This window comes from Arvicola amphibius, chromosome 6, assembly GCF_903992535.2.
Source record: "Arvicola amphibius chromosome 6, mArvAmp1.2, whole genome shotgun sequence".
NCBI classification, from domain to species: domain Eukaryota; kingdom Metazoa; phylum Chordata; class Mammalia; order Rodentia; family Cricetidae; genus Arvicola; species Arvicola amphibius.
In genome coordinates, this window is record NC_052052.2 from 99635902 (window position 1) to 99914079 (window position 278178).

At 43.4% G+C, this 278178-nt stretch overlaps 3 protein-coding genes across 5 annotated transcripts; 2 read left to right on the top strand and 1 right to left on the bottom strand.

Moving 5' to 3' along the window:
* The first annotated feature begins 20355 nt into the window (after positions 1-20355).
* Positions 20356-137327, top strand: Fam171a1 (family with sequence similarity 171 member A1). Of its 2 annotated transcripts, none has more exons than XM_038333616.1 (8): positions 20356-20473; positions 86402-86629; positions 94283-94375; positions 105830-105988; positions 111393-111569; positions 130052-130168; positions 133042-133156; positions 134424-137327. In XM_038333616.1, the coding sequence occupies exons 3-8, from the start codon at positions 94333-94335 to the stop codon at positions 136111-136113; spliced, it is 2301 nt and encodes a 766-aa protein (XP_038189544.1). In that variant the 5' UTR covers positions 20356-20473; positions 86402-86629; positions 94283-94332; the 3' UTR covers positions 136114-137327. The 2 variants fall into 2 exon arrangements, with proteins under 2 accessions (XP_038189544.1, XP_038189543.1); XM_038333615.1 differs by lacking the exon at positions 20356-20473 and adding an exon at positions 24376-24563.
* Positions 137328-186910: 49583 nt separating this feature from the next.
* Nmt2 (N-myristoyltransferase 2) lies at positions 186911-233376 on the top strand. 2 transcript variants are annotated; one of them, XM_038333405.2, is made up of 14 exons: positions 186911-187112; positions 206779-206914; positions 207343-207385; positions 208882-208931; positions 211531-211675; positions 216736-216854; positions 216962-217053; positions 217155-217271; positions 219081-219251; positions 220289-220397; positions 226891-227061; positions 229461-229628; positions 229914-230051; positions 230527-233376. In XM_038333405.2, the coding sequence occupies exons 1-14, from the start codon at positions 187003-187005 to the stop codon at positions 230545-230547; spliced, it is 1590 nt and encodes a 529-aa protein (XP_038189333.1). In that variant the 5' UTR covers positions 186911-187002; the 3' UTR covers positions 230548-233376. The 2 variants fall into 2 exon arrangements, with proteins under 2 accessions (XP_038189333.1, XP_038189334.1); XM_038333406.2 differs by lacking the exon at positions 208882-208931 and having other exon boundaries at positions 186953-187112.
* A 108-nt stretch (positions 233377-233484) lies between these two features.
* Rpp38 (ribonuclease P/MRP subunit p38) lies at positions 233485-237365 on the bottom strand. The gene is made up of 2 exons (XM_038333407.2): positions 237268-237365; positions 233485-234423 (listed from the first exon to the last, which is right to left on the bottom strand). The coding sequence occupies exon 2, from the start codon at positions 234411-234413 to the stop codon at positions 233568-233570; it is 846 nt and encodes a 281-aa protein (XP_038189335.1). The 5' UTR covers positions 234414-234423; positions 237268-237365; the 3' UTR covers positions 233485-233567.
* Positions 237366-278178: the final 40813 nt, after the last annotated feature.

Here is a 278178-nt window from a genome sequence, read left to right on the forward strand (position 1 = left end):
GATATTGTGTTTATTCGATGCAATGTAGCACCAAAGCTTGTATGTGCATTATCACTAACTAAAACACCATTTGGTGCTGGAGCAATGGCTCAGTGGGTGCAGTGTTTTTCTCAGTAAGTGTGAGGGCCTGAGTTCAGATCCCCCAAACACAGCAGGACACAGTAATGCACATCTGTAATCTCAACACACTCCTTCAGCGAGATGGGAGTGGAGACAGTAGAATCCCTGGATGCTTCTGGGCAGCTAGCCTGGTGTGCACAGAAGTGGACAAGAAACCCTGCTTCAAACAGGTGACAGTGAGAACTAACCCCAAGTTTGACCCCTGATGTGTGCATACATGCTGTGGCACACTCACTCACACAAACACACATGCTACATACAAATACATGCACACTATATGCACATCAAAAAGTATTTTAAAATGCAGTCAGTATTTATGGGTGACCTAGCCATGTTAGCTTCAACGACTGTGCACAGAAAATGTTTGAAACAACTTTTAACATGTACAGATTTTGATTCTTGTTGTCACTCCCTAAACACCACAGTATCAGAATTATGTGCATAGCATTTATATGATGTTAAGTAATGTAAATAATCTTTAAGTTCACAGGAACATCTGCATGGTAGGTCACATGCCATTTTATACAAAGGGCTTGAACATCTACTGATTCTGGCATCCAGAGAAGGTTCTAGAACAAGTCCCCTGCTGACACTGAGGAATACTGCGTGGTCTTCAGTGTTGGTTTCTTAAATGAATTTATAGAAGCACTTATACACTTATATCACACTCTACAGCTTTCTTTAGGTAAATGAATTTTACAAAGCTTTGATTCCCTAAACTGGAGACAAGTCAGCCACCGTTGAAACCATTTTCCACTTGAAATACAGTGGCACTGCCACAAAGCAAGTGCCATTTGTCTGTCTGCCAAGTCCCTATTGTGCCAAGGGCACCAACCCTCTGACAACTATTCACTTGAATAGTTCACTTGAACACAATTAACTGCTATTAGACTCAGTGGCCAGTAGAGGCAGCAGTGTCCAGAATTTCTTCCACTATTAGTCCACACTTGAAGAAGCTAGCCTGACATTTGCATCCTCAATTTAATTAAATACATAGTAGAATTCTCCATGCTACATATCAAGGAAAATTTCAGAAGAAAGTTAGGAAGCCCAAAGTGTACTCTCTCATATTGACTTGTGCCAGGTAAGACATGCTGAATCTTTCCCGGTAAGCCACAGCCTCGTGGTGACATACAAATTATTAGAAATGGGTTGAATCAAGATGTGAAAGTTAGCCAATAAGATGCTAGAGCTAATGGGCCAGGCAGCAATTTAATTAATACAGATCTCCGTGTGGTTATTTCAGGCATAAGCTAGCTGGGTGGCCGGGACAACAAGCAGCCTGCCAGCCCGGGTGTAAGCCAGTTGGGCGGCGGGACCCAGCCCGCCACTCCATCTACAACAGACTTGAACAGTTAACAATGGATTAAAGTGTCAAATCTGTTTATACCGTGTGAGGTCCCACACTACTAGACATGGTGGCAGGAGCTAGAGGAACACAGCTGAAGTCACAAAACATTTCAATGCAATTAAAAGTGACAAAATTGTATTTAAAAATGGGATGGTCAAGACAAATGCTAAACAAAATGGCAATCCAGGAAAGAATGTATAAGCCAGCACAGTCCCAAGAAAACTTGCGCTGGCGAGATCAGCTAGTGACAGGGATGCTTGTGCTGGACCTCAGAGGCTGCGGACCCATGCCAAAGAGACCACCAGCAGCTCATGAGATGGGGCCGCTCTCTGATATTAATTTCACTTGTCTCTTTTGTCATTGTTGTCTTTCTTTCTCATTCTTATCCATATATATTTGTTTGTTTTGTTCTATGGTAGTTTCATTCATGTGTATAATACATTATAATTACTCCTTCACTCTCTTTGGTCTCCCTCTCTTCCCTATCAATCTCCCTTCTCCCTATGGCTGCTGCTGGTGTGTGTGTGTGAGAGAGTGTGTGTATATGATACTTGGGTTTTCCCCCTTCTTTAAAATTTAGTTTGTTTATTTGAACAGGGTCTCATGCATCCCGTGCTAGTTTTGAACTCATTATGTAGCCTCGGCATGAATTTCCGATCCTCCTCCTGGCTCCACCCTCCTAAGTACTGAGCTACAGGTATGCACCACTATGCCTACTACATGCAGTGCTGGGACTTGAACCCACGTCTTTTTGTGCATGTTAGGCAAGAACCCCACCAACTGAACTACTTTCCCAGCCTCATTTGTCCTTTCAATCTTGACATTGCTGGCACCGGTGCAATTGGGCCTTGTCGTGGTTTTAATTTCATCTCATCTGACAATGAGACAAACATGCTGGGATTTTTACTGACCATTTAAATCTACTCATCTTCTGAGCTCAAGGGCATTTTCTCTATTGGAAAATAGGCATTGCACTTATTTTATAAATTATAGGAATTGTTTATATAGTTAATAATTAGACCACTTGCCAGTCATTGTGTAACAAATATATTACTCTTGAATAGTCTTTTTTCTTCCAAATAGTTGCTTTTGATGTAGCTAGTGAATTGCATTAAATTTAACTTTAATGACATCGAAGTCCTGTTTGGGAATGCTTATTCTAGAATCAACGTTATATTTGGTTCTTTGAAAGTCTTATGTTTTGTCTTCCTCATCCATCTTTCATCTTCATCTTCCCAAAAGAACTTTCTTTATGGATTTAAATTGTTTTACTGTGCTATGTCTTTTATATTTCCCAGGATAGAATATGATAATGTCTCTTGAGTCTAGTGTCCTTTTAAAATAGATACAAAAATTATTTCCCTTTTTCTAAAGTTATAAGGTAGTTGTGTGCCAAATATTTGTTCCAGAGGAGAATTCTGAAAAAAAAAATGAAAATCGGAGAAATGGAAATCAAGCTAATAGTGCTATTTCTGCTAAGGCTGGGTCGAGGAAGCTATCAACCCGGATCGCAAACAGGCTTCTGTTCCTTCAGGAGAAGGTTCTGTGTTGGTATGATGTTCCCAGGGAGAATTCTCAGACACAGAACACACCGTGTCCTCTCAATCACGGCCTGACTCTGATGGGACCAGGATACTGAGGAAAGAGGGAAATAATGTCATCATCTAGGAGGCTGATCGCATGTGCTGGACCAGGGCGATACACAGCAGGGAGATTATCCAGAGAGAGGGAAGGCGCTAACTTATCCACTGGTTCCCTCCTTCAGCATCACAGCAGCCTCAAGAGAATGGACAAAGAATGGGTCCACATTCCCTGCCTAGATAATCAAGTATTCTGTGAGAATAAACACTGTGATGAGTATTTACCCTAAATGAACAAAGTGTACACTAGAAATGCTTCCCCAATCGAGTCTCTAATCCAAATGCTGGGCAAATTGTCAGTAACTCCTTAGGCTACCTAGAAATTCCAAGTGTTTTACTTCAGAAATAACAGGAACTTCCTGTATTGTAAATAGAGCCTGGAGAAACATGCTGAGTTCTCAGGCATCAGTGGAAATGCTAAGTGTTCAGCCATTTTTCAGAGATGAGGCCCAGGGTTCAGGGCAGGCCTTGTGTTCCTTTTAGGTGCCAAAAGCAAGAAGGCTAACAGCCAGCTCCTTGCCAAGTGGAGTCAGAAGCTACTCTGGCATTAACAAGTGATTTTGCTTATCCTAAACTTTCCAAAGAAAATAAAGATGGCTTACATGGGCAGAGCCACAAAAAACAAAGGGAAATTAGCAAGCAGTTGAGCAGCTACTGAAGCCACCAGTCAACTCCAGCAGACGGCCTACACAGCATTTTCCATGGCTGAGAACTGCATCTTATCTCAGTGATTATTCATCAAGACCCAAGGCCAAACATCTTCTGAATATCCCATTTTATGAGAGCACACAAGGGGAATTCTAGCAAGAAACTTAGCCAATAGAGGAGTAATACTTAACCATTGTAGGTCAGTTAAAGTAGTTTAAGCCATCCCAGGGACAATTTGAGATAACACAAAAATTGGGACTATGCACCTGGAAAGGACTAAAACCGAAAAGACTTAATGTCTCCGCATGAAGCTCCTCAATTTTTCCAAAAGCAAGAAACCTCCCCCTCTCTTTCTCTCTCTGTCTCTCTCTCTGTCTTTCTTTCTCTGCCTCTGTGTGTGTGTGTGTGTGTGTGTGTGTGTGTGTGTGTGTGTGTGTTAGTTTAAAAGAAAATGGCCCCCAAAGGGAGTGGCACTATTAGGAGATGTGGACTTGTTGGATGAAGTGTGTCACTGCAGAGGTGGGTTTTAAAGTCTCATATGTGTTCAAGAAACCACCCAGTGCTGGAGACCACTTCTTGTTGCCTGCAAGATGTAGAACTTTCAGCTGCTTCTCCAGCACCAAATCTGCCTGCATGCTGCCCTGTCCCACTGTGATGATAATGTACTGGACCTCCAAACTATAAGCAAGCCACCAAAATTAAATGTTTTCCTTTATAATAGAAGCAGTGGTCATGGTGTCTCTTCATAGCAATAGAAGCCCTAACTAATAGAGTGTGTGCATCAACTACATAAAAAGAGGCCATGGCTTAGAGAGGGAAAAAGAAGTGTGCAACACTGGGGCTGAAGGGAGGAAAGAGAAAGGGAAATGACGTAATTATATTTTAACTTATAAAGAGAACTCTGCCAATCACCCCTACACCAGGGCTAGAGTGCATATACCAGCAAACTGCCAGCCCTCAGGCTCCTAGAGAGCATGGATGTCTCAAATGGACATGGCGATGCATGACTGTAATTCCAGCATTCCGAGGGCCAAGGTGGGAGGATGGTGAGCTTGAAGCTATCCTGGGATACATGGCAAGACCTTGTCTCAGAAATAGGAGGGAGAAGAGGAAGAAAAGAACGAAAAAGGGGAGAATAGGAGGACCAAGACAAGAAGGAGGTAGGAGATATTGTGTTACCTATCTTCAAGGGCTCAGTGAGGAGGGATTCAAAATGTATTAATTTGGTTCAATTATGTTAATCCAATAGTCTTTACCAAAGCTAAGGGGGTCATATAAGAAAGTTTCTTCCTCATTCTGATGTGATCAAATCATAATACTGCCTTGGCATATCTTTTATTTCTGTCATCTACCTGCCCCCAAATCTCTTAAGGAAAGAAACCCTACTTTTTTCTACTTGCCGGCTGGTATAGTAATAGAATACTCTCTGTCTTTTAAATGAATGAATCTTTAACTTCCCTTTTTTTGGGGGGGGGGAGAGTTGACTTCTACCGAGAATCATGCTGGAAATATGGATGACCAGGAACACAGAGAGCTAAGACGCAACACGAGATGGTACAAGAAGCCCACAGAGTAGAGCATACAAGTGCATCTCTCTCCAGTGCGGGGGCCCGGGCTCTGAGGCTTTGGGCACCAGAAGGAGACATAAACTGTATCAAAAAGAGCAGCGTAGAGAGCCAGCAAGATGGCTAAAGATGGGTAAAGATGTTTGCTGCCAGGACTGTAACCTGAGGTTGATATCCGGAGCCCACGCAGTTAAAGGAGAGACCCAGTTCCTTCAAGTGGTCCTTTGGCCCCCACACATGCCTGCGGTGCACACCTGCCTACACATACACACAAACACACAGTAAATTAGTGTAAAAGTATTTTTTAAAACAGGTTTTATTCTGAGAGCAAAACAAACACATTATTGGTTGACTATGAAGTGTCCCCCCATTTGTTGAGGGCTTGTTCCTAGTGTAGCAGCTTTCAGAGGTAAGGCCTCTGATGTGACTGACTGGATTGCCGGCCTCTTCACCTGTCAGTCTCAGGAATGGATTAGTCCACTGACAAATTCAGAGTTTAATGGGAGGTGTAGTGGTGAGGCCTAAATGGAGGAATCAGGCCACTGAGGGGTGCGCCAATGAAGGAGATGGAGGAAGCAGGCCACCAACGGGTGCACCATTGAAGGGATGGAAGAAGCGGGCCTCTGAGGGGTGCGCCATTAAAGGAGATGGAGGAAGCAAGCCACTGAGGGGTGCGCCATTGAAGGAGATGGAGGAGACGGGCCACTGAGGGGTGCGCCATTGAAGGAGATGCCTTGTCCCTCACCATTCACTCTCTTTCTCCTTCCTGGCCACCATAGGGCAAGCATCTCTGCTCCCACCATGAAGCTCTATCCCACCACAGGCCCAGAAACAACAGATCCAGGTGGCTGTGAACCATAACCTCTGAAACCATGAGCAGAATAACCCATTCCTCTTTTAGGCTGATTGTCTAGTCCTTTGTCACAAAAGCAGAAAACTAGTACAAAATGGTAAGAAATAGGAGTCAAAGTGTGACCAAAGTCATGAAAACGAGGCATCTAGTTGGCTGCAACCCTCTCAGTGCCTGTGTATCCTAGTTAGGTTTCTATCAATGCGATAAACATCATGGCCAACAGCAACTCTGGGAGGAAAGGGTATATCCCTGAGGAGATCCAGGGCAGGAACTCAAGGCAGGAACCTGGAGACAAGCCCTGAAGAAGGAACCATGGAGAGATACTGCTTACTGACTTGCTCTCCAAAGCATGCTTAGCCTCTTTTCTTATACTACCCAGGACTACCTGCCCATGATTGACACCACTCCCAGTGAGCTAGGCCCTCCTTTGTCAATCATCAATCAAGAAAATGCAATACCCCACCAACTTGCCTATAGACAATCTAATGCCTCATCCCAGACTAACTAAGCTTGTGTCAAGTTGACCAATAATAACAATAAATAAAAATAATACCCAACCAGGACACTCTCATTTCATCATTGACAGCTCAACTTCCTTCAAGTTGGGGGAAATGATATTTAATCCTTTTGGTTAATGTTGAATTCATAGATAGAAATCACTGTGCAAATCTTCACTCTGATAGGGAAATACCTATTCTCTTAAAAATCCTGGTTTAGAGATGAGGAAATCAGTTCCAGCATCAGGAACCTGTTTTTGTCTGGCTCAAAGCCAATGACCTTTTCTTTTTCCATGCTAGAGACTAAACAAGAACCTTGCACATTCCCGGTAACTTCCCTATCACTGAGTAATATGCCCAGGCCCTAGGGTTCTTTTTTTAAACAGTGTTTTGCATATCCCAGGGTGGCCTCAAACTCACTTCATAGCCAAGAATCGCCTTGGGCCTCTGACCTCCCACCTCCACCCCTAAGCTCCAGCATGTACCACCACATCTGGTTTTATGCAGTGCTCGGGTTCAACCCCCGAACCTCAACCCTGAAGCCTCCTCCATTGGAAGCAAACACCCTACCAACTGAATTATCTGCCAAACCCCCAAACTTTGGATTTTTGTTTTGTTTGTTTTTTAGACAAGGTCTCTCAAGGTAGCCTAAGCTGGCCTCCCACTTGCTGCGTAGTCCAGAATGGCTGATCACGGGCCCACTTCAGACCTATCTCAAGATCCTTCTGCCTCTGCCTCCCAAGTGCTGGTGTCTGAGGCATTCTCTACTGGATCTGGTTCAAAGGCCAAACTTTTACCTACCATCTTGGATTGCTCATTGCAAGCTCAATGGCACCAATCTCAGAGAAATATCAATACACTAAGAATCAAGATCTGTGTCCTTCCTGTGCTGCTGCTGGGCCCGTACAGACCTGAGGGACGTATAATATCACCCAGAGTCAGGGCATCATATAGACTTAAGTTTTAGCCAGGACCATGTCTGGGCCCTAGGCCCTGCTGCATTCAGGGTATGCTCTGATGTCTAAGGGTCCTGTAGCCATCAAAGGCCATGTGGATGCCCAGAATCTGGACCCACATCTGGGGCCATGTGGGGGTTCATGGACCATGCTGCCACTGGGTCCGTGCCAAACTAAGTGACCTACACTGCCAACTAGGACCATGGTGACATCTCCCACCCCCATACCCCGGCTGCTGCTAAGAACCTTGTCTGGGTCTATGGTCCAACCACAGCTGGGATCTGTATTGATGTCCATGGCCTGTAGTGTCACTAAGGGTCATGCGGTCATCAGGGGCCTTGGCTGCTACCTGGGGCCAGGTTAGTGTCCAACGATTGACTGGTCCTGGGGTCATGAGAATGGGAGAGCCAATCCTCCCCCTCAGCAGCTGCAGGACTCAGGAGATGGGGCCCTGCACCCAGCCAGAGCAGCAGAGAAGAGTGGAAGCCCTTGATGGGGCGCAGGGGATCCATGCAAATGTGAATGGGAGATCCCGCTGCCACATAGTGCTCCTTGCTGCCTGTGGTGGGTGGGAGAGCTGGCCCTGAGGTCATAAGAGTGAAAGAATTAGCATTGCCCCCACCCACCAGAGGCAACACTTGGGAGAGCTGACCCCTGCACCTCACCTGGACAGCACAATAGAGCTGACTGTGTTGTCAGGGCACAGGTGAGCTGGCATGGCAAGGGGGGCGTGGCACAAGAACAGGACTGACTCCCTCCCCTTCATCTGTCATGTGGTTGCATGGGTGAGGGAGAAAAGCCCCCCCTTGCCCCTTACCAGAGCTCTCCTGCTAAGAATTGGGGGTGATGATGGCTTATGCCCAGCTAGATGAACAAACCAGACAGAGAAGACTCTCAATATCATTAAGTGAAGAAGAAGAATAATGAATTAGTTGATTCCAATTTGAGCTAATGTACTTTGGGAAGAAAATGCTCCAAGAAAGGTATTTTTAAAATCTGAAAACAAAAGTTAGTTTTGTTGGACATGAGGTCATTTCCTGTATGTACTCCAAAAACGTATGTGTATAAATTCTATAAGATTAAAAAACAGTATTGACTTGTACAATGAAAAGCAACCACAGCCATCTTTTCTTTGTCTTCCCTGTAATCACAAGTTTTGCCAAGTAAGATTGAGAAGGCCCACAGCTACTTTAATTAACTTCCTTTGACTCACAAGGAAGCCGTGATTCTAAGAGATAAGGTAGTTTGCCAAAGGGCTTCCTGGTGTCACCACCCAGGCTTTGGTCTGTATGTTTTGATAACCATATTGGTATGTTTTCCATGTACTCCTTGACCTCATGGTGCCAGCCTGGCTGCTAGTTCTTGCCAAACACACATCTACTTCTAGGGCCGCTTGGATAGAAGGGGGCTCTTGTCACTGTTTTAGGTTAAGGTAACAGATCCTGCCCCCTGTCTCCGGAGCACCAGTGCCATGTCTTGCTGCAAATATCACCACCGTTACCTGAGCCACAGGTACACACACACACACACACACACACACACACACACACACAATGAATTCTACGTAGCCATCCTGACCACCTAGTAACTCTAGACTCCACTCTCTATCCCAATCTTCTGCCTTCCTTATTTCTCCAGTTTCTTGGTAAACTTGCTAAGAAACCCATCGTATTAATCATGCAAACACCAAAATCACATTTTCATGCAAAGGATAGGACTTGGGTTTCTGGAAATACAGTGCAGGCATGACAACTTGTAGCTTTCACACAGAAAACCTAGGTGAAGTTTGAAGTCACCCTTTCCTACGAATAAAGGCATTTTAAAAATTGAGTTACTGTTCTGATGAAATTTCCACCTGCCGCAAGCCTGGCAACCTGAATTCCATTCCCAGGACCCCATAGTAAAAAGGGAGAACCAGCTTCCAAAATTTGGTCTCTGATCTCAACCCGTGTGCCCTGGCATAGTATACTCATACACACACAAAATAAGTATGTCATAAAAAAATTTTAATCAAAATACTTGATGAATGTGTAAATGTACAAACAATAATGGGGTAGCTCAATGGAGACCAGGAGCATGGCTCTTTTCGCCTGGAGACCTCCTGCTCCCAGTGTGGAGATAAGCAAGGCACACCTAGAGTGACCTCATGTGAGCAGGGTGTCAGATCTCACCCCTCCGTGCCCCCTGCTCCAGGCCATGCTAGCCTGTCACTTCACAGAAAGCACCAAGGAGCAAGGCCCTTCTCCTAGAATGAGCAAGAACCAGAAAACTTGACAGTGAAAGTAAGAGCGCGGCTGCCCACCCCTGTGTCCCCCGGAAGAGCGTGGCTGCCCACCCCTGTATTCCCAGAAAGAGCGTGGCTGCCCACCCCTGTATTCCCAGAAAGAGCGTGGCTGCCCACCTCTGTATTCCCAGAAAGAGCGCGGCTGCCCACCCCTGTATTCCCAGAAAGAACATGGCTGCCCACCCCTGTGTCCCCCCGGAAAAGCGTGGCTGCCCACCCCTGTGTCCCCCAGAAGAGCGTGGCTGCCCACCCCTGTGTCCCCCGGAAGAGCGTGGCTGCCCACCCCTGTGTCTCCCCGGAAGAGCGTGGCTGCCCACCCCTGTGTCCCCCAGAAGAGCGTGGCTGCCCACCCCTGTGTTCCCCGGAAGAGCATGGCTGCCCACTCCTGTGTCCCCAGAAAGCCACCCTGTGTGTAAAATTTACTCTGTTTATGGCACAGAAAACCACAATCTGGGAACTTTTCTCTCCAAAGACACTGCCAACCACAGGTTCAGTTCCTCTCATGGGGTCAGAACCTCCATCCATCTCCATAGCGAAAGTATCACAAGATGAGATTGCATTTTTCAGCTCACCAGAACAGACGAGGGCTTCTGTGGTGGTCTGAACCCTGGCAGACCATCTTGACCTCCTGGGGAAAGAAAACACAGCACCTCGAGGCAACCAGACCTAAGATGGGGTGATTTTATCCATTAACTTTTAGATTTTTTGTGTGCAAAACTGACATTTGCACACAAGTAACTGTCTCTTAATGGGAAAGGGGACCACACTATTATTCTCTGAAATCCACAGGCAAATGAGTCTACACTCTGAACTTTAGAAGCAAGGTTACATTACAGGCTGTGATTTTTGTTGGTTTGGTTTTTTTGTTTCTTTTCTGTAACAAATAAATCTCATTGTTTCCAAGGGTGGCCTCAAAGTCGTGGGCTCAGCCATCCTTCAACTTCTACTTTCTACAGGTAGGTGCCTCATAGCCGGCCTTCTAGTCACAGTGCAGAAAGTGTCTGGTTTTGCTGTTACTTTTCATTTCCGTTTGTTTTCTTTGGTCATTCATGGGGGTGCTGGTCATTAAAAGGAGGGCTTCACAAAAGCTGGGCAAGTACTCCACCACTGAGGTACATCCCTAGCTCCATGATCCTGTCTTTTAAATTGCATACTGAAAATTCTATGTTTACAATGCAATTAAAAGTAAATTTTCTTATGGTTTTTACCATTACATTTTTATTTGTACTCTTTTATTTTAGAGGTCACATTAAATTTTCTTGCGTGAAAAGGATTAACAATTAGAAGAATAAGTAAAGGGAAGGGGGTGTGAATGACTCCCTTGCTAAGAGGAAAGTATCAGCCTGAAGAAAATGGATAGCTTGCTACTTTTTTTTTTCCTAGAATTTGAACTGGGGAAGAAATTTTATTTTTTATATGTGGTTCTGATTTTATTATCTTACACAAGTAATTTTAGACTTTAGACTTTTCTGCTTGTTTTTCATTTGTCTCTGAAGGAGTAGCTGTGTCAGGTTTGAAGTAACAGGAGCAGATCTGGAACAGTGACTTAGAATTTGTGTTAGTCCAGCTTCTCCAGGTAGACAGGACAAATATCTAGTATGTAGATATATGAGAAAGGCTCATACCAATTACTGCAGCTGACGATCCCCATGGAAGGTTGTCTGGTACCCTGGGATGCTGGTGGTATAGCTCTCTCCAAGTCCTAAGGCATCCCTGTACTGAAGAGAATCCAATGGTAAAACTCTCAGTTGGAGACCAAAGTCTAAAAGCCTAGAGGACCAGGGGTAAGCCCTGGTGTACATTCCCAAGCTTCTGAAGGACCAGGGTTGGTTGCAGTTCTCAGAGAGGGCGCTCAAGCCCTTTCTGTATTTTGTTCTTTCTACATTCAGTCTGCAACATCCAACTGGATAGTGTTAAGTTTGGATCTGACATGTTCCCTCCTTTCCCCAAGATTAGAGTGTTCTTTTGAAAGACCATGGAACCTGAGGGAAAGGGGAGACTGATGAAATTATGTCATTTGGAGGCTATAGCATAGACCTTGGTATTGATCTTATTTTCTGATTCCTGATCCACCACGAGGTACACAGCCTCCTCCACGGGCCCTCACAGCCATGCCTTTCCAGCTGGGATGAACTGAACCCTGAGCCCAAATAAACTTTTCTCCCCTTCTTCCTGTTTTTGTCTGATACTGTAATCGCAGCAATGCAATGGCAGTTAATGCAGATGGAACTTTCCCATGCTGAGGGTGGATAGCCCCCCACTTAGCACACAGCCATGACAATCTCTTCTGGAACATTCTCCATGAGGGTACTTCTTCATTCAGTCAAGTTAACACCTAAAATTAACCCTCCTTGAGTTCAATGGCATCTGCCCTGCCAAAGGCCCTGACAGGAGTCTGTCGGGCCCGGGAGAGTGAGTGGTGAACCAGTCCAGCTGCTGACCCCATAGGCGTGGCCCTGGGTGCTAAGTCCCAGCCCCAGAGGTCAACAGTGCCTTTTTGAACTATAAAAAGTATAATTTCGAAAAGACAAGATCCCCTGAGTAAATTGAGAACATGGGGACCATGGGAGAGGGTTCAAGGGGATGGGAGAGGCAGGGAGGGAAGCAGAGAAAAATGTAGAGCTCAATAAAATCAATAAAAAGTACCATTTCAAATATCAAATTTTAGAAATTAATAAAATTTATTTATAAAAATAAATATTTTATGAACCTATGATTTGATTTTTTAAAGAAACATATTACATTGTCACTGAACACAAAAGAGATAAAAGTTGACTATGGAAATTTTACAGAACTCATCTCTCTGACCAAAGCAAAGTGACTTACCCCACTGTTCTTCCCTTGGCGTGGCTCTGGGAGTGAGCAAAGGAAATACGGGGAAAGGGCATTTAGAGCTTTTAAATAAAAGATAACGTCGTCTTTCCCTGATGATTCAGAAGCAAGCAGAACATGAAGGAATCAAATTATTACAGACAGTGCTGGGAGCCTGTCTTATAGCTGAGGATAAGCTAGGAGCCCAGAGATGCTGCACTTTGTAAACTGCCAGCTGCCTTCAAAGGGAGCATGAAACAAAACAGCATGTTTGAAGCGGTGCGTGATGGTTCATACCTGCCGTCCTAGCCCTTGGAGGTGGGAGCAGGAGCACCAGGAATTCAAGAAAATCCTCAGGTGCATAGCAAGTTTGCCAGTTTGTCTAAAAGATATCTTGAACAAAACACAGACGGTATAAGGAAGGGAGTGTGGGGGCTCAGTGATGAAGCATCTGCCTAATGCACACAAGACAGTGAGTTCAGGCTCTAAACACTGGGAAAAGAAAGTGAAATTTGAATGTATTTTTTCTATTGTTTAATCTTAACCCAAAAATTCCAGGAACTCTGTCTGGGAAAAGAAGTAACTAAATGCTGTTCTTATAACATGGAATACTATGAAGGCATTCGTGGAATATCGGAAGTTTGTGACTTTCTTCTTTTTTTTTCTTTTTGATTTTTCGAGACAGGGTTTCTCTGTAACAGTACCAGTGCACAGTGCTGCCTTTGAAAAGCTCCATGGATACACAGAGATGCTTACCAGCTAAACACTGAAGCCTAGCATTTGAAACTGGAGTCCGTATATTCACCAGTCCAGAAAGGCTGCTGTTTCTATTTCATTCGAGAAGGCTCAGCCTTGAACTTCTCATTATGGTTTTGCTCACTTATCTGAACGCGCAGCAAGCCTAAGGCTTGTTTGAGAATTCGTTTTCCTCTTTTATTTCCTTTATCTTATCAAATTTGACTGGATAATATCACCTTCGTTCCTGGGCATGACGGTAGCTGCTTAGCAATGCCTCTTTTTAGCCATTAAAAAGCCACATGTTCCTTCCTCCTCAATGGCCTCTGCCCTTCTCAGATTCTCACCCCCTAACCTACACCTTCCTGTATTTCCAGAAGAGCCGTAAATAAATGCTCCATGCGCCACACTGGTGAAATTTCATCTTGTCCCCTCTCCCCTTCAGCCTTTCTTCAGCTCCTTCTCTTTATAATGTCCTGCCTTCCTGCTCTCAGGACCTGAGAGTTGTGCTTACTTTCGGGACCAATTTCACAGCTATAGGAAAGAGGCTTTGTTTACCCCTCATTCTCCCTTGGTTCAGTGATTTTAGTGTTAACCAACTGGGCGTGAGGAGGCTCTCTGGAGTTCATCCCTCATAAGCTGGGCCTCAGAGCCCCATGTGACGCTGTGTGCATGCTGGTTCCTCGAGCAGACAGCTTCTTTTTTCCTTCCCAGGGACAGATGGTGGGCTCAGTGGGGGAGTCATCCAACAGATGTGAGGAGCTATGTTCAGGTTGTGGGGGGGAGAGGCAAAGGCTTTCCCTCCTGGGAAACATCATATGACCTGTTTGCACATCCCAGCGTTTAGCAGAGGCCAGTCTTCTGACTAAGGCCACATTTCATACATAACAGGAGGTGTGGGATTCTGCAGCTGTATAAAAGGTGGTGGTTTCCAACTTGCTTAGGGCCTCACACCAATTTTTCAAGATGCTGTTTTGAGAGAAGGGCTTGGATCTTTGCAAAACCACTGTCAATAGTTTGAATCTTTGCAACCTCCCATGGGCTCCTGTTTTGAATGGTGCTATTTTAGGGGTAGTGGAGTCTATTTTGAGGGAAATGGGACTTGATTGACAGAAGTAGCTCCCTAGGGATGGAACTTTGAAGACTGTACCCACTTCCGGTTCATATTTGTTCTGTTTCCTATTCTGTACCATGTGAACAACTGCCACCACACACTCCCCCGCCTTACCTTCCCCACCTTACACTCTCCACCCTGTCTCCCCTACCCTGTCTCCCCCACCACACACTCCCCTCCCTGTCTCCCCCACCGCACACCCCTACCCTGTCTCCCCTACCCTGTCTCCTCCACCCTGTCTCCCACCACACACTCTCCTGCCTTACCTTCCCCACCGCACACCCCAACCCTGTCTCCCCCACCACACACCCCAACCCTGTCTCCCCCACCACACACTCCTCTCCCTGTCTCCCCCACCGCACACCCCTACCCTGTCTCCCCCACCACACACTCCCCTCCCTGTCTCCCCCACCGCACACCCCTACCCTGTCTCCCCTACCCTGTCTCCTCCACCCTGTCTCTCACCTCACACTCTCCTGCCTTACCTTCCCCACCACACAGTCCCCACTCTTTCTCTCCCACCACACACTCCCCACCCTGTCTCCCCCACCTCACACTCCCCACCCTGTCTCCCACCACACACTCCCACTCTGTCTCCCACCACACACTCTTCCACCCTGTCTCCCACCACACACTCTTCCACCCTGTCTCCTCCATGACGCGTCCCCCACCAGGATGGACTGAAATCTCTCTGAAACCGTGAGTCCAAATACTATCCTCAAGTTGTTCCCTCTGATAACAAGAAGCCCATACATCTATACTAAAAATTCTGGCCTCCTCTATACTGAGGAACGCTGGCTTATTCCAAGTCTTGACACTGTAATTCTACAGAAATCTTTGAAGTAGAACATATTTCTTTTTTCACGTTTGGGGAGGGTGCATGTGTGTAGTCAACATTTGTTGACACTGGTTGCCTTCCATTGCCACTTTCTATTCTGTATTTTTAGACAGCTCTCTCCCTGAATCTGGAGCTTGCCAGTTCCCCTAAACTAACTATCCAGTCTATCCAGTGGGCTCCTAGGCTCTGTTTGTCTGCCCCTTTGGTGATAGGATGACAGACATGTATGTGTCACTGTGCCTGGTGTCTCACATGGAGCTGGGGTCCTATTCTAGAAGGCTCTTTGCCCACTAAAACACCTCCCCAGACCCTGGAACACGTTAGTTCATGAGCCGTCTAACTCCTTGTACTTTAACAGTCAGACAAGTACTCTCTTTAGTCCTTCGTCAGGTTCTCCTTCGCCTGTTCCTATAACATCTTCTCTATGTGAGATCTCTTCCTGAATTCTGGTCAGTCCAGTTTTCACAGTGCATTGTTTAGTCCCCCCAAACTATTTGGGAATACCGACTGAGAAATGTTGCAATAGCTGATCTGCACAAAGGCCACCCCAGGTGTGATCTGGAACTCCCCCTGAGGATTAAATTTACAGCCTTACTTCTCTGCCCAACTCTCCAGCCTTGCAGTCAAGCCTCCCATTCTTATGTTCCTGGCTCTTTGTTGATAGGCCCTTCCTTCCTCTGTAATAGAAGCTTTGGGGACAGGAAAAATCACAGTTTCCTGCTTTGCCTGTTTATTATGCTTGATTAACTTCTTTATGGGGAGTTCTATGTTTACTGGCCAGTATGATATTCATCTTTGAAAACGTAGTCTCCAACTGTGGTTGGTTCTAAAATATCTGGTGTACTAGGTCTAGTTTCTGAGTTTTTCATTCTCTCTCTCTCTCTCTCTCTCTCTCTCTCTCACACACACACACACACACACACACACACACACAGAGGACTCCTATATTTTACCCAGAAGGCAACTCACCAAGTCGTAAATTCTAATGCACAACTATGATGGATGGGAAGATTCCAGTCCATAACAAAAACGTTCACTCTAATGCACCAAAAGTTGTCCTGTTTTTAGGGCTCTCATTTGGTGTGAAATAGGTAATTGGCTAGAGATATCACAGATTCTCGGATGTGGATTTTGTGGTGTCAAGGGATGTGGATGTAGGTGAACCTGCACGGGAGAGTGCTCATGAAGGCCCTGTGAACAACTGCCACCACACACTCCCCGCCTTGGCCTCAGAGTCTTCTCTTCAACCACTAGGTCTCTCACTGAACCTTAAACTTGCCATCTCAGCTAGACCGGCTAGCCAGCAAGACCCCAGGATCTGCCTGTCCCTACTCCTCAGTGTTGTGGTAGGGTACCACAACACCAGTTTTGAAAATCATGGATGCTAGGATTCCAAACTCAGCCTTTTACAGTGGGTCCTTTGCCCAGTGAGTTAGCTCACTCCCCAGTCCTGTCATGGGTTTGACCTGCCTCACGGGAGAGTCTGGTCTGCTGGGATATGGCTATCACTGTGAAAGCAATCATAGTCAAGGACTTGAGAAACTAATTCAATGGCACCCCACCCAGCAAGCAGTTTCTAGAACCAGTGAACTATGTCAGCCCACTATTTCTGATCTCTGAATTGGCTGGTTTCTTTTGAGTTTGAGTATAGAAAGTCTAATTCAAAATGATTTAAAGAAAAAGAAAAGGAAATGATTAGATTGACATGTGGAGAAATTCCAGAAAGAGGCAGCTTTGGATTCTGGTTGAACTTTAAGGGCTGGTCTCCCTCTTTCCGTCTCTGACTTCCTTCTCTTTGGGGTCTAGGCTTAAGTTCTTACCTCATGGAAGCAGAATGGCTGCCAACAGCTGCTGGCTTTCGCCTCTCTCTCATTAATTCCAGTTGGAAAAACTTGTGTTTCTCCAAAGTTTTTTTTTTCTTTTTAAGATTTGGACTTAAGTCTCACTGTCCAACTGAATCGTACTCTGCCCCTCTGAAACAGTTGCAAGCGTATCTCAGGTGCAGCAAAATGTGACATTTGCCCATGCTGGAATCAATCCTGCATTGGATAACGAACATGCATCTTGCTAAAGAATCTACACTTTCTCCCCTCAGCTTAGGTGACTTAGAGTTAGTTCAAGGATGAAAACTAGCATGACCATCTCTATCTCTCCTTATAGTTCAGAACCAGATGTCGGGTTTAGCTCAAGACTGGGGAAGTGCCACCTGCCTCACTGAGGAGAGCTCTCTGAAGAGTAGCAATTGCTGACTGCGTCTGGGGACATGACTCAGTGGTTAAAAGTACTTGAAGAGTCCTTGAAGAGGACCTGACTATGTGCTTGCACACGTGTGCGCGCACATACACACACACACACACACACACACATGCACAGGCACATTCACCACAAATACAATAACTCATGAAGTTGGAGAGATGACTTGGCAATCAAGAGCACTTTCTGCTCTCCCAGAAGACACGGGTTAGCTTCCCAGTACATAACTGCTGGGAACTCCAGTACCAGGGAGTCAACAGGCAGTCACACATGTGGCATATATAGACACCAACACACACACACACACACAATGTAGATAAATAAATAAATATTTAGAAAAAATAGCAGTGACATGGAAGTTCTAGAAGGTGAAATGAGCTCAAAATGGTGCACAGTCTTGACTCAACCTACCTAAACTTTGGGTTCCTGGTCAGAACTCCGCAAGTACTTGCCAATTTATTGGTTTGTTCAGGGTAGCAAAACTATAGCATATTTAGAAAAATGAGAAGGAAATGTCTTCATTGTAAGATGAGATTTTTCCACTTCAACTCATGGGTAATGAGCGCATGCTACAAGACACTGAATAAATAAGCACTATCAGGGGCTTGGGAGATGACTCGGCTGATAAAGAGCCTGCCCTGTAAGCACAAAGATGAGTTCAGATCCCAGACGTCCATATAAAAGCTAGGTGCAGTGGCTTTAACCCCGGCACTGGAGTACGAAAGCAGAATGATCCCTGAAGCTCGTTGGCCAGCCAGCCGGTCACGCTGAATCAACAGGCTACAGGTTCACTTAAAGATCCAGTCTCGAAAAGAGAAAGAAGAAAAGGAAAAGTAGTGGAGAGAGTGACTGAGAAAGAAACCTGACACTGACCTCAACACACGCGTGGATGCCTGCACACATGCACAAACCCACACAAACATGCACACTATTAATAATAGTTATTATTATTATTTTATAGATCAACTAAGAGAAACAGGTACTTAGAGGACGGTAGAGAAGAAATGTCAATAACAAGGGTCCTATAGAAGGTGATGTGTGTTCATGTGTGTACAGGTACGTGTACAGGTACGTGCATGAGCTGTCATTCCTTGGGTACCATCCAACTTGTTTTTTAAGACAGGGTCTCCCACTGGCCTAGAACTCACTGCATCCAAAAAGCCCAATGGATTCACTTGCCTGCACCTTCCCAAGGATAGGATTATAAGCAGCATATCTCACTCAGCTTTTTATGTGGGTTTTAGGGATCAAAGGCAGGATCTCCTGCTTGTATAACAAATACTTTAATGACTAAGTTTTCTCTCTACCCTCTTCAAGTTTGTGTGTGTGTGTGTGTGTGTGTGTATCAACAACATCCCATTCCCTGTGTCTGTCTCCAAATTCAGATTCACAGACAGATACCTCACAGTTAAAATGGCAACACTCACTGTCCATCTTCCTTTGAGCTCACCTCGTTGGAGACAGCAAGTCAGAAAGTCAGGGAAAAACAGAACTGGGAACCTCTCCTTGGCATTCAAAAGCTAGCATTGACCTGAAAAGAACTGCTGAGCAAATTGGCTTCTCATTGGCACTACCCTCAAACAGTCTTCCAAACGGTAAAACCTATTGATCAAGGACCTGCAAAGTATCCCGGACTCCTTAGTCACTGTGGGTCACGGGAGGGAGAGCACTGTTCAGGGACCTGCAGACCCAGGAGCAGAGAGTCACAACTTCTCCCACAACACTCCACTGTGTATTCAGAACTCTGCAGAATAAATGCCTCTCCTGGCTGGGAAGCTGCAGGAAGGAAAGAAAGTTGTAGCTTGCTTGTCTAAAAAAGAAATACTCTGTAGGAAAAGCACAGGCTTTAAGTACAGATCTGAGCCCCACATAAGAGACCAAAATTAGTGTGCACCTAAATACAGAGGTCCCCCAACAGTGATCCCCTTACTTCTCATTTATTTAATCATTTGAGATAGGTTCTCATGTAGCCCAGACTGATCTCATATTCACCATGTAGCCAAGAATGATCTTGAATTCTTGATCCTCCAGACTGTCCCTCCCAAATACAGGGACAAGAGGATACACCACCACATCCAGTGTTAGGCAATGATGGGGGATGAAACCCAGGCCTTTCTGCATGTTAGACAAACAATCTACCAACTGAACTACATCCATAGTCTTCCCCATTCTTTTTCCCCCCTAATAGTTAGCAAATGAGTTAAGGCTAAACTGCTAAGCACTTACAACTGGGTACATTTAATTTAAACTGTAATAAAAGTACCAGCCCACAGTGCCCCTCCATGCCACACTTCCTGACCTGCACAATGCTCATAATAACTTAGCTATTGGCCAGCAGCTTCTGCCTCAGGGGTCGGGGGTCAGGGGCAGGGACTAGGAGAGGAAACGGGGAAAGCATAAAGGTTCTCAAAGTGGACTCAGACAATTAAAATCCCACCACAGGGGCGCCAACCCCAGGAAAGAGCTCGGTAAAACAAATAATCTTGTGCTAAGAAACCTTGACGCACAGTTCTAAAGTCAAGGTCTCCGGAAAATTCGGGCAGGAAAAAGGTCTGCATGTAGCTTGCTTTCTTTTGGCACAAGTCTCAAAAACTGAAATAAAATACTGCACACTCAAGCGACTTCAAGTAAGTGCAGTCATAAGTCATTTCTGCTCAAACAATGAGCAATTTTAATAAGAGCAACAGGAAAAGTTCTAGAAGGAAAGAACACTCCCGACTACCATTGTTCTGCTAACACGCCCTCTTAAGTACTGCCCCCCCCTTCAGTTGCCGAGTGGGTGTCTGATGATCAGAACATGAGAAAAAGGTAAAACCAACTTCTTTTTATTCCAGTAAAGGATAAGTGTGATTATTTCATTCTTACATAAGGCTGGGTGCATGACTCGCAAATGTGTTCGCTTGTGCAATGGGGCAGAATTTGTTTTTTAGCCTCCCACCCAAGAACCTGGAAAATAGCCATGAGATGAGAGAACGCTTCTCTGGGCTGGCTTTCTTCTTGGCTTGGGGACCGGCTTGCAGTGCTCAGTCTGCAACTCATTTAACCTCTTTCTGTGTCTCAGGAGCATTTGCAAAATAGGATGGGGTGGTGGTCCCCAAACTGCTTTTCTATGATTAGAAACTTTGTAAACCTCGGTGTTGCTATGAAAGTACATAGGCTTTAAAGGCCAGATTCTCTATGAGATTCTCCATGTGTGTCATTACACACAGTAACAGTAACAGTAATGATAACAACTAATGTCTGTACTTAGGATTGTAGTCTTTATTAAGACTCCTTGTTCCTTTAAATGTTCTAGAACTATATAGCAGCAGTGCGCGCACACACACACCAGTGGCCTGAGCAAACAAGAAGACTTAGAAAAATGATGTCGAACAGATGTGTTTATTCTTGGAAACATTATTTGAAATCATGATAAAGCCCTAAGATATTACCAAAGGCCCTGTGTGCTCGTTCCACAGTTTCCCAAACCGTGGGAATCAGCAGTGCACCCTCAAAGCCCAGAAGCGGACACTGGCACCACAGAGTTGTTAAAACATCTGCGCACTGCTGGCGGTGATGAGCGATTTGCTTTCAGTTTGTTCTTGGAGGTGACATGCTATAGGCAGTTTGCACTTGCAATCAACGGACCTGCATTATATTTGTGGTAAATTATTTAACAGCACTAAATCTTGTATTCTCATTTATAAAATAGAAACAATGTCAATGAGAGAAGTCATTATGAGGAAATACTCAAGTCTAGTGAGTGGCATATACTGAGAATTCCCTGGGCTGGGGAGTTGGCTTTGGCAGTCGGCAGAGGGCTTGTCTTGCAAGCACAAGGGTCTGAATTCAGTTCCCACAACAGAACTCTGTGGCAGCACGCACTGAGGGAGTCAGACCAGGGACCTCTGAAGCTTGCTGACCAGTCAGCTTACCCAAGTGTGTACTTTCCAGGTAAAAGTGAGTACACCCTGTCTCAGAAAACCTGAAGACTAAAGATGATGTGTTCATGTACCCACCGCACGCTTGCATGTACTCAGAAAACATACTAAATTTGTAATTTATCAGGTGTGTGTGTGTGTGTGTGCGCGCGCGCGTGCGTGTGCAGGGGCAAAGTTTCCATGGTACATGTGGCAGTCAGAGGACAATCTCAGGTGTGGGTTCTAGCCTTCCACCTTGCATGGTCTCTTGGTTTTTCTTACTCTGTACACTAGGCTAGCTAGCTCGTGAGCTCCTGTCTCTACTTCCCATCTTAGGAAATCTGGGAGTGTTGCTGAGTTCAGCTTTGAATGAGTTCTGGAGATTCAGGCTCAGGTCCTCACATTCACACAGCCAGCAGTTACCCATTGAGCCACCTCTCTAAGCGCGTTCTAATGGATGAGTTTCAGCTCTGGGGAGGTTTCATTTTAATTGCTCCTGTTTGCAGTAGCCACCCCCACCCCAGCCATCTAGCTGTTCTGAACGCTGTGTCCCTGTGGGCTGGCTCCCAGGTAGGAGTTGAGGGCTCAGCATGCTTTTCACTTCCTTCTCCTCGCTAGGAGTTGGACTTGGAATACAGTAAGGAGGCTGTAATGCTAGGGTGAAAAGGAGACAATGGGGCTGCCCCTAATAGCTGGGGCTCTTTCTGTCTTCTTGATTATCTGTTACCTGAACAGGTATACAGATTATACATACTGTAGCTTGGACCATGGAGGTAGCTGTCAAACCCATATAGGCACAGCCATCTCCTAGGGTTTTATTGTGTGTCACAAGAACTGGCTTACGAAAAGTCAACCAGGCAAGCACCATCCCCCATCGTCTCTCTGGTGTGTTAAGTGCCTGCCATTACTGAATAAAATTGCAGCAATGAGCCTCCTTTTGGCCTCTTGTTCTGGAAGCAGTTCTCGGCACAAGGGTGACTCTGGAGTAGATTTCCTCAGAGCTGAGGACCCCAGCAAGGGGACTGTGGGAGTCACTGCAGTGCTGGCTGGGGATGCATTAGAGGGAATGGGTGGGCATGAGGGCTTTATGGGGGAGCACACAGGCAATACTATGTAGATAGAAAGGGAAGTTGTGGTATCAAGGGTGGCGTTCTTTGACTCAGGTCAGCCTGGAGATTTGGGTAAAGAGCTCTGACTGTGGAACAGAACTGGTTTATTAGACTGTGGAACAGAACTGGTTTATTAGACTGTTCTGCTGCTGCTGCTTTGTTTTGTTTTTCCTGGCTGCTGTGATAAAATGCCACAACAAAAGCAACTTAGGTGAGAAAGGTTTATTATAACCCACAGTTCCAGGTTATAGTTCATAACAGCAGGGATGCCATGGTAGCAGAAGCTTGAAGGAGTTCATTATATCACACCCATAATCGGGAACAGAAAGGAATAGGTGCACGGTGCACGTTAGTGCTCGGCTCGTTTTCTCTGCTCTTAAACACTTCGGAATTCTCCTGCCTAGGGAATGGTGCCATTCACAGTGGGCAGATATTCTGATCTCAATTAACACAGTCAAGATTGTCTCCCATAGACATGCTCATAAGCCAACCTAATCTAGACTACACACACACACACACACACACACACACACACACAGACACACACACACTGCCTTCCTTCCTAGACAATTCTAGATTGTCAGTTGGCTATAGTCATCACAGCCACTGATCTATTTTTCTCATTTGTAAATAGAATGATCTCTGTCTTTGCTCTTCAGAGACAAGGTCTCCCTGTGTAACTCGGCCTAACATTGAACGTGAGAGCCTCCTGCCTCAGGTTCCTGACTGCTGGGATCATAAGCACAGGACACCACAACAAATCAATTGTGGAGTGTGACAAAGATTCTCTGATTAGGTCTCTGATCGCCTGGGTTCACCTGTTCCTTTTTTGTAAAATTTAACTTTAGCAAATTCCGTCTTCTATCATGAATATGCCATCACTCCAGATATCTGGGCATGCTTTACAGACCCACAAGCGGTTTCTGCACTCACTGACCTGCCTTCAGTAAGAGTCTTCCTGGGTGATGTTAGCTAGATCCCTATCCCCCCCCCCCCACACACACACACCTCCTTGGTTATAAACAATTGTTTGTCTGCGCTTAGTTCCAAGTTCAGCAGACGTTATCTCCTCTACTACAAAATCCCATTGTAACAGTCCCCATTGAGATGCTCCTGAATATTCTTCCCCATTGTGTTTTAACAGGCCATTGATTTTTTTCTTTCTTTAATAAAACAAAGGTGAGGAGGGGGAGAAATCACCCAGGGCCTCTATCAGGAAAACGTACTTATCCTTCCCTCCTAATGCTAAGCAAACAGGATGGGCCTTCTACAGTCCGGTTTAGATATTATTACCCTACCTGTAAGACTGGCTGTCAAAGCTACCCTGGGGCAAGTCAGAATAGGGACAGCTGCAGGATGGGAGGTCACACCCAAGTCTCAAATGCTTCCCGTGAACCCGCAGGTAAATCGAACAATGACGTCAAAGGCCTCGGGCCTGCGGGAACCGCTGCGGGGAATGGGAGCCGCGGAGCGCGCAGCGCGGGGGCTCAGAGGACGCGGGAGACTCCCGCAGCGCGGTGGCCACCAGGTGGCACCACGGGCCCGGGGCCCAGGCGCTCCCGCAGGCGCGGGGCGGGGCAGGAAGGGGTTAAGACTCCGGCACAGCGGCCGCGGCGGTCGGGGGAAGCCCGGCGCGGGACGCGGAGGAGGGAGCGGCCGGCTGCGGGGCCCCGGCCAATCGGGCGGCTGGCCGGGCGCGCGGAGTCACAGCGCCATGGAGGGAGGCGCGGCGCCCGGCCGCCCGTGACCGAGAGTGGCGAGCCCCAGCGGCCCGCGGCGCCCGCGGCGCGGAGATGAGCAGGTCCGCCGCGCTGCTGCTCTGCCTGCTCGGCTGCCACGTTTGGAAGGCAGTCACCAAGACGCTACGGGAACCCGGCGCGGGAGCCCAAGGTCGGTGGGCGGCGGCGGCGGGGCCGGGGGCCGCTTTTGTGTCGCGCCCGGGCCTGGCGCGGCAGCGGTGGCGGCTGGACCCGGGCCGCATTGTGGCGGAGGCCCAGCAGCTCGACCGGCACCGCGGTCCTGCAGCCCCCCACGTCGCGATACCCGGGGGGGCGGCGCCGCCCCGGGAACACGCTGGGCCCGGGGCGCGGATGCTCCCTGGGGATCTGGCTGGCACCAGCTGCTCTGGCTGCCGCTTAGGTGGCAGCCGCTGGTGACTCTTCTGCTTACAGCTGAGGTTCTTTCCTTTATACATGACTCGGACACGCGGCTCCATAGCCCCTGCCGCGGGAGAGGGCGACGTGGTGCTGGCTGTCTCCCTCTGCTTCCCTCTCTGGGGTCCCTGGAGCTCCAGTCCTGGAGTCCCAGCAGGAAGGCTACTCCCGGCCCTTTTGTTGTAGTAGGGAGGGGGCGGTCGCCGCCCCGGGGTGCCCCTTGAGCCTTGGCGACCCGAGGTCTGCTGCGGCAGTTTAGGAAAGTTTCGGGTTCTTCTTCCCCCACTCCTTATCCTACGTGGTTTCCAGACCTTTAGGGATTTGTTAGGCAGCCATAGGAATCATCGTGAGAAGAGAAGAGAACTGGAACTGGGAAGCCCTAATCACTTAAAACCATTTCCACGTCTGTCTGTCGCCAGCTCCTGCCTTTTGTCTAATCTTTGGCCTCTTGCAAATTTGCTTTCCAGCAGCGCAAGTAACGTGGTCGCCACCAAGAATGGCCACACTTTAAAAAAATAAAATCAGAATTCATTTGAGGACAATCCTGCAGCTTCCTTGACATGATTTTGTGGGAACAAAGTCTAGGGTTTCTCTGTTGCTGGCCTTTTTCTGAAGAGCAACTAAGGCCGGCAGATGAGCATCTGTGAATCTATCCAGGGCACCTCTTGCCGGGGGTTAATTTGGTTAGGAAGGGGCCTTCGTTGTGCTTCTGTGAGCTCCAGCAGGCACTCAGACCCTTGCCAAGATTCCTGATTCATGGCAGAAAGGTGTGTGCCCTGCTAAGTTAGCCCTGCAGGCTGAATGAAGGAGCGTTCATCCCAGTATCCTGTTACCTGTTCTGCCTGACCATTCTTCCCCGCCCTTTGGAACTTGGGACTAGGGACATCTTGACTTCCACAGGATCTCTTGTTGGTTTCTGTTGACAATCTGAGTTTGGTTAAGGATGCTGAGGGTTTTCCTATGCAGTGCTTGCCGAATCGTTGGCTGGCGTCTTTTAAAGGCATTGCTACACAGTTGACAGTAAGATATGACCGTTAGGAATTGGGTGTGAATTTAGCAATGTATGTTATAGAAGGAAAGCATTGACAAGGTACCAAAAAACCCATGAGTCTCAGTAGGCGCGGGGGGGGGGGGGGGGGGAGTATTACCACGTTAGGTCATCAGTATGAATGATAGATAGCCTCTTTCATTTATACCCCACTGCTTTTTGAATCAGCTGTTTTAATGAATGATATTTGTGCCTCAATGAGGTCATTATTTTCTGAGGGCAGGTTGGGTTTTGTGTGTGTGTGTGTGTGTGTGTAGTTGAAATAGCAATACATGGAAATAATGAATTCATACATTTATAAAATAGGAAAAGGCATGGCTTTAACTGAAAAAATATCATGGAGGGGATAAAAAAAACCTACTGGTTTCAGGTCTAAGCCTGTGTTTTTATTAAAGTCTTACTGCTAAGCCCGTGGAAATGGACTTCTCTGTGATGCAGGAGAGAGATGACCAGCCCGTGAGACTATTTATCCTTGTCTAGGTATATCCTAGGCTTTCAACGGCACATGGATACTGTTCCCTTTGGATTTCCTTCTTATTTGCTGTTTCCGCTAAGGGTGGCGTTCTAAGGTGTCAATCTCAACACCTGTATCAGAAGTCTCTGTCGCATCACCTGACACCTGAATTTTGAGCTAGTGGAAATGGACCATTTCTCTTGTCATTTGAGGGTAACTTTAACTAGCCTAGTTCGTCAAAGCTTCCGGCTGTCTGTCATTCTCCAAACATAGTCGGTTTCTGTTTGCTCTCTCCCTCCTAGATCTGTATACAAGCAAGAGGAGCGCTAGCTCTGGTTTCACTGTGCATATGTAAGCCAATTGCGCATTTGTTTGGCACGAATTTGTTAGTCAGTGCTGGATGGGGAAGAAGTTGAAGATACTGAAGTGTATACCACAATGTAGCCTGAAGTCCTTTTATCTGCATGTATTTTAGGGTGTTTGTATACTTCCTCTAAAATCCAGTTTTTAAGAGCTTTGCTTTTATTACAGAAATGAGCTTGAATCACAGCTTGAACAAACACTGTATAGAAACAGGGCTTGGCAATTACTTAAGGAAAACTACTGAAACCTCAAACATACTGAAGCCATCCACGCTAGGATTACAGCTAGTCCCCGGGACTCGACGGTTCCTCCTTTAGTAAGGGAAGCCTTGTTGTGATATCCGGAGAAACGATCATCTACAACATTTCCTGCTATTTCTTTGCTCTTGAAATAGTCATGATAAGATTTAAGGGCTGGCTTCCCTTGCTGTAGCTGCTTTGAGTCTGCAGAGTGACTTAGAGAATGCAACAGTTAGTGGCCACGTGACTGGCTATGACTCTAAACTCTCTCGAATATGACTGGCTGTTTTTAGATGTTTTCTCTGCATTGTTCCGCAGTATATAGTATCATTGTGTGGGAACTTTGCAACAGGCATTATTGAAAAGAGTTGACCAACAGCTCGGTGTCTCGTATAAAACCACACTGAGGGGCCTAATAGAAGATTCTTCTCCAAAGATGAGCCATGCAGATGTACTCTACGGGATGTCGTTTTGAAGCTGGACACATGTGCTAGAAAAAGGCTCAGCACTAGGTGAGGGACTTGGTGCTTAGACTCTTGTCATTTGACCTTTATTGTTGTTATCTGACAGAAAGGTATTTTGTAGCGATATATTAATTTTTTCTTCACCTCGGAAAATCTACCATCAGCTGGAACATTTGAGAGCATGCTAAGCTCCTTCTCTTTCCAAGAGGCCTATTTTTTACTGAACTTGAACTTCAGTTCAGAATAGCGTGTTCAGGTGAGAGACAGGGAAGCGATGGATGAATGGAAGTGGGAGTGGCTATCAGGAATAGCAGCCAGCATGCTACACTCCTTCCGTAACCTAAGACAACTAAATGCAACTCAGCTGGGAACAGAACACGTTGGACTTACCGAGCCCACTGGGTTTCAAAAGGAGGATTCATTTTTCCACCTCACGCTTCTACACCTTAAAGTCTAGTTGGAAAATAAATGAACTAGAAGATATCACTGCTGTCCTTTTTATGTACTTAGCCAAGCATCTGTGAAGTGAGGTGAACTACTCACGGGACAGAAGGCTAGCTCCTGACAGTCAGCCATGCTCACTTCTAGGTGTGTCAGGCTACCCGCAGTGCACAATGGAAGCTGTAGTAAGGGCAACATAAGCACACAACACCTCACTTCGTGCTCCAGGAATGTGGAGTGGGGCGGAAGAAGGCCTCTTGGGCAGTAGATATTTGAGCCGCCAAAGCATAGATTAGGCGGCACCGGAGCTGTAGTGATTTCCAGTCTCGGTTTGAGGCAGCAGATAACGCCTCTGGAGGCCGTTAGCTGAAGCTCTCTTATGTGGGGTAATCTAGTTGGGAGGGTAAGATTGTCAAGTGCATGTCTAATATAGTCATCAAATATTTTCAAACCCTTGATTTTTTTCATAAAATATAAAAAGATAACCTCCCGTGTGAAAACGACAAGATGGTTTGGAATTGCGGCGAGTCACAGCTGGAGCAACAAAGAAGGCCTGGGGACAGATGCTTGGCAAGTGAGTTTGTTAAAGCCAGCGTCCCTGTACGGCCTGTCTGTCCTGCGTTCAGCTCTCCCCCACAGGAAAGGAGTCTGAGTTGAAGGAGGAAGGGCACACCTATTTTAAAATCAAATGAGTACCCTCATTTGCTTAGACTTCTCTTCTTACGCATAGAATTTGAATAGAAAAAAATTTTGAATTTGTGATGGGAAAATGATTTTTTTAAATGTCATCCAGGAAGAGCTGAACAAAGGACACCGAACACTAGTGAACGCTGGCCGGGTCCCTCGGGTGGCTCACATCAGTAAGGTTTCCCATTTCCAGACCAGTCTCGGTGGATAAAGGTTCAGCCGTGTGGAGTAGGGCTGATCCCCAGTCATTTCTTTGTGCCAGTATATTGTCCTGATAAAGAGGCCGACAAGCGGTATTTACTAGCGGAAACTTATCTCACAGAAGAAATTCAACCTTGCAAACATTATGTCTGGATATTTTCTTAGTAGTGACATTTGTTATTTTGTTGATTATTTATTGACCATTATTATCATTTTACAGGTACTTTAGTTAAGGACTTTGTTGGGCCATTGGTTATACTTTCTTACTAATGAAGTTTTAGAAAGTGTACTTATAAAATTTAGATCCAGAGCAAGCCTCCAAGGGCTTGTGCGATTAGATTGGACGCATGGGCTGATCTGTGATCTGAGCTCTCTTGCCTTTATTACTTACTCTTGTTACCTCTGCAGTCCCTTTTCCACTAAAAAAAAAATTGTGCCTGTATGTGTAGTATATATATGTATGTGTTTGTGTGCACGCACACATGTGCACATGTGGAGGTCAGAGGCCAGCATCAGGCTTCTTCTTCAATGGCTTGCCACATTATTTTTTGAGGTGGGGTCTCTTACTGAACCTGGAGTTCACTGTTTCACCTAGACTGACTGGCCACAAGCCCCCAGAGTCTGCCTGTCTCTACCCCTTCAGTTCTGGAGTTACTGACACATGCTACCACATCTCACTTTTTACATAGCTTCTGGGGATCCAGACATCGGGTCCTCATGCTTGTATGAGGCACATTACCTACTTAGCCACCTTCTCAGCTCTGTCGTGACGTAGCTGTAGAGCTCATAGATAAGAGTGTGGGTGTCAGGTGGTACGTCTATGGTATAGGCTGGATTTTGCCTGTGTCGGTGAACAGAGGCTGTCTATCCTGAGACTAGGTATTTCGAAGAAGGAGAAAACTGCCATGTTAGTATTGTGCCACTATGACTAAAATACCTGTCAGAATCAACTTAAGCAAAGAGAGGTTTCTGTTGGCTCATGATTTCTGAGAGACTGAAATTATTATGATGGGGTGGGGAGAGTAGGGCCACTCAGTCTGCAGCGGTGGGTGGGAGCATGACACGCTGTTCACACTATGGTAGACCAGAAAGAGCAGTTGTTAGACGGGAAGTAAGGGCTGGCCTGTCACCTTCAAAGACCCCTTGTGACCTGCTTCTGCCAGACAGGCCCCACCTCCCAAGGACTCCACAGCCTGTCATCAACATGACCAAATAAGAAACAAGCATCCAAAGCAAAAACCCGAGGGGTCATTGTAGATGCAAACCTTGACTGCTAAGTACATGTGTTTCCTACTCTTCTCAGGAAGTGTTTGGGGGAAGGGGACTTTAGAATTTGGCATAGGCACACACAAGAAAAACATAAGGTGGCTTATGTAATACCGAAAGCTGTGTGTAGAAGTGCTACAATTTGAAATTGATTTTTTTCTTTCTTTTTTGAATTTTTAATTTTTGACCTGAGCACTTAGAGTGAGGCTTTAGAAATTAGCTGTGATTTACTAAATTCTCGCAGTTGTAGATATTTATAGTATTTCCATCACACTTAGTATTTTACCAGTGGACTAGAAACAGGAACCCTCATAGGAAAAAGTAACAATGATAGGCTAGCATGGTTAGGTGCTTGCTACCCATGTGGTACAATCTCATGGGTTATCGTGTGAGTTCCCAAGGATTCCCCTGTCTCCACCTCCCCAGCTCTGGGGGTCACACGTGGCAACCGATACACCCAGGCTTTTTTTTGGTTTTTTTTTTTCAAGACAGGGTTTCTCTGCAGCTTTTTTAGAGCCTGTCCTGGAACTAGCTCTTGTAGACCAGGATGGCCTCGAACTCACAGAGATCTGCCTGCCTCTGCCTCCAGAGTGCTGGGATTAAAGGTGTGCGCCACCACCGCCCGGCTCACTACACCCAGGCTTTTTATATGGGTTCTGGGGATTTGAACTCAGGGCCTCATGTTATATAGAAAGAACTTTGCCAACCAAGCCATCTCTCCAGCCCCTCGACGTATTGTTTTCCTTAATTAAGAATGTATACCATTCTCATTTTATAGAAAAAGAATGTGGGGCACAGAGGCAGCAAACCACTTTCCCCAAATCACACAGAGATTCGTATCCACTGGGTCACAGGAGGCTGCCCCACCTTTACCCTCAGACTGTGTTGCTGTATGACTGGGGGGTAGTCAGATTAAATTTTATGCAATTTCGATCATCATATTTTGCCAGTGTGAATAAGAGGTTCTTTAATGGTACAGAAGATTTTTATGAAGATAGACAAGTATCATCTGTGTGGCCCCTCTTTGACCTATGGAAAGTGACCTTCAACAGACATTGGCTGAGCAGAGCCTTAGAGCTAAGCTTGGATCCAGATGTGGAGAAGAGATAAGAAAGTCATATAAATAGCTCCCAGGGGCCCTTGAGGGAGGTCTGTAGAGCAGGGTGCGATTGTGGGATGGGAGAATCTTCTGGCTTAGTTTCAAAGCCCATTAGCGTTTCACAAACAGTTTTCATAACAAGAGAAATGTGTTTGACCCCGACTGTTGTGGGGTGGGGTCTGGAAGTATGTGGGCCCCTCTAAAGCATTCAGATGGATCCTTGAAGCTGAAGGAGCTGCCTTTCTCTCTGCAGAGTGAGGAGAAACTCTATTCTGCTCCTTGTGTGGAGAACTGCGGCCATCAGTGTTTGGATATGCTCACAAAAACTTAACCTTTTTCTTTCTAAAACAAACTTTCTACTCCCCTTTGCTTATACAATGACCCCAAAATTCATTCTTATAGAAATAGTGGTTTTATGTAAGCAAAAAAATGTTTTCTAACCTGCTTCATGAAAAGAATGTTATACTGAGTACTCAAACACACTAGATTCTACAGTTGACAACTTACTGAGTTTGCTTTACTTGCCTGTTATTGAAACACTGTCCTCTCCATCCATTAATCTTGATCTTTTAAAAATGCATGAACATGTCTGTGGTACCAGTCATTTTTTCCCCCAAGTACTTCAGCATGTGTATCTTTAGTGCTGAGGCAAATTTAAATATGAGGAAGTATATGATTTGCTTAACGTTTGCAAACACCTGTGCACCTCAAGCCCCTTTCAAGGTATAAAATATTATCATCACTCCAGGAAGTCCCTCGTTCCTTGTCCCAGCAAGTCCCTGTTCCTGACACTTGAGAGCATCCTTGGTTCTAGTACTTTTCCTATCATAGATTATTTTGTTGCTTTTTTCCCTAGAACTTTAAGTAAACGAGACTAGATAGACTATATTCTGACATCTGCTGTTCGTCAGAACAGTTCTGAGATCTACCATGCTATAGATGATCGCAATACCGTCATTTCTTTCCTTGTTTCCAGTTTTCCATTCCATTGCTGTTGTAGATTGCTCATCCATTCTTCTACTGGTGGATACTTGTCCTGGCTAATTTTGTGCTGACACACACTAGAGTTATCTGAAGGGAGGGAACCTCAGTTGAGAAAATGTCTCTGTAAGATCTGGCTGTAAGACATTTTTCTTAATTAGTGACTTATAGAGGAGGTTCCAGCCCGTGGTGGGTGGTGCTGTCTCTGAGTTGATGGTCCTTGGTTCTATAAGAAAGCAGACTGAGCTAGCCATGAGGAGGACGCAAGCCATTAGTAATCAGCGTCCCTCCATGGCCTCTGCATCAGCTTCTGCCCCCAGGATCCTGCCCTGTTCGAGTTCCTATCCTGACTTCCTTCAGTAATGAAGTACAATGTGTAAGCTGAATAAACCCTTTCCTCCCCAATTTGCTTTCGGTCACAGTGTTTCACTGCAGCAACAGAAACCCTGACTAAGACAGTACCCATCATTTCTAGCTGTCTGTAAATGTGGTTTGGATGAACATTTTACAAAATTCTTTTGTGTGCATGGTTTTCATTTCCCTTGAGACTATACTTAGAAGTCACTGGGAGGATGGCTCAGTTAACAAAGTATTTGCCAAGGACCTGAGTTTGGTTCCCAGAACCAACATAAAAATATATGTAATTATAATTCCAGAGCAGGGGAAGTGGAGACCGGATGCTCTCGAGGGCTTGCTGACCGGCCAGCTAGACCAGCTGATGAACTCTAGCCCAGTCAGAGACTCTTTCTCAAAGAAAGTGGATGATGTTCCTGAGAATGACACCCAGAGTTTTCCCCTCACCTTCAAGCACAAGCACATACACGTGTGCACACGCACACCTACACACACTCTGACATTCACAAACATATACACAAATGCATATATGCACACACAAACTTGTGCAAGAATGTTTTTAAAAGAGGATTGCTTGTTTAATCAAATGTTTACTTTCATAAGAAAAATTCTAGAACTTTTTTAAAAATTGATTTTATCTTTATAGTCTTTCTTTTAAAATGTACAAACTGTTCTCTTGTTCTCTCAATACTTGTAATTGTTTATCTTTTTTTTTTAATTTTAGCTTTTTGAGGACATGTATCTTATATACGTATTTGATGAAAATATGTAGTGTATATATTTTACTTTCCAGATATACATTGCTTTTGATGTGCTTGGAGCATTTTTAGAAACCAAAATTCAAGTTTAGGAAATTTACATTTATAAATAAATTTATATTTACTTTCAATGACATGGGAATGTAAATGTTTATTTTTTCTTTGATATTTAATTAGTTCTTTGAAGCTATCAAATTATCTAGGTGACTTTCTTGTCTCATCATGTAGAATCACTTCACACACCTGTCAGGTAAGCTGTTGTGTGGGTGTAGGTTTACAAGAGCGTGTATACACACGCATATGTGCATGCACCTGTGTGTGACCTCATCTAGGATGGAGAGGCAGCGGGACAGGGGCAGCTTGTGGTTGTCTCGGTGCTGTTTTCTTTCTTTAAAGACACATGCCACCTAGGGGTGCCAGTTGCCACACTCAAAAAGAATCAAGATCTCTTCATGCCTATTCAGTTTTTAGAAATTATTTCGGGTCTTTGTGAACCCTTCTGGGTCATCAGTGCAATGAGTCAGTTCTTTAAAACATTCTAGTAGCTTTGAAAAGTTAAGATAATAGAGTTCTAAGTGTATCTAGAACAGAAGGCAGAAGATTTGGTCCAGTCTTGAGGGACCAGGAGATGGTGCACCGTAATACGTAAAATGTCTTCAGATTTATGCAGCTATCCCCAAAGACTGGGTACGTCCTTTAGAATGGTGGCAGAGTGTGGCTGTTTCCTTACTTCCTCCCCTTGTGTCATCGGCTTGATGTCTGTTGGTACGTTCCTGTATGATACCAGTGGCAACCCTGAGCCGAAGTTGAAGGCACCAGAGCAAGCCCAACATCCTGCATAGCGTCCCCCAGAGGGAGGTAGAGAAGTGACGTGCTGGAAGAGATCTAACTCAACTCATGCGTAGGCTAGGGTTTCTTAGGACCTCTCCCTGAGACTTGTAACCACAATGCTGCCAAGTGCATTGCCTCAAAAACACGACGTCCCCCACATTCGAATGCATAGCCCTAATGCCACTTGGGAAGGCAGAGGGGTACCCCAGCACAGTGTGATATGGATGGGTTACTGCAGTGGTTTTATGCTCACGCATGCACCATCCTGACAGGTGAAGGAAGGGGGGGACCCTCAGATCCGTCAGTCGTCTCTCACCTCACTGTCGCTGTGCTAGGGGCTTTTACAAAGACCGTGCCCAGAGTTGATCGCATTAATTCTGAGTCACCATGTTTATACTTGGCCTTTCTGGTGAGCACACCCAGCCAGGTGGGAAGAGCTATTGCAATCAGCCATATTTGGATTAAGGAAGAAGTGAGTGCTGGAATCAGTTTCTTCTCTCTGCAGCTCTTGTTTCAAATTTCTTGGAGTCTTCCCTAACTATTCTGTTTGTGAGCTTCCTACTTTTAGAAATTGCATGGAGAAAACAGCCCTGCACACAGAGTTATATATATTGTCTTTCCAGTGGGGCTATTTCTCAATGCCCTTTTGTCTGGCTTCTTGGACTATGCATAGACAGGTAGGATCAGTGGCATAAATAGTCTTCTGTTGTTTGTTATTAAGACAGTATTTATAAAAGAGAGGGGTTTCTTTTTTCAAGCATAACCCGTTTTCTTGCCTCGGTGCTCATGAGGCATGCTCTTCAGCTCCTTTCTCCTGTGCAGTCCTACACATACCTGGGATTTCAAGTGACAGGAAGTCCTGTCTTGGAGTGGCTAATCAATCTGACATCATTATACATGTGCTTGATTCTAAACCATTCCCCCCAACACTGGCCTTTTGCCCACCCCTAGCTAGTTCCCTTCCACTACCTAAATAGTCTCACTTACACTTTATTTTGTTGCCCTCTCTTTTCCCCTTGCTTAAGATCTCTTCCTCCCACTCTTGATCACTGTCTAGTTTCATGACCTACACACACATACACACACACACTATATATATATGTATGTATGTATATATATGTGTGTATGTATACTTATACTTTTAAATCTAGGTCCTTATTATGAAAGAACTCATGCAGCATATCATTCTTAGTCTGCCTGTTTCACTTAACATAATGATTTTCACTTTTACGCAGGTGTCGTGATTTTACTCTTCTTTATGGCAGAATAAAATTCTATTATGTCTATTATGTCTGTGCACCACACTTGCGGTATCGTTCATCTGTGGATGGAGATCTAGGCTGGTTCCGTTTCCTCGATCTTGTGCAGCAATGAACACTGTGCAAGGATCCCTGTGGTACGTAGACTTAGAGTCCTTTGTGTGGATAGCCAAGAGGGGTATCCTGGGCCATATGGAGATCTATTTTTAGTTTTCTGGGAAGCCTGCATGTGATTTTCATATTGGCTGCACAAGTTTACATTCAAAGCAGAAGTTTATATGGTTCCCGTTTCCCCACGTTCTCAGTGGCATTATTGTCATTTGTTTTCGGAAAATGGCCATTCTGAAGGAGGAATGGAGTCTCAGAGCAGCATCAGTTCATGTCCATTCTGAAGGAGGAATGGAGTCTCAGAGCAGCATCCGTTCATGTTCTCCAGCGACTAAGGATGATGCACACTTTAGGGCCATTTTCCCCCTTGGGAACCTGTCTGTTCAGTTCATCAGCTCATTTATTGATCAGATACTTTGCTTTCTGATGTTTAATCTTTGTGCTTTTTTATATATCCTAGATATTAATTCCCTGTCTGATTTGTAGACAGAGCTAATTTTTTTGTTTGTTTTGTTTTTTCCCCATTTTGTATGGTATTTCTACATATTGGCGATTGTTTCCTTTGCTGTGTGGAAGAGTCTTAAGTTCCATGCAGTCACCTGTGCCTGTTCTTAGGGTTATTCCTGTGCTGGTAGTCTTCTTCAGGAAGTCCTTGCCCATGCCATATCTTTAAAGTGTTTTCCTTGTGTTGCCCTCCAGCAATTCCAACGTTTCAGGTCTTGCTAATACTAAGACCTTTGATTCATATTTAACTAATTTTTGTCCAGGGTAAGATATGTGGATCTGTAATAGCTTCGTTGCTTTATGTGTGGAAATTAGTTTTATCAGAGCCATTTGTTAAAGAGGGTACTTTTCTCCATTATTTGTTTTTGACATCTTTGTCAAAAGTTATTTGTCCAGGTGTGCTTCTGGATCCTCCGTTCCAGCCCATTGATCTACGTGCCTACGCTTGTGTGTGCTGTTTTGTTACCATGACTCTGTAATATAATTGGGGATCAGATGGTGTGATACATTATCCTTTCTCCTTAGGGTCTTTTGTGATTCCATATGAATTATGGGATTTTTTACCTTGTTTCTGTGAAGAATGTCATTGGAGTTCTGACATAGCTTACATTAAATATGTGACCAATTTTGGTAATACAGTCATTTCCCAATTCTGCTGATCCATAAACAGGATTCATAGGTACTTTTCGGCTATTATAAATGGGATTTTCCCTTCTATTTTCTTGGTATATTCATTATTGGGATATAGAAAATGATACTGATTCTTCTCAACTTTGTAGCATACTACTTAGCTGAAAGTATTTATCAATTCTGAGAGCTTTCTGATAGAGTCATTAGAGTCTTAAGCATTGGATCATGTTTCCCCAGATAGGATCATTTTACTTTTCTTGTCTATATTTTTCTTCCTTGTCTTCTTGCCCTGAGACCTTGATATTCGATAAGAGTGAACAGAGTAAACGCATTTGTCTCATTTCAGGTTTTAGAGAAAATATGTATACTCAGTATTTCTGTATCTAGGCTAACTAAAGATTCATCACATATATAGCCTTTATTATATTTAGATATATACCTTCTATGTCCAGTGTCTTCAGGACTTTTATCATGAAGGGATGTTGAACTTCAACAAAGTCCTTTTCTGGAAAGACTCTTCTGTCATTAAATTGATGTGTGGTATTATTTATTGATTTGTGTATGTGCTCAACTAACTTTGGCTCTCTGGTTTGGAAACAACTTGGTCACGATGTGTGGACTTCTTAGTGCGTTTCTGGATTCAGTTTGCACAACTGTATTGGGAACTTTTGCCTGTGTGTTTCCCGGGGAAACAGGTCTGTAGTCTTTGGTGGTATGTTGCTGCCTGGTTTTAGTTTCAGGCTTCACGCCGTGGGGTAAGTAGTGTTCCCTCCCTTTCCATTTTATGATCAGTTTAAAGAGCGTGGGTGCAAACACCCCTTTTAAAGTTTGTTAGAATTGGGTCCAGTCTTCTTTTTTTTTTCATTTGTTGGAAGACTTCATAGTAATGCTTGCAAATCTCATTGATTTTAACGGGTGAGCTGAATTCGCTTATGCCCTCTTGATCCACCTTTGATGAATAGTCTATGTCTAGTAATTTGTCTGTTTCTCTTTTATTTTTTCAATATATTTGGAATATAACTTTTCCAAGTATTCCCCAGTGGTTGAATTTCAATGGAATCCTTAGTAACTCCCTCCCCGGCTTTCATCTCTATTGGTGTAGCTGCCGGGAAAAGAGATAGGTTTCGCTGTGTGGTTCCTGGTAAGTGGGCCACTAACCAGTGGAAGATCACACATGCAGAATATTTGGACATTGCAAATTAATCTTGAAGTAACGAACAAAAAAGGATACTAAGTTAGTGGTAAGAAAATTGGGGTGAACTGGGAAGGAAAGAGTATATTCTTTAGTGTGTATGTGTTTGTGTAGTTTCTGTTGATTTTCAGTTTTATTGCACTATGGTTTGATAAGTACATGGAATTGTTTTGGTTCTTTTGTATATGGTCAGACTTGATTAAGTCTGTTTTAAGGAATGTTCCATGGCCTCCTGAAAAGACTTTCTGTTCTGTTTGATGGATTATTTAATATGTAATTGCTAAGCCCATTTGATCAGTGATATAATTTAACTCTGAGGTTTCTGTAAACCCCGGTCTCTGGCCTTTATCTTTGGAGGCCCCGCCCCTGTGCCCGCCAAACCTTGACCCCTCCCCCGAGGAGGTCAGGACCACTCCCCCAGTCTATTTAAACTGCTTCCCGGAAAGTCCCTTCGTGGTCTTCCCTCTTTCCCCCCAGTGGTTGCATTGGCGGCTTCCCGTTCCCCTCGGGGCCACCCGAGAGCGCAAGAGTCCTATTAAACCTGGATATCTTTTAATTTGGTTTCTTTTGATTTGGCTTGATTGGGATTTTTGCGTCGGCAGAGACCTCGTGTTAGGAAATATTTCTAACAGTTTCTTCGTTAATTTTTAGTTTTGCTGACCTCTCTGGAGGTGAGAAAAGGGAATGGAAATCACCCACGGTCATTGTGTTAGAACCTGTCTGACCTTTGATGTCCATTAGTGTTTGTTGGATAAAATTCAGAACCCCAACATTTGGTGCATATATTTATAGTTATTAAGCCCTCTAAATGGATTTCTCCATTTATTGCTATGTAGTTAATTTCTTTATCTCTTCCTACTGATGTTGGTCTTCAGCATACTTTATCAGACTTAAGAATCAGAGCCCCAGCTTCTTTCCAACTTCCATTCCCTTGATAGATGTCTTCCATCCCTTGATGGTCGGTCTGTCGGTCAGTAGCATCTTTACTTTGGAGGCAGTAGACGTTTGGATCTAGTTTTTTAGCCCAGTCTTCAAATCTGCATCTTTTTGTTGCTGAGTTGAGGCCATTTAAATTTAAGTTTACTAATGACAGCTGCTTATGGTTTCCTCTAATTTTCCTGGCTGTTTTCTCATTGTTTGGAGTGCTTGCCCTGTTTGGTCTCCCAAATTAGTATCAGGAATTTGCTGCTTTACTGTGTGGGACACGACAGAGGACAGAATCTTTCCTAGCTCCCTTTGTTCATTTGCTCCTCTTCAAAGTTGTCTTTTCCTGCACTCCAGTGCAGACAGTGTCTCCCCACACTGTGTGGAGTCTTCCTGTAAGATGCTCTCCAGGGCTGCTCTGGTGTTCATGAATCGCACTGATTTGTGATTTCTTGAAATGCCTTTATTTACCTGTCAGTTTCGTTGCATTTATTTGTATCGTGCGTATCTGTGTGCGTGCATAGCCACATGCATTCACACACATGCACACATGTGCGTGCACACACAAATGCATGGACACAAAAGAAAGCTTTTGGATGTGCTTGTGCTTCCCGGCCCCGCTGAGGAGCTGCAGGCGACTGCTGTCACTTGCTGCCCGTTCTCCACTCCTCTCTTCACCTTCTCACTTCCTCCTCTCGGTATCTCATTGGAAGAGGTTTTTGTTGTTATTGTTTGTTTAGTTTAGTTTGTTTCTTATTCTGACTCTCTCACCGGGTCACCTAAAGTCAGCTGCTATCCTGCCCTCTACGTAGAAGTCTGGGTCATTCTTGTCTGATACGGAGGAAATCTGTCATTATTTCCACTTAGATAAGCAAAGCCACGTTAGAAAAAATGTTAATCTGTTATTCCAAATATTATAATATGAGATGACAGCACTGGCTCTTTCTGGATGGTGTGAAAGAAGTTACTTGTGCTTAATGTCACATGGCTTTCTAAGCATCCCCCTTGAGTCAGAGTTTGGAGGGGAAGGGTTTGGATGCCGCCTTTGAACGGGATTTTCCGCTTTTTGCCCTGCTGGTCCAGCTCCGCTCTTGGTTCCCTCCCATCTGCTCTCCGTGTTTTTTGCATATATGATAAGGCATATGGTTGAGGGATGGAAAAGTCAATGCATGCAACTGGTGAGGGTGGAGGACACTGTGTGTGCAGTCTGGTTGAGTTAGCAGCCCATCTGGCAGAGCACAGAGAGCCCTTTTAGCAAGCAGCTTCCCTCCTGGGTCCACGTGGGGAGCCCCTCAGTCCACATTTTGTCCAGAGGATCCAGTGTGGCAACATCAAAATGAAGGCTCTCCTCTCTAAATGGCTTGGCACAAAGTGCAGGCCCTGGCATGGCTTTACAGACACCTTTGTTTTCTTTTGCTGTAGACTTGAAGAATGTTAATGAGATGAAAGGGAGAATGAGCTCCTTGCCCATCTATCTCTTGACGAAGCAAACTAGTCTAGATCCTTTACCTCCTCCCCATCAATGTCTCACTGTACGGCCAGATTGACCTTGAACTCCTGACCCTCCTGCCTTAGGCTTCCTGGTGCTAGGATTAGAAGCGTCACCATGCCCAGCTTCTGAGGGGCTTTTAATGTACATTTGTATCTTCTGTGGAATTGACTTGGAGCCTGGAACTTGGGCTTTTCGTTGGACTGAAAATTAATGAAAGGCTCTTATTGTATGCTTTCCCCGTGACTGTGAAGGTTTTCCTAACCATCTGGACTCTTGTTTGCCTTTTTAAATTAAAAAATAAAACCACTGTCTATGCTGTTAACAGTGCTAACAGATTAGTGGCAATGAGATGGAGTAGATGGTGCATAAACTATTAAAGGTGGGCATTCTCCATCGCTACCTCCTGTGTGCTAAGTAAACAGAACAGGGCTTGCTGGAGTTTTGAAGCAGGGGTTTAATTCATTTGCACATGTTAGAAAAAAACATTCTAGAGTGGGACTTCTCCCTAGCAGATTTCATTTCTAAACTCAGACTCCTTCAAGTCCACAAAAGAAGGGGTTAGCAAGACTCTGAGTCAGACACTTCTAACTTTATTCTGCTCATTACCTTGTGGCTTGTGAGCCTTGTTTATTTGTCTGACACAAAAATATGTCAAAGAACTTTATGTACTGTGGCCAACAAAATGTCTGTATCAATATTATAAGTGTGCACAGTCCTTGATAGACCTCCACGTCATAATCTCTTCTGCACCTCACCATTCTACAGCGATCTGAGAGATGTCAGTCCTTTTCCTAATGAGAAAAGCGTGACTTGAGGTCTTGTGGTACACTGGGTGGAGGTGGCAGTTCTACTTGTGTCTCTCTTCCTGTCTCCCACATACTGTCTCCGTGGCTTAAGCACCCACCTTCTACATGGCGACTGTTCTGAGCCACATGGTTCCTCGGCAGCACTCCCTGCTGCTTCTCAGCACAGCTCAAAGGTTCATGGGAGTGTGAGCAGTCATTTGGCATATCCCAGCTCTGGGGACGTCAGAAATTAACACCTAGGCCCTGCTTTCTAGGAACTGAAGCTCTCTTGGGGGAAACAAAAATAAAAATAATAAAGAATCCAAGTGGGATAAAAGCACTGTTGGTAAGACCATGCCATACAGCATGAGTGGGGAATGGCAAGGATGGCGGGGGTGGGGGGAGAGCATAAGACAGGATGGAACACAGTGAGTGGGGAATGGAGGGGAGGGGGGAGGGGCAGCATAAGACAGTAGCTCCAGCAGGGGTTCAAACTAGTCATGTAGGGAAAAGCGATTCCGTGGGCCATAGTATTATTTGAAGTGTATTTGGATGGAGCATGAAGGTTTTGACATCTGGACATCTTCCGCTAAGATGTCTACATTTGTACGTTATAGAGTATTAGAGAAATAATAGTACGGGAGGGGGGTCTGAAAGGTAGCTCAATGGATAAGTGCTTGCAGCAGAAGTGTGAAGATCTGAATTTAGGTTCCCAGAACCTGTCTGAAAAGCCTGATGAAGCAGTGCACATATCTGTAATACCAAGCCCCCTGTGGTGAGTAAGGAAGACTGAGCAGAAACTTTCAAACTAGCTAGTCTGGGTACACAGCAGCGAACATCCGTAGAGCTGGTATTAAGCAAGGTGACAGGCAAGGACTGCCACTCAGCTTTGTCCTCTGTCCTCCACAGGCACACTGGACATACAAAAGCATACACATATGAGAGGGAGAGAGAATACTTTGTTTTCATTCTCTTTTTCTGCAAAGTAGCCAACTGCTAAGGTTCCTAGTCAACTCAGTGGGTAGTGCGTGGCAGTCTGAGCCCGTGACCTCGTTGCCCTGTCTGCTTGGTCTTCCTCTTTCAAGTCACTATAAATCTTCTTTGTCTGTTTGTGCTTGTTGGTTGATTAATCTTCAACCAGATATTCTAACATCAAAGCGTCCTGGTCTTGCACTTCCCTCAGCTCTGGCCTCTACTCGTGACGCGTCATTTACTCAGAAAGTAATTAGTTGTTGTCCCAGTGACTGGCGACTGATCTCTTTCTTTCCTCGTTCTTGTTCTTGGCTTTTCAGTTGAGTTCCCTGGGAAGTGTCCACATCACAGCTAACAGAGGGCACAGAAAGTTCAGCCCCTTTCAAGCAGGCTCGAGGGGACCCTGGCAACCATAAAATGGTTGAGTGAAGCTGCCGGGGCCCAGTTTATATAAGAGTTATCAACTGTGCAGTGTTTGCCTTCCTAAGTCTCCAGATATTTGTGGTGAAGAAGCTGGTATTTAGTGTCTTAGTGGTGATGAAGGAAGATTCGGCTCCAGGGGAAGGGCTCCTTCAGGGGTCTTTGTGGATGCTGCCCAAGAGGGAACAGCTCATGTAGGGCATGGCCTCTTGACAATCAGGAGTGAACCGGGCTCCCTTTCATTCTCTTGTCTTGGAGGAGTCGAATGGGAAGCAGAACACTGCAGGGAGAGCCTGTGCCTAAATGCTGGTCATTATTCTTGCTTTTACTATTATTCATGGAGCCCTGATTGACAGGCACTGTAAAGTGACACATGATTGCCACCTTCTAAGTTTACATTTAGTGCACAAAGGCATCTATTCGGTTAGCAGGATTGCCATTCCAGATGGGAAATACGTGCTTAGACCTGTTGTAAAACACCTGTCTACAGGTGTGCGGCTGTGCGAGCAGCCCAAGTACATTTCATTTTTTTGATAATGCTCTAAGTGACTTGATGGCATGTGGTGAAAAGCCAGGTTTGCTAAAAAGTCAGTTAGCAACGATCATCAGAAAGGAAAAATGTAATGCAGACCAGCTACTGTTAACCTTAAAGCTATACCCCCTCTCCCTTCACTGCTATGTAAAGAGAGGGGACAGAATTCTAGGTGGCAGCATGCAGCAAAGGCAGAAAGATCCCTGGAGCCCCCTGTCCAACCAGCCTAACTGAAAGCTGAGCATCAGGTTCATTGAGAGACCCTGTCTCAAAAGAGTAAGGGGGAAGAGTGACTGAGGAGGATGCTCTTACCACTCTCTGGTTTGTACCACTCTCTGACTTCCTCATACACACGTGCATATGTATACTTATGCAGCCACCCAGTGCACCCACCTAGACTCACATACCTAACCAGTGCACCCCCGAAACACACATACTTATCCAATGCACCCACCTAAACTCACATATCTAACCAGTGCATCCCCTAAACATACATACCTATCCGATGCATCCACCTAAACTCACATACCTAACCAGTGCACCCACATATACACATGCACACACACACAAACATGTTTACATGCATACACTGCACACACTCCAACAAAATTTTTGAATAAAATAAAAATTATGGCTTTTGAGTTAGGCATGATGGTCCAAGCTCTTAACATAGCTGACACAAGAGAGAAAGAACAGTTAGAAGCCAGACTGGGCCACACAAACTCAAAAAACTAAAATTAATAAATAATGCTGATGGATATAGAAAAGGAAAACAGCATTATATTTAAAATATAACAGAATTTATAAACCTACTTAATGTATTAAGAGTACTGCAGGGTAACTTCTGTCCCCCTTTATTTGTCCCTCATATTGCCTTTGACTGAAGGGTAACTATACAAATATCTGGGGTTGCTCTTCGGGCTGCCATTGTCACATGCACTTCATGTGTGTGTCAATCACCTGCAGATCTTATGAATGAGTCCATGGGTCTTGTGGGGGTTCTTGAGAGAATGAAAGTCTTAATAAATTCCCACTGATCCCTGGGGCTCTCTGCTCTGCACACGAGATCCCAATGTGTAGCAGCGGACGGGACAGGTCTAAGACACAGTCAGTGGAGTCGGGCTCTCCTCGCGTACACTGTGATGCTGCCCCTGCCCCTGGCAACAGGCAAACAAGCCACTCCTTCTGCTGTACACTTTCACCCTTGGACACTGCTCTTCACCTCATTCAAAGCCTAGCTTCCAGCCAGGTGTGTGAGTTGGTGCATTAAAGGGACCAAGGTCCACAAGACCCTTGCAAAGACCCTGCGTATTTTTCCCTTGGTAAGTATTCACTTGCTGACTTACTTCGTATTATAAAAATGTTTACTATATCATGATTAAAACACTCCATGACCCTTAGCGAGACAAGTTGTGCACTTTGCTTCATCTTTAATCTGCTTTTATGGACCGCCCTTTATGCTTTTAAAATGGGTCACGACTCTCTTCAACTGTAAAGCTTGCATGTGTCTGATTCATTTGCAGTAGTGTGCTTCTAGTTTTGTGCAAATGGCACCTTGGAAAAGTCATTTAGTGCATGCTGGGGAGGGGGACATGAAGAAATCATTATTCACTCTTTGACTCCAAGATGCAGTCCTTGAAATATAGATGTATCTATAGCTTCCCTTATTTTAGTTTTATTTACTTCTATATGTATCTGAATGCTTTGCCTGCACATATGTATATATGTGCAGCTCATGCCTGCATGCATGCCTGGTGGCCTCAGAGGTCATAAGAGGAATCAGATCACCTGGAACTGGAGATGTGGATGGTTGTGAGTCACAAGGAAGGTTCTGGGAACTGAACCTGGTCCTGTATAAGAGCAACAGGTGTCTCAACTACTGAGTCATCTCTCCAGCCCTGAGATTCTGTTTGCTGTTGTTTGGTTGGTTTTTTTTAATGCTTAAAGTTATTTATTTTATGTGAATGAGTGTTTTGCTCACATGTGTGTTGTATCATGTGCACCCTGGAACTGGAGTGAAGGACAGTTTTGAATAGACATGTGTGCACTGGGACTTGAACCCAGGTCCTTTGCAAGAGCACATGCTCTTAACCACCAAGCCATCTCTCTACCCCTACTTTTTTTTTCATACAGAAGGGCTAGATCTCGGAATGGCCAGCTTTCCCTGGCTGCATGCTGCCTCTTTGTCCCTGTGTACTAAGAGTTCAGGCACTGCCAGCCAGTGACCTTTGAGTAACTTATGTCTCTGGGGATTCTTGGCTACCCTCTCAGCCTCTACTGTGAACTTTAGAAGAGCCTTTAAAAGAATGATCTCAATGAATCTAATTTTCCTCTTTGAGAAGCTTTTGTTTCAGTGTGTGTTTCTAAGTGAATTAAGTGCATTTGGGTCCCCTCGTTCTTTCCTGCATGAACCACCTACCTCCACACCCTCTGTGAGAAAATAACTCACAGAACCCCATCCGGGGCTGCAGACACGACTGGGCCATGTCAGATTCCCCACTCTAGGGGCTCTGGAAGTTGCAAAGACACCTGGATTGGTCACTCATAGTATTGGTCTTTCTTCTGTTCATCTGGAATGCTGTCTACCTCTCTGCCTGTGGCCTCATCTCTTGAAGCCTCTCCTGCCCCAAGAACATGTGATGGATAGCACTCAACTTCCTAATTCCTTTCATCCTGTTACCAGGACAACTGCTGTCTACTCTCCATCTCTCCTATGGCTCAGTCCACATATATATGTCTTATTTCTGTGTTACCCATCCTTTGTCCCAGCCACACACCCTTTTTGTCTAATCCAGAGTTCTTGGTTTGCTGTCCCCCTTCTGGCATTCTAACCTGGCGTTCCTCCACTTTCCATGGCACCATCTTTTCCTTAGTCTCATTTGGGTCCTTCCTTCCCTCAGTGTTCCCTTCGGAGGAAAAATGGGCCAGACATCCATCTCTGGCCTCTCAAATCGTCTTTTCCCTACTAGGGCTTCAGTTCTGGACCAGACATATCTGTCTGTACCTGGTCCCGACCTTGCTACTGGCCACCTGCCTGGGCTGCTGTCTTCCATACATGTGTGGCTCAAGCACACATGCTGAAGTTACATTGCTCTTCCCCCCTTTTCAGTGTGATGTGGCTTCACTGGGCCATTTTCATTCGCCTTACAGCATCAGAAGTCGTCCTCTTGGGAAGCCATCTATGGTCCCCTGCCCCCAGGACTGTGTGCTCCCTGCTGTCCATCAAACTATGTGCTGAAAACTCAGTGCAGTGTTCTGGGCGCTGAGGGTCACAGGACTCCCCCCACAGCACTGTGGTTGTTTGTCCATCCATGCTATGCATCGGTCCCTCTCCAGGCCAGAGCCATACCTTACTTGTCCAGTTCTCCGTGGTGTTTGCCTAGAGCAGACCTGTTCATGCCAGTTTCCTCCCCTGCTCTCCTCCCCCGTTTCTGTGTCTTTTCATCACCTCTCCCAGGAGCCAAAGAGAAGGAAAAAGGAAAGAGAAGTTCATAATTGTGGGATTAGACTGATCAGATTTCATCTCCATCCATTCTGTCTTCTGCATGGGGTTTGTTCAAGCATTTGGTATGGTGCAAGGTAGGGGTGAATGCTTCCTTTGTTTGCTAGATGTGCTCAGCTGTGGCCAACAACAGAAGCTTCCTTTCTGCTGTGTCCTTTGTTCAAAGCTTCAGCCCCTCCTTCTTTAGAAGTCCCTGTGAGAGGGGAGGACTCTGGTCACAGAGGGCCCCTGCCTATGAATATGAAAGCATTTTATTAGGCATCAGACTCAGGATCTGCAAATACTTTTATCTTGTAATATTGTAATATTTAATATTGTCATTCCTTTTTGTCCTCAAACATAGTTCAATTTGCATTTCAGAGAAACAGTGAATTAAAAAGTTTGTACATAGGAACCTAGGGCTTTGCACATGCTAAACATCCTTTCTATCAATGAGCTACATCTTAGCCTGAACAGTTTTCTTAGTCTAAATATGTCTTAAATACTTTGCAAGTATTTAAATTATTTGTCTAAAATTCCATGCAAATGGAGAGCCCAACGTCTTATACACTGATTTTTGTCAGCACTTACTATTGGCTGAAGCCAGTTGCTAGAGTTGACAAGTTTTAGTCCTCAATTTGCCATCGTGGTCGTGTTTCAAAGGGACAGCTCAGTATTTGGTACCCGCCCCCCCCCCCAAATGTTTCTTTTCTCTTTTGTGCTCTTGCAAATCCCACAGCCTCTCTGGGCTGGCAGCCATTGATACTTGAGCCCCAGTATTCCTTCTCTTGTATGTAGGGTACAAATAGATATTGCTGATAAAACTGCTGTTTGCTTTAAAAGAAAACAAACAAAAGAGCAGGTCTCTTTTAGCCACCCTTTCAACAGAAAACACATATACAAAATGCCTAGTCACCACCTGGATGGTGGCCTTTGGTTACGGGCAGGTGCCGTAGGTTAGCCCCCCCCCCCCCACTCCCTTCTATTTTTTAGGTGCTGTCCTCTGAAGGGCGTACTTTTCATTATTGTCATCATTCCTTCCTCCCTCAGACTATAGTATTGATTTATTTTTTTAGACAGTTATGTGTTTACTTTATGTTTGTTTTGTGTGCACACACGATGGGGAGGCAGAAGCATATGTGCCACAGCAGATGTGAAGAGGACAGGACAACCGTAGGACCCTACACTCACCATGTGGACCCCACTGATGATACAGGTCGTTTGGTTTGGCAGCAAACGCCCTGACTTGCCAAGCCATCTCTCAGAGCCATCTCACTGGCCCCAGACTACAAGATTGTTGACGGGGGTATAGGTCAGACTTCACAGCTGTCAGTCGTAGGACCTTGGGTGTCACCTGCTGTGTTGAGTTACTGATTTGAATTTAAGGGCAATAGCAGGGATCAATAGGTTTCTTTCCTATCACCAGTCATGGTAAATAATGAAAGCTTAACCAAGTCAGAAATTTAAGTCTTAATAAAAGATAAATAAAAACAACCTCAACCTTCATTATCAATCTTAAGACCCTGTTCCTTTAAGAATACACACACGCGCGCACACACACACACACACACACACACACACACACACACACATATTCTTAATGCACTGATAAGAACAGAATCCAGGGCATCGCGCCTGCTAGGCAAGGTCTCTATCCAAGTGGCCTCCACTTCACTTTTAATCCACGTTAGAGGAAATGGCATATCTATATCCACACACTTGTTCTGTTTGCATGGAAACAAAGATAAAGTTCATCTGTAAGCACAGATAAAGCACAGGGAAACTACAGTTTGCTTTTGTTGACAGGTTAATCGCTCACACAAAGAATGTGTTCTGGAGTCTAGCACAAAACTTTAAAAGGCTGAAACCCCTCGTCAGCATCAGACTACAGAACAAACGACTTTGGCGTTTTAGTTTGCACCTCTAGGTGTTATTGCACGAAAGAGCACATCTCTTGTAAAGTGTTTAATTGCTATTTAAATTTTAATAATATCGTTGGCCTACATGTTGTTTTCCTTCTGTTTAAAAAACTGGTGAGGAGATTGGAGAGCTGGCTCAGAGCCCTTGCTGCTCTGTCATGAAGCCTGGGGTTCAGAGGTTCAGATCTAGTACCCACATCAGCTGTTCAGAGCCTTCTGGAACCCCAGATCCAGAAGAGTGTGCGCGCGCGCGTGTGCACACACACACACACACACACACACACACACACACACACACACAAAGTAAAATATTTTTTAAAAAGTTAATCTGGTTGAGGGACTCTATGAGGCTGTTTCCATGGAAATGTCATCCCTGATGCACTAGATGAGACTTCTCAGTGATACAGTTGTTGGGGTCCCTCATGCTTCTCTAGGGTACCCCTCAGGAAGCTCAGTAAGTAAGCCTAATAAACTCATTACAATCAACTAAGTTAGCCAAAAAGTTCTTTATGAGTATGATAACATTTTTTTTAGTGGAAAACTTTTTTTCACAAACATACAAGATTAATTTTTAAAAGTGGCGTTTTTAGTACAATTATGTTATTATTAGCTAACTTCACACTTGCTTCCTAAATGACAAATGAGAACAGTTTTGAAGTAAGATAACATCTTTTGAGCACACATATTGATTCCTCCACAGTGTAGGAGGCTAGACCTATTTTTACACTTCTCCTGAGTCAGGTTTATGAAGAACTTCTGCTACAGCATGGAAGTTATTTTGGGAAGGTGTCTTCCTGAGAAGCAGGGTTCTGAACTCACGTGACCTTGCAGGCATTACATGCATTCAGCCATTTCCTGAAATATGCAGAACTGCTTTATTGACTAGGGGTAGAACTTGGCAGTAAAGTGTGTGCTTAGTGTGGGTGAACTTCAGGTTCAGTCCCTCACCACAAGAGCAAAATGAATCCAGAAAGCAAAATCAAACACTGCCCTCATAGCAAACCAAGTCTAATAGGTGTTTGGGACCCCAATGCAGTCATGAGTTATTTCTCAGGGTGAACTTTGAAGCACAAAACTACATCCTGGGTTGACACAGCTCAGTTTACAGGGACAGTCAGCCAGAAGCAAAAATACAGAAGCCAGCACAGGGTTGGCACATTGAGGGCTTTCCCAGAACTCTGATGGAATAGGTCTTTGTTTTTATTCTGGCTGGCTGTAGACTGAGTGTGTGTGCTATGTTCTAAGATCAAATGGTACTTCTATCATGGCATCAGTCATGTTAAGTAAGGCCTGGGGCCTGTTACAGGAGCAAGAACCTACCTGCTAAAACAATGAATTATGGCTCAAAGAGTAAGAACATTTGCTGTCAACCTTCAAGACTTCAAATCCTCAGCCCCCACCTAAGAAGTCAGACAGAGCTGTGTGTGCCTGTACCCCAGCATTAGGTATAGGGGTGAAAGGAACAGGAGGTAACCCACATAAGAAGCCAGACATAGACGTATGTGTGCCTATAACCCCAGCACTGAGTGTAGAGGATGAAGCGAACAGCAGGATTACTGGGGCTTTGTGACCTGACCACATCCTAACTCAAATTTCAGTGGAAGACCCTGAGTCAAGGGAATGAGGGTAGAAGGTGATTGAGTAGGACTGTGGTGTTGTGGTTTCTGTGTGCTCACCCACGTGTACCCCACACAGAGAGGAAGAGAGAGTGAGAGAGCACTTTTGTGGGAGCTGGGGGTATGGAAGAAACAGCCGTGAACTTGAGGTAGGAGCTGTGGTCTCTGGGGTTCCACAGATCACCTTATGCTAATGGACATTTTGAGAGAGGCTGGCATAAAGAAAATGCCTTCTGTTTGCCCCAGGTCTATGTGTCCACCCTTTTCAGTAATTCCAACAGCCATCAGTGTCTTGTGCCTACAGTAAGTATGAGGAACACCATCTTCAAGGTCAGATAGTTTTGATTTTTGTTTGGCGTTAAATATTTCTTCAGAGTTCTGTAAATGAACTGTGGTTACTCTAGTTACTCTAGTTACTCTAGTTAGCTATTCCTGTAGATTATAAACAAGAGTGAGTTTAATAATGTAAGCCGTTAACCACCAAGTGAGAAATAGGAAAATTCGACCCATCGTCACAGAGTCGTGTTTAAAAGTCTAGGGCTTGAATTTCCCTCTTTCTTCCTAAAAGGGAGAGTGGAGGCAGTAGAAAATCCTTGTAGTTAAACTACCCACAGAAGGATATGTACAGAGAAACCATAGATTTGCCAAAGTCATGCTAACATAGCTGTGACATCAGGGTGAGCTCATTGGTATAGGTTGGGGACATGCTGGGAAGTCTGTAGTTCTTGGTGGAGAAACTCCCTGGAGAAGGGCTTTGGATAGACAGGAAGCAGAATTCCAAGCCTACCCACATGAAGGCTGTTCCTGAAACTTTGAGATTGAGGGGAACACCCTAAAAAGCAAGGAGTAGTGACGATGATGGGCAAGAAGCTCTATGAGGAATCAAGAGGAGGGGATGCTGCTCCCCCCTTTTTTTGAGACAAGAGCTTTCTTTTTTTTAAAAAAAGATTTATTTATTTATTATGTACACAGTGTTCATCCTCCATGTATGCCTGCAGGCCAGAAGAGGGTACCAGATCTCATTACAGATGGTTGTGGGCCACCATGTGGTTGCTGGGAATTGAACTCAGGACCTTCGGAAGGGTAGTCAGTGCTTTTAACCTCTGAGCCATCTCTCCAGCCCCCGACAAGATCTTTCTTTTATGTAATCGAGACTGACATAGAACTCACTGTATCCCCCAGTTTTGCATGGACCTTACAACCCTCTTCCTGAGGGTGGAGGTCCTCTGAGGGCTAGGATTACAGCCCGGTGCCACCATGCCAGCTAGTTAAGGAGAATTTTAAAAGCATGATCAGCCCCAGGCCCAGAGCCTAAGAAAGTCATAAACCAAAATAAGCTTTATTTTTGCTGTTTCTGTAAGATATTTTGTCACATCTGCAAGCCTTAGTTCAGGGTTTCTAGCTGTGATAAACACCATGACCAAAAGTGACTTGGAGAAGAAAAGGTTTAGTTCAGCTCAAAGTTTATAGTCCCATTATGAAGGGAAGTCAGGGCAGGAACGTGGAGGCAAGAACCAAAGCACAGGGCGTAGAGGAACGCTGCCTGCTGGCTTGCTCCCTGTCTTAGTTACGGTTTCTATTGCTGTAAAGAAATACCATGATCATGACAACTCATATAAAGGAAAACATTTAATTAGGGCTTGCTTACAGTTCAGAAGTTTAGTCCATTATTGTCATGGTGGGAAGCATGGTGGCATGCAGGCAGACATGGTGCTGGAGAAGGAACTGAGAGTTCTACCTCTGGTTAGGCAGGGAGCAGGAAATAACCTCAAAAGCCCCTTATGACATACTTCCTCCAACAAGACCACGTCCCAAATAATCCCACTCCCTATGAATCTATGGAGGGTCGTTTTCGTTCAGACCACCACATTCCCTATGGCTTGCTCAACATGCTTTCTTTATACTTACCAGGACCACCTGCCCAGGGATGGTACCACCCACGGTAAGATGCGCTCTCCCACATCAATCACTAATCAAGAAAATCTCCCAAAAGGTTGTCTATAGGCCAGTTTTTGGAGGCATTTACTCAACTGTGGTTCTCTCTTCTCAGATAACTCTAGCTTGAGTCAAGTTGTCAAAATAAATAAATAAATAAAACAAGCCAGGTGGTGGTGGCACACACGAGTGCTTTAATCTCAGCACTCGGGTGGTAGAGGCAGGTGAGCTCAAGGCCAGCCTGGTCTACAAGAGCTAGTTCTAGGATAGGCACAAAAGCTACACAGAAAAAAAACTGTTTCTAAAAAGCGATAGATAGATAGATAAATAGATAGATAGATAGATAGATCGATAGACGATAGATCGACAGACAGACAGACAGACAGACAGACAGACAGACAGATAGATAAAACAATATAGTTAGTACAAAAGTAACTAAGACACCCCACTTTCTTGTTTTACAGTTATTTTATAATGTGTTCCACTCTGCAGGGATATTTTTAGGTTCCGGTGAAGTCATGTATGTAGAAACATACTGCACGGGCTTCAGGCATTAACAAATGCTTTTCAGGCAATAGCAGAGTGGGGCAGTAAGAGACAGTATATGACATTTATATCTATGAGATAACAATAAGTTGAGAAACTGTTGGTTAGTTATAGTGATGTTGTTTAATTCTTAGGAGATCTTCCTAACAGTGGCCAGTCTCTGGGACCCACGCGCCTGCCAGTTCTCTCCCGTTGACTATCATGGAGAAGGTTTTTTTATTTTTCACCTTTTTTTTCCATTTGCAAATGCATGGCTTACTACCCCAGAAGCCATGGTGTAGACAAAAGGGATAAAAAGAAAAATATTTGAAAAGATGGGTCTTTGCCAGTATAATAAGATGATGCTATCTAAAATAGACCCAAACTTCCCATCCCATCAACTATTCTGGGGAAAATGTTTAGCAAGCAAATTCAGTTCATAGAAAATGATGTTTTGGCCTATTGCAGGGCTATCCAAGCAGTATGCAAAGTGTTTATCCTCAATGTATCCTACAACAGGATTTTAAAATTATTTTAAATGCATTTAATCTTGCACAGTTTTGTGTGTGTGTGTGTGTGTGTGTGTGTGTGTGTGTGTGTGTGAAGAGGGGGGTACTTTGATCATATTTCCGCTCATTCTCTCAGCCCCTTCCTTCTTCTGCTTTCATGTCTTTGTATGGCACTCTATTTAATTAGGGCTCCTGCATGAGCATGGGGGTAATTGAGCAAGGATGACTTACCATTGCTACCCCACTGAGGACTATGACTCCCCAGCTCCTCCAGCAACCATTAACTGCCCAAAGCTCCCCAGGGAGGCTTGGGTCCTTATGAGCCCCTCCCCCAATCCATGATGGAAAACTACAACAGTTTTTCTAAGTTAATAAGAAATTTGACTAAAAACTCGCTTAAATAATAAAGGTAGTGTTTGTTGGTTTATGAGACCAAAAAGCCAATTAAGTTAATAAGAAGCTTGACTGAAAACTAGCTTAAATAATAAACATGGTGTTGGTTTGTGAGACCAAGTCTTCAGGTGAAGCTTGGCGGTGTCACCAAGGGCTGTACTTTCCTTCTCTGTGTCTTCTTTGCTCCCAGGTGGCATTCTGTCTGTTCTAAAATGGTTCCCTGTGTGGTCTTAACATGTCTTCAGTAGGTCGTTGGGCCATATGAACCTTTGTTCCGGCATCCTCTGAAAAGATTGCTTGCTCCATTTATCCTCAAGGCTGTTGACCGGTTCATTATTCTTATTAGGTGTCACCTCTGGAGCCAAGTAGAACCCTAAATGGAAGCTGGGGACAGTCATTACTGAAGTACTCCCTGCTGTCCCTAGCTGTCCACTATTATGACTGACAGGTCAGGATATGCTATTCCTATTTCATTCAATTAATTTTAAACTTATAAATGAGTATTTATTAAAAGGGTGTCAATCTTGCCCCACCCATCATTGTGGCTCTTGGCCTTTTATTTTTTTCTTGTACCCTCCACTGTACTAAAGGCTTCCTCCCGCCTGTGTCCCTGCTGGAATGTTGGTGCCTTCGTGGCAGTGGCTCACTGTGCTCACCATGGGAGCTTGGCCATTGCCTCTTGTTTGGAGCACAATGAGCCAGAGGATTTTGATGTAACTCACCCTCTTTAAGGGGTGTTTTGAATGTTTCCTGGGCTGCCGTAGCTGCTGAAGGAGCCCAATGATGGACGTGTGGTTGCTGATCCCAGCCCTGATAGTGAGAGATGAGAATGAAGGCTGGCCAAGTCTCCTGGTACCCTGGGGATACCTGTTTCTTCCAGACATTAAAATTAAAAATGAAGATGTTTGCCAGAGGCTGAGGGTTTTGCCAGCCAGCTTGCCAAATGCCTGGAGCTAGATAAGGAGTAGATAAAAGTAGGTGAGGACGTCAAGGAGGCCAGGCGAAAGGAGAGCAGCGTCCGCCTAGCGAGAGCAGCTAGATGCCTACCCTTGTGCGCTTTGGAAAACTTGCACTTAGGGTAATTCTGTCTCAGGAGGCGGGACAGTTACATAGACATCTGAGTTACGATGCCTCAGTATTAAATTCCAAGGCACTTGCCTGCTCTTGTTTACTCAGTTCCCGAGAAAAGCCAAGGCTCTACCTTCTATCTATTCACCCTCCCATCCATTGACTTTTGGGGTGGTATCATGCCATGTAGTCAAGACTGTCTGGAACTGTGTATTACACGCTTCATACTTGTGGTGCTCCTGCCTCAGCCTCCTGAGTGCTGGAATTGCAGACATTCACCCCCTCCACATCTGGCTCTTTGAGATTTGTTATTAAGAATTTTTTCACAAAGGTTGCCAACATACCTGGTGGGTCTAAACAGTAAGTGTGCAGTTATGTCTGCCTGTGCTGTTGTGAGCTAGTTCCCTTGTTAAGAGAAAGTGCACAACAAGGTTAGGATTGTAGACTATGCCGCCACGCCTGGCTTTTTCCATAGGTGCTGGGGATCTGAACTCAGGTTCTTATACGGGCCTAGCCTTTTACCAGCTGAGCTCCAGCCCTGAACTGTAATTTTTTAATCAGTATTTCAGGGGAGAAAAAGGTTGCTGATCACTGATATTCAGTTGTCAACACATTTTAGTGGTGGACGTACACGGTGTGCCTTTGTCCCCAGGAGGCAGCCACTTGAGACTTGTTTTTAATACCTACCGATACTGCTTCAACAGACTCGCTATGGGTAAAAGGAAAAGGGGGGCGATGGAGGAGGCAGGGGGAGTAAAAGTCTGACCTCGGGTGACATTTGCAAATTATTAATAGAACAAAAAACAGAAGAATCTAAACTTTCTCAACAGATAAGTTAGAGGGTAATTAGCTGCAGTGGAAAATGATTCTTTTACTGAACAGTTCATCATCGATTTCTTAATCCTCTGCATCCTCAGGGTGTTTACAGTGAGGCCTGGCACAGATATGTCTCATCTGTGTTAGGCTAAAGTCAGAAATGGAAATTAAGCGCAGGATTCCAGATGGATCATTGTTTTAAAATGAGTGTGGGAGCTGAGCATAGCAGTACATGCCTGTAATCCCAGAGCTCAGGAGACAGAGTTAGAAGGATTCTAACTGAGTTCAAAGCCAGCCAGGAACATAGAGAGTTGAAAACCAACCTGAGTTATACAATGAGATCCTGATTCTAATTTAAAAAAAAAGAAAAGTAAAAGAAAAAGGAAGAAGAAAAGAAATGGTAGTGTGGAGAGATGTCTCCGCAAATAAACACAGTATAGCCTGCAAACCTGAGTTCAGACCCTAGAGCCCATGTAACACCAGGGGTAGTTGCACACATCTATAATCCCAGCCCAGCTATGGAGAGATGGGGGAGGGGCAGAGACAGGAGACTCCCCAGAAGTCACAGGCCAGCTAGCCCACCATATGCAGGAGCTATGATACTGTCTCAAAGCAGGTCAGAAGTAAAGACTGACAACCAGGGTTGTCTTCTGACCCCACACATGTCATAGCATGTTGCTCACACATCTACACACACACAAACACACATACTAAATAATAAATAGGAAATGAAGATGAAGAGAGACTAGTGGGACCCTCAAAGCAACTTCTCTTTCCTGTAAGGACATCTTTGCCCTTGTCAGGGCAAAGTAGCGTTCAACATCGTCTCACTCTTCACTTCCTGGCCTGACTGGACATAGAACCCAGGCACTGTCATGCATGAAGACGGGCGTGCACCTGGAGACAAAACAAGGAAATGGGGTATGCACTCCAGGATTTATCCAGTATCAGAGCTGAATTCTGATGCATGTCCCGGCCACGGCCCCAGCCCTGGGCCCCAGAACAGGTTCTGTGAGGTTTTGAGTTCCTGCGGTGTGAAACACCCTGACCTAGGCTAATCATGTGTAGGGTTTACAGTGCTGCGGTTCACAGAATGGCCTGGAAAGGAGGCAGGTCTTGAAGGGTTCTGGCATTGGGACCCACAGACAGAAAGGGAAGGCTGGGAGAGAAGAGCCGAGGTCCAGGCAGAGTCACAAGGGGGTTTTCAAGGAGGCAGCTAGATGAAGGTAGTGGGAGCTGATTGTTCAGAGCGTGGGGTAGGGGTGCCAAGCTGACTGGAGGAGGGTGTGCAGCCAAAGCAAGCATTCCATCCCATTCCAGCCCAGTGCCTTTGGCTTCTAAGTCTCATAAACAAATACCACTTTTATTGTATAAACCAGTTTTGAGTTGAGCTTCTTATTAACCCAAAAAGGCCCATTGTAAGATATATTTAAGATAAGCCCTTTCTGCATTCACAGGACGGCACTCAGCCCCATTTGGCAGCATTGTGTGTGAGCTAAATTTGCTCGCTAAACTCTTTCCCCCAGAACGGACATTGGAAAGCCTGGCTCTATTAGAGATGGGATCGTTTTACTGTGTTGTCAAAATCATGATCCTTTAATAAAGTTTTTCTTTTTCACCCACTTGCCTACACCATAGCTTTGGGGGGGAGCCATGCAATAAACAAACAGTAAAAGAGGTGAAAAGGCAGGAAATCTTCTCCATGATAGTCAAGGAGAAAGAGCCGACAGATGTTCAGATTAGAGAAATTAGTATGAGTGTCTTTAGTTCTTGATCATCACGATCATGTCATCTTGATAATAAAATAAGAGCAGTTACCTGTAGGGAAACTTGAAGACAGAAATTCTGGCTATGCATACATACATACACACACACACATACACACACACACAAACACACACACACACATATATGAAGTCATTGATGGTTTATTTAGTAAAGCAGATGATCTTCTTGGCTAACTGAACTGCATGGCTGTTTCAGGTGTGATAAGCATTCCCAGCTTGCTAAATCTACCAGTAACTACATGGGCCTGGGATGGGTGCCCATGGCAACAAGTACATAGTGAGAAAGAACTCCCCCAACAAACACACCCAGTCCACAAGCCACACTGCCCTTGGAGTTGAAGCCCTTGTTTGGAGAATCAGTTTTGTTTATAAACTACTGTTGCCAGTTGAACTTGTTGGTAATTAGATATTTTAATTAAACATTTCATAAACCAAGCAAGTGCAACAAGCAGACTAAATTTCATGAGGAATAAATCAGAGTTTTGAAAAGGCTCAATAAAAGTCAGGCCTGGTTTATGTATCCCATTGCACAGTAAGATTGGAAGGAGGGTAGTCACAGTGTGTGTGTGTGTGCGTGTGTGTGTGTGTCTATGTCTGTGTGTACAGGTGCATGGACATGTAGAGGCCAGAGGACAGCCTGACGTGTCCTTCCTCAGGTACATTCCTCTTTGTTTTTTGGGACAGGATCTTTCACTGGGTCAGCTGACCATCAAGCTCAGGAATCTGCCTATCCCCATCTCCCCAGCGCTGGAATTAAAAGCACATGCCGCCACACCCAGCGCTTTCATATGGATGCTGGGAACCAAACTTAGCTCCTCGTGCTTGTTTGGCAAACTGTTTACTAACAGACATCTCCCAAGCCCTCATGTTATTTCAACCAGTTTGTTTATTCCTGTTATTTGCCATGTGAAGCGCCTCTAGCTTCTCTCGAGTCTTGTCAGTTAGATTGCTTTTTCCCATTTTGTTCCAAGTCTGCAGATGTGAGATATATGTGTTGGATGCAGGAATTGTTAACAGATGTTTTTACTCAATTGTGACTCCTGTCGTGGTAGCAAGGATTTAATGGGCTGGCTTGGTGGGTTCTTTCTGTTCTTGTTTTCAGTGGACTCTTATCTTTTCCCCCTTACCCATCTAAGCCTTTTTAATAATTCCTGTGGTTAAATGAATTTTATAGCATCTATAGGAAACCTCTTGACATGCCTTTGGTGGATGTGTATGATGTGAGGAGAGACACCACTGAAAACAAGCTGGGTAGACATGACATCCCTAAGGGTAGGAGAGTGGAATTGATGCTCTCAGAAATGTTCTAATGTTTGTTAAAGATGATCGGCCCCCAGAAGAATATGATTAAAGAACAATTAGGTCTCAGGTGGGCAGGAGTCTCGAAGATGCCTTGATGTTCTACCCCCTGTTGTTCACAGTCAAACGTGCTGCTTGTTCATCTCCATCCCTTATTTGGAATGAAGTTATAACTTGCATTTATCTGGCAGTCATTCATTAGGCTTATTGTGAATTTCGGGAAGTATAACAACAACAACAAAACTACATGATTGCACTCTTCAGGAATTGGCCAGCTGCCATCCTTCCCATTTCTGAGGCCCCATTTTGAAGTGTCCTGTGTCCTGTGTGGACTTTTTCGATGATTTCGATGATGTATTCTTAGTAGCACCAAAAAGGGAAGGTTTTCCTAGCAGAAAATGGCTCTTTTAAACTGGAGACTCTCTCTCTCTCTCTCTCTCTCTCTCTCTCTCTCTCTCTCTCTCTCTCTCTCTCTCTCTCTCTCTCTCTCTCTCTCTCTCTCTCTGTGTGTGTGTGTGTGTGTGTGTGTGTGTGTAATTGCTGAAAGTAGATAACGTGCATAATACTGGAATCCTAACATAATGATCTTTTCTCCCACTTAATATAAGTATAATCATAACATGAAGGTTAACAGACACCAAGGCTCCTCTTACAAAACTCTTCTGAATGTGAACATTACACACACACACACACACACACACACACACACACACACACACTGGGTTATTTCAGTCTGACACCATTCAAATGCTTTTGAATTCTGTAATCAGCTGTCCTTTTTTCTGATTCAGTCTGGCATGGCATACACGTATTTCCATATTATGAACTGCCTTCTTGAATGAGTCTGTGTCCCAAGGCAGCAAACATTCTGGTCATCTGATCATACTATTGTGGTCTTAGAAGGCATATAATTTTCACTTGCAAATGGAGATTTTGATATTTTGCTTTTATCCCCCAGTCTCTGGCAGCTGACTGATAGAGTTAAGTCTGTCCTGGGGCCAACCTCTCTGCCAAGGCAGAGGACAGACACTGACATGAATTTACCACTCTGAGGGTCACATAGTAGCCATCTTCCTTGCTGTGTGCAGCCATTTTTCATGCTTGCTATTTGAAACTCTCAAATGGTTTGGAGAAGAGTGATCAATAATGCCAACTGGGGGTCGATCTGTTTGAATGTGTGTAATATGCAGGTAACTTGGCCATAATCAGCCGTAACTCTACCTAAATCCAGCTAGTGTGAGTTAACTATTCCCTTTAACTCCACAGGTTGTTGAATCTAACATGGGTGGAGTGTGATGAGAATGAATTCAAATAAAACCATCTTTTAAAATGTGTTTAAGATAAATACGACTGGTTTGAATGTTGGAGAGCATTCTGGAAAAGAAAACCTGGTAGTGAACCAAATGGAAGTCCCTTGGCGGCCGACTCTGCCTCCAGCTGTATGCAGTTATTGAACAGCTGTCAAAGAAAGCAAAGCATTATTTGTGCATTAGAACAGTTTCGGAAAGCTGTTTTTAACCCCCAGTGGTGTTTTTCTGCAGCCTTCTAATCTCTACGAAGGTTTTAAAAGCTGTAATGACCCACGCCTTTGTCTGTACCACAGAGCACAACATGACACAGTTAGTCTCATGTGCAAGGAATTATAACCATTAGAATTTTATTTCCTGCAGAATTTTGCACTGTGTCACATAATTACATATAGCTCTTTTGGCCCAAAGTCAGCAACAGTATCTACTATTTGTTTCTCACCTACATGACAAATGTGTAAGACAGGAAACCATGCTGTACGCAGCTCATGCATAGCGAAGGGGCTGGAAAGAACTCTAGGGTGAATTCCTGTCCCGTGCATTTCCTATTAGAGATGGTCTAGACCAAGGCAGTTTTATGAATTTGTAGTGATATGAAATACTTCCAATGTGGCATTTCTTTTTGGCTTGTTACACAACTTATTTGCATGGATCCTGGGGATAAAGCCCAAGTCATTATGTTTGCAAGGCAAGCAGTTGACCAGCTGAACTGCCTTCCCAAGCCTGAGCTACCTCATTTCCTTTCGAAAGCCTTTTACATCGTTTTTGTAGACTTTTATATGGACGGCTGTTTTGCCTGCATGTATATTCGTGTACCATGTGTGTGCACCACCTACCATTGCCAGAAGAGGGCATCAAATCCCCTGGGACTAGAGTTATAGATGATTGTGAGCTACTATATGGGTTCTGGGAATCGAACCCAGGACCTCTGGAAAAGCAGCAAGGAGTCTTGACTACGGAACCATCTCTCCAGCCCCCATACTGAAAACTTTAAATAGTTGTTTAAAAGGTTGAGATATTTCAGAGAACAGATATTATCTTGATTAACTTTCCCATGTAACAAACTTGAACATAAAGAAAATTCTTTCACAAGGGAACCTTCTTGACTCAGACACAAAACGGTTAAATAGAAAGTAAATGTGTGTGACTCTGCCAATGAGTGCCAAGGTCAATGAGATCTGCTCTTGTCACAACTCCATTAACCCTCAGATATTCTATCCTGTCCTGATTCTACTAGACAAAATAAAAGTTGTCTGAATTAGACTCTTTCCTGGTTCCAGTGGTACGTTTCATTCTTATCTCCCATACGGTATTGGTTTAACTGTTTACAAAAGCTAGAAGAATATTATTTGTGTTCATGGTTATTGTATGGTTAATAATGGCTGATCTCACTTTTATATTTTGCATTGCAGATAAGTATTCTTTAACCGTTGTTCTCAGTTCTTCTGTAATCAAAGGAATACTGATAGAGAAGTATTTCATCAAAGAAAAATGACTTGTGCATGTTCTCTTTTTCACGACATTCTTATTTGAAGGAGTTGTTTGTGGACTGGAACCTTGCCTCCCTTGCCAGGCCCTCCCCATCATATCCAGCCTTTCTGTGCACTCCTGACTTGTCTCTTCCTCTCAAGCTTCCTTTTTCCTCAGTGGGCAAAGGCCTGTGCTTCTCTTCCATGCAACTGTCATCAGCTTGTAATTTCAGTCCACTGCCCTCCACATCTGCCTGGACAAGTTACTAGACAGAACATCTACCGGGCAAGAGCAGCTACCAGCTTAAATGACAATGGGATGTTTAGTTCCTCCATCACTCTGGCCCCCTTCAGGGCCCTGGATGGGCAGGCCTATGCATAGAATAAATTCTTAAATCTTTTGTCAAAGAACATTTGCATTTCTGTGTTTGATAGTGGGTTTTACTTAGTTGCCCTCCCGAAGGCTTATTCTAATTTATATTCCCACCAAGTATGATAGTCAAGTTGACATTTTGACACAGTTATGTCAACATAGTGTATCTTCAAGAGGTTGATTTTTTGATCAGTCAAGTGAAAACTTACATCTCACAGAGAGCTTCCTACACTAGGAACATCTTTCTTCGTGTTTCTGCCTAGCTCTTCCTTCTCATGGAAGTTGGGAGAAAACATGGCCGAGCCACCATCTAGAAGGTTAGTGCTAATGGAAGCCAAGTGCTGTGCAGTTGTCCCTCATAACAGCCAGACTACAAGAAGCCTTGACAGATGACATTCAGTGGTGGCCTTAAGATCTAAACGGAGGATATAGTCTTTCATTAAACCAAGAACCACCTGCCGCCCAAGTCAGATAAACCTTTATGGACTTGCTCAGATGTGCACTGCAACACTACATATAGTAATATGTAGAATGGAGCGGCGGGGCTGTGTCCCGCCACCCGGCTAGCTTTACCCAAAATAATTACACGGAAACTGTATTCATTTAAATACTGCCTGGCCCCTGGCCCGTTATCTGTAGCTTCTTATTGGTTGATTCTCATATCTTGCTTTAACCCATATTTAGTAATTTATATAGCACCACGAGGGGTGGCTTACCAGGAGATATCTTAACCTGCGTCCATCTCGGAGAGGAGAAGCATGGCGACTACATATGGTGACTGCCTGAAGTGTCTCCCCAACTTTGCTTCCTTTTTCCCATAATTCTGTTCTGTCTACTCCGCCTACCTAATTTTCTGTCTCTTAAAGGGCCAAGGCAGTATCTTTATTAATAATGAAAGTAACACATAGACACTCCTCCATCAGTAATAAGAACCTGGAGTCTACAGAGCCACACTAGGGGTATGCCATCATATCCACAAGTTAGGTTGCCGTGTGTGTGTGTGTGTGTGTGTGTGTGTGTGTGTGTGTGTGTGTACATGTAGCAGGGGTGGGGATCTGGAGGCTAGAGGATGACGTCAACTGTCTTCCTTAGTCTTCTCCAAACTTTTTTTTTTTTTTTTTTTTGGTTTTTTGAGACAGGGTTTCCCTGTAGTTTCTAGAGCCTGTCCTGGAACTAGCTCTTGTAGACCAGGCTGGCCTCGAACTCAGAGATCCGCCTGTCTCTGCCTCCCAAGTGCTGGGATTAAAGGCGTGTGCCACCACCGCCTGGCCTTCTCCAAACTTTTTGAGGCCAGGTCTCTCACTGAACGTGGAGCTCACTGATTGGACAGCAAGTTCTAGGGACCTATTTTTCTCTGACGCCTTCCTTCCCATGGTGCTAGGCTATAGGCAAACACTGCTGCTGGCTTTATCCTGGGTGCTAGGAGTCCAAAGCAGTTCCTCACGCCTGCACAGCAAGTGGTCTGAGCTGCTTTTCGCCCTACTAGGTTGTCTTTAGCATGAAACTAAATGATAAGAAATACTTGGTTGCTAACTTCAAGCTAACGTGCACCATGGCACTGTGACACTATGTGCCTATAATCGGTCCCAGCTATGGGGTAGCAGAGACACAAATCACCACATTTGAGGCCATTCTGGGCTACATAGCACATTCTAGGCTAACTACATAGCAAGGCCCTGTCTCAAAAACACAAAACAAACACACAGAAGAAATATGCCTGTAACATAAGCTTCCTGTCACATAAAGAATTGCAAAAAGCTACAAACACAAAAATGAACCCTGGGTTCAGGACAAATGCTGCCCTGTTCCATATGGGAGCCACTGGCTGTGTGGGCATGGAAATAAAAGTGAAATAAATTAACATTGGATAAACAGTTGAGTTCCTTGGCCACACAGGGTTCATGTCCAGCATTCATCTGCCACACCTGGACACCACAGAAAGAACATTTCATATATATATTATAGTCTACCAAATCCCATTAGTGCTGCATGTGTGCATGTCAGTGTGGGGCCATCCACTGGAACAAAGACAGCCCACCAGAGGTGACACTACTGAAGAAAACTGGTCCTCCCACACCCATGAACCATCAGCAGCCGAAAGCTCCTTGGCTAGAGGTGAGGCCTCTTGTACGGGCAACTGCAGCTGTTCTGAGCTCGCGAGTGCACTGGCCCTGTTGTAACTAGAAGACCCTGCTTCATAGGAGCCGTCTCGTCTCTTGCTGTTAGGTTTTTCATACCCTCTTCTATAGGGTTCCCTGAGCCTTGCTCGGAAGGCATGGTATAGATGTGCTTTCTAGGGGTGAGCATCCTGGCATTTTTTTCCTGTACTTTGACCAGTTGTGAATCTGTGTTGGTTAACAGAGTAAGGACATTTCTATCATTGCCCGAAGTTTAGTTAGTTGGCTAACTAAATAAACTCTAAAGCATTCTAAGTTTCTTATTGTCCCTTCTCCTTTATCTGGTTGTGTCGAGATTGATGGTAATGACAATGTCACACATGAAGACCTGTGTGGTTTTTGTTTGTTTTGTTTATAAATTGCCTGTGATCTCCTATTTGAAACTGGATCCCAGCCACATGGTGGTGGAGTGGCCCATTGTAAAGCACGTGGCCAGACTCATGGCGGGTCACTCCTGCACAGCATCAGTGGTGAGCAGTGAAAAATGACCTCTCCGGGTTTGTTAACAGGAAATATCTACCAGGATATGGAGAAGACATCAGAAAACATGGCAGGAAATGAGGTTAGATCCCACTGCTCAGGCTGATCTGTGGCCGGAACTCGCGCAGAAGAAGTTGCAGCCTGTACAGAGCGTGGACGCCGATGAAGTTCTGTTTGTCTGGGAAACCAGTCCCTCGTGTTAAGGCATGCAGAAGCTTGCTTCAGTCTGATCACACCTCCTGCAAATTATGATGTGGTTTCGATGAACATGCTTTCTACTCTGTTCTCCCCAAGTTAAGAATGGCAGTATGAGTCGTGGATGGGTTTATCTACCATGGAGACCTTTGTTTATCTTCACCTTGGCAATGTTTACAGAAGCACTTTTAATTTCCCTTTGAGCCTGGTTGTGTTTTGTTATAAAAAAAAGGCTTGGAGATCTGTAAGATCCTAAAAGTTAAAATCTAGAACCGCCTGTGTCTCCTGCATGTGTGCAGTGGTCCATTCCTTTATCATGAGAAGGTTGAAGGAATGGCTTTAGAGGCGGCTGTGGTTCATGTATGTTCATCAGTGCTTGTCAGACTGAGTCATCAGGCTGGTAGGAGACTACTATTAATCTTGGGCTTCTACAGTCAGAGTTAGAATGAGGGAGACACTGGGGGTAGAGAGGGAGATGGGGAGGAAAACGGATTACAGAGAGAAAACAGGGCAAGGAAAGAAAGACTTTTGCACTATCCAGAGCAGTCCAGTTATAGAATATCTGCTCAGTCAGGGACAGGAGTAGCAAACACTAGAGGTGGAGAAGGAGGCTGCTTGGTTGTTCCCAGCCACTTAGCCTGGAAATAATCTCACAGAAACTGTATTACTTAAAACACTGCTTGGTCCATTAGTTCTAGCTTCTTATTAGCTAACTCTTACATCTTAATTTAACCTATTTCTATTATTTTGTGTGTCGCCACGTGGCTGTGGTTTACCTGGTAAAGTTCTGGGCGTCTGTCTCTGGTGGGGCTACATGGCTTTTCTCTAACTCTGCCCTTCTTTCTCCCAGCATTCAGTTTAGTTTTCCTCACCTAACTAAGTTTTGCCCTGCTATAGGTCCAAAGCAGATTATTTATTAACCAATGGTATTCACAGCATACAGAGGGGCATCCCACATCATGGAGGCATTTAGGTTACCAGTACTTGGATTTTCCCTCCAAAGGTGATCAGGGGGTCTTCAAGCCCCTTCCTCAACCTGTTGGCTCCAAGGACAGAGAGAAAGAGAAAAAAGGGAGAGGGGGTTCTTTCTGACAACTGGCATAGAAGAAACACTGGTGCTCTCTAGGGTGGGAAGGCTATGTGGGTACTCAGGTCGGAGGAAATGGCTCATTTCAAGCATTGATGGACTCTGGACCTGGTTTCTGGATCTGCCCTCTGTTCCCAGCATGCAGGGAGATGCCAAGCTCAGGCCAGAATGAAAATCAGGAAATTAAGGAGGTATGGCTCAAAGTAAAAACCTAAAAAAAGTGCGAAACTCAGTCTGTGTAGTTTACATTCTGATGCCAAATCATCATCGTCATCACCCGTGTATAGAGAGGCACTTCTCTGAGCCATAATCTGAGTAGCGTAAGTCCAAGGTGTAGCAGGACGAGCCCCCCAAAAGGTAGAGCCCTAAACTGGGTCCTTTTGTCCCCCACAGAGCAAGCTCCACATTTGATTAGCTCAGTTTTATCGTCTGTTAACCACTGGCTTTAATTGGGGTTGCTCATGTGAGCACAGGTAGAAGTTATGGACTGGAGCACAGGCAACCTCACACGTGCTACACTGCCAAAGAACATGATTCCCCTTTCCTCAGAAAGCACTGATGGCCAAATTTTAGTTTCATCTTAAAGGTAAACTCTTAAATTTATCTTAAAGAAAGGGCACAGAGGCATGATAGATAGACAGACAGATAGATAGATAGATAGCAAAACTGTATCTGCTACACAGGCAGAGGAAACATCCCATGGATAGGCTAGGGCAGAGGAGAGCTGAGTGTGCAAGTTTCCTTTCTTCCCTGAGCACTAGTGCCCTCTAGGGAAGGACATCATGGCACCTCACTCCTTGGAGTTCTGAGAGCTGGCACCTGTCCTCCAGCCCCCTGCAATTAGTGTAGGGCAGATTACTGTAATGCAGCGGGGAAGGAAGAAATTAGCACCTAGACTGAGCTGAAGCTAACCTGAGAGGCAGCATAGAAATGGGCCTGAGCCCTCTTTGCTGTTTAATGACAGGGAGGAAATCCATTTATTTAAAGGAGGAAACAAAAGCCTTGCATAGAGCAGGTCGAGCTGGCTTTCATGCAGACTGAAATCTCTCAAGGCTGTTTCCTACTTTTCCAGCAAGAGAACGAGAAATTATTGAAAGGGAATATGAGCTTAATATTTCCCCCATCTTCTCCCTCCACTCCAGTTCACTGAAATAGTAAATGCAAATGGAAAATTTGCAGTGATGGGTTGGGAATATACTTCTACTGGCAGAAAGCATTGAATGTTTTCCATCTTGGGCTTGTAAAAATGCAGAGAAGCCTGCTCAGTCTCTCCGAACATAAATGCTTAGACTCTGAGTATTGAGCTAGTAGCCAGGATTTTAAAAGGAAGGCAGAAACTGCATGTATTGTTTGAGGGACCAGGGAGCAGCCTCTGTGCGGACCTTTCTGGCTGAAAGTATTAAACTCACAGTAGAGATTCACCTTGGAACACTTCGGTGCCCTCTGCCCTGCTGATCTAGACTCTGCCCTTCCCCAGTACCTGCACTACCTTCTGGGGACAGGGAGTGACAGGGTTAAGGGAAACCTCTGAAACTTATACCCCATGGATAGTTATACAAGAAAGACTGTTTTGAATGCCCACCAGCTGGGAAAAGTTTTGGGTGCAGGAACAAGCCAGGACAAGGGGAGACCTGGCTTGCTGCCACTTCTCAGCAGAGCTAGCCCAGGCTAGGCCACTCACAGTGCCCTCACTCACCACTGAAGACTCACAGTGCATGCCAAGATAAAGCCAGTTTGCTGCTCAACCTGGCCATTCTTAAACATTCTCAGCCTTCTTAGGTCATCTTTACCCTGCCTATAAACCAAGAACATGGCTTTGTCTGCCTGTATCGTGAGATTCCTGTGGTGAGCAAACAAGAGAACCTGTGCGCTTGCTGTTGGAAAATGTCATATCTGAGGCTGGCGAGCTGGTGCTATAGTTTTAATCAATTTTCTTTTCCATCTTACCCACCAAATGCCTTTCTCAGCAAAAGCTTCCTCTCAGTCCACCCCACCCCCATGCAGGCATCTCAACAGAAACTGGAAACTGGCCGTTCTTATACATATTTGGTCTTTCAAAGCCAGAGAACAGTTTTAACTGTTGGCATCATTGGCTAGCCAGGCCCAGCTGTTTTACTGTCAGGCTGGTCTAGATTTGTGATGCACAGAGCTATATATATTAAAGATTAAGGTTTAAAAATAAAGTTATCTTTTGTGTTCTTTTTCCCTCATCGGAGATTCACGTAAGTAAAAATTATCTTTTTATGTGTATGGGTGTTTTGACCTGCATTTATGTCTGTGCACCATGTGTGTGCACTGCCTAACGAGACCAGAAGAGGGCATCTGACGCCCTAGAATGAGTATGCAAATAGTTGTGAACCACCATGTGATGGTAGGAATTGAATATGGGTCTGGGAAGAGTAGGTAGTGCTTGTAGCCTCTGAGCCGTCTCTCCAGCCCCTGGTAGAAATAATCTAATGGTCACTGGAGTTCCTTCATCCAGCTATTTACAGCTCTTCCCTGTGCTTTTGCTGAATATTTGTTTCCATATGCAGAAAATAAGGCATAAAGCAAACCTATAGAAGTTAGATGTCAGCAAGTTCTCTGCTGCCACATTTCCACTTTCCTTTGGATTAGCTTACCGTTGAATACCTGGTTTAAAACTTGGAGAAAGCAAACTAGAAATGGCTCAGAGATTAAATACTTGTCACACAAACGTGAGTCCTGGAATTCAGATCCCCAGAACTCACATGAAATGTGAAGAACCAGGTGGGCATGGCAGCCCGCTGTATCCACCTCAGAAGGCAGACATGGGGCGTCCACAGAATAAGTTGGCTAGCAAACTAGCCATATCTGCGAGGTGTGGATTTGCTCGAGAGAGACCCTGCATCAATGAATAGGGAGGGGGTAATCAAGCATGATTCTTGACATCAACCTAAGGCCCCACAAACTTGTTCACACACAGACCCAAACACATATGCCCACATACATGAAAACATGCGTACACAAATGCATGCCACACCCCTGGAAAAAAGATAAACACTTGGTGAAATTTTAGTCAAGAGGGTAACAACTACGGTTTGCTGAAGGTGTCTTTTAAATCACCATTAGTAAGACAATGTTCATCTGATGCATTGTTTATTTCATCTATGTATATTGCAAAGTAAGATGAACTTGGTTTCTGCGCTTCTGGTTTGTATTTTACTCAGGTTTAAGTTGTGTAAAGCCGTTAACTTTTGCTCACTCATAAAAATAAGAAATGTACAATATACAGAAAACTGAATGTTAACTAAATATTCAAATTATAAAACAAAACCAGATTTTCACAAAGGAATAGCTGTAAACATAATGGTTGTATTTATTTTTATTTAACATTGAAAAACTAGCAGTTATATATAGAAATGCTGATTAAAATATACTGTCCAGATAACATGTCTGAGCTGTTCCGTGCCTTTAAACACGTTCTGCTTTTCAAAACTAAATGTGAACAGATGTTTATTTACAAAGCTTCCTCTGGAGAACTTCTCCCACTCACATTTATTAATTTTTATAATGAGGTAGTGGCATTTTTTTCTGGCATTATAGTCTGTGTGCATCCTTAGTGAGCCCTACATAGCACACGAGATGGGAAGTAAAGTGTAATATATTCCATGTGGGTTTCGTATGTGACTGTCACATACGAAGATTAATAAAAGATTAATGAATGGATAAGAACCACGTTAGAATGACTGACATGTGAAATATTTGGTAATTATTAAAAGCCAGCCCAGAGAAGTGACTCAAGAGGTAAGGACACCTGCTGAATTTGATCCCCAGAACCTGTATGGCAGAAGGAGAGAACCCCCTTACCTCTGAGTTCAGCCTCCAGAACCCACATGAAAAGCCAGAGGTGGTGGCACGTGACTGTAATCCAAGCACTCCTACACTGAGACCTGGGGAGGGGCGGGGCGACAGACTTGACCACCTCCCCTGGAGGACGAGGTGGACTGGCAGAAGTAACAGGAGACCCAGAAACAGCATAGAGGTGAGAACTGGCTCCTGAAAGGGTGGGTGTGCTCAGACCTACCCAATGGTGCCCACACTCTTGACACACACACAGAGTAAGTTAATGTTTAAAAAGAGTGAAAGCCTCATGTCCCACATTGTCTGAACTACTGAATAAGTACTACTCATTTGTTTGTTGGTTGCATGAAATGGAAACGTCATCGTATTGGAAGAGAATCATATCTTTGTGGTGGTAAATACACTCTTCCTCGGGTTTCTTCCATAGTAAGATGAGATCTTCACTATTTAACTCTGTGTATGACCCATTAGCTTGACTTGTTAGGAGCCTGTATGCATAACACCAAGGTCTTGGGTATACACATATGACCATGTGTGTGACATCCAACAGCATCGTGCAAGCAAGTGGAGAGTGGTTGGGTGAGTGCTGGTTCACAATTTCCTGGAAAAAAAAAAACAAGTCTAAGTATCTGCTCTCTTGGGGGTAGACGGGCGGCATCACACCCCCCCCCCCCCGTCTGTGCACTCTGAGATAGCACAGGGAAGGAAGAGATGAGGTCACCTGCTGGAGAGCATTTTGACAGTAGGCTGGATAAGTTAATTTCTACACCCACAAGATGTAACCAGCCGGAGCCCTGGGGAGAGGCTCAAGGCTCAGCTCAGTTACTCTGTGTTCTTGAAAGGGCTTGTGGTATGAGACGGAGCCTGGCTCTCTGAAGCTTGATCTGGCAGGGGTATTAGCTGTGATGGATGTGTACTGGATTTGGCTCATCTGGGAAGGGAGGATATGACCTAATGGAGCAGAAGAGAGAAATCCAGAAGTAACCGCCAGTTCTCTGAGTGGAGGTTGTCATTTTTTTTTTCTGATTGGTTTTTGAATGCAGGTCCTTATTCATGTGACGCTAAATATAGTTCTACCTAGTCCCCCTTTTAATCGTTCATGTGATGTGTGATATAATGTGTGGATGTATGTGTGTACGCATACGTGCTTGTGTCAAGCCATGCCTACACAAGTCAGAACACAACCTCAGTTATTTGTCCCCATCTTCTACCTTTTTTGAGGTAGGATCTCTTGGTTGTTGGCTGCATATGCCAGGCCCATTGGCCTGAGAGGGTCTGGGTTGTTCCTGTCTCCAGCTCCTCCTAGCAGTGCCGGGGTTACAGATATATGTTACTGCACCTACCTTTTAAGTGAGCTCTGGGGATTTGAACTCACATCCTCATACTTGTGTGTGACAAGTACTTTGCCCACTGATCCATCTTGGCCCCCAAGTTCTTTAAGATGCTTTTTCCTGTGCTGTTATCATTTATACTTTCTGCGTCCTCCTTGACAGTCTTCACCGTGAGTCTGATACTCTGGTCAGTCAACCTGAAAGGAACGTCTGGCTCCCAAGAAAGCAAAGGAAATTATGCTAAGTTGGCTTGTATTGATGACAGGACAAATTTAACGTTTTTCCACTGTACAATTCTGAAATTTTAAAAGTGACTTTTTCAAGGAAGAACCAAAAGCACTCTTCCCATCCTCGTCTCGGTGAAACATCTGCACTGAGATCAGTAACTTGAGCAGGAGGAGGAGCTGGTGGGAGCTCTTGCATAGTATGCGCAAGACCCTGGATTTAATTCCCAACACCAAACAAACAAACAAATAAAATCAAGATCTTAAAATCTTCTCAATCAAGTTCTTCTATATACTTCCAAACTAGGACCATTCTTAACAAGAGATTTCCAGTCTAATTATATACCCAGACCATCCCTGATCTATAGTTGCCATCTGCGTGTGAATTTTTCCCAGTCTGTGATATTCCTTTGCAAGTTTGTGTCCCTGCTGTCAGGCCTGCCCTGGATGATTGAAGAGCACTTTCCCCATTCCCTTGCTTTGACCTCTCTTCTTGTGTTGAGAAATGGGAGGAAAATCAGGTTACTCTTCTTTTCGTTCCCACATCGTACACACGCATGAATCAGTATGGCAGCTAGTCACCCGCACTCTGGAACTGGGCAACATTTCTGTCATTATCCATTGGTCCACAGCTGCCTGCTGTTGGTGTCTGTCTTGTCTAGTGCTGTTAGACAAACCACTTTCCTCCCCTGCTTAAAATCTTCGGTGACGCTCTGTCTGTCAAGTCTTTCTTGGGTTGGCCTGGTCGACTGTGTAGTACACATGTCCATAGTTTCAAGGTGACTTGGAAATGGGTTCATCACATCTGAGGCTGACCCCAGTCTGTGTGTCCCTCACCAGAAATGTTCTCCTTTAGGGGCTTAAACATTTTCTATGTTCTAAAATTTATTCATTCTAGAAAGTTCGTCCTCATAGCAAGTGTGAACATAACTAGCTCCCTACCAAAACTCTGCTCACAACATATCCTCACCCAGGAAAAGCTTGAATTATCCATTTTGAAATGCAGGTTTATTATTATTATTCAAGAAGGAAGAAGCTGGGTGATTGAGAGGCAGTTGTCACTGAATGCCCTGCTACAACTCCCAAGAGGAAGGGGCATGCTGAACCCCTAAGGAAGCAGCAGCAGCAAGGTGCAGTCTGTGAACAGGAAGTGGGAAAAATACAGGAAGAGCTGTGAGTAACTGTGTGTGTGTGGTGTGTGGGGTGTGTGTGTGTGTGTGTGTGTGTGTGAAGTGTGAGTGAGTGACGTGTGAGTGTATTGAGTGTGTGTGTGTGGTGAATGTGTGTGAAATATGTGTGCATGAAGTGTGTGAGCATGTGAGCGTGTGTGAAGTGCATGTGTATGAAGTGTGTGTTTCTTGTGAGTGAGTGTGTATGTGAAGTGTGAGTGAGTGACGTGTGAGTGTATTGAGTGTGTGTGTGGTGAATGTGTGTGAAGTATATGTGCATGAAGTGTGTGAGCATGTGAGAGTGTGTGAAGTGCATGTGTATGAAGTGTGTGTTTCATGTGGGTCTGTGTGTGTGTGTGTGTGTGTGTGTGTGTGTGTGTGTGTGTGTGTGTGTGTGTGAACGGGGGTAAGGGTCAGCCAAGTCAACCGTTTAGGGTTGGTTAGTTTGAATGTTTTCAGTTCTAGAGTTTAGAAGCTGTCTTCATCTGTCTGGTTTCTGGCCCTGGCCTAAGGGCAAAGTCCTAGTGGCCAGGAATGTAGAAGCATCACGGAGGTGATCAGGAGAGTGGGCTAGCCAGTTGCTTATAAAAGTGATGCGCAAGGATGATTAATTTATTATCCCTAAGAATTAGCTATTCTGGAGAACTGTGGTCCCCTCTTGGGTCAGCTAAGCTCCAAGATCAAAAAGGCAGAATACAAAGTCACATCCATGAACCTGCTTATCCTTGTGGTATTGTGTCAATTACAAGCTCTCTGTGCAACCTTGACTGAGAATTTCAAGTTCCTCGCCTAGAGAACAACAGGTTAAAGACGGTAGCGTATTGAGAGCCCCATTTCCTCCCTGTGAAGATAAAACCTGGACACTTCACACCACCTACCTCCTCCCAACCCCCAAGTCCTTCAGACCCACGTTCCAGTGGGATGGTACAGAACCTAAGCCCGGACACTGGATGGCTGTCTCGCTGTGGCTCCTGCTCAGGAGGTCTGCTTAGCAGCCACATCCCAAAACTTTGCTTTAATCTCTTTCACATGTGGACTTTTCTGCCTGTCTCCATGTTCCTAACGCTTTTGGCTAATGGCCTCTCTCGGGGACATAACCATTGGCCCTGAAGCTTTTGTAACTTCGGAGTTCCTGGTCAGAGCCAAGCAACTTAAGTGTCTAATTCATGTCTGTGGTGGACAACCATTTAATAATGCCTTTGCGGAAGAGAACTAAAAACAGGATCATTTCCAAGTCTAATGCAAGTTATGGCAATCGCCTCTTGGAAAAAGAACTGGTCACTGGGGTGGCAGGGAAGGGATATGTGGGGCTCTCATTGTTCGGGGTCTAAGAAATGCTTTATTGACATTGCTGCCAGGATATGAGCAATAAAGGTTACAAGGTGAAAGGTTAATCCACTTGGCACCAATCTATAAACTTGAACTGTGTGGAAAATATTATACATTAGTGTTTACTATGGGAAAAATAACCGAAACAGTACTTTGCTGCTTGTAATAGATTTTTCCCCCATAGACAAAGCAGGATATTTCAGTTGTGTTGTGAAAAGGTTTAAGTTTCTCAGAAAGCTGTATGTTGGATTTCATAAATATTGGTGTTAATTGAACCATTGTGAGGCTTTGTAACTTGTAGGCATGAGCATCGTTTACAGTGCTGCCCCGTTTAAAGAGTTGGTTTAAAGAGATGTGAAAAGCAAGAGGGGTATTTGACTAAACAAAAGAGCATATTTTTGAATGCTAAATGAATAGCAGCCTACTTAGCATATCATTTGAATTCTGCTCTTTAATGACCTAAATGTGGCCTCTAGGGCTTATGGTTCAACAGGAACTAAAAGGGTCTGTGCTTTAAAAATGAAATACTCACCAAGGCTTAGAGGGAACAAGCCTCTGACTCTATTACTTCCTGACGTCCTGTGGGAGAGGCTGGACCTCTGTGGAATATTCTAGAACAACATGTTAAACTAGTGAAAGAGAACTTCTGACTGGTGGGGGGAGGGTGCGTGTGTGGCTTGAGTAGCGGGAGTGATTAAAGAACAAGCTTGGCCATTACCTACGAGGACGAAGACTATGACAACCCATTAGTGAACGGCCACTGCATCCAACTCGAGCCTTCTCTGCTGTGCTTTCCTCTGGCTCTCAGGCTCCTTCTCAGCCTCTTTCCTGACTCACTTCATAATTGATGGGATGCCTTGTGTGTCTGTGCAACTGTCAAGGACTGTCTAGAGCCCAAGAGTCTAGCCTTCCCGGAAGCTAATACCTTCTTCTGGCGCAGCTCTATAGATGCTGCCAAAGAGATGACAGTCCATTTATTGATTGTGGTGGGAACAGTAGCCCCAGTTTTAGTATCCTTACACCGGTCCCCTGAGCCCTGCTTTCCACAGTAGCCCAGAGAAGCCAAGGTGATTCCTGTGCACACAGTGGGTGATTTTTAGGACAGTGGGCAGTAAGCATACCTGCCCTTTGCGGTAGCAGGAGACACTAATTCTGTCTTGCCTTGTTGTTCACTGAACAAACTCCCTTAAATTACAGCCTCTGCCCCAACATTATTTATTACTCAGTGGTAAAGTACTTGCCTGGTGTATAAAAGGCCCTGGATTCACCCCCTAGGCCTGCAAAGACTGGAAGTAAATAATAGTTCAGCACAGAGGGCTTTTAGTGCCTTGCTTGTGAGCTGTGCCGAAATGAAAGAGACACATGGTTTTGTCACCGTCGCGTATGAGAGAGAAATACAAATCCTATGTACTCAGCAAGGTACAGGCAGCACCTCGATTGAACAGGTCAGGAAATCTCTTACAATATTTCTGTGGGCCCTTGGTGATCTTTTAGGAGTCAAATACTGGTAGAGATCAGCTCATTACAAAGCCATCTAGTGGCGACTAAGCCGTGTGTCTCACTCCATGGGAAGTTATCTTGCCCTGGTTCCTCATGGTACTGGGAAACTATGGACAGAGATTCTGCCTATTTCTTATGCAGGAGGAAAATCCACGTTGAAATATTACATCGTAAGTGGCAGAACTGACACTGAATACAGGTTGGCCGAGTCCAAACCTCTGTACCCTGAGAAACATACACTTTCTCCTCCTTCAGTTTTCTTTGGTTAAGAAGCTGATGGTGGACGTGGTAATAGTGTGGTGGTGCTGGTGGCGCTGGTGGGTAATGATAACAGGGAGGGTGGGAATGGTGGTGGGGAACTAGCGGTAATAGTGATGGGGACAGTGTTCATGGTGGTGTGGATGATGGCGATTAGATTGCGTTTCACCAGGTAAAAGTAGCTTCGGAATGCTAGCCATGTAGGCAAGATCAGGAATACCGTACTCACAGAATCGATGCATATACCGGTGCCCATCAGTCCTCCAGCAGATCCTGTAAATCTCTTTGAGGCAGTGGGCCTTCCTATTTATGAGCAAAGAATGGTGGGCTGCAGAGGCTGTCAACTTGGCAAGGCTGATTAAGTTAGGAGCCTAGACTCCATTCCCCTCCTGTTTGCCACAAAATAGATGCTCTCACCAAATACGTTCCTCAATAGACCCTAAAGTGCCCTGAAATATTCCAACTCCATCTGAAACATGCTTTCATGATGAAACTGCTCGCTGTAGCTTGTTGAATTGCTTAATTTCTTTGAAAGATAAGCACATATGTGTAACTTAATCAGCACATTGATTAAACTTGAGTTTTTGAAGAAGCCTTTATCTGGCTTTCATAGTATTTCAAGAGCCGGGGAGTCTTACACACTTGATCCATTCACAGCCTTCCAGCGGCCCCTTCAACTAGCCCTTTCTTTCCTATGTTTTTAATTCTTAAAGTGATTAATGAGTCCGTTTTTTTTGCAGTTGCCTCCCACTTAGCACTTTCGAAGCAATCTCTTCCCATGGGAAGATATGACTTGCTAAAAATCACCATTATCTTTCTCTTCAAATCTCAAGGCTTTGTTCAAAATGCATGCTTTGCAGTTTTGCTCTTACTGTGTCTTAGACTGCCCTCCCCAAAGAAAACAATATAGGTGGATCTGGAAATATACATGCAGATTTTTCCCCTACCCAGGTTGCCTTGGTAACCATTGCACCAGCATCTCCCAACAGATGTCTGAAGCTTGGCTAAGGTGTGCACACTAGTTTTACAGACATGTTTACCACTGCTCATTAACCGAGCCATTCCCAGGATCTTCCAGATCTGCAGGAAAAGCGTCTGTACCTTCACAAACATTTTAAAACACCAGTGGAAGAGGAGTGTGTTAAAGCGGTTTGTCGTTGCTATTTCCTTCTAAGCGCTTGTGGGTGCTCTGCTTACCGCCATGTTGGGTCATTATCCTTCCCTCGTTCAGTCATATGGAGCACCGTGTGAAGTTCAGTAAACACATCTCCTATGTTTGTGTTGCTATGTAATTACCACTGTACATCTTACCACATCTGTCAAGAATGAGGATATTGGTCGGCCTGTGGATATTAATCAGCCTTTATGGACAAGTTCTGTGAAGCTGGGCCCATGGCTTTTTCTTTCTTCAACCATATTTCCATTCTTTTTTTAATATTCATTAGCTGTTTCAGTTCTTCTTTGCAAAAGCCACATTATCTATTTATTTTTTCAAAAAGTTTGCGGAGTAATTCTATTTTTGCATAGTGCTTTAAAGCTGCCCTTAGGTGGTTCCTGATACCATATATGGAAGGCTGGATCATGGCGGTTCAGTTTACTGTCTGATGCAGAACTGACGAGGTTCATTGTTAAGGTGAGATCATAGGACCATTATATCTTTCATTCCCCCCCCACAGCATGTGGTTATCTGCATAAATTATTCAAGTCCAGCAGGAGTTTTGAAATAAGCCTAAGATATTTAGCTCAGTAACCCCTTAGTTAGCTGAAGGGATTCAGCTACTCTGACTTTGTTCCGATGGCAGCGTGCTCATGTTGAAGCAGCCCCAACTGTGTTCATTTTTCATCTTGTACCACGGCAGAGTGTGGACGGCGGCTGCTTACCTTAGCATCGAATAGACAGGCTTTACAGGATCCCTAACTAGAAATTACAGGAGGCCGTTGGTATTTTCTCGTTCTATGAGTGTGTTTAAAGAGAAAAGCTTGCTGACACTTCAAAACTAGAAAGTCCTGTGTGCATAGGTGTATATGTGTGCATGTGTATGCATTGTGTGATTTCTTTAATTGATATATTTTTATGAATGTTTGGGATTCTGCATTTCAGCATTCTGACAAGTGGGTTAGAAATCGCTGTTCATGGGATGATCATGAGTTTGCGCCTCGTACATCTTATAGATGCATGGGAAAAGAGGTAGGGGAATTCGTTGATTGGTTTCCCTGAGCCCTCCTGACCCAGCCAGAAGCATATGCACGGGAGGCAGGCATAGGGAGAGATAGGGAGGTTGAGGTTGGAAAGAACATTGTGTGCAGAGCCTGTCAAGACTGTGGTGGGAGTAAAATGCTCTATGTGCCAGCAGCGCTCGCTGCCTGCCTGCGTAGACCGCTTCCTTTCCCAAGCTGAAGCTGTTGTGTCTGCCACATCACTATCTCTTCCTGTGCTACAGCGTGTGAGTCTGGTGCCTGTGGTGGCAAACCATCAAAAGGCACAGAATGGCATTCTGAGTTCCCAAGGGCTGTTGTCACAAACTTATCTCCTCCGTGCTTTTCAGGAGCGTAGAAAGGAAGTCAGATACTTGTACAGAGATTGCAGTACCCTGGTGAGCACTAAGGAATGCTTTTAAAAATAAACCTAGCAGAGGTAAGACGGCTCCATCAGACAGTATGACCTCAGATCAGCAGAGAGGCTGGGGGAGGCTCTTGTACCATCAACTGCAAAAGGCGTCTACATGAAGAACAGCCAGAGAGGGCTAGTTGGGAGCTGGGGGCTCTAGGGCCTCACACTAAAGTGTGCCTACATTGTCCATTCTCTTTGCGAGGCCAGTACAGAGGTCTGACCTCTGCATCTCCTCGAGCTAAGTATTCCTTTTAGAATCAAACAACTACAGGGATTGCCAAGTGCTTTAGTAAGGCTGGGGAAGGAAGCCAAGAGCATACAAGTTATAGCAGATGTTTATTGGGCTATATTATATGTGAATATACTGATTTAGTTTATATATGACACTAATGAGACAGAGAACTGCTATTTATCCCAAGCTTGACTTGACCTCACAGTGTTATTGTTAAAGGTAACCTATTTTGTAGTATATTATGAAGTGTATAATGCATAGGTCTCTATAAGTATATCTGTAATTTTTAGTTGATTTCAGTCTCTAGGATTTGAAATTTTTAATCAGTTTAAAAAACAAAAATAAATAATATAAGGTACATGTTCACCATATGAAAATGGATCAAATAAATTATTGGAATATGCATGACAAAGTACACCCTAATTTTATCAGATCATTAAGTCAAATAAGTCTTTCATGTTTGTAAAAGAAATAAGGTAGATTAAAAGAAAGCTGCTCTGTGCTTGGCAGGCACCCTCAGTCTGCATCTGCTTGCCGTACAGAGATTCAGATCACACACTGCCCTGGTGAGACTCAAGTAACAGGAGCACAATACCTTAGATAAAATAAGAGCAAAGGTCTGTAACATTTTAAAAATAAAATCTCATTTTGAAAAACGTTTAAGCGGTCAAGTGATCTTTTACTGTTTTAGTTAAGAGATGGGAAGCCCACTGTGAGTCTCTAGACTGGGGTGATGGAGGACTCTCATTGGTTAATAAAGAAACTGCCTTGGCTTTTTGATAGGGCAGGATTTAGATAGGTGGAGTAGACAGAACAAAATGCTGGGAAGAAGGGAAGTTAGTCAATCGCCATGCCTCTCCTCTCTGGGTCAGTCGCCATGAAGCCAGCCATCAGGTCAAACATGCTGAATCTTCCTGGTATGCCACCACCTCGTGGTGCTACACACATTATTAGAAATGGGTTAAGCAAGATGTTAGAATTAGGCAATAAGAGGCTAGAGCTAATGGGCCAGGCAGTGTTTAAAAGAATACAGTTTCCGTGTAACTATTTCGGGTGTAAAGCTAGCTGTGTGGGATCCGGGCGGAATGAAAAACAGGCCTGCTCACCTCTTCACAACACTGGGGTTAAATATAGGTGGATGCTAGGTGACTTCAGCTGCCCTGCCTACCTTGGGGCCATTCCTGAAGCTCCAGGCAACATGACATCAGAGTCTAGGCTGGATTCACAGGGTAGACGTGGCTTTCTTCCCTCGGGGCTCTTAGGGCCAAGCCAGAGGAATGTCAGGTTCCCTGAGAGGATGGACAGCTATGGAAACTTACCTCAAAAATATTCAAAGAAAGGAAAAATTACACACACACACACACACACACACACACACACACACACACACACACAAAGATAAAGCCAATTCAAAGAAATAGAAAGGGGAGAGAAGGGAGGGGCCTGGTAGCGACCACTGAACTACCAGGTCTGCAAACGTCACTTTCCCTTCCTTTCACAGATCCAGAGTGTGTGAGACGAGATGCTGAGAATGGAGATGTGTTGGCTGTTCAAACAGCAAGTGAACATGTTCTCCTAGCTTTGCTCCCAGTGAAACCTCAAGTGTTCTGGAAGGTTCCACGCTAGTGAATGGTTTTAAGGGAGGTGTTTAATTTGATGTTTGGATGACAAATTATAAAATAAATGTCATTTGCATAAAAGTAGACTATATGTTATGTAAAGATAAAGGGCGTTGGGTGGGAACACTCGTGTTTTCTGCCCTTCTGTGTCTTCTCACGATTTTGTCAAATTCCGATTCAGGGAGCCTCATGCCTGCGTGGGGATTATATGCCATAATACACAATTCCCCTTGTTCGTGCAATTATGTCTGCTTTGAACTTACTGCTTAGAGCTGTCCCTCCCAAGCCAACCATTTGAAGCAGCCTTGTTGCACTTAGTTCAAAATCTGTGGCAGTTAGAAAGGAAATGTCTAAAAGATAATGCTGGACTTTTAAAAGATAATGTTTAGTTTTCTAAATAAATAAATAATACAGATGTTCCCTGTATTACTTAAAATGGACTAGTCAGTGCCCACAGAGCCCAACTGCTCATGTTTGCTGAGAGCAGAGGCTCTCTGAATCATGACAGAGGAAGACTTCCTCAACATCCGCTGTCTCCTCCACCCTGACTCTGCCACTGGCTGATCTAAATCTGAGGCTGAGTTAGAGGCAACGGCGAAATTCCTGCCAAGGAATAATTCACTGTATGAGTGTGTATGGTAAGGAGAGGCCTGAGCAGCCACAGCTTGGGTTCCCAGCCTGAGCAGACAGACAGAGCTCATAGAGTACTGAGAAGGAAGGTCTGAGGTAAAAGGGAGCCCAGGAGATGTGGTTGAGGGAGATACTCTTTAGCACTGTCTGGTGAGTCAGTCCAGGGTGGCCCAGCACCCAGGAGAGAAACCAGCACTACCCACCCTAGCAGGTACCATGAAAAGAGACATTCATAAAGCTTTTGTCGGGGTCACAAGACTTCCAAGAAGGCAGGGCCAAAGCCAGAGCAGTATCCAACTATATGGTAGGACTCTTCCTTTATGGTCCCCAAACTACACAACCCCCTGTAGGCCTTTGCTCAGGGGAAGCACCTGTATCTGTCCTCCAGATCAAGTGTAGAATGTCACCTTCGCAGAGCCAGCTCTGCCTCCCAGTCACGGGGGCCTGGGAAGATGTAAATGTGCCCCCACCATCCACTCCTCCCACCCTTCCACTCTCAGCCCTGCTTGTTTCTCCCAGAAAGCACTTCTCTTCTCACTGGACCCATAATGCATAGCCGGCACAGTGTAATGAATCACAGAAAGCCACGTCCGTCCGTCCGTCTGTCCGTCCGTCCATCTATCCATCCCAACAGAGGTTCTCACCTACCACTCCCAACTCAATGCTGTTGTGGCTTTCTGAGATCCTTTTGGTGTGGCTTTTCCTCTCATTATCTTGGTAGATGCTTTTTTTTTTCTATTTTTTACACTGTGTACCCAATATGATTGTCTTTAGTCCCTCAAATGTGAGTAGGTCTCCCTTCCACTTCAAAACCACTACAGCCCCTTTAAAACCAGGTGCTTTATATTCTTTCTTCTTTTTGGAAAATATTTTACAACTCTTAGTGTCAGCTACACATTGCATAACTGCTCAATACATATTTCCTGGTAAATTAATTCATTATCTGAACAAACTGATGGCTTTCAGATAAATTGAAATGGTATTTATTTTAAGAATGATGAATAAGAAACAAAGGAAACAAAACAAAAGTACTTTGTGTTCCAATAAAACTTTATTTATAAGCACGGAAATTTAAATTTTAGATCATTTTCACTTACACAAAGTAGTATTCGTTTTCTTTTTCTTCAGACATTTAAATGTAAAAGTTATTCAGGAGACAGAGGCAGGTAAATCTTAAGGCTTGGTCTACAGAAATAATTCCAGGCCAACCGGCCCTACATAGTAGAGAATATGTCTCAAAAAAGGGGGGAAGTACCTAAAATTACCTTTAGATTGGCTCAATTAATAAAAGTACTTGCTGCCAAGACTGATAAACTAAGTTCAATCCCCAGAAGGAGAGAACAGATTCCTGAAAGTTGTCCTCTGACTTCCATACTTATGCAATGGTGTACACACACACACACACAAATAAATGTGTTTTTTAAAGTTATCCTGAGCACATAAACCATTCAAAAACAACAAGCTGAGGATGTGAATCAATGTGCAAAGTGTTTGCCATTCAACTGTGAGGACCTGAGTTCAAATCCCCAGGATCCATGTAAACTCAGGCTCTTCAGTATGAGTCTGTTATCTTAATGCTCCCAAGGCAATAGAGGAGACAGAGAGAGGAAAATTGACAGGATCTCACAGCCTTCTATCCTGGGCATATGCAGCAGTGGACAAAAAGAATCTCACTCAAACCAAATAGACGGCAAGAAATGACAGCCGAGGTTGTCCTGTGACCTTCACATGTATGCTGTGGCACACACATGCACGCACATGCATATATGCACATCATACACAGATAGAAACACACAAGAAAAAACAGAAAGTATTGTGGACCATTTATTGACCCCTGATACAAGAGTTGGAGTTATTAGAGTATTCTGTGTCTACTATGGATCCTACATAGCTCCTAACTTCACTAGGACTTCAGGGCTCAGGGCTGAAGAGTGGCTGTTTTGTTAACAGGCTGTGCCTTGCTCTGTGTGATGGGTGGTGAGGGCTTGAAACAGGACAGTGGGGACAAGAGTGTCCAAAGGGGGCACTCTGGGAGATGTGTGTTTTGGAACCAACCTCAGCAGAACCTAGCGATAGACATGCACAATAAGGTAAGCAGAACAGTGTCCAGATTTCAGGTTAGAAATCAGGCATCTCCGCTTAGAAGCCTGGTTTCACTGAGCAGCAAAGAAATAGGATACAGCTTTATAAAAGTAATATGTATTTTTATTTATTTTATGTATTTAAATTATGTATTTTTCATTCTTTTTTTATTTTTTTATTTTTATTTTTTTGGTTTTTCAAGACAGGGTTTCTCTGCAGCTTTAGAGCCTGTCCTGGAGCTAGCTCTTGTAGACCAGGCTGGTCTCGAACTCACAGAGATCCGCCTGCCTCTGCCTCCCGAGTGCTGGGATTAAAGGCTGTATTTTTCATTCTTGTTTAACAGCTTCAAATATAATAGCAGTGTACTGTGATGGTGCCCACCCCCACTACCTCTGCTCCCTCACTCCTGCTGACTCCTCCCTAGTAATCCTCCCCCTGTTCTGATGCCTTGTGTTTACTTGCTTTATTTCTTGTGCTGGTAGCCACAGCTCCCTGCAACATCTGGCACAGTCATGTCATAGCCAGAAGACAGTGTTACATAATGCCCCTCATCCAGGGCCATTTATAGGGTCTTCCTTTCAGACTCACGGGGGAGTCGTGTGGATAATAGAACCTCACAGGAGATTCCACTTCTGGTTGTCATTAGCAGGAGTACTTTTGCTGACTGGATGGTCTCATGCAGGGTGTTGCTCTATGAAAACTTCAGCCCCGCTAACTTGTAGGGTGGTGCATGCTCAGCCTGGAGTGCACAAAAAGAAAGAAAACTCTCCAAAAAGTGAAACTTCAGAGGCCTGTAGTTACCCTCTCATACCCCCATCCTGTCACACTCAAAGTCAGTGCTAAGTGATCTCTTCCAAAATACATCATAGACACAAATGACACCACTGAAGTCGTAGGAACGAAGGGTCTGATGGGAGTGAATGCGCTCTTTCCCTGTGTACTCATCAGACAGCACAGAGAACGTGGAAGCAGATGATCTCAATTGTTAGTAAATGTTACATTACCACAAAATTACATAAATCATCAAGGTTGCCGGGCAAAGCCCTTCTCACATGCCTACTTCTAGAGGATTTTTACAGTGTGAATATTACTGAAGACTCAGCTGATTTGTGTAAGAATTTATCATATTACTTAGGGAGGGCAAGGAAGACCAACTTAAGTAAGAAACTATATGTATTCTATAGGTGTGCTAAACACCCTGCAAGAAGACAAGACTGGAGAATTGACCACATCCCTAAATTTCACTCATTATTATTATTATTATTATTATTATTATATTGTTGTTATATTATTAACAGTATAGTATATTATACTGTTGTTAATATTATTATTACTGTTGTTGTTACATTTATTTGTTTGAGAAGGGGCGAGCATGCTTCAGCATGCACGTGGAATTTAGAGGAAACCTGCCAAGAGTTAGTTCTTGGGGCTGGAGAGATTCAGAAGTTAGAAGCACTGGCTGCTCATCCACAGGGCCCAGGACACCCATACATAAAAAATAAAAATAAAGGTTAATTTCAAAAAAGACTTAGTTCTCTCCTTCTGCCATGGGTCTTGGAGATCAAACTCAGGCCAGTCTTGGCAGCTGGCCTCGCAGCCTTCTATCTGCTGAGTGTTGGCTTTTTCCTTCTAGGGCACGAAGCATCCCATTGCAATTTCTATAATTTTTTTCCCTTCTAAAAGATTTTAAGGAATTACTTGGTGTGCTTTGTTAGTAAATCTGAACTCTTTGGGGCCTGGGAGTAGTGCTGGGGATCAAGCCCAAGGTGTTTGTGCATGCTGGGCAAAAGTTCTACCATGTACCCCAAGCTTTAGATTTGTAATTATTTAGGTGGGTTCTATGATCATCTGCCCAAGAAATCTGTTAAATCAGTACATGGGGGAAGTGAGCAAGAAGATGAATGATTAGTTGAAATGCACGACTTTGAAAAGGTTGTATCAGTTTCTTAAACAAATAGTTTAATTACCTATGTGGTTTTGTGCAGAAGTGATATCTTTTAAATATTTTTATGTTATTGGATACTAGTGATTGAATCCAAGACCTAGTAAATGTGAACTATGCATTCAATCCCTAAGCTGCACCCCAACCCCAAATCTTCAGATACAAAATATAAACATTCTCAAAGGGATGCCCACCCTTGCCTTTGAAACCTTTGTGCCTGCACCTCCGCTCTCTGAGCTCACTCCATCCCAAGGATCGAGCGCATACACAGTGATTGGTGGAATGGACGAGCAGTAGCTATTCTTGGCCTTCCTATCTGCTGCTGTGTGTTCTGCTGTTTGCTGTAGGTTATCTGTGCATCGCTGGCCTCCCTAGCTACAGAAGGGGAAGGCGAGACCTGAAGAGCATAATGACTTGCCCAGGGCCACATAGTTCTGATGGAGTGCTAACTGCAGTAGTCCACCACAGCGTGTCCCACTAATCAGTACCTGTGGGCTCAGCCTGATCCTCCACCTTCGTCCTCCCCCTCAGGTTCCTCCATATCCTGACAGTCTTACTGGTGGCCAATCCACAGAGCCTTGTTCCACATGTTCTGTGTCTGTGAGACTCTCTGGACACGTGTATGTTTTTGCTAGTCCCTACCTCACTCTACATTTCAAGTTACCATAAGAGTTTCAGATTGAAGGCATCTTAACACACACACATCAAACAGTGTGGCGGTGTGCCCGGATGGACTTATCCCCTCCTTTCCTAAGCCAAGAGGTTTTACTGGGGTAGTGGTCTCTTCTGACTTGGCCTCCCATGAGCCTGGAGCCTGACCCATCACCATCTCCTCTCTTGGCTGCTACAGAGTACCTGAGCCCTGTGTTGATCTGCAGATTACCATCACGCTCAGCCCATTCTCCACCGAGATCTAGAGGTCTCTATAACTAACTTCGCTTTCAGCGCACTGCCTAACACCTCTGTGACCTCCCATGGCCCAAATGTGAAGCTCCCAGAGTAACCTGTGCCCTGCTTATCCAGCATCCCCGGATTTCTCACACCCTTTACGTCGTGCAGAACCCACTGTGGTTTCTCCTGGAAGTGTGTGCTTGTCTTGTTTCTGAGCCCTCGCTGGCTCTTCACAGCCATAGCATTTGCTTTGTACTCCTGTGTCTTCTTTACCACCCACAGTGTGACAGTTCCAGCCCTAGGGGCAGAGTCAAAGCTCAGTAAATATCTCTTGCCTGGGTAAAGGGAAATCATTCTGTTTTAAGTCTTCCAATTTTGACCCATGTGCTTTCATCCTTCATAGTATTACTGAGTGGATTTCATCCCTCCTTGTGCATGTGTATTCTTGGTCTCTTTATTCTTCCATTTAAAAAGGGTCCTCCCTTTTTAAAAAGTGTGTGTCTCTGTGTGTCTCTTTGTGTGTGTGTGTGTGTCTGTGTGTCTGTCTGTCTCTCTGTGTCTGTGTGTCTAGCGTGTGTCTCTGTGTGTGTACCTGTATGTGTGTGTGTGTGTCTGTCTGTCTCTCTCTGTGTGTCTGTGTGTACCTGTGTGTTTCTGTGTATGTGCCTGTGTATATGTCTCCTGTGTATGTGTGCCTGTCTGTCTGTCTGTGTGTGTTTGTGTCTCTGTGTGTCTGTGTGTGTCTGTCTGTGTGTGTGGGGGAACCTACTGGCAGAAATCTGTTGTCTTCCTCCATCATTGTCCACCTTCTCTTTGGAGACAGCAGCTCACTGAGCCTAGAGTTCACGAATGTGGCAACCTGGCTGTCCAGCAAGCCTAGGAATCCTCCTGCCTCCACCTCCATACAACTGATATTAAAAGCATGCATTGCTGTGCCTGGATTTTTATGTCCAGGCTAGGGATCCAAATCTAAGTCATCATGCTCACACACTAAGCCTGCGGAGACATCTCCCCGGCCTTTAGACATTTCTGACTGCTATTCAGTTTTGTCTTTGTGATGACCAAACAGTAATCCCAGAATGCTTATGTTGCCTGTGCTCACCTTTGCTGAGACTTTTGCTGAGCCCACCTACAAGTCTCCCAGCCCACCATGAGTCTTCCAGCCCACTGTTGTCCTTCTCTGGTAGCCTGAGTTCAACAGTGCAGGAAGGATGAACGAATATCTTATGTTTCCTAGTGTGATAACGGGTAGGACTTTCTTATCAATCAGCATGTGGGAGCATGGGCTTCTAAAGAAAATAGGATATTTTATAAGGAAGAAGTGGTTTTTTTATTTTAGAGTTAAAAAATAAAGTTTTGTTTTGTTTAAGCTTTAATAATTAAGAAGAAAATGACCCTGGTCAGAATTATTTGTAAAAGAATGAAACCCTAGATGTTCTTAGCATATCCCCCCCTTGACCTCCTGCCAGGGTTAATGTGCTTTTTCTCTTTCCAGAAGTGACCTTGAAGGTGCATATTAGTGACGCCAGTACCCACCAGCCCATCGCAGATGCGCTCATTGAGATCTTCGCCAACCAGGTGTCTGTCGCCTCTGGCACATCTGGGGCAGATGGGGTTGCTTTCATCAAGTTCCAATACAAGCTGGGTAATCAGTTGATTGTCACCGCCACGAAACACGCCTATGTGCCAAACTCTGCTCCGTGGAAGCCCATCCGATTACCGGGTAAGTTGTTCGTCTTTTTCTAAGGCAGATCTCCGGGTCAGAGTGATCAATGAGGAAGTCAGACTCGGGGCACACCTGTGGTGGGAGTCAGGGAAATCTGCATACCAACTCCTTGAGTCAACCATTCAGGTGCCATTATGTGGAGGAATGGTGGGTGGGGTGAGTATGTGAAGCTGTCTGGGACTCAGTTGTCTGTCCATTTTCCCCAATGCTCAGCCTCATGCCTGTTGGATAAGCAGTAGTGTGAGCTCTGTACTCTCGTGTGTGGCATGCTCTCTGCTTCACAGACGTCATAAACAGTCCTGAGCTCGCTCACCAGAGAGTGAAGGACAGTGGGCTCCATGTGTGCCCCACAAGCCTTCCTCATTGCTGCAACAATGGCCAGGGCAACTGAAAGAAGGAAGCGTTTAGCATACAGTTTGAAGGAAAGTACATTATGGTGGGGAAGGCAGAGCAGCAAGAGCAGGAGGCAGCTGGTCACATTGCATCCAGTGTCCGGAAGCAGGGAGTGAAATGCCTGTGCTCAGTTAGCTTTCTGTGTTATATGCTACCTAAGACCCAGCCCTTAGAATGTCCCTGCCCATATTCAGGGTGGGTCCTCTCTCTTCAGTTAACCTAATCTAGATAAGTCCTCCCAGACTGTCCAGACTGTCCAATCTCTTTGGCGATTCTTAGATTCTGTCAAGTTGACAATCAATAATGTCATCACAGGCGTCAGAAAATGCAAAGCCCTTTTCTCCACGTTCCATCTAAAGGAAAGGTTTGATCTCCCCTTGTATCATTGGACGTTTTGGGTAGGGGAGTTGTGCAGATAGTATCTATCTACATCAGAAAAGCAGCTCTTCGAGGTAGGGGCTATATATATATATTATTTGCCAAAGTTATATTCTATAAAGGCTTTAAACTCAGAACTGGCAAACGCTGAATCTCTATTATAAGGGAAAGAGAAAAGGCTAACTTCCCAGGATGCTCTAGTCACCACATTTTTATCAACTGGTCAGTATATACCTCTGTTTTATGTGTGTTTCTTTAAGTACGCTGATGAATAAATGTAATTGACTTGGTAACATTGTGCTCAAGCCCATAGCACCATAACCTATATCTATAACAATGTTTATCTTTCCCTGGTTTTCTCCATAAGACTCATTATAACCTCCTCATATTCAGGACCCTCAGCTTTGTGCATGGGGACCACGGAAAATAGTGAAATTACCAACAGAAAGCACACAATGTGAAAAGATTGGCACAAATAGGTATAAAGAAAAAGCATTTCCCAAGGGAGAACACTGAAACAAGAAGGTAGGGTACTACTCTTTGTGGTCTCTGCTGGGGATGAGCACCACGTGACTCTGTCTGTGTGCACTGTGCACACAGGCACGTACACGCAGGGACTGTTGTTGCCTGAGGGGTATAAGGAGCATTTTAGCAAGCATGTCTAGTTGTAAACATGGGACCTGTGAATGGTGAGAATCTAATGGCTTTCATTTAGACATTATTAATATGATTTGAAGAAAGGAAATTGTTTCCATAATATCCATTTTCTTGAATGAGTCCAATATGGGAACAATACAGTTTAATTGAAAGAGTTTTAGATACAGCATAAAAACACCTGGAACCCAGGCCCGCTTTCCACTAGCTGGCCCTGCCATCACGGGCCCAGCAGGAGTTTTAGAGCCTGTGCTGCTAGCTTCTAAAATGGAATTAACTGAATCATTTCAAAAGACCTTCCCTTTTGCTATTTGCTGACCTTTTCAATATAATAAAGGCAACTCCTTGCTATCACCTAAAAGAAGTGTGGCCAGACTATAGCCTGGCCTCGGTGAAACACAGAGTAAACTGTTGTTTTAGTGTGGGATTTTAGAACTCGAGTCTAACACTTCTGGTATTCCAAACAATTGAGCAAAAAAGGCAGAAGATCAGGGAGCTCAGAAATAGAATGAAAATTTGAAACTGAGATCCTTTCTGTTTCACATGTGCAGTGTTTTTGTTTATACGAGCATTCTTATAAGAGCTTGGAATGGATTTCTTTTTTCTTCCTTAGCAATAACTCCTAGAAGATGTGTTAGGTTTTCTCATTCGTGGAAGGGTGTATAGACTAGAGCGAGGGAACTCAGCAAACAGGTTAAACAGGGATACACCAATTTGTCGATTTACTAAAGATGATCATTCTGCATCGTAGTTCTTCCCACTGCTCTGGCAAAGAAGGCAATGTTCCAGGACAACTGCCCTGGTTTCTGACCTGGTTAATTATTCTTCAAAAAACACCCACCAAACTGCAAGCACCGTGTCTGTAAATGCACGTGTCCACTGTGGTTACCCACACAAGACAGCCTTCCCACCACAGCTATAGAGAAGCTCTGAAGAGCTCTTAATAGTTAATCATTGCTGGGGAAGAGTTGTCATTTTCTACAGTGACGTAGCCATTGATAAGCTGAGCATGCTCCTCTAAGTAACCCCCCACCCTTGCTTTTGCAGGCAGCCTTGATTAGACTCAGGAGCTCATACAACATAACAGATGGAGCGAAGGAAGGAGAGGAACTGGGTGGGAAGAGGAAAATGGTCAGCAGCAGTGGGGCATTGAAAGGGTGGTGGGGCCTGAAAAGGACCAAAGTGCATTCTATGCATGTGTGAAATTATCAAAGAATTCTTAAAATTCAACGCATGTGCCCAATTGTATTATACACTGCCTGAAATCCTCCAGTGGCCTCCAGGAATTCTAAAACGGCAAACAGAGCCTCCTTCCTTAGTGACCTCTCCCTTTTTGTATCTCATGAGTTGGCCAGTCTGGGTTCCCTAGAGGAGTCTGGCCGATGCTATTGCCCTCTCTGCTCTCTGTATGCTATTCTGGATGCTCCTTTTTTACCACGCTCTTGGACAAAGCTTATGTTCTATCTTGAAACTCCCAGGTGAGCTAATATCACTCTAGGAAGTCTCCTGCTCCCTAAAGCAGAGCTGAGGTGTTCCTATCTCTCTACTTACCAATTTAAAAAAAAGGGCACTGACCAGTTCATAACTCAGTCAGTGACAGAGTGTTTGCCTAGCCTGTGAGAGAGAGACCCTGGGTTCCATCCTCAGCACTTGTGGCAGAGGACTGAATTCCTCCTTCTTGTGAAGAGCCTTCAGTCAACACCCTCTCCAGAGTGAGTAAAAATACCGTGTACTGGGAACTCTGGGCCTCTCTGCCACCTCTCATCCCTCTACAGATTTGGGCCCATAGCCCAGTGCTGCTGCTCCCTGAAGCCCATGCTGCACATAGCCGACCCATTATAATATATCACTTGTTTCCCTCTGAAAAGTAAAATTTGAGAAGCAGTTCTTCCAGGCAGTTTCCCTGGTGATGGAAAGTTCCATGTGAAACAAGTTTCTAAGCACATTGTCCCAACCCCCTAGTGTCTCAGTCACTGTTGTACCGCTGTGAAGAGACACAATGGCCAAGGCAACTCTTATAAAAGAAAACATTTAATTGGGGCTTGCTTACAGTTTCAGAGTTTAACCCATTATCATCGTGGTTGGGAGTATGGTGGCAGGCAGGCAAGTGCTGAGCCGTAGCTAATAGTCCTAATCTAAAGGTAGAGAGAGACACCTGGCCTGGTGTGGGCTTTGGAAATCTCAGAGCCTCACACCCAGTGACGCACCTCCAACAAGGCCATTCCTCCTAATTCTATCAAAGAGTTTTACTCTCTGGAGACTAAGCATTCAAGTATATGAGCCCACGGGGGCATCTTATTCAAACTCCCACACCTAGTTCTTGATAAAGGTGACAGGTGGTCTCAGAGCTCACACCAGGCAGCACAGAGGTGCTTGGGGTTATTTATGGTGCTTCCGCGCTCTAGTGAGCTCTGAGAGGGAGCGGAGCATGGAGAGGCATGCGTGGAGGAGGCAGCTTGGCTGCTTTGATGGGTTACACTCTCCACAGAAGTCCTGCCCTTTCTTCCTAGCCACCAGGGCCCTACCCTGTGCTATCTGGTAGAGAGGGGGTTCAGGTAACGGTTCAGCTAACCTGTGAAGCGTCCATAGAAGTGTCCATAAAGGATTGACACAAGTTAGAGACTTGAGCCCTCTTGTCTTTGCTCATTTATGGCCCCACAAAGGGTCAGGAAGGAAAGAAGAGCTCCTAGCATCCTCTACTGTTTCTGTTTCCTCTTTTATTCTGATCTTTACTCCTCCAACTTTGTCTGAACCCTTCTCCCAACTTTGATGTCCCAATAATTGTGATTTCCTTTTTGTTGGGTTTGGGTTTGGTTTGGTTTTGCAATGCTGAGCATGGAGCCCAGGGCTTCAAGAATGCCAGGGAAGTGTTCTTTTGTTGAGCTACAGCCAAGTCCTTTTGCTATCTTATTTTTTGAACCTTACTGAGTTATACAATTGGCCTTGAATTCACTGTGTCATCTAGATAGACCCTGAATTTTCAGTCCTCTTGCCTCAACCTTCCAAGTAGCAGATAAATTTCAGCTACCCATAAAACACACCATTTTGGAGAATATGGAAATGGTCCAGCCAGTAAAGTACTCACTGTGCAGGCATGAGGACCTGACTTTCCGTCTCTAGCACCCAAGTGAAACACAGGTATACACAGTGTTGTACACTGTAGACCTAGTGCAGGGGAAGCAGAGGCAGGAGAATCTCTCTGAGCATGTTGTCCAGCTAGTCTTGACAAAGCAGTGAGCTCCAAGTTCAGTGAGAGACTGACTCAAAAAATAAGGTAGGAAACAATAAAGGAAGACATGGATATTGACCTCTGACCTCCATGTGCATATATAAACACATATGCACCATGGTGCATACACATATTCACATGTACACTACACACCAAAGAGCACCATTTAAATGCACGCTTTAGAATGCCTGCCTGGCTTAGTCGGTAGAGCATGAAACTCTAAAAATGTATCCTTGATGGCTTTGTGCAGCTATCATGTTCCCATTATCTATTTCCAGCACATTCCATCACCCTCTATTAACTGTATCCATTAGCTCTGACTTCCTATTTCCCATCCTTTCCAGCTCCTAGCAACTTCTAAATTGCCTTCTGCCTCTGGATTTGCCTGTTCTAAAGATTGTATATAAATAGAATCAGACAGTATGTGGCTTTTTTATGCCTGCCATCCTCTCGGCATGTTTTCAAGGCTGTGATAATTAATTTTATTGTCAGCTTGGTCGGATTAGAATTGCCTAGAAAAAGAGCCTCTGGCTATGCCTGTGATATCTTCTAGATGAAATGAGTTGGGAAGAGCGACCTCACCTGTGGATGGAACCATTCCATGGGCTTGGGTCCTGGACTAAATTAAAAGGAGAAAGCACCCTGAGGGGGAACGCTCATAGCTCTGTGCTCCGGACTGTGTGGCCTGCTCCTGAGCTCCCACTTCCGTAGCCTCCCTGCCTTCATGGACTGTACCTTCCAACCGTGAACTCAGATAAACGCTTCCTTCCTGAAGTTGCTTTGGTCCAGTGCTGTCACTCAACAAGGCAAGCAACTAATACACAGGCCATTCTTCTTGTGGCACTCCATGCCTTTCTATTAGTGAGCAATAATCAATCGTACATACATGCCGAGCTTCATCTATTTCTCAGTCAACAGATATTGATTTGGGTTCATTCCACTTTTGCTGTTACGAACAATGGCTGTGTGAACAAACATACACAAGTTTTTGCACAAACATGCCTCAGTGCTTTTGAGTTTATACTTAGCAGGGAAATTGCTGGTCATTTTGTGTTAAGTATCTGAGGAACTGTCAGGCCATTGTCCATAGCACCGAAGTGCGTTCTTATATTGTCATGGCAGTTGCCACCTTCTGCTTGTCCTCTAGCTGTTTCCTACGGGTCATGGTCCCCTTATATGAGTGGTACTGAAGGCACAGCCCACAGCCCACATTTGTGTGTTCTGTTCATGGTATATCATAGTCTTGGAATAGAGCCACAGCTAAATGCTGAGTAGGAGAGGGGAGGGCAGATGCACACCAGCAATTTGGGGTAGGGGGGAATGCTTGTGGAAAGCCAGAACTACAAAATCATTAGGGTCTTTAACACTTGGTCTTTCTAAGTTTTGATATTTTCATAGAAAGTTGAGTTACTTCCTGGAGTCATAGTGAAGACCCATAATTCCAGTGTGTGTGCTTCCCTGGGAATTCCAAGTCAATCTCAGTTACAGAGTGAAATGATGCCTCAAATATACATACATACATACATACATACATACATACATACATACATGCATAAATATATACATACATACTTACATGGGGAGAAAGCCCAGTCAGTAAAGAGCTTGCTGTGACAATAGTTGCCCACTAAGTTACCCAGGTTGGTAACTCACTGTGTTCCCTCGCCATACCCATATACAAATCTGAGATCTCAGCCCCTGCCTCTCAGCTGAGGGATATTTGGAAAGTTATTTTTTCATCTATAAACCTGTTTTTTCTTCTCTGAATAGCAGGCCCCTGAATAATACATACTTTTTAGAGTTGTTTTAATGCTTAGCTAAAGTATCCAAATCCGTAAACTTAGAGCTACATCTGGCCTGTCAGTAAGAGCCTGAAAATGTTAGTTTACAGTGGAAATATTTGCAGGGTTTTTTCCCCTCAAGTTCAAATTGCATGTGACAAAATGCCTGGAAAAACGAGAATTTCTCGTGCCTCAGGTTTAAGGAAAAATGAAGTCTGTCATATAGAAAGGCATAGCAGCAGTAGCGTGTGAGGACTGACCACATTTTGTCCACGGTCAGAAAGCAGAAGACAGCCCGGAAATGCTCAAGGCCTGTCCCCAGTCACACACTTCCTGTGTCAAGGCTCTACCTCCTAAAAGTTTCACAACCTTTCAAAACAGTGCCACCAGCTGGGGACAGTGTTCAAGCTCATTTCGCAACCAAATCACAACACACATCTGTCCTGAAACATGTAGACCTTGTGAATCAAAGTTAAAAGTCGAAATATTAGTATAATTTGTGTCGTGTTATTACTTCCAAGTTGGGGGGAACATACTGCATATGGGATCCCAAGTACATATTTTATAGTATTTTTAGTGCTAATACCTAACATTACATATGTATGTGTGTATGTATGTATGTACGTATACCCATATATTCTAGGCATAATAACTTTTAATATACTCCAGTGTCAAGAGGCCTTACTTCACTAAGATCTTTTACAAAGGAAATGAGAAGATAATTCAGCCATACCAAGAAGGCCTGAATTTGTTCCCCAGCACTAATGTAAAAAAGACCAGGAATGGTGGTGCACAGTTGTAATCCCTGCCTTGAGAGTGTCAGGACAGGCAGATCCCTGAGGCTTGCAAACCAGCCAGTCTATTCTCATCGGGTCCCAGGGAGAGATCCTGTCCCAAAAAACAAGGTGGACATCCCTGAGGAATGAATGATACTGAACGTTGACCTCTGACCTCTGCACATTCATTCGCACATTTATACATGCCCCCCCCCCAACAAATCTCACAATTTTTTTTCAAGTTGACCATGGCAAGACAGTAGTTATTACAAGAGGATTACAAGACTGGCATTTTGAAGGTGTTTCACTAATCTTTTAGAAAAATCAATATTGTTGATTGATTTGAAATAAGAAAGTAGGAAGAATGCAGAGTACCCAGAAAGTCAGAGTGAGCCTTTGAACTGAACTGAGCTCCCTTATGCCCATTTTGTTCTTGCAGTGTTTTCCTCTCTGAGCCTTGGCCTGCTTCCTGAACGTTCTGCCACGCTGATGGTCTATGAAGATGTTGTCCAAATAGTATCAGGATTCCAAGGTATGTTTCATATTTAAAAGGAAAAACAATACTAACACTTGGGCCAAACACTAACATTTAATCTTCTTATTGGATGGTGGCAACAGTAAATTTCTCCATAGCTCAGATGCAGTGTTTGTTGTCCCCCTGAGGAGTCTGCATTTCAAGCATATTATAAGTTGGCTGTAAAATTACTTCTTCCAGAACTATCCTTTAAGCTTATGTGGGAAAAGAAAGGGGCCTCCCTTCTCTGTTCCCCATCATCTCTCTATCTTAAGATTGCTCATCTTATTTGGGTCACTGTCCCCGTCTATGTGGCCTAGACAGTCACTCACAAAGGTAGTAAGTGTGTGGGTATGGGTTTTTCTTGCTTGCCTCCTATTTTTCTGTGTGTTTTGTGTGTGTGAACCCAAACCCAAACCTGAACCCACTTGGCTCTTTAGATATGTTAAAACGGAAGGTTCCAGGCACTTGCCTCTTCTCTTCAGTAACGGGATTCAAGTTGGGAATAAGCCTCACACAAAATATCTCTCTGTGCTGAGTTCATTTTATTCCACCACAGGTTAGAGAATTGTATTTCCTGGTGCTGCTGAGTGTTCTGTAAGATTTGTTTGCTGTGGTGCTTACATTTGGGCCCAATTATCCTAGGGTTCAGTGTTGCAGGTTCATATAAAAATGTGTGGGCTAGAAATATGGCTCAGCAGTTAGGAACAGTACAGTGGACCAGCATGCAGTTCCCAGCACCCACATCAGGCAGCTCACAACTGCCTGTAATGTTGTTCCATGAGATCTAACCCCACCCTCTTCTAGCCTCGTGAACATCAACACACAGAGAAGTATACACCCACACAGACACATAAATAAAAGATTTTATTAATTATTTTTTTACTTAAAATACACTACAACTGAACATATGTAGACCTTTATTGTCATTATTCCCTCACAGAACTGTTTACATTCCTCTTCCAATGTACTGTATGATTTAAAGGCTATGTAGTATTTATCTCTGAAGTATGCAAAAAGTGCTCTGCTATTTTTTGTGAGAGACTAGGGCCTCTCAGGACTTTTGGTATCCCAAGAGGTGCCCCACATATATGCAGAGACCAGTGCCCATCATTCTCTATCACACAGATTTATGTAGCATTAGAAATGAAATATGTTCATTTATTCCTTCATTAACAGGGAGAGGCAGGGAGATACAAAGAGTTTCATATACAGCTACTGACTTTAGAGGATAAATTTGAAAAGAAAAGGAAGTGTCTGACAGCATCTATGACTTAGGCTTGGGAGAGATAACAGAAACAGAGGTGCAGATTTTAGTGTCATTTAGCAGTAAAGTTCTTGTTTTCTTTTTTTTTCTTCATAAGAGACAACAGTGCCAGGCTTGAGTCTTCCCACAGCACTCCATGGCCTAAGTCCAGGGCCCATGGACTTGCAGTCCATCTTTCATTAGCTTTGCTGCAGTCAGAGTCACTTACAGCCTCCATATTGCCCAACCCCAAAGACATCAGTTACCACTTCATCCTCTTGATACCGCTGTGTTCAACAGAGGTAGCAGGTTAGTCATCTGCTTTAAAACAGCTTTCCCTTGAGCCAGGCGGTGGTGGCTCACACCTTTAATCCCACCACTCAGGAGGCAGAGACAGATGGATCTCTGTGAGTTCGAGGCCAGCCTGGTCTACAGAGCAAGTTCCAAGACTGCCTCTTACATTCCTTGCTTGGCACCAGGCTCTCTGCTCTTGTAACTCTGAGGAGGCTCCTGAAGAAGCCCAAAGTCCCTATCATGCACAGTCTGTAAGAAGTCACCTCCCTTTGCACCATTTTGTGTGGCCTTCATCTTCCCTTCTTAGGCCTCCAGGAGTCAAAAACCAGTTATGAGAATCCTGGCTTCATAGCCTGAGTCAGCTTCACCATCACAGTTCCTGAGCCTGCACACACCTATGTTCTTTTCTGCTGCTGCCCACATGTTGCCCATCTGTACTCCCAGGACCCTGGTGACCCTCTGCAGGTGTCAGCATGCTATTCTGCAGCCATTGCATTAGGGTTGGAGTTGATGTCAGTCATGAAGCTATACTTGACTTGGCATGAAGAGCCTTGACTGTCTCTTTCCCCATGTGTCACACACTAAACTGCTGACTCAGTCTTCATGAGGCCAAGCTCTAGTCCTTTCTCTTCCAGGTTGCCATCTCACTCTTCCTCACTAAGGCCACTGTGGAACAGCCTCGGTCTCCCTACTTAGTGTTCATCTGCATGGACTGCTCAGTTTGTTCTGCTCCTTGCTATCTGAGCCATCCCACTCCATTTTCCATTCTGACTTTAAACTCTCCTTGGACAGCAAGGCCAGCCTACAAACCACATTCTCTGGGCCTTCCTGTATCTCCATTGGAGATACAAGTCACACCTCTGGCCTTGCCATCCAACCCAGCTGGTAAGGACCTGGAATAGTATGACCTCATCCCTCCTGGCCATGGCTCTTAGGTTTGGAATGAACACCCAGCACAAAGTTACTAAGCCATAGAGGGGTAAATGAATTGCAAATGAATTGTCATGAAATGTAGGCTAGGTCAGAGCTGTGGACAGGCCACCTGTAAGCTACTTCAAGGACAGCAGCAGAAGCAGAGGAAGCAATTTGGTAGCAGGTCAGAATGAAGTCCTCTGGTGGGGGGGGGTAGTGTAGTCATGGCAATGACAAATATTAGTGTGCAGATGAGCCCCACACACTTCTGCCTACTCACCCTACAGCTGCTGAGCATGGGCAGCACCAGCCTCTGAACCTTAAGGGTCTCCTGGCGCCCATCCTCCAGTGGCAGTAAGTTCCTCTCCCTTTCATCCTTGTGAACAACCCTCTAACCTGGGAATCCTTAATCTTTTAAATGGCATCCCCTTTTCCACCATGTTTATTAATGTTACGTCTTAGTTATTTTTTTGTGCTGTAACCAATACCTAACAGAAACAACTTAAAGGAAGAAGGATTTAGGTTGGCTCACAGTTTAAGAGGACACAGTCCGTGATGGTAGGGACGATGTGGCAACTGAAGCTGGTGTCTCTGCTTATTACATCTTGGCAGACTAGTAATCAGAGCACTTAGACCTAAAGTCCCAACCCAGGCACCCACTTCCTGCAGATAGACCCAACCTCATAAAGGGTCCCCAATCCCTCTAACAGTGCCACAAGCTATGGACCACTGTGTGTGCCACATTTAGCAGTAATATGTACTTTTCCTCATCAACTAAGCTGTTGTATCATCATCTTAGTTTCCTCAAACCCAGGCCCTGTACCTGCTTCTTGACAGGTACCCAGGGAGCCTTTGGATAATCAAGTAAACAGAAATGAATCCATCTGTTCTTTGTCCTTCCTTTGTAGACCGGTTCCCCCCCTGATTGGTTTCTTTTCTTTGTTCAGGTGAATTGGGGCTGGGGATACAGTTAACATACAGATACACACAACACACACACAACAGAGAAGGGAGAACTGAAATACATTCAGTTAGCTTTGTTATAATTAATCAATCGGTATATGTACACCCCTGAATCCTGCAATTATTCAGAAGCCATCTCAGAGCAATTTCTTCCTTTCTGTAGTCTCATGCCCATACCGGCTTCCTGATATTACAGATATTTAGTTAATTTGAAAACTTATCCTACTTCATGAGCTTGAAAGGTTTAATTATACTATTTCTAATCTCAATTCAGTTGAGAGGGCAGTAATAACAATGCATCATTTCCTTTGATTCCAAGATTTTTCCTGACTGGAAGGAAAGCCATATGTTGTTGAATAAATGGGAATCTTTGCCATCACCTGCAAAATCAGTTCCATTCTGCAAATCAGTATGATAGCAAATTTATGAATGATACATAAAGTTTTTTAGCCTCCGACTGGTCACATTTTGTTGTATATGTCATTTTTCAATGGATCTGAATTCTTGCCTGCTCAGAGACATACAGCACTATAAGCTGGATGCTTATAAGCTTAGTGCTCAGATGGCATGGTGCGTCAGCCTGTCCTGGAAAGGTTCCCCAAGTTTGACAGTAGTTCACTTAGGAAATGCCACACCACCAACTATGTACAAGGTCACATGATGCTGCATTGTGTTAGGTGGCATTAAAGGAAAAGCTCAGAAAGAATAAAGGCCACTAGGAGAGATGGATAACGGAGGTAAAGGGGGAAGGAGGCCATTGTTCCCTGACATGTGCATGAAACTTAAGTTGAAGGTTTAGCATAATTACATCCAAATAGAACACATTAATGAGAACTTTTCTAAAAATAAAATATATTATCCCTTCTCTGTAGATAGACTAGAAGGCAGTTATGCAAATTCTAACCCTATACACTGATAAAGTAATTCTCATGGAATTTGACAGAGTAATGAGCATGCCTGCAAAACAGAAGCTACACAGTAAATACATTCTTCTAATAAGTTTGTCATGAGTAGTCAACAGCCCTTGCAGTTTAAAAGTTAGGCAACTGATCATGCTGAGTGTTACTGTGGCTTTGTGAAAAAGCCTTATGATGGTGAGAGAATAGGGGGGCACTGAGTGACTGGGGGCACTGAGTGACTGGGGGGGGGGAACTGAGTGACTGGGGGCACTGAGTGACTGGGGGGGGAACTGAGTGACTGGGGGCACTGAGTGACTGGGGGGAACTGAGTGACTGGGGGCACTGAGTGACTGGGGGGAACTGAGTGACAGTGACTGGGGGCACTGAGTGACTGGGGCGCTGGGTGACTGGGGCGCTGGGTGACTGGGGGGACACTGGGTGACTGGCAAGCTAGGGGGATTTCCCTGAGAACAGGCTGTGCCTGAAAATGTGTTACTGGCAGATTTCTTCCAGACTTGTCATCAAGACTGATAAAAGGATGAAAAGAGAATTTTCCTAGAGAGTTTGTGTGCATCACTGAAGAACCAGTTAGTTGAAATCTCCTGGGGAGAGGTTTAGGGGAGAATCCAGAAGTGAATCCCAAGACACTGAGAGATGAAGGGGCTGGGGAATTAGCTCAGAGGGTAAAGGCCTTGCCGCACACACCTGATGGCTTAAGTTGGGATCTCCAGAGCTCATGTAAGAGACTGGCACAGTAACACGCGCGGCTGCAGTCTCAGCACTCCTGCTGGGGATGTGGGAGATGGGCTGGAGGCTCTCAGAAGCTTGTAGGGTAGGCAGTCTGCATTGGTAGCAGGAAATGACAAGATCCTGTCTCAAATGAACAAGGTTGAAGGTGAAGACTTAACACCCAGGGTTGTCCTTTGACCTTCTCCATGTACACACACAGACACCCATGTAATCCCCCGGCCTCCACATGTACACACAGACACCCAGGGTTATCCCCCGACCTCCACACGCACACACTGACACCCGTGTAATCCCCTGACCTCCACACGCACACACTGACACCCGTGTAATCCCCTGACCTCCACATGCACAGTGTGGCATGTGTATGCCTATGATCACATTCACAAACACATAGTTTTTAAAGATACTAGGAAATAATGGAGACCAGACTGGAGATCTGTCCTGCCATTCCCACTATCCCCCCTCCAAGAAGTTTCATGTTCCCTGGACAGTCCCCTTTCCACATGTGTTCTGTGGAACATAAAGCCCCTCCTACCCCACATACACACTCCTTTTAGCAATCTCCTCATTTCTTGTTTCAGAGGGAAAGAAAATACATGTCTCAGGGAATGACATCTTCAGTTGTCTTCTTGTTCCTTCTCCTATGTGTGATGATAGCACCCCTTCCCCCTGCTTCTCTGTCCTCACATGAGTGCCTTCCCATCCCCAGTGGGTCCTGCTGACCCTTCTGCACCCTTCCTCCATTTATGTGCCGAATCCTCCGTCAGCGTTCCCTTCGGCCTTTCTTGCCTCTCACTGTTATTCAAGGTGTTGGCCTTAGAAAAGAAGCCCTCTTCATATCCCTTTTCCTTCAAGTTGTTCCCTTTCCTTCCCAACCTTTGGAAAAGTCGCCCCTCGCCACACGCATGCCCTTAAGTGCCTCTAACCTTGGCCTCATGCTGCTCTCCAGAATGCTCCTGTTCTGTTCCAGAGCTGGGGTCCTCAGATCCACTCCTGGCCAATCACTGTCCTGCCTGACTTCTCCAAGGCTTCCCGACACCATCTGTTTCTTCCTTGCCCCTTGTTTCTCAAGCAGCTACCATCTCTGCCTGCCCTGTGTTCGTTTCTTTTTGGCTTCTGTCCTGTAGTCTTATTTCCCTGCCTACTTCCTCTTCCAAAAGTGGCCTTTGACTCTAGTCGTGGATGACATCGTCATCGTAGTCCCCATTTCTGGGTTGACCCCTGGTGTCACCACCTTGTTTTGTGTTTCCCCCTTGAACTTTTTAGCAGCGGGCCCATCCTTAAACTCTTGCTGTCCCTGGACATTCTTCATGGTTTTGAGCTGGACACCGTGCCCTTCACAAGTCTACTCTATCCCCATGACCAGAGCCTGTGCTTGGCTCACACATGCTTCCTCAACCTTCCCACGTGTGATATCTTGCGTGTTCCTCAACCTTCCCATGTGTGATATCTTGCGTGTTCCTCAACCTTCCCATGTGTGATATCTTGCGTGTTCCTCAGCCTTCCCATGTGTGATATTTTGTGTGTTCCTCAGCCTTCCCATGTGTGATATCTTGCATGCCCGCATTTTCCTGTCTGTCGCCTGGTCTCATCTGCCCCTTCACAGCAGCCCTCCAGACAAGGACCACCCGGAAACTTCCTTCCTGGACAGTCAGCCCCTCGTTATTAAAGTTGATCTTGTTATTTCTGTCATCTCCCTCTTATTCTGGGATGTATGACGTTATGATAATCAAGCCATTTCACTCTCTGCCTCCTTTGCTCTTGAGTTCTAGGAATATCAGAGTTTTGTTCTTTTCTTGTTTATAGTATATCCTGTGTCTACTATCATGAGACTCTTCATATGAGTTGCTTAAGTTATGAAGATTCATAGAATATAGAGATATAGAGTAAGAGGTTCTCCACTGTGGTAATTTCACACACTCTGGGACACTTGGCAGTTTCTGGGGCCTTTGGAATTGTCACATCTTGGGGACTGCAACTGGCATCTGATGGGTAGAAATCAGGGATGTCATTCAATATGTTAATATGCACAGGACAACTCCAAACAGAGAATTTCTGGACCCTAAGTATTAATGGTCCTAATCTAGTTTCAATTAAGTCATAGCATTGTTGAAACATAGTGAGTTGCTTGGTGTGGCTCACCACATTCGGTTCCATAGGTATTACTGGAAGCAAATAAACACTGAGTGCTCTTTTTCTCATCGTGCCTCTGCTGAAGAAGTACAAACATTCATATAAATGAGACTCGAGACCATAAGAGAAATACAAACATACCACAGAGTTTGAGATGGATGGAGAGAGGTTATGCAAAAGAGGTGGACCTTGAGATGCATTTGAATGATACATAAAGTATGGAAACAGAGGCAAGAGGGAGTTCCGAGCATGGGACAAGTATGACCACATGCATAGAAACAGCCCCACAGTTCTGTTTAGCCAGATGATGGAGGCGGGTTGGTCATAAATAGAGCATCTATTTTGAGATAGACATTGTGATAGGAAGGAATGCCGAACATAAGTTTTTTACATTTTCCAAGCACACTGACGTTAGCCAAGTTACTTAACCTCTTTAATTTCTTCACCCCAAAGAGCATGGTGGAATTCCTTCTTCCCAGCGTGGTTGTTGTTTATCAGGTCTACAGGCTGAATTGTGCCTCTCCATCGTAGGGGAAGATGCAGTCGTCTCAGTCTATCTTGATCTACTTGTTTTTTTAACGTTTTGTCACCATGCATTTGCTAAGTGGTGAAGACTATGTCTTCTGAGCAGGAAAAGCCCACGGTCAGAATGGCATCTCTGAACAGTCAATGTGCCCATAGGTGGAATGGAAAAGAAGGTTAAGACTGAAGTAGGGGGCTAGTTGGGAGATCGTTAAAGCAAAAGGTGGTGCATAGGTCTCATTGTGTGGAGGAAGAAGGAAGAAGGGAGGAAATGGTAACAAAGGAAGAGTAGCCAGTCTTGTGATCGAGTGATTGTGTAAGATGTGAGGAAGGGAAAGTGATGTTGACTTGGATCAAAACTGGGTGTTGGAGAGAACATAGGTTCATTAAATGGGAGACAGAAGATGCTGGTCCTGGAAAGCCAGATAGGTGTCTGGTAGAACTATCTGGAAGATAGAGGGAGATGCAAGTGAGGAGCTTAGACAGATCCCAGGACTGGTAGGGGCTGTGGCTGTGAAGGGGAGCCACTAAGAAGAGGGTGTGATGGATAGCAGCCCTCCAGGAGCTGCTTCATCTAGAGCCAGGGGGAGGAAGAAAGGATTGACATGAGAACTTGCAAATGAGGATTTGCAGAGTCTGGAGAGAATCAGAGGTCAAGTATGAATGCCAAGAAAGAGGGGACTGTGGGTGAGGCTGATGAACACTGTGGCCCATTGTGAAGAGGTCAGGGGATGCAGGCTGAGAAGCGATCATGGGGTTTGCAGATTATACAGTGGACCTTGCCATGTTGGGTTGTGGGTGAAAGCCATGTTACTGAAAGAAGAATGGAAGAAGACAGGCATTCATATACGGGGAGAACACAGTGAAAGTCATGTTTGATTGTGACTTTCTCTTTGAGATAGGGAAGACACGAGCATGTTTATTGCTGAAGGAGGAATCACCAATGGACAAAGAGATTGTTGGCAAAGGCAGGAATAGTTGGTAAAGGTTCACTATGGCATAAACAAGAAAACAGAATTTAGGATAGGGGCTGGATTTGACCTTGGATGAAAAGAGAAGAGGGAAAAAACAGATTTAGAAGTTTGGAAAGAAAAGAGTAGGTGATCTGCTGTTTTTGGTAAGTCGGGATATGAACATTTAAAAAAGAAGATGGGCCTTAAGGCTGAGGAGAAGAGAAGAAGTTCCAAACAGCTGCTGATGAATTTAGAGGCAACCAGTGATGGCAGGTGGGCTTTCCCACTCCCTTCCTGCTTCCAGACAATCACATGAAGATTTAGCAACTCTAAAGAAAGGCATTCTAAAGAACACAGCATCTTCGCCCAGCCCCACACATGCCCACTTGGACCTTGTTTACACTGTGGCCTGGTACAGCCTATATATACCCTTAGATTCCTCAGATGTCTTCTGGGCCATTTCGCCAATCCTAGGTTTTGCCTAGACTTGTCCGGAGTCCTCTGCCTGCACTTGAGAGTGTGCGGCTCCCTCCGCGGATGACATCTATGTCTTGCCAGTCACAGCAGGTGTCAGTTCATCTGGACCTGCCACTTCCTGCCCTGCCATAACCCTATGTGTCCCTACCTTCCAGCTAGCACAGATGGCCCTGGTTGTCTGGTGACATCCCAGGTTCTCTGGTACAAAGAAAGGAAGTGGTGAGAGGTGACATGAAGAGGTGCGGCAGAGGGAGAGAGGCAAAGAGAATCTCCCATCAGAGTGCATGCGGTACACAGGCCCCTCTCGGAGATGGAAAGGGATGGGAGAATGAGTTTTAAGGAGGCACCAAACCCCTGAGCTTTGGTTTGTGGTTCTATGGGTCCTACAACAGTTCCCTAAGCCCTCGTTGGATTCTGCCCTGAGACCAGTGTGAACCTCCACCTGCCTTTTAGCGGCCTCTCTCTTCCTGTTTAATTATCCATTCCTCACTGCCAGAGGAGCCCGCACATAAATCTCAACTTTCCCATCTCATCAAAGTTATGCAGGGCCCCAGAGGGACACGTAAACCCAGTGCTGTTCTCGGATACCTGACCTGGATTCCAACTTCTCCCTTTGCTCTCATGGAGTCCAGCGCCCTCTTGGCCCTTTCTTATTTAGATATGTCATACTTTCTTTCAGATTAGCTGGGTTCTTTGCTCTTCCTGATTGTGACACTAAGTGCCCACCCGGTGACACACTCGCTGAACATCAGCAGCCACATTGGCCATTATTGGGGGAAAATAATCCTGTGTAGTCGAGATGAGGAGATGAAAAGGGAGATGTTGACTTTTTACCTCAGCTCAACAGGAGTAGAGAACAAAAGAGGCAGGCAGCCAAGGGGGTGGGGGCAGACAGCTCCCATGAGGCCCATAGCACCAGTAGGCTCCCTGAGGGATTTGGATTCAGTGTGGACCAAGGAGGCAGCAGGGTTTAGAAGAATGAACTACGAGATGATGGTGTACGGGGATCCCTGGAGGCTGGCGCTCTGTTTTACAAATGAAGGCAGGGCATGGGTGGCCTGGCATTTGCCTGACAGATTTGTGTGAGAGGTAACCAGAGAGAGGGAACAGTGGCTTTGAGCCCTGGCTCCCTTGGCTTTGGGACTGAACCTGTGTTTTCCTGGCCTTTGAGCAGGTAAAAGAAGCGTGTAATGTTCTACCACCTTAGCCATACACAGACAAGTGTAGCCCGGAGAGCCTGCCCCACATAGTGGCTGTCAGCCTTACAGAAGATGGGCTTAGTTTTATCAACTCTCTGAGCTCTGAAACTCCCTTATCACAGAAAATTTCTAGGAAAGTTACCACTTCCCATCCTAGAAGTTCAAAGGGAATGACTTTACAGACTTGGTCTCTGGGTGAGGTTGGTATTCTAGGACCTCTGTGCATTGTGAGGAGGGATGGAAGGAGCCCAGAACTGAGCACAGCAGAATGAAGTCAACTCAAGCTGGGTATATGTAATTTTAATTTTAAGGACATCTTTGTCAAGTTTGTACAAAATTACTTCTCCTTCATGTCTGATAACTGTCACCACAATATTAGGCAAAAAAAAAAAAAAAAAGATCCTCATGGCGTCTGAAGAGAGGTAAGCTGTAAGTGACACCACAAGCTTGGGTCAGTCCAGTGGCCACACGGAGGGATGGAGTTGGGGGAGGGAGGGCCACTTTGCATTTGCCAAATCTGAAACATCATCTGTGTCTAGAAGGAAAGACTCCAGAGCCTGTGTCACCCGGCAGCTTCCTCAGGAAGAAAACAATTCATCTTGGGCGGTGGGGGATCTTGTTTTCGTTTCTTTCCAGGACTGCACGTTGCACCCCCTTGTTGCTTCAATTTGGTCGGTGGCATTAAATCAGATTTTTTCAGGAAGTTAGAGGAAGGTTTTGTAGCTATATCAAAGCATATCCCTGCATTGCTTGTGTAAAGAGATTAATTGCCGTTTCCCTACGTCGTTTACTGAGACTCCCAAAATGTTACCCTATCCATAGCCAAATACCGCACAGTGGAAAAGACTGGTCGCAAATAGAACTTGGGAAAAGCTTTTTGTTCAAAACCTAAATAACATCCTGTGTCAAAACAAATGTGACAATGGGCTATTATTTCTCGCCCCATAATAGCATGTTGTCACATCACTGTGTCCTGGATGAATGAGGGATGGATGGCACGTCATGTGGGAAGGAGCAGGGGCGGGGGAGGAATGTTGGAGCCCTGGAGAAGCCTTTCATGGCTTGCCATTTTCTGAAACGGAAACGGCTCCTTGGGGAGGTAACTCAGAGGTTGATCCCTACAGGTGCCCGGCCACAGCCTCGCGTTCATTTCCAGAGAAGGGCCTTGAGGTTGCCCGAGAACACCAGCTACAGCGACCTCACCGCCTTCCTCACCGCCGCCAGCTCCCCGTCCGAGATAGACAGCTTTCCTTATTTGCGAGGACTGGATGGAAATGGAACAGGTAATTAGAGTCTCCTCTTTTTCAGGGTGAACATTATTATTTCTGTGAGAGTTCTGGGATATGGCGAGAGGTGCCCACCTTAAATGGAGAAGGAGCAGGGTCTTGATCGCAGGTTCTGGGTTGGTTTTGTTCCTTTTACCAGCTGAAGGAGGTACTCAGTCTGCACCACCATTGTTGGCTTCCTCATTGAGCCCTTCAGCAGTTGCCAAGAGCCTGAAGCACTTTCTCTGGGATTTCCTGTATTGAACTAAATATTTCAGCTCAATTGAAATTGTAATTTTTTTAAGGTACAAGATCAGTAACAAAGGATTTCTGCCCCTCTGATCTCTACCTAGTCCATTTACCTCCTGAATGTTGGTGCCACAATGTCTCATTCAGTTGTGCAGCAAGAGACACTCGGCCCCACCCTCTCATTCGCCATGCGTCCCAGCTGGGAGGGGAAGGGTTAGTTCCAGTGACATCTGGAGATGAGCAAGTGACATTCCATGCTCCGCTATAGATGGGTCACTGAGGTGTGAACATTGTCTGCTATTTCTGGCTGTGGCCATCAGCTTTCACCCACGTCTTCCTCTCTGCTTCTGGATGCTCACCCTCCTTTCCTTTCAAAAGGGATTTGGGAAAGTTCCCAATGGAGGCTTTCCATATTGAAGCATGATTAATAAAAGCTCAGAGACTGAAATTAGGGTTCAGCCTGAAGATCTGAAAAGCAAAGCAGTCAACCACTGGCTCTTACTTCAACCCCAGTCCAAAATGGGGATCCTGCCTCCAGGAATCTCAGATTCCTGTGTTTGAGAGCTATCTCCTCCCATTTTATAATCCTCTCTAGGACTGGGATTAAAGTCGTGCACCACTGGGATTAAAGTCATGCACTGCCTGGTTTCTATGGCAAACTAGTGTGGCTACTGGGATTAAAGGTGTGTGTCACCACTGCCTGGTCTGTAAGGCTGACCAGTGGGGCTGGTTTACTCTTAGATCTTCAGGGAAGCTTTGTTTATTAAAATACAGTTGAGATGCCACTATACCACAGACTGCCAGAGAGGAGCCAGGCTCTGAAGTTGACTTAGAATCTTCTTGCTGATCACTAAGTCAGCTCTGTCACCATCACTTCTCTACTAGACACAGGACTTACAAGATCAGAGAAACCAAAAGTCACCAGCCAGAAGAAAAGTGAAAATTCCTTATCAGAGAAGGACCAAAGCTGCACCTTTCTCTTCTTGTGTGACAGCATGGTCCTCAGACCTCCAGCTACTGCAGGAGAGGTTCCAGATCTTGGAATTCTGAATCCATCCATCCATCCATCCATCCATCCATCCATCCATCCATCCATCCATCTTTATGTCTGTCTCTGTCTGTCTGTCTGTCTGTCTGTCTGTCTGTCTATCTATCTATCTATCTCTATATCTCTATATCTCTTCTTTGCCTCTTTATCACCCTTTATGTTTTAGATATGGCATGAAATTGAAAAGCAGACATTAGTGTTATAGACTGCTAGGTATATTGCAGTCCCCAGGGATGCTTTGATTAAAACTCCATTTTCCAAGATTTTGCATGAACTGGTGATTCTGAAAAGACTTGTAAACCTTAAACGTCTCATTCGTTCCTGTAGCTTGTGAATAAATTCCTAGTTGGAAAAAAAGGTACTTGGTGACAAATTGCTTTTCCTCTATCTGTGGTTCCTGTTTTGAGAAATGTTTCTTCCTTTAGTTACTGAGGACTGATAACATGATTAGAATGCCAGTCATTTGCCATCACACAGATTTGTAGTGATCATCTATAGTAAACTTTCTTGGGGGAAACGTATCGATTCCGGATCCTGGAGACTTCTAGCGTGAGGTCCTCCTAGGCTGCACTGAGGACGGTAGCACAGTCAGAAGCACAGCAAAGAGAAGCAGCCCCACTCAGGGCTCGTTCATGCTCCGGGTCCTCTTCCGGTAGTGCTAGAATAAACTATGAAACTTGAGAAGCCCAGCCAATGAAGAAAACAAAAGCACAGGACTATTGATTTTTTTTTAGAAGCATGTTTTATTTTAAAAATCAGTCTATTTCAGAGGGAAGGAAAAGGTGGGAAGGTGACATTAAACTGTTTTTCCAGTGACATAATACATCATTTGCCTGAGAGAGGATCAAAGTATTTTCTGAGAGCCATTAGGAAAGGGAGCCAACCCATAGTGTATCCATAGTTATTCTGGGAGGCACAGGAGCTAGGGCTCCGTGGAGCTTGTGATCAGGCTCTCTTTGGCCCTATAGTCACTTTCCTTCTCCTACACAGGCCAGAGACACTCCACCTTCTAGAATCCCACTATGCTCCTAGTCCCTAAGAAAGACCAAGACTCTAGACCATTCCCGTGGGTCTCAGTGAAATAGCCTCTACTAACACCAGGGAGACCCGGAGGGCAAAATGGCTAAGGTGTAGCATTTTGCTGACCCTGAAAAGTTGGTGCAAGATGACCTCATCTTTTATCCAAAAATGCCTGAATGCTAAAGAGTTTTGAATTTAGGATCCATTTTTTAATATTTGCAAAGATTTCACCAGAAGTATTCTAGCACCTACCTTTTGAATTTCAGAAAACTTTAAACTTCAGCCTGGTACTAAAACATAAGAGCAAAGAGAATCTTAAGGGCTGAGTAAAACCCATCTTGTTATAAGCAACTAATTGCTTATAAACAATAAGCAATCAGAAGGTTAAAGGGACACCATCTGGTGGTCCTATCCCTCCCACACCTGGGGCACCTGTCCTTACCTGGACACAGAGGGCCAAGAAATGTCTAGGTAGAGCAGGAAGGAAAGCCTTGTTACAGACAGAACACAGGACCTTGTTTGCAATTAGAATCTCATAGCGAGATGTGGAAGAGAAATCATTTAGGCCTCTAAGTCTGAGTCACTCAAGAATAAAGAAGTGGGAGGGAAGAGGGAGAGACATGGGGGTGGAGTAAAGTTGGGACGGCATTTCATGGAGCACAGAGAGAGGGCAGAGCCTCCAGAAAGCAGAGGTGAAACCTACATCTCTTCCTCCTTCCTTTCTCCCTCCCTTCCTTTCTTCATTCCTCCCTCCTCCCTGCCTCCCTCCTTTCCTCCTTCCCTCCTTCCCTTTCTCTCTCTCCAACTTTCTTCCATTCTTCTCTCCTCTATCCTCTTTCTTCCTGTTCTCTTTTCCTTTCTCAAGGTCCCACTGTGCAACCCAGGCTGGTCTTGATTTGGCATCCTGGTTCAGTCTACCAGGTGTGAGTGCCAGGTAGCGGGTACAGGTGCAGCACCACGCGCGCCAGGCCCGCCTCAGCTGGCGCTCTCTAAAGGTAGTGGGTAAGCATGGGAAGCTAGAACGTAGTATTTTTGGTTCATCTGCTCATTTCTGCGGGGTTTACTTCTGCATGCATGCAGCTGAGAATATGTCCACACACTCAAGAGGGCTTCTCACCTACCCGCCATCCTTAGTTAGTTGTGAAGATCAGAGAAACACCCCTTAGGGGAGTGGAGTAACTGGCAGGGGCAACTGGCTCCAGAAACCCATCGCCCTATATTAGGGAGATGCAGATGAAGAGAAAAGGGAATGTAAAGATGCTGAGGAAGAAGAATGGAGGTGCTCTTTCTAGAACTTTCTACCTACCTGTTTGCAAGCAGGTTCTGCTGCATGGGGCTTAGCAAAGTAAGACACTCTTCTTCATTGGAAATCTTGTGTCTGCAGCGTACACAGCGTACTGTGAGTCACCTAAGGTCTCTGGGTTTAAGTAATACCTCGTTGAAAGGGTCTGATGGCTGAGAGCAGTACAGGGTAGGCCTGGCTTTGCACTCCTGTCACCTTTAAGCTGTGGGTATGCGTATGTCTCTGTCCACGGTGCATTTTCCAGAGAAGAATGGTAAATTCTGATCTTCGATTTTCTTATTCCAAAATGAAATGGTTTATTAACTAAAATATTTCTGACCTCAACTCTATGGTTCCAACTTCAATATTTTGAGGAAATCTTTTTAGCAGGCCTTTGTCATCGTGGAGAAACAGATATGGGTGTATAGTGGTCATTGTTGTTTAAAGATTACTCCATAGAGGACTTAGCCATTACATCATTGTTGAAACTGTAAAGTTCACTACATTTAGTTTGACTGTTTACTCTTAGTCCAAACCGGAGACTGACAGGAGCTCAGATAGGTAGGTTAGTATATAGAAATTATATATGAATGTATATATATATATTATATACTGTACATAAACATACTTATAATCTGTATTTCTACTTAATAGTAAGGCATAGTGTAAATAGAAATAGCAGTTGTAAATAAATCATAAATAGTATTGTATTATATAAGAGATCCCGTATTATAAAATGCCTCAACATTTTTATCACTAAGAAATCCATCCTATTAAAGATGACAGAATGTATTTTGTTTGATATTGTACTTCACTAAAGAAAAATCTGAAATGGATTGCATAAGTGTATAAATATCACTCCCATTCTCTTAACTTGTCTATAGACAGTCATTAAAGCATTGGCTTGGATAAAAGGTCTCTAATGGAGAATAACTGGGATATTGAATTCCTTATAAACAGACAAAAATAACAATGCAGCTAAAACAATACACACACATTTCATGTCTAAGTTTCAGTCCTGCACTTCTGGTAGAGGTAGTTAGTTAATATTTTGAACCAATCATTGACAAATTTTTTTATTTAAAACATGGTCTCTAAAATATGTGTTTTTATGGTGCTGACTTGTTGCTGGTGTGTGTATTATATATTCTATAGACGTATGTCTTGTGATATGCACAGAGCTTATCTTGTGAGCCTTTTTTCTGTAGCTTCCCCAAACTCTTTATCTTGTATTAGAGAAAATTTTTTTTTTCCATCATGGCTGTACTCTCGACCCCTGAGAGGCTGAAGCATGGTGATTATGAGTTCCAGGTCACAGGGCAAGACCCTGCCTTTAAAAAAGAAGGGAGGAAGGAAGAGAGGAAGGAAAGAGGGAGGGAGGGAAGAAAGGGAGAAAGGAGGGAGGGAGGGAGGGAGGGAGGGAGGGAGGAAGGAAGGAAGGAAGGAAGGAAGGAAGGAAGGAAGGAAGGAGAGAGGTGGAAAAAAGAAAAGGAAGGGAGGGCAAGGAAGAGAAGAGGAAGAAAGGAAAGGAAGGCAAAAGAGAGTGGGCATGAAGGCACAATCTGTTACACCTGGCAGACTTGAACTGGAACTTCAGCTCTGCCGCTAACTGGTATATGCCCTCCGGGAAGCTACTGCCACATCCGAACCTGTTTCTTTGTAAAAATGTGGGTTTGAACTGCCTCATGCGGTTGTGGGTGTGAGGATTACTGATGCCTACAGAGCCCCTGACCAGTATGGGACAGTATCGACTGTTTTTCCTCAGAGGGTTTCTGAAGCCCCAAGTCCTCGGAGCCAGTGATGGACATACTTCTTCGTTCCAGGAAACAGCACACGGTATGACTTGACCCCTGTCACAGCCGTCAGTGTGCACTTGCTCAGCAGCAATGGAACACCGGTGCTGGTGGATGGCCCCATCTATGTCACTGTGCCCTTGGCCACACAGAGCAGTCTGAGGCACAATGCGTACGTCGCAGCATGGCGGTTTGACCAGAAGCTGGGTAAGCTGGAATCACTGAGCGTGCCCTCTGGAGTCTGATACTTTTCTTGTCTGGTTGTTGTTGTTGTTTTTGTTTTTGTTTTGGCTTTGGCTTTTGGTTTGGTTTGGTTTTTAATTTAAAGGGGGATCTGTAAAGCCATGAGAGCTAAAATTGACTTTCCTAATCTTTATCGTTTTAGTTTCTCTGAAGGTTCTATGATCTCTCTTGGCTATATGCTCTTTTGTTTACCTCCTGAATAAAGGAAAAATATTTGCCAGCATTGTTTGAAACAGGGAATAGTCCCCATGGTCCTACAGCCTAGAGAAAGATGTTAATTTATTTTTAATTCTCTTAGTCATTTGTCTGTACAAATATGTGTGTGTTGTCAGTTGCTGCTTAAGTTACCCTAAAATTTAGCAGCTTGAGATAACGATGAGCATCTCGCATCTCACAGTTCCTGAGGTGGAGGAACCCAAGCACTGATGACTGTGGCTCAGGCTCGGGGCCCAGCAAAGCTACAATGGGATCAGCAACCAGAGCTCTGCTCAGATTAGCAAGGTTCTACCAGGCCTGGCAAGCATGCTCATGTTTCGGCCATAGTCACAGGCTGACTGTAGTCCCTGTTGGTAGGTAGCCAGAGCTTTCCACTCTTTGCAATGTGGTCCTCTACTTAAGGCTGCTTCCAGCATGGCAGCGGGCAGCTTGCTTTCCTCTGAGCCAGTGACGTAATTAAAAGTGAGGCGAGAGTTTCTCAGGTACCTCAAGTAGGAGCTCTCCAGCCTTGGCAGGCCAGCTGGGCAGGCTAGCGGAAATGGTGTCAGGATTGTTCTGTCTCCCGCTTTTGCCATCATTACAGCAGGGCGGTGTCTTGCCACAGCAGCATGGTTCTGCGGGGCCAGTGGCATTGGCGTGATGCAGTTTTCCACTCTGAGTATAAATACGTGACTCGGTTCACCAGTCCTTTACTGTTTGGGAGAATATGGACTAAGGCTATGGTAAATACCTTTGTAGCTAAATGTTTAAATGTTTGTGCCCAGCCTGGATGATGTTTTAGTGTACTGTGAAAGTCAAGCTTATAACCAGCTCTTAGCTATCAATAGAACGTTGTTAAACCATGCATGAAAGATTAGTGAAAGTTTTTGTTGTTTTGGTTGTCTTGGTTTGGTTTGGTTTGGTTTGGTTTGGGGGTTTTTTTGAGACACAGTTTCTTTGTGTAACCCTGGCTGTCTTGGAACTCACTCTGTAGACCAGGCTGGCCTCAAACTCACAGAGATCTGCCTGTCCCTACATGCCAAGTGCTGGGATTAGAGGCGTGCACCACCACTCCCTAGATAATGAGAATTTTTATATTAAATAATGTTTTTTAAATACTTAACTCTTTGAATCAGTCAAAACATAATTTTAGCAATTACACTTGAGAATAAATATCTTTGGGGCTTTCATGGAGTTTTTGATTTGTAACTTCCCAAATAATTAATAGACTCCATAGTAACTTTTAAAGATTGCTTCAGTTTGAATGACTATATTAAGTTGACATTCCTAGTTGTATCATAACACTATATTAATGCATACTGAATTTCTTAGTTAGGGTTTTATTGCCGTGATAAAACACCATTACAAAAGCAACTTGGGCAGGAAAGTGTTGTTCCATCTTATAGCTGTTCTCCATCAAATGGCACTCTTGCCAGATATACTAGTACCTGCTGAAATCCAAGCATCAGGAGGCTGGAGCAAAAGGGTTCCTGTGAGTTTTAGACTAGCCTGAGCTATACAGCAAGACCTTGTCTCAAAACAACGAAGAAAAGAGCAGCGTTTTTCAGACTCACCTTCTTGTCCTTCTCTGGGTTTCCTGTGGCAGGGCTGGGAAACCGTTTTATCAGCTCCTTGAGTCACCTGGCTGCCTCCTCTTTTCCCCTCCTTCCACTGGGCCTGCTGTAGTGTGGCTGAGGTTACCTTCGGAGTCAAAGACTGAACTCCTACGTGGTGCTTGTAAGAGCTTGGGCCATAGCATGGCACACAGTTCTCTTTGGAGCCAGGTCCTGTCTCTCCCTTCTTCCCAGTCACTGTGCAGAAGTACTGACACTTCCCAGACTTACTGAATCCCCTCTCAGGTCTTGTCACATCACTAGCAAACCCATCAAAGCTGTTCTGGTTCGTATCTCAAATGTTCTCCCTGTGTCTTGTGCTAAGAGCTTGGTTCTCAGTAGATGGTGCTATTGGAGGGGCTCACACCTTTAGGAGATAGGGCCCAGGGGGAGGAAGTAGGTCATTGGGGCATGACTTTGAAGGACTCTGGCCTCTTCTAATCCCTGGTTCCCAGCCACCATGAGGTAAGCAGCTTTGCTCTACTGTGTGTAATTCACCCCAGACCCAAGGAGCAACAGCCAGCTGACCATGAGCTAAAACTTGGTGAACTGTGAACCAAAATACATCTTTTCCCTTTTCAATTGTTTTTCTAAGATACTTTGTCACAGCTTTGTAAAGCTCACTGAAATCCCTTTCCCGGTGCCCTAGATATCACTGCCCCTTCTGCAGGCATGTGCCTCCATGATACTAGCAGTGTGTGGGGAAGTGACTGTGCTCCTGCTTAGCCATTGCCTGCAGTGTCCTGTCTACTTTTGTGTGGTTAGGAACAGTTCCTGGTTAAGGCCCTCATTGATCAGATAAGGGTGTTTGCAGCATTTTGAAAAATCAGAGTAGAGCTGAAGAGGTTGAGTTTCCAGCACCCAATAGGGCAAGTCAAACCATCTGGACCTAAAGCTCCAGAGGATCCAGGGATCCAGCGCCCTCTTCTGCCCTCCACAGGCACTTCACACATACACACAATTAAAAGTAAAGATGAATTCCTTTTTTAAAGTCAGAAGAATTTAAGATATAACTTTTGGAAACAAGATGAGAGAGACGTGTGTGTGTGTGAGAGAGAGAGAGAGAGAGAGAGAGAGAGAGAGAGAGAGAGAGGGAGGGAGGGAGGGAGGGAGAGAGAGAGAGAGAGAGAGAGAGAGAGAGAGAGAGAGAGAGAGAGAGAGAATGGTTAGGAGAATGGTTACAAAGGAACCACCCCCCAGCAAAATCCTGGTGCTTATGTCCTTACTATTCTTATTTCCCTCTTTCCTGCCTCCTTATTTATCAGATGAATGTATTTGAATACGGGTGAATAGGGCTGGGATATTAACACCTATGTTCCCAATGTGATGAAGCTTTCTGCAGAATTCGTTGCATGTCACATATGCCATGACAATGAATATATTAAAGAAGCATGCTCACCCTCATTAGTGTACTCTGCATATAGTTAACAGTAAAACTTTATTTAAATAATTTTTATGTCATGAGCTATAAAATGTCCCCCGAAATATTCCATGTCCTGATTGTGGAGCCCTATGAATGTCGTATTATGTGATAAAGAGGTGCTGGAGATGTGATCTAGAGTCCTTAGGTCGAGAGGTGAGCCTATCCAGATGGACCCGTTGTCATTGCCAGAGGCCTCAGAAAAGAGGGAGACAGAGTTAGAGGAGTTTATGGGGAGACCAGCGAGCAGGAGGAGTAATATGCTTAAAAAGTGAGGAAGGCGCTGTAATCCAAGGAGTACAGGTGCACACCGGATGCTAAAAAAAACATACCAGGAAGCTTCCCTTCCAACTCACCCTGCACACCTTGGTTTCAGCCCAGAGGAGCTGCTTTTGGTTTCTGACCTTCAGAGATAAGAGATTTAATCTGGAAAATATTATACTCTTTATTTTTGTGAGAAACTTGTTACAGCAGCCACAGAAAATGCATACCATATAGAAATCAGTAAAAAACCAAGGCACATTGTGGTAAAGTCTCTGAAACCTGAGGTAATCCTCATGATGTTAATCCTTTGTACACTGGGCCTCTTCACTATATGCTCGATCTGTTTCCATTAAAAGGCCTTTAAAATTGGCATTGACCACAGAAGACCTGGCAGCCAAGCTCCTCTTAATTACAGACTGACTGCCTGTACACAGAGCGAAGCCAACATCTGTATCATCACTCCAAAATAATAAAATTAATTAAAATGTGTTTTCAGAAAACTTTAAAATTGGACAGACAACTCAAAGAAACCATATGTTCTTCAACTTCCTCAATTCGACTGAAGTCTACATATTTTATAAGCTGTTTTGCTCTTGTATTTAATCATTAATATTATTTTCCTATTAAAATGTTTCAGTTAAATATAAAAGTTCCAGATCCTGTCTCAACAGTGCAATGGGAAGAAAATGCAGCAGGTTATTTCAAACCCATCCCATATATTTACTATAATGATCACTTGAAATCATTTAATTCTTTAAATTACTTTTTTTTGAAGGTAAATCAAAATAATTGCCAATTCCAAATTGTTAAATAAACAGAAAAAAACAAGTTATGAATCCATTAAGAAGTCTTTGCTTGAACCAGGATCACTTGGCTAGAGCCTAGAAGCTAAGCATGATTTTTATATTTTTAAAAGATTGAAGAAAGAATCAGAAAGTGGAGAGAAGGGGAGAATGGGAAGATGAGGCCAATGAGCACAAAGCTCCCTCATGTACACTAAGAAACTTCAGAAGTAAACTCTACAGCAATGTCAATATGGTTGACAATGAGGTGTTCTTAAATTTTGTTGAGAGTCCGTGTTGCATTGTCATCAAGAAAATGGTATCTGTGAGGTAATGGCATATCGTTTATTTTGATACACACATCAAACATCAAGTCATGCACCTTAAGTATACAGCTTTTATCTGTCAATTATACTCAATTAAAATGGAGACAAGTAAACATCAAAGAAAGATGTCAGAGCACATGAAAATCACATAAAATGCATAGACACATACACACACAACCCCTAAATGAAGTTTTGTTGGAATAAGGCCATGTTCATTTGTTGGTATGTTGTCTGTGAGTGTTTTCATCCTGTGAAACCCAGCGAGTATTGTCCCTGCAATACAGCTCACGTCCCCACAATCCAAAAGCTTTACTATCTTAAGTCTTTTACTGAATACTCTTGTGACTCCTGATCTAAACACCTTAGCTGAGGAAACTCTCTGAATTTACTACTACAATGCAGAAGTTTCTTTGTGCAGAAGGTACCAGGGTGCTGGCTCAGCTGCCACCTTCTTGTTTGCTGTCACCTAAGCAGACTCCAGCAGTTCCAGGAGTGACAGCTGGTACTCAGTGTAGGACTGGGACTCCCAGGGCTTTCACCGCTCTCTCAGTGTGGCTTCTGTGTGACAGATAAAGGCACATTTTTAATGCTGATCTAGTGAATTCATGTTTAACTCTGATGCAGACCTTGTCTTGAATGGATAACTGAACAAGTGCTCTTAGGAGAGATGTAGAGAAGTTCTCTTGATCCCACCATTAGAGGGGTCAGTATTTAATGTGGCCATTTAGTCATAGTTGCCTTTTAAAAGATTCTTTTTAAAGATCCATTTTATTATTTTTAAATGATGTGGGGGTGCAAGTGTGATGGTGGGGGGGTTTGTGGAGACAAGAAGACAGCATCTGTCCCCTACCCATGTGTGTGTGAGGAACCAAATGTGGGTCCTCTGGAAAGGCAGCCAGTGCTCATAACCACTAAGGCATCTCTCCAACACCCCCAGTTGCCTTTTCTTTAATGGTCACAGTTGTCTTTACTCTTTTTTTCTGCTTTTGAAGCAAGCAAAGAAATCCCCAGTATAAAGATTGGCATCTCTATATTTCAACCTCTGTTCATCAGAGTATGACCTAATAGATTAACATTTTTATCAGGACAAATGAATTGGTTCTTATTGACCACGTTACAACACTATATGTGTTGCATATATCACCACATATACTCTCGAAGGTCTCGAAGATGGTTTGTTTGAAGAAGCACAACATGCATGTTCTACATTGAAACATGTACACGTACACTCTCTGTGTGTTGTGTTGAAATGCCACTTGCAACATACATGTTCTACATTGGGACATTTGCATGTACACTCTCGTGTGCTGTGTTGGAGTACCACTAGCCTTATTCAGCAAAGGAGACTCTCTACTTGGTAGATGTTTGTCCTATCTTGTGAGGCATTAGCAGGATTCTCTAACTTCAGATCCTCTCATAGGCTGTACCCTATGGCCCATGGAGGTGGTAACTGGTTGGTAAAGCGAGCAGTGTCCACACTTTGTGAGCTATGTGCAAGAGCCAGTTTGGCCTTTGATATAAGCAGTTTTCCTTCCCACCCCTGGGAAAGAAAGTTGGTCATGGCAAATGTGTGTTAGCTGGGGCTTTCTGGACAGTGAGGGCCAATTGTGTCCACTCCCTTTTCTGGACGTTTATTCTTTCCTTAGTGTATAACTAGGGCAGCAGATGGCTTTCTGGAATATGGGCTTGTTTGACTTGTTGCCCTAGGGAATGGTCATGTATGAATAAGCAAACCAGGTCAGTGATTTGAATTGAAAGTGACTGATACTGAGTAATCAAAACATCAATGTTTTAGATTTGGGATTTGTATTTCTGCTGTTCAAGGGTCACTTCATTTATTTGAACCCTTTTACTCTGGTGAAATGACAGACAGAAAAGCATACGCTGAGAGTGAAGCTATGCTGTAGAATCCAGTTTTAACTGCCTTCCCAAACAGCAGGCAGAGTATATGTGGGTTGCTATAGAGATGGTGGCTACTGAACCGGCCTCTCATCACATATGGTGCATCCATAGCAGGTACTTAGGAATACTGCCATAATTGCCCTGTGAAGCAGGTCTGTCTCCCTTGGGACCTGGCTGCTGATGACATATGCTGGAGGCTAGCAGTCTTTTAGTTAAGTCCTGGCCAGTTTGCCCCCTGGAGGTGAAGTTTATTTAAAATGCATATCCATTTCATTTATTTGTCAATGCAGGTCCATTGATGTAGCAAGAATATTGTAGGGGTGTTGTTTGGAGGATTATGTGTATGGGTGGGTAGAAGGGAATGAGAAATGTCTGCACCATTCTCTCAAATTTGATGCGAACCTAAAACTGTTCTTTAAAAAATGAAGTCAAAATCATTTTATATGCCCCTCTGACCTCAAGTTTGATCAAAGGGTTATCTAGGTCACTGAGAGTAAGTTAGAGACTGCCAAGGACTTGCTTAAATGTGTTTTTCAAGGCTGACCCAGAATTCTGACATGGAGAAATAGATACAGATATTTAAAATCATGTACATATTAAACCATATTTCTAGATTGAGGATCTCAGTTTGTTGTGGTTTGACTGACTTACAGGGATACACTGTGCTATAACAGTTAGAAACGGAGATGTCTACTTTTCTAACAGTTTAAATACATAATTTTATGTGGCGTTAATTTTAGAACTATATACACTACTCTTTTTTCCTGGAAGAACACATGTGACAATTAAGGGTGTTGCACAAAGGAAGGAGCTGGCTTACCTAAGACTGATATCAGTATATTCCTAAGAAAGACAAATAGGTCATTTCTCAGGGAAACCTACAGTGGAGGAACAAAGAGATGTCCTCATTGTGTAGCAAGGGTGACCTTGAACTTGTGACCTTCCTGCCTCTGCCTCCAAGAGCACCTGATTTTTGGAATGCTGGGGAACTGAACCTAGGGACTTGTGCATGCTAGAGAAAGGCCTCTGCTTTCCCAGATATGAAAACCAGCCTGAGAGGGAACTGGGTTTGATGAGATTTCTAGGTGGGAAGGGGATAATTCGTCTGCAAAGAGAGCTGGTAGAGCTGGCGTGGCATTAAGGTAAATGCTGAGAGCCCATTAAAAACTTTGTCTTGACAAAGATCCTGGGGCAGGGCACAGACGGACAATCTGCTTTGGTTTTTGAGACTAAGATGGGGCGGGGCGGGGGGTTCATTGCTATAGATCTATTAGCATCCCATTGCAAAGTTCTGCCCCTAAGGATGGGAGCTGGAGTTAGTAATACTTGTGCTGTCCTGTGGCATGATCTAAGAAGACAGACAATTGTTTTGCAACGTTGCCTAGGAACTCAAAAAACAGCCTTGTAATTGTCATGCATTGCTAAGCACTGTTAAGGCTTTTGTGTTGGTGGCCTCCTTGGAAGGATGATTTTCAGAAAATTAGTTCTTGGGTAGCTGTGGTTTGGGGCATTTTTGTTTGAAAACTCTATTCTTAGGGTGTTGGTTTTCTTAAAGTATCACTTTGTGTAGAACTAGAATTTACCATGCTTAGATTTAACCAAAACCATTTTGGGCAAGCCTGACAAATGAGTATTGCCTGCTTTTGTGGTTTGAGAGTTTACAAATCAGTCCTTCCCTGTATTCTGTGACAGTTACCCATTAGCTACCACTGATGGAGCTGGTGGGGGTGTGGCAACTGCATATCCTTCAATTGGCGTTTCCACTCCAGAAAGCATCTAGGCCTTTCAGAGTCTGCTTTTGGGCCTGGGTTTTCAGCAGATATTTGATGTTTGCTCAGCAAGCCTAAGTGAAAAATAACTAGGACATTAATATCCCTAAGTTATTTTAGAGTTGTTGCTGTTGCTTGAAACGTCTCATGTACCCCAGACTGGCCTCAAGCTTGTTACATAGCTGAAGATGGCCTTGAACTTCTGATTGTGCGGACTCCACTTCCTGAGTGCTGGGATTTCAGGTGTACTGTACCACATCCAACTTACGCTGAGGATTGAACCAGGGTTTTATGAATGCCAAGCAAGCAAGCACTCTATATCAACTAAGCTACACACCCAGCTGACCAGATGTGTGTGTGTGTGTGTGTGTGTGTGTGTGTGTGTGTGTGTGTGTGTAACATTTATGTGCAGATGTTGGTTAAGGACAGAAGAGAGTGTCAGACCCTTGCAACTGGAGTTACAGTTAAGATACCCAGTATGGAGACTGGAAACTAAACTTGGGCCTTCTGCAAGAACAGCCAGTACTGTGAACTACTGAGCCATCTCAAGCCCCCAGATACATACATATGTGGTGGGTGTGTGTGTGTGTGTGTGTGTGTGTGTGTGTGTGTGTGTACATAGATATACTTTTTTGAGACAGAGTTTCTCTGTAGCTTTGGAGTCTGTCCTGTAACTTGCTCTGTAGACCAGGCTGGCCTTGAACTCACAGATCCACCTGTCTCTGCCTCCCTAGTGCTGGGATTAAAGGCGTGCGCCACCACTGCAGGGTTCAAACCCCCAGGTATTTTTAGCATACATTTACACCCACTTCCTTTCACTTGAGAGAGGAATTACAAAGTGAAGGTCTCTTTGGTGGGTTTATACAGGTCGTCCACAGTTTCTAGCATTGCAGAGAAAACAGGGAACTACAGACTAAGCAGTCACAACAAACTGGACCTGAACGTCCACTCCTCGTGGTGTCTGAGCTAGATCTAGTTACTTAGCCTTAGTGGGCCTCTGACTTCACATCTATGAAGGAGTACAGTAGCCAGAGTCCCTATGCCATAGAAATGTGATTAGCAATAAGCTACAGCAGGGTCAGGAACTTAGGGAAATCCTTCCTAGCTGCACCCCCTCCTCCTCTCTCCTCCTCCCCCTCACCCCCATCTTCTCCGCCATCTTCTCTTCCTCTTCTCCCTCCTCTCCCTCCTTTGCCTCCTTCTTCTCTTTCCCTCCTCTCTCTCTCATCCTCTCCCTCCTCTTCCTCTCTCACTCCTTCACCTAAGCGCCCTCACTGTTCTAATCATTACTATTAGTCCATATATAGGTTGCTGTTTTTTTCCTGCAGTGTGTGAGAAAGAGGGGCAGCCGCTGGAGCCTATAATTCTGTTAGTGCTGCATTCCAGTCTCCCCTCAGGACGAGTCTCTGGGACACTCCAACCACCTAGCCCAATGTCAGCGCCCATGTTCTACTGGGTGTTCCATATTCACTGTCTGAAGTTGAACCTCCAAACGACTCCTGAGCTCAGGATAGGTGGTCCCTTGTGCAGGACATGTCTCATGTGAACTGACTCTTCATCTCTGCTCCTTCCAGTCAGTTGAGCACCACTGGCTTCATGGCCACCTGTGCCACCATCTTCTCTTCACAGGTGTAAGACTTCGAGTCATACAGAACCTACCAGTCCACCATGAATGGGTGACTGTGGTTCTTCCAGCCTCTCTCTTGGGTCACCCCCTCTAAAATCGTCTGTGTGTGCGCATTCATAGGCACACAAGCACACAGAACAAGCTCAGCACATTCAGACTGTGCCACATTGCAAGTTCTGGCAGAAGTACCCCTGCTAGCGCCGCCATATACCACACAAATATGATCATCACAACAGCCCACACATTTCAGAAATGCAGTATGAAGTTACTCACAGTTAAAGGGGAAAAAAAAAGAAAGGCCACAACTAAAAAAATTTGGACCCAACAAAAGTTTAATGTAGTCACTTCACTGGGTATATCCATTAATAAGACAAATATTTCTATAAGCCAGTGTCTTTCATTGTTTTCAGACCAAGCCTGAGGTGGGGATCTCATCTTTCCTATCAGACAACAGCTGGAACAGCCCAGGGAGGGCCTAGGGCACACAGTGTCCAGGCCTGGATGTGGAGAAGAGGGGGTGCAGACTACAAATCCTCCTTTCCTGAGATACAGATCTCTGTGCACGGGAGAGTTCTCCACTGAGTGTGCAGTTATCTGGGGGTGCAAAGCAAAAGCCACTTGCGCTCCTACTTTGTTCAGCCCATCTGACACTTTGGGAATCTCTATCTGTTGTCTTTTAATTTCTGCCAATATTTAAAAAGCAAACACGGACTTGCCTTGGACTTCTAAGCCTGGATTTCCTTTTTCACAAATTGAACAAGTACCAGGGAGATGGCTCAGTGGGAAACGTTACTTGCCACCAACTTTCCGGCTGGAGTTCAGTCCTCAGGCCACATGGTGAGAAAGAACTGACTCCAGCAAGTTGTCCTGTGACATCCATAGAGTGCCATGGTGTTGGTGCACACGTAAAATACAGGTAAAAGTAGAGAGATGACTCAGAAGCTAAGAGCGCTTGCTGCTCTTCTGGATGACCTGAGTTTGGTTCCCAGCACCCACTCAGGTGACTCACAAGGCACTATGAAGCCATGTCCAGGAAACAGGACTCCTCTGGCCTCCATGGATCCCTCACATGCCTTTTATCCCATCACACAGACACATACATATACATATAAATAAAAATAATTTTTACAATAAATAAATATGATGAAAATGTAATTGAACAATTCGTTTGTCTAGCTTCCCCCCCCCTTTTTATGTGGGTGTTTGGCCTACAAGTATGTCTGTCCACCACAGCGCCCAAAAGAAGGTGCCAGATACCCCGTGACTGGAGTTACAGATGGCAGTGAGCGCCATGTGGGTGCTTGCGATCAAACCCGGGTCCTCTGGAAAAGCAGCCAGTGCTCTTACAATCTCTCCAGCCCCACAGCATGCATTTATTGGACATCATCCTCATGCCGGCCCTCTCGGCTGCAGGCTCGGAAATAAAGCAGTGAAGCAAACTGACTCGGGAAATGTTCCTCTGTCAAGGTTTTTGTTCTTAAATGAGGCGGTAGAGCCTTGTGCTTGAATGAAGTGGGGACCACAAGACAGTTAAACAGTGTTGTCAGAGGAGTGGAGAAGCTAGTCAGAGCCTGTGGAGAGGATATGTGATATCCTAAAGACACCTACAAGCCTTCTCTGGAACGTTATATGGGCAGAACAGGCTGGGATACCATGTTGCACCCCAGGGTCTTGATTTTGAACCAGTTTAGCCTCACACACAGGCGCCTTGTGGCTGAGTACTACTTTCCATCCTACAACATGCTTTCTTGCTCATTTGACCCTGTCAACCCCTGGTATGGCCTGCCAAGGGCTGAACTACTTCCTGAACAGATCATAAAGAATACTTACAAAGGCGCTTTCACACGTGGCCACATTGTAGGAAATAGCATCAGGGTTATTTTAGGAAGTACTCCAGCCCTAAAAGGTCTTCATATCTGAAGACTTTGCAGCTGGAAATGCAGTTCACAGGTGAGTGGCCTGACATTGCCCAGGAACTTGTTGAAACAGCCCCCTTGGGCTTTCGTCCAGATGTACTGAACCACAGACAGGCACACATACACCTCAGTCTTTGAAGATTCTTTAGCAAGCTGTGGCGATAAATGCCCTACCATACATGCAGCTTCCCTGTTGTGCCGTCTTTTATTCCAAGCCATTTTTCTTAACACTGAGGACCACGGTCCTTTCTACTAACACTGAGGACCACCATCCTATCTACTAACACTGAGGACCATGGTCCTGTCTACTAACACTGAGGACCACGGTCCTGTCTACTAACACTGAGGTTCACGGTCCTGTCTACTAACACTGAGGTTCACGGTCCTGTCTACTAACACTGAGGTTCACGGTCCTGTCTACTAACACTGAGGACCACGGTCCTGTCTACTAACACTGAGGTTCACGGTCCTGTCTACTAACCCCACTTGCTCCTTTATGACTGTCATGGTGGGATTTGCTAATTGCTAGGTAGGAACATAACATAATGGGTAATAAGCAAAATTTCTCTCAGGTAGGGCTAATTAATTTCATACTTTAGTGGCCTGCATTCTTGAAATCTCTATGTGCCTGTTGTAAATGGAGGATTTTCACTATGTTGTATCAGCATGACCATGCATCTGGTGCTTCTGGCTAGGTCTATAAGCTCTTTAGCCTTTCAAAATCCTTGATGTTTCCCACTATGGCTCCTCTCCCAAAAATTATTTCTTAACTCATCAAGCCCTTAAAGGGGAAGACAAAGAGCTGCTTAGGTTCAGTTCATTTTTAAGATTAGCCACATACAGTGGTACTTGCCTGTAATCCAAATCCCTGACCAACTTGGGCATGTGTAAGACCCTTGGCCAGATCTCCAGCACAAAAATAAACTAAGTAATTAAATAAATATTCTAATTTAGCTTTAAAAATCTCAGGGACCTGGGATTCAACTAAGCTAAGTTAAAACACTTGTTCTGCGAACTTGATGACCTGGGCTCAGTCTCCAGAATCCACATCAAAAGCTAGATACGGGCGCACACATCTGTGATCCCGGAATTTCTAGGACAAGATGGGGGTGGAGCTAGTAGAATCTGCCAGAAGCTCTCCAGCGAGCTTGGTGTAGGAAGCAGCAGAAATGAGAGACCGTGTTTCAACAAGGTTGAAGACTCCCAAACATTTATCTGCTAACCCCAATACAGGCACTATAGTACACACATGTTCAAACACATGTATCAACATACGAAACTAAAAACTTTTTTAAAGGTAATCTCTTCCTCAGAAACTACCATAAAATATTAAAAGCATGTGACTATAGTCTAGTGATTGCTAGAGACCCTACCCCATCTTACAGATAAGCATGAGGTGTCCTATTTGATGGTTACTAAAGGTAACAATAATTACAGTTAAATGCCGCTACCATGTGAAGAACCCATAGCTCTTCACACATGGTGAACCTTGCCAGCTAAGCGCATAACAAAGTCACTTCCAGAAGATGAAGGTACTCTTTCAACACATCACCCATTCTTGAAAATATTTCTTAATCTTTCAATGGTGTGTAGTTTAGCTCTTAAGGATAAATCAGACAAAAAAATATCAAATTTGGATTCAGAGTGACACTGTTTGAAATTGGGTTGACCTCCTGCCCTTACACTGCCTGGACACATTATTCTAGACAGCATTTTGCTAAGGGGATGGTAACAGAGTGCTGAACATGGCAAACTGGGCATGGCAATAGTAAAGGAGCAGAACTTGATAGCAAGAACATGGCATATAAGAAAGGCACAGTGGGGCTGGAGAGATGGCTTGGAGGTTAAGAGCACTGGCTGCTCTTCCAGAGGTCCTGAGTCAATTCCCAGCAACCACATGGTGGCTCACAACCATCTATAGTGGGATCTGGTGTCCTCTTCTGGCCTGCAGGCACACATGCAGGCAGAACACAGTATACATAATAAATAAACCTTATTAAAATAAGAAGAAAGGCACAGTGAGTATGTGGGCAATAGAAGAGCTATTTATCATAAGAGCAACCAGTCATCTCCAGAACCCTCAATTCTGTGTTCCTAGGGGCACTGAACCTAGAACTGCTATTGATCATGACCATGACCTCAAGTTTTCAAGGGAAAAAATGTGAATCATAATTACATGTACTCTTTGGTATTTGTGCCAAACCTTCTTCTCAAATGTTGGCAGGTACAGAAGAATAGCCTCATGGGAAGGAGACTTAGCTTCCATTCCTATGAACAGCCTACCTTTGCCTGTTTTCTGTACTCATTTTTGCTCAAGATTCCATTAGAAATGGTTCAAATGACTTTAAAGCCATTTTCAAATGGATTAGCTAGAAATTGATTAGCCAGCCTTGCAGCATCTCTTTCCTCGATGCTGGCAGAGGGATCACATGACAGTGCCAACCACAGGTTCATGTCAGAGCAGAGAGGCACATGTCACCTGCTGACTCCTGAGATACTTGCTCAGCAGCCAGGTGGATGCAGCTGCACCTGTGTGGCTTCTGCACATTAAAGCCACCCTGCCTGGGGCTGGCAACGCACTAGAAAGTGTAGGCCTTGCCTGTCTGCCATTAACAAGTGACAGCCTTGATCTCTGTGTCTCCCAGCAGTAGTCTCAACTGCCTGCATATGGAGAGGACACAGAAGGAGCAGTTATAAGCCTTAAAGGGAAGCCATGGAAAGAGGTTGAGAAGGAGCAGGCTAGGGGAAGATAGAAAAACAGACCAGAAGAAGTGGGCCCAGAGAGGCCAGGCAGTGTTGTACATTGCGGGCTGCTCTGTGGTTGGATCCCAAAGGTGAGAATCTTCACCAGGACAGCCCTTTCACAGAGACAATGTTCAGTAGCACCCAGAGCCACCCTGAAGGTGGCCTCACCAAGTGACAGATGGATCTTTCTTCCATTCATAAAGTAGGAAAACCTGGCACCTGCCTTATGCTGTCTGCGCAGGACTGGTGTCCACATGAGCACACATGGAAGCACCATTTCGAGTACCTGCTCAAAGTACCCAGCTACCTCAGAACATCACTCAGCACAGGACCCTTTGACGAGCTTTGTCCTCTCTGCCATCGGTTTCACTTGTAAAGAATCCAAGTCTTGTTCCCACCTTAAAGACAATCATCACTTCTGTGCACCAGTGTACAAGTGGGAAACCCTCCTGCTGCTGCCCGGGTGGGAAATCCTCATCATCCTACCACAGCAGCAGGGTCTCAGTGATGAGAAGCATATGTTTCCAGTACACAGTTCATTAGTCCTTGTGTTTCCTATAGCCTTCCCTCACACACACACAAAAAACAAAAACTTGGAAAATCCTCTTGCTAGTAACAGCACGATCGAATCCCACAGCAGCATCACACCTTTGTCGCTGTCTGTGTGTGCATTTGATAGAAAGCACGCCCAACTGAACGACTCTTCCATGGCTGGCTGTGTTCCCTGCCACGTTAGTCACACTCCTGCTACGATAGCTTTCCTGTCGACCACGCCCAGCCTTCTTCAGAGGGAGACGAATGCTATTTTTTGGATTGTGTCTCTAGGTCCCACTCAGTGTGGAGTTCCTGCTTTGTAGATATTTGAAGGCACGTAGCAGAAGACAGAAGATAGAAAACACATAGGTCCGCATTCTCAGAGCTGGTAATCTATTGGAGATCAGAATTAAAACAGCACGTCTACAACATTTGCCTTGGGAAAATTATGATACAGTAAATGCTTTTCCTAGGAATGAAGAGATGTAGAATATGCAGATGTGCGAGTTCTCCTCAACCTCAGATTTGCATCTTTTAGAACAGAGGGAAACTCTATGAGTTATAACTACAATGGCAGTCAGTCATAAGGACCAGCTAGGCAGGGACTAAGCAGAGGGCACAGGACCATAATTGGCCTTTGTTTACAGGTTCCCATAGCTTCCCGTTGTTAATGGTATTTATTTCAAGGTCTGTGCAGGCAAATGCAAAGTTTCTTCCCGGCCTTGGCCCATCTGACATCTCCTGTTCATCTTGAACCTGTCTGTTCTTCACTTGGTCCACTGTTTCATGCTTCTGCATGCTGTTCCTTCCGTGGGTGCCGTCTTCTCTGTCCTGGCTCCCTCCTCATCTGTTATCCTTACTGAGAAGCCCTACTCCAGGTGACACTATTCTCTTGATGTTCTTCCAAAGAACTTTGTTATATCTTTAGCAGATGGCCTTTCTGTATGCGGCTGGCACCAGCACTGTCACCATCAGGCTGAATCTTCCAAGCTGGAACAGGGACCAGTGAGCGGGGCAGTAGATATGGGTGTGGGGTGTTGATAATACCTCCGTCTACTTGGATGGCCTCAAATGTAACTCAGAGGGATTCTTCAAGTTCGTTTTGGTTGATTTTCTTGTATTGTAAAAGGCAACTCAGGCAGAATTGGTGTTTGTTTATGAATGAACAGGCTTTAGGACTCAGCTTCCAGCTCTTGCCTGCTGGATCCCATTTAGTACCCACCCCATCTGAACAGCAATGACTCAAACATCTAATCTTGGGAAAGTGCAAACCAAAGAATGCATGGCTGCATCCTGGCTCATCCAGAGATGCTGCGTGCTGTGCTGGAGGAGAAGCACTTGCGTGGGAGTGGGTAAGGCGTGTGAGTTATGGCAGAAGAAGAGGATGAGGGGGTGATGGAAGCAGCTGAAAATTTCCATTCTTTTCTTCTGGGGAAACTTGCTTGCCTAGCAGAGAAACCCTTCTCTTGACTATATTCAGTGTCTTCTGTTTCTATTTCCCTAGAAGCCATGCAGGACTACTGGTTCTCTCTGAGGCTAAGTGATCTCTGAGCTGGCCTGATTCATGATCCAGGCAATGAGTCTAAACTGAGCATCTATGGCTTCACACTAGTTTTAGAAACCTGTTAGCTTATATCGTGCTCTAACTTGAACCAAAATCACCTCCAGCCATGATTTATCCTGTTGCATTTGAAGGTCGCGAATGCAGAACTCTTCCTATGCCTGGCTTGCCCTGCCTTGCTGCCTTGTGTTGCTGCTGTGCCGAAGAGCGGGGGTATGAAGTGGGAAGCATCACCAGGCACCTTTCCACCCTCTCCATTTGAGTGTTGCCATAGCAACTAATAGTGCCTAGAAGCAGCCCAAGTATTGCTTTGTTTTGTTTTGTTTCTTCCTTTAGCATGGAAAATCTACTTTTGCCTTAGTAATATGTGAACCTGTAATTTGAGGGCATAGGGTAAAATATTTGGCACACTTGATTCAATGAGGCCTATAGTACTCTGGGATCGACCGTGTGGTGGTTTCAGGTGGTCCATGATTGTAGGAGTGGGGAGGGCTCAGAAGGATCCCTGTGTGTACAGCCCATGGCACCATGTTGGTTCAGGAGAGATATGCAAGCCTTGAGAGGACTGAGATGGCTGCTACTTACTCTTACCTTCTGCCTACAGTGGCCATCAAAGGCCTCAATCTAAGGTTCCTGCAGGGAGTGAGCACTGTTGCCATTTGGGCTAGGAAAGAGCCCAGAGGCGTAGAATGAGTTTATTGCTATCAGTGAGCCTTCGCCTGCAAGCTTTAGGGAGGAGCAATGTCATCATTCTCTAGGAAGGTCTATGGGAATGGTGCATGATAGAGCAGAAGAAATAGCCCCAGCCTTGGAGTCAGCCAGACCCAGATCCCTTTGAGCTATGCTCCCAGCACCCAGGCTTCAATCTCCGCATCTCCATAAAAGGAAATGAAATCGTATGGTATGGAGTTGTTGTGAGAGTTACAGACAGTGAATGGAACCTATATACTGTAGGAAGCTACTACATAGCTGATTTTCCTTTTTAAAGTTGTTGCCTGCACCGGACTTACTCAGAGTATGCAAAGGTGGCATTGATGAATAGATGTTTTTAAATTTAGGGCTGGGGTTGTGATTCAGCGGTGGAGTAATTACCTAGCATCCCTGGCACTCCCAACATAGATAAGAGAGTAATAAATAAATCTTTTCTAAATAATTGAAACATAGCCTTAAGTGGGGATAAGAACTGTGTTTATTTGCTTGAATGTAAATACGATAAACAGCTCTGGGCCCTCCTTTCCCACCTCTACCCGCCCCTAGCACACAGTGTCCTTGTTCTGTGATATTTCTGAACCGCAGCGGCTTCTGCCCAGATTTTCTGTGTTTGGAAAGAGTAAGGGTTGATAAAGCGGCTGAAACTCATTTAGTTGATAAGACAAAAAAAAAAAACTGTTCACCTTTCTCTGAAGGAGAGTTACAAAGACTTTCTACAGAGACTTGTGTACGATCTTCAGGTGACAATGTGACTATCTAGGTTAGTCATCCTCAACCTTCCTAATGCTGTGACCCTTTTATACAGTTCCTCATATTGCTGTGACCCCCAACCATAAAATTATTTTGTTCCTACTTCATAATTATATTTTTCTACTGTTATGAAGTGTACTGTCAATATCTGATATGCAGAATAACTGATATGCAGCTCCTATGGGCATCGTGACCTGCAGGTTTGAGAACCACTGGTCTTGGCTATCCAGCGAGTTGTTAATGTGGCATTTCAAGTGACTTTTATAAACATTTATGCCTGCAATAGGAGTTTCCCAAGTGCCCTGCTGAATTTCTTTTCTGAATCCCACAGGAACGTGGCTAAAGAGTGGTCTCGGCCTTGTGCACCAGGAAGGCAGCCAGCTTACGTGGACATACATTGCTCCCCAGTTGGGGTACTGGGTGGCAGCTATGTCTCCTCCTATCCCAGGTAATACAAAGTCAACAGTTGCAGTGATCAGTGGGGTTTTTTGGGGGTCCAGGATCAGTATTCATTTAAAAATAACTTCAATGGGCAGTTCGTATCATATTTTAAAACATCAAATGATAGAGAAAGGCTATTCTGTGGGGTGGGAGTAGTAGATGGAACTTTCCCATGGAGGTCAGACACAATGCGTGGAAATGGTCCCACCCCCAGTCCCGTTTGGCTCGGCCAGCTGCCATAGGGGATTCTTAAATGAAAATGTACAGGGTGTGACCTCCTCCTAATGCCTGAAACAACTGTAGCCTTTGTGTGTGTGTAACTTGAGGCCAAGCACTCAGCAAGAAGCCGCTCCTGGGGACTTCTTGAGGCAAATGCTTGGGTTAGCATTTCTGAACACCTTAAATACAAGCCATCTGCCCAGTGTTCAAAAGAATGATCTCCTCAGGATATGTAGATTGACTCCTATTTAGGACATGACATATACATGTGCGTATGTATATGTATACATATATGTATATATACTTAGCATAATCCCAGTGGTCTCTCAGAATAATGTGCTTCTCGTAAGAATTCTTTCTAGGGATAGCTCCCATAGCTGCCTTTAAAAGCCATGCCACCTGGGTTGAAACTCCGCTTTCCTCAGCAATGTTTATGCTCAGAGTACACCTTGGTTCTTGTTTTGTGTTGTTTCTAACACATGTTAAAACACATGCAGTTCTAGACGAGATTGAGGTAGGTTAAAGACAAGCTTGTGATCACCTTCAGTGCATTCCCAAATGAAAACTCAAAACATGTTAGCAATGGAACTAATATTGAACCAAGAAAATAAGAGTGTAGAGGCAGGTGTTGGAAAACCTTTCACACAGACACCACGTTCCCATCGGAGAAAATATACACTCCTGAGAGCTTTCCTCAGAGGTAACTGTTCTCACAGCATAGCCAGCAGGAGCCTGGGACGGAAACACCCCGTTTCCCTAATGTGAAGACTCAAAAAGTAAACTAAGGAAAAGAAATGCGTTGGGTACCAGAGTAACAGCCACAAAGTCCAGGTATTAAAGTGAACCTTTTTTAAAGATAGATTTCAAACAACCGTGGCTGTCAATTTTCCCCCCATGCAGCAGATTAATATTAATATATGCTATTATAAAGAAGAAAGCAAGGGCTGCTCAACACAAATCTCCAGGCATTTCTACGCAGTGAAAGCAGCAGCTCAGAGCTGTGAAAAGCAACCCCAACCCAGTCTCTGGTGTGAGGATGGGGATGCATACGTGGGTAACGTCACCACCATCGCTTTTATTAAGATACACTGCAGTGGTGCTGTGCCTCCCTGAGCCCCAAACCAAGAAAACAACAACTAGGGTTTCCTTCTTTAGTTCTGTGCTTAAATGGGAACTGAAGTCTAGCTGTGAGTTTTATGAAGATTTCTTTTGGCAGAGGCTAAAATAATTACATTATGAGTGCTTAACAAACCAAAGTTTAGTTCCTCGAGAATGGTTTTGTTTTATATGCCCAAAGTTGTCCCCCACCACACACACCCTTCTCTTCTCTTTTTTTCTATATGAAGGATCAAATCCGATGTCTTCGAATGTTGCTTGTGTGTTAAAATGCCCTGGGAACAGTCAAGGTAGTGTGGCGTCATTCAGGCCACTTTCCCACCCCACGAGCTGTGCATATTTCAGGGAGGATTTCGTTCTCTTCTGGACTCAGGAAATATCACTGATTCTAAAACCTGGTTAACTTCCTTGGATTCACTTGTCATTGGGAAGATTTGAGCGAGGAGTTCTTACACAAGCTCCTGTCATTCACGCACAAGTAGGGCAGAGGCAGAAGCACTGAAAGTTCAAGGCCAGCCAGGCCAGGCAGGGTTTATAGTGAAACCTTATAGGAAAGGAGACAGAGGGAAAACAGGGGAGAAGGGGAGGAAATGAGAATTTGTCTCCTTAAAAATATTTCTGAAAAATCTGTTCATTGAATGTCAAAAAGAAATTTTTTAATAAAGCAAATGTGTGCTTAATTATAAATAATATGAAGCCACTGCATCCCTTCTGTGCACTGCAGAACACAGGACAAGAATAAGTGCCTAAGAATTGTCATCCAGAGGTTTTGTCATCAGTCCATTGTGACTTAACAGCTTTATATTACTCCTAAAATTATGAGACAGATTTAGATTACCCTTGAACATCAAGAACATAACTTACATATGCCCCTTGGGGTTCTTTACAATGTAAATTAAAATTTGTTGTTGTATGTTTCTTGGAATCTTATCTTTCAGTGCTGAAGAGGACTATGGGCATGAAAGCTTAGCCTTGTTAAAATAAATAAATAAACAAAAAAGATGATGTGGATGACTGTTTTAAATGGGAAAGCATCTTGGTCACACATGACTTTTTAATGTCACTGTAAATTTATATTATATATTTAAAGTGATTCATTCAGGCAAAGAGGTAATAATTACCCAGGAAAAGTGAGAATGAAATCGTTGCCATTTTCTCCTACCTTGTAAAGTCCCCAGATACTTGGTTCATCTCTTAAATGAGAATCTACTCCATGGTTTATCCTATATTCATTTTCCTTTATTAAAAGATCATGTATTTAGAATGCTGAGCATGCTGCTGAGAGAGGCTCGCTTCTCCACTAAGTAGGAAATAAGAGCATTTCATCCTTGAGCATCGGGGCTGCGGGCCACTGGAGTGCTGGTGGTCATCACAGACAAGAGGGGTGGTGCCTCAAGTGCATAGTCCAAGGGGTGCCTCTGCCTGGTCACTGCTCTGACCCTTAGGCAGGAGGCTTTTTAAAAAGTCATTATATTCTCAACTTATTATCGCTATTCTTATTTGAAGGAATTCAAAGCTCTAAAATGAGGTTTTCTGACCTTCTAGGTCCCGTTGTGACACAAGACATCACCACGTATCACACGGTGTTTCTTTTGGCCATTTTAGGAGGAATGGCTTTCATTCTTTTGGTTTTGCTGTGTCTCCTTTTATATTATTGCAGGTAAAGTGTTACCATTTTGGCAATATTTTTGTTTAATGTATAATTTCTTGTGCAATTGGTATTTGGAAGTCTTTCTTCTTTTTCTTTTTCTTCTTCTTCCTCTTCCTCCTCCTCTTTCCTCTTCTTCTCCCCCCTCCCCAACCATGCTAGGTTTTCTCATGAAAGATCACTTAGCACTCAAACATGTAATCTAAGTTGCAAAGAGCCAACAGGTTATGTGATAATGTAAACATTTAGGGTATGTTCAGATAATGCTAAGAGAGTCATAAGATCTTAGGGGTTGGGAGATGCCTCAGTGAGTAAGGCTCTTTTTGTGCAAGCATGGGGCCCTGAGTTCAGATCCCTAGCACCCATGTAAAAAGATGAATGTAGCTACACTCACACCAGTCTGTATTCCTAGTGCCATAGGGGACTAAGACAGGAAGGCTTGTTGGCTGCCAGCCTCACTCCGGATTCTTTGAGAGATTCTAGAATAAGGTGGACAATGACAGAGAACACTTAACATCCTCCATCCTACACATATGCAACACACACACACACACACACACACACACACACACACACACACGATGTTTAACAAGGGCTTGGGAAATAGCTCAGTAAAGTATTTGCTGTACAAGCATGAGAACATAAATTGGAGTTTCAGAAGCCACATACAAAAGCCTGGTGTGGTGGCCTGTGACATAAACCCAGCACTGGGGAGACAGAAACAGTGTGTGTCCCTGAGGTTCACCAACTAGCCAAACTAGCCTACTTGATGAGATCCAGGTTAAATGAGAGAGCCTGTCTGAAATAATAAGGTAGATAGAGCTTGAGGAACAATACTCAAAGTTGATCTCTGGCTTCTCTGCACACACACATACACACACACACACACACACACACACGCACGCACACACGCACGCATGCACGCACGCACACACATGCAACCCTGCACAAACACACACCAAAAAAGAAAAAAGCTTGGCAGCTGTTACACGATTTATTCATACTATTCCTCAACGCTCACTAAGACTTGAAACTCTCAAGATCAAAGCACAGTTATTCTTATTTTGATGCTTTATCTGTTACCCTAGAGAGAATGTGTATTGCTGAGTCCTAGATGCTCCCCAGTGGATAGATAACTTGTGGGTATGGACTGAGGGGGCTTTGGGTGCTTAGAAATTGTTGTTTTTCCTTGTGGAGATTGATTGACTTAGGATCTTCCCTGAAACTTTGCCATCACGAGTCTCTCACTTTTGCTCTTGTGTCACCTGTTTGGTTGCAGGAGGAAGTGCTTGAAACCCCGACAGCACCACAGAAAACTGCAGCTTCCCCCTGCCCTGGAGAGCTCCAAGAGGGATCAGTCCACATCCATGTCTCACATCAACTTGCTCTTCTCTCACCGAGCATCAGACTATCCTGGGCCTCTCTCCGTCTCCAGCCATAGCCGCCCAGAGGCCCCAGGGACAAAGGAACTGATGGGCGGGGTGCACTTAGAAATGATGTCCCCCAATGGCGAGGGGGACCTGCACACACCCATGCTGAAGCTCTCCTATAGTACCTCACAGGAATTTAGCTCCCGGGAGGAGCTTCTGTCCCACAAAGAAGAGGATAAAAGCCAAGCTTCCTTTGATAATCTGACACCGAGTGGGACGTTGGGGAAAGAGTACCATAAATCCGTGGAGATTTTTCCCTTAAAGGCAAGGAAGTCTATGGAACGAGAAGGCTACGAGCCCCCTGGCAACGATGACTACAGGGGCAGTTATAATGCTATGCTTTCCCAGACTTTATTTGAAAAGCAAGATCAAGAAGGCCTGGCGTTGGCAGGAAGCAAACTCACCATTCAGGAACACATGTACCCCGCACCTTCATCCCCTGAAAAAGAGCAACTGCTGGACCGCAGACCTACTGAATGTATGATGTCTCGATCTGTCGATCACCTGGAGAGACCAACTTCTTTCCCGAGGCCAGGCCAGTTGATCTGCTGTAGTTCCGTGGACCAGGTAAATGACAGCGTTTACAGGAAAGTGTTGCCTGCCTTGGTCATCCCAGCTCACTATATGAAACTTCCAGGGGACCATTCCTATGTGAGCCAGCCTCTGGTGGTCCCCACTGACCAGCAGCTGGAAATAGGAAGGCTGCAGGCTGAGCTGTCCAACCCCCATGCGGGGATCTTCCCACACCCCTCCTCTCAGATGCAGGGCCAACCCTTGTCTTCCCAGGCCGTCTCTCAGCAGCACCTACAGGATGCTGGTACACGGGAATGGGGCTCTCAGAATGCATCGATGTCAGAGTCTCTGTCCATCCCAGCATCCCTGAATGATGCAGCTTTGGCTCAAATGAACAGTGAGGTACAGCTGCTGACTGAAAAGGCGCTGATGGAACTCGGAGGTGGGAAGCCACTTCCACACCCTCGGGCGTGGTTTGTCTCCCTAGATGGACGGTCCAATGCTCATGTTAGACATTCGTACATTGATCTCCAAAGAGCTGGAAGGAATGGAAGCAATGATGCCAGTTTGGACTCTGGCGTGGATATGAATGAACCAAAATCTGCCCGGAAGGGAAGGGGAGAGCCTTTGTCTCTCCAGCAGAGCCACCCACCTGTACAGGAGCACCAGCAGAAAGAACCCAGAGCGCACGATAGCACTGCGTACACGCAGCTCGTGTATCTGGACGACATGGACCAGAGCAGCAGTGAGTGTGGAACCACAGTCTGCACCCCTGAGGACACTGCTCTGCGATGCTTGTTGGAAGGGTCGGGTCGAAGGAGTGGGGGACAGCTGCCCAGCCTGCAGGAGGAGACGACCAAACGAACTTCCGACGTTCCCCTGGAGTCGTTAGCCAGTCCCAACCAGAGCAGATCCGCCAATGATGAAGATGAAGATGATGATGATGACGATGACCAAGGAGAAGATAAGAAAAGCCCCTGGCAAAAACGAGAGGAGAGACCCCTGATGGCGTTTAACATCAAATGAGCCATCAACGAGTCCCTAAATGTGGAATTTAAAATTGCCAAATATCCGTTCTTATGGACGTGCATACCTGTGTGCAGAGAAGCTGAGGAATGAAAACCATGGAAGTAGATGCATTGGCATGACTGTGCCGGTGGCAGAAAGAAAGTAAGGTTATGACTCAGAATAAAGGATGACTGGCATGCTGCCCCTCCAGGGAGGTGGCTGGGAAACCTGTATGGCATTCCATGGACCTGACTTGTCCCAGTAGGGATGCTGACAAACCACATGTGGTTGCTGTGCTCCAAGGATCACCTCAGTTCTCCCTCCGATTCTGGAAACAGAGGACACTCTCTTTGCATTCTTTGACCCCTGCATTCTACCACGATAATGCTACTGTGAAGCTCTGCCTGGGAGGCGGGGTGGTTTCCCGAGGTCGGCATTATCGCTAAGAAAAGCTATGCATTGCTGCTCCGCTGTCGTTCCTTTGCTTACACTTCGCTTTCTTTAGGCTTCTCTCTCTTTTTTACATAGGGGAGGGGTGCTTTCTTTCCTTTAAAATACAATTCAAATTCAGTTGTAAAGTCTTTGTTTCCTTGTTTTGATCTGTTCTGCTTCTCTGTGGTTGATTTTCAGTGTCTCTCTTCAGGAACTCCTGCGTGTCGTCTCTTATCTAAGCCTTTTAATGAAATTGTACTGAAATTTTTATCAGCTAAGAGTCCTTCAATTCTGGTCCCATTAACTCCAAGTGCCTTTTTTACAGTGAAAACAGACAGTCCCTCAGTTTTATGTTTTTTCTTACCCCTTTTAATTGAACTGCCTGGGTTTTATATAAGGTTACTAAATGATACCCTTTTTCTTTGAACTGCATGCTGCCAAGTGCCATTCGTGCTCAGCATCATCCTTCAACACAGTATACTCTCTAGTTATCATGTGTAATGTGGGTTCTGTTAGCTAAGGTAGACTAGAGGACACTATAGAGATGCCCTTTCCTAGTCCATCCCTTTGGCCGCTAGCCACCATTTTGGTTCCACTGGCTGTTTGTATATAGGGTTATGTATTAACTCTGGAATCCTGTGTGCCCATCTTGCTCACCAAAGATGAGAGTATGGGCTGAGCAAGGGGATTGAATGTGACTATTCACAAACACTCTTATGTGCTATCCAAAAGTGCCAGAAGGACTCTTCTGTGCATTCTCCTTCAAGAGCTGCTTGGTTGTCCCAAAATGAAAATTCAAAATAAACTTGGAAGACAGAAAAAAATCTTTGTTCATTCTGATTCATTCTGAGCCATTGTCTGTTGGGAAATTATCAATAGCACTTTGCTATTTATTCCTTGAAAGACTTCAGTTTTGGGGGGGGCTAATAAACACCGAGGAATTAGGGCTAGGGTTTTTTTTAAAAGCCACCTTTGTCACTCAAGAACACACGACATCATCCCAGTAATGTTTCAGTTGATGAGAGAGATCTGCATTCTGTGAGGAACCTCTTTTTTATGTTGAAGATCAATTTGTCTTGCAACAGTTTCAGGAAGGTTTTGTTAAAATAGCCAAAAGATATCCCAGATATATGATGCTGTTCATCAAAATTATTAACGGAGGGCTGAGGATGTAGCTTAGTTGGTAATGTGCTGGCCTGGCCCATGTGAAGTCCTAGGTTCCATACCAGTACCGTGTAAAATCAAGGACAGGGATAGTAAACCCTTCTAATACCAACACACTGTATGAGAGAGGTGGAGGCAGCCATTCAGGGTCATTCTCAGATACATAAGAAGTTCAAGGCCAGCCCTATCTCAAAGAAAGCTATTAGTGGATATGATGTCAGAACGTGAGAAAATTTGGTAGAAATAAATCAAGGCAGCTGTGTTTGCTGTGAACAACTTTCATACCAAATCTTCATTTGTAAATTCCACATCAGTATAAAGCTAATGGCACTAAGTTTTATTGTCTGAATTCTCAGGTGAAGTTTTGCTTTAACATTTTACTTTAAAAGGAGAAAATAGTTGAGACGGTCCTGACAGTTGCACAGCTGAATGAAGAGGAGACAGTGGCTGAAATCAGTGACGTGAGGCAGGTAGGGCTCCTGTAGTAAACACGGCCACCCACAGGGGGCGACTTTGTTAAGACCCCCTAGAAGGAGAACCCAAAGCCAGACATAAGCCATGGGAGTGGGAGGGAAGAGGCTGGGAGGTCCCCCGCTGCCACTGGTTCCCAGCCCTTTGCAGCTCTGCTTGTGCCTGCTGCCAGTGAAATTACACACTTGTGTGTCTGTTTCCAGAAGAGCTTTGCTTAACACGTAACCTCTGGAAAGCATGTACCATACACATTACCCGTGGAAAGCTTGTAACATACCAGCTGTTCACTCTGGTATGGAGAGCCAACAGGAAGATCTGGGGGCAGTGAGGGCTGCTCTCAAGTCCTCCTTTGGTGACACACGACTCAGTGGGTTGAGATTCAATGGTGGAAATATTGAGCCGTAGCAGGTGTCACAGCACACCTGGGCTGGCCAAAGGGAAACTGCTTCTGCCAAAGAGACCTTCATTTCCTATCAGAGCTGTCCACAGTGGGGTCCAGACGTCGATGTAATTTTATCTCAGAATGCCAGCACTGATGGCCTCTGGAATCCTCTACTCAGAGCAGCATGACTGCAGTCTTTAAACAATTCATTTATCTTCCCCCTGGCCTGGGGAGGGCCACGACTGTGAAATATGTCACAATACTTCACATCAGTTTCCAGACAACCAAAGCCATGAAAGGCACCTTGCTCATGCCACCTAGTGGTCAGTTCTCGTCTCTCTGGAAAAGAGCAAGGCCAGCTCAGACATTTGGCTCTTGGGGTGGATTGTGGGAAGGTGGGAAACAACCCTAGTTCTGTCTTCCAGGTAAGGAGGGAAATGAAAGAAGACGGAGGTGGTCCATGATGTTCCTTCCTGGAAACAAAAGTACTATGGACAACAATGAGGCCTGTTTGAGATTTGGGGGACACTTTTCTGTTATTCCTCTAAGTACTATGGACAACAATGAGGTTGGCTTGAGATTTGGGGGACAGTTTTATATTATTCCTCTTTGTTTTACACCTAACTAGCTGAATGGGGGCTTGGTGGGAAAAGAAATAAAAGTCACTTAACTGAGAGCAGTTGTATTGCTTATACAGACATCTCTCTAGGAAGAAACTGAGGTTACAGATGTTCTTAATAATAAAGTACAGACTAATCTATTGTCAATTCTTTGACACTTGAATCTGCCCTTATCTTAGCCAACCCATGTCATTGACATGGACACTCTGACATGAACATTGTTATATTCTTGAACTAATGATCGAGATGAAGTTGCAGGCCAGTGCCTCTCTTAATCGCAGTGATGGAGTGGTATCTTTACTGAGCCGGTTTTAGAATCTGGATGGAAACACCCTGACTCTTCAGTGCTCTCCACTTCAAAATGGACCCCAACATTACACCACTGTGAGATTACTCTGAAAGAAAATCAGCATGTTCTCCTTTGCTCTTCTTAACAAACAGATTAAGCCTCTTTTGGCACTCTGTTCCTGTTGGTATAAAACTCCCACTGTGGCCGATTTCAGGCACCTAGTGTGATACCTCAGCACCCACAAGTTTGGAATAGATGCTTGCTGTCTAAGTTACACCATTTGCCCACTGAACACACAGTGGAGCATAGGTAATAGCAAAATAGCTAATCCACATTGTTCAGGGATCAAAACTTTGCAAATATGCGTCCTCTCCAAAAATGTATCTGCAAACCACAAGAAAACAGTCACTGCAGTTTCAAATTTTTTTATTACATTTATTTATTTATTGGGTGGGGTGTGCTCACCACAGTATGCCTATGAAGATCAAAGGACAACTTACACGGGTCAGTAGATTGTCTTCTTCTACCACGTAGGAGCCAGGAATTAAACTCAGGTGGGCAGGCTCAGTGGTAGGCACCTTTACCCATGAGTCACCTTGCCAGCCCTTGCTGCATTTTTCTGTTATCTTTTGAGACAAGGTCTCCCTGTAGCCTCAGACTTGCCTGGAGTTTGCACTGATCCTACTCCATCCTCTGAAGTGCTGTGTTAACAGACAACTATGACCAAAACTAGCTTCACTGTCTATTGTAAGTCATTCAGAGGCATGCAGAGAGTATAGAATTCTGAGTTGTGAAGGCGCATGTTTCCAACGGAGTAAGAAGTCAGTGCCCTGCCTTCTGGCATTAGCTCTCACCCTCTGAAGAGGTGTCCTTTCACATACCGTGACCACTGCCACGTTTCCTCTCTGTATCTGTGACAGCAGCTTTGCAGCCACAAATAGCATCCAAGCATAATGCTGAAGTCCTGCGTTGTGTTATTGAGCATGAGAAGACTCTGACACATTTTGCAGAAGAGTGTTTGCCCAGGTCTGAGTTCCACTGATGACGTAGTTAATGAGTCCGTGCTGGGATGTAGCTCAGTTGGTTGTTCTTGACTTACATACATGGGGCCCTAACCTCGATTTCCAGCACTGAACAAACAGGATGTAGTAATGCACAAAGTTAATCCCAGCATTCGGGAGGTGGAGGCAAGAGAAACAGAAGTTCAAGGTCATCTTCTGCTACAAGTAAATTTTAACGGGGCCTACATGGGAGCTGAGGGGGGAGGGAGGGAGGGAGAGAGAGAGAGAGAGAGAGAGAGAGAGAGAGAGAGAGAGAGAGAGAGAGAGAGAGAGAATGGATAATAAATAGGGTGACCTTAAACAGAAACACACAAAACAAGGTTGTGTGATTCATCCGCTAACAGAGAGGGACCTATCTCTTACTCCCGCAGGAGCATTGGTTTATACTCCTTCATGTTAGTAGAACGTCACAGACGATAACTTCTGCAGACAGTAAGAATCAACCATAGGAAACAATTGGGAGTGATGAGTTTTAAGTTTGAAAAGGTTTATTTTAATATGATTGGGGGCTGGAGAGATGGCTCAGAGGGTAAGAGCACTGGCTGCTCTTCCAGAGGTCCCAAGTTCAATTCCCAGCAACCACCTTGACAGCAGTACATTGTATGCTTAATAAATAAATCTTTTAAAAAATATGATTGAAATATAGATTTGCAACATCCACTTAAATTAATGGTGCCTGACAGGTGACCTACAAGTCTATGAACTTTTAAGGATCTCTTAACTCCCTGCTGGGAACAGAAAGGAATAAATTAACCAAAGTGTACCTGCCTCTATACACGGCCTCTTGCTTTTTGGCTTATTTTTTACTTATTTACTTAATTTGCATGTGTACATGTAACATGTGTTTGTGCAGATGTGTGGAGGTCAAAGGAACTTTTCAGGAGTCAGTTTTTACCTTTGACATTGTTAGAGTAAGATCTGTCTTGTTTCTGCTGTTACATGCATTTTCCAAGCCAGCTGGCCTGCAAGCTTCAGGAAAGTTTTCCTATCTCTATCCCCCATCCCCCACTGCAGGAGCCCTGTACTTACAGATGCAGGCTGCTGTATCCAGTAGATACAGCATGCACACGGTACACTTACACACTGCAGGCAAAACACTCACACACATAAAATAAAAAAGTAAAGTAGTCAGGGTAGAATAGACCAGAACAAGGCTTGCAGTGCATGCTACCACACCCAGCTTGTCACCTAGGTTTGGGGCTCAAACTCAGGTCATTCAAGACTGTACAGCAAGCACTTCACTGATGTAAGTCATCTTCTGGTCACTAAAGTAAAAACACTTAAGGAAATACGTTTACGTGGGTAGAGCACTTCAAGGGAAACCCCCAAACACCAGCAGTGGTCATCTCTGTATGGTAGCTTTTGATAACTGAATTCTTTCTCTTCCACTTATTCTTTTAATTTTTAAAAGAATGATAAATGTAAACAAATGTAACCAAAATATGTACCCTTTGGATATTAATGGGAAAAACGTGGTAAAGTGGAATAGTTTGTAGTTGAGTTCACATTATTGTACAAACATTGATTTCTTGGCTTTATTTTTTGTGTGTTGTTATATGTGTTTGTACATGTTCATGTGTGTATATGTATGTACACAGGTGTGTACATCTGTGGAGACCAGAGGTCAACTCTAGGTATATTCTACCCTGACCACTTGGCTTTTCTTATTTTATATTTGTACAATTTGGGAAAATTGGATCGATAGAAAATTTCTTATGAATCATTTATGCCTTCTCCCAGGAATGCTATGTCCAAGCTTCCCCAAGAAAGTCCTGAATATTCTATTCCCCCTGCTTTAGGGAGATATCCTTATCTACTTGAAGGTCTTCCTTACGCCTTGGAGGCTGTGACACACATAAAGAAGCCAGAGGTCTCTTTATGAGGCTTTGAGACCTTTTTTAAACATCTGTTCCTGTACTTACTCAGAAACAAGGTAACCAAAACAAAGTAAACTGAAAAAGGTCAACAAGATTCGGTGCTCTAGAGGAGTTGGCCCAGCTCACATTGCAAGCCTCTTCCCACTGTGCACCCAGGCAATTGTGTGGCGTATACAGCAACAAAGTTAGACTAGCTAGAGTTACCTCTATCTTACAAAGTGACCTATTCTGATGGACAAATAATGATGTAGAAAGATGATAAAATTATTCTATAAGGATATAAAACATAAACGTATTATGCCAGAATTTGAATAATAGCTGCAGAAGCTTGGGCCTGAGGATATTTTGGGGGCCCTCTGACCATTAAGAGTTAATAATACACTGATTTTGGGACATGGTAGTATGCCCGAAATGGCTTGAAGATTGTTTTGGTCAAATGTCCTTGTAGTCAGAGAAGCAACCAGCCTGAGAACAAATTTTCATATGCCTCTAGATTCTTAAAAGTTGGGTTATGGGGTTAATGAGTAAAGATAATAACTGTTTATCAATAATGTCAAAACTTGAGGGAAAATGATTGGAAATGATAACTCTGTTCTGTCATAGTTTATTAGTGATGACTAAAAACTGAGCAAGAGGAAATGAAACGCATGTCCATAAACAAAAATGATGTGATCTATGTTTTAGAACAACAGGAATGTATCCCTGCTTACTAAAGTCTGGATAACTAAAGAAGCACTCTGGCTGCCAGTCAGTCAGGCTGCAAGGTTCTCCCCACCATCATGGCCTGGCTCCCTCCCTCCCTCACCAACTCCTTCCATCCTCCCCTGGGACCTGTCCACCGTTGGGGATGGCTCCCAGCACCTCAGCATGCTTTTCATCTTCTAGACACCTCTTAGTGCAATCAACTACCGCACAAAGAAAGCAAGTAAATGATGTTAAGACCAGAGTCCACCATTTCTCAAGTCTCTTTCTCTCTCTCTCTCTCTTTCTCTCTCTCTCTCTCTCTCTCTCTCTCTCTCTCTCTCTCTCTCTCTCTCTCTCTCTCTCTCTCTCGTGTGTGTGTGTACATACATGTTAGTGTGGATGTGTGCATATGTACCCACACATGCATGTGGAAACAAAAGAGGCCAATGCTAGGTGCCTTCTTTGATCTCTTTCTGATTTTGTTTTATTTTATTTTAATTTTATTGAGACAGTTTCTCTCACTGAACAAGAAGCTCGTGGATTCTGCTAGACTGGCTGACCAATGATCTCCAGGATCGTATCTGCTGGTCTCTGTCTCCCAGCACTGGGTTACAGGCATTCCCTACTACAAAGCAACGTTTTATATGTGCTAAGAACCCCAACTCAAATCCTCTTATTGATGAGGCAGGCCCTTTACCGACTGAGGCATAACTCCAGGCCCATGTTTTGAGGGAATTTTATAATAAGCTTTGATACCACGGAAAATTGTTGGAACAGGCATGTAGATTGTTATGGTCCATAGAATGGGAGAAGGTAGCAGGTGATAAGGTTGGCGAGGGAAATGTTTCTGTATATGTGTTGTTTTTATTGGTTAATGAACAAAGAATCTATCTTGGGCCTGACAGGGCAGAATAGAGTTAGGCAGGGGTAGGGGGGACTAAACTGAATGCTAGGAGAAAGAAGGCAGAGTCAGAGAGAAGCCATGAAGCCACTGCCGGAGACAGACCATCTGGAACCTTGAACCTCGTGGTAAAATATAAACTAATAGAAATGGGTTAATCCAAAGATATAAGAGCTAGCTAGCAATATGCGTAAGTGATTGGCCAAGCAGTGATTTAATTAATATAGTTTCTGAGTTCTTATTTTGAGTCTGGGCAGCTGGGAACAAACAAGAGGCCTCCTACAACAAGAGGAGACAGTCAATTCCAAACAGATGGCAAAATATCCAGCTGAGTCTTCGGTGAGAAAACTCCTTGAAACTATTTTTAAAGCTGTGAATATAGACACAAACCAAAATACCTAGCCAAATGGCTTCTGTCCTTCACAGCTATTATGACTTATTGAATGTTGGTGTTCTGCTCCCTGCAACATGACTGACCATTCTTGTAAAACCATTTGCACATGCCCAAGATAAACAGGTATTGAAGAGCCTGTCGATATGGAATGTGGAAGGTCCATGATGACCTCATGTGGGAAGAAGGAAAAGGTGATGTGAGGGCAGTGAATGAATGTATGAGCGCTGGGCCCTGGTCCAGTATTTGCTGTATTTGCTGCCACCTGGCCCAGTGTGCAGTCATCTTTGCAGGCGACCTGTCCATCTTTTGCTCTTTCATATGCTCGGTCAAACACAGTAGATAGCCAGTAACTAATCTCAAGTATTATAAGCCATGATGACAGGTCATTGTCTAGGAAGGTAGGAAGGACACTGGGTTTGGAGTCATGTTCCAGAGATCTGGATGCTGTCCCTCCTCAGCTGGTAAGACTGGTGATGGCAAACATCTATTCATCAAAAAGCGAAGGACCACTAGTGAGTTGGATTCAGTTACAACAGTGAGCATTAAGATCCCTTGTAAACTATAAACTAATGCACAAGTGTTGGATGGGACTCCTCTTATTCTGTGTCCTGTAGTTTCATCCTCCTGTTGAGAGACATAGTGACTTTTTTCTGTTATACCCAATGCTCCGTGTTGTACGAGAAAATGTTATTTGAAGGAACAATAGCATTTCTTCCTCGTCCTGAAGCTTTCTGCATGCTTTAGTTGTGGGAGTAGTAGTTTGCCAGCTATTTGAGGTTAAGCAAGGGGGCCAATGAAGGTGCTGCCTCCTTCGATGCCTGGGAGGCAAAGCATGCCCCCTACACCCATAGGGATACATGACAAGACTCCCAACAACTGATTGAAAACACAGGCAGTCCTGAAAATTTATACATGAATGTTTTCTTCCATATGGGACATGCATATGATAAAGCTTAATTTATGAATTATGAACAGCAGGAGACTAATACCAATCACTAACAATGAAAAATAAAATTTAAGCCTATTCTAAACTACATGCATTAAATATGAAAAAGACAGTTTTTAAATTAATAATAATAGGTGGGCAACATAAGTAGTTTGGATATGGCTGATAACGAAATGATTCATATCCTGAACAGGAAGGAGGGTGGTGGTGGCATAAAATATCATTGCACAGCTCTGTGAAAGTTACAACCTACAGCTTTCTAGACACTTACTTCTACAATTTTCCTCTAATATATTCTGACTGTGGTTAAGCATGGGATTACAAAAACCACAGAATGCAAATGATCAGAAAGAGGAAGTCTACTGAAAATACTTACATAAAGATTTACAGGGGCTGAGAAGAGGCACAACTCTCAGTAAGACAGCTCTCAGCTCTTGGAGAGGACAGAAGTTCCATTCCCAGCACCCATGTTGGCCTACTCACAACCAATGGTAAATAGAGCTTTGGAGGATCCAACACCCTCTTGTGGTCTCCAAGGAAGCTGCACACATATGTGCATATTCATCTATAGGCATACATGCATACATATGAATAAAAATAAATCTTTAAAAAATAAAGACTTACAATTTGCTAACTTTCCTGTGGTTGCAAGTGACAGGACTTCACTGTTAAGGGCATTTGGGAGGCAGGTGACACTAGACTGGATGAAGGGTGCCCACACTGTCTAGTTAAATATATCTATGAGGGTGTGTTATGGCATAATCTTTTTGTACACTGCGAAGATGTGTCTTTGCCAAGGTGCCTTCTGGTTGGTATAATAAAAGGCTGAATGACCAATATCTAGGCAGGTAGAGGTTAGGCAGGACTTGTAGACAAAAAAGAGAACACAGGGAAGAAGAAGGTTGGGGTCATCAGGCAGACACAAAGGAAGCAGGAGGTAAATATGCCATGTTGAAAAACGGTACTGCCATGTGGTAGAGCATAGATAAGAAATATGAGTTAGTTTAATATGTAAGAGCTAGTTAGCAATAAGCCTAAGCTGTCAGCTGAGTATTTATAATTAATAATGTCTCTGTGTCAATTACTGAGGAGTTGGCAGTTCCAACAGAAAACCCCACCTACGAGGGTGTTTCAGGGTGAGACCAGCAGGGCTGAGGAGAAGATAAACCTCTCCCCATTGTGGTGGGCATCATCCAATCCACCGAGGGCCTGAACAGGACAAAAGACAGAGGAAAGAGGAATGACTGGCTCCTCTGTTCTGCTGCACTGTTTGGGCTGAGTAATTTCCTCTCATCTTGTCCCATCACTGGATGGAGACTTATCATCCATTCTCTTGATGGTCAAGCTTCAAGCTGAAACCAAGTTATACTAACAGCATACTGAGGTTTCTAGACTGTAAGTACCAGAAAAACAAAACCCATATGTAAATATGGCTTATATAATACATAATATGTAATTATGTATAACATATATCCTATTGGTTCCATTTCTATAGAGAAGCCTTAGTTACAATCCAGAACTATAATTCCAGCTGCCCAATTATTGCCTCTATCACCCACTGTGACAAAGCAACAGATTCTTAGCGTGCTGCCTTTTACATGTCCTCTAATCGATAAACGAAACTAAGGACTGTCTTCACTTACCTAAGTTACAGTATTTCTACATGACAGATACAAAGAAAGTACATATAAACGCTAAATTTTGAGAATGTTAATCATAGCCTTTCTCTAACTCACCCGGAAATACTTCTTAGCCCTCAGTATTAAGAACAGAATGGAAACAAAGATTTCCATCAAAGCTGAGGTACAGAAATTGTCTGAAAACATGTTTAAAAGTTTTTGTGTAAGCCAGGCACAGTGGTGCACATCTTTAGTCCCAGCCCTTGGGAGGCAGAGGCAAGAGAGTCTCTGGGAGTTCCAGGCCAGCCTGGTCTACAAAGTGAGTTCCAGGACAGCCAGAACTACTAAGTGAGACCCTCTCTCAAAAAAAAAAATAAATAAATATAAAATACATACACACACACAGGAGGCCATGGGATGGACTGGATTGGACTGAACATACACAATGGTTCCAACTGACCAAACCGAGCGAATTCAATCACAGTGACTGAAAGTGGCTGGTGGACTCGATGCCTGTGGCCAAGTATACAAGCTATAACTGAAAGACCAAGGCCCCAGCAGATCCATAGCCCTAGCACAATCCATGAGCGCCACCCCGGCTCTGAGCCCAGAGCCAGTGAAAGAAAGAAACACTTTATCCCTGAACCCAGAGCCAGAGAAAAACACCCTAATTCTAAGAACACACTTTGCCTCTAGAATTAGAGCCTGTTAAAGAAATTTGCCCTGGGGGCTGGAGAGATGGCTCAGAGGTTAAGGGCACTGCCTTCTCTTCCAAAGGTCCTGAGTTCAATTCCCAACAACCACATGGTGGCTCTTCTGGCCTGCAGGCATACACACAGACAGAATATTGCATACATAATACATATAATATATATAAAGAAATTTGTCCTGGTCCTAAAATAGGAGCCTAAACGTCAAATAGGACCAGAGAAACAGTTTGGCCCTGATACAAAACCAACCAATCACTGAGTAACTTATAGTCTAGAGGCATGACCTTTCTGAACCTCAGCCCAGAGGGGACAGCCAATCACAAGCCTGTAGGCTTGGAATTCCCCTCACCCTGGGGGCAGCCAATATTAAGGCTTGCAATTCCTCAAACCTGCTCTTCTATAAAAATCCCTCCCCACACCACTGGGGGGTCTCTTCTGCTCTGTTCCTGTTGCTGCTCTGTGCTTTCAAGGGACAAAGGGATTCTGGTTAACTCATAATACTCTTTGTTTTTGCATCAAATTTGGTCTCATGGTGGTAATTCAGGGATCATAAATTTGGGCATAACAATAGCAACTGAGCAGTTAGGCTCTAACCACCTGATTGATTGACTAGGTTGTAGCCAATCCAAGTGGTTTTCTCTACCTCCAGATCCCTGCCCCTTCTGTATCACATGATCATGATGCTTGGCATTGTTAGAACCTGCTCTGACCCTAAGAGTTGCCTTATTCAACTCCTGTTTATAAAGAAAACTCTTTTCTTGTGTTTTGCTCCAATAAATTCTACTAAATTGCATTGATCTAAAGAACTTTCATCAAATAGAAAATAAGCTTTTAAATTAATTTATTCATCGTTTAAAGGTTTATTTTTACAGCCTTTCTTTTTCTTAACAACCTCTTTGAAACTTTTTTTATATACCTTTCATGGACACCTATATAGTTACTTAGGGACCAGTCCATCTGTGGCTGACATTTTGACTGGTTTATTCTCCACATATAATATGAGTCCACAAAACAGAATAAAAATATATAACCAACTTCCCTGGCTTAGGGTGTCTGGGAATGTCAACCACAGTTCTTCATTATAGGTGATTATCTTCTCTGCTGAGACCTGGCCCCATATGGCCTAAGGACAATCTAAAGCTAAACAGATGAGGCGCGTGGTGGCATTTAGTGACTGGAGAATCAACTGCTTCCAATGAGCCTTGGATCTCATTCAAGTCGTCAAGTCAGAGATTTTTCTAAGTAGGGTGGAGGCAATTGGAACCAAAGGTAGGGTGAGGCAGCCTGCCGATACTCTTGATTAGGACTCTGAAGGAAATGCACAAGTCAGAGTGTTCAGCTATTTCTTATGCCTGCAACTCTAGCTAAAAGTTGTAGAGTTGAACCAACCTCACAGAACATCTTGAGTTTTCCATCTGAATGTTAATTATCTTAATTGAATTAATTTTACATAAAACTTATCCTTGGGGACATTAGCTGTGTGATGATAGCATCTACTTTGTGCATCGGAATCTCTTCATTTTTAGGAAAAGGATAGTAATACTGTTTTCTTTGTCTCACTGAGAAAACCTGTGAGCTAATTAGGAAAAAAAAACAAAAATGGTATCCCAATACTTTTCCTCACACCTCTGTCCTCTGAGGCCTTGTGACCTGCCTGGGGAATTCAGGATTCCAGAAATTTCTACTGTATGAAGTCACTGCATCCTGTCAAATTACTCACAAATACCATTATTCTCTTATCTGCTTCCTTTAACACAATTACCCGGATGGTTTCAAGACTTCAAGATGGACAGAATCAAATCATCAAACATTCTTTATTATTCATACTCTTAGCATGTTGATAAGCAAGATGATAACAGGGTGATGATCCCATGGTGAGTCCAAGTATTAAAAGTCACAATATGAAGTTTTTAAGTTGCATAAAGCAAGTATGAACAGAACATTCTGTCAGTAAAATTCCCTGTTCCCATTCCCTTGGTTCTGGGTGTGGAGCTCCACACAGGCTTGGAACCAGCTAGGACTGCTTGACCTTTTGCCTCTCAGGGAGATGTTGAAACTATCTCACAAGTAAGGCTGCTAAAACACAAAGTAGGCTAACTCCTTCCCACACAAAGGGGGTTTATCAGCCTTGTTTCTGCTAATGGGGTTACAATCTCACTGAGGCAAGTGAGGCTCAAAATAGAGGGTAGAGCTTTCCTGGGGAGTCCAGTGTAGGTGAATGATCAGCGTGTGCAAATAGCAACTGAGCAGGTCATAGGGGCCTCGCCTTTAATCTAGTCCCAGCACTCAGGAAGCAGGGGCAGGCAGATCTTTGTAAATTTGAGGCCAGCCTTCTTTACAGAGTGAGTTCCAGGACAGTGACAGCTATACAGAGAAACCCTGTCTTGAAAAAAACAAAAACAAACAAAACAAAACAAAAAAGCAACTACAGCTCCCTCCTTGAGGGTGCTTACAGCCGCAGACTAGGTGCCTGCAGAGGCTAACTGACCTCACCTTGTGCTGTCATCTAAGAAAGACAGGGAGGTTTCAGGTTGCTGGTGTAGTAGGCGCTCTCCACAGAACCGCAGCTTTCCTCTACACGCGCCTGTGTGTCTGTCTTTTCTTCACTCCCTCACTGCATATTGTCAGGGTTCCAGGACCTAAGTCTTAGAACTGACCGAGAAATTCCAGGTCAGACATAATGTAAGTACCTTTGAGACAGATCCTGGGGTGAGAGAAAGCGATGAGGAGGAGCACTTCAATGTGGGACATGGCTACTTCCATGTGGAAGAGCCCACACTGCAGCAGCGGTGACAATGAGGAGAGAGGCAGATTTAACTAGCTCTGTGTGTGTGTGTGTGTGTGTGTGTGTGTCCCTCCCTCCCTCCTTCTCCCTCCCTTCCTCCCTCTCTCCCTCCCTCACTCCCTCCCTTTCTCTTTCATGTCTCATGTCTTAATTGGTGTATGAGTTTTTCATCCTTCCTCTACCTGTGTTAATATTAGAGGTGTACACCCCCACACCTGGTTTATGAGGTGCTAGCATTCATAGCCAGGATTCTATGCATTCTAGTAAATGCATAGAAACACTTCCAACTGATCTACATCCCCAGACCCAGCTATCTTTGTCAGGGTTTCTATTGCTGTGACCAAACACCATGACCAAAAGCAAGTAGGGGAGGAAAGGGTTGACTTGACTTCCACTTCCACATCAGTGTTCATGACTGGAGGAAGTCATGACAGGAACTCAAACAGGGCAGGGTCCTGAAGGCAGGAGCTGGTGCGGAGGCCATGGAAAGGTGCTGCTTACTGGCTTGCTTCCACAGCACTGGCTCAGATTGTTCTCTTAGAGAACTCAGGACCAGCAGTCCAGAGATGGCACCAACTACCATGGGCTGGGCCTCCCTCATTGATCACTAATTAAGAAAATACCTTACCTCTGGATCTCATGGAGACATTTTCCCTACTGAGGCTCCTTTCTCTCTGATGACGCTAGCTTTTGTCAGGCTGACACACAAATCCAGCCAATATACCTGAGATTTCCTTCTCTCCTTTTTTTTTTTTCATTTGTGAGTGAGAGGCTCAGGCCCCCACAGATTCAGCGAGTCTGTAGCCATAGCACAACCTCCAAGCAGCCTGACTCTGCGTTCAGAGTCAGGGAAAGAAACACACCCTAAAAATGGGACCAGAGCCAGTGGAAGAGATACTTTGTCCCTAAACCTAGAGCCGGAGAAAAGGCCCCAGACCCTGAAACCACGACCAAAAGAACACACTAAGCCCCTAGATTCAGAGTGTGCCAAAGATATTTGCCCTGGTCCAAAAATTAGACTCAAAAAGGTAAAAAGAACCAAAGAAAGAAACACAGTCTGGCCTCAGAATCAGAGCCATCACTGTCCCTGACACAAAACCATCCAATCACTGAGCAGGGAAAACGGACCAATCGCTGAGCCCCTAGAGGCTTGACCTTCCCCTCAGGCAGGTACCAACTGTTAGGAATTCCCGTCCGGCCAGGAAATCCGGTTACATCATAGGGGGCAGCCAATCACGAGCCTGAAAGTCTGGAATTCCCTTCATCCCAGTTGGGGGCAGCCAATCTTAAGACCAGAGACTTGGAACGCCCCAAACCTCTTTCCCTTTATAAGCCCCCCTCTTTTCACCACTCAGAGTCTCTCCTGTGCTGTTCTTGTCGCTGTCATTGCTGCTGCTGCTGCCACTTAGGACAGAGGAACCCAAGATAACTCACAATAAAGACTCTTTACTTACCCGCTTGATATGGTCTCGTGGTGATGTTTTGGGGACCCAGACACGTGAATAACATAGCAAACATGTGGAGGTCAGAAGACAGCACTGGGTGTCCTCATTTGAGACATGATCCCTTTATTGTTTTTCCACTGTGAGACTCCAGGGGTTGTCCTGTCTCCACTTTCCATCTCCCTGTAGGGATGGTACAACAGATGCTTGTACATGAGTCTGGTTTTTATGTGGACGCTGGGGATTTGAACTCAGGTCCTTCTCCTTTCACAACAAGCATTATTAACCCCTGAGCAATCTCCCCAACCCCAACTTTCCCTCCTTTACAGAGGACTTAGTCTAGGACAAATCCTTTAAATGGATCAGAAAAGGGAAGGACTCCTCTGGAATTTGATGGCGGCATGTGGTGTGCAGGATTTACAAAGGCAGTGTTGGGAACCTGGGAACCTCTCCTACAGCTCTTGGCTCACTCCTAATGGGGGAGGAGGGTTTTTCCTGATGAACAATGCTGGGCTGTGACCGCCAGCTCCCTCCACTCACATCACTGACTACCACTCTCAGGCTCGGTGCGAAGGGGCCCAAACTTCTGAATAAAGAAACTGAAGACACAAGAGGAAAGGACACAGAGTGTCAGGGACCATAGTCCTAAAAGATGATAGCAGGGGCCATTGTCCTAAGAATGTTTGCAGAAAGCCCCACTACCTTGAGAGCTATTTGCTAACGGAACCTGCCCCACATCTCAACTATCTTGATAGCAGGGACCATTGTCCTAAAAATGTTTGCAGAGAGCCCCCACATCCCAACTACCTTGAGAGCTGTTTGTCAACGGAGCCACAAAAAGATTGTTTCTGCTTACACCAGTTGATCTTTGCTACCCCCTACCCCCCACCCCAAGCCGAGTTCCTCATTCAAGGGCTATATAAGCTGTAACCATTACCCTAATAAACGGATACCTTGACAGCAGAATCTTGCTTGGTGTCCTTTCTCTCTCCCGCACGGTGTCTCTTTCAGATAGTGCCTGTTCAGACCTTGAATAGCTGACCCGCTGGACGGGTACAACAGAGCACAATGGCCTCTCACTTCAGGTTCTCCATTAAGGTTGCCCCACCTAGGAAGAAGGATTAATGCAGAGAGAGGGGGGGGGGCAGAAAAGTTGACTGTTCATAGGACTGAACATTTGTCGTGTTCTATGACCAGAAATGTCAACAACCTGCTTGAGATAGGATCTAGCTATGTGGCCTGTGCTAGCCTGTCTTCCTGCCTCTACCTTCCAACTGCTGGCCTTGCAGCCATGTACTACCTCAGAAACAACATGGCAGTTTTTCATCAATAGACAAAGAAAGGTTGCCCTGCCCCACTAAAGAACTGAAGGAGATAAAATTTATGATTTTTGACTCTAAGTCATATTCATTAAACTTGAGGCTTGCAGTTATTATTCTTTTAAAGCAGAGGGTGTCCCGAGTGGGGCAGCAGCAGGTGACCCAGAGGCCACGTCTGGTTACCCAAGGGGCAGCAACAGGCCACAAGGGGCAATCAGCCCTACCGCCTGAGGGCTCCGCAGAGCTGCGATGGTCACCCCAGGTCTCAGTGGGGCAGCCTGTCCCACTACGGGCAGCAGCGGCAGGTCCCAGGCAGGTGGGAGACCACGGCAGGTGAGAGATGGACAAATACACCATGCAGAGAGAGAGCGTGGGTATAGAGTTTATTTAGTGGGTTATGGAAGGGAAGGGGGAGAGGGGGAGAGGAAGGAAGAAGAGGGGGAAAGGGATGAGAGAGAAGCAACAGCCACCTCTTCTGAAGAGGGACAGGAAGAGAGAGCATAAACTGGAGGAAGCAGAAGATTCGAAGATCCACTTGCCTAGGCAGAACAGGTGGCGGGGGAGGACTTGTTTCTTAAGGGGACATGGTATCCAGTTGACAGAACAGATCATAACAGTGACCTGTCTAACTGAATCAGTGAGCTACCAATTCAGTGACAGATTTAGTCTCAAAAAAACAACATAGAAACAAGTAACATCTACCTCTGGCTGTTATGCACACATACACATACACACATACACATGCATGCATGAACATTGTACACATACATACATAGATACACACATGCATGAACAGCTGTACATACACACACTTGCATGAACACCTGTGTACACACATGTATTAGCATATGAGCACAGTCACACACTCAGGCACACACATACATGAACACATATAAATACAAACTCATGCATGAACACCTACATACACACATGAACACCTGTATGTACACACGCACACACACAGATTAAATAAAGCAAGCAGTAAAGTCCACATTACAGGCACTAGGGTGCTCTCTGGTTCTGGCTGCAAACTGGGTGAAAATGCAGTTTGGTGTATTAGAGAATTGGTTCAAAATGTCTGCTGCGTGCTGTGATACTGGACTTCTCCCGTTCATCCGTCTTTTACTTGGATCTAGTTCTGGTAAATATACCATTCTCTATGACTCATCCTCTGGATTCCTAATCCACTTTATTTTGTTTTTTTCTCCACTTGACCCAGTTCCTATGTGTCCACAGTTATGAGGGGGGAATGAAAGCACTAAAAGCTGAGCTGTCTTAGGAGCAGGTCTAAGCTCGCTTGTTGCCTTTTACCCCTCATTTGTAATATCTAAGGGAAGGCAGTTTCCCTTGATGTTTATGTCTCCCATAATTCCTCTCTTTCATTCCTAGAGCAATCAATTTTAAAATTATTCTGAATTGCACACGAGTTCCCTGAGGAGGGAAGTCGAGAAAGCTAGCTTTCTTCCGATCTCATTTATCCAGTACATTTTTGTTTGTTTGTTTTGAGTGGTGTGTGTGTCTGAGAGTGTGTGTGTGTGTGTGTGTGTGTGTGTGTGTGTGTGTGTGTGTGCCTCTCATACATGCATGCATATGAACGTCAGCAGGCAACTGTGGGAGTTTCTCTTCTTCCACCGTTTGAGGCCACGTCGAACACAGGCTATAAGACTTGGTGGGAAATGCCCCGCCCACCAGGCCATCTTGCTGGCCCCACAGTGCATTTTCAGTTTTGTGTTATCTACTGTGTATTGCGTGTCATTGGGGGGGGGGTACCTGCCCAGCACACCTGGGGTCAGTTCTCTCTTGCCACCCCTGGGTTTTGAGCATAGAATTACATCATGAGGCTCACTGTGCAGGTGCTTTACAAACCACTAGAGAATCTTACGTAGCTTTTGTTTGTTCAGAGACAGTTTGTCTCTGCATAGTACAGGCTGGCCTTGAACTCTTGCTGGTTGCTTTTTTCACACTTTTGCTCTTTTGGGGGCCTGCCATCCAACTCCCAAATAAACACAGAAACTTATTATCGCTTATGAATTACAAATGCCCAGTCTTAGCTTGGCTTGTTTCTTGCCAGCTTTTCTTAAATTATCTTTTGCCCCTGGGCTTTTATATGTCTCTGTTCTGTATACCTTTCTTTACTTCTACTCTGTGTCTGGCTGTGTAGCTGGGTAGCTGACCCCTGGAGTTCTCCTCTCCTCCTTGTTTTGCTTCTTCTTTTACCTCCTTTTTCTCCCTCTATTTATTCTCTCTGCCTGCCAGCCCTGCCTATGCTTTCTCTGCCCAGCCATCAGCCACTTGTCTATTAGACAGGGAAAGTAACACAGCTTCACAGAGCTAAACAAAAGAATGTAACACCTCTTTGCATCGTTAAAACAAATGTTCCACAGCATAAACAAATGTAGCCCACCTTAAAATAATATTCTACAACATTGAACTTTCAGTTTTCCTATGTCTGTCCCCCAACTGCTGCCAGTTTTTATTGTTTCATATGCTCAGAATTGCACGTTTCATGTGCAATTAATGTCTCAAAAATATTTTTGTTGTTTAAGTAACACTTGAAAACCATTTTTCCTAGAGAGTGACAACATAGTCTTGTTTTTAGGTTCAATTAAGGGTTTTTTGTTGTTGTCGTTATTGTTTTGTTTAGAGAGAGATCCCACAGAGCATGAGTGTGGAACAGAGGGTGGATAATGACAGCCAAGCTTCCAAAGTAGTGGGAGTGTGGACTTAACATCTGGAAGGAGAAAAGAGAGGAAGGGGCTGGGCCTGCTCCCCATCTTCCAGAACAGCAGTAGGATTGCCACCTTAGTTCTCAATGGAAGAGTTAAGCAAAGCGAGTTCTCAGAAACAGAACCTCAGTAAACTCTCTCAGAGGTATACCCAGTCACTGAGGCAGCACACACCTGCAGTTAAATTACTCTGTAGGCAAAGACAGCAGAATCATGAGGTTGTGACCAACCTGGGCTACATAGTAAAACCATATCTCAAACACATACACACACAACTTTTTTAAATGTTAAATTATTTTTTAATAGCTGTAATCCGGAACTGAAGAAAAGTATTAAGAAAGAGTTTCTGCTTCTAGACCATTGGTTATCAACCTGTGGGTCGTGACCCCTTTGTAGATCAAACAACCAAGCCTTTCCCACGGGTCACCTAAGACAATCATCATATCAGATATTTATATCACGATTCACAGCAGCAGCAAAATTACAGTTGTGAATAGCAATGAAAATGATTTTATGGTTGGGGGTCACCACAACACGAGGAACTGTATTAAGGGGTCATGGCATTAGGAAGATTGAGAACCCCTGATTTAGACATAGGTCTGATACTTTGATGCTGTCACAGAACACAGTTGAAAGCCCCTACAAGGTCACCTGGGCCAGTCTCATTTCCAGACATAAGGAAAGGCTCGAAGGGCATTGGGTTCACTGTCTATGTACGGTTGACCTACATCTGCTGATGTAGCTCTGCCTAACCCAGGTGGAATCTTTTCAAAATGGATCTTCTCCCCTAAAAAGAATTATTTTGGGACCTTCAAAGATAATGCCTCAGAAGCATGATATCCCTGGCGTTTTTTTTTTTTTCTCCTCTGTGTTTTTCGCCCTACATATGGAATCTCTGGCATCGCCTATCCAAAGCACTCAACACTGAAGCTATTTGGGAGAATCCATGGCTGAAAAATAACCATGCATAAATTATCCATTGCTATTTTTAATTTGAATTTGCATTAACTATTCCCTGTTTGCCTCTCCAATAAAGAAGGTGGGTAAATTTTGCTAAGCAATACTCTTCTGTTAAGTAAGAGTTAATTGATGGGTCTTTCTCTTTCCAGTTTTTCTAATGAGTCCTCTTATTCATATCCAGATCTTTGAAGGCTGAAACGGGAGGGGATAAATCATCTAATAATAGCGTGTACTGCTTTAATGCTTTCAATATCTTTTGCTGTTTCCTGTCACTTTTTTGGTACAATTCTGTCCTGAGCACTAAGTCACAGGAACACAAATTGAATAAGGCAGGCTCTGTCCTCACGGCTTCCACCACTGGCAACCCCAGAGACAAGAGTAATGAGTAGTTCTCAGTCCTGCCTGGGATGGTCTCCCCTTGTTAGAAGCATGAAAGATGGACCAGTTTACCTGGACCCTGGGCCTTTTCATGTGGAATATTGTCATGGCCACGCTGATTCTCAGGGCTCAGTTAGAACACTTGGAACATCTGGTTAGCCTGTGACAGAATGTCCCTGAGGGTGCCAGCTATTTGGTACGTAAGCTAAGGCAGAAGGAACAGTTACACCTAAGAGTTTGGAGCCAGCCTGGGCTACAGAGCTCACAGAGGCTGTTGTGAGACATGAATCTCCCTTCTCTAGTCATCAACAGAGGGCAGGACAGGGTGCGGACGTGCAGAGGTGCCTGTGGGCCAGAGTCCAGCTTTTCTTAAATTTTATTTATTTATTTATTATGTATACAACATTCTGCCTCCATGTATGCCTGAATGCCAGAAGAGGGTGCCAGATCTCATTACAGATGGTTGTGAGCCACCATGTGGTTGCTGGGAATTGAACTCAGGACCTCTGGAAGAGCAGCAGGTCTCTTAACCACTGAGCCATCTCTCCAGCCCCCAGAGCCCAGCTTTTTACAACAGAAGCTGTTATTCACTCTGCTCACCTGTAATGCCTGGAAGTGGAGACCTGCCCGGCAAGACCTTCTTTAACTCTTATAATGGAGAAAAATGCATAGCTCAATAAAAACAACAACAACAAAACAGAATCATCCACGTTTGCATGAATGCCAGGTATGGATTATACTGGTCAATGAAGATCTATAAAGAAAAGCACCGAGGTCTAATATGAATAAAGATCATAGTTCTATGTAAAGTTAATAGAATGAGGCAGGATGAGCCTTTCTAATTCTTGGAAGAATCGTTATGTTACATGTGCGTCATATGAGCAGCAAGTACCAGCCTAGAAGAAGTATCTACAAGGACCTTTGCTTTGATTTGGCTAATAAATCCTGCCAGAGAACTGTTTGATCCACTTATTTATGATCCCTAGGTCCATTAGAGATCCATATTCCATGCCCTTCTCTTTAGTTCTCCAAATTACAGAATCTCTAGTCGTACCTGATATAACTATGCAAACAAAGCAAAACATTGGAGCTGGAGAGGCGGCTCAGAGGTTAAGAGCACCTGCTCTTACAAAGGGCCTGGGTTCAGTCCTCAGCATCCACCTCCTTCCTGTAACTCCAGTTCCAGGGGGTCTGATGCCATCTTTAGATCTCCTCGGGCCCCTGCACACACAGTGTATATACATACACCAAACACTTACATATATACATAAAAATAAATCTTTAAAAACAAAACAACCATATGGCAATAGGGAGTTATAAGATCCTTGAAAGGAACATAATAATAAGCATTGAGAGACATGAACCCAGAGTATTAATTATTTTCACATACCAATGACCAAAATAACAGAGTGAACAGTCTGAAAGCCAAACAGATCAATTTTGCTCAGGATTTCAGAAGGCTCAGTCCACAGTCTCTTGGTTTCATCACTTAAGCAGAACACCATGGCCATGGGACTATGTGGCAGAGGACAGATCACTTCATAGTTCCTCGGAGAAAGAAGGCAGGTCTGGGCCTTCAAACGGAGGTCCTCAGTGACTTACTCCCTCCATCTAGTCTTCACCTCTGAAATTTTCTAGAACCTTGCAAAATAGTGCCACCCTCTGGAAACCAAGCATTTAAACACGTGGATCTTGTGGGGGAACATTTTATAATTAAGCATACTATCAGGTTGTAGGCCAGTGCACCAAGAGAGAGGGCAAAGTCAGGTAGGAACGACTTCCCAGTAAAATGGCAAAGCTCTTCGAAGAAGAACTCAGGAAGAGGCTGTAAGGGGGAATCGGAATCACAACCCCTTCGAGTGAGAAGAATGATAACAGAATTCCCCAGGGCAGTTGCGACACTGAGTTCCTGCCCTGGGAGTGCAGATGTCTGTGTTAAAGTTCCAGACTTCCAATAAGTGTCCAAGCTGCCTGGGCCTCACAGAGGAGAGCAGCAGGCAACTCCCAAGGCCTGCCTTCAGGGCAGAGAGGAACAGGTCAGGCTTGTTCCTGCTTACTGTGCTCTCAGGAGTAAAGACTGATCCTGAGAGCACTATGCAGCATTTTGCAAAGCTGAGTAAAAACTGAAGTCTTGAGTGACTTAGGAGGTAGAGATGCTTCACTGTCTCTAAGGGACTCCACAGGTAGAAATTCAGGATGTCATGAGCAGGAAGAAGTAGGTGCTAGCTCAAACTTTTCCCCTTCCTTGTATAAACTTACTGCCTGGAGCAGCACACACAGGCAGGGTCATTGCTCGGGACTCTTCACACAAACGCAGAAACAGAAATAGGTGTGATAGCCACTTTTCAGGTGCTGTGACTAACAAAATACCTGACAGCAAACTTTAGGGAAGAGACATTCATTTAGGTTGATAGCATGGAAGGCGGGGGAGAGAACAACACCCTCTGTGGTGGCAGAAGCTTGCAGCATAGCTTGCTCATGTCTCAGAAGATCAAAAGCGGAGAGGTCAGGCTGAACCAGAGCTTCAGCTAGAACCCATAAGCACCAACTCTACAGTCCTGTGTTTACTGGGTAGTTCGAGTGTCCAAAATGTTTCACAATCTCCCCCAAAACATGCCACCAGCTGGGGACCAACTGTTCAAATACGTGAGCCTGTGGGGGACATTTCACACTCAGGCCACAACAGATGGTGTTCACAGGCTGATGTCACTGATATCACAAGCAATAGAGCTCTGCTGTCTCATTTACTTTTTCTGTCCAGGCTTCTACTGATGGTGCCAAGCTCTTCGAGTACCCTCTACACACTCACTGCCAACCGTGTACACCCTTTGGCCAAAGACAATCATTGTGGGGTGACTAACTACTGGGGACAAGAGACTCTGAGACTAATTTTATCTGCTTGGCTAATGCTCAACAGTCAGCCATATAGAGCACCAAGGATACACATCCTCAGCCAAAACCCAATTACGTTTCTCAGCCCTGGGTCAAGGCTGAGAATCCAGAACAGCAAAAGGGAAAAATCTAGGCTAGAAAACAGGAAGAAAGAATCAGTATCAAGTTCTGAAGTGTAAGGATGAAAGCCAGATGCAACTGCCAGAGAGGAATAAATGAAGAAGCCAGCGTTTAGAGCAAGGAGTCAAATGACCCCAACTTTACAGTTCAGATCCAAGTCATCAAATCATAGCCTTGGTCTGGCTGAGTGATATTAATTCTTGGGTGGGATGCAAGATGCTCAGACTGGAAGATCTGCAAGTAGAATGTAAGAGCCAAGTTTTGTTAACCCTCAGCTGTTCAGTTTCCTATACAAAAAATTGAGGCTAGCTCACCAAAAGTTTAGGAAGGAACTAGAAATTCAGTTTTCACTAGAGCCAAATTTATTCTCTCACCTCCATTAAGCTGAAGCAGCAGAAGGACTTTTAAGCACCAAATTCCATTTCCTGATAGCTGGAGTCATCAAAGACTCTGGACCACACAGAGGACCTGGTGGGCTCTGGACCATACAGAGGACCCTGTGGGCCAAGCAAAAACCAAACCTCACCACAGTCAACTTGGCCTTCATTTCTTCATGCTTTTTCTCTCCAGTAAGGTGTGGCTTCTGGAAAGCCTCTAAGAAGCAAAATCGCTCCTGTCATCATTTCTTCTTCTGTTTCCCAGAGGGAGAGAAAGGAAGGAGGCCAGCGGAGCAGTTAGATACTGGTGTACATGAAGATGAGCAAAAACAAAGCCGAGCTTGTGTGGCATAATGGGAACGCGGAACACTCAGCCCCAGACTGACTTAAATTTAATCTAGGAACTGGAGAGGGTGGCTCAGCAGTTGCGAGTACATACTATTCTTGCTGTGTGCCCAAGTTCAGTTCCCAGCACCCATATCCAACAGCTCAAAATAGCCTTTAACTCCAGCTTTAAGAGATCCCATGCTCTCTTCTGGACTATGTATTCACATTTGCATGCATGCATGTGCACACGCATATCCACGTGTACACACACAATAAATTAACTAATTAATTAATTAATCTTTAAGTCTAAACCTAATGGTGGTTGGTTGTGTAAGACTCAGTTCTTACTTCCAGTTGTGTGACTCTTCCTGAGTGACATGAACAAAAGTCTGCACCCCAGATAAAGCACCAGCAATAAACCAAAGAAACAATTCCACCCAAGTCAAGTCTATATCAGAGCTTTGGGAATTACTTACAGGAGCATGGGTGGTTCAAAGAAATCTGCAACACTGAAAAACTTGCTCCAACATGGGTAAAGATTCATGATGTCTGCATCCTTGGAGATCCTTGTCTTACGTGCAGATAGCTTCAGGAAGGAGTCTCCATTTCGCCAACAATCATGTACTTCCTGAAGTGGCCATGAAAGTCACCGCTTTCTGAATTTCCTGAATCTTTTAAGTTTCATGATGTTTTTCGGCCTTCTAAGTTTTACCAACTTCCTGAGTCTTATGAGGTCCTCTTTTCTCTCCAAGAGTTTCAGAATGTCCCAACTCAGAAAAAACTACACAAGACAGTTCAAATAGCTGTTTCCCATGAATCAAATATGCCCTCACAAGGTTGGGATGATGATCTATATTGAATTCTTTTTATTTATTTATTTATTTATTTATTTATTTTGGTTTTTCGAGACAGGGTTTCACTGTAGTTTTAGAGCCTGTCCTGGAACTAGCTCTTGTAGACCAGGCTGGCCTCGAACTCGCAGAGATCCGCCTGCCTCTGCCTCCCAAGTGTGTTGAATTCTTTTTAAAAAGAATAAATGGACAGGCGGTAGTGGCCCCACCTTTAATCCCATACTTGGAAGGCAGAGGCAGGCTGATCTCTGTGAGTTCATGGCCAGCCTGGCTCCAGGACAGAGAGAGTTCCAGGACTTCCAGGGCTACAAAAAAAAAACCTGTCTCTAAAAAGATAAAAGAATAAATGAACATATACATCAGTCAGTCAACTGAGTATAGAGTTGTGTAATCTCATCAAAAGGGAAAATCTTAAGGTAAAAATAAAAGATCTGCTCCTTCTATGATTAAGAGAGTCACAAATGTGGCTAGGGAGACAGATCAATATTTAAAAGCACTGGCTGCTCTTCAAGAGGACCTGGGTTTCAGTCTCATCACCCACATAGTAGCTCATAACTATCTGCAACTCCGGTTCTAAGGGATCTGATACACTCTTTTGACCTCTGCAGACACTGAATACATAGACATACAAGCAGGCAAACACACACAGTCAAGATGTAGGAGTGTTTCTATCTATCTGCTGTTTCACTGGTTAATTAATAAAGAAACTGCTTGGCCTGATATGTTAGAACATAGGTGGGTGGAGTAGACAGAACAGGATTCTGGGAGTGAGGCAGATGCCTCAGGCAGATTGTCATGCCTCTCCTCTCTGGAACAGATGCGATGGAGCCAGCCACCAGGTCAGACATGCTGAATCTTTCCCGGTAAGACACCACTTGTGGTGCTATACAGATTATTAGAAATGGGTTAAAGCAAGATGTGAGAATTAGTTAATAAGAGGCTGAAACTAATGGGCCAGGCAGTGTTTAAATGAATACAGTTTGTGTGTTGTTATTTGGGGGCATAAGCTAGCCAGGAGGCCAAGAGCTGGGCGGGATGAAAAACAGGCCTGCCCGCAGCTCATCACTACAGATGCATAAGATAAAAATAAACAAATTTTAAAAATTCATATTCATAGACACATACACATATGAGAAGGAGATGACCCCCTAGTAAAATGGGAAAAAAAATCTCAACCAAGAAAAAGGCAAGGGCCAGATGATTTTAGTACAGAATTCTGCTAGACTTCCAATGCCAACACTCCTCAATTTAACACACAAACAGAAACAGAAGGAACATTGACCAATTCGTTCTATGAGGTCACAGTTACCTACTACCCAAACCAAATCAAGAACCACCAAAGAGAATTATAGACCAATCTCCCTTATGAATATAAATCCAAAAATACTCAATAAAACACTTTAAAACCATGACCCTCATGCTCCCAATTTACTCAGGAGAGCTTGATTGGGGGGTCACAAGAGAGAGTAGAATGGGGGGAGGAAAGGAGGGGAGTCCTTCTATAGACACATGACAAACAGACTGAGAAAGAAAGCTGGGAAACAAGAGCTGGGAAAGAAAGTAAGTGAAACAATTCTGAAAATAACAGAACTGCTGGAGGTATCACTATTCCTCATTTCAAGTTATACTACAAAGCTATAATAATAAAAGCAACATGACATTGGCACAAAAATAGAAAAGTTGGTCAGTGGAATGGAATTATGACCTAGACATAAATCCACACACCTATGGCCACCTGGGTTTTTAATAAACAAGCTGGAAATATGCACTGGAAAAAAGAAAACCTCTTTGACAAATGGTGTTAGTCAAACTGCATGCCTTCATGTAAAAGAATGCAAATAGCCAGCCTGGTCTACAAGAGCTAGTTCCAGGACAGGCTCCAAAGCCACAGAGAAACCCTGTCTCGAAAAACCAAAAAAAAAAAAAAAAAAAAGAATGCAAATAGATCCATATCTATCACCCTGCACAAAACTCAACTCCAAATTTATCAAAGACTTCAACATAAAAGCAGATACACTAAACCTGATAGAGGGAAAGTGGGGAATAGCCTTGAACTTGTTGGCACAAGAGAAGACTTCCTGTTAGTACAGGCACAAAGATCAAAAATTAATAAATAGAACTTCATGAAACTGAAAAGTTTCTGTAAGGTAAAGGATACTCTGAGTCTGTTGGACAAAGTGGAAGCCTTGACAGTGGAAAAAAAATTTTATCAACTCCATATCCAATAGAGGACTAATATCCAAAATATGTAAAGAACTTAAGAAACTAGGCTTAAAAAATGAGCATTTTAAAATATGGGATACAGATCTAAACAAAGAGTTCTCAATAGAGAAAAGCAAATGACTGAGAAACACTTAAAGAAATGTTCAACATCCTTAGCCATCAGGGAAATGTAAATCAAAACTACTATGAGATATTACTGTGCTGGCTAGTCTTATGTCAACTTGACATGCAAACTAGAGTTATCTGAAAGGAGGGACCCTCAATTGAGAAAATGCCTTCTTAAGATCTGACTGTAAGGGCTGGAGAGATGGCTCAGAGGTTAAGAGCACTGACTGCTCTTCCAGAGGTCCTGAGTTCAATTCCCAGCAACCACATGGTGGCTCACAACCATCTGTAATGAGATCTGGTGCCCTCTTCTGGTCAGCAAGTATACATGCAAGCAGAACACTATATATGTAATAAATAAATAAATCTTGGGGCTGGAGAGATGGCTCAGAGGTTAAGAGCACTGCCTGCTCTTCCAAAGGTCCTGAGTTCAATTTCCAGCAACCACATGGTGGCTCACAGCTATTTGTAATGGGGTCTGGTGCCCTCTTCTGCCTGCAGGCATACACACAGGCAGAATATTGTATACATAATAAATAAATAAATAAATAAAAATCTTTTAAAAAAAGATCTGACTGTAAGACATTTTCTTAGCTAGTGATTCATGGGGAGAGCCCAACTCATGGTGAGTGATTCCATCCCTGGGCTGGTGGTCCTGAGTTCTGTAAGAAAGCAGGCTAAGCAAGCCAGGGGATGCAAGCCAGTAAACAGCACCCCTCCACGGCTTCTGCATCAGCTCCTGCCTCTGGGTTCCTGCCCAGTCTCAGTTCCTGTCCTGACTTCCTTGAACAGTGCTGTGGAAGTGTAAGCCGAATAAACCCTTTCCTCTCCTACTTGCATTTTGATGACAGTGTTCACCCCAGCAATAGAAACCCCAACTAAGACAGATACCACATTACACCTGTCAGAATATCGAAAGTCAATAACACTGCTCATGCTGGAGAGGATGTGTAACAAAGAGAATACTCCTTCATTGCTGGTGGGAGTGAAACTTGTATAGTCACTGTGGAAACCAGTGCGGTAGTTCTTCAGAAAGATGGAAACCAATCTACCTCAAGATCCAGCTATACCACTCTTGAGCATGTACCCAAATGACACTTTCATCACAAGACCGTTTGCTCAACCATGTTCATTGCTGCTCTATTTATAATAGCCAGTAATTGGACATGACCTAGATGTCCCCCAACAGAAGAATGTGTAAAGAAAATGCACTACGTTTGCACAATGGAGTATTACTCAGCTGTTAAAAAATGGCATCATGGGGCCGGGCGGTGGTGGCGCATGCCTTTAATCCCAGCACTCGGGAGGCAGAGGCAGACGGATCTCTGTGAGTTCGAGACCAGCCTGGTCTACAGAGCTAGTTCCAGGACAGGCTCCAAAGCCACAGAGAAACCCTGTCTCGAAAAACCAAAAAAAAAAAAAAAAAAAAAAAAGAATGGACTAGGGAGGACAGGGATGGAAGGATCTGGGGCACGGGGAAGGGGAAGGGAAATAGGATTGAAGGAGCAAATGCAGGAAAAGACAGCAGACTTGAGGAGCGTTTGGGGGTGGATATGGAAAACTAGTGCAGTAGAAACTTCCTAAACTATATAAAGGCAATCCTAATGAATTCTCCAAAAAATTGAGGAGACAGAGTCACAACTGGCCATCTCTTGCTACCAAACTAATCTTATAGTACAGAGACTGGGTTACATCCAATTGAGTTGTTAGCCAAAGGGTTCCCATAGGAATCCCCAAACAACCCAGGCTGTTGTCAAGACTGTAGGTTGCTCTCCACAAAATGACAGCAAGGCCCCATTGTTGAAGATAACACCCACACAATTCATTGTACATGGAGAGGTAGAGCTGGTGCCTACATAGAACCCTTCACCCCTATGTTCTGGTGTCTTTGGTATGGGAAGATACTCTGCAGGCTACCAAAAGCGAAACATATACACAAATCCAGCCAAAACTATTTTTTATCTACAACACTATCCTGACTACAAAATATACTAAGGCAAATCTTATTGGAGTAACCAAGCTTAAGTCTGATTTGACTTAAGTCTCACTATATAAGATATCCTATTCCATATGAAACTGCTTGGGTGACCAAGAACCATAGACTAGATAGCCCAGAGACCTAGGGTAAAAACAAATACTATTGGCCTTAAAAGAAAAAAAAGTGTGATAAAATGACTTCCAATGATATTCTGCTATATTCTGTTCAATCATCATCAGAGAAGCTTCCTCCTGCAGCAGATGGGAACAAATCCAGAAACCCACAGCCAGACATTACGCAGAAAGGGAGAGAAATCTTGGAATATACAGATCTAAATGGGATGTTTCCATCAAAGCCCTCCCTTCAGAAGCTCAGGAACCCCGAGGAAGAGGTGACAGAAAGTGTATGAGCCAGAGGGCATGGAAGACCAGGAGAACAAGGCCCTCCAGATGAGCAAAGCTCATATGAGCACACAAAGATTCAATTGGCAAGCACAGGGCCTGTGCCAAGTCTGCACCAACTCCTCTGAAAATACAGTATGGCTTTTAGTTTAGGGTTCTTATGAGATTCCAGAGTGTGTGAGTAAGTGCATCTCTGAGTCTTGTTTGGCTCTTTTCCTTCAATTGGTTTGCCTTGTCCAACTCCAATATGGCGGGTTTTGTTTTATCTTATTATATTTAATTTTGTTGTTTTGTTGTTATCTCTTAGAAGCCTGTTCTTTTCTAATGAGATACAGTGGATCCGGGTGGGAGGGGAGGTGGAGAGGAACTGGGAAGGGTAGAGGGAGGGAAAACTGTAATCAGGGTATATTGTATGAGAAAATAATCTATTTTTGATGAAGTGGTGGAGAATAGCTTTCTCCAGTGTCTGTACAGCAATTTCTATTAAAATTCTAAATGTCTCATCAACAATTTTCAAACACCACTAGTTCTATGATGGGCAAACGCAAAAGGGGTGTTGGATTGCTGAATATGATGACACATGGAAGGTAGTGAGGGATGGGAGGGTAGTGGCCTTTAAGGTTTGAATTCCTTGACATTTAGAGACCACTACATTTTATCACATTATCTGAATATTTTCCTAAGAGTGAGTCTGATTTTCAATATTTTGATAAGGAGTTGCATGGGATGGAACAGTGAGTCCTTCTGTTATTCTTTCTTTCTTTCTTCCTTTCTTTCTTTTTTGGTTTTCGTTAAAGAAATATTACATTCTTAGAATTTTTGCTAAAGACATATATAAAAATTTTGGACACCTGTTTGATTTCTAAAAGATACTTAATTTTTCCAAACAATAAATAATTATAGGAGAATTAAGTACAAATTGAAACATAAGCCATTAACTGTAGGTGTTATGTAATCCAATACAATGGATGAAAAAGAAACATTTAGTTGTACAAACAATTCACTTAAAACGTCGTTCTGAATATTAAATGCAATCCTAACTTCCTGCCCAACTGCACCCATAATCTATGGAGCTAAAAACATTTCCTAAACTGTTGGCCATTGTCATAGCCTTAAAACTTTCTCTAAAGAAGAGGATTATGTTCTTCCTCCCTTACCTCTTTCTTTCTTTCCCCTCTCAATAGATTAACCTTTGTTTTAAAATTAAGGTCTTCATATGTACCTAAGGAAGTGCATATCTTCCTGTCTCAGCCCCACAAAGGGCTGGGCCTGCAGGTGTGTGACACCATGTCCAGATTTTCCCTTCTGTCTCAAATGGGTGATTAGAGGGTCAGCATTTCTGCTCCAATTAGAAAGGTTACTCTCTATATCAGCCTCTAGTTAAGGCTTTCCAGAGTTCCTGAGAAATTCATCTTGTGATGGTGGCCTCACCCAATAATTCTTTCATTCCTGTTCAACGTCTCCAGCTTTGGATCTGCGGTCTCCCCATCACACCCTAAACCACTGTGGTGGTGAACTTTGCCCGCCTGACACAATCAGGAATCACTGGGGAAGAGACTTTCAGTGAGGGATTTTCTACATTGTGATCGTCTCTGGGCATGACAGTGGGGTCATTGTCTTAACTGAGCTAATTGGTCCAGAAAGATACAGTCCACTGTGGGAGGCACCAATCCCGAGGCAAGACATCCTGAACTGGATAAGAAATCAAGATGAGTACCATCAAGCAAACAAGTGAGGATGTCTATGGATGTGATACGATAAATTATCTCAATTTCCCAGGAGCAATAAACTATAATTGTGAATTGTAAGCTAAAATAAATCCTTTCACCTTGTCACTTTTCGTTGAGGTATTTTATTCACGAAACTTAAGCATTTCAATTCTGGAAGCTCAGTGTTTACATCTCAAATTCTAACATTTTCAGGCTGGGGCACACTTTCCTCCCCATCCTTCTCCCCTACTATCCCCATCCCCTCTCCCTCCCCCCCCCAAAAAAAAAAAAAAAAAACAACCCAGCAACCTAGGGTCAGCGCATGTCTCATCTCTTCTCACACCCTTTGTCTATTTCCTTGATGGCCAAGACACGATCCTTCAAACACTGTCTATTTCCGTTCTGTATCCTGCCACTGTAATCATGCTCACAGAGGGAAGACATCACCTTATTCCTCCTCCAGTTCCGTATTAGGTGAGCAGCTGTGACTTCCAGGGTGTGAGCCAGTTCCGCATGACTTAGCTCTTCAACATGGAGGAGCACACAGAGGAACACATGTATTCCAGCAGAGATGGCAGCGTGTGATCTCAGCTCCCTCTCTCCTCAGCCAGTCTCCTGAGAAACCAAAATAAAGTTCAGAGCTGGACTAACTGGCTTATTTCTGTAATCCTAGCACTCAGCAGGGCTGAAGCAGCAGGACTGTGCATGAGAGTGGGACCAGCCTGGGCTACACAGTGAGTTCCAGGCCAGCCAGAGAAGACAGATGAATGAATTTCAGAACAGTGGCTCATTCCTCAAAATTCACCTGCCAAGGTCTCAAACCTTTTCTTTATGACAAGCTTGCAGAGCTGTTGGGATGAACAAGGACAACCAAGACACACTGTGATCAGCGACCTCTGGCTTCTTCTCCAGGGTGGCACTCCATTTGATTCTACTTTTCTCTCAGCCTCTGTTTCTATTTTCTTCCTCAGCTAAATGAACAACCACCTCATGCATCACAAGTTCAGCTCTCCAAGAGAGAATCGAACATGGCTTACAAACTTTCTTTGAAGGACTGCTTTCTTTCAGGACCCCTTGATGGTGTGACCCTGTAGAGACTCTCTCCCTGCCTTCCTAGAAGTGACATGTGGTGGGGCCCTTCCCATTCAAGAGGGTGGTGAGAAACCAGGCAGACTGAGGCACTGCCATGCCGGTACTGAGCAGAATGGTTTCAACAGTGAGTGAAAGAACATGACACATAATGGACCTAAACCAAATGCTCATTTTCTTAGAGAACAAGAAATCTGAAGATGGATGGTCCTAGATTTCAGTGGCTCTGTGACCCTGCCAGCGACATCTTTTTGCCTATGCACAGTTTCTGAACAGTGGGTGTAGCAGTTGAATGAACACATCATTACCCCAAAACTTCTGCTGATGCCTTCTGGAGAAGACATTCTGTCTTGACAACAAATGAGTCACAGTCCCACTTCCAGCTGCAGGGGAACAGGGAAAGCGAGTTGGTAGAACAGCTTTAGCAGTGTCACCAGGGGAAGGTGAACTCCAATGACAAAGTCAAGGTGGAACATTGTGTAGGTCAAGTCCCTGCCCAAATAGACAACCACAACACACTACTGCAAGGGATACAGTCGCTTACTAAAACGTCGCTTAGGAGCCGGGCGGTGGTGGCACACGCCTTTAATCCCAGCACTCGGGAGGCAGAGGCAGGCGGATCTTTGTGAGTTCAAGACCAGCCTGGTCTACAAGAGCTAGCTCCAGGACAGGCTCTAAAGCTGCAGAGAAACCCTGTCTCGAAAAAACAAAAATAAATAAATAAAACGTCGCTTAGGATAAGTGACAAGATCTATTTGAGGCTCAGATTCCTAAAATGGAAAATGAAGACTCCTGACTGATATTAAATAATGTATTTTTAAATGATATATTTTTTAAAAATATATTTTAAAACTCAGCTTTTATACTTGATATATGTATATATAAACACACACATATATATACACATATATAACAAATACATATATACTGATACATATCAAGATTTATATATCAAGATATATAAAGAGTATATATATATATATATTTGTTGCATAAAATATGTGTCAAACATCAACATGGTTTATCTGGAATATTATCCTTTTGATTTTTGTTGTTTGTAAAAAGGAATAAAACGAGGTCAATTTGACATGCGAAGTAAAAGTAAACATGGGGGCTGGAGAGATAGCTCAGTGGTTAAGAGCATTGACTGTTCTTCCAAAGGACCTGAGTTCAATTCCCAGCAACCACATGGTGGCTCACAACCATCTGTAATGAGATCTGGCGCCCTCTTCTGGCTTGCAGGCATACATGGAGGCAGAATGTTGTATACATAATAAATAAATAAAATCTTTAAAAAAAAATAAAATAAAAGTAAACATGGGAAAATTTAAACGCAGACATGATAGGAATTCATTTATAATGCAGTCAAACTTCATTGTGTTTAGGGAAAAACTAACAACTGCATCTAAGCATCTAACACACCCTCTTCTGGTAACACCTGATTTACCCATTGTCCCCCAACCTGGGGCTGGGCATTGTGGAGCAATCTTCCCTTCTTTGCTGGAACTGTAGCAACAGGACTCTCAAGGTCCTGTGCACTCCCCCAAACCCTCCACTGCAGAGTCCCAGGAACTACAGTTAGGGTCATTTCTCATTTGAAACAGAACACATCAACTCCAGTTTTGCCTCCAGGTTTGCTTTTGTCCAAATGGTCCAAAACAGTTTAAGATCCAATTCTCACACTTTGACAAGATAACAGAGTAAATATTCTGTAATGGATTCAACTTATTCACATTTGATTAAAAAAAAACTCTATCAGATTATCCCTGAATAAATTACGTTCCAGCTCCATTTATGGGTCCTTTCCTTATCAACCATGCAAAAGACCTTCTGTTCCCTTCTTTCTCCCGCAACTTGTCATCACAGGTGCCTGCTGTCTACCCAGGATCCCAGAATGCTTCCTGGGAGTCAAAACTCCTCTCAAAGCCCACCTCCTCCTGGAAACCTGAATCAGTAGAGTGTGAATTTTGTCTCTGATCCACAAAACAAGATCAGATGAATGTCTGGTTTTGAACAAGGCTGAAAAGCAACAGCCAATAATAAGCTTTTTTTCGATGAACTAGAACCCTTTCAGGCTTGCTATGAGGTCTAGATTACAGTGTTCTCTCTCTCTCTCTCTCTCTCTCTCTCTGTGTGTGTGTGTGTGTGTGTGTGTGTGTGCGCGCGCGCTCTGTGTGTGTGTGTATGTACATGTCAGATATCTTCTCCAGTGTCTACATTTATTTATTTACTTATTTATTATTATGTATACAATATTCTGTCTGTGTGTATGCCTGCATGCCAGAAGAGGGCACCAGACCCCATTACAGATGGTTGTGAGCCACCATGTGGTTGCTGGGAATTGAACTCAGGACCTTTGGAAGAGCAGGCAATGCTCTTAACCTCTGAGCCATCTCTCCAGCCCCCAGTGTCTACTTTTTCAAAACAAGGTTTCTTCACTAACTCTGGAGCTCACTGTTTTATTTAGGTTGGCTAGTCTCCAACTGCCACCCCCCCCACTTGTGCTGGGGTTACAGATGTTTGTGATCACAACTAGATATTTATATGAGTTTTGGGGATCTGAATTCAGGTCCTCAAGCTTGCAGGGCAAGCACTTTACCCACTGAACCGTCCCCCTAGTCCCTGAAGCTCTCAAAGGCCCACTCACGCTGACTCAAAGGAAGGAAGAGATAACTCTCACCTTAAACCTTAGTGGTCTTCTGGCACTCTACGCTGGGTGGCGGAGGTGCTGTTGGTCTTTGGACTTGTCTGTCACCTCTTCCACTCAACTTTGGAGGTGGAGCCTCAATTCTAAAACAGTCAACAACCTCTCATTAACGTCTTGTTCTTCAAATAATGTTGCAGTGAATGTCTTTGCAAGTTTCTCATAGTAGTTTTGCCTTTCTCACCACGGGAGATTGGTCCTGAGACGGCGATACCCTGTAGATACCCAAATCCATGGATGCTCAAATCCTTTATATGAAATGATGTAGCATTTGCATATAACCCATGAATATTTGTCCCTATACTTTGTCATTTCTAGATGATGCGTAATGCCCAGTACAATGTAAAATAGTCGTTATATTATTTGTTCTAGAACAAAGAAAGTCTGTCCATGTTCAGTATAGACTTTATCATAATGAAAATATTTTCTATCTTTAGTTGATTTAATTCATAGATGTAGAATTCTCAGATTCAGAGGGCTGACCAGATGTACAAAGGGTAAGTTCTCCATAGATATTGCAAAATTGTTCTCCAAAGGATCTGCACTAATTGCTACTTTGGCTAGCAGTGCAGAATCCTATCCATTTCCTTACATGGTCACCTTACATGCTCATTCTTTGACCTTTACCATAGAACAGAAGCCTGCTTAGGAAAACCAACTCACTTAGTCAGAAGACTGAATGGATATGTCATCCCAGACAGCTAAAGCTGAACCTGCCTAGCTGTTCTGAGAGAAGGGAAACATGGAAGGAAGAAAGAAGAGAAAGAAAGGGAAGGTGAGAGAATAAATATCTTCAATATGTGTGGGAAATGATGCTCCTGAGTTTGGATTACAACCTGACCGGGGTGAGTCTACGGCACTAGGTAGATGTGAACTTGGTCTCCTGTGTGTAGACTTGCGCCACATTGCTCACCATGGTGAGAGTGAGCTTCTAAACTTGTACCAGCGGTGACATTTTACTTTTGAGCTGATGAGGTGGTGAATCGTGTTCGTCAACCTGATGGAATTTAGATCACCTGGGAATCAATTTCCGGACCTTTCTTTGAGGAATTATCTGGACTGGACTAATGGAGCGGGAAGACCCATCCTAGATGTGAGCAGCGCCATTCCATGCGTTGGGATCTGGAAGTGAAAACGAAGGGAGGAAGTAAGATGGACACAAGCTTCCACCTCTCTATGCTTCCTGACTTTAGGAAGACGTCCAGTGGACTGTGACCCCTCGAACTAGAAACCAAATGGCCTCTTTCTTCTTGCCATCTGATTTTGTCAGGTTTTGTCTCAGTACCCAGACAAGTAACTAGCACAGACGATGCCAGCACACAAGTGAGCTAACCTTGTCTCCATATTACATTTTCACTATGTCGAAACAGGCACTTTTTGAACAAAATGTGTCTTCAGAATCAGTCAAAACCGGGGATCTATGACAACCTCCAAGCAAATTTGACTTCCCATTCAGGGAAAGCTACTAGATGTCTGTATGGACCAGTAGTGTTTGGATTCTCTAGAGTCCCCTCTTCAAACTATCATCAGCAAGAACACATGCAAAGAAGATGCACGTTTCTTTACGCTAAGAACTTCCCACTCAACTCTTTCTTTCACTTTGAAATCAAGCCCCTCTACCACCGCGGGGACCGTTAGAATCCCTGTGAATTCCTAACTAGTCAGAAAAAGTACTGTGACATTCACTGTATATTCATGATTAAGAAAAATTGAGTCTGGGGATGTCTTCTCTGTCACTTCTTGGTCAGAGAAAGCCACAGCAAAATTTCACAGGGTCAGGAAACATAACTCATTTACATCAGTGGATCCAAGATAGTAAATATATGTAAGTAAGTATGAACGATTTGTAGGTGCCACGCCATCACAATAGGCAAAGCGTTCAACCATCACCAGTTGAATGGATGAGGAAAGCACAGTTTACACACACCATGGTATTGCATTGACCATCAAGAATAACGAAATTGCATCACTGGTAGGAAAATGGACAGAACTGGAAATAACCATGCTAAGTGAAATAAGCCAGATTCAGAATTATTAATATAAGATGTTTCCTGTCATATACAGTCATAGTTACTCTTCTATTGCTGTGAGGAGACACCATGACCAAGGCAACTATGCCAGAAAGCATTTCATTGAGGGCTTCCTTACAGTTCTAGAGGGTTGGTCCATGATCATCCTGCTGGGAAGCACAGAGGAAGTCAAGCAGGTATGGCATTAGAGTAGAAGCTGAGGGTTCCCATCTGATTCATTAGTAGTGGGCGGGGGGGGGGGGGGGGAGACGAGACCTGTCAAGGTTTTTTGAAACCTCAAAGCCCACCTGCAATGACACACCTTCTCCAGCAAAGCCATGCCTCTCATTCTTCCTGACAGTCCACCACCTGGGAACCAAACATTCAAATGTACGTGCCTAGGAAGGATATTCTAGTTAAAAACCACAATACGGGGTGGGGGTGGGTTATGATTTGAAAGTAGAAAGGGATTGCTGGGCAGTGGCGCACGCCTTTAATCCCAGCACTCGGGAGGCAGAGGCAGGCGGATCTCTGTGAGTTCGAGGCCAGCCTGGTCTACAAGAGCTAGTTCCAGGACAGGCTCCAAAGCCACAGAGAAACCCTGTCTTGAAAAACCAGAAAAAGAAAGAAAGAAAGAAAGAAAGAAAGAAAGAAAGAAAGAAAGAAAGAAAGAAAGAAGAAAGGGAGCTACATAAGGGGAAGGGTGTAGGGGCCTAAAGGGAGGGGTAAGCAAGAACAAAAATAATAAGAGGGGGAAAACAGCAAATATATCATGTTCTGTCTCATATTCAGAACTTGTATTTAAATATATATGAATATTGCATATATGTGCTTATATACTACATGAAAGCAGAAAGTGGATTATGTAGGAACCAGCGGAAATCAGTAAAGGGAATAAGGAAAGATGATGGGGGAAAATAGGAGCAAAGCACAATGATATAAATGTATGAAAATATTATAAAGAAAACTATTGTCTTGTATGATCACTAAAAAGTATGACAGCTGGTACGTTGAGAAGCCTTTAATCCCAGCATTTGGGAGGCAAAGGCAGAGTTCTGTGGTCAAGGCCAGCTTGGTGTACATAGTTCCAGGATAGCCAGGGTAGTATAGAGAGAGCCTGTTTCAAACAAATAAGCAAATAAACCAACATAATGATGATGAAACAGCCGTGGATAGAATGTGGCCCTGCGATCAGGATCAAAGTATATCTGGTTTCGCCAATGACAACGAACCTATGTCTATCTTAGGTAAAGGATGCAATTCCCCCAGTTTCAGTTATCACCTATTATGAGAAATGTTAATGACTATGTGAGCTATATAAAAAAGAAGCCATAGAAACGAAGCAAAAAAAGCAGAAGTACTTTGAAGAAAAAAAGGACTGTGGTAATGTATAATCATGATAGAGTAACATCATAATTACATGTAATTCAATTACCAAAGTAATCATTATATAGATATAATTTATTCACTGCATTACATATTGTATTAATGTAATATGTTATTATGATACAGTAATTACAAATAGGATAGAATGTAAAACTCTTATTAGAAGAGTTCTGCTTAATAACATTGAAAGAAACATTTCCTAGGGGCACTAGAAAAGACTGGGCAGACAGAAGACAGAAAGGCTTTAGGAATACACAGGCATGGTTTTGAATCCTGATTCACATTCATGAGTGAGTGTGGCTAATTTATTTTAGCTTTCAAATCAAAGTTTATTCCCTTTTTGCTGAAATAGATTTTTTTCTCATACAGTTTCCCCTCACTTTAATCCTCCCAGGTCCTCCCCCACCTCTCCTCCCCTCAGATGCACTCCCTTTCTGTCTCTCATTAGAAAAGAACACGCTTCTAAGAGATAACAACGAAACATAACAAAATAAAATATAATAAGATAAAACAAAACCCATCATAACAAAATTACACAAGGCAAACAACAGAAGGAAAAGAGCCCAACAATAATCAGAGACGCACTCGTTCACACACTCAGGAGTCCCTGAACTAACACTAAAAAACACTAACCTGAAAGCCACGGTGTATATGCAGAAGACCCAGGGCAGACCTGTGCAGGCTTGGGTTTGCTGCTTCAGTGAGTTCATACGAGCCTTGTTCAGGTGGTTTGGAGGACCTTGTTTTCTCGATGTCCCCCAGCCCCTATGACTCTTACACTCTTTTCAAAGCCTCTTCCTCAGGGTTCCCTGAGCCTTGAGAGGAGGGATTTGAAGGAGACAGTCCATTTAGAGCTGTATATTCCATGCTTACGCTTTCTCTCTCTCTCTTTCTCTCTCTCCTCTCTCTCCCCCCACTTAATCTGATGGTGACTGAATAAAACACCGATCGATGAGTATAGCAGAATGTCATTATATAATTACTTTTTTTTGGTTTTGGTTTTTCGAGACAAGGTTTTGCTGTAGCTTTGGAGCCTGTCCTGGAACTAGTTCTTGTAGACCAAGCTGGCCTGGAAGTCACAGAGATCCGCCTGCCTCTGCCTCCCGAGTGCTGGTATTAAAGATGTGCACCACCACCTCCCAGCTCACTACTTTTTTTTTTAAAGATGAGTAGTATTTGTTTTACCCTCGGTCTCTGGGCTGTCTAGTCTACGGTTCTCAGTCACCCAGCAGTGTCATGTATGAGGTCCATCTTGAAGAGCGGGCCTTAAATCAAATTAGACATTGGTTGGTTATTTCCACAAGCGTTATGCCACCATTGCCCTAGCATATTTTGCATTCAGGACAGCACTGTAAATCAAAAGTTTTGTGGCCGGGTTGGTGTATATATTTCTCTTTTGGTAGCCTGCAAAGTACCTTCCCATACCAAAGACACTAGAACACAGGCATGAAGGTTCTATGTTCAGCTCAACCAGCTCAGCCACTCCATGTTCAATGGGTTATGCTGGTATTGTCTTCAAAACTGGGGCCTTGCTGTCATTTTGTGGAGAGCAACTTATAGTCTTGACAACAGCCTGAGTTGTTTGGGGATTTTCATGGGACGCCTTTTGGCCAACAACTCAACTGAATTTAACCTAATCCCAGGGCTGAAGTTTCATATGGCAACAAGAGATGGCCAGTTGTGACTCTGTCTCCCCCACTATTTGGAAACTCATTAGGACTGGCTTTATATATTTTAAGAAGTTTCTACTGCACTGTTTCCATACCCCTCAAATTGCCCTCAGTTCTTTCTCTCCCTACATCCCCCACTTCCTGATGCCCCAGTTCCAGTGCTGCCTGCCCCCAGTTCACCTGAAACATCTATTGTATTTCCTCCTCTCAGGGAATCTATGTGTCTACCCCTCCAGTCCCTTCCTCCATACCTAACCTTTCTGGGTCTACAGATTGTAGCTTGGTTATCATTTACTTAACAGCTAATACTCATAGAAGTGAATACATACCATATTTATATTTCTGGGTCTGGGTTACCTCACTCAGGATGATTTTTTTTTCTAGTTCCATTCATTTCCCTGTAATCTCATGATGTCATTATTTTAACAGATGAGTAATACTCCATTGTGTAAATGTACCACATTTTCTTTATCCATTCTTCAGTTGTGGAACATCTAGGTTGTTTTCAATTTCTGGTTATTGTGACTAGAGCAGCAAAGAGAAGAGTCTCTCTAGTAAGATGAAGCATTCTTTGGGTATGTGCCCACAAGCGCTATAACTGTATCTTGAGGTAGATTGATTCCCATCTTTCTGAGGAATTGTCCCACTGATATCCATTGTGACTGTATAAGATTGCACTGGAGTGTGGGTAAATTCTTTCAACATCTTTTACTCTCCATATTTTCTTTTCTTTTCTTTTTTTTTGTTTTTTGTTTTTTGTTTTTTCGAGACAGGGTTTCTCTGCAGCTTTAGAGCCTGTCCTGGAGCTAGCTCTTGTAGACCAGGCTGGTCTCGAACTCACAAAGATCCGCCTGCCTCTGCCTCCCGAGTGCTGGGATTAAAGGCGTGCGCCACCACCGCCCGGCCTACTCTCCATTTTCTGATTGGAAAATTGTACAGGCAAAGTAAATGCAAAACCTATTTTCCAACCTGTTTAGAGGAAGTGTAAGTCCCGGTATGGGGCCTCCATCCGGATCCCTGAGCCTGCCAAACCTTGATCCCTCCCCCGAGGAGGGGCAAGGCAGCCCGCCAAACCTTGGCCCCTCCCTCAAGGAGGGGCAAGGTAGCCCGCCAAAACCCTGACCACTTTCCCCCCAGTCTATTTAAACTCTCCCCGGAAAGTCCCTGTGTGGTATTCCCATCCCCCCCTCTCCCCACACCACCACCACCCAAGGCCGCAACCTTGGTTTCCGTGTAGGTATCCATGTTCCCCTCGGGGCTACCCAAGAGCGCAGGAATCCCATTAAAACCTGGATTTGGCTTGTTTGGGATTTTTGCGTTGGCAGAGAGCTTGTATTAGGAAACTTCCTAACAGGAAGTTCTAGAGTTCTGTTATACAAGACTATACTTATAGTTAATGATACTTTATTGGGCATTTTAAGATTGATTATGTGGGAAAATCTTATATTGTGTTCTTGTCAAAATTAAAATTTCAAGTAATAATACATACAAAATAGATGTAGGAATCACTAAGGACTTTAAGTAGTAGTTAGATATTGCTAAATTTTGGTAATATGGGCTGAGGATGTAGATGAATTGATGGACTGTTTGCCTAACACAAAGTCCTGCATTTAATAGCCCATCAAAGCCTAAAACCTGGTATGGTGGCAATCGACAGGCGGGTGAGGACTCAAAAGTTCAAGGTCATCCGTGGCCACAAGCAAACTGCAAGGCCAGTCTGGGAGGTGTGAGACCCTGTCTCAGGAACAAAACAACCGTAGAGAAAGGGTTTTGTTTTGTTTCTTTCCGGTTTACTTATCTTTCAATAGACAGTAAGGTCGAGATTAGCAAACAGCTTCTGCTGCAAGGATGCTGTTATAAACTGCCCCACCGGGAGCTGGTGCGGGTTGCAGGCTCTGCAGATGGCTGTCCTGACTGCAGATGGAAGACCCTTCTTGAGCACAGTCTACCTTCTCACTACAGTTTAGGTGTGAAGTTTGGTCCAAATCCAAGTTGGAGAGCTTCTTCTAGCAATACCTTCTAGAAGCTGGACACTGTAAAGTCTGGTTTGGGATTCGGCACCAGTAAGCATGAGACCTTAGTTTAAAGGACATTATTTACTCCTTTGTGAGGTCAGGATTTGATTAGCTGTCTGTCTTTCATGTTTTTAGAAGAACTTTGATAGAGAAATAAACTGCATAGCACAGTAAGCCTCCCTAGACCCACCCGTTACATTCTGCAAGAAACATTGTGGCTCTATTTGCCTTGTCACATAACCACCCACCGCCCCCCTCATCTATCCACGCTCAGCTCAGTAGATTCTGAAGCAGCACGGAGGCAATGTATTGCTAAATGGTCTAAATGGTAGCAATCTGGGTCCCATCGGGTGGAAGCCTTGATTTGTAGCAAAGGCTGATTTCTCTCCCATAGCTTGTTAACATCACCGAGCTCACAGTTGAGATGAGACTGGTATATCTGAGCTCTGTAGAAGTCAGTGTGGTACAGCACCATAAAATGTGTGCTCATTTTTATGGCTTTAGCTTTTTCTTTGTTTTTTCCTTTCTTTCTTTCGTTTTTTTTTTCTTTTTTTGAGGGGAGGAGGCAGAGCCTAGCGCTATGTATACTAGAAAAGTGTTCAGCAGCTGAGAGGCACCCTAGCTCTCTTTGCCACTCTTAATTTATGGACATTAGTGTCTCAAATGAAGATAGCTGAGTGTCATCCATGCCTCCTCCCTCCTTCATAGTATCTTCACCTTTAAGACAATCTCCCAGGGACAGCCAAAAGTCCTAATCATTCAGAGTAACTCAAGTGGGTACCATACTCGGTCTCCTTCCCTGGGAATAACAAATCCATCCCATCATTTGCTTTGGAGATAAAAAGACGGCACTCCATTACACACCAATTGAAGGTCTATCGTGAAGAAGCGCCTTTGCCTCTATGGCATCTTAGACAAACTTCTCCCTTCCACTCCTCCCATCTCTGGCTTTTGGAGGACTAGACATGAGAATCAGGTGCTCACGTGTAATTCCTGGGAGAACTCTCCATTTAAGAAATGAATCAACTGCATCTCTCTTTCCTACCACTGTTCCTTGAGCTCTCGGTTTCCATAGTCTCTGCTTACAAACCAGGAGAAATAAGGCAAAAGGTAGAGTCACCCATTTGGCAGCTTTCTAGCACTTCTAGAAAGAACTGTAACGACACCGCATGCTTCATAGATGTTGTCTGTGTTTATTTTGAAATATGAGCTTTGGAAGCAGAGCTCCCAGGGAAGTGCTGGTAGACCATGCCTGTGTTTATAAAGATCAGAAAGCGGTGTGGTTTAAAATTGCCCTTGTTTACAGAAGGAAGGAACCTCCCAGTTCCAAAATAAGAACAGTCATCCTTCTCCATGGCCTCATCTGTGTCTTCTAGAATTTTCAGTGAGGTTATACTTTGAAGGCCAGATAGATGCACCAACACTGAGGTTTTATAGTATAGCTAATCTGAATTACCCATTGTGTCATTAATAATAAGAATAATATACACAGAATAGTCAATAATGTGAAGTAAAAAGCAAAATCTGAATTGCCATAAAATGCATTTCAAATATACAGCTTCTTCATTTTCCCTTCCTTCCTTTTTATTTTTTTCTTTTTTTGGACAGGTTCTTCTATTTAGCCCAGGCTGGCCTGGAACTAGTAATCTTGCCTCAGTTTCTTTAGAATTGGGATTACAGGTATGTTCTCCAAGGCTCAGGGCAAACACGTAATTTACAGAAGTGCAAGAGTGGTATGGAATTACTTTTCAAAAGAGATGGAGAAGGCAAACACAAGTCCAGAGATCCGTTGTCAGGGATGTCACCGTAAACTCTTGGTTGGAATGAGTTTTTTGAGGCATACTCAGGGGCATAGACAGTGAGCACAGTTAGCAATAAGAAATGAGTCATGAGCCAGGCGGTGGTGGCGCACGCCTTTAATCCCAGCACTCGGGAGGCAGAGGCAGGTGGATCTCTGAGTTCGAGGCCAGCCTGGTCTACAAGAGCTAGCTCCAGGACAGGCTCTAGAAACTGCAGGGAAACCCTGTCTCGAAAAACCAAAAAAGAAGAAAGAAAGAAAGAAAGAAAGAAAGAAAGAAAGAAAGAAAGAAAGAAAGGAGTCATTTAAAAAGACTTCCTCTTGGTTCTCTACTTTAATTTAGGATGGCAGGTACTGCTGTGTCTTAACACCATGTCTACTTATTCCCCACTAATCTGTGGGGGTGAGGCATGGTGGTGACTTCTGCTGGTCTCCCACGCATACCTGTAGCCAGCTGGTGGACTACTCAAGGACTAGAAACTAGATGTGGCTAAGCCAAGCTTTTGCTCATGGTAGGGAAGTACTCTAAGAGACAGAGAACCATAAAAGGCCTCAGTCACCCCATCTCTTAATCCCCTATGACTTTTATACTCATTTCTCTTGACTGACTTCTGGACTATTTCCTCATATTCTAGGCCCAGTTCCTTAAACCTCTTTTCAGGTGTTTTGATCTTTCCTATTTTCTGGTGAAACAAATTAGTTTGGTAAACAAACATAAAGACTCAAGATGAATCCCTAAATTTCTAGTTTTAATCAGGTATTTCCTTTGGAATCTTACTGTCATCTCTTAATTGATTCTCTATAGTCCTAGACACCCCCAGCCCACTTTTTTTTTTGTTGTTGTTTTTCGAGACAGGGTTTCCCTGTAGTTTCTAGAGCCTGTCCTGGAACTAGCTCTTGTAGACCAGGCTGCCCAGCCCACTTCTTGTTCACATTATAGTGTCAGAGGAAAAAAAAAGAGAGAGAAAACACTCAAATGTATTTTTGAGGTCCAGCACTATGTAGCTATACAACTAATATGTACTATTCTCCCACAGACAGATTCACTTGTATACTTTTTCATAATTAAGGCCATTTGTGAGGTTAGTTTTATTTACTCTTTGCTCTTTGAGGGCCCACCACCCAGATCCCAAATATATACACAGAGATTTATTCTTACTTATCAATGTCTGGCCTTAGCTTGGCTTATTTATAGCCAGTTTTTCTTAAATTATCCCATCTACTTTTTGCCTCTGGGCTTTTATCTTCCTCTATTTCTGTGTATCTTTTCTTTCCTCCTTATTTTTGTATCTGGTTGTGTGGCTGGGTGGTACTGGGGCCCTCTCTCTCCTTCTCCTTTTTTCCTCCTCCTTCTCTCTCCTCTCTCCTATTTATTAGTCTCTCTGCATGCCAGCCCCACCTATCTCTCTCTCCTGCCTAGCTATTGGCCATTCAGCTCTTTATTAGACCAATCAGGCATTTTAGACAGGCCGAAGTAACATAGCTTTACAGAGTTAAACAAATGAATGAACATAAAAGAATACAACACATCTCTGCATCATTAAAGAGGTATTCCACTGCATAAAAGAATGTAACACATCTTTAACTAATATTCCACAACATATTTGTACATTTCTTATTGAATGTTCTCCTGCAGATAGCTAATTGCCATGTCTGTGCATTATATGCAGTCTATGTGGCGTCAAAAACTTGACTATTGGCAGGGGGATACCCTTGTCAGTAAAATGCTGCACTTCCAGGCGTGAGGACCCGAGTATGATCCTCCAAAGCTACACACAAAGAAGTTAGGAGTGATAACACGTTCTTGCAATCCCAATGCTAGAGAAGCAGAGACCAGAGGATCCCTGGGGCTCACTGCCCCCTAACGTTGCTTACATGGCTGAATTCCAAGTCTGTGAGAGACCCTGTCTCAAAACAGCTAGTAGATGGCATCTGAGGAACGAGTGCCCAGGCACACCTGTGTGTGCATCTGCACACACGAACATGGACACATACACATAACCTTTATAGTTGTTGTGGCATTAAAATGTACATTATATAAGTGTTGTGTCCCTGGTTACACTGAGTTGTATCACCCATACCCATTAGGATTGCTGCTGCTGGAGAACAGAAAAGAAAGAAGAGGTCCAGGGACAGGACAACAAGCATGGAGAAGACAGAGAAAAACCCTTTGGTACTCTTGCTAGGAACGTACATGGAGCAGTTGCTATGGACGCCAATGACTGTTTCTCACAAGCTTCAATACCGTACGATTCAGCAATGTTACCTCTGCTCGTACTTTCCGGCAGAACTGAAAGCGAGGTCTGGCCTTTACAGTATCTAAAGCATGAGAGAAACCCAATGCCCACTAAAGGGTGAACTCCTAAAACACGCACACAACAGAACGCAATGTAGCTTTCAAATGAAAAAGGAAACCCAACACGTGCTTTAACATACAAGATGTTGAGGCCTCTGTATTATGTGAAATAAATCAGTCTAAAAAATGTGAAGAGCTTATATGATTTTTCTACAGTAATCAAATTTATGTAAACAGAAAGTAGAACAGCAGTTCCCACAGAAGATAGAAACGGGAGCTGCTTAATGATATAGAGGTGCAGTTCAGCAGGAGGAAAAATGTTCTAGTTTGTGAAAGCAAACTCCATACTTTAAAAATGGCTGGCATGCCAGGCGGTGGTGGCGCACGCCTTTAATCCCAGCACTTGGGAGGCAGAGGCAGGCGGATCTCTGTGAGTTCGAGACCAGCCTGGTCTACAAGAGCTAGTTCCAGGACAGGCTCCAAAGCCACAGAGAAACCCTGTCTCGAAAAACCAAAAAAAAAAAAAAAAAAATGGCTGGCAGGAACTTCTATGTTGTGTATTTTATGAGAAAACCAAGCAAACAAGACCATCTCTAATAGAAGATGAGCCAAGCGGGAGGCAAAAGTCCCAGGGGTCACTTTAACACACTGGCAAAGCTCTCTGCAGAAGTGTTTTCCCCTCAACTAAACCTTGGATTTCATCTCCCAGAAGCTGCCCCTTGGCTCTGACTCCCCAGACTCCCGGATGAAGCCACAGAGGAGTAAAGCCCCTTTGAGACACTGTTTCTGGACATGACAATAGGATTTAGGGTTCCTCCAGGGCTGTCCTGAAACTCTTATCTCCTGTAAAGATTAATATTCTGCCAAGAAACATTTGATTTATATAAGACTTCAATCTAGCACTGTGCAAGTGTCTGGCACAGCTCCTTCCCATGCTGCAGAACAGACGCTCCCTGCTTGTTATTATTTCCTGATGTTCACTGGGTTCTGACGCCCTCTTCTCCAGGATTGTTTCCTCAGTCTTTTTCCCCCTTAGGCAGTGTTTCTTGAAAGTTGAAATAAAAGTGTGCTGTATTTCCTATGCCTTGGAGTTTGAACACTGCTTGAGAGAACCTGTTGTAGGCACGGATCTGAGTTCAGAGGACATCTGACTCCTGTGTCCCAGGATAAAAGACTGCACCACATGGTTAGATGTAGAGAAAGTTGATTAAGAAAGGGCACTTCCAAGAATATAGCCGGCAAGAGGGCCAAGGGAAAAGCCCCACAAGGCTCGAGGCCACAAGTCATATGACCCTTTGCAGGACCCTTACAGAGCATCAGCCTCGCACGTATTTGAATACAATGTGCTTTTCTTTTCTTTTTAATTTAAAATTTTGCTTTTTATTTTACATGCCAGGCCCAGTTACCCCTCCCTCTTCTTCTCCTGCCCCCACCCCCATCTCCCACATCCCACACCCTCCATCCATTCCTCAGATGGTGTAAGAACTCTCTTGAGGGAGTCAACAAAGAATGGCATACCCCCATCAAGGCTGAGCAAGGTATCCCATCATAGGGAATAGGCCCCCAAAAGCCAGTTCATGCACCCAGGAAAAGTCCTGGTCTCACTGCCAGTCCTGCCCCAACAGATCAAGCCACGTAACTGACACCCACATTCAGAGAGCCTATGCTGGTTTCAGAGCAGCCGGTCCAGAACCAGTGAGCTCCCACCAAAGCAGGTCAGCTCTCTGTGGTTTTCAAATACATAATGTGTTTTTCTATCCCATGCTCTGTGAGCCAAGGGGAAGAAAGGCTCCCAGGCTGTCTCTGCCTACTGGTTTCCTTTACATGACAATCCCGATGTTGACTCCCAGTCTGTTCTCCTGTCACAAACCCCTGGGATAGGTTACAACAGCTGCTCTCATAGGATACCTCCCGGTTAGGTCTCTGTTGCCAGGTGGTTGGTTCTTCAGCTGCTTATGTTCATAGAGATGAGGGGCAGGAACTTCACTCATCTCTGTCTGCCTTTACCCTGAAGTCAGAATCTTCTGGCCTCACTGATGGTCTCAGAAATGGTTGCAACTGTTAAGGGCAAAATTGAATTTTCTCCATGTTTGGGTCCCATTTATACTTTTTCCAAGAACATCAAACAAATGTTGGACTTTGAAGTTGCTCTGCAATTTTTGTCTCTCGGGCATTCTAGCTCATAGCAGTTTAACCATATTCTTGTGTGTGTGTGTGTGAGAGAGAGAGAGAGAGAGAGAGAGAGAGAGAGAGAGAGAGAGGGAGAGAGAGGGAAGGAGGGAGGGAGGGAGAGGGAGAGGGAGGGAGAGAGAGGGAGAGGGAGGGAGGGAGGGAGGAGGGGGGCGGGTTCCCCTCATTGCTTTAAAATTCTCCGGTGGCTTGTAAAGATTTTTCCCACTTCATAGAGTTTTGGTAACTTTCTCAGCAATTGCCAGCGTAAGACTGCTTCACAGACTTCCGGTGGTCTGGCAAGATCTTTTAATACTTCCCATCTCTGGAGAGCAAAGAGTTGCTCTGGGAAACCTTTACCAGCAGTGACTTTCACCAGCATCTTATCTGGAACACAAGGGAGAGTCTACTTCCTCTATCCCCAGTCCTTTATTTTTTTTCCCTGAGACAAGTCTCGTGGAGCCCGAGATGTCCTTGACCTGTGTGTGGTCCCAAGAACTCCTAATCCTTTTACCAGGCTTGGGCCACCAAGCTTGGCTTCCTTCCTCGCCTGTTTCCTGATAAGAGGAGGATTTCAACAACAACCAGACCCGTTTGCTTGGAAGTCTAGGTCATGACCTTCACGTAGAAGGCTGGGCGACCGGCCTGAAACTACCCAATCCCCCGATTTGGAAGTCAAAATGTTCTGTTCTCAGCGGAACCCATCTAGATCAAATAAGAACAGCTGTGGTAATTTTCTGTTTAGGGCTGAGGTAGCTTGCAACAGGGAGGTGGGGAGGTTGGAGCACTCTGACTTTGTCTTGATAAGCATTAGATATGGAAACATCGAATGGAAAATTTTCAAGTACGTGTGGGAGAGAAGGCAGGGAGAGCGTCTGGAAATCGCAGGCCTGAGTGAAAAAAAATCCCGGCAGCTGAGGAACACATGGACGTAGAGGATCGCGTAACCAGTCCTCGCAAACGCTGACGCCCAGCACAGAAATCCAGCACCCGGTGACCTAGACTTCCTAAATCCAGGCGCGAAACTACAAACGCAGCCCCGGGCAGGCCACGCCCCACCCCCTGCGGCCTCGGGCTCGGCTCTCCAGTCGTGCCCCGCCCCCACGCTCACACCTCAGGGCTCCAGACTAGGGAGGAAGGGCAGGCCTGGCCGAACCCTCCCGACGGCCGAGGTGGGCGGGGCAGTGTCGGCCGAACGGGGCCGAAGCGGGCTGGCGGGATGGGCGGGGCCTCGCTGGCTGAGGCGGAAGCGCGAACGCGAGACCCGCGGCGCCTCACCCGCTGAAACAGGCGGAAGTGGGAAGGCGAGCTGGGCGGGGCCATGGCTGCCGAGGTGGGCGGGAGCGGACGGGAGAGGCGGGCGAGCCGCTGAAGGGGGACTCGACACGTGGGCGGGGCCCACGCCGACTGAGGCGGGCCGGACGGCGGAGACGGGAGGGAGCCGCAAGCGAACGGGCGGGGCCGGGCCGGCCGCGGTGGGCGGGGCCAACGGGGTGGGCGGGGCCGCGGGCTCCAGACTCGGGAGCCCGAGGGTGGGCGGCACTAGAGGGAGCCGCGGCCGCGCCCGCCTTGTCGCGCCTCGCTTGCCGCTCGGAGCGCCGCCTCCCCAGCCGCTCGGAGCCGCCGCGATGGCGGAGGACAGCGAGTCTGCGGCCAGCCAGCAGAGCCTCGAGCTGGACGACCAGGACACGTGTGGAATAGACGGAGACAATGAGGAGGAGACGGAACACGCCAAAGGGTAGGAGGGGGCGTGCGGGCGCGACGGGCGGCAGGGCGGAGACCGCCCTCACCTCGGCTCCGGCGCCGACTCGCCGGAGGGGGGGGGGTTACGGCAGCCCCTCGCCCGGAAGCCCCGCTCGGCGGTCGCCGCGTCCCGAGACCATTGTGAGGTGCCGGGCTCCCGGCTCTCGGGGAGCGCGCGGGGTGGGCGAGGCCCGAGGTGGGCGGGGAGACTGCGACTCGGGCCCGGGGACCGGCGTCTCGGCTGTCACCTGCCGCGCGCCCCCGCCGGCCGGCCTCACCCAGCCGCGGCGAGCGGCTCCGGGTGGAAGCCCAGCAGGGGCTCCGGGCCCTTCCTTCCCTTTGTGGTGGCGGCGTCTTGGGCCGCAGGGGTGAGCGGGATGCAAGAAGTGCCAATTGCGCCTCGGCATCCTTCTAGTACTTTCTCGCCATCCCCCCACCCCCAGCCGCCGCTCTGCCCCTGTAGAGATGAAACCCGCAAGGCCAGGCGTGCGAGTGGGAGAGGGATGCGCCCTTGGCGCTCTCTGGGCTGCGCAAAGTTCTGCCTCCTAGGCCCCGCGAAGGGCGCCTGGGGGTTGGATCCAGGTCCCGGCCGCGACGCCCGAGGACATTCAGCTTTGCGGCTCCTGCGCGAGTCCGTAGAGCTTTCTAGAGCCGAGCCGACAGGCGGACCGAGTTCCCGCGGCTCCGACCTTATCCTGACTGCAGACCTGGCGATTGACCCCCAGAAGCCAAATGTACCAAGTTCTTTTAACACTTGACCGCTTTCTCAATCTGTGCCTGCCCTCTTTTCTCCCCTGCAGACCTGATTCGTTCCTCTCTTGGAGAAAAGACTGCTTCTGGTTAAGGCTGGTATTGAAGTTCTGGTTTAGAGGCGGGGATTGGGGGATCATTTTAAATAAAGCCCCGTGGCCTTTTGTAGGTACTGTTTGCCTCAGCCTTTTTACCCTGTTGGATTCAAACTATGCGCTGGCACAGAGCCGCTACCCCTTAGAAGTGAGATCCTGCGAACCGTGGTGACTGTAGAAGTGGGTCAACCCAAAAACACGCTAGGGGAGCCTGAGTCACAAATGGCTTATTTATTCAGTTCATGGAGAATCTTTCAAGTATTTGTATTTTATTCAACGTTTACTTAAAGCTATATTTAAGAGAGGTAGCTTTATTGGTCTTGAATATGTTATAAAATATTAGATGACAAATGAAGAAAAAGAAAAGCTGACTATGTATCTCCCTTTGGCAAGTTGCTTTTTAAATTTTTCAGTGAACAGTTTAGTGGCAGCTGCAAGTACTGAATGTTGTCATTCAAGTCTAGATTTTTTTTAAGCCAGAAGAGGAAATTCTACAGAAATCTGAGCCTTAGTTCTGTTTATGAGTAATAGAAATTTGTCTGTAATAGCCAAATATGAATGTATTTTTGAAACACTAGCTCTCTTGCCAGAAATCGGTCCAGATGAACGTTGATAGATACCTCAAATAACTTCAGTATCTGTCTTATCTTTCTGGGGAGACCCTGGACCTGTCTTCTAGTTTCTTCTTGTTCTGTGTCTGCTTGATAGTCTAGGTTGGGGTTTTAATTAAAGCTTCCTTGCCTACACAGTCGAGGATACCCTTGATACGATAACTTGCTCTATAGGCTGTTGAAGTTCCCAGAAGAGCATCCAAAGATATTTTGGGGCCCTCTTCAGAGGCTTCCTGATTTATTCATCAGCACATTAATTATATGCTACTATGTTTAATCAAAATTAAGAACTGCCCAGTAGATTGGATTGTTTTAACCAGGAATAGGCAATGTGATAACAGCTTGTAGTTGGAAAAGATGAATGTAATAGATTTATTGTTATCTTAAAATGTAGAGAGATAGTAGAACTCAAGTTGTGGCTCTTCTCGGTGAAATACCTTTTTAATTTTTATATTGCAATTTAAACAGTACAATTTAAGGAAGTCATCCTGTTGTATTTGGTTCACGAATTGATAGTGTTCTGTAGAAACCCAGATTTCTTTAAGTAGCTCAGGTTTGTCAGTGTTATAATATGGGAAACTTTTTCTTCCCCATTTAGTGTTTTCATTCTCCACTAGCCTAAATAAACAACAAACAATGAGCCTTTGGAGAATGAGTAGATAATGCTTTACCTCAAATAGGCAGAGTATTGCTTCTGAGCCAGTAGACAGTGGTCAGTATGTAGGGTAGTAATTTGTTCAATAGCTCCCCTGTGGCCTGAAAGGATTAATATGCACCCAGCATTCAGTATAATGCATTTACAAACCGTTTTATCTTACCGTGTTGAAACCATAGGTTCAAATAAAGGAAAACTACCCAGTAAGATATTACTATGCTTTTGGTTTTGTAGAACTTTCTTTATTCACTGTTAATTTTGCTTTATGAGTAATATTGAAAGCTCATAAACAAAATGTGAAGCTTTATGTTTAAAACTAGCTTAAGTACAAAATACTTGAAGGTCACCATTTTCATGTTTTTTTTTTTTTTTTTGTTTTTTTTTTTTTTTTGAAAATGTACTCTTTAACTGTTTGGTCCACAAACCAAGATGGTAACAGCATATCTCTCTAAAAAGTATATGCATTCTCAAAATATTGCCAAAGGGAAAGATTGCTACTTTTAACTAGTGAGGTGATAGCTCAGATAATATAGTTTTATTATTTTCAAATAATGTGTAGAAAATTAGAAGTAGGGTAATTGAGATCCATTTTAGTAACTTGCTTTACCACATGATTTAAAATTGGGATAAAATAAATAGGTATCAGTAAAGAGCTTGAGGAATCTTGAAAATTTCCAGGCAAATTAAAAGTCAGGATGACTGAAGATTCCATTTCTGTCCTGAGAAGCAGTGGCAGGAAAGAGGTTATCTGCAACATTACTAGGAACTTGCCAACCCAGGTGTGAGACTACAGAGGTAATCCAAGATCCTTCATGCTGAATATTCCTCTCATTCTTTGTTCCACCTTCTCAGTTTCTGAAGGGACTTGGTAAAACTGTTGAAATTGGGCACAATGTTAAGTCCACTAAAGCTCATGGTCTTCTTGCTCCATTAAGGTGTGTTTCTCCAGTTGTAAACTACATCCTAGAGGGTTCCTTAAGCTTTACCCTACACTGAGTACTGTGCTAGTTAAATACCTGAGAGAAACAGTTTAAGATTGAAAGGTTGATTTTGATTCAAAATTTCAGGGCTTCCTGTCCATGGCCTGTTCAGTGCTTTAGGACAGAAGCCCAGGATAGAATGATTTGAAGGAGTAAAGTTGCTCACCCGTGACTATCAGGAATGGGAGTGGCAGGTGTAAAGATGTACCTCCCTGGTAGAGTAAATGCATTTTGCTCTGGGTTTGATACCTGATACCACAAAAAAATTTAGCCAAGTATGGTGGCACATGCCTGCAGTCCTGTGCTGTGGGACAAAAATGGTCTTGTATTGATAAAACGCTAATTGGCTAATAACCAGTCAGGAAGTACGGGGCGGGGCGATGAGAATTGGAGAATTTTTGGGAAGAGGAAAAACTCAGTCTACATTCGTCATCCACTTGCAGAGGAAGCAAGATGAGAATGCCTTGCTGATAAAAGGTACCAATCCACATGGCTAACATAGACAAGAATTATGGGTTAATGTAGGATGTAAGAGTTAATAAGAAGCCTGAGTTAATAGGCCAACCAGTTTATGATTAATGTAGACCGCTGTGTGTTTCTTTGGGACTGAATGGCTGTGGGACAGAAACCTCAATCAACAGTCCTGGCCTAAGGAAGTTGAGGAGAACCTTGAGTTTGACACTAGCCTGGATTTCATAGCCAGACATTATTTTAAAAAAAAGGAAACTTGAAACAAACAACACATTTTATGTTGATTTAGGGTTCTTTGGATATATTCTCAGGAGTGGCATAGTTGAATTAGTTCTGTTTCTATTTTATTAGTATTATTTAGGAAACTCTATACTGATTTCCATACAGTTTAGGCTGATTTACATTCCTACCAGCAACATATAGGAGCTGCCTTTCCACAACCATCCTGGTTACCATTTGTTAGTGTTTGCTTTCTTAAATGATAGCCTCAGACTGCGGGTGAGATGAAATTACAATGTTTTAATTTTTAATTCTAATGGAAGAATGCTGATTGGGTTTTTTGTTTTTTTTTGATTTATTGATAATTTGTGTTTCATCACACTTGCCTGTTCATTCCCTTAGCCCATTTACTGAGTGGATTGTTTGGTTCCTTGGTTTGGTGGTCTTTTTTTAATATTTATTTATTATGTATACAATATTCTGTCTGTGTGTATGCCTGAAGGCCAGAAGAAGGCACCAGACCTCACTACAGATGGTTGTGAACCACCATGTGGTTGCTGGGAATTGAACTCAGGACCTTTGGAAGAGCAGGCAATGCTCTTAACCACTGAGCCATCTCTCCAGCCCTGTTTGGTGGTATTTTGAGTTCTTTGTGGAGTCTTGATACTTCTGTCAGCTACATAGCAGCAAAGATTCTCTTCACTTGTATAGAAGCCTTTTAATTTCATCAGTCCCATTTGCCAGCTTCTGCTGAGCTGCTTTAGAAAGTCCCTGCCTTTGCCAGTATCTTTAAATACTTCCTTACCTTGTCCTCTAACAGTTTCAAAGTTTCAATCTTACATTAAGATATTCTGTTGTTTTTTTTTTTTCTTTTTTGGGGGGTACAAAGTAAGGGGTATGGATCTAGTATTATTATTTTACATATGGATATCCAGTTTTGCCAGTACCATTTATTGAAAAGGCTGGCTTTTCTTCAAAGTAGAGCGTTAGCATCTTTGTTTAAAAAAAAATCAGGTGGCTGTCATTGTGGATTTTATTCTGTATCCTCTATCTATTCCACTGATCTACAAGTTTGTTTTTGTGCCTGTACCATGCATGCTCTTTTTTTTTTTTTGTTTTTTTTTTTTTTGTTTTTCAAGACAGGGTTTCTCTGTGGCTTTGGAGCCTGTCCTGGAACTAGCTCTTGTAAACCAGGCTGGTCTCGAACTCACAGAGATCCGTCTGCCTCTGCCTCCCGAGGGCTGGGATTAAAGGCGTGCGCCACCACCGCCTGGCTCTCGTGTACGCTCTTTTTGTTATGGCCTATACCTTGTCTTGAAAAACAAAAAAAAAAAAAAAATAAAAGAAAAGGAAAAGAATTACGTCCTGAAGATCAAATCTTTTGTTGTTTTGTTTTTGAGACAGGGTCTCAGTGTTAGTCAGGCCAGTCTAGCCTGGAATTTACTATGTAGTCTGGACCAAACCCCCTTCCCTCAGCCTTCCTTGTTTTAGGATTACAGGTATGAACTGTCACATACCTTGGGATTAAGAAACAAAAACAATAAACCTTTTTTGTACCACCCTCAAATGGGGGGTGTGGGAGGAAGTTGAAGATAACAGTATACTTGCTATTGTTGAAACTGGCTATGACCACTTTCCCTTAGTTAACTGCTTGGAATCAGTGAGAAAATGCAGAAACATAACTGTAGCTCTAAATTCTCATCATGGGAAATTTAAGGGGTTATTCAAAGCTGCTCTTTCTGAAATGTGATCTGCTATCAAATGTATAAATGGTACAGCCCCAGTTCAAGGGATCTCCTCGATCAAGAAATACTGAAAACAGTGCTCAGATATCAATTAGGACTTGCGTCTTAGAGGATGATGTCACCTTTGGCCCAGAGCAGACTTTCCCCAGAAGCTGGCTGAAATACAGTTTCTTTCTTTTTTTTTTTTTTTTTTTGGTTTTTCGAGACAGGGTTTCTCTGTAGCTTTGGAGCCTGTCCTGGAACTAGCTCTTGTAGACCAGGCTGGTCTTGAACTCACAGAGATCCGCCTGCCTCTGCCTCCCGAGTGCTGGGATTAAAGGCGTGCGCCACCGCCGCCCGGCTGAAATACAGTTTCTAAGGACAGGATACCTACTTTGCCATCTTTGTTAATCACTATCAATGTATAGCAGTTTAACAGTGTAAAGCTGTTCAAGTTAAAAAAAAATCAGTTGGTTTGTCATTCCATTTGAATGATTATATGAGTTACTGGTTATATGAGTAAAACTTGCAGGTTAAAATATAAAAGCAAAATACAGAGAGCAAAATTCCTTGATTATCCTATTTCTTTGTACACCAGTTTAATTGATAGTGTATTGATTTACATTTTAGTATTTGCCCAGTCAGTGTAAATAAGATCATGCTTTATGGGATTCATTTGCAGCCTTGTTTTTCTACCATGATTGTTTGCTAGCATGATTTGAGAGGGTAGAAATGCCCAGTGCAGTAGACATTATTCATATGGAGCTGTTGAGCACTTGAATGTGGCTACAGTGCCTGAGGAACAAACATTTCAATTCATTTAAATTAACTTACCAAAAAAAGCCTTCCACAGATGGTGACTGTCATACAACTCAAATAATATGTACCTTTGAGTTTCCTATTTTTAAATGCTTAAACATTTATTTTCGTCTTTAGCAGAATAGAACATTCTCATTTTTCTTCTAGGAATTTGTTAAATTTTTAACAAGCATGTTTTAACCATATTTCTTTATCATTGTCACATTTTTAACCACTACCAGCTAGGCACAGTGGCATGTCCCTGCAGTCTCAGCATTTGGGAGTTAGAAGCAGAAGGATCAGGAATTAAAGGTCATTTGCACCACAGTAAATTGGAGGTCAGGTTGACCTCCATGAAACTTCATCTTAGAAAAACAAAGACAAAATTGTAACCACTGTCTAAAACCTTAAAACATTATACTATTTTACATTTTGTTTTGTTTTTTGTTGGGGTTTTGTTTTTTTTTTTTTTTTTTTTTTTTTTTTTTTTTTTCGATACAGGGTTTTACTGTAGCTTTGTAGCCTGTCCTGGAACTAGCTCTTGTAGCCCAGGGTGGCCTTGAACTCAGTGATCCCCCTGCCTCTGCCTTTCAAGTGTTGGATTTAAAGGTGTGCACCACCACTGCTTTTACCACTCAATTTTATTTTTTGGTGCTCCTTTTCTTCTTAAATTTTTTATTTTGTAATTTATCCTGTTCAGCTTGCTCCTTTTTCATTATAAATCTTCATTAGCGTTACCACTAATAACCACATAACAGAATCTGTACTACACTGTTTTGAAATTTCCTCTGCCAACTGAATTAATCCAGAACTCATAACTCTAGCCTCGGGCAGACTTTCAGACAAGGGCCGAAGCAACCACTTTATTGTAAGACCGATTTCTAGGCAACTTAAGCTTCATTTCGTCTGAAACTTCTGAAGTTCCTCCCCCTCCGCTCCATCTTCCACCCCTATTCAAATCATTCTTAGCACCTCTGTATGCCATGCTCACCAGAGTCCAAATTCCTCCAAACAAAAGCATGGTCAGGTCTATCAAAGCAATATCTTAGTCCTTGGTACCAACTTCTGTCTTGGGGTTTTTATTGTTGTGAAGAGACACCATGACCATGTTTTTCTTATAAAGGAAAATATTTAATTAGTTTTGAGGTTCAGTCCACTATCATCATGGTATGACATCATGACATACGTAGTTGGTAGAGCATGAGACTCGTAATCTTAGGGTCCTGGGGTCGTGCCCCACGTTGAGCTCCAATTTGTAGTAGGAGGCCACTTGTTCATTCCCAGCTGCCCAGACCACGAAATAATCACTCAGAAACTATATTATTTGCAACACTGTTTGGCCAATAGCTTAAGCATATTTCTAGCTAACTCTTATAACCTAAACTAACCCATGTCCATTAATCTGTATAATTAATGTGGCTGTGGCTTACCGGGTAAATATCTGTTCCCAGCGTCTGTCTCTAGTGGGGCTACATGGCTTCTTTTCGACTCTGTCAGCTCTCTCTGTATATCTCTTTCAGCCTGGCTTTAGTCTGTTAAGCCATTGGCCAAAAGCAACTTCTTTATTAACCAATCACAATAAAACATATTCATAGCATACATCACCTCCCACATTAGGCATACAGGCAGACATGGTGCTGGAGAGGTGGTTGAGAGTTCTACATCATACAAGCAATTGGAAATGGACTATCTCACTGGGAGTAACTTGAGCAAAAGAGACCTCAAAGCCCACCCCCAAAGTGACACACTTTTTCCAACAAGGTAACATCTACTCTAACAAAGCAACAATTCCTAATGATGGCACTTCCTTTGGGGGGCATTTTTCTTAAAAATACCATATACCAAGGGGTTTGAATATCCTTATTCTTTCTATATCACCATTCTTTTCTTTTGTTTTTAAAGCAAGATAAAATGGCATATACTGTAGTTACTAGATGATAAATTTCCATGGTTCTCAAGTCTGTCCAGGCTGCTGCCATCTTTCCTTTTAATGGTATCCTAATGTTTTTAGTTCCAGATAAGCATTTATCTCTATGTGAAACAGTTCTCTTGATTTTTCCCATAATGACTCCCTAATATGGGCTACTCTGTACATCATTTATTGAAGGTGTTATGCATAATGGCATGGAGGACTATACTACAGCTCCCAAATTTATTATCAGACATTATTGCTCAACAAAATAAATTTGTCTGTTTCTGTGACTCTCTATAAGCTGCTTCTCCTTCATGTCCTCTCCTTTGGAGAATGAGCACCACTTCTCCAAATTCAAAGTCATTGGAAATTTGTGCTATTTCATGAATCTTTCCATGGTCATGATAACGTCAGATGATGGTCAAGGCCCTGGAGCCCTTATAGGATGTGGCCTTTCTGTGCTGTCTATTCTCCATTCTCTCCCATGCTGTTATCTCCCTGTTGTCTACTCAGGCAGGCCCTTGTTTTACTGCCAAGGTAGCCATAGCTCCTAAAGATTACTTGAGCAGGGTCACATAGCTGGTAAGTGTCTTAACTTGTACAAACTGACTCAAGTAAAAGACTATTTTTAAACATAGCAATGTGTGACCTAAAAATCAGGCGAGTCTTTATTAGAATTGAAAATTCAAGGTCTGTTTGTCTTTGTGCCTTTCTCCTGTTCTACCTTCTCAGTTAAGTCCTCACTGTCCAAAAGGTGTTTCTTAACTCAGATTTCTCTAGACAATGCCTCACTGGTTCTTGGGCAACAGGCAAATTATTGAGGCTCGATCAGTCAGCTGTAGTGGAGATACGAAGAGGGGATTGTTGTGTGGCATAGCATGGCCATTCAGAAGCACCTTAGGTGAGATTTGTGCTTATTATAATTGGAATCATGAACAAACCAAAGGATCAGGTGTTAAAGGATTGGTGACACCCTTGAGCAGGTGTAGAAACTTTTAAGAAGCAAGCCTTAGGTCATTAGGTAGTGCTCCTAAAGGGGTTCAGGGAACCAGGCTCCTCTCCTCACTTCCTTTTGTTTCTTGGCTTGTGATTTAAGCAGTCTTGCACATGTACGTGCTATGATGCATTGTCTTGCCACAGATTCAAAGCAACTGGGCTACTTGGTCATGGGCTGAACTTTCAATAACATGCTCCAGAATAATCTTTTCCTCCTTAACAGTTAATTTTCTCAGGTTTCGTTTGTTATAGTGATGAAAAAATTATACATGTAGTCAGAAGTAGTTTTTAGAGGGGATATGAGAAGACAGACCAGTTTGCTGTCTTCTAAATTAATCAATGGAATCCTAAATCTCTATTGCCATAATAATAGTAGGGAGGGCCTTTGGAAGGTTATTAAATAATGAGGGGGAAGTTGTCACTTCATTAGGATTAGTGAGGAAGATACAAAGAGCTCCGTCTACTGGAACTCAATCATGCTGGCATAGACTTCAGCTCCTAACACTATGAGAGACAACATACAGCTTAAACAATATACTGTTAAATCTTTATACTGTAATAGCAGCCAAGCTGTATCTACAAAGCGTGAACATGCGTCTGCCTGTGGAGTCATAGGCAAACTCTAAGCATAGAGAGAACACTTTGCATCTTTGAGTTTTAGACTGGTATTTCATATACATTGAAAGATTAATAAAAGTTTATTGAATGGAGTTCAGCATGTTTTCAACAGTTAAATTGCGTGTGTGATGGAGGAGAGGAGCCCGTGTGTTATAGCCAGTGTGGAGGTCAATGAACATCCACATCTTTATGTGGATTCTGGAGGATGGACTAAGGTTGAAGGCTTCATTGGGAAGCACAATTACCCACAAACCTATCTCCATAGCCTTCCATTTTGTCTAACCTCAAATAACAAATTTTAGAGTTAGAAAATGTTTGCCTATGTGCATTGTAGATAGATGCAAATTTTAAAGAGTTAATTATTTCTGAGACAATTTTTTTTTTTCGAGATCAGTGTACAAAGTAGAGCACATGTTTTCAAGAGTATTGGCAGCCAGAGCTTTTTCTTTGGTGATGTGCTTATTCATATTCTCAGTCTGTGATTCTGTCAAGACTTTTGTCTTTATTATTTTAAAAATTGATTTCTCATTCATACAAAAAATATTCACTGAGGGATCTTTTGTATTCCAGATACTGTACGAGGTGCTAAAAATAAATGCAAAACCCTGTGTTTACAGGTCTTGTGTCTAGTTGGAGGGAGACAGTACAGTTTGAGCTAGCATTGTGTTACATGAATAAAATAAAAGCAGGACCATCAACATAGCTAACTAGATACTGAATGACTTCTGTCCTGCTACTGAGTTAAGTTCTTTTTAACTCACTTGATTCTTAGGATTTTTCCAATACCACTTATTGAAAATGTCATCCTTGCCGGGTAGTGGTGGTGCATGCCTTTAATTGCAGCACTTGGGAGACAGAGGCAGGTGGATCTCTGTGAGTTGGAGGCCAGCCTGGTCTACAGTAGCTAGTTCCAGGACAGCTAGGATTGTTAACACAGAAGAACTTTGTCTCAAAAAAGCAAAAAGAAAAGAAAATGTCATCCTTTTGCAAATGTGTAAACTGAAACATAGAGAAGTTAAATAATACACTCAATACAGTTGTGAGGTTAGAACTAGAACTCAATAAGTGGTCATAACTGACTGTGAGGGGCTGGGAACTTGCCTTGGGCTCAGAGAAGTGGCGGGGGTGTGTGTGGGCATTCTCTAGAACACACTGAAATATTTCTGAAGCTCTAGTCTATTGGCTCTTCTAGTAAGTCCCGTCTATAGTTGTCATTTACAATTTTTCAGAGTAGCAGGTAGTATTTGACCTTTCCATGTCAGAAATGGAGTGAGCTGGTTCCTGTGGCAGGTTTGATTAAGGCCCAGAATCCCTTCCCCACCTCACGTTTCCAGCTCAAGATAACAAAGTTCAGAATTTATGTGGATCTTTCGTGAGTCATCTCAGGGAAGAGGGACATGGAGCTCTTAGAGCTGGAGAGATTTTTATGAAGAGGCAACATCATTTCCACAGTTGCGTTTCTGGACTTGGTGATCTACCTCAAACAGGATTCTGAATCAGACTTCACTGAATTTCTGTGTGGAACCTTTTTCTAACAGGGTTTCTTTCCTCTTTTACTGTCCCAGTGCCTGCTCAGCATTTTGCCTACCCAGGCTTGTGACATCTCTTTCTGTTATATGTGTTCTTTCAGAGCCTGTGGCCTTCTGTAGCAAGCAAATTCCAATTAAGCAGCTCTTACGGTTCTGGCTCTGTTTAGGTCTCCCTGATCCTGTTACCCTAGGCATAGTAGTCCACTAGTTAATATTTTTAAAAGGTTTCATTGAAATAAAATTTACATACCATGAAATTTTCCCATTGAAAGCTTACAATTTAGTGGCCTTTATAACATCTACAGAGTTGTACAACCATAACCACAGTCCATTTTAGAAATGATTTTTATCATCCTAGAATGAAACCCATATCGCTAAGCAGTTTGTTGTAGTCAGATTTTTCTTTGGGCCACCAGCTCACAAATAATGACACTGAGACTTATTGTTAATTATGAACACTTAGACTCATCCCACCAGCTCTTATAATTTACATTAACCCATTTATTTTAATCTTGGTTCTGTCACATAGCCCCTTACCCCATTTCTTCATATTGCCCATGCTGCTTCCTCCACGGCTGGTATCTGGCTAGCAACTCCTACCTTCTTCCCAGAGTTCTCGCTCCATCTGGAAGTCCTGCATATACGTCTGCCTAGCTATTGGCCATTCTGCTTTTTATTAAACCGCTCACAGCAATATATTTTCATGCAGAGAACAAATATCACACATCAGCCCATCCCCTAGGCGCTCTCTACTAGTCACTCTTTGGTTTTTTGAGACAGAGTTTCTCTGTGGCTTTGGAGCCTGTCCTGGAACTAGCTCTTGTAGACCAGGCTGGCCTCGAACTCACAGAGATCCATCTGCCTCTGCCTCCCGAGTGCTGGGATTAAAGGCGTGCTACTAGTCACTTTCTACTTGCAACAAAAGCAATTCAAGACAGCTTTTCTTCTTAAAGTTTATGGTGAGGAAGGGAAGGCAACAGGAGCAGTTGCAGAGTGCCCACTTTGCATCCACAGTCAGGAAGACATAATTGCATGCTGGTGCTCAGTTTGTTTCTCCTTTTTACGCACTTTAGGACCCCAGTCCATGAAGCAGAGTCACCCACTTTTGGTGTGGACCTTTTCACCTCATTTAGCCTAATTTATTTAATCCTTCACAAAAGGCTCAGAGGCATCTCTTTGGTGATTCTAGACCATGTGAAATTGACAATATTAACCATCCTACCCTCCTGCTCTGCTTCTGACAACCACAAATCTATCCTGTATTTCTTTGTTCTGCCTGTTTGGACATTTTATATTAGTAGAACCATTTAATATGTGAGCTTTACAACACTGGCTTCTTATACTGAAATATTTCTTGTTATGTGTACAAGTGCTGCATTTTTAAATTTTTGAATATTAATCTATTATGTGGATATGCGTCACTTTCCTTATCTGTTCATCAGTTGATAAGTTTCCATTGAGGTATGAATGTTCACATACAAATTTCTGTATAGATATATTTTATGTTTGTTTGTTTAGAAACCCAAGAGTATAATTGCTGAATTACATTAGGATTATTGTTGAAAGCTCTGAGGCGGGGCTGGAGAGCTGACTCTGTATTTAACAATGCCTGGTACTGAGCAGGCACATAAGAATCCAGGTGTATCTTGCATACGGCTTTAACCACAACTCCCATAGAGGAAGAAACAGGAGGATTTGGGGCTTTACTGGCTTCTAGCCTAGAGTAGGAAATGTATACTCCAGGTACAGGGAGAGCTATTCTGGCCTGAGAGGATTGTTCAGAGAGTGATAGAGACGGATGGATATCTGACACCCTTCTTCTGGCCTCTTGAGTGTTTAGAAAAGAGCACACACAGTCACAAACACATGCGTGCACAATCACAGATAAATAAATCAGTTCTGAGGAACTCAGAAATTCCAAAATAGATTGTTGTTTTGAATTCTCTATAGTTCAGCTTATCTTTGTCTTTGTATTATTTATCTTCAGTATTACTACTACTACTTTACTATTATTATTATTAATGGTGTGTATGTCTATGACTGCTTGTCTGTAGGTGCCCATCGAGGCCAGAAGAAGGTGTCAGAGTTCCTGGAACTGGCTTTGTAGAAGTGTGGGTGCTGGGACCCAAACCTGGATCTTTCTTAAGAACTGTAATGAGCTGTTCTTCAGCCACTACTTACTGTCACTGCCAGTAGTCATATTTTGAGGAGTAGGCTGGCCCCAGACACGATTTCTTTTAGCCTTGCTATCTTGGATGTTGGCATTGCAGATATGTCACACCATTTTGATCCCTTCACTGTTTTTTATTGTTGTTGTCTTAGTTATATGAGGATATACCCCTGTCAACTCTCACTCCCTGCCCTAGTTTCCTTAAGGCTTCTGAGAAATGGAAAGTAGCTTGACCTCATTTAAGGACTGGGAAGGTTGGAATGTGTATACAAAATTTGAAGAAGAGATAAAGCATTTGGTGCCAGTTTTTATAGTTCATTGCCAGTTTTTGATGATCAGATGAGCAAGGGGAGAATTTATAAACAAGGCCTAGTAAAAGTTGAGTATATTTTCTTATACTTTCATTATACCAAAATTAAAAAGTACCAGTTTAAGTGGGCGTGGTAGCACACACTTTAAATCTTAGCCTTTGAGATGAATCTGATCAAGGCAGATGTGTTTTTATAAGTTTGAGGCCATTCTGGTCTACATTGTGAGTTCTAGGTCAGCCAGAACTGTACAGTAGAGACTTTGTCTTTAAAGAAGAAGAAAAAGAATTCTTTCAGCAAAGAGTTTAGGGAAGAAGTTTGGGTGAGTAGTATTAATTAACTCTCAGTTTAATTAATACAAAGTTTTATCACATTACAGTCCTAGTTTATGTTATAGGTGATATAAACTTATTTAAGGATTTTTGATGAGATAATCTGGTATTTTTGCTTCTGATGTCTCTTGTATTCTCTCCAATATCTTAAATATATATTTGCTTGAAAGCCACAGATGACAAACGTGTGCACACTGAAGATGATTTCGTAAAGTTTCAAGCATGCACACCAATCATGGATACTCATTCCCTATCCTACTGAAAGAAAGTGCTTTAGAAATGTGGTCTATTTAGACGCCTGGTGGTTTCTAGAAAAGGGTTCTGGCAGAGAGTTGCTGCCTGTCTTAAGAAGCAAGGGTATTTCTTCAGGCACTTCAGCTTCCCTATGAACACAATACAGTGCTGAATACTAAGTAAAAATTTAGAGAATGTTTGGTATTAGGTTCAGTAATCTTTACAAGAAAGGTAGGGCAAATTGTTGCTTTTCAGAGGGGTTTTACTGTCTGGCAATGCATGACTGGAGCTACCCTGAGAGCCAAACATTATACATCAGTCACTCATTCAGAAGGTATTTGTTACTACATCTTCTAACAGGAGGCATTAGGAACTCTTGAGATGCCAGTATGAACTGATTTCTTTTATCCCATGCACATACACATGCATCTGCATGTGACTCTCAAATGAGCACAGTACTGTCACCACTTCATAAGGTGCCAACTTAAAGACATCTAGGAGGAAAACCTAAAGTATCCTTGTTCCAAATTAGAATATCCCAAACCAGGCATATCTACAGCATGTTTCTACCTTCAGTACCTGGCTCTGATAACTCATTTCAGCCCAGTTGTCAGTCAACTATTTATGGGCCCCCTTAGTCACCAAATAATTTTAAATGTAAATATGGTGATCGTAAGTTTGATTATACCGATGAAAATAAACTGCTCATTTTGGGGTGGGAACGCATTACTATTTTTAGGCCACTAGGGTACCACTTGACAAGGTCTTAATAGATCCTCAGCAGTAAATACTGCTTTCTATTTTAGGGTTAGGAACAGGGAAACATGAATCTACAGCTGCATATGTTTTTGTATTTTGGACTTAAGAAGGAATGAATTATCCATGTAAAATGTAATGCTTATTACTTTAACACATGAATAACTGATAAAAGAAGGAATCCTGTATGATGATGGGCATAAAGATTATAGTGTGCTGGAGTATGAAATAGTAATGGACAACTTCACAGTTGTTGCTTAAGTCAGTGAAGGTGTGTTTCTGCCTTACTGCACAAGTCAGAGCTCTTCAGCTTCTGATTCACCCAGAGACCTTGGCTCCAGGACACAAGACTGCTTGGCATGGAAGTCAGAACAGCCAGAGTATATGGCTCTGTTTGTTTATAGGGCACAAGCTGAAAAACCAGCCTGGGATACATACTAAATTTGAGATCTGCCCAGCCTAAATACTGAGAATCCTGTCCTTAAAACAAAAGTGAAGGAAAGAAAAGGACCTTTGGTTCCTAAAATGGAGAGGTGATGAAAGGTAGGGGTTGGGACTTGGTTGGAAGACTTTGGTCATGTGGACTGGGGGTACCTTGCCCCATCCCATATTCTCCTTTCTATGTGTACTGGTGGCCCATTGTAGTCTGAAGATACTCCAATCCCCATGGTTTCCTGCCCACATGCATGGTTGCCAATTAGCCACAAATTGAACCTTCTAAAACCCTGAGTCCAAACAAATCTTTACTCTTATGTCATTGTCAGATGTTTTCATTACAGCACCACAAAAGTAAGTTCTACAAAGTCATAGTTGGAGTCTGACTTTGGGCCCCCTGAGCTGGGTCTATGTGGTTCACTTACATGGCAGGTAACTATGCTGGATCTGAGCCAGGAGCTCAGTTTCCAATTCAACCAGAGTCAACATGGGCCCTCATCATCATGGCAGATTCTTAAGAGCCAGGCTTAAGAGAGTGTTATAAGAGAAGAAGGGATGCATGGCCTTTTGTGACCTGAAAGCCACATAGTGCCAATTCCACTGCGGTCAGAGCAAGTCAAAGGTCACTTAGACCCAAAGGAAGAGAGAACGAGCTCTAGCTCTTCATGAAAGATGTCAGAAAAAATGTGTGGACTTGCTTTAAATCTGCTCACAGCTGCAGCAGCATCTAGGGATGCTACAAGCCACAACATACAGTAATAGTCATCTTTTCCCAAGCAAGTTATCAGAGCTAGGTGGTAAAGGTTAAACTGTAATTCAAGGAAATTTTGGCGTTACTGCTTTGTGAATAAAGTAATGTTTTTTGTTTTGTTTTTTGCTGTAGATTTTTGCTGTAGCTCTAATTCCCTTTCTATTACATATTTGGGGATTAATTCCCACAGTTCAGAATTGTTTCCTGTGTTTTGGGGGCTTACTAATCACATTCCCCTACTACGTGTGACTACAGTTTCCCTCTGCCAAGCCTTCGTTCCTCTCTCCTAGGTAATTGCAGAGATCTGCCTTCCTGCAATTATCTTTATTAGCAGTCATTTGTTCAGTGTTTAGGGTTCAGGCAAGAGCATTCCATTTAAGATACTCACAGATATCCAAGGACATAGAATTACTGCTTGCCCAAGCTGCTGCTCTGGTTTTTACCTCATTAAAAATTGTTAATTCCTTACGCTCACCTTCACCTCACCTCAGTTTACTGATGACTTTTGTTCAGGAAATTTACTGCTTGTGTTTTACTCTCAAGGACAGCAGAAGAGATCTAGAACCACAGACCCACTATGCCCACAATCAGAACAGCTTATAAAAGCATACCCTGTTAGTATGATAGTTTAGAGGCCTGCATCTCCTCTGTTTCTACTGCCTAGAGCAATAAACATAAACTCCAGACTTAGGCACATAGAAATTGCAGCATCTGGTGAATGTGCTAATCAGATCAGGAGCCATTAGCTTCCCCTGACTGTTAACGTAGGTTGCCTGGTTACCCACTATCCTCTACACATGCTGGGAGAAAATAAGCGGTGGTGGGCTAATTTAATATACAATATCTGCCCTATTCATAATTTTACCGTAAAGTTTTAAACAGTTACACTGAATAAAGTATTTGTTACTGAAACAGCTAGCAGAAGCCAGAGGAAGTCTGGGGTTTTGTGAGGCTCAAATGAGATTAAGTGCAGCTGGAGAGATGGCTCAGTATATAAAGTACTTGTGAGACTCCCCCAGAACCTACATAAAAACCGGCAGGCATGGTCACCAGCTATAATCCCAGCACTTGGGAGGCAAACTGGGGGAATCCCCTAAGTAAGCGGGCTACCAAGACTGTCGAAAATGTGTGAACTCTTGGTTCAGTGAGAGACCCTGCCTCACTTAGCAAAGAGGAAAGCAATCAGGGAAGATATCCAGTGTCAGTTTTGGGTTGACATATATGCACATATTTGTGCATGTATGCATACTATATACATATACATTAGAAAAATGAGAATGTGTATTCTGAGTACTAAATAAATAGGTATGGATACTTTCATAAAGGGAACCTGTACATTATTTTTAGGAATGGCTGATAGAAAGGAGGCATAAAGAACCAATTCTTGAAATGACATATATAATCAATAGGGAAAATATCTAGCCCAAGTCTTGATTAAATGATTAAATAAATGAAGTCTGTGGTGAATTTCTCCCAACTCTGTGTATAAGACTACTTCAGATGAGAAAACATGATACAAGTGCAGTACTCCTGAAGGAGAAGACAATGATACCCTCTTATTTCCTGCTGATGTAAATGGAAATCAGTGTAGTATTTAGGGGAGAGTCTTAATTACTTACATTCAAAGCATGGTCTCTGAACTAGCATTTCTACCTATGGACAAGCCAACCCAAAAGTAGGAAGATAGATGTGCTGAAACACTTCTGCACTAACAGCCTTTTTTGTACAGGAATGTTTCAGCAAAATCTGGCCAGTCTCCATGCAGCTCCTGGGTAGATGTAGCTTAGTGTAGACTCCCAGGAAACACTATAAGGAAAAGAAGAGACTAGAGTAGGTTTCACAATTTTATGTTTCTGATTTTGTTTTTGTTAGAAAATGATAGGAAAATGAAAATATGATTAAAGAAGACACATTTGTAAGCAAATATACTGGAAAACTACTGTCTTTGAGAGAGTATCATAAGGCTTCGAGTATACATTAATATTAATGACTTTGAATCTTGGAGGATGACTGTATATATTCTAATTAGGTAGAAATCAGGAAAGAAAATAACCAGGGACAAATTGATTGCTCTACAAACAGTAGAGCAAAACCAATTGATTCCATTACTTTCCCCACATAGGCAAAAATGTAATGATAATCTCTGATGTTAAATTTTAATGTACCTTCTATGAGATTAATGGTAGAGTTAGATAGTAAGTGAAAATTTTTTATTTTCCTTTTTCAGAATACAGCAATGGGAAGGGTTCCAAACAAAAATATTTTATTCAATAATATTTTTGATACTTAGGAGTTTTTTTGAAAATATATTACGTTTTTATTTGGTGGTGGTGGTGGTGGTGGTGGTGGTGGCGGCGGCAGTGTGTGTGTGTGTGTGTGTGTGTGTGTGTGTGTGTGTGTGTGTGCATGCACATGATATAGTGTGCCTGTGGAGGTCAGGACAACTGGAGGAAAGGAAATCAAGTTTTCTTTCCACTCTGTGAGTCCCAGGGATTGAAAGCAGGCTGTCAGGCTTAGTAGCAGGTGTCTTTACCTATTGAGTCATTTCACTGCCACATAAATAAAGATTTTATTGATCAACATAAAATTTTTAATCAAAAGAAACTTTCTCATGTGGAAAAACAGTTTCTGTTGCTTTAAGGTAAGTAATTTGATGTACTAGGGATATAGCTCAGTAGTAGAGTGCTTATCTAGTATGTTCAAAGCCAAATAAATATGAAAAGGGATGAATAGTATCACCCCAAAGAGGTATCTATAATACTTTTATACATGTAGGTCTTTTTCTAAGATTTATTTTTAATATCTATGAGTGTTTTATAAGTTTGTTCACCATGTGCATGTCTGGTGCCCTTACTGGCCTAAAGAGGACATTGGATTCTCTGGAACTGAGTTACAGGCAGCTGTGAGTACAATGTGGGTGCTTGGAACCAAACCCAGTTTCTCTGCAAGAGCAGCCAGTGCTCTTAACTTCCGAGCCATCACTAACCCCAGATGTATGTCTTAAGGGCTAAGTAAAAAGTAGGTTAGTTAGAGTTGGAGTGATTGTGAATGTTCTTTGATTTCGGTTATAAATGTGGTTGGTATCTACAGTTTTTATGTTTAGGAAGCATCTGAACACTAACTATATGACAGAGTGAGAACCAGTGTTTGCTCATGGACATTTCGACCTGACTCTCTCATATCCCACGCATCCTAACATAGTTGTCCTTCACTGTGAAGATCACATAGGTTTTTCTTAGTAATGGTTTTTATGAACTCAGTTTTATATAATGATTTTTTTCCTTTGCTTTGTTTTACCTTTCTTGCATTTCCTACAGAAGCCCTGGAGGGGATTTGGGAGCAAAAAAGAAAAAGAAGAAACAGAAGAGAAAAAAGGAGAAGCCGAATTCTGGGGGTACCAAATCCGACTCTGCATCTGACTCCCAGGAGATTAAAATTCAGCAGTCTTCAAAAGTGAGAGCCTGTTTTCTTGCCACAGCTGTTGTTTCCCAATACAGAAGAAATGGGTTTGGGTGCCCTTTGGGCTAGATGTGTAGCTAGTGATTCATTTGGCTGTATGTTGAATGGCAGTAGTAACTGGAGGATATTTATAGCCTCCCTGAAGCTCATGGTGATACCTGCATAACCAAGAGGTACACACTGGGCTTCTCTGTATGTGTGCAGGCATCTCATCTCTTTTCTGTGTGGTAGTATGTAAATCATAGTCATAGAAGAATGTCTCTCTGGGAGCCTGGTAGGAGTTTTTGGTTTTTTTTTTGTTTGTTTTGTTTTGTTTTCTTGTTTTGTTTTGTTTTGAAGTTACACTTAATCTGTGATTACTTTTAGTTCAGAAGATATTCACATTTTAATTTTTCTGGGTGTCTGTCTAATTACCTGCATAGCACAACGCCATCTGGCAGCAGATTTCAGCGGGAGCAGCCATGGGTAAGTCTTCTGTTGACTTTGAATCAGCCTGGTCTGCAGTGGCCATCCCTCATGCCATTGCTAAGGGTGGGAAACACCTCCTCATGTTCTCCCTTAGGACACCCCTATTTTAGACCAAACTTGTTATCTGGGTCCCATGTTGGCAGATAGCCTGCTGAAGAGCTAGTTGTGCTGTACATAGGTCTGGTGATGCAGTTGGCAATTACCCGTTTGTGGAGATCCCTACTTCCTGTCACACAGGAGAACACAGCCCTGGTGGTGCAGGAAACCAGAGCCAAAGGAACTGAATAGAAAATAACAAAAAATATGACAAATGGTTGTAGCTTCAAGTCAATCTTTCTGGGCCAGTAGCACCAAGACCTGGCACATGGCCTTGACTCCATTCCTCACAGTGTACTGCTTGTCTTTGAATCTGTTTCCTTATTCTGGAAAGCCCATTTCCCCCAGTCTGTAGAGCTGTCATGAAGTTAAAGTGACATCTTTTTTAATGAAGGTTGCTTTGTTTTCTAAAGTGTAGTACACATGGCAAACAGCACCTGTAAATTGTGTGGATATCAGTTTTTATATGAAGTTTATATTATGTCACATAAACCAGTCTTTGGATATTTTTGTTGTTGCTACCTGCTTTATATGAAAGAACTAGGAGTCTCTACAAAGGACAATGACTTGCCCCAGGTTTGCCCTGAGTGACTCTGAGGGAAAGAACAAAGTTGAATCGTTTGCCCTAGCTTTCCTCTTGACCTCAGGTGATCAATGTTCCACTGGACAGAACTTCCACCATCAGCTTGCAAATATTTTCCCATTTCTTAGTGTTGCTTCAGCAGATAAATGCATCACTTACCTGCAGTTGTGGGCAGCTCTTTGCTTCTACCACGCCATTGGCTTTACCCTCAGGGATTCTAAACACTCACTCTGGGTACTGATAAGAAACTGCAGCCAACTGAGTGGGAGGAACTACTGCTAATATATATGGTAGAGAGTTTGTTTTTTTAAACATTAGGAGCTAATGTTTAATGAAACTCTTTTAATGTGGGATTTTGTTTATTATACTTTTCTTAAAATCTGTAGTTGCTTCCACCCCACTCCTTTAAATTTATAGCAGGTATAGATAATGCCATACTATGACAGTAGATATATTTAGAAAATTATCTAATTTACACTTAAGGATTAAAATTAAAATACTTGTCTGAATTCTTAACAGATTTCTATATGTGGTACTGGGGATTGAACCCAGGGCCTTGTGCATGCCAAGCAGGCACTTTACTGCCTGAACCACAACCCCAACCCTTTCTTACAGACATTCTAGTGGCAGAAGACTTGGACAGATTTCTCCTAAGGTATTCATTTTGGAAAGTAATGGGCAAAGAATGTAGCTGATATTTAGTATTCTTTAGGAAGCAGATATGGAAAGAAGTATGAATTTCTGCCTCTTAGGTAAGAACATAATAGTGGGCAGTTAATTGGGGGCTAATGCACATTCTCGCCTTTCTCCCCAGGTGGTGATACTATGGAAGGTGAATGGATAGATTTAAGAATGTATCATAAGGTGAGCGTGGTGGCGCCCGCCTGTAATCCCAGCACCCAGGAGGCCTAGGCAGGAGGATTGTGAGTTTCAGGCCAGCCTGAGCTACATAGGGAGACCTTGTTTCAAAAAAGAAGAAAAGATTAATCCTAAGGCTGAGGGCGTGGCCCAGTGGTTGAGCATTTGCCAAACATGATGTGCAAGGTTTTTGCGTTTAATCCCCAGCATCTCAAATAATCACTGTCTTTAAAAAAAAAAAAAAAAGATTCACTGTGAATTTCCTTACTTTGACATAAGTTTAAAACTTGTATATTTATTTGCACCAATTTTAGAAAGCACTTAAATAGTGTACATTGGGGAAAAATGTGTCACAAATGGCCATTATTTGTAGCACAAGTCAGCCTGGTGACACTGTGTAGATAGCACATATAAACTACTCTAGGGACTCCCTGGAGCTGGAATATCATTGGCTCCTTCAGAACCAAGATGCTGCTTCATGATTACTTCAAAATAATTTCCTTTTGCTGTGTCTTGGAAGATTTAACCCAATTATCAGAAAAGAAAATTTACTATAACAAATTCAGTACAGGCTCTGTAGACAGTTATATTTTTTAAGCCTAGGTTCTACTTTGCATTTTCAAGTCAGGTTAAATGTATTGAAGCATTAGTTGAACTGTGTTGTAAGCTCGGTTCCTGTTGTAGGTCTCTTAATAGATTATGTTGGAAGTTCAAGTGGTTATTAATTTTCTTATCTTAGAAATCAGTTACTTAAAGTGTTAGAAAATAAAACAGACCAAAGGCTGTTGATTTTTTTTTAATGCAAAAAATGTTTGAATTAAAACTAAGCACTTCACATGAAGTTATCTATGAAATCAGCAGGCCAAAAGAAAACTGGAATTAAAACAACTCACATACATCAATAAGAATAGCTAGATACACACTATTTTGTTGTTATAAGAGAATAATTACATTTGAGTATTTACGCTAAGAAAAATTGACAACATGGCTGAAAAAAATGCAGGGCTATATGTTGTGGTTCATGCCTGTAACAGTTACTATTTGAGAGGTTGATGTGGAAAGATCTCAAATTCAAGGTCAGCGTGGCCAACTTAGTAAAACCCTATCTCTAACTTATCAAAAAGCTGAGATAGATAGTGGTAGAGCCTTTTTTGTCTAACATGTATGTGGCTCTGGGTTCAATTCTTAGTACCACTTCCAAAAGGGAGAGAAGGGAGGAAGAGGAGAGAGAAAAGGAACACAATGATTAGAACAGGAAAGTATTGGCTATAATTTGTATATGTTGTTAAGGTATGGCCCTATCTTTAAAACAGCTTCTAGACTCAGTGGCAATAGAGCTGTGCTCATGGGAGCTGAGTGGAGGCAGTAAGCTGTTGGCCTGCTCCAGTTAGACTTCATAGCTTGATCTACTAGGTAATTTCAATGTCAAGAACCTAAAGAAACCCAGTAAATAAGGCAGCCACAGGACAGCCTCTTTTGTACTTCAATTAGAGAAGCTTTTCAAGTTATAAAAGGCTTGTTCAGAGCACTGATTTCAGACTCAAAATTGAGCAGAAGTCCAAAATTGTTGGAGAGTCCATTGTCCCTGTGATTCATGTTCAGTGTACTGATACACAGCAAAATCTAATGGCTCTGAAATTTCTTTCATCCATTTTTAAATCACAATGGAAAGTATTATTTGAGTGGAATCAAAATCCTTAAATTCAGTTGTTATTGGGGGAAAAAGCCACTGATTTTATATCCAATCCCAGGTCCTGTGTCTCATTTTGAATGTAATCTCAGTTTCTGTGTATTATTACTACATTTGAAGAATTAAGTAGATGGGAATGTGCAAGAGAAAACCTGGAATATGGGCTTTGAGAGAGGAATTTTGGAATTAAAATACTGCCCACTTTATAGATAAAGAATATGTTTTATTTAAAAATGAGGCTAGTTTTCCACACTTCTGTTGAGTGAATAATCAGTGGTTGCCAAGGATTATGGTTTGCAGAGAAGCTTTTTTTCTGCCTTCTGTCTCAGGGCTCCTCTAGTGTGAGAAAGGCTGGGTGTGGTCCAGGAAAGAGTAGTAGCAGGGTTAGTGGTTTCTTCTTAACCATTTCCTTCCCAGCATAGCCCTAAGGCTCTCTTTCTTTTTTCCCTCTTTCCTTTCTAATCATCTCTTGTCTGTCTAGTTTCTGTTCTAGAAGTTGTTTCCTCTGTCCCTCCATTGCTGCCGCAGAGCATTAACGCTAACAGCACAACCGAGGCTCCTGGCTGCCTGGCTGCTGTGTGACAGTAATGCATGCCTGCATGTCACTTTTTGCCTTCTTTTCCCAAAGGAACAGTGGGACCGGCACAGATGGGCGGGAATCTGAAGCAAAGGGCGCTTCTGTGTACTTAGCATTCCCAAACCACCAGAGTCCCCATTGAAATTCCATCACAGTGGTCATCTGCAACAGTGCAGGTGTTTCATCTCGGTATATTCACAGAGAGCCTTCAGCAGGCTTCCAGGAGGTGGGACAGTGTTTAGGAGTTGCAGCCTCTGAGGCCAATACACACAGTTGCCCTGTGTTCCAAAGTGGTGGCAGCTTCGTCATATCATGTGTCTGTGTCTCTGCTCTCCTAGAATCCCACCATCCCTATTCAGAAGCTACAGGACATCCAGAGAGCAATGGAGCTGCTGTCTGCATGCCAAGGCCCAGCCAGGAACATTGATGAGGCCACAAAGCGCAGATACCAGTTCTGGGACACACAGCCAGTACCCAAATTGAGTAAGCTCATATGCGTGTTTCCACAATCCAGTGTGAAGAGACCTGGACGCAGTCTTGTGTCATACACTCAAAATTAACACAAAAGATAGTATCTATCTTCTTGAAGTATAGATATACTGGTAGGGACATTTGTTTTCAATAACACTGATTGTAGCCTAATTGCTGTTTCTGTTATGTTATCCAACTTTCCCATATTTGAAATATGTATATATTATCATTTTCTATTAGACTTTCCTATATGTATGTTTATAATAAAATATATAATACACTGTATACTAAAATTACTGTATATAATATATAAATATATGCTGCATTCTACAATATAACCAATATATAGTTCATATAATATATAACCTACATATATTGACCAGAAAGAGAGTTGGTTTTTTCCTCTCATTCCTGTACTTTGCTTCTGATCTTCATGACGTTTTTCCCTAGGTATTATTGTATTTTGAAGATTTTTAAAAAATTTTTATTGGATGCATATGACTGTTTGGCTTTCATACATACATAAGAGCCATTTGTATGCTTGGTGTCCATGGAAGCCAGAAGAAGGCAATGGATTCCCTGAAAGTGTAGTTAAAAAGATAGTTGTGAGGTATTGTGTGGGTGCTGAGAACCAAACTTTGGGTCCTCTGCCAGAGCAACAAATGCTCTGAACCTCTGAGCCATCACTCTAGCAACCCCCTCTGTCTCCCACCACTTTGTTTTGTTTGTTTTTCAGCATTTCTTACACTTCAGGAATTCTAAAGGACTCAGATTAAAAAAAAAACCCAGTTCTCTATAATATCTCACTAAATGGATAATTGTGTGATGCTGAACATGTAGAATAGGGGAACGTAAGTCAAATGATCCCAAACTAAAAACTAACTCCAAATAGAGTATTCTAAGGTTTTTCTTTATTAAAAGGGAAAGCTCACAGAACAGGAACGGGGGTCCAAAATCAAGGTGTGGTGCACAGGAAGCTAGGGGTGAGTGGGTGGGATTGTGACCTTTTGGTACCCCAAAGCCACGCTTCAGCCTAGTTCCCCATCACCCCTTTTGTCTAAATAAGAGCTTCAAACCCAATACAAAATTGTATACAATAAGAACAGATATCAAGTATAAAAATTAGAATTATAACCAGCATGAACAGTATTAAGCAAGGAACGTATGCTAAATGCTTTAATAATTATTCTATCCTAAGGAGTCTAAGTCTTGTATTAGAAATGGTTTGACTAAATCATAAGAGGAAAGTAACTATGACTGTCTAATCTTTGACCCCTTCGAAGGGAGAAGGGAGATAATATTACTAGAGTAGGCAGGAAGTGCAATCAGACAGCTTTCAAAATGTACAGTAGGTGGCAGACAACTGGCTACCTGGACAGTCACCCAAAGTCTCATTTGCAGTGTTGGAGCAACCCACGTTGGCTAAGACCTAGAGTAATTGACAGACCATTTTTAGAGGCAGGAAATATTTTTTAAAACTATCTTATCCTATCTTGGCAAGGTTTGACAGTCTTTTTACCCTGTTTGTCTAGTCCAGACAATGTGTATTTTGTCAGTGGTCGAGGCATGGGCAGTCCCTTACCCAAAGGCCAGTTTTGCAAAGAAGAAAACAAGCTCCAAGTGGAGTGTCTTCAGTGCTCAACATTTTCTTGGGCATAGGTTGGTGCTGCCAGGAGCAATTGTGTCTCATGTCAACAGAATCTTAAATTATTTAAATGCCATAGACTACAGTTATTTGAAGTAGTTGAAAATTACCTATCAATGTGGAATACAATCTGTATTTATCTAAAGAACCTGATTAGTCTAACTATATATGGATGACTATAGACCTATACTGCTTAATACCTATATAGCTTAAATACTAAGACTTCTATGAATATTAAACAGTCTTTAAACCACTGTGCAACAAATGAGGACAGTGACTTCAAAATGTAAACAATGTACAAGTATCTTCATCAGAGGTAGAAATGTATAGTGCAATATGATAAATATATCCTAAAATGTATCAATATACAAAATCACTCTTTCTTTCTTTCTTTCTTTCTTTCTTTCTTTCTTTCTTTCTTTCTTTCTTTCTTTCTTTTTTTTGGTTTTTTTCAAGACAGGGTTTCTCTGTGGCTTTGGAACCTGTCCTGGAACTAGCTCTTGTAGACCAGGCTGGCCTCAAACTCACAGAGATCCACCTGCCTGTGCCTCCCGAGTGCTGGGATTAAAGGCATGCGCCACCACTGCCCAGCTACAAAATCTCTTAAAGAGAGGTAGAAACATGCATGCATACAATCTGACAAAATAACTTTGCATAGGTGTACAAATATTGTAAACAGAAACAGGAGCATATTCAACATAACATATAATTTGAATTTGTGTCAATATGTAAGAATCTATACCAATGTAAATTGTCCATAAATAATAGCTCACAAGTATGCACGCTGTTCCTCACTATTATTAGTGTAAGCTCAAACTGATCTACCTATTATCCCATTCAGTTTCTCCTTTTTTTCTTTCCTATTTTGCAAAGGTGAGATTATTAATAATATGAAAGCATTCAAATTACATGACAGCATAAATGTCCTACTTTGACTTAGAATTGTGCCTACTTACATGTTGATTATTTAGGTTCCAATCAGCATATAAAGGGTCACTTGCCACCTAAAACTCTTAAGCATCCCAGTTATACAGATAATCCATTTTGATGTTATAACTCGAGTAATGTTTTCCTAAGCATTGGAAGTATCAGTCATACGTTTTTCCAATCCTTTCCCACACATATCCACCCAACAGCTAGAGAAGGACAGAATCTAAGTAGGCAAGAAAGGAATAAGAGTGAAAGTTGGGAGTATGCCTCAGTGCTAGAGCACTTGCCTAGGATATGTGAGGCCCTGGACTCATCTCTTGCACTGGGAAGGATGGGAGTGGGTTTACTTTTTTTCTTTCAGCTTCTAGAAATGTGTCTGGTAATGGAGGAATATTCCTTAGAATAAATTTACAAAGTCTTTAATGGCACCTAATTAAATAAGTATTAGTTGAAGGATGTAGATTTATTGATTGTGGTGAATGGTTCACTAAACTGCTTACCTAATCTCAGGGCTCCTTTTGGGACGAATTGCCTGAGGCTCATCCTCCTTCCTCTCCCTGCCCCCAGCCCTTGTCCTAAAATTTTACAGGGTTTTCAGAATGCTAGAGCTCCTACTATACCTCAGTTCAGTCAGAGACCATGTCTGCTGAGGGAGTCATGTTGGTGCAGAAAAAGGAGCCCTGACAGAATACATAGAAAGCGCCTTTCTAGCCAGGCAGTGGTGGCGCATGCCTTTAATCCCAGCACTCGGGAGGCAGAGGCAGGCAGATCTCTTGAGTTCGAGACCAGCCTGGTCTACAAGAGCTAATTCCAGGACAGGCTCTAGAAACTAGAGGGAAACCCTGTCTCGAAAAACCAAAAAAGAAAAAAAAAGAAAAAAAAAAAAAAGAAAGCACCTTTCTAGTTCTGTCTGGGGTGTGACACAGACCAGGCTAAACATACCCAGCTGTTCCAAGGTGCCTGCATCTTGTAAGTGTTATACAGGCTTCATGGGGATACTGTATAGGAGTGACCAGGAACTGAGCCACACAAGGGTTCCCAGGAGAAAGTCTGAGGAGCTGTTGCAAGTTGTGCACTTCTTGTAGAAGGATTCTATAACTAGATGTACCGGATCCATACTCTGTAGATAGTAAGTAATTGCCAGGGTCACAGGTCAAGAAATGGTCATGGAAAGTGGGACAGAGGTAGAAAGGAGTTGTATAAGGTGATCAAGCAGAACAGAGAGCCTCTATATCTTTACTAGGAAAAAGCTTTAGTTGTTGAAAGATACTGTGAGAAAATGACTTGTGAACTGAGACATTCCCAGGGACCAACATTTTAATGGCCAGAGGACAAGGCCTCAGCAAAAAGGAATGCCCTGAACTAAGACAAACTCTTATGGTCAAAGGCTATAATACTGGGAACAGGACTATGAAGGTATGCAGAGATGCCAGGCAGGCTAGAGCCACAGAGAAGTGTCTACATTTTAATCTAAATTACACACTTAATTCAGAGAAAGAATTGGAAAAGAGAAGTTAAGGGCTGGGCTGATATAATTCAGTTTTTAGAGTGCTTGCCTACTACAGAGCCTTGGGTTTTATTCTCAGCACCATATCAACCAGATGTGGCACATGCCTGTAATCCTAGCATTCAGGAAGTAGAGACAGTAAAGGTAGTGTGGTAGTCTTAATTGTAATTAGCCCCCATAATCTCATAGGGAGTGGTATTATTAGGAAGTGTGGGGTCTTGTTGGAGTAGGTGTGGTCTTGTTGAAGGAAGTATGTCACTGTGGAGGTGGGCTTTGAGGTCTCATGTGCTCAAGGCACTGCCCAGTGTCTCAGACCACATCCTGTTGCCTATAAGATGTAGGACTCTCAGCTACTTCTCCAGCACCATGTCTATCCGTGTGCCACCATGTTCCACCATGATGATAATGGACTGAACCTCTGAACTGTAAACAAGCCACCCCAATTAAATGTCCTTTGTAAGAGTTGATGTGGTCATGGTGTTTCTTCACAGCAGTAGGGACCCTAACTAAGACAGGTAGGGAGAAGTAATCAGTTTAGAAATTTGTTAGGTTTTGCTTCTGAAAGGCCTCCACACCCTCAATTTGTGGACATGAAATAATAAAGAGAGACCATTTCTAAAGCTGTTGTATCAAGCTTGTATCGCTTATGGTTGTGGTTGTAGTGTAGTGCAACCTAGGGCCGAGGCTGAGAAATCATTTTATAATGTCACTATGTGACATTCAGTTTCTCTTTTGCTTTAACTGGTGAAATAACAGTCCAAAGGAATCAACAGTTAATGTGTTAGTTATGACTACATATGATTAATAATATTAATACTATTGTTATAAAATAAAGCATGCACTAATATAGCTGCTCTTACTATTAACTATTATTTGGATTATTTTGAGCTCAAATGTCCATAATCTGAAAGTGTCCTTTAACTTCTGATGCTATTTGTGGGATTGTCAGACTATTATGTAATATGATATCCTTTCTTTTTTTTTTTCCAGATGAAGTCATAACATCTCATGGTGCAATTGAACCAGACAAGGACAATATCCGCCAGGAACCGTATTCTTTGCCACAGGGTTTTATGTGGGACACTTTAGATTTGAGTAATGCTGAAGTGGTAAGACTTTAATTCAACACCTACATTCACTGTCATTGTTCTAAGGTACATTTACAAACATGGTGCTCTGAGCACCTTAGACAGTACACTTTTTTTTAATCTTTTAGCTAAAGGAGTTGTACACTTTGCTGAACGAGAATTACGTGGAAGACGATGACAATATGTTCCGCTTCGACTATTCGCCCGAGTTTCTCTTGTGGTATGCCTGGCTGGTCATGGGCCATTGATTGTTGACTGAGGAGGTTTTGTTTTGTTCCTTTGTTCTTGGATCCTGACTGGTGTTTCTTTTCTCTACCTCAGGGCACTGCGTCCCCCAGGCTGGCTTCTGCAATGGCACTGTGGGGTCCGAGTGTCTTCAAATAAAAAGCTAGTAGGTTTCATAAGTGCCATCCCAGCAAACATCCGAATTTATGACAGGTACGTGTTAAAGCCTGTGCATGTGTGTGAGTGTGCTCTCCAAATTGTAATTAAAACAGGCTTTTAAAAGTTACACAGTACAGAACCAGGGTGATGGAGCTCGGTAAAAAGCACTTGTTATGCAAGCATGAGGACCTGAACTTGAATCCCATCCCCACCACCCATATTAAAAGCCAACTGCTATGATACATGCCTGTAATCCTGGAATTGGGGTAGCAGAGACAGGGGGATGGAGGGTGCCAAGAGCTTCTTGATTGGTCAAGTTACTTGAATCTGTAAGCTCCAGGTATAGTGCCAGTCCTGCCTCAAAAAAAAAAAATAAATAAAATTGTGGAGCGCCATTGAGAAAGACAGTAGATGTTTACCTTTTAGTGTTGCCGGCTTGTGCCGTGTGGTAAAATTCTGAATCAAAAAAACCAAAGGACAAGAAATGTAGCTCAGTTTTAGAGTGTCTTCCTGGCATGTGTGGCTTTGGGTCTCTGGTACCAAAATAAGTAAATCAATGATTACTAAACTTGGCTGTTGATAGCAAGATTGCTTGGGAGAGCTGTTTAGGAGCTCTTTGTACACTGATACTATAAACTTAAAAAGTCTTATAGTTAGATTTATTTAGGTTTTTCTTTTTTAGTTAAAGGAAAACTTGGACAAGAGGTGAGAGAACAGTGCTGTCTTTCTATCCCTCCGTCTGTCTGACTATACCTCACTCTATTTTCCCATTGATCCTCTCTCCCTCCCTATTTTTTTTTTTTTTTTTTTTGGTTTTTCGAGACAGGGTTTCTCTGTGGCTTTGGAGCGTGTCCCGGAACTAGCTCTTGTAGACCAGGCTGGTCTCGAACTCACAGAAATCCGCCCGCCTCTGCCTCCCGAGTGCTGGGATTAAAGGCGTGCGCCACCATTGCCCGGCTCCCTCCCTATTTTTATTTTACTCTCTCTGCCTCTCAATCTCATACATGCACACAGCTGTATTTATGTACATATTATGCTCATAGAGTAAACAAAGCCATCAACAGGTATTTCAGAAAAAATTAGCAGTTTTTAAGGAGATTATAAACTCTGTCCAAAGGATAAGTGTATTACACATTTGCTCTGGATTGCCAGCCCTAAGTCAGATATGCAGATATGAAAATCAGAGGTCTCTAATAGCTAATATGTCTGTTTACCATAGTGAGCTGCCTAGCTAAACTGATAAAAGCATGTGCTCTCAAGAACACTTAAAATACACACATACCTCAAGTCTAAACTGAGCTTTGAAGCTCTGGGAGGATTATGGTAGCCTGGAATAGTGTCAGCTCTAGTCTGATCAAGGCTCTTCTCCAGGGATCTTGGGGAATCTGTCATGTTTGAACAATACCTTGCCATTTCTACTTTAGGCTATCCTAGGAATGGGTGGGATATTATTTAGTTGTTTTTTTTTTTTTTTGTTGTTGTTGTTGTAGTTGTTATTGCTGTGTTGGGGTTTTTGTTATATTTGTTTGCCATAATTAATATATGTTGCAGCAAAAAAACATACAGGAACACTTCTTGAGACTTATCTGATCTAACATCTAAAATTATAAAAAATAGACCAAAGTTTTAAATTCTAATTGAGGTCAATTAGAATTTGATTGATCATTGTAATCTAGATCTCCCTGACCTAGAGTTGACCATTTTGACAGTGGGTATAGAAAATGGTATCTAGTCTGATTTTGTGAAATGCCTGCACAATGCAGTATTTTTCGGGATGCTTTTCATGGTCTTTTTCTTTGGAACTTTATAAAAATGTTGCCCTGCTTTTTAAAGTGTGCTCTAATTGTCCCGTCTGTTTGTCAGCGTGAAGAGGATGGTAGAGATCAACTTTCTCTGTGTCCATAAGAAGCTGAGATCCAAACGGGTAGCTCCAGTATTAATTCGAGAGATAACTAGAAGAGTGAACCTAGAAGGGATCTTCCAGGCTGTTTATACTGCCGGAGTGGTCCTTCCTAAACCTGTTGCCACATGCAGGTAATAGCACCACACAAACATCAGAAATTTCCCCTTTGCCAGATGGGATGGGTCGTAACTATATGCTCCCTCTGATTTAATCCACAGGGATTGGGCTTGCTCGGGATAGTAGTTTGTTGGTAGATGATGTGGAGACAAAACTCGAGCCATTGAGTCCAGTATTCAGTATATCTTGTAGCCCTATCAGTTATTAAATGTAAAATTTACCCATTAATGATGCTGGATTCATGTTTCCATGTCTGCTCTGTCTGATGTCTGTGCATGGGGAAACCTGTGGTGTTGCAGTCTAGAAATGCCCATCCAGAGTCACACTGTTTCCTTTCAGCTTCTAAACTCAGCTTTCTGCTGCTTCACATCACTGCTGAATGTGACATGTCGTCAGTCAGAAGTCTGAGAGTTCTTGTTGGCTAACCAGGCTTGCAGAGATTACTCCAGAGGGAGTGCAATCAGACTGTTACTGGTCTAACCTGCTTTTAAGACATCAAAAAATAATTTCCCTCCACAAATTCTCTTGACTCAAGTAGGATGAAACTTGAAATGAATATAGTATAAAACTGTAAAATCACTATAGCTTACTAAATTATTACATTAGTAAATAAACAGAAAAATTGGCATCATAGGTATATTTCAGTACAAATAATGTATTATATACCAAAACTGAAATCAAATTGAAGGATTTCCTCAGAATTAGTTTTCTTTGATGGTATCTACTAATAGGTACGGTTTATTTTGCAGGAATATTTTCATGATCTTAAACTTCTTGTTTGGTTTGCCTCACATAAAATCATGAGGCTCCTTAAAATTTACAGTCTTTTATTAAATAAAATACAAAATATAAAATATAAAAGACCACAAACTCCAAAGGAACATAACTAGCAGCAAGTCAGTTTTATGCCTCGGGTTTTGTTTTTCTTTATATCTTCAAACAAATTAATGCATAGAAAATGGCCAGTGCCATCAGTGCACCTGGTACAATGTAAGTGTTAAATAGATGTTTCTAGAACAGCTAAGACAGTAAAACCTCCATTGTCTTCCAGGTATTGGCACCGATCCCTAAACCCCAGGAAACTGGTAGAGGTGAAATTTTCTCACTTGAGTAGAAACATGACCTTACAGAGAACGATGAAGCTTTACCGACTTCCGGATGTAAGTAAGAGGCATGTGCAAGAAGTTTGTAACCATTGAAGCTTTTGATGTCAGACTGAAGCTGTGCCTATAGCTGGGAAAGGAGAATGCCATAATTTTTGAGTGTTGCCACTTAATGAGTGAGAAAAGTCCAAGCCACCCCTGACTTTTTTTTTAATTGTTAATGTTTTTGTTTGATGGATTGTTTTTGAGACAGGGTTTCTCTGTGTAGTCCTGACTGTCGTATAGCACTAGGTCTGTAGAGCAGGCTGATCTCAAACTCAGACTCCGTGCCTCTGCCTCCTGAGTGCTGGGTTCAGAGGAGTGCACCGTCATGCTCCACTTTGTCCCACAGGACTCAGAATCCAAGCTTAAAGAAGATTGGGGGGGTGAAAATAATGTGTTCATTTATCTACTTGTAGAAGGAGCGGCGGGCTGCGTCCCGCCACCCGGCTAGCTTTACCCAAAATAATTACACGGAAACTGTATTCTTTTAAATACTGCCTGGCCCCTGGCCCGTTATCTGTAGCTTCTTATTGATTGATTCTCATATCTTGCTTTAACCCATATTTAGTAATTTATATAGCACCACGAGGGGTGGCTTACCAGGAGAGAGCTTAACCTGCGTCCATCTCAGAGAGGAGAAGCATGGCGACTGCCTGAAGCGTCTCCCCTCTCTTTCCCACAATTCTGTTCTGTCTACTCCGCCTACCTTATTTTCTGTCTCTTAAAGGGCCAAGGCAGTATCTTTATTAATAATGAAAGTAACACATAGACATTCCTCCATCATCTATCTTTTTCTATCTTATTGATTTTTTAAAAAAACTTTTTAGAGTCTTGCCGTATAGCTCAAAGTGGCTTAGAAGTGACTGTATAGCCTAGACTGTCCTCAAAAATCTTAAAATCCACCTGCTTTGGTGTCTGGGGTTACAGACATAGGTACCAGTCCTAGAAGCTACCTTGTTTTGTTTTGTTTGGTGTATATTGTATGGAACATGCTCCTAACGTCTGTGGGTGCCCATGGAGTAAATATTGATGTGAATTCAGGGAATGATATCAATGTCTTTCTCTACCACCCCATTTTAATTATTGAGGTAGGTAGGGTCTCTCACTGAACCCACATTTGGTTAGACTAGCTAACAAGCTTAGCCTAGGGGTTCCTATCTCTGCTTTCTGAATGCTAAGATTACAGGTGGGCCAGCAAACCCGTATGGGTGCTGGGGATCCAAACTTCAGTTCTCAGGTTCAGCAAGCACTTGATCCATTGAGCTGCCCCCCTTCCTTCATCTTTTTAAACTACTAGAGTCATGATATGAAAAATTGTTGTAGCATAAAAAATTTAAATATAGTTGAGTGATACATTATGTATCTTTTGCTGATTGTCACAAACCAAGCAGCTTCAAACAGTATTGCTTTGTTTGTTTGTTTTTCAGAGATAGGGTTTCTCTATAACAGTCCTGGCTGTCCTGGAACTCACACTGTAGACTATTAGCCTCAACACAACTCAGCAGAGATTTGCCTGCCTCTGCCTCCTGAGATTAAAGGTGTAAGCCACCACTGCCCTGTTCTCTCTTTTTTTTTAAAAAAAAAAAGTTTTGTTCAAACCAGTCATTGTGACACATTCCTATAATCCTAGCACTCAGAAGACTGAGGCAGGAAAATAAAGAGGTGAAGTCCAGCCTGGGTTACATAAAAATACTGTGATTTGGTATTGGAGAGATGTCTCAGCAGTTAAGAGCACTGGCCTCCACATGGTAGCTCGTGGCCATCTGTAACTTCTGGCCTCTGTAGGTGCCATATACACATAGTGCACAAATATACATACAGGCAAAACATCCATACACATAAATAATTAATTAAAAAAATACATGTCCTGTCTAAACAAAAACACCATGCACATTTGTTTTCATATGTGTTCTAAAGAGCAAGCCACCACTTAACTGAATCTTCTGCTTCTGGCCATCTGGGTGTCAGTCAGCCAAGACCAGGGTTGTGTACACATTGACTGGGGAAAGAGCCACTTTTCGGCTCATAGAGCTGTTAAAAGGACTGATTTACCTTCTGGTTGGTGGGCTCAGCCGTTTCTGCTTGTCAGCTGCCACAGGCTGTTCTCAGTTCCTTGCCACAGGGTCTTCTCCACAGGGCAACCCATAGCCTGGCAACTTAGTTATCTCAAAGCCAGTAAGAGCTGTTTATAGAAGGGGGGTTGTGCCAATTAGGTGAAAAGCAAAACCCTCTCCCATGGAGAGGGGAGAAGAGGGAAGGGAGCAGAGAAAAATGTATAGTGCAATAAAAACAATTTAAAAAACATTCCAAAGAAAGAAAAAAAGAAAACCAGAACCCTGAGCAGCCAAGTCCTAAAAGAGACGTCTAGTCACTACTGTTGATTGGTTAGCAGCAAATCACAGTTCACACCAGGCATGATCTCTAAAAGGTGGACTGTCCAGACACTCTCAGCTACAGATAAGATCTCTGATGTGCTGTTTTGTTATGTGAATTGAAATTAAAACTGCATCCATGCCTAATTTTTCTCCAGGAAGGAATGCTGTTCCACATTAGTCTCCTAGGACTCTGTATTAGGCACAAAGCAGTCTAGTGTATATGTAAGGAAAATACTCACATGGAGGTTACCTAAAATGGAACAAAGGAAAAGCAGTTGTATTATCTATCCCAAGTTTATTTTGGCTAGTAAAAATATTCAACTTGGACTTTATATTTCTTGCAATAAAAATTAATCTCACAGACAACAAAGTTTAGTAAATTGGTGGTGAATCACAAACAAGCTTTTGTTCTAAAAGCAGACTTTGGCATGGTTGTAACAGTTAACAGTATTCCTTCTGTAGCAGCCATGTTTGTCAGAGTGCTGACTTTTTTGCCAAGTAAGCTTAGGTTTATAATATGCTTTTGCACATATTAATCAATTTATTCTCACATCTTTAGAAGTTAGTACTTCTTATTTCTATCATACACATGAAAAATTGAGGTTTAGGAAGGTTGACATTTAGCTCAGGCCATAAAACCAAAAACAGTAAGACCTGTGATGTCCCATCTTAGGCTTCAAAGGTTTCCCTTAGACCTCTTTCCTTATGCTGCTTGCTCTCACACACCCCTGTAGGAGTCCCATGGCCCAGGCCTGCAAGGTTTCCTACTGTGCCGTTATTACCATATTCGTGAGATCAGAAAAGAACAGTTATCAAGGTCCAGGCAGATGTCGTTAACATGTTCTAAGTCTAAGCATCTTTCTTCTATTTCAGTTACAGGAAAGAGGAATGAAGAGAAACTAGTTTAGTTTCATTCTGTTGCTGATTTAAACAGCTTTGGAAGGAAAGGGCTTATTTCACACAAACTTCAGGTCACAGCCCATCATTGCGGAAAGTTAAGGAAGGAACTTGAAGCAGGAATGTTGAAGCAAGACTCATAGAGGAATGCTGTTTACTGGCTCACTCTGTGCCTCATGCTCAGTTAACTTTCTTATACAGACCAGGCCAACCTCCCCAGGGATGGTACTGCCTATAGTTGGCTGGTCCTCAGTCATCAATCAGAATAATCCCTCAGTTATAGGTACAAGCCAACAGGATCTGGGCAATTCCTTGGTTGAGGTTCCTTCTTCCCAGGTAACTCTGGGTTGTGTCAGGTTGACTGTATAGACTGATTAGCATAGTAGTTGGTAGATAAAGTGGGAAGAGAGAGCAAAAGAAATATAAGTACAGTTAATAGAAAATTGAAAGGTGCCAACAGCAATCACCCTGGTACCGACTGATTAAAGATAGACGGTGCAGCTGCTAACAGTCAAGCCACTTGTACTGCTCAGGATAAGGGAGCCTTCTGGAATATACACCATGGTTGTTTCATTTTTACCATTACCATTTTTCTTACAGTTCTTGCTTTTGTGTCTTAGGCATAGACTTCTGAACCTAGGTGCTAACATTTATCAGGCCAGCATTGTACTAGAGAATGAACATTTATAATCTCATGCACTTGCCTGAGCAGTCACAGGATGGCGGGCTATTATCCCTATCATAGGAGTTGACATGGAACCAAGATTGGCATGTGGAGTCTGCTTTGTAAGAATAGAGCTGGCCTGGCACTCGTTGTGGCTAGCATTCCCCAAAGGCTAGGCTTACCTAAGAAATATATCTTCCTGTATCTCCCTGCTGTTCAATGTGCTTGTTTATTTGAAGTTCAGGATTAAGATGGAGGGAGGGGGCTTAAAAATAAAAGAAATTTGAAGTAGATTAAAAAGCAGGATTAACCAACCAGCATGTCTATGCTTTTGTGTTAAAAGGGATACACTTGCTAGGGTGCATTAAAACATATGGTGTTTTCTATGTTTAATAGCACTAGATGATCTTAGTACTTAGAAACTCCCTTCTTTATCATATAAGTAACCATAACCATTACTGCCAGCTATCTCCAAATCGGCTCATACCATGTTGTTTGACAGGTAACACTTCTGTTTTTCAGTGGAGCTCTGAGTTTTCCTTATACAATCGTTCATACAAGCTTCAGATTACGTGGAGTTGAAAAAAAAATAATCGATTACTAGTTGAGGCTGAGAAAGTACCTAATTCAGACACAGAATTTGCTTAGGAAATGTAACTTGCTCCTATTAACCATGAAAGTTTCTATGCTTTATACTGAACTCCCAGAAAACTTGAGTGTTATTCAGTTATACAAAAGCATCCTATTTTTACCTCAGTTTGGGTCTTCCCAGTGATTCTTGAAGACAGTCATAATTGTGTCATCTATGAAGCATCCTAGCTGAAAATATTGTCTTCTTTTGTGCCACTTGTATGTGCTGTTCAAGCCTTCTCTACTGAGCTACATAACTCGGCCCAAGAGAGTTTTTAGGTGACTTTGGCATATAGACACATTTTAGGCGGTTTTGGTCTTTAACGTAGCATTCAGAAATACGTTATTTATTTTACTTATTTCCAGGTGGGACTGAACATTTCTTTTTGCAGTACTAGGATTTAATCCATGGTTTTGTGCACGCTAGGCAAGCACTTTACTGGGACTAGATGGTTCTAATCTTTCGAAAGCCACAAAAAGATTAATAAAAGTGTGATCTGCTTATTCAGTGTTAGGGATTTAGTTCCCCAACTTTAGATAATTAAATGGTATTTTAGTTGAGGTCCCATGTGTTTATAGACTACGTACTCCATCCTTGAGCAGCTTGTTGTAAACTTAGCTCAACCCTTGGGCCTGGAAGTGTAAAAGCATCCATTGCTAGCTTCCCTGCCTTCCTCCACACTAACCAGTAATCAATCAACACTGTTGGTCATAGAGCTTTGGAAACATCTCTAACCCTCAGTAATAGTTGATTATAGCTGCCACCAAGATAATAGGGTCCTTCAGAAATCATGTTCTAATTCTACGAGTTTTATTGTTTTGTGGTTTTTTTTAAAATTTACCTATTTAGTTGTGTGTATGTGTGTGCATTCACATGCATGGTGCATGTGTAGAGGTCAAAGAATAGTTTATGTGTTGATCATTGATGCGCACCACCATATCTGGCCTTTATAAAAATGTGGTTTCCGGGAATCAAATCCAGGTTGTTAGGCTTGTATGGCAAATACTTTTACTTGCCTAGTCTTCTCCCAGGCTCTAAGGACTTTTAGTTTAGAAATATTCACAAGTAATTGAGAGCAAAAAAGTATATTAGCAATATTTGTGCTACTTCTTAAAATTGTCCACTATTTCTTCAAGTGGAAAAAGCATAAAATTTGATGCTGTTATTCATATCTGTTTAATTCTTGTTATAGCAGCTTGTAATGTTCCATTTAGTTTGTTTGGATACGAAGATAGGACACAAGCTGGACAGTGGTAGCACACACCTTTAGTCCCAGCACCCAGGAGGCAGGCAGATCTTTAAGTTCAAGGCCAGCCTAGTCTACAGAGCAAGTTCCAGGACAGCCAGAGATACATAGAAAGACCCTGTCTTAAAAAACCAAAATAACAACAGCAACAAGAATATAGGACACACATTGCTTATCGACTTTATCTTTGTTGAGAGTGCAGGCTGTCATACGTTTGCCAGGTGCACTGGTGGAGTTAAGAGGACAGCTTGCAAGAATTGTTTCTCTCCTTCCACTATGTGAGTCCTAGGGTTGAATTTACATGCTCAGGGTTGGCAGTGGGCTTCTTTATCCCACTGAACCATTTCACTAGCCCTCACCATCTTTTTAACCCAGGCTCAATAAGTTGCCCAGACTAGCTTTGAACTCACTGTATATTCCAGTCAGGCCTTGACCTTGCAATTAATTCCCATGCTTCATCTCTCAAGTAGCTGGGATTATATAGGCCCAGCCATTAGAAGACCCAGCTTTGGGTTTTAATGGATTCATGGTATACTGCAGGTTCTGATTCACTAAAGCAGGTCTGGAGCTAAGAGTTTTCAGTTCTGAAAAGTTCCCATAGGTACTGCAGGCCTGTGGTCCACACTGAGCACGAACTAATTTTATTTCACTCCTCTTCATTGCACTTCTGACTTTGCTTTATTCCTTCTAACAAGGTTACAAAGACTTCAGGTTTGAGACCAATGGAACCAAAAGATATCAAAGCGGTCCGAGAACTGATCAACAGCTACTTGAAGCAGTTTCATCTAGCTCCTGTGATGGATGAAGAGGAAGTGGCCCACTGGTTCCTCCCCAGGGAACACATCATTGACACATTTGTGGTGGAGGTAAAGATTAGCTGATAAAATAGTCCTGAGAACAGGTTAAAGCTTCTTTGAGGAGGATTGCAGCATGCCCATGTCCTTCCTCCATCCATGACTTACTTTGCTAGCCCTACCACACTGCTTCTAGTCCTGGATTTGAGCGTTTTCACTAGTTACTAAAGGGAAATTAGGGTGCTTTTCTTTGTCTGCTGTGCATTTGCTCTTCTCGTTTTAAAAAGCTAGTAATTACTTGTGCCTCATCCTAGATAGCTATGTTCCAGAGTTTAATATTATTTGGAGTTGTGTATAGCTGGCTGGATCTGAACTGCCATTAGTTGACATAGATTCAGCCCCTTAACTCTTGTTCAAGGGAGGAAAGGAAAAGGAGCCGTCTGAATACTCTGACCGTTGCCTTAGTGGGACATAACACCTTTTTTTCAACCTTGATTGAAATTGGAATTGGTTGTTCATATGGTGTCTTGCTCAGTGGATTGAAGTGGAGTTGAACTGAGAAAATGGAACTTTTTGGCAAGCAGTTTGAAGACAGTGGAGAAGGCCAATAGAAGTGATTCTAGGGATTTGTTTACATCACTTGTAAACAGAACTGTTACTTAGTACTGTCAAGCATTGTCAGAACTTATGATCACAGGTCCAGTTAGGGAAGTCTTGGAGAGACTGGCCCATGGTGAGGATGATCCACAAGATATTTATAAAGAACAAGTGAGCAGACAGTTTGAAAATTTGTATTTCTAAAATCTCTTTGTACACAAATCTGTTTATACTTGTATGTCTCTGGAGCCTCATAAACTGTCCAGTCTCAGGACTTAATAGCTAAAGAATTACTCGGAACCCAAAAGAGTTTCTGATAAGGATTAGGTCAGTAGTTATTTACCATACTCAACAATGTAACAATAATAAATCCATTGCATGTTACCTAAAGAACATCCATACATGAAAACTAATTTTTCTCAAACCACAAAGATTAGTGAAAGAACAATTTTACGTTTTTAAAAGTGTGTGCCCTTTCCTTGGTTTTGCTTTCAATTCATTGTGACATACTACTACCTTGATTGAATTACACAAAGAAGATACCTCCCAAGAAGTAATGAAGATTTGAAAATAGTGGGTAATTTAACCCTTCATATAATTGCTGTTTTTTTTTTTTTCCCTTGTGAGATGGGGTCTCATTATGTCACCAACTCAGGTCTACTATGTAATTCAGGCTGACTCTTAGATTCTTTTTATCTTAGGAGTATGGGTGCTTTGCTTATATGCATGTCTGTGCATTACATTGTGTCTGTGCCTTTGGAAACCAGAAGAGATCCCTTGGAACTGGAGTTATAGAATGTTGTGAGCTTCCATGTGGGTGCCGGGAAGAGAACCTGGGCCTCTGGTAGAGCAACCAATGCTCCTAGGCAGAGCCATCTCTCCAGCCTCTGGCTTCAGATTGCTGATCCTCCTGCCTGAGTGTCCTTATCCCTGGGATTACTAATGTACAGTACCACACACAACTCTTAGGATAATTATGAATACTGTGATCTGAAATTATCAGTGAACTTTCTGTTCCCTTGATCCAAAACTCATTGGTCTGTTGTCCCCCATCTTTGTCCTCTTTCTCTATGTGCCTCTTCTCCCCAGCAGTTTTTATACACACCAAGCAGATTCTCTACCACTAATTTATGTCTGGTTCTTCAAATGAATCTTATTTACATACAAGTTTGCAACATCATGCATTGGCCACTTGGAAAATGTAGATTTACTGAGTTACATAGATCTTTCAAATACTGACATTTCATTCGATAGTATTTAAAATTACATTCATTGGTAAGACGTTTGTCATTAGAAAGATTATAAAGTACCATATGGTAGAGAATATGATTTTTTTTATCCTTCTTTAAAACTTTAGCTTAGACCCTGAGATCTCAAATGTTATTAACAAATCTTATTCACTTCTAAGAAAAGGTGCTAGATACCAAGGCTGAGTGGCCACGTGCTTTGAAATGGTGTTCTTTTCACCACTGGGTGGCTAACTTGGCATACAGCTCTGTTTCCTCCTGGCAGCAGACCATATATACTCCAGTGTGAGTGAGGAAGGCAGCTTCTGGTCCTCAGCTTAGAGGCTGCAAATCTACTTCTGTGACTGTCCTTGTCAGTGTGAGCATTGACTCATCAGTTGGCCTGGAGTAACTTTCCATTAGGACCTGCTTTGGAAGAGTCTGAATATCTCCTATTAATACTTTGACTAAACTGCAGTCCACTTATTGGTTTTTACTTAGTATAAAGGACTTAAACTGGGTTATAGAGAAGAAAATCTCAGTTGTTGCTCGTTTAGACAGAAAGTTGGGTGTAAGTCTTGGGTCAGCATCAGCTGAATGCCTGTTCAAGGAAGCACTCACTTGCTGTTGCTTACCTCTGTCCTTCAGAGCCCCAGTGGGAAGCTGACTGATTTCCTGAGCTTTTACACGCTCCCCTCCACTGTTATGCACCATCCAGCTCACAAGAGCCTCAAGGCTGCCTATTCCTTCTACAATATTCACACAGAGACACCCCTGCTGGACCTCATGAATGATGCGCTCATTATAGCCAAGTTGGTGAGTGTTGTTGCTTTTGTACTATAGGGCTCTCCTTAAGCAAGTCAACTTAACAGAAAGGTCCTCTGCAAGAGCAATGTGGTCCTTGACCATGAAGCCACCTGTCTGGTCCCCTTCCCCAACTGTCTTTATAATACAATCTTCTAAGATGTTTGGCTTTATATTGTAGTTACTTAGCCTTATAAGTGCATATTTAAGTTATTGTAGAGGAAATGATGTTATACAGGAATATATACACAAAGAATACATTAAGCCCTTAGTATTTTAAACTTTTTATATTGGCAGAAAGGATTTGATGTATTCAATGCACTAGATTTGATGGAAAATAAAACCTTCTTGGAAAAACTCAAGTTTGGTATAGGAGATGGCAACTTACAGTATTATTTGTACAACTGGAGGTGTCCAGGGACAGACTCGGAAAAGGTGAGTGAACTTGTTATGACAGTTCCATACCAGCTTACTTCAGGATAAAGGGGCTTTAACTATTTCTGGTGTGTGTGTGGGGGGAGGTGAGGTGGGGTGGGGTGGGGTGGGGTGGGGTGGGGAGAGAGAGAGAGAGAGAACGTGCAACTCAGTCCCCCTACTACTATAGGAGGAAGGGGACTTTGTATGTTTTCTGTTGCTAGAGGTGTTTTCTGTGTGTATGTATATATAATATGTGGATACATATGTGCTATAGCATATATGGAGGTCAGAGGACAGCTTTGAGGAGTCAGTCAGTACTCGCCTTCTACCAGGGCTCCAAGAACTGAACCAAGGTCATCAGGCTTGTGTGGCAAGTGCCTTTACCTTCATAGCCACATCACGGCCCAATAAAACACAAATATAGTGTGTTCTATTAGAACTCAATTTCCGCTTCCATTTGGTCTTATCCCATTTTTTTTTTTCCTTTCCTTAGGTTGGACTTGTTCTACAATAGGTGGATATGTTACTTCTAGAAGGCTGACATTCTCATTTGTTAATACTCGATTTAGTGAATCCTGGAACTGCCATTCCAAAGAAGAATAAAAGCACAAGTTGAGTGAAATTGAAGTAGTTGCTAACAATCAGAACAGATGGCCAGTAGTACACATACCTAGTTAGGATGTTGAGAGCCAATTTCTGATGTTGACTGATGTGTGGGAGGGATGAAGGTATCCACAGAGTTCTCATGGTTAAGAGAGGATATTCTTCCACTCTAGAAGTGGGATTGTTTCTCTGAACCAAACAGAAGTGGTGGCATCATGTTAAGAAAACCTTTGCTGTTAGGAGAGTCACTGCTGCTTTTCTGTTTATTAAGTGGTGATATACTTGTATAACAGAACAAGGATCCATATGTATATCACCTTACATAATGCTACTGGGAATGTTTATAGAATTGACATGTGGTAGATAATTACGTATGGAGCAATATGAAAATGTACCAGTGACTTAGCACATTTATTATTCCATAAGAAGCATAGTAGCCAAATCAGCAAACATACAGGTCTATCCCATAAGCATAGTAGCCAAATCAGTAAATATGCAGGTCTGTCCTTTGCTCTTCAGCAGGTCAGTGGATTGTTTCAAAAGCAAAATTTGGGGCAAATGTTCAGCATGCTCACTAAAGAGTACACACCCAACTGACCAGACCTTGAGACTGCTTGCAATCTCATTACTCAGCAGTGTCGAGGATGTGTGAGGGAAAGGAAGTAAAAGCTCTAAGGTCAGATTAAATACCCAGGAGTGTAGTGTGCTGTCAGCACACAGATGGTCTGAATGTTTTTATTATGCAAAATTGCACATGTTCCTTTATGCTGACTTTAATTTATCATGAAAATTGTCATGCTAATGGAAAATGTCTTACTTGTAAATACGTATTCATAATTTTGTTACTGATGTTGTTTTTACCTAGAATTTGAAAAACAGAAGTTTCACAATGTACATATGTGTGTATATGCTGCCACTAATCCAAGGGAAAGTAAAATACTAAGTAAGGCCATTGTATAGACTGGCCTTTGAGTCAGATGCCGCAAAGTAGATACTTCTTCCTGCCTTTACTACAGTGCCTCTGCCCCAGTCCAGAACACTACTTCAGACAACATGGCATTTCCTTCCCTACTAGAAAGGACTTACCAAATGTTACTTTTAGGTCGAGTCTTACCTGTTGGCTGTTCTGTACAGCTAGCAAGTTGAGAATGGTTTTTTTTTTTTTTTTTTTGAATGATTAGGGGAGATGGCCAAAAAAAATGACATTTTGTAGCATGCAAATCTTAGGAAATTCAAGTTTTATCAGAATACAGCCACATCTTCATTTATGACCTACCTATGGCTGCCTCATGCTACGAAGTGAAATTAAGTAGTTGTGATAGACTGGATTGTATTGCCTGCAAAGTTAAAATAGTTGCTGTCTGGCCTCTTAGCATATTTATGGACTGAGGTCCTAAGAAGTAGGCCAGGAATTGTGCCAGACCTGATAGCACCACTAGAGGGAGCACCTGGGCCTCATACGTGGTGCAGAAGTGGGGCCAATACTGTCCCTAAAGACACATGGCAGATTTCTTATTTCATATGGTCCATGCCCAACTGTCGCATTTTTAACAGAACATCTTCAGAAAATAAAACTACCTATTCATTGGAATACTGTTTAGAAAGACAGTATTAGGTAAGCGAGTTTAGTGAATCTGGATTTACAGCTCTTTGGAAATTGTTTCACTCATTTTTTTTCTTAAACAAATTGAGTTTTCAGGTAGACATGCCAGTCAGGAATTTTTTCATGGGCTTATTTACCTCATGAGGAAACTTTTAAACCATCCCTTTAGAGGTTTACTGCACATTGCAGTTGTTAAAGAACTCATCACTTTAAATACACTAATAGTTAACATTGGCATATTCATAATATAAGCACATGATCGGTATTTTACAAATCAGTAACCAGTGCAATTGCTCAGATATAAAATAGCTGTTAAAACCAGATACAAATGCAAAGTCTTCAGAGTTGTGTTTAATTTACACTGCCCTGTCTCTATCCAAAATGTATTATAAGGTTTCTTTCCTTCAAAAAGATGAAAATTTGTTAGATAGAACAAAGGTGGCACAGCCCATGAGTTCAACCAGAACTTGAGGTAAAAGTTTTAATATCCCATTTACTTCCTCCTAGAATGGTTTTCAAGACACACAGTCAGTTCCTATCCAAAGCACTGGCAGCTCCGTTTCCTAGCCGGAAGACCCATTGAATCACTCCTCTTGCCACATTTCACTTAAGTTACTACTGTAGTTAATTTTTGTTGTTTTACTTTTTTTGTTTTGGTGCTGGGGATCAAGCCAGGGATTATGTGTGCTAAGTACATGTTCTATCACAGAGCTATACCCCCAATGTATTTTGATAGATGTTAAGTATTGCAAGGAAATTAATGCTATGCAGGGAGGGAATTCTTATTGAAATAACCTTATCAGGCTTTTCCCCCCGTATCAATCAAGCCTTCTCCAAGCTTGTGTCAATGCTTACCTACCAAGAAAGCCAAATTACCACGAAGTAAAAATAGTATTCCGCTTTTGAAGACAGTGTACTGCTTAGCATTTAGTGTCTCTCCCTTACAACTGAGCACCTTCTCTAGTTGTTTCACCCACCTGATTAGACCATGTCTGTGGCCCGTTTTCCAAGTTTGGTAGAGAAATGTTAAGTGCTGTAGGAAACTGATGTTCTTGCAAGCAAGCATTGTACCAGCCTTTAAAGCAGTGAATTTATACACGCATGGACATTAGTCTCAATAAACTTTGGTTTTGTTAATCATCGTTTTTGAGTGTTTTATGTACCTCATGGTTTTGTTTCAGTGTTCCTATTCCACCCAGTTAGAAAGACTTGCCATATCTGAAAGAACAACTCCATGCAGGATCCTAAAATATATGTAAACATACTTGACTTTATTTGGTATAAACCTTATTTAGACATCCTTTAATGAAATGATAAGTTCATACAAACTATTTTGAAATGGATTTTTTACTTTTGGGTGGTTTCCTTATCTTATTAGGGTTGGGAATGAGTTTCTTTATTTTAAGGGGTTGTAGTGTTGCAGCTGAGGCCTGCCCACCTTCAGCAATCTTTCTCTTACTAAGTTTTGTAAGGTCATCAAATGAAGTGTCCAAAATCTCTTTGTCCTGGCTTTCCAACAATTCAGTCTCTAAATTGTCTTTAGGAACTTGGGTTCTGTCTTGAAGCCATGGCACATGTAAGCTGGGCACCCTGGGAATGATGGCTCTTACTTCCTCAGCAAAGTCTATGGTGTTCTTTCTGAAGCCCAAGGCTAGCACACATTTTAAGCCGATGACGGGAGCAATTCTCTCGCTGAGCTGAGGAACCTGACAAGCAGGAACAGTTCTGCTTATACTCAGCTGAATCATGTGTGAGGTGATGATGGCAGGCTTGACTGACTTGCACACTAGAACCAGAAGCAGTTCATTCCTCTCTAGAGCTCTGGTGACTTCATTAACACCAATGACCAGCTGTTTTCTGACGTGGGCCGGCGTCCACCCTGACACCTGTAGATTCCCATCGTGCTCTTTCTCCTTCAGATCCTCACTAATCTCAACATCTAGGGTGCGTCTTTGCTTTTCTACAAAAGGTGCTTTCTTCCTTTTCTTATCTTCAATTTTCTGAAATCCAATTGATTTAAACTTGTCTTCGAGGGTCTGTAATATAAAGTGTATGTCCTCTCTTTCCAAGGTGCTCCAACAAATGACATATGGGTTGTTCAGTGATGTCTTTACAACCAGAGGTCTAGTCTTCCGAATAGATCCCCTCTTTGGTGCTTGAGGGGCTGCGGCCATCTTGAAAGCCCTTCAGAAAGAAGCAAGATGATGAGATTCTCATGTTAGCAAGGCATGTTCTGAGTATTTTGGTTATATTCTCCAGTCTCGTTTTTTTACTTCAGATTGATATACTGTAATAGCAAGTCTAATTAAGGCCCAACGAGGTAACCAGAAACATAACTTCTATGGTAAAATGAACTAATTTTAATTTCCCCTATTTTTTCATGATAAAACAGGCAATGTGTGAATGGCTGATGTTAATTTGTTAGCTTCTTCTGAACTCTAGCTGGCTGCTTCCACTCATTTATTTTTAAAAAATAACATTGAATAGGTTTGTGGATCATATCATAGAGCACAAGTGGGGGTCAGAGGTTCTCTCCTTCTACCATGTAAATCACAGGACTGTGGTCACAGGCCTTTATTCTCTGAATCATCTCAAGGGCCCCTTATTTATTCATTTATCAGCACATATTCACTGAGCTTCTTCATTGGGCAGATGGTGTTACAGATGGTGTTCTAGGCACAGCTGCTGGTGGGCAACAAGACCCTGTGTCTGCCCACACAGAGCTTATACTCTTTAGTTTCTGAAAGTAATAATTAACCTATTTCCATGGCTAAAACTTCTCTTCTGTACTTTGTCTCCTTCCTCCCATGATTCCCCAGGTTCCTTCCTAAAACACTTGGGGTATACTGGCACATTTTTCCCTTTACACGATCACATGACTACTGCGTTGGCAGGCAATTTCATAAAAATTAAAAAAAAATTTTGTGATGAAATAAAAATTAATCCATTAGGGAGAAATAAAGGGCTAGGCTCCTTCCGAAAGCATATTAAAAGCCAGTGGCCTATTCATAATCTAGAGACTGTATGGTATTAACCTTACAGAGTTAGCTAGGATGTTCTCAATCGCTCTCTAATTGAGCATTCATTCATTTAGATTCAGTTTCTCTTTCCCAAAGGCAACTGCATACTTCCTTCTCAGTTTTCTCATTCCTAGAGTTCATCTGAGGGCTGTAAAGACCCAGTTGACAAACTTAAGCAAGTCCCCTCTGATTAAGGGTCTTCTAATTCAGGGCACTTTCCACAACCCAATTCCCTAACACATCTGTAGGGTTCCCCAGTGTGTGGGTGGATTAGGAAGCAGACTCACAGTCCAAACAGAATTAGTTTTTCTGAAGACTTCTTTGAATTATGGCTCCATCTCAGAAACAACAGGTAGCTTTTAAGAACATAAAGATGGCTTATTCTCACCCTAGAACTATTGAGCTGTGGGAGTGCTCCCGAGCCATGGGGGTTGGCAAGGTGCCCAGGTGAATCCAGTTGCCTTTCCAAACGACAGCCCTAAGAAATGGTGTTGCAGACTTATTCCCCATGCCGATTCTTCTAGTCACCTTCATTCCAATGAGACCTGCAGCCTTGGTCCCATCAGTGCTACCCACTGGTGTTAATACTTCTTCCTTCCCCACACTGCACTGCACTCTCCCAGTCAATTCCTTATTAGCTCTGTGCTCCCCACAAACTCAGATTTAAGAACAAAAAGTCATCCAAGTCTAGTGAGGTGACTGCCAGAAACTGGCAAGATAACGGCCCCACTACAGCTTTTTTTTTCTTTTCTTTTTGGTTATGTTTTTCGAGACAGGGTTTCTCTGTAGCTTTGGAGCCTGTCCTGGAACTAGCCCTTGTAGACCTTGAACCCACAAAGATCAGCCTGCCTCTGCCTCCTTAGTGCTGGGATTAAAGGCGTGCGCCACCACCGCCTGACTCACCACTAGTTTTTACCAAACTGCAAATCAGTTACTGTATCTGACTAAACCATCCATTGGTGTAAGAGGGACATTCACACTTAGATGCGCTGCAACCAAGTGGCACCAAGATTGGGATCACTTCTCTGATACACAGAACCTGAAAGGGGAGCTTTAAAAAGCTCTTTCTGCATAACGTGACTGCCGTGCCATATGAATTTTTAAGATGCTGATTAATAAGAACGGAGCTTCACAGACAGAAAAACAGGGTGGACTTGCAAGTGCCTTGTCATCTATGTCTGCAAGCCTATAGGATCAACTGCAAACTCAAAAGTTTCCCTTTTTACCCTCCCATTCCTCATAAGCTTTTCTCCTTTCACCCACCACGCATATTATGGACTCAGCCTATTTAATGAACCTTCTGGTTTCTCATGTCCGTATTCGCGTATACCTTGCTTAGGATACTACTACTCATACCACCACATCGTTTCTTCATCAAATTCTTAAGGATTATCTTTGATTCCCGAAGCCATTAGGCTTTAAGCAAAGCAAAAGCTTCTGCGGGTAATAAGAACGGCTGGCTCATTTTAAAACCAGAGTAGTGAGAAGGCAGGAGAGGCCTTTTCCTTAGGGTCAGGAAAAGGCTTTCTGGAGGAAGGGAATGCTATCTAAGAACTGCTTCCAAACGAAGTAGGAACTGGGCAGCGGTGAATCCCAGAAGAGTATTAAAGCAAGTTTAGTGTCGCTGGACAGAGGTGCTGAACTTGGAGTTACAGATAAAGACAAGATGGTGGGCTCTAGAGTCTTGCAGTGTTTAGCGCGATTAGAAAGGCGTCACAGAAAGACGCTGACTTTGGGAAGGGACCCTGGAAAGGCTGTCAGCAGCACAGAAACTCCCGTGGTCTCGGGAGACTCAGGGAAACCCGCGTTTTCACCACATGAGGGAAAGCCCCCTACCGGGGTGGACCGTGAGAACAGTAGGAAAGGGCCGCAGGGAGACCTGGAGCTGGGTGGCCGCAAAAGCGGGCGCAGCCCCTTTCCCACCCGCCCCGCCCCGCCCCGCCCCGCCCCGCCCCGCGGTGACCCGGGTGCCCACGGGCTGGGACTCGGACCACGGGCGCGTGCCCACCTTTGCAGAAGCTCCGTGCGGAGACCACGTGACAGATGGATTCCTTGCTGCCACTCCGCCGTCACTGAGGGCCCTAATGCCGGCTTCACGTGCGCCTGCGCTGCGCTTGCGCAGAAGGCTATCCCTGGCTGCCAGCCCTCGGCATGACGTCACACCCAGTAAGGGACTTAAACTGCAGCTGGCGACAGGCCGCTCCGGGGTGGGGGCGGGAGGAATGCCTAAACGCGGAACAAAGCTCTGTAGCAGCACTGAGCAGGGTTTTGATCTGTCTCGCAAGAGTCTGTGGTTGCTGTAGTAACCAGCCGCTCTCGCTCCGGACTGATTGTTTAAAGATAGTGAACCAACCAGTTATTGGATCCTGGCTCTTTCTGGTTTTAGCCCAGTTGCTTTAGCCTTGGAATTCTGGCCCGTTATCTTTTTTTCGTTCTAGAATCACAAAGTTCCAGCCCTTTTAGTCATCCATTCTCTGCACATGTCCCCGCGCCACGAAAATTAAATAAACAGGGGCTGTAGGATTGAATGTAATTACGATTTATGTCATCTTGACAGCCCAGCATGTCTCTTTAAAATCATAGTATCCTACCCTGGTCCTCAAAGACGCACTTCCATCTAATAAGGCATAGTCCATTCATTACAAACTTTCTAGGAGTGAAATCGCTGGCTTAGGCACTAACTCAATATTAGCACATTAAGGAAATATAAAACTTTTTAAGAGTAAATGGACCACCTTGTATTCCCAAAGGCAGCATTTGAGGTGGACATCTGTTACATATGCCACGTGTTTCACCTCAGATCTACGGTATATATGTGATCCCCTCTGTACAACTAAACCTTCAACTCATGTGGCCAGAAATAAGTAGAAAACAATGTTTAAACAACCATCAAATAGTTGGTAGTTTGTTAGACACTTGAATTCACTGACATCTCCTAAGTTAGTTCTTTTACTATTTCAGAATGTATCTACAAAACACACCCACATGCTAACAGACACTGCTTTTTGACACCAGGATGACACCACTGGCAGACATCCTGGTGGACCGGAAGTGGTGTGCCATGATTGTGATTCATTTCCATATTGACTAATGATGCTGATCATCTTTTCCTGTACTTATTGTCCAACTGTCCATTTTCTTGAAGAAATCTCTATCAAAATCCTTTATTCAATTTTATTGCACCATTTATATTTATTGTGTTGTGTCTTGTTTGAACTTTCATAGTGAGTAAATGTGCAACTTCATGTTTGTTGAATTACTCTTAATATAACTTAGATGATTTCTTCTCATTTACCCTCCTCATTCCTCTATTTCAAACTGACTATTAAAATATTGTATCTCTTCTGGCTTCATCTTATATGCTTCTCAAGTTTACATTGTGCTTCAGTTTGCTTCTCCTTTTTTGTACTACACACGATTGGTTTTGACCCATAATTCATCTTTTAGCATTGTTATTATGTTACTCAACCATGTGACTGTTTTAAAAGATTTAGCATGAATTAATATTATTGGAATGCCTCATGATCTCTTATATATATCACTCAATACTTCTTTCATAAGACTACTTTTTCCTTTTCATTTCCCATCCAAGCAATATCCTGAGTACCCACTGTAAATCTGTGTGAGGAAAGGGGGAAAAAATAAACAATGCATCAAAATCCTTCCTGAATGGTATACTCTCCCAGAGGACCTGCACACAAACAAGTTAGAATATACAAGTCCCAAGAAATGCTAGAAAGACACCAAAGAAGACTCTGATGAAACACTGGCCTTTTGGCTGTTGGGCGTTTTTTTAGTCACTTAAGTTAGTACATTACATAACATTTTGTTGTTAGTAACAAGGATTAGGTCTGACACAGAAGAGGGCAAAGAATGAGCTATTAAAGAGGGCTAAAGACAGCCCAGAATAAATAGTATTCAGGCTCTGGACACAATTGCAGTTGTAATCATACACAGCATGAACTAGGAAGTGGGTTGCCTAATCTCAGGAGGGGGTCTCTATCCTGGAGCAGGTCAGCATAGTCCTGGCCGAAGAAGCTGCAGCCAGTACTTTCTACACATGCTGAGTTTGCTGCAGGTCACCCACTTGTCAATATCTGTCCTCCAGCCAGAGGGAGGCGTTGGCGTCCCCGTGAGTGAGACACGTGGTGATGCCAGTGTCAACTGTGCACATCCACGAGGGACTTCGGCTTCACATTGCTGAGCTGTGGGTCTCTGTCTCTGTTCCCATTGGCTGAGGAAGGCATTGCTCTGCGTACGAGTATAGCAGAATGTCACAGGGAAACATTTTATTGCTATGCTCCTTTTGCAGAACCAGTATTTGGTTTCCCCTAGGTCCCTGGCTTATCTAGACTCAGGTTCTTGGCCACCTAAGATGTGGCAGGTATGGATTACATCCGGTAATCAAGTTAATCTAGTCAGGTATTGGGTGGTTACTCCCACAAGCTTTGCGTCACAATTGCGCCAGTGCACCTCATCACTGCAGATGGAGGGATTGCAGCTGGGTTGATGTTAACCTTTCTCCTTTGGTGACTGGCAGAGTACCTTCCAGAACCTCTAGCTCTAGTCGGTATGGGTTAAGGCTCTAGGTAGGCAACAGCTTGACGTCTCTGTGTTCATTGGGTTGTGTAGGTGTTGTCCTCAGCAACAGGACCTTACCATCAGTTTGTGGAGAACATCCATTAACATTGACAGTAGCCTAGTTTCTTCAGGAGTTTCCATGAGGCCACTTTGGCCAACACTTCAATTAGATGTCACCCATTCCCAGTACTGGAAGCTTCATTAGTGACTACTTGATCATGTGGATGGTCTTTTTGATGTTTCGTGTATTTGGTTTTTGAAAGTATTTTATTGAAAAAATTTGAATCTGTTTTCATTAGGGAAATTGGTCTGTAATTCTCTTTCTTTGTTGAGTCTTTATGTGGTTTCGGTATCAGGGTAACTTTGATTCACAAAATGAACCAGACAATGTTCCTTCTGTTTCTATTTTGTGGAATAAATTGAGTATTGGCATTAATTCTTCTCTGAAGGTATGGTAGAATTCTGCACTAAACCGTGTAAAACCATCTGACCCTGTGGATTTTTGCTTGGGAGACTTTTAATGACTGCTTCTATTTCACTAGGGTTTATAGGTTCATTTAACTTGTTTAATTGATCTTGATTTAACTTTGATAGGTGGTATATATCAAGGAAATAATTCATTTCTCTTAGCTTTTCCACCTTGGCAGAGTACAGGTTTTTAAAGTATGTCCTTATGATTCTGTGTATTTCCTCAAATCCTGGAAATTCATCCTCCATATCAATAGGCTTGTATTGCTGCCCCAAAACCATCAGCTAGACCGTAGAGATCCCTTCCTTTATAAATCTTACGACAGTGTTAATGATGCAAGGTTCATAAGTCAAGGCCAACAGTAAGAGGACCTAGGGCCCACTCAGAGCTGAAAGGAGTGTAGTTCACCTGGGGGACCAATTGAATAAGGATTTATACCATGTTTTATGTGCTTCCTTCCTAGTTTCCTAGTTCTATTTGATTAGGTTTATAGAGGCTTTTATGGCACCTGAGTGGTTAGCATAAAAACAGCATTGTTCTCCCAGAGCCAGATAGAGACCCCCCCCAATTGAAGGAACAGTAAGTCTAACCCCCTCCTATTCTGGGGGACCAACTCACCTAAAGCAGGGAGTGATTCCTCCAGAGGGGTGATGGAATTTCTAGGTGGCTGTGTCTTCATCTATGGCTGTGCTCGGAATCTTATGATTCCCATCTTGGAGGATGAGAGCTGAGGTTCCAGCGCCTATGAGAGTGGATATTAGGACAGCTGGGAAAACCTCACATTTGGCCTATCTGACTGGTTCTAACTGATGGAGAATCTCTTCCTCAGGGAAACAAGCTATTTTTGTGACTAGCTGCACCAAGACACAGAAACCCTGAGTATCAGTTAAAACTTGGGCATGTATGCAGGGCGTAAAACCTGTGGTACAGGCCAACCAAGCATCATCCGGCAGAATTAAATATCCTGTCCCCAGTGGGCTGAATGTTGTTGCAGAATCAATGTAGTTAGGTGGGGTTCGGCCCATGCAGAGGCTGTTTCCCGTTACCGATTGCAGTGTTAGTCTCCCTGTGCCTGAGTGTTGCCCTCTGCATGACTGCGTGTCAGGGGAACGGGTGTAATTTCCTGTATTGCACTCTCCTTCTAATAGTGTGGTCTTGTGTCTAGAGAGAGTGAACGCGCCCTGGCGAGTCTTGGCTTTGAGGCGTTCAGAACCAGATAGGTAGCTCTTAGTAGATTAAAGAGGCCTGGATTAGAGGGCTGATTTGTGGGGGGTAGAATCAGTTGTCAGAGACAAGGTCTTAGTTTTAAAGGCTTAGATTTCTTAGGCTTTGCTCTTTTTGACATTTGGGTGTTCATGACCTTATTGGGGCCCAAAGGCTTTTGTGGCTGTAGGGCTGACAGTCTAACCAGAGGTGAAGTGTCCCTGGGGCTTTCCCTATTGATCCTCCCGCCTGCTCATACAACCTTAAACCAGGTTTTTCCTGAAGCCCAACTGAACATTTTTCTACCAGCGCCAGTGAATTGAATTAATATTTGGTTACATGTCCCTACCCCAGAAAACTTAGTTCACCAAGCACCCAAACATCTTGGTTGTTCTACCTACTTTCCCTTGACAAGGTCTCCATCCTTTGGGGCCTTCCGCCAGATAGGACCCGTGGAGACACAGCTCCACGAAGCACAAAATAGTCACTGACTCCTCCATAGGCCTCTACCTGTCCCTTATGTCTGTTATACCCAGGACGAACATTAAAATGGGTGACTTCTTGTAATGTAGCATCACGCACCTCAGTCTAACCATAAAGCATCCCCAAGTCAAAGTATAGATCAGGGAACCAGGTCCCTATAGGGACTGCATGGGAAGTCCAGTTCAGGATCCTTCTTCCCGTGCCAGCATTGATGATTTCCTAGGTGAGAATAAGGGGTAGGTGGGGGTTGTGGTCCCCTAGGGTAACCAGACTGGAAAGCCCCTGAAGGCACATGCTGAGGAAGCATAGGGACAAGCCTGTCATTTAGCTGGATTGGTGAGTTTCTGAATTCTCAATTTTAAAGGATCTCATGGAGGTACAATGGCTCTCCAAAGTCCAGGGTCGACTTCCTCTGGAGCGTAGCCCTCAGGATCAGTGTGTGGGTCTATGGGCTTCACGTAGGGATGGTGACTCTAAGTAGGTACCTCGTCTACTTTGACAGCTGTGAGCATTGTCAGGATGACAGTGTAAAGTCCCTTCCAGCCACCCGAGGGCTCTTTACTGTGTCTCTTGATGATCACCAGGTCTCTTGGCTGGAACCTGTGGGGCACAGGAGGCAGTGCCTTCTTATAGATTGCACACAGCTGAGGCCAGAGTTGTTTCTGCACCTGAGACAGAACTTTAAGGGAGGAGAGAAATCTTTGGTCATCAAATTCAGCCAGCAATTCTGCCCTAAGATTAGGCAGAATGGGTAGTGCCCTGACAAACATGATCACCAGTGTGGTCCGGCCTAGAATCTAAGGAGAATGGCAAACTCAATAGGGAGCAAAGGGGAGGAGAGACACCTAGTCACTGCCAGACTCAAGGGGTAATCTGGTTAAGTTCTCCTTTGTGGCCAGGTCCATCCTTTCTACCTGGCCTGAACCTTGGAAACGCGAAGCACAATGAAGTTTTCAATTGGTCCCGACAGCCTTAATTAGTTTTTGTGTTACATGAGAGATGAATGTGTGTTCGTTATCTGAGCCCAAGAGCACAGGGAGGTCATACCTTGGGATAATTTCTTCCAGCAGCTTCTTGATCAGCATGGCAGGCTTCTCGTGCTTAGTTGGGAAAACCACAGTTCATCATGAAAAGGTATCTATAAAAACTAACAATAATTTATAGCCATACAGGCCTGGCTTGGCCTCTCTGAATGAAGTCAACTTCCCAATTAGCTCTGGGCCAAGTTCCTCTCTCCTGGTGTCCCATACTTGTTACTCCACTTTTTGCCTTAACGAGACAGCATGCGAGACATCGACCTACAGCTTCTGCTGTTTTGGCCTTAAGGTTAAAGACCTTAAGATGCGTTCTTCTCAAGAGGTCCTGTGTTTTTCTTTCTCCCAAGTGAGTACTCTGATGTATTTGTCAGACTGGTTGAGTGGCAAAGTCTGATGGGAGGATGATCCATTCATCGGGATCCTGGACCTTTCTTTTTCCTTGTAAGTGTTTGTGCATGAGTGGATTCTCTGAAGCCCTCGCTCAGTGTAAGCTGGAAATTCTAGCAGTGTGGGTGTTTCCATCTCTGGTGGTGTGATCAACAGGATGGCTGCTCTTTGGAGAGCAGCCTGCTTGGCTGCCATGTCAGCCTGACTGTTCCTCCTTGAGATTGGATCCTCTCCTTTCTGGTTGCCTGGGGCAGTGTATGGCAGCTATCTCCTGGGGTAGCCATATTGCCTGTAAGAGGTGTAAAAATCTCTGTTTGTTCTTAATAGTCTTTCCTTCTGCGTTCACCATTCCCCTCTCCCTGTAGATGGTACCGTGGACGTCTACTGAGCTAAAGTCCTCACCCCGTGCAGTGTGCACATGTTCTAACCTTTTCCAGATGGAGTCTAGACTGAGCTGTGGTAAAGTGGAGTTTATATGCTTGGTATATGCATGAGTATGTGTGTATGAGCACTCACCGTGGTGGGGGTGTGGTGACCACAGACTGACCAGAACATCTTCCTCAATTGCTTCCCACCATATGTTACGACACAGTCTCGCACTCACCCTGGCGCTTGCCAGTTTGGCTAGACTGGCAGAGCTCCCAGAATCTGCCAGACTCTGTCCTTCAGCACTGGGTTATGGAACCCTGCTCCACCACATCTAGGTTTTTACATGGTTGCTAGTGATGTAAACCCAGACATTCATGCTTTTTCAACAAACACTTTACCCAGTGAGCCATCTCCATGGCCCTAAGTAGATTTTTATCCTGAAATGCTGGTCAATCTCTGTGTTTGGAAACCCAGGCTCTCACACTGACTTGTCCTTAATGCCACAGTTAGTGGATTGTAGTAATTACCACTCTTTCTTTATTGCAAGCATTCAGGTGTGTGGGAAGGATAGTCTCTAAAGCATCAGGGTTACAGAAGAAAATGAAGGAAACAGAAAATCAGGAGCCTCAGATTTTCTCAAGTGTCTCCTTCAGAATCAAGTGCGGGCTTCTGTAAGATCGTTTGGGGTTCACAGGTGTAGGGTTGTGTTTGGCATATTCTCCTTTGCTGCAGTTGTTCAACCTGGATTTTTTAAAGAGCAGGCTTGCACAACAACATCAAAGGTTAATGTCTTAATGTGTTCCATTTGTTCTTGGAATTAAATGAGGATTTAAATCCTGGAACAGAATTTATATTGAAGTAAGGATTTTCTCAGTCTAAGCCATTGTTAAGGTGACGGGAATTCTAAGCCTTCTGGGACTGACAAGAGGATGAGCAGGTGACTAGGACTTATTCTAATACACCTCACTCCAGGGAGAGGAAAGTGAGCCCTGTAACCACAGCACAGGCTCCATCTCTGTTTCTGGGCTCTGCCTCCGCTGACTTGTGTGTCACGTGCATCCTTGCTGTGGAAGAAAGGCTATAGAACAAGGGACAGAAGAAAATCTAGTGCATCCTCACCCACACGTTCTCCTCACTCCCTCTCCCAGCAGAGACTTCACACATGCTGGTGTGCACATTCTGAGATCTTTGCAGAGCACGCCTGCTCATATCCGTGAGTACATTCCTTATGTCTCTTACAGGAACATTCCTGTAACATGCTGTAGCTTTAAAGTTGTATTTCTTCACTCAGAACTATTTGGCTAGAACCGTGAGAATGCTCAAAAGCCACAAATATCAGATTCAGGAAAGACAGACCTGAATCGTGATTAACCCAGATATTTGTAAGAATATAGCTCTGGCAGGTGGCAGGGAGGAGGAGAGAAAAGCGGCATTCCAGACAGGGAGTAGCATGTGTACGGGTCTGTCAAGTGGGCAAGATGAGGCAAAAAAAAAAGAACCATGGCTTCCTTCCTAAGGTTCTGAATGACCTAGAGAAATTCTAGTGTCTGTATGACAGATAAACCAAAGTCACATGAGGAGATCATTTAAGAAATGGTCAGGTTTAGTAAGAAGGTGGATGTTCTCTGCACTGGAGGTGTGTGTGTGTGTGTGTGTGTGTGTGTGTGTGTGTGTGTGTGTATGTGTGTGTAAGTGCTCATGCAAGCAAAAGTTAGAGAGAGCAGAGCCAGAGTGTCAGGTGAATGTGGCCACTCATTTCTCTGATAAGGTTTCCTGAGAACCTTCTCCGTGCCAGGCTCTGTCTTAGGCCCTGAGAACTCAGCAGTGAAGAAAGGCATGCAGCTGCTGCCTCATGGAGCTCACATTTTGGGAACAGGAGATGAGCAGTAGAGGACATGTGGTTCTCAGCCTGCACCGCCATCATCCACCAACTGCTGAGCTGCCTCTGAGAGCTGACCCTTGTTGGAGGAGGCGCTTGGCCACTCGTTCATGCTGGCCACCCAGAACCAAAATAACCACAAAGAAACTATATCAGTTACATCACTGCTTGGCCCATTAGCTCTAGCTTCTTATTTGCTATCTCCTACATCTTAATTGAACCCATTTCTATTAATCTGTACAACACCACGAGGTCATAGCCTACCTGAATAATTTCAGCATGTCTGTCTCTGGCGGCGGATCCATGACGTCCCCTGACTCCACCCTTCTTTCTCCCAGCATTCAGTCCAGTCCGCCCCACCTACCTAAGTTCTGCCCCATCAAGAGGACAAGGCAGTTGTCTTTATTCATTAATGGCAATCACAGCACACAGAGGGGACTTCCACATCAGACCCTCCTGTGGATTTGCTTGAACTGCCTCATGGTGGCTTCAGTTAAAAACAAAACAAAACAAACAAAAAAGAACCTGTTGTTCCTATGCTGTATCATCTATCAGACCCTTGAAAGATTAAAATATATGTTCACTGGTGATTATTCGTCCTACAAGAGAAGTGATTTTAGGTTGAAACTTTTGTTCAAGTTCCTTTCCAATGTAAACAGCTATACCCCACAGTCCTTGTGTGTTGAAGGCCTCTGAATAACAAAAGGGTAAAATCCAGGAATGTTTGGCTAACTTGACACACTGGGATCACGAAGTCTGACTGGAGTGCAGCAGATTATTGTGATCCTGGCAGGAGGTTCAATGGACACACCCACCTTTCCTGTCATTCCCTCAAGTCTGGAATTTCACAAGCCTGAGGCTGTAAAATTCTAATTTGTTTGACCTGTACCTTTATCCAGGTTTTGGCTGATAACGTTTGTATTCACACAAATGTTTGTTTGTGGCCCTCACAGAAAGTCATCTGTAACCCGATTTACTGTGTACCCTGTAGCTTAATATGACAGGATAATCTTGTAGCCAATCCCAGCGACGATGCTTCAGCCAATCACAGGCTAGCAATGAATCACATGGTGGGTCCAGCTGCCTGCAGCCATTCGGGCTGCCTGTTCCTGAACTTTTGCTGCTCTTTGGCGGTTTAACTGCCCAGTCTGTGGTGCTGCTGGATGGAGAAGAGGTCTGCCCTTGTTAATCTGACCGCCGTCAGGTGTCCTGTAAGGATCCCCACCCAGACACCAGCAGAGAACCTGTCTTTGTCCTCTGTGGCGTTTGCTGGGAATTCAGAGGTGCTGGCGCTGCTGAGTGTTGAATGAGAAGCTGGGTTGTCCAGCAGTATAGAAGTCCCAGTATCTGGGGCCTGTGACCTCCCCGGAGCTCAGTGTTACATTGTTAACTGTAGCCCAGCCTGAGAGCCTTGCAGCATCTGGCATTGGGAGGAGATGGTGACAGCAGATTTCAAAGCATGGGAGGGGTGGAGGAGGCTGAGGGGACCAGAAAGGGGAGGAGGTTCCTATGGGAGTGCAGACAGGGAAAGCTGGAGGGGTCCTTGGAATTCTGGCTCTACACCACACCTGTGGGCTCCCAGGAAGGTGAAGTCCTCCACATTGCAGGTTAAATAGACACCACACCCAGGTTTCTGACTCCCCCTCCCCCTAGCCAGGAAGGGTTGAATTTTCTGTGATTTCACAGTCCATCTCACCCGCTCTGTTCCAGACACTTGTTCTCACTGAGAGGATACAGAAGAGGTTGGCGTACATTTTCCTATGCATACAATTTCAGCTTTCCAGGCAGGTGAGTTGAGTCCACAGCTATCAACACTCTGTATTTCTTTCAGTGCCATTTTCAATCATTTACCTTATTGAGCGCTTAATTATAAATTAGGGTTTCTGTGGCATTGCTTTGCCTAACTGCAATTAGTTTAAGCAAGTTTTCTGAACACAAGCTTGTCAGGGCTGAACTGTGATCCTGATAGGTGTGTTTATTCCATTTCAAAATCAGGAAGTTTATACCTGGATGGGTTTTGGCATGTGACCCCGTCTTGAGCTGAGGAGCATCTGTATATGCTTTCAAGATTTCAAAGAAACAATCTGAGGAAGGACTACTTTAGAGCCAGGGCTTCTCTCCTTCCCTACATTCCCCTCCTCCTCTAATCACACACATCTCAAAGGAGTCTTAGCTGTAGGTCTCCTAGTTCAATAACACCTTTTCCCACATTGTTGACAGTCTGGCTACCTAAAACTTACTTTATATCTTAATTTGAAAACCTGTCTGGCCTCTGATCCCATCAATTACCTGAGAAGGATAGAATCTTACCTCAGTAAGCAGGAAGTGCAGAGCAAGCGACTTCTAAAACTAAGAGAAACAATAGAAAGAGCTGGCTGCCTGGACAGTCACCCAAGTTTCCTTATAACGTTGGGGTATCCACCTTGACCTACAGGAATAGAATATCTGGCAGATTTTTTTTTCTGAAGCAGGAAATTTTGAAGGAGTGTCCTGCCCTGTCTTTGAAAAGCTGGCAGTCACTATTTGTGGGACCTTCTTGTCCAGTTCAGACAGCAGTCAGCAGTCAAGGCAATGGCAGTTTCCTGCACAGATGGCTTGCTTTTTTCACAAAGGAATCAAACTTCATATGGAGTTTCTTCAATACCCATCATCTCTTTTTTTTGAAACAAATTTATCCTGCCAGGAGCAGAAGTATCTTACATCAAGAAAAGCCTATGTTACTAAAACATTTTTAATGCCAGTTTCTATAGGTCTTTGAAGTGTTTGAAGGTCACTTATCTGAATTTGAAAACCTAACTAACCTGACTATGAGATTGTAGTTATGGGTGACTATTGATCTGTATTTATTATCTTAAGTAGCTTTCAAGGACTAAAACTTCACATTGCATGATTAAGCGAGCTGGATAGGTATGAGCTGCATAGGTAACACCATAATCAAAAATAGCAACATATGTACAGTATCAGAAAAATAAATTTATATTTGTATCAATATAAAATATATCTTACACAAGAGTTAAACATATATACAATAAAACAAAAATAACCTTATATTTGTTTCAATATAAAAATATCTTAAAACAAGAATAGCAATATATACAGCATAGAAAAAATAACCTTATATTTGTATCACATTATAAATAAAAAAAGACTATTACAATGGAGGAATTTTGATCTCTGTATAATTATAGGCTAGATAGTTTGAAACTGGAAGGATTAAATGAGAATATAGCTATTTTAGATGGGATTTATGTAATGTCAGTTGTAAACATCTGCTCTAGTGATGTAAACATCACTAAAATATTGGTTAATCTGATGTAGTGATGGGAGCAGCGGTCTGCATTCCCACCCTGCTCCCGGCTGCCTGGCTAGCTTATGCCCCGAAATAACAACACACAAACTGTATTCATTTAAACACTGCCTGGCCCATTAGTTTCAACCTCTTTTTAGCTAATTCTCACATATCTTGTTTTAACCCATATCTAATAATCTATGTAGCACCATGAGGTGGTGGCTTACTGGGAAGATTCTAGTTTACGTCCATCATGGGCTGGAGCTTCATCGCATCTGACTCACTTCCCTTCTTCCTAGCATTCTGTTCTGTCTACTCTATCCACCTATGTTCTAACCTATCAGGCCAAGCAGTTTTCTTTATTAATTAACCAATGAAATCAACAGATTGATAGAACACCCGCCTCCATCATTTCCCCCTTTTCTCTTTAAACTAAAAGGAAAGGCTTTATCTTTAACATAGTAAAATTACATATAACAAAACAGTTATCATGCAAGAATTATAGTTACAATATTTTTATCTACTTTATCTTTTACCATAACTAAGGAAAACTATATCTATTTATTCTTCTTCAACTCCATCAAAGACTCCAGAAGGACACAATATTACCTAAGTAAACAAGAAACATGCAATTTCCAACTCTAGAAATGATAGAGACAAATTGCTACCTGGACAGTCACCCAAAATTCCTCTGTACTGTTGGGGCATCAATCTTCAGCCTACAGACCCATAGTTTGTAGCATCAAGCAGGAAATTTCAAAGACAGTTCAGTCATTTTCTGCTGTGTCCTGCAGAATGTCTCATAGACTCTTTCATAATCAGGAACCCAGAAAGACCATCTCACCTTTAGGCAAGTTCAGCAGTCCTCTCTCTGAGGGTTCTCTGTGTCTAGTTTATGCAATAGTCCAGGCAAGAGCAGTTTCTTGCCCAAATGGCTATCAAACTTCATAAGGATCCTTGTCGATGCCCATATTTCTCTTGAAGTAGATTGGTGCTGCCAGGAGCAGATGTGTCTCATTGTCATGAAAAGCCCTAAGTTATTAAAACATTTAAATGCCATATTCTGTAGTCTTTAAAAGATATTAGGAATGCCTATCTAACTGAAATATATCTCTATATATCTAGAAAATCTAACATGACTGTAAGCTTTACTATTATTGATGACTATTAACAACCGATATACATTATATTTTTAAATGAACTACACAATCACAATACCTTAATCAGTATCAGAAATACATATGCATATAACAAAATTGACCTTTATTTAAATTAATAGAGTAAAATTTACACCAATGTAAATTATTCATATCTATATCATTTCCCCTTGAAATGTAAAAGAACATTTATAAACAATATTTGGGAACATGGGCGCAGTTATTTTTCTCCAAACTGCTTCCTGCTGAATGGGGGTGCTGTTATTTAGGTCTTTCATGGTATATAACCTATGTGTTAGGTACATCTCAGTTGGCAGTTGAGCGAAGTAATTTTTTTGAGGGTATTCACAGCAACCTTTCAGGAGGGCGTGGTCTATCATACCATATTGGGATAGAAGCAATCCACACGGTCTCATTTTTTGTAAAAACAAGAGAAGAATCTCTTTTCCAAAGTATCATATCCTTAGATCCAAATTCTGAAGTCAAGGTATTTTCAAAATGTCTATCTTGGATTAGTTCATCAGCATTTATAAACAAATATCTTTTAGCAGCTATTGCTTCTTCCTCAGCATTAAAACAACTCAAAGAGCATAATAGCATACAGTATCAAGATTCTCTGTGCATTTTCCATCTTTATGTGGCTTTACTTTAACCTCTATTTCTTTTCTTTTTACTTTTACTTTTTGAGACAGGTTCTTTGTCCTGGAATAACTCTGTAGACCAGGCTGTCCTTGAACTCAGAGATCCTCCTGTCTCTGCCTCCCAGGCATTGGGATTAAAGGTGTGTGCTACCACACCTTCAAGACACAAAGGTCAATCTACCTCTACCTCCTAAGTGTTGGGATTAAAGGTGTGTACTACCACACCCAACTACTTCCTTTTTTCTTTTTTTACTTTTAAGAACTTTAACCTTTAGCCTGCATATATTTTTAACACACTGTAAACCATTTAGAGATTTTCTTTATCCTTGAATCTATCTTTACTGTATATCTCTCTCTTTTTCTAATCACATGAGTCTTTAATTTACCAAGCAATATTGGTAGGACTAAAGCTGTGGCTTTGGTAGCTGGATACAGCCCATTCCTAAGCTTTCTGCAATTCCGGCCTTGTGGCTGAGATACCAGCCAGAGCCATGTTCATTGCCACAACTCTACAGTGTTTCAAGGTCCCTGCCAGCAAGCAAGCTGCAGCATTCTGCTCACAGACCACACTCATTCCGACTGCCTGCCTGAAAGAGTCAGAGTTTGCCCTGACAGGATGGACCAGAACGCCAGCATTTTAAAATGGCGCAGTTTTTTTTCCTGCTACTGCTGAAAACAAACAAGCATGCAGTCAGCTTTTATCAATACCATTTAAATGTTTCGTGGCAGGACCTCTTAAAAGAGCTGCAGGGTTTTGCAGCAAAGGCTGAGTCAGGAAGCCTCTCTTAGATGAGAGTGCTTGCTTGCCTCTAGCAAGCAGAGAAGACCCGAGAAATTGCTGCTACCAAGAAAACATGCTTTACTCTATTCTTTCCCAAGCTTTCTCAAGATTTCTGTGGATTCAGTTATCCACGTGGGTGCTAATCTGTAGGGATGGGAGCAGCGGTCTGCATTCCCACCCTGCTCCTGGCTGCCTGGCTAGCTTATGCCCCGAAATAACAACACACAAACTGTATTCATTTAAACACTGCCTGGCCCATTAGTTTCAGCCTCTTATTAGCTAATTATCACATATCTTGTTTTAACTCATATCTAATAATCTATGTAGCACCACGAGGTGGTGGCTTACCGGGAAGATTCTAGCGTATGTCCATCTTGGGCCGGAGCTTCATCGCATCTGACTCACTTCCCTTCTTCCTAGCATTCTGTTCTGTCTACTCCACCCACCTATGTTCTAACCTAACAGGCCGAACAGTTTTCTTTATTAATTAACCAATGAAATCAACAGATTGATAGAAGACCCGCCTCCTTCAATCTGAGTCCTAAGAAGTTTTAGAAAAACTTAATAAAACAGATCACAGAGATAATGAAATCCAGACTAGGACTTTAATGAAGAAACAAGTTTAGTATTGCATTATAAGAAAAGAGAGGAAGAGCATAAGGTGATTAAACAACCAAATTTAATTTATCCAGTCATGTTACAGGAACAATTGACCAAATGATAGATTTCCCCAAGGCTATGCAAGAGTTAAATGGACTCTTGTGAAAATGTTGGATTTAAGGATGTTCAAGGAAGCAATAGTCTCATATAGCATGCATTCACCTTTTGTGAAACAGGTGTTAAACTCATGGTCAGCAGTTTGTAATAGAATTCTCCCTAAAGACAGCATAGACTTGATTAAAGGTTTTTTAGGGCCTGGTCCACAATTGGAATGAAGTACCTGATTCTGAGAAGAGGCTTGAACAACAAAATTGGGTTAGAGGTATGGAAATCTCCCAAGATCAACTTCTTAGAGAGGGAGCTCATGATGATGCACCGTGGCATTCTCTACCTGATGACTATGCCCTGGATTTATGCCATGCAGCAGCTTTGAATGCTGGGGACAGAATTGGAGAAATAGGAAAGAAAATTAAGTCATCTACTAAAATCATGCAGGGCCAAAGGAAGCCTTCACAGATTTCTTCCAAAGACTGACTTCATCAACAAATAGAATGTTATAAAATTCAGAATCTATACAAATAATAATTGAATATAATTGAATATATGACTTCTGAAAATGCTAATTATCAATGAAAATGATAAGTAGGCCCTTTTATTTTTTATTTTATTTTCCTTTTTCTTTTTTTTCTTTTTTTGGGTATTTTCTGTATTTATCCGTGGGCCTGAGTATATGGATTGGCACCATGTCCAGTGCCTGAAGAAGTTCTGAAAATGCATCAAATCCCCTTGATTGGAGTTGCAGGTAGCTGTGAGCCATCCAATATGAGAGCTGAGACTCAATCTCTGGCCTGCTTAAGAGGTTCAGTCCATTTTCATCATGGCAGGGAACATAGCAGCATACAGGCAGACATGGTGTGGGAGTAGTAGCAGAGAATTCTACATTGGATCTACAGCCTGCAGAAGGAGAGAGATACTGGGCCTGCCTTGAACTTTTAAATCCCCAAAGTCCACCCTGCCAGTGATACTCTTCCTTCAGCAAGGTCACACCTCCTAAATACTCCCAAGTAGTGATGATGACCGCTTCCTGATGACTAAGCATTTGAAAATATATGAGTCTATGGAAACCATTCTGATTCAAGCCATCCACCTACCATGAACTTGCTCCTTACAACACATGCTCCTGTAGGAAAGTCTTCTAGAAGAAATACATTCCTTAGGAGACTGCAGTAGAGTATGTCCCTGGCAGGTGCTTTTCCAATACCACCTCTGATCCAGATACAACCTAAGAGACTCAGCTGAGCCCATCACAGTTCTCTCTTTGTATGATTTAGTGTGGCAGTAGTTTATTTTATCTTTTTGTTTTTGATGTTTAATTTCATATGCTTGGTTTTAATAGGTATGCATTTACTAGAACAATTAAAATAATATTAAAATCATAGCACTGAAATCATTCATTTGACAGAATTTCAAAATCTGGATGGAGAAATGAGAATTTCATATGTTAAAAAACTTCAAAGTCTTACTATATACAAAAATCAATAACATGGATCAAATTAAGCTTTTAGAAAATATAATGGAAACATCCAAGATATCAGTATGGTCATTATATTAGATTCTACAAACCATAAGCAACAAAAGCAAAAGTAGACCTATCAGATCATACCAAACTAAGAAGCTTCTACTCAATGATCAACCAAGATTAGAACTGGAGAAGATATTTGAAATGGTTTGTCTGCGGCAGCATTAATAGTGTCTAGAATTTACCAGGAATTTGCATAAAATACGATAGAAATAGAACACATAATTTGATTACAAATGACAAGTGCTATAAATAGACATTACCCCAAAGGATACGTAAGTAGTCAACAAGTCCATGAAGAGATGTTCAGCATCCCTAACCATTATGGAGATGTAAATCCAACAAATAGAGATGTCACTACAGTCAGAAATCAAGCAAAAATAAATGCTGCTTAAGATGTGAAGAAAGTGGAGCACTTCCAGAACTAGTGTGACTGAAAGCTGAAACATATATTCTAGAAAGCAGCATGCAGCGCCTGCTCCCATCTCATAATGGTCCTATCACTTAGTAAGGCAATCCTATAGCTAAGTATACAGCTAAAGAAATTGAAACCAGTATCTCGAAGATACCTGTGGTTCCTTATTTATTATACCTCCATTTACCAATAATCCAGATACAAAGTTTATCAGAATGTCTATCCACAAGCAGATGAATTGAAGAAAATACAGTGTGAATATATATTTCTATATTTTCTATATACACATACATATGTATGTATGTATATATATGATGCATTACTTAGTGATAAAACAGTTTTATCATTTTCAGTAACATGGATAAAACTAAACCATATCTAGCTAAGTAAAAAATCTAAATGATGGCAAACACTTATGGAGGATAAAAGACATCGATTTCACTGTAGTAGAGAGAAGAGCAGTCATCAGAGATTAAGAAATATAAGCATATAGGACACAAAGACAACAGGAACAAAAATAGAGTCACACAGAAGGAATAAGTTCTAAGGCTCTATGGCCTACAATTTTGACTATAATTCACAAAAATTATTTATAAAGTTCCTGCACACATTTAATGCATTCTGATCAAATCCACCTTCTTCTCCTTATCCTCCAATTCTTCCATATCCCTATAAACATATTTGCTTCCAACTTCCTGTGTTCTTTTGAAAAATATTACCTGTTTTTATTGGTTATTTGAGACTTCTATAAGAATATATTTTTTATAATAGTTATCTATAATAAACTCCTCCTTGAGTCACTTCTACTTCCTTAACCAACCAATGTTATGGCCTTTTTTTAAAAAAATTAACCCTTATAAATGAACTTGTGTTAGCCAAATAATATTGGATTTTTGTCTTCTGGTGGAGAGTACTCAACATATCTATCTATCTTTCTATCTATCTATCTATCTATCTATCTATCTATCTATCTATCTATCTATCTATCTATCTATCTATCTATCTATCTATTAATCCACTTCTTGTTGCCTGTATCTGCAAGGGTGTAGGACCACCTACCAGAGCATGGGACTACATGAGCCTCTCTCCAACAAATGCTGTGATCTGGGTTGGATTGGCTTGATCTAGTGTAGGTTTTGCCTAGGTAGTCACATCCAATAAGAGATCATACATGCAAAATAGACTGCCATGTCTGGCAAATACTGTTTTACTAGAGTCTACTCCCTCTGGCTCTTACAGTCTTTTGGTCCCATTTTATGAGATTATCCCTAAGCTTTGGAAGGAGGTGGTGTGTTAATAGCTGTCCCTTTTAATTCTGAACATTTCACAGTCTCTTAAACCTCTGCCAAGTTGAGCATTCATGGGTTTCTGCTTTAATATAAAAAGAGTTAACTGCATTTTTCAACTGTCATCGTCTCTGATGAGAATTGGGAAATGCAGTTAATCTATGAATTTAAAATAAGAACTCAGAGGATGTTTATTACTACTTCCATTTAGTAGAATAATTATATACATTAAATATCAACTAAAAATAGAACAAGTGTGGAGAGCTCAGGTAGAAATATGCTCTCTATGCAAGCATGAGGACCCAAGTTGAATCCTCAGAACCCACATATGGTGACACAGAGGCATCTATCTTGGGCTCACTAACTATCTATTCTAGGCTACTTGGAAAGTCACAAGCCAATGAGACAACCTTTCTCAAAACACACACTCACACACACACACACATTGTAGACACACCTGAAGAATGAAGCATGAAATTGTCTTCTGGTCTTCACACACAGGTGGAGAGGTGACGCACATGCATGTGTATCTGCATAGATACACATACACACATACACATACACACAGACACATATGTACACACAATGCACCTACACACATATACATATGTACACAACACACATACACAGACACATGCACACACACACTCACAGATACACTCACACAATCATACACATTCATACACACATATATACATACGCACACATACACATACATACACAAACACACAAATCAACATCTACACAGCACTCAAAAATTAGAAAAAATGAAAATAATGAGCATCTTTTATTCTGGCTGATAGTATTCTTCCTTCGGGAGTGTTAATCTGTGGTATACTGATGGGATACTTAGAATGCTATCCAGGATAGACAGAATGCTAACCTGTGTCAGACTGTCTAGGGAGTTCACCAAACTTTCAGATTCCTAAAAAATCTCTCTAACACAGTGGTTCTCAACCTGTGGGTCATAACCCCTTGGGTAAACCCCTGTCTCCAAAAATATTGATATTACAATTCATCACAGTAGCAAAATTACAGTTAGGAAGCAGCAATGAAAATAATTTTATGGTTGGGGGCCATCACAACATGAGGAACTGTGCTGAAGGGTCACAGCATTAGGAAGCTTGGGAGCCACTGCTCTAAGGAAATCAAATAGATGCTGTCAGTCATTGGCTCTCTTCATCACCGCATCCTGGGGTGGTTCCAGTGTCCACACAAGTCCCTTGCAGCAATGTAACAGCCTCAGGACACTAATCAGAATCACTGAAAGGACTTCTATGTACCACTTAAGTTCATCTCTGAGTTTAATTAAAACGTGATGAGGGTAGAAAAGAGTAAATGCAGCTGCTGTTTTAGGAAACTCTTCTGAGAAATGCTTTTTAATAGGGAATTCGGAGGAAAAGGCTGAGTGGCTAGCTATCTTCAGTTTTCAGTAAGATAGAGCTCTGAAAGGCTCCCCTTGATTTGAATTTTCTTTTCCCTTTAAAGAAAAGCCCATCCCCAGTTCCATATTATACTATTATAGAATATGCTGTGCATATCTGTAGCCTTTTTAAATCTTCATAACTTCATGATCTAGGTTCATTTTTGACAGTTTTCATTCCATTCCATTTTTTAAACAGTGAAACGTCTGGATGTTTACTGCAATTTTGTACCCTGCCATTAATGATCCAAACTAGTAGTTCTGCAAAGCAAGTGTGCTGCTGAGAGAGTATTGGCTTGTGGGAAATTTTCACATTTAGATGAACTTAGAATTACCAGATTTCCCTCTCAATGGCTGCATGGCTTGCATACATAGCTACCACCAAATGAGGCCATCCCTCTCCTCTAACACCTGCTAGTGATCCAACAGCCCTCTGATATGAATGTACTGTGGGCTTTTAATGTGTATACTTCTCATTCTTTTAATTTTCTAAATCACTTTGTCTGCATTATGTTACTAATTCCAAGTTTCAAAAACTGTACTTCCAAGGTATCATTTCTATTTGCTTGGTTTGTGATAATTTTTTTAGAAATTATGAAGGCTGTCAGATACACCCCTTTATCTCCTTATTTTGTGTGCATTTAGATGCCTTTATTTATTTTTTTAAAATCTACAAAGACATTTATCTACATTCTCTAGCACTGTGAGCCAAATTTTAATTTCTCTATCAAAATACATGAGATCAACAACTAACAAGAAGATTTATTTTGACTTGGTTTCCAAGGCTATATAGCCCATGATGTTTGACTGTATGACTTTTAGGTCTATGGAGATAGTAGGAAACCAAGTTGTTTACCTTTCCATGAGGAGGAAGCAAAAGGTGGAGAAGGGGAGGGACCAAGGCCTAATATTCCCTTCACTCTGTGCCTTTCATGAGAGGACTTCCTCACATTAGGCCCCTACCTATTTTAAAGCTCCATTAGCATTGCCAAAGGCTGGTGACCAATTATTTGATATAAAGTCTTCTGAGGGACCCTTATTCTTAAAACCCAACAAGCAAGCTCATTGGTTTGCCTACAATTTAAAGCATTTAATATTCCTGTCCTTTTAGATCTTTCAAGAGCAACCACACTTGCTTTACTCTATAATATAACAAGATTATTACTTGTTTCATACATGTTTCTAAAGGCACCCAATAAGAAACTGTCTAGTGAATTATATGCTATCTACTTTACAAGTCTTTCTTTGTGCACAGATATATTTCATTGAGTTGGGACTTCCTGTGTCAACCTCACACTGTATATGAAACATGGCTTTAATTTTCATTCTCTGATAAAGCAAATAACTTGTATTTATTTCCCAATTTCAGAATTGATTTAGCTAGTTGTGATTCTATGGTTAGCCATGTTAATTTACAGAACCTGTTGTCATTTATTTTATTTTATTTTTTTATTAAAAATTTCTGCCTCCTTCCTGCCTCCCATTTACCCCCTCACCCCTCCACTCCCCCTCCCTCTCCTGTCCAGAGAGCAGTAAGGGTTCCCTGCCCCGTGGGAAGACCAAGTTCCTCCCCCCTCCATCCAGGTCCAGGAAGGTGAGCATCCAAACAGGCCAGGCCACCCCAAAGCCTGTATGCGTAGTAGGATCCAAATCCAGTGTCATTGTCCTTGGCTTCTCAGCAGCCCTCATTGTCTGCCATGTTCAGGGAGTCCAGTTTTATCCCATGCTTTTTCAGTCCCGGTCTAGCTGGGCTTGGTAAGCTCTGAATAGATCAGCCCCACCATCTCAGTGGGTGGGAGCACCCCTCGCAGTCCAGACTTCCTTGCTCGTGTTTTCCCTCCTTCTGCTCCTTATTTGGACCTCGGGAGCTCAGTCCGGTGCACCAATGTGTGACTCTGTCTCTGTCTCCATCCATCGCCAGATGAAGGTTCCCTCATGGTCCTGACTTTCTTTCTCATGTTCTCCCTCCTTCTGCTCCTTGTCAGGACCTTGGGAGCTCAGTCCGGTGCTCCAATGTGGGGCTCTGTCTCTCTCCATCCATCGCCAGATGAAGGTTCCGTCCCGATGGAACTCCACGGCACCGATCAGCTTATTTTATTTTTTTAAAAAGGAAACAAACTATCTTTTTCCATTTTACTTACTAATCCCAGTTTCCACTTCCTTCACTCCTCCTATTCCATCCCCCGTTCCCCCATGACCCTCTCACCCGCCCGGTCTACTCCTCAAAGAGGGTAAGGCACAGTGCTTTGTGGAAAGTCCAAGGGCCTCCCCATTATATCCACACTGAGCAAGGTATCCATCCAAAAGAATGGGTTTACAAAAAGCCAGTACATGCAGTAGGGATAAATCCCGATGCCACTGCCAGTGGCCCTGCAGTCTGCTCCAGCCATCCAACGGTCAACCACATTCAGAGGCTCTAGCTTGGTCCTATGCTGGTTCCTTCCCTGTCCATCTAGAGTTGGTGAGTTCCCATCAGCTCAGATAAGCTGTTTCAGTGGGTGACCCCATCATGGTCTTGACCTCTTTGCTCATATTCTTATTCCCTTTACTCTTCAACTGGACTTTGGGAGCTCAGCCCGGTGTTCTGCTGTGTGTCTCTGCCTCTGTTTCATTCCAGTGCTAGATGAAGGCTCTATGGTGACATTTAAGGTCTTCATGAATCTGAATACAGGGGAAGGCCAGTTTGTCCATCCTCTCCTCTATTGCCTAGGGTCTTAGCTAGGGCCATCCTTGTGAATTCCTGAGAATTTAGCTTCAGGTTTCTTGCTAGACCCCATAGTGCTCCCTCAATTAAAATATCTCTTTCCATGCTCTCATCTCAACTATCCCATTCCCTCATGTTCTCCTGCCAAGACCCCTTCCACCCTCCTTTCTTTCCTCACCCACATGCTCCCAATTTTGTCATGCTCACTGCCCCAACACCAGGGACACAATGGGTCTATGTCGCCATTAAGTAATTTGTAGCACACTGTTCACAGATCCCATTTAAGTTCAAGACCTCCAGAAAGAGCCGGAGTATCATGTGACCAGCACAAACCAGGAAGCCGACTCTTAATGAAGCTGGTCAGTTAAGCTGCTAAGGCTGAGTCAGGAAGCCTTCTCTTACAGAAGACGAGCCTCTGCTCGTTGCCAGCAAGCAGAGCCCACCTGTGAAAATTCTGCTCCCAAGAAGCCTTCCTTAGCACCGCTCTTTCGTCCTTACTCTGTTCTTTTGTGTCTCAGATTCCTTCCCCAGCTCTCTCAGGTTTCATGTGGATGTAACTGGCCCATGTTTGCACCATTATGGACACTGATAGGTTATTTTTCAGCCCCCAGATCTGAAAAAATCACAAAGAAACTATTTTATTTTTTTTCTTTTTTTGGTTTATTTTTTTATATTTAAAAATTTCCATCTCCTCCTCTCCTCCTCCCCCTTCCCTCCCCTCCCCTCCACACACACCCACCCTCCGTCCCTCTCCAGGCCAAGGAACCATCGGGGTTCCCTACTCTATGTTAAGACCAAGGTCCTCCCAACTCCCCCCAGGTCCAGGAAGGTGATCAACCAAGCTGAGAAGGCTCCCACAGAGCCCGTCCATGCAGAAGAATCAAAGCCCAGCACCTTTGTCCTTGGCTTCTCAGTCAGCCTCCACCTTCGGCCACATTCAGAGAGTCCTGGTTTGGTCTCATGTTCCATCAATCCCATTCCAACTGGAGTTGGTGATCTCCCGTTAGTCTGTCCCACCGTCTCCATGGGTGAACACAGCCCTCACGGTCCTGACTTTCTTTCTCATGTTCTCTCTCTTTCTGCTCCTCGTCAGGACATTGGGAGCTCAGTCCGGTGCTCCAATGTGGGGCTCAGTCATTTTCTTCATCTATCGCCAGGTGGAGGTTCTATGGTGATAAACAAGAAATTCATCATTATGGCTATAGGAACTGGCCTTTTCAGGCTCCGTCTACTCAGCTGCCCAAGGAACTAGCTGGGGACGTCTCCCTGGAAACCTGGGAACCCCTCTAGAGTCAAGTCTCTTGACAACCCTCAGATGGCTCCCTAAATTAAGATATATGCTTCCCTGCTCCCATATCCACCTTCCTGTATCCCAAGCATCCCATCCCTCCGAGCTCCCCCCATTCTCCCCTTCACGCTTTTCTCTCCGCATCTTCCCTTGGCCCTGTCTCGCCCCACCCTCAAGTTCCCAATTTTTGCCCGGCGACCGTGTCTACTTTCAATATCCAGGAGGATTACGATATGTTTTTCTTTGGGTTCACCTTCTTATTATCTTCTCAAGGATCCCGAATTATAGGCTTGATGTCCTTTAATTATGGCTAGAAACTGATTATGGGTGAGTACATCCCATGTTCATCTTTTTGGGTCTGGGTTACCTCACTCAGAATAGTGTTTTCTATTTCCATCCATTTGCCTGCAAAATTCAAGATGTCATTGTTTTAAACCACTGAGTAGTATTCTAACATGTATATATTCCACAGTTTCTTCATCGATTCTTCCACTGAAGGGCATCTAGGTTGTTTCCAGGATCTGGCTATTACAAATAATGCTGCTATGAACATAGTTGAACAAATGCTTTTGTAGTATGATTGGGCAACTCTTGGGTAGATTCCAAGAGTGGAATTGCTGGGTCCTGGGGTAGGTTGATCCCGAATTTCCTGAGAAACCGCCACACTGCTTTCCAAAGTGGTTGCACAAGTGTGCATTCCCACCAGCAATGGATGAGTGTACCCCTTACCCCACAACCTCTCCAGCAAAGGTTATCATTGGTGTTTTTGATTTTATCCATTCTGACAGGTGTAAGATGGTATCTCAAAGTTGTTTTGATTTGCATTTCCCTGATAGCTAAGGGGGTTGCGCATGACCTTAAGTGTCTTTTGGCCATTTGAACTTCTTCTGTTGAGAATCCTCTGTTCAGTTCAGTGGCCCACTTTTTAATTGGGTTAATTAGATTTTTAAGGTCTAGTCTCTTGAGTTCCTTATATATTTTAGAGATCAGACCTTTGTCAGTTGCAGGGTTGGTGAAGATCTTTTCCCAGTCAGTAGGCTGCCTTTTTGTCTTAGTGACAGTGTCCTTTGCTTTACAGAAGCTGCTCAGCTTCAGGAGGTCCCATTTATTCAATGTTGCCCTTAATGTCTGTGCAGCTGGGGTTATATGTAGGAAACCGTCTCCTGTGCCCATTTATGTAGAGTACTTCCCACTTTCTCCTCTATCAAGCTCAGTATGTTCAGATTAATATTGAGGTCTTTAATCCATTTGGACTTGAGTTTTGTGCATGGAGATAGATATGGATCTACTTTCATTCTTCTACAGTTTGATATCCAGTTATGCCAGCACCATTTGTTGAAGATGCCCTCTTTCTTCCATTGTGTACTTTTGGCTCCTTTTTCAAAAATCAGCTGTTCATAGGTTGTCTTCTATACGATTCCATTGGTCGACTTCTCTATTTTTATGCCAATACCAAGCTGTGTTCAATACTGTAGCTCTGTAATAGAGTTTTGAAGTCAGGGATGGTAATGCCTCCAGAAGTACCTTTATTGTATAAGATTGTTTTGGCTATCCTGGGTTTCTTGTTTTTCCATATAAAGTTGATTATTGTCCTCTCAATATCTGTGAAGAATTTTGATGGTACCTTGATGGAGATTGCATTGAATCTATAGATTGCTTTTTGATAGAATTGCCATTTTTACTATGTTGATGCTCCCAATCCACGAGCAGGGGAGATCCGTTCCATTTTCTGGTATCCTCTTCAATTTCTTTCTTCAAAGACTTAAAGTTCTTGTCAAATAATCCTTCACTTCCTTGGTTAGAGTTACTCCCAGATATCTTATGCTATTTGTGGCTATTGTGAAAGGTGATACTTCTCTGATTTCCCTCTCTGCTTCCTTATCCTTTGTGTATAGGAGGGCGACTGATCTTTTGAGTTGATCTTGTATCCTGCCACGTTACTGAAGGAGTTTATCAGCTGTAGGAGTTCTTTGGTGGAGTTTTTGGGGTCGCTTATGTACACTATCATATCATCTGCAATAACGAAAGGTTTAACTTCTTCCTTCCAAATCGAATCCCCTTGATTCCCTTATGTTGTCTTATTGCTATTGCTAGAACTTCAAGCACTATATTGAAGAGATAAGGAGAGAGTGGTCAGCCTTGTCGTGTTCCTGAATTTAGTGGGATAGCCTTGAGTTTCTCTCTATTTAATTTGATGTTAGCTGTCGGCTTGCCGTAAATAGCTTTTATTATATTTAGGAATGACCCTTGTATCCCTAATCTCTCCAGGACCTTTATCATAAAAGGGTCCTGAATTTTGTCAAATGCTTTTTCAGCATCTAATGAGATGACCATATGGTTTTTTTCCTTCAGTTTGTTGATATGATGGATTACATTGATAATTTTCGTATGTTGAACCAGCCCTGCATCTCTGGGATGAAGCCTGCTTGATCATAGTGGATAATTTTTCTAATGTGTTCTTGGATTCAGTTTGCCAGTATTTTATTGAGAATTTTTGCATCAATGTTCATGAGTGAGATTGGCCTGTAATTCTCTTTCTTGGTTGAGTCTTTTTGTGGTTTAGGTATCAGGGTAACTGTAGCTTCATAGAAGGAATTTGGCAGTGACTCTTGTGTTTCTATATTATGAAATACCTTAAGGAGTATAGGTATTAGGTCTTCTTGGAAGTTCTGGCAGAATTCCGCATTGAAACCATCTGGTCCTGGGCTCTTTTTGGTAGGGAAGTTTCTGATAACAGTTTCTAATTCTTCACAACCAACAGGACTGTTTAGAGCATTTACCTGGTCGTGGTTTAACTTTGGTATATGGTATTTATCTAAAAAAACTGTCCATTTCTTTTACATTTTCCAATTTTGTGGTATACAGGCTTTTGTAGTAAGATCTAATGATTCTCTGAATTTCCTCTGTGTCTGTGGTTATGTCCCCCTTTTCATTTCTAATCTTATTAATTTGCGTGTTCTCTCTCTGCCGTTTGATTAGTTTGGCTTAGGGCTTGTCAATCTTGTTGACTTTGTCCAAGAACCAGCTTTTTGTTTCATTGATTCTTTGGATTGTTTTCTGTGTTTCTATTTTGTTGATTTCTGCCCTCAGTTTGATTATTTCCAGTCTTCTACTTCTCCTAGGCGAGTCTGCTTTTTTTTTCCCCAGAGCTTTCAGGTGTGCTGTTAAGTCACCAATGAGTGCTTTCTCCGTTTTATTTAAGTGGGCACTTAGTGCTATGAACTTTCCTCTTAGCACTGCTTTCATTGTGTCCCATAGGTTTGAGTATGTTGTGTCTTTGTTTTCATTAAATTCAAGAAAGACTTTAATTTCTTTCTTTATTTCTTCCTTTTCCCAGGTGTGGTTCAGTAGTTGACTGTTCAGTTTCCATGAGTTTGTGGGCTTTCTGGGGGTAGCATTGTTGTTGATTTCTAATTTTAATCCATGGTGATCCGATAAGACACAGGTGGTTACTAATATTTTTTTGTAACTGTGGAAGTTTGCTTTGTTACCAAGTATATGGTCAATTTTCGAAAAGGTTCCATGAGCCGCAGAGAAGAAGGTATATTCGTTCCTATTTGGGTGGAGTGTTCTATAGATGTCTGCTAAGTCCATTTGGTTCATTACCTCCATTAAGTCTTTCAATTCTCTGTTAGGTTTCTGTCTGATTGAACTGTCCATTGGTGAGAGAGGAGTGTTGAAGTCTCCAACTATTAATGTGTGTGGTTTGATGGCTGCCTTGAGTTCTAGAAGTGTTTCTTTTACATAAGTGGGAGCTTTTATATTAGGGGCATAGATATTTAGGATTGAGACTTCATTCTGAAGGATTTTTTCCTGTTATGAGTATAAAGTGACCCTTTCCATCTCTTCTGATTGATTTTAGTTTGAAGTCAACTTTATTGGAAATTAGTATGGCCACACCAGCTTGTTTCTTAGGTCCATTTGCTTGATAAAACTTTTCCCAACCCTTTACTCTGAGTAGGTGTCTGTCTTTGTGGTTGAGGTGTGTTTCTTGTAAACAGCAGAATGTTGGATCCTGTTTTCATATCCAATCTCTTAGCCTGTGCCTTTTTATAGGTGAATTGAGTCCATTGATATTAAGTGATATTAATGACCAGTGGATGTTAACTCCGGTTATTTTTTTTTTTTTTGTAGTAGAGTTTGTGTGTTTCCCTTCTTCTAGTTGTGCTGGTGAAGGGTCGCTAGATGCCTGAGTTATATTGGGCATTGTTGGACTCTTTGGTTTGTGATTTTCCTTCTATAACTTTCTGCAAGGCTGGATTTGTGGCTATGTATTGTTTAAATCTGTTTTTGTCCTGGAATATCTTGTTTTCTCCATCAATGGTGAATGCAAACTTTGCTGGGTATAGTAGTCTAGGCTTGCATCCATGTTCCCTTAGTGTCTGTAGCACATCTATCCAAGCTCTTCTGGCTTTCATGGTTTCCATTGAGAAATCAGGTGTAATTCTGATAGGTTTCCCTTTGTATGTGACTTGACCTTTTTCCTTTGCAGCTCTTAATATCTGTTCTTTATTCTGTATGTTTTGTGTTTTGATTATTATATGGCATGGGGATGCTTTCTTTTGATCCAGTCTATTTGGTGTTCTGTAGGCTTCTTGTTATTCTTCTCATCCATTTCTTTAAGGGAGTTTTTCACCGCCTTTTTAAGGGACTCTATCACTTTCATAAAGTCAATTTTTTCTACTTCTTTTGATGAAAGTGTTCAAGTCCTCCTGTTGTAAGTTCGCTGGATTCTGGCGCTTTCATGTTGTTTTTCACAATATTGAGGAATTCTTGCATTGGTGCCTGCCCATCTCTTCCTCCGACTAATCCCCTATGGATCTTCTTTCTCTGATTCAATTCTCCTTGCTGGCCAGTGAGCTAGCAGGGAAAAGTCCTAACTTGCTGTAGGCAGGCTTTTGAACCAAAGGAACTCTGCCTGCCTGGTTGCACTCACTACAGGTCCCAGCACCCAAACAGGCTGAGCTGGGGGGCTTTTAGGGCCCTGAAGAGGGGAGAAAGAAGTGAGGGGTTCTGAGTACAAGCTGCGATGGTATAGGAAGAGAGAGGCAGTAGCTGGAGAGAGTAGCCCCTTCAGGAAGACCAGGAAGTATAGGGGGTGGAGGAATATCAGTGCTCCATATCCAGGTGACTGCCGTGGGTCAGGCACTCACTCACCCCAATAATGGATCTTCTGGTAGAGAATCACGTCTCTATGTTGGCCAGGGAGTTCACAGACAAAGGGCCTACCTTGCTGCAGGCAGGCTATTGAAACAAAGGAACTCTCACCTGCCTGGTTGAGCTCAGTACCTGGCCTTAGCACTCAAACAGGCTGAGCTCAGGATCTGGGGTCTTTATTCATGAAGTTCACTAGGATTAGTTTCTGAAATTCTGGGATGTTTCTCAGTGTGAATCTGTATCAGCAGCTCTGTAGAGAGCTCATTCTGAGGTCGATCAGAGATTAACTTGTAGAGGTTCTGTGAAGGTTCTCCAGGCTCACAGCATATTCACTATAATTAACAGTTAGGTAGCCCCAGTCCTGTTGCTGCCTTCTTGCTTGCACCAACTACCTCTAGCCACTTGTAGCCTGAGGACTCCTGGACTAAATCCTAAGACTTTGCTGACCCAGATGCACCTCCTGGGGTCGCAGGGGACCGATAGAAGTGCCAGTCTCCGGGGTTCTGGCTTCTCATATTACGGAGAGGCTGCTATCATTGATATGGTGGTGCTCAAGAGGGGACTGTGGTTTCCCATGTCCACTAATTAGCTGCTGAGTATCACATTAGAGTCTCAGGTCATGGACTGGAACAGGCCCCATGTCCATTGTCTCTGCCTTGGTGAGACCTTCTGGAACCTAGTTTCTCCCAGGGGGTACGTGACTCTGTTGGAGCTGTTCACTGGCTGCTGTCTGTGAGAAAACAGTGCAAGCCTCCCTGGGAACTGGCTGCTCTTGTATGCAGTTACCTCCACGTGTTTCCTGAGAGAACAGAGCCCAGGACTAGGAAACCTGGAAAGTAGCTGAATGATGCCCAGGAAGGATCCCTTGTTGTCTGGCCGAGAGACCCAAGGGGCAGCGGTATTTTAGACAGGTACCTTCTGCTGCGTGAACCAGCACTATGAGGGGGCCTGTTCTGCTGGTCTTATGAAAAGGCAAGGGCTGGCGGCCTAGAATGACTTGCTCTGTGAGCACAGCGCCCTCAATCCTTTTCAGGTGTTCTACTACCCTTCAGATTAATGATGGCACAACGTGTGTGTGTGCAAAACCACCAGGCTGTAGGGACATCCAGAATTCCTAACTTCTGGCCTTTCTGCCTGCCTTGGCTCTAACCTTTGTATTTCTCCCTTCACCTTACGTTCATCGTACCCACAGTCAGATGGGTACTGTATATACAATGTACCAGAAGAAATCGCAAATGACCAGGGTTCTCTGAAAGTGCCACGTCATGAAAAGTTGTCAAGCCATGCTTGGCCACCATTCTGAGATTGAAGGCAGACATAGGACAATGTGACATAGCTTTGTCATCCAAGCTAGTGCTGGGACGAGTCTGGAAAACTCAGCTGGTTGACCTCCAATTAGTTGAGTAGGGAGTCCCTAGTAGTCCCTAGGGCCTTCACTCTTTGACATGAATATCCCAGAGGTCGATGATTACTCTTGCACTGAACTCAAGGATGCACACTACTGTCCTGAGTGACTGGTGCCTACTTTGTGACTTGGGTAGACACTGGGCTGTCTCTGGTGCCTCTGTACACAGCTACACAAGATCAGGGTATGAGCAAATCAGGAGAAAATCATGGTGACAGATCCAAACGCCTTTATTCTGTCCCCACTACCTTTTCAAGGTTATTTGACTTGGAGACTTCGTACAGGCCATGTCCCTATAGGCTTTATGTCCTGCCTGTGACTTCTATATTCAGCTTTCTCATTATTTGGACCAATGATATGGCTATGCAGTGCTTCCTGGATTTTGAAATCTAGCAGACTATGCCTTTTTTGACAGAAAGAATTCCTGTCCTGGGAGGGTGACTAGGGTGGAGCAGTCACAGTCTTGCAGCTGCACTGAAACCCATAGAGGCCAGGATATCTGCAGCCAGCAGAACAACGGGGGCCCACTTGAAGAACTATTGGAGCTGATTGGTGCTGTAGCTTTGGGAGAGAGGATGGATCGTGGGCCTGGGTTTGGATTCCAGCCACTGGTGGCAATCAGGACCAGGACTGATTCTGAGTCAAATGTTTGGATTTGACAATTGATGAATCAAGGAATTCTGAGAAAGAGTTGTGGAGGTATGATAGTCTCCACTTGTTTAGGGCTGTAATAGATTGTCCATTGAATTAGATGGAGAGGTGATCTAGTGCAGACCCTGCCATGTTGACAATAACCATGGGGGACTCATTGTGAGAAAGGAGAGGCCCCAGAAAACTGGCTCCATTTCTGCTGTAAATCATTGCCAAACTGGTAAAAGAACTTGCAAGAACTTGAAAACTGCTCTGATTTGCAGCTTCAGTTCCAAACGGAGCTGAGGTGGTGCTGGCCTGCTTCCGGCTCCACTACTAGAGGATAAGGTCCATACAGCTTAAGGCTCAGTCAGATCTTTCTTTTCATTTCCACTTCCAAACTTTCAGTTGAACCCTATTCCTAATCTGAACTTCCAGCATCTCCTGGATATCACGGTTGAAAAAAGAGGGTTTCCCAGCCTCCATCTGCCTGTATGTGGGGCCTGTCCATAGCAAGGCCTCTTGGAAACTAAGAGAAAGATCCTCTTGCAAAGACTAACCATTTAAGGAGTTGGGTGGCACCAGATTTGGCAGGTACCTGGAAAGGCCTGAGGCAGGCCTACTTGTGTCATCAAGTCTTGGAGAGATTGACGTGGGCCTGCTTCAGTGTCAAGCCTGGGGCATTTGGGATGGGAGCTGAGGGTAGGGTCTTTCATGATTGACTCTTCATGTGCCCCAGTACTAAAGACTTTTTGTTTATGCCTTTTAGGGTTCATTTTGAGTCCTCCCCTCCAAAACACAAACACACATCCACATGCGGGCATGCAAACACACACACACACACACACACACACACACACACACACACACAGAGGCAAATCCTAAAACATTTTGTTTTCATAATTACAGTATTATTGACTCTAATTAAAGTGATGGAAATTGGGGATGGTTCTGTCTTCCCTTTGTGGAGCCATATCCTCTCCTGAAGTAGAACGCTATGGTGGACCAGATGCAGACATTTCTTCGTGGGCTAGCAAGCAGATACAACCTCAGTACAAAACATACTCAGAGGAAGTAATATCTAAAAGTTTAGTTTTGGGAAAGACTTCTTTGTAAATCATACTTTAATGCAATGTCCATGCCCTGGACAGTAGATAGGGATCCCTGGGACATGTGCAACATGGGCTCTGTCCTGATAGGAGCTGGCTAGGTAGACAGGGTCCCTGGATGCCCGGGCCTGCCTGTTCCCATAGGGCATCCCTTCGTCAGGGGAAGGTTGACTCTGAATCTTGAGGTTTGCATGGCAAACTGTGCTAATTTTTGGTTTCCCTGGCTATGGGTCATCGATGGTACACCCTTACATTTTTGCTTGGAGTTGTCTGTCACTTTCAATTTGGGGTTGAAAATTAATAGTAAAACTCTCTTCTTTCTGTCCCCAAACTTTTCATTATTGGATGTGTAGGCTGGGACAGGCTTCGTCCTTTAAGTTGTGTGTCCTGCATGGGAGGACTTCTGTATTTATCTTTTTGGATGTTTGTGACAAACCATGGGTAGCTGTGGCTCCTGTAATTTGTAATTCTTGAGGACATTGCTGTCCTCTTCCTAAGATAGGGGACCTGTAATGGAAGGTTGGTTTGGTCGTAGCCGGCTCAGTCTTGAGGCTGCACCGGGCGGTCCTGGAAGCCAGGATCTCTGCAGCAATCACAACCTCGGGGTCCCAGTCTTGGCATAACTCGCCAGTGGCAAAATCCTGCAGGATGACGGCAGCAGCTGAGGAGTGAGGTGTGCTCAGGCCCGAGTCTGCATCCTGGGGAAGGGTTTTAGATAGATTTCCACTTGCCTCCAGGAAATGATTGATTTGAAAATCAGCCATCTTCGCAGCATCCACGGGGTTGTCCACTCACAAGATTCTTCCTCCTGTGTCTTCTCCAGCTTCCTGGTACCCCTGTTCCTTGAGGACTGAGGAGCCCCACTAATCTCTCGAACTGAGACCTCGTGGTCATTATATATTAAAGTCCCACCCTCACTCTCCTGGACTCAGCCTGGACTAGGCTCTGGGTATTCTTCCCAAGATCTAACAAGTGTCTATACCTGTGACAGGCTCTGCCCACGAGGCACTCTGGAGTGGACACCGAAGTCACAGTGTTCCTCAGAACAGTTGTAGGGGCTTCAGAGGGCCCAGAAATGTTACTAGGTGTAGCCTCTCTCGGGAGTGCTGCCTGGAGGGCAGGACAGTTCTGTGTGGACTGACATTCCACAGAGGAAGCTTTTGTCTTCTCATCTCCTTCTGGGGCTTGCTGGATGGGTTCTCCCAGGTCACTGGCCAGTTGGATCATAGAGTTGTCTGTAGAGTCCCAGGACAGAGAGTCATTGGAGGACTGTGGAAAGGCTAAAGTAGTAGCCTTCCCCATGTTTAAAATATGAATGGTCTTGAGGCCTCTGAGGGGCAGGCGCCATCTGTGCCTCACAAGGTGTCTTGTAATATGTGCTTCTAGCACCTTCTGAGTGCCCAGATCTAGGAAGGAAGGCCCATTAGTAGAGTTCTTGTTAGTGATTCATTGAGAAATGGATTGTTTGAAGTTTCCAGATTTGACTTGGAGATTTCAGACGGACCAAACCTTGGTCTACATGTCATACAGTCCACACAGAGTCCTACACAGACTCCCCTGGTGCACTTCACTCTCGCTGGTCTGCTTCTTCATAGGATTTGGGTTGTTTCTCATGGCACCTCCTAGCTGTTTCTTTCCTGGTCCCACTAGGGAAACACTTTGCACGTCACTTGTTTGGCATCTCATGTGGCAAGTTTCTCCCTCTGTCTCAGAGAAGGCCTTGAGAACTCTGCCTAGGGAACCTTCTGGTGGCCTATGCAGATCTTTTTTCAGAGCTCTTCCCAGAAGGTTTGAAAAATCCTTGTGTGGGGTCCTCCATGGTTGTAACATCTCTGGACCCTTTAATGAGACAGTCTGTGGATGCTGACCTCTTACATTTTCCTGTGCTGAGGACATGAAGTCCTGTGATTAACTTCTGCCTGACCTGGGCCAAGAGATAGCTGGACTTTGGGGGGACATTGATCTTGGTGTTGTGTGAGTCTCTTTTGAAAGTGTTCTTCCATTGGCTCCCATAGCTCAGGGATTATGTAATCCCTCTGGAGATGGACAACAGGCCCCTGGCCTTTCAAGCCCCAACTCTTGGATGTCTGTTGATTAAATGCTTCCTGTGATTTTTTTTTCACCATGAGTGGCAAATCCCTTCTACATTCTCGGTGTTTCTTCACAAGGTGGCGCTCTAGATGTCGAACACTAGGTGAGACAATAAATTGGGCTCTTGAAGGTGTGTGACAAGAAGCCTTATCTTTCCCAATTGGAGCTGAATTGCATGACAGCTTTGAGAGAGAGGATAGGTCATGGGCCTTGGCTTGGATTCTAGTCTCTGATTGTGTTCCGGACCAGGAAAACTTTGGAGTCAAAAGATCAGATTTGATCGAGTGTTGAAACAAGGGCTTTGGAGAACAGAGCTGTGGAAGGCCTTTAGTCTTAACATGAAATGTGCTATAAGTAGAGAACCCATTAAACAAGATGGAGGGGGGATCTAGTTGGGACCCTGCAATGCTGACAGGCGCCACTAGGGACTCATTGTGGAGCAAGGGGTGATGGCAGTAAAGCTGGATATATTTCTCCTTTAAATCGTTAACGAAGACCTTCTGGTTACCTGACATCTGCTCTGATTGTTGTCTTACTCCAGAAGGGGCATGAGGTATTGCTGGTCTCCTTGTGGCTGCAGGAATGCAGCAGACTGCCCGTACAGCCCTGGAAAGGTCTGATCTTCCTTTTGTTATCCCATCCAAAGTTTTGGTTGCATCTTTTGCTAATTTGAACTTCCTGCATATCCGGTATAACAGGGTTGATGAAAGAGGCCTCCACAGCCTCTATCTGGCTATCTATGGGGCCAGTCCTGAATGAGGCCTTGAGGATGGTGAGAGAAAGATCCTCTTGTGAGGACTTGTCAGGTGAGGAGGCAGAGTGGCAGACGGTTCTGGAAAGTACCTGGTACCTGAAAGGGCCTGAGGTAGACCTACTTGAGTGTTCAAGGCCTGGGGTGGTTGAGCTAGGCCTGCTTAAATGGTCAATGCCTAAGGTTGTTGAGGTGGGCTTGTTTAAGTGGTCAAGGTCTAGGCCGTTGGAAGTAGACCTGCTAGAATAATTAAGGCCTGGGGTGGTCGAGGTAGGCCTCCTTGAGAGTTAGTTGGGGTGCTTGGCATGGGAGAAGGCAAACCTGGCAGTTTGGCTCTGTAAGGTCAACAGTATTGTCCAGTCAAACTCACAAACTGCCATTCTGGGATCTGGCATGGGTGAAGGATAAGCCACAGGATCCAGAGGTTGAGATGGGTAGGAAGGTGACCATTGTTGTGGTGGTGAATGGCATTTTCCAGTTGTCAAGGTCTCTGGTGGCCAGGAGGTACACTCAGAAGTCTGTGACTCAATAGGTGAGGAATTCAGCAGGGCAGGAGACTAGGGTTTAGAATCCTTGAGGATGTTATTTGCTAGGCACAGAGGAAGTCTCTAGGGATGACTTGGTGGCCAAAGACTTCACTATGGGCTGCTTAGGAGACAGGTAGGCTTCGGCAGCATCTGATCTGAAGGCTTCACCTAAGGCATCTTGTCCTAAATGCCGGCAAGTGCTGATGGAATTGACAAGCCTCTCTTGCATGCTGTAACAGGCAGGAGATATGATTGCAGCCAGGAGCTCATGGGGCCAGGAGGTGGGGCAAGATGAATAGGGAGGGACCCTCACAGCCCATCAAAACCACCGTTCCACACTGTGCTCTTTACGAGACCTTGTCATCTTAACCTCCAGGGCTGTAGTCATTTCCCACCCATCCAGAGAGACCCTATTCCCAGGATAACCTTATGCCCTGGTCAGTGATGATCACATAGCAGACAGTAGGTGTGAGCCAGACAGAACTGGAGATGGCTCACCTGTGCAATTGAACCCAGTACCTTGTCCTCCTTTGCTTTCTTCCTGCTGCCTCTAATCCTGCTGCCTCTAGGCTGGAAATAGAGACTGGGTTATTGGTAGGCATAGGAGGGACCAGGTATCTTACCCGAGACTGAATGAACTGTCCCTTCCAGAGAAATGAAAGTTAAGCAGGAGGTCTTTTATCCATGAGCAAGGCATTGCCCAATGCATGGAGATCAAGCATGTTGGGCGGACAATGCCATGAACCAGGAGCCACCACTTCTAAAGACCTCCATAGCCATCATTATCTCCCTGTGGAGGGGATGGAAGGACCAGGGCTCTGAGAGAGGAAATTGTCTCAGAAGAGGGAAACAACCAATTTATCTCCAAATCCAGGCAGCACTTCATCCCATGGCACCACTTCCTGCCACACCATCCCTACCCGGGCAGTACCCAGTCCCTGGCGGTCCATAGCTTCATTCCATGCACAGGACCTGGGAAATGTCTTCAATTCTGGGTTCCATCCAGGAGCTGTCTCCTCAAGAGTCCTGCAACTCATTAGTGTTATAGTGGGATGGGGGGCTGAGTCACCTTTCCAGAGGAAGAAGGTAGCCTACCTTTCACAGTCCTGATTTTCTTCCTGATTTCTGTACTCCCTCTTCACCATGTGAGAGAGAGATAGACAAAGAGAGAGAGAGAGAGCCCTGAGGCTCCATTTACATATCTATAATGTGGGCAAATATGTGTTCCTTTTTCTTGGAAAACTCAAATGGGGACCGTCTCTGTGAGAGCCCATGGATGTCACTGTTGTTCTGCTCAGGGACCAGAAGCTCAGCTCTGAAGTACAAGCAGTTGCTTCCTGACGTCCTGGAGGTCATCACCCCTTCATATCAGCTCAATCAACCCTTTAAGCTTGTATTTTAGTGGGGGACATAGAAAGAATCGCTCAGAACCTTTGCTTTCTCAGAGGTCTCTAACAACCCAAACACTGCCCGGACACCAAGGAACAGGGCTTCTCCCAGATATGGATGGTCTGAGAGCGGATATCTTGGAGCCCACTCTTGCTCTCCCTACTTGCCAGGTCTCAAGAGGATGGGGTCTGGCTCTTGGCTGAGATCTTCTGTCAGCCAGCTCCCTATTTGGTTCAGAAAGTGAATCCTGGAGAGAGAGGAAAGTATTCTTCCTTGGGTTGGACCTAAGGCAAACTTACCTTTTGTGGGGTGTTGTTTCCTGCTGATATGAGAGTGAGTCAAGAGGGAAGAGGAGTAATAATAGGCAGAAGAGCCCCAGCCCACACACAAAGGCAAAGATCATGCCATTGCCCAAGTGGTGGAGCTGGGGGACAGCCATGAAGGATCAACGCTTTCCAGAAGAGAGAGAAAATTCTCCATCTGGATTGCACTGTTGCTCTCAGGCAACTGAACTTTGAGAGTTCTCTCTGGGAGTTGGCAGCTTGGTCAGGTCCACATCACGGAGCTCCTGTCTCCTTTCAAAAAGGGCTCCTGGTTCTGGGAGGGGTGCTAGGAAGAACTGACCAAACAATCACTCCCTGTCCTCCAGGCATCACATGAGCTCCATCCTAGATAGTTTTTGTGTCTGTTTCCAATTCCATCTGCACACTCCATCAGAAATAGAGTCTTATCCATTTTCTCTTCCTCTCCTATGCCCTGACAGAGGCTTGTCCACATTCTTGGGCTTTTCAAACCTCCATGCCACATCCAAGGACAAAAGAGAACACACCCAAGTGGGCTGGTATCTTAAAGGCAATTGAAAGGAACGGAAGTAGCTCCCACAACCTCCCCCTTTAGTTTAACTAAGAGAATTCAAAACCCAATTCAAATAATATAACTAGGAACAGATATCAAGTATAAGATTAGAATTACAATCAGCATAAACAATATTAAGCAAGGAACATATGCTAAATGTTTTAATAAACATTCTATCCTAAGGGGTCTAAGTTTTGTATTGGAGATGGCTTGGCTAGATCATAAGAGGACAGTAACTATGACTAATCTTCAACCCTATCGAATGCCTGAGAAGGGAGATATTATTACTTGAGCAAGCAGGAAGTACAATCAAGTAGCTTCCAAAGGGAGCAATATATGACAGAGACAATTAGGTACCTGAGCAATCAGTCACTCAAAGTCTCAATTTGCAATGTTGAAGTGACCAACTTTGGCTATGGTCTAGAATAACTGACAGACCATTTTCAAATGCAAGAAAATCTTCAAAACTGTCTTACCCTGTCTTGGCAAGATTTGACAGTCCTGTTTATCCATTTCTGGATACTATATCTTGTCAGTGGTTGAGGCATGGGCATTTCTTTGCCCAAAGGCCAGTTTTTGCCAAAAGGAAAACAGGCTCCAAGTGGAGTGTCTTTGGTGCTCAAGATTCTCTCAGGCATAGATAAGTGCTGCCAGGAGCAATCATGTCTCATTCAACAAAAGTCAAGTTATTTAAATGCCATGTTCCATAGATCCTTGAAGTGGTTGAAGATTATCTATCTATACAGAATATAATCTCTATGTATCTAAAGCACCTGACTAGTCTAACTATAAGTATGACAAACATAGATGACTATTGATCTATAATTCTTAATACCTATCTAACTGAAAGTCTAAGACAATAAACAACTGTGCAATAAATAAGGACAATGACCTCCAAATGTAAACAATTTATAAGATCTTTATCAGAGAGAATGTACACTGCAATATGGTAAATATATATATATATAGATCAATACATAAAAAGTGTTTAAAGATAGAAGAAGCATGCATGCATACATTAACATAATTTAACTTTGTATCAATATACAAGAATCTATACCAATGTAATTGTCTATAAACAATAACTCACAAATACCAATCTATTATCCCATCATCCAATTTTCCATCTTTTATTTTTAAAAAAGATCTCTGAGCTTATAAAATTCCTCCCCCAACCCTCAAGTGTATACCAATTATAATCAACCCCTAAATGACGTCCCTAAGCCTGAGGACAAACTTTGCTGGGAGAGAGGACATCGTCTTCTAGAATTACTTCCTGCTGTTAAGGGGGCAACGTTCTTTCTAGGGGATCCTGTGAAGGTAAAATAATGGTTAAATTTCAAGATTCATGTCTGGTAAGATTGCAAATAGTCTCTGAATATTTTGTGGAGGTCTGGCCAGAACATTGTAAAAGATGTGCACCATTTCAGCTAACCAATTTGGAACCGTCGTGTGCAGCTGGTACCCAAAACAGGTCTTGTAGCAGCGCTATCAGTATCATGACATCATATCAAGCAAGTGGATTTGTTGTGGGGCCCCATCTTCTTCCTGGAAACTTCAAAGAGTACTGCAGGAAAATTCATTGTTCATTGTGGAAAACTTAAACATGATCTATATAGATATATACAGACATATGTATTCAATGAAAGGTCTGATAAAGACAAAAATAGATATGAAGGAAAGAAAATGTTTTCTAAATTCTTTGTTCTTTCTATCCCACATTAAAGGCTCTTGACATGAGATAGAAACTCTGGTTTTTTCTTTAACAAAATTTTTAGATTTAAAGAAGGACAGAGCTGTTGTCCAAATCTAAACCTAGCTTATATTCATAAACACATGCATATATACATACACATATATAAATGTATACATTGTATCATTTGTACTTGTGAACCATATTTGATTTTCTTATTGGATAGTTATTTTTCTAACTGTCATCATTCAAACATCAGGGGTTTCTTGGATTTTTGAAGATGAGTATTTTCCTGCAAAGACAAGAATAGGACCCTGCCCCCATCCTTAATGCTTTTCTTACCACCTGTATGGTTATCACCAGTGTCTATGAGCTGCCATTTCTCTGTTTCCAGAGGTTTCTCCTTTTCAAAACAAATCTTTATTAATTTTGGTGTATCCATAATTTTTCATCTTCTGTGGAAACAAGAGCAAAACCCCTTCCCTAACATAGAACATCTCCTGGTTTCCATTGAGAGGTCAACACATCCTTGAAATATACTGGTTGATTCAATTCAGAAGTTTTTCCCATTATCCAATGCCTCCCTGCTGCTGTTGTTCCTTTCTCATTAGCATTAAGAAAATTCAAGTTGAGCTGGGCAGTGGTGGCACACGCCTTTAATCCCAGCACTCGCCAGGCAGAGGCAGGCAGATCTCTGAGTTCGTGACCAGCCTAGTCTACAAGAGCTAGTTCCAGGACAGGCTCTAGAAACCACAGGGACACCCTGTCTTGCAAAACCAAAAAAAAAAGAAAAGAAAAGAAAAAAAAAAAGGTTCTTCTGATTGATTTTAGTTGAAGTCAATTTTGTTAGATATTAGTATAGCCACACCCACTTGTTTCTTAGGTCTGTTTGATTGAAAAACCTTTTCCAAACACTTTACTCCGAGTAGATGTCTGTCTTTGTGGTTGAAGTGTGTTTGTTGTAAACAGCAGAATGTTGGATCCTGTTTTTACATCCAATCTCTTAAACTGTGCCTCTTTATAGGTGAATTGAGTCCTTTGATATTAAGTGATATTAATGACCAGTGGTTGTTAACTCTGGTTATTTATTTATTTACTTATTTATTTTGGTTGTAGAGTTTTTGTGTTTCCCATCTTTGCATTGTGCTGGTGGAGGGTTGTTAGATGTCTGAGTTATTGTGGGCATTGTTGGATTCCTTGGGTTGTGATTTTCCTTCTATTCCTTTCTGTAAGGCTGGATTTGTGGCTATGTATTGTTTAAATTTGTCTTGATCCTAGAATATCTTGTTTTCTCCATTGATGGTGAACGAAAGCTTGGGGGTATAGTAGTCTGGGCTTGCATGCATGGTCTCTTAGTTTCTGCAGCACATCTATCCAAGACCTTCTGGGTTTTATGGTTGCCATAGAGAAGTCAGATGGACACTTTATACTCATAACAGGAACAATACATCAGGATGAAGTCCCAGTCCTGATTATCTATGACCCTATTTTAAAGCACCCACATATGTAAAAGAAACATTTCTAGAAATCAAGGCACACATCAAACCCCACACTAATAGTAGGAGACTTCAACACTCCTCTTCACCAATGGACAGGTCAATCAGACAGAAACCTAACAGAGAAATAAGAGAATTGATGGAGGTAATGAATCAAATGGACTTAACAGACATCTATAGAACAT

What these genes read in the sequence shown, in the direction of transcription:
- Fam171a1 (XM_038333615.1), top strand. Translation starts at nt 24,467, where the DNA reads ATGAGCAGGTCCGCCGCGCTGCTGCTCTGCCTGCTCGGCTGCCACGTT. An exon ending in ACTGGATGGAAATGGAACAG is followed by an intron (nt 105,989 to 111,392) that starts GTAATTAGAGTC and finishes TCTTCGTTCCAG; the next exon opens with GAAACAGCACACGGTATGAC. An exon ending in TATGTCTCCTCCTATCCCAG is followed by an intron (nt 130,169 to 133,041) that starts GTAATACAAAGT and finishes CTGACCTTCTAG; the next exon opens with GTCCCGTTGTGACACAAGAC.
- Nmt2 (XM_038333405.2), top strand. Translation starts at nt 187,003, where the DNA reads ATGGCGGAGGACAGCGAGTCTGCGGCCAGCCAGCAGAGCCTCGAGCTG. An exon ending in AGCTTTACCGACTTCCGGAT is followed by an intron (nt 220,398 to 226,890) that starts GTAAGTAAGAGG and finishes CCTTCTAACAAG; the next exon opens with GTTACAAAGACTTCAGGTTT. An exon ending in TTGACACATTTGTGGTGGAG is followed by an intron (nt 227,062 to 229,460) that starts GTAAAGATTAGC and finishes TCTGTCCTTCAG; the next exon opens with AGCCCCAGTGGGAAGCTGAC.
- Rpp38 (XM_038333407.2), bottom strand. Translation starts at nt 234,413, where the DNA reads ATGGCCGCAGCCCCTCAAGCACCAAAGAGGGGATCTATTCGGAAGACT.